Raw genomic sequence first — 273,427 nt, forward strand, 5'->3', positions numbered from 1 at the left:
TTATGCTTTGGTGTTGCAAAACCACATGAGCAACATAATTGCCTAATTTTTATTTGTTTTTAAAGAATGTTGGAATGAAGGGGTTGATTTTTTTATATACAAGGGTTGGATTGTGGATGTGGGGGGGGGGGGTTACGCATGAGGGTGTTGGTGATGTGTGTTATAATCCTATGTGGGTGGTTTATGCGATTATATCAGCATTTCCCAGCCCTCTCCTGGAGCCATACCTATCCAATAAGATTTTCAGGATTGTCACAATGAATATGTATGAGATAGATTTGCATACTTAGGAGACCCAGTGTATGCAAATTATCTCATTCATATTCATTGTGGTAATCCTGAAAATCTGACTGGATGGATGTACCTCCAGGATAGGGTTGGGAAACACTGTATTATATTGTGAATAAAATATATTAAATTACTGAATTTGTTTATGAAGTTTTGGAATTTTTTTTGTAACATGTTGTTAAATGATTCATTGTATATTATTTTGAAGTTTTGTTATTTGTGTATATACGGTTCTTGACATTCCCCTTGTTCTGTGTAGACAAAATGCTAGCTGTTAAAACTCCTGTTTTGCTACACATACTTTGTGCTGCAGAGGTTTCCTTTGAGGGTGTGGTGTGACAGACAGTCTCTTGATGTTAAATTGACATCATGGAAACAAATTAATATATGTTTTAAAAACAACACAAAAAAACTCAAACACATTCGCCTTACAATGTGACCACAAATTAAAAAACAAAACAAAACCTTTTCTTGGTCAAAGCCCTAGAATCCAGTGGCTCGTTGGTCTGGGGATACGATCCTCACTTTGGCTGCAACTACCAGACAAGCCCTTTGGTTTGCACACATGTGAGAACTGGCAAACTCTTACCTGCACCTTCTGTCTTCAGATGCTCTCCTGCCACCATCTTTTCTTGTCCACACCCTGCAGGCAGTTCCAGCCCCTCTCTGGCAGCATTGCACAGGAGCACCTGCTCTAGATCAACGCTCAGAGCAGGTCTCTCAATAAAGAGAGCCAGTTGGCGACTCTAATCCTCCACAGTGCCACTGGTCCCCACTATGTCCATCTCGGAACTGAGGTCAGTTGGCTGTAATCTGTTAACTTTCTGGTCACCAAGCAGCATCCTCCACTATGACATCACCATATTTGGATTCCATAGCAACATGTCCATCTCGGAACCGAGGTCAGTTGGCTGTAATCTGTTAACTTTCTGGTCACCAAGCAACATCCTCCACTATGACATCACCATATTTGGATTCCATAGCAACATGAATTATGATGGCAGATCAGTATCACAAGGCCCATCCAGTCTGCCCTATTTACGTCCTGGTGCAATGTCAAAGACCCCAGTTCATGAACAAGCAAGGGGAGAAAAGCTCCAGAATTTAAGTACTGGGCATGGGTTCAGGAGGACTGGAGGGCATTGTATTATTTCTATTATTAAGTAATAATAATTATAGTATTGAGGGAAAGTCTTCTCAGTCTAGCACCTCACAAAGGTGGATGACACTGCAGCATATTTCTCATAAGCAAAACTGGCTAAAGCCTTCTGAAGAAGAGCAGAAAGAAGATAATGTTATTATTATCATTCTTACTGATTGATATTATTACCCAGACTGAACTACAATACTGAAAAAGGCAGCAAGGAATCTTTCACAGTGGAGGAGAGTGAAGTGCAGGGGAGAGCTGGGAGAGGAAACAGCATAGAGGAAAGGGTGAGAAGAGCACAAGGCAGCTGAGAGGTGTGAGAATGAGTAGGACAGAGGGACACTGCATGGGGGGGGGGGGGGGGGGAGGAGAGAAGAGCAGAAGGAAGCTCAAGGCACCATGAAAGGGGCAGAGGCATGAACACCCCAAGACACCAAAAGAGGGGCAAAAGGCACCATCAGTGGAATATCCCAAGGCACCATGAAAGGAGCAAAGCAACACCATTAGTGGCATGAACACCCCAAAGCTCTGAGAGAAGGGCAAAGCCTCATGTACACTAAGCTGAAGGATGTCCCTAGCAGTCCTGATGTGCAAATTGGTCACTGGGTCTTGGGACAGGAGCAAAAGATTAATTGAACCACATAGTAATGAAAGGCAGTGAACTTACTATCCCTGGGCTGGAGAAACCAGAAGAAACCTCTGCAGGAGGTCCATTGAGTCCCTCATATAAAAATCAGTCCTCAGACCTGTATATAGGTGTGAAAGATTATTTGAACTAGCTAGACAGCTGGCTAAAAACCAGTGATTTATGCCAATCAGGGTAAAACCAGAGGCATAGATTCTTTACAGCATCAATAGGGAAAGGAGCCCGGGGGAGAAGGGTGCAGGTTTGGAGATTGACTTCTTTTTCTGTGATTTTCCTGATGCAGATTCTTGTACTAGAGGATGGGGTCATCAATATGCCAGTCTCTTGCACTGTGCAGACCTTGAATTTTTCCTTTTCAGGATTTTTTTGAATTTGGGTTTTGGTTCGTTTGTTTGCCAAAAGGAACTAAACATAAGCTCCTCCCCCCCAAACAGCCTCTAATTACCCCTTCCATAGGGGGGGCCGCAGAAGAAAAGGGCAGGATTGATCCTCAAGTCACTCCTGCCTTGCCAGTATCCCTTGAAAAATGGTGCTGGCCAGCCTTGAAGACCAGCATCAATGTTCGTCATGAAACAAAATGGCGATAGTCTCAGTTGCCAGTGCCATTTTGTTGTCGGCCATACAAAAAAAAAATGGCATAAGCCTCAGGGTTGGTCAGCATTATTTTTAAAGGACACTGGCAGGGTGGGAGCAACTGGGGATTGCTTCTGCCTCTGCTGGAGACCCCCATGGAAGAGGAAAGTGGAGGCCAGGGAGGGACCCCGGAAAACACTGACTGGGCTTGACTCAGCCCAGCCAGGTAGACCTCAGCCCCAGTTTATTGGCGGGGGGGGGGGGGGGGGGGGCAGGAAACCCTGGGATCTGAGTAAGTGATGGAGAGGGGGGGGGGGGGGGCTCAAGCATGCCCATTTATTCATGCTTTTTTCAGAAACCTCAGAAAATACCCAAAAAATGCTCAGATACTTTCAATTTGTATTAGACTTCTGCGCTCCGAAATACCATTCATTTTAAAACAAATATATGTCCCTACCATCCTTCTCTGAAAGCACCAAGAGAGTAGCAGGAGCAGTGGTATCAATAGACCAAGGCCCCAAATAAGGACAAAGGACCCAGCAGCTGTGACTTCAATTTTCTAAAACACTGATTTAGGGGAGAACCAAGGAAAGAGCAGCAAATGTATAAACCACAGCCTATGAAGCAGCAGGCATAGTGGCATCTAACCCCTAATGCGCAAAGAGAGGTGCAGGAACAGTAGCATCAAAATGCCTAGTGTGGCACAGCCAAAAGTCTTAGGCTGGAGACACATACACTCCAATCTTTTCTTAAGCAGTGGTGTATCTGAAAGATAAATGGTACTTAACAGCATGACATGTGTGTCCCTTCAGCAGTATCAAAGCATACAGCATTCACAATCAGGACAGCAGTGTTTCAGGAGCTGCCTTCTCCTGGAGACCCAGGACCTCTCTATCCCCCCCGGGCCTAAGCCCTTATTCCCGCTCTCAGGGGCCCCGGCCTGCAGAACCTCATGTTTCTCTAGCTTTTAAAGTGGTCCAACACTGTTTAGAGGGCTTTTGCGGACACTACTTCACAACAAGGTACTGAGTGAGGGCCAAGGACTGAGGAGATGTGGTATAACAGTTACAAGGCTCTGAGTGAGGAGCAAGGCAGCGGGAGCAGAGATTAAAAACAACAGCCCAAGGCACTGCACTTTTCATGTAGTCAGTAAGATTTAGTCTCTCCACTGTGGCTGTGCTATGTAACAGAATATTGGATTAATGTAAGGGTTTTACCTCTTTCTTCCATTCTTGGCCATAAATGATACAAAGAGAATTAAACTATTCCTTTTTGCTTAGTTAAGCTGATAACAATCCTTGGGAGTTGTTTCGGATTGTTAAGAATTTTAAAAATGTTACCATCTACCTCTGTACATGGCAAGGCAGAGAGTATCTCCTGTGATAACTTTGTTTTTCATTTAAAAAAAAAGATTACAGGGAAACGCTGTCTCCCACATTTGCTCGTTTAATCAATTTAACTGAGGGTATTGTCCCACACACTCTGAAGAAGGCTGCAGTCCACCCACTGTTAAATAAGAGTATTTTGGACCCTTCTGATCCAAATAGTTACAGACCCATTTCTTCTCTTCCATTTTTTTCGAAAATCCTTGAGGCTTCTGCTCTTTGTCAATTAACTAATCATCTTGAGAAATTTGATTTGCCTAATCCCCACCAATTTGGTTTTAGGCATGCCATGAGCACAGATCTTCTTCTTCTCTCCTTAACAGACACTTTAAGGAGAGGAATAGATAATGGTCAGCAATTCCTTCTTGTGTCTCTTGGCATCTTATCCACATTCAAAACCATCGACCATGACATTCACTTTTTTCGACTTCAAGAATGCGATATATCAGGTAAAGTTTTGGAATGGTTTCGATCATATCTTGCTGATCGATCTCAACATGTCAAACTCAACAATGAAATCTCTAGTATATCTCACATTAAAAACTGGTGTTCCCCAGGGGTCTGCTCTTTCTTCTTCCCTTTGAGATTCATCAAGGTGACTCAGTTAAGAACTTTATAGTGCTCCTTTTTACTTTTTTGTTTAAGCTCTGTTTTAATTAATTCACATTTTATTTTAAATTGTATTTTTTATTTTTCTGCTTTTATTTGGTGTTTATTATGCTCTAATGAATTGATTTTTATTTATTCTATTTAATCTAGATTTGTTTTATCTTTATTATTATGTATGTTATTGTTCATCACCTAGACCAATTTTTGAGTTAGGCGATTCATAAATTTAATAAAATGTAAATGTACAGACATCTGTTCTCTTTTTATAATCAGTGGTGGGCCTCAGATGTGTCTATGGATACTGTTGTACAAGGGACCAGTTCCAGCCAGTTTTGCAGACTGAAATTGGTCAAATAATGAGCTCTTAATTCTGCTTCCTATCCATACATTGGTGTTGAAGGGTGTGACTACAATCGATAACTGAAGCATGATCTGTGCACCTATTAAGACCCTTCGGATTCATTAAGTTCTTGCCCCGTTTCTTTACCTTTCTTAGCAAAGATCATTGAGGCTATCGTTCTTCGACAACTCGATGATTATATTCAAGACCATCAGATATTAGATCAATTCCAATTTGCATTTTAAAAGGGTCAAAGCACAAAAGTGCTATTACTATTGAGTGTTGACACCTTTAGGAGAAGTTTCAATTGTGGTCCTTGTCTTTTTGGACATCTCCACAGCATTCAATACTGTTAATCCCAGTATTCTTCTGCAAAGGCTGTGAGAGAATGGAATTGTGGGAACAGTACTGAACTGGTGTAATTCTTACCTTACTGAAAGATCTCATAGAATTTCCTTTGATTTCCTGTCCCTGCTTGGCATTCTATTACAAGTTAGTTGACAAGCCTCTGCCTTGTCAACTAACTTTTTTAACATCTTGCATGTTTGAAAGCTATTGGCCAGGCTCTGCACAGGTTACTGCAAATATGCCAATGACATCCAATTCTTCATGCCAATTTTCTCATCCTGGTCAGAAACGAATGAGTCAAGTCTCCATCTGTCTTTCATCAGTACAGAGATAACTGACTCATAATTGCTTAACCATAAATTTGAAGACGACAAAGGTGATGATTGTGCGGAGGTCAACCAAGGGTAGGACCTCTCCCTTGTTATCATTTCATTTGATGGGATTGTTTTATTGTCCTGGCTTCTGCCCACCAAATACATATTTACCCAGAAAAATAATGAGACATTCTTCCGCCAATTTTCTCCTGTCACAATAAAACCCTGATAAATTCCTGGGAAAAGTTAAAAAACTAAAAGCCAAAAATGAAGTCCCCTATAACTAATTTCAACATATGGTAGATGCACAGTAATCAGTAAGAGAAGGCTTTGTCTCACTCACTGTCCATTTCAACTGTAGCACTGACTGCAGCCCACAGAATAACCAAGGCATTAGTGCAAATACCCAAATACTAATGTCATGAACCAGGGGACCAGTTAGCATCTACTCATATTGGATTGCATGCTCATTGGGGCAAGGACTTCATAAGCACACGACTTACATGGTACTGCATGCACCAAGAGCACTATAGTATAATACATATATCACTTATGCACACAGATTGGAAAAGCCCTCTAAGCAATCTTAAATCTCGCTATACTCCCTAGAAAGGGCCTCCCCTTGCTTTGTCAGTCAAGGTGAGCACCAATCTCCAAGGAGAATCTTCAGTGTATAAGCATCATTCCTTCCTGTACTCTTCTTTCAAGGATTAATTATCATAATGGAAAGAGTGGTGTTTAGATTAGACAGCTGAAGTGATGAGACTGTGGATTGATTAATCACAACACCAGCTCACTGACCATAATGAGAGCACACCGGCATTCAGAGGTGTAGCACCATATTGACTTCAAGAATCCATTACATTAGATGGTCTTGCTTAAATTAATGCCCAGTAAATGGACATTCTGAAATATTGGCGGTCAATGTAAGCCAGCACTACACTACTTCCTAGCAGGACATCTTCGGCACACTGTACTTTTCAAAGAAAAGGAATAAGGTAAAAAGAGACATAACCCTTTACCTCTTTCTAATGAACTTTAACCTCTTCTAAAAAAAAGAATAAATAAAAATATCCAGGACAAGGCACTAACAGCCCTCAGGTGCATGACAAAGACACTCAAAACCCAGTCCTACCCCTGTATGAGGACTGACTTGGCATACAGGTTACAGCTTTGGTTGCGGAAGGATACAGTGACTCAGTTACCCAAGCTGATGGCACCTAAAGACCAACCCGCTGATCCATTCTGCCTATTTTTAAAGGTCTACATCTCTAAGGATATATCCCAGCTGCCTGCCATAGAAGCTTGGCTGCTTGTAAGATATTGTTTCTTATGCAAGACGGCTTCTGTTGTCTTCATCTTTGTTTCTCTTCCATCCTGAATAGATAAGCATATAAATGTCCCATACTTAATTCAACATTCTACAACTCTCTCCCCTCATCCCAACTGCCATGTTTTATGACCTGAGCTTTGTAAAAATCAAAACACTTAAAAAATTAATTATACATTTGCCCATACATCTGTCTGCTTAGGTCTTGTGACCTTACTGGATGGAACCAGGTCATCAACAAGCTAATGCCATCAACCTGGTTGGTTTCTAGACAGCTAGAGCCTGTTGGCTCCAATCCAGCTGTTGCAACGTCACGGCCCAATGGCTTCACTCCGCCTACCTTTCTTTTTTTGCGACAACTCCTGCTCCCTGTGGACGTCTGGCTGCCATGGCGTATGCCTGCCGTCCTCTCCGGCGTCCCCAGACCGGCTTGGGCGCTGCCTCCTGCCATGCTCCTCAGGTACCTTAGGGCACGCTCGCTATGCGGCCCTCATTCTTATTTCCTCTATGGCGTGAATCTCAGGGGCGTCCCCCTGTGATGATGTCACGCTGCCTGGATATTTAAGCCTGTTGTTTATTGCTAGCCTTTGAGTTAGCAAGAGATTTCCTATGGATGGAATTCGCTCTCCGTACCCAGCAACTCTGTCTCCAACTTCTACTTGGACTCTTTGCTGTTAACGAGGTACCCGCTCCTCGGGGGCCTCTCTGCTTCTTTCAGGTCGCTATCACGAACCAGTACTCGCTCCTAGAGGGCCCATGTTCCCTGACTCGCTGCCTGTGTCCATCTCCTCTTCTACTTGGAAGAATTCGCTACAGACACCATCTGTGAGTACTACTACCATCTACTCCCTCAGAGCTGTTTCCCTGGAACCAGGTACTCGCTCAAGGGCCTGCCTCCGTTCCTGCACCCGTGCCATCTTCCACGAAGAACTGCTGCGAGAGTACTTGACAATGAGTCTCTGTGCCCAGGGATCTGGTACTCGCTCCTCGAGGGCCAGCTCTCCCTGTCTCGGGGCTTCTTCATATTTGGGACTCTGTGAATATCTCAGTGTACTCATTTTCTCAGTTCTTCTTCCTACAGCACTGCTACCGGAGAAGCTGCTGTTCCAGCACCCTGAGGAATACTAGCCCAGCTGGGCTCCATCTTCTACTCACTATTGCCACCTCTGGTGGCTTCATAAGATATAATCTGTGTTTGTGTGTGCGGAGCTGAGCCTGACCTGTGGCCCCTCACGGGACTTCCCCCCCCCATGGGCGTGGTCAGCTGCCACAGTGTCCAAGGGTCCACCCAAACCCTACAAAACCTAACACCAGCTGCTCTGAGGTTTATGGTGTTGCTAGCTCATGCTTTCTTTAGATGCCCCCTCTTTTTCCGATTACCTTCTTGAGCAATACCCAGCCACCACCAACCTACCTGCATTAACCCGATTGGTTTCTCAGGCGTTGCTATCACCTCAGCTACCCTGATCAGGATGAGAAGAAAGGAGCTCAAAACAGCAACAAAACCTCAGCAGGGGATGAAGAAGCGAGCCTAATTGGAGTAACCAGTATACGTTGCTTGTTATGTAATCAACAATTTGCTTTACTAGCACTGTGTTAAACTAATTCTTACTCTCTTAATTGTCCTGAATTCTGCACCCTGTTTTTTGTAACTTTCTTCTACTTAATTGGTTACCCCTGGTTTTGCTAGAATCCGGTACGATAAGATGTGTGTCTTGAGCATCGGTATATTAAAAGAGTTTAAATAAATATATAAATAAATAAATAACCCTAGAGACCCTGCAACATGCATGGTGATATACAGAGGATAAAGCATAATTAGATTTTAAGGTGAGAAGTTACGCTGTCCAATTTAATATAGGCACCTTCTATACAGGTACAAATTGGATATACTTCACATATTAAACAGGAGTGGATACAGGATACATGAACAGCAGAATCGACACCGAGTGCAGTCAGACCACACAACCATTTTTGTGCAGTCTTAAAAACCATGTTAAGGTTGGGTTAACAGCTAATGTAGGACCACCATCACCGTGATGGAAAATGGCCATCAGATCACTCCAAAGTTTACAGAGTCACATATAGCTTCATTTTAAAAACATAGCACCAGGTTTATGCTTTACAATCCAGCACCGATTAATGAATTTATTGCATGGAATCCTTTGGGCTGGCCCAGGCTGCACACACAAAATTGACCTTTAAACATTAAAAGCATTTTCACATGGAGGAAAGGCTGTTACTTATTCTGGTGTAGGCCAGGTCTTTTCGTAAAGAAAATCACTTTCTTTCTTTCTTTGAATTATGTTCAAAGTGGATTTCATTCAGATACTGTAGGTATAGTTAAACCAGTGGTTCTCAACCAAGTCCCTGGGGACACATCTAACCAGTCAGGTTTTCAGGATATTCACAATGAATATGCAGGAGAGAGATTTGCCACACTACCTCATGCATATTCATCGTGGATATCCTGAAAACCCAACCAGCTAGGTGTGTCCCCAGGACTGGGTTGAGAACCCCTGGGTTGGACTATGTTCTGCCCTCGTTTGTTAAAATGAAAAGTTAAATATGAGACATGAAGGTACGCCCACGGGCAGAGATCTGCTGGTTTTAGAAGGAATAATGCTGGGTAGAACCAGGGAAGCTATAAAATGTAAAGGGAAGGCCATGCCAGAGTAGAGTCAAGGGGAGCCAAGAATAACTTGAAGTAAAGTAGAAGTTCAACAACTGGTGAATCCACTAAGCATCAAGAGCTGAGCCACAGAAGATAATCTGCTGGCACAACTCCAAAACAGTGACCACAACTACACAGCCTCACTGCAGCTTTTCTAGGAAGAGTTGAAAAGATCATTTGGAAATTACGACTCCAAGCAACGGACCCATAACATCAAAGTGTCTGTGGCTTTTCTAGGCCTTTCTCCCTCTGAAACCTGGCCTACTTCCCAGCAACCCTACCTCTTGCCGAGAACAATGTTAAAAGTTCTCCAAGGAACCTTCTGCTTTCCACTGATGGATCAATCAGTAAGAGGCACAAGTGTACGAGAACAGAATAAATGTGCCTTCGGGTCTTTGCCTGAAAGCTGTGATTACTGGTTTGGACAGTGGGGAGAAGTGTAATGAAGGAATCATTTCTCCGGCTCACCTCCCCATCCTAAATCACATCTTTGAATGAACTGAACAGGGTACAACCGCTTAAAAAGGGGGTCAAGCCTCCAGGTAACCACCCAGACTACGTTATCTCAGCATCCCGTTCCATTCGTACATGTGTAAGCAGCAGCGCATTAATAAAGCACAAGGATTAAGGTTTGAAAAACGGAACTACAGCGAGATCTTTCTGCTTCTGTGGCCATGCCAGATATGGACAATCGTGGCTGGCACACCACATGAGAGGCTCGGGCTCTGAATGCTGCTTCTTACGATTTATCCCTAAACCTCTTCACTTTGGCTCCTGGTCCATGTTAATCTTCTCACATTCCCTTTCTGCACGCTCTCTCCCCCACTCACCTGCTAATCTCAGCCCTGAGAGTACAAGGTACGGTAAGATATTAGGTGATCCGAAAATTACAACTCTAGGGCAATGCTAGAATTAAAAAAAAATAAATAAATACCTATAAATTGTTCAAATGGCTTCTTTTGGTGTGTGCAGCGATAAGGCACGGAGAAATCCATCGATTGCTGTGGTTTGTTCTAGCTTATGCTCGGCTGTAACAGAACGGTGTTTGCAAATGAGCCTATCCTGGGGGGGGGGGGGGGAAACAGATCTTTCCGCTGTTTGCCTAGATAGGAAAGAGGACCCCAAAGGCCTCATGGGACCTGCTCCAAATCTGACCATGTTCTGTGCCGGTCGGCCAGGATTAGCCAGCAAGGAAGGCCTGCATTTTAAACTGGGTTTGATCCGGGGAGTATGAGCAGAACAGAGTCCACTTCAGGAGAAGGCACTAAAGATCAGCGAGGGTGCTCATGTTCGGTCGCTCACTAAGCACCCCCAGGTTCAGGAGGCAGCGGGACAACATAAAGGGGGAGGTTTAAGTCTTTAAAAGAATCCTTTTTTTTTTTTTTTTAACACAGCCCTTTTTACAATACTGCATTCTCTTAAGGCATTTCTTTGAAAGACATTGATGTCTCAGTCACATAGGGAGCTTCAGAAGTAGCTCTGGTTCCTCAAATTCAGTCTTTGGTTATTTCTTCACTTCAACGACTACAAAGCAGGTGCCCAGAACAGAAGACGGACGTGAGCCAGGAGAGATCATGAAAAGCTCATACAATAATGTCATTACCGGCACGGAGCAGCAATGAAAGGGAGGGGCACTTAGGAACCCTTCACGCTCAGTACTACAAGTCCCAGGATACAGTGGGGCTTCAAGTAGAAAAGAACTAGAATCATTTCTCTCCTGTGAGTCATTAAAAAGGTGCACGTTTCTCAACTGGAATTAAAAAGAGGTCTCATTTAACCTGGGCTTCTGAGACACCGAAGGAAGGTTTGTGGAACCTGCGGGGGCATCACTTCCTGCAGGGGGTGTAACATTTTGCGCTACGGACGGCGATGCAGTTCTAGTGGGGGAGGCCGAGCTCAGACTAGGAGATTTCCGCACTGCACCACCAGAGGAACGCAGGCTCCTGCTTTTCGACCCAAAATGCCCTTCTGTTTCTCTGGAATGGCTGAGCCTTCTCACGTCCAATTGATTAAACTCTGTGGATCTCGCCAGCTCCTGACAGCGCTCCACGAAGCTGCCTCCCCGGACCCCATAGACTGCCTTGGACTCGCTCCCGCCGCAGGCTGCGTCTGCAGCAGGCCCAGCCCGGCGGAGTCTGACTTCATCGCAGAACTGATCCAGCTGGGGCCGTGAGTGCTTCGGGCTCCCAGAGAGTGAGTCACTTTTGTTCAGCGACACCTGGCTCCCTGCAGCGTGGGACTGCAGACTGCACGCCCCTGCGTAGCTTTCACGTGACTTGTTCAGTGGCACCGGAAGGCTCTCTCGGCCAACACGGGATAAGCTGGAAAATGTGTTTAGGCCGTTTTTGCTGGCTCTGTCTTGGATGTAGTCACTGGCCTGAGACTGAAGGCTAGATGGAGGAGAAATAAAAAAGTCATAAGTATAAATGTGCCTCTGAATATTTAAAATTTCAAAGCATTGTGAGGGAGGCAGAGAGAGAGCGAGAGAGGGGTGTGTGAGCCAACAGCAAGATCAGTGAAGGGATTCATCAGCTAGAATCCTGCACATCTGATGTGCCCCATTTTACTGTTAAATCAATTTTACAAAACTAGTGTAAGTCTCCATTAAAAAACTGATAGCTGAAAGGGGAAGGGGAAAAAAAAAAATACATTTACACGTGTACACTCCCTCACATGACCTCATTGCCCTCTGCGGCTGTCAGTTTCCCAGCAGCTAGACGAACGTGTGCAGACTCTGCACGCGCACTTCTTCCAGAGGGCAAAAGTACTCTGCTATTACAGAGCATTCGTGTGTCTACAGCCACAAAGGCCGGGCAATGATCAGAACGCCATTTTACACACATGAAGTCCACAGAAAATTGCCCTTTGCCTTCTAGGAGAAAACAATTTATAGTGTATTTTGTCTTCAATTAAAAATTATTAAAGTACAATGTAACAAAGAAACACAGAAACAAGAGGGCAGAAAAAGACCGTATGGCCCATGCAGTCTGCCCATTATAATTCTCATCACTTCCTTAGAGATCCCCTGTATTTATCCCGTGCTTTCATAGAAACATGTGGTTTGGGGTAGCAAAAGCGCCCCCCAAGGAAATGAAATTATGTAGCAAGGGGGTGGGAGGTGGGATTTTGAAAGCCCGGGGGTTGTACAAAGTCCGGAGCTCAGTGCACAGAAGCATACGTGGAACCCGGAACCCAAGGGCTCCACCTGCGGGGGAGGGCACTGGTTAGGCAGAAGACCAGCTCTAGTCCTGCCCTACAGCCCCGTGCTGCTTCTGCAGGGGGTGACAGCAGGACAGAGACTTTTCTACACAAGTTCTCCAGTGGGCCCCACTCTGAGTTTACTATTACCGCTATTTTGCCCCTATGTAAGAAAGTGAAGAGGCCAATTAGGCAGGGGAATAGGTTTCCCCACCAGCACAGCGGCTCTTGAGAACAAGAAGCCGGCTGAATGGAAAGGCTCTAACTTAGCATTAAAAGATACGGTGAGCTTGTGGGAACCACTCCATCGGTCACTGAAGCTCTGTGCTCTCTTTGCGGGGCTCACACAGTGCTTCTGAAGGAGCACTGCTACACACAGGGAGGAAGGAAACTGCAAAGCCCAAACCAGAAATATAAAAAAAAGATAAGATCAAGTTGCCGCTAGTGGAAAGGCATTTCAAAAGCAGCAGTACTAGAAAGAATGTCAGGTCCGCTAGCAAAGAAAATAATCGGTCACCCAGGAAAGGAGGTCCCGGGCCTGCTGCAGCCGCTGTCCTCCTGGCTCGGGACATGTATCCCAGCGCTTAGAACTGTCCCAGGGACATTCCCCATCATTCTGTCTGTATCCTGGCAAGCCGCTGACACCAGAGTAGCAAGGGGCTCACGGAGTGAATGGAAGGCAGGGAGAGGGGATCTCACAAAGAAACATAGCCCTTGGATACTGTGCAGGATTTCCAGAGGGCACATAGCAATACCCACCTCCTGAACAATTTGCTGCCACAAACCTCAAGTGGCTCTCTCTGAACCCCACTGGGGTGGCTGCCCACAGATTGCCTCCAACAGAATGCGACCCCATTGGCTGATGCAGTGCCCATGTCATTTGTGAGATCACAGCCAACATGGACCAATCAGATGCAGTCCATATGCAGCCAGCTGCGGCACTGGGAGAAAACATGGCTGCTTCTGGGGAAGAAGCCCCTAAAATAAGGAGTTACTGGTAAAGTGCAGCCCCGACAGAGCGAGCCCTACCTACCTGGATATGGAGGCCCGTGGCGTAGCGGAGTGCGTGAAGGAGACTGCGGGGCTCAGGTCTGGCGTGCGGGTCAGGGCCAGGTCGCACTGGTCCAGCTGCTGAAGCAGCTCTTCCTCGGTCAGCCCTCCCAGCTCTGGAAGAGAGGGACGAGATGAGCCCTTGCACCAAGTCACTGCTCTCTGGATGAGCAGCAGAGGAATCTACAGACCCCCCCCCCCACCTCCGGTACAGAAAACAATGAATACTTCCAAATAAAATCCTGCTCAAAACAACAACTTACCAAGGTAAATGGTGAGCAAAAGGTCTTGCTAATGGCAGCAATATGCAGTCACTCTCCACCCCAATACTAGATTCTGACTTGCCCTGCCCTTAGACCCCCCCTCCCCTGGTAGAGAGGCCTGCATCAGCACCCAGTGCCAGAGCTCCAATGTATACAAGAGCAGGGGGTCTAGGGGACTTCAGCTATCAGGGCTGCCAGCTGGACATCAGCTCACAAACAGCTTCGGCCACACAAAAAAAAAACAAACATATGGAGAATCATTTCCTGGCATAGACAGAGGAACATATTAATACTAAACAGAAAGGTCGTCTGCTAATCTCGCCACGATCCTGATTTACCAAGACTTCAGTCCCCCCCATTCTGTGTCCATGGGGGATAAACCGTAACAAATTAGGCCTCAAGTACTGAGAGTTAGAATTCAATAAAGCGTGCAGGTCATTAAACCATCACAACCAGTAGGAATAATGAGATTGCTCTGGGCTTTCTCAGCTTCCAGTGGCTGGCTCTCACCCTTCTGCTCCCCCTTGTTGCACACTTCCATGGCCGTGGTGAGATCCCACATCTGGATGCTGCCGTTGGCGTGGCCGGTGAAGAGGTAACGCCGTGGCCTGGACCCGATGCGGCTGGAGCCCTCGCACTCGTGGACGGTGAAGGAGGTGATGGCCGTGCTGTCCACGGAGCGCACCTCACAAATCCTGCAAAGCAGGCAGCACACGTTGAGCACAGGTCTCGGCGTCGGAGCCCCGGCATACCAATACAGATTTTAGTGCCTGCTGCAAGGACGAAACCCCCTTAAGACATCTGCTAATTTTACAGTGATGGGAGTTTTGGTCTCTTCTGCTGTGCTAACACATCGCACCTAGAGGGTGGAAAGACGAGCAGAGCTGTACCTTTTCCCAGTCGAAGAGAGCCTCACAAAAACTTTATTTGTATCAGGGACCACCTTCTGGATGAAGACCTGCTGATCATCTCTCTCTCCGAAGGGACCTAAGGCAGAGAAGAAGTTAAAACCCAGCATTATTGGGTTTTAAATGGCCGAGGCGTCCATAGGCACTTGAGAGAGACTGTGAGGTGGAGAGTGAGATGGTCTGATCACTCTTTCCCTGATCGTCTCCTCGTGTCGCCCACCCACTCATCTCGGAGTCCCCACTTCCATCCTCCATAGCAGCACCTGCCCTGCAGCAACTTTGAGAAGGAAATTCAGTGCGAGCCCTGCCCCCCTCCCGCCTGGGCCTCTCACTACCACGAAAACCTGTGTGAGGGGCCGGGCACCACAGGGGCCTCTCAGCACGTGAGGGCTGGCAGGCCCCGCCCTGAACTGCCTTCCAGGAGTTTTGGCTGCAGGGAGGGCGCCGGTACAGGGGACAGCGGAGTGCAGTCCCGGTGGCACGGCTGTGGCAGCGGTGCTCTAGCACCTATGAACATTTGATGCCTACATTACCTATCCCTAAATCCAACCTGGAAGACTTATCTCAGATGCACTGAAGACCTGAACCAACGGCAAAAGCAAAAAAAAATAAAATAATAAATTCAAGAAATTAACCGGCAGAAAATAAACCAAAGGAGGCCAAAGAGTAAAATGTAACATAAATGTAGAATTTTTAAACCACAAAGAAACCTGTAAGAAGCTTAAGCAAAAATCACGTAGGGAGTAATTTTGTAAATGCGAGCGCAGAGGTGCCTAAGCTTCCCCAATCTATTTGGATGATTTGACCTCTTGGTGAGAAGTAGTCTGGGAGAGAACAAAGATTTTCCTGGAAATCCATACTTTTTTTATGCAGATACAGCTTTATCTATCTTATGCCCTTTCATTTATATTAAAATCTTTGACTACCAATTTCCTCTTATGGAGGCAATTTTCCAAAATAAGGCCATGTTGGAAGGATGCAAAGAATTTATATTCTATCAATTTTGTTAAGTTTTCACATTGCTTTTAAGTTGTAAAGCTTTTCCTGTATTTTATAAAATCAACACATTTTACAGTCTGTCCTGTCCCCTTTGTTTTATGTTCTGGCTATCTCTTTGAATTTGTTTCGTTTTTGCCTCTCCTTTTGTTTACCTCAGACTTGAGCTGACATCTGGAGAACTGCACATTGATGCCCTACAACTGCCAACAGACCCCCCGACCCTCCGGAGTAACATCAGCTTCAAACCTGACCACTACACAGGAGGACTTGGCGCCTGCCCTGCACACCATTTCCTTGGCACCACAGGTTACGTTCTGGGAGGATGACCGGAGGGAGGAAGGAAGGCGATGTCCCATGTTAGCGACATGCGACGAGCACGAGCGACGATCCCACGTACCAATGTCGGTACCGGCACTGCAACACGCATGGCCGTCAATGTCCTCCAGGGAAAGAATCTTAAAGGAGGCCAGTGGGGTGGAACCGGGCTGGGTGGAGATCATCCCTCGGAAGCGGGTCACGGTCCACGTCCGGACGTGATTGTTATCGGCGCACACTGCAACAGAACAATCTCTCATCACTGCCAGGGAGGCTCAGAAATCACAGAAGGACCTTCAGGGTTCCCAGGGCAGCTCTTTTGACACCAGAGACCAGGTTAAAGGAGCACTGCAGAGTTAGGTTTTATGAAAATCTGCTGGGGGTGACTCAATGGGATGCACGCACGCACACACACACACACACGCGGCTATCATCAGTAAAACATGGCAGCTGGTAAGTTTTACATTCCTCTAACTGCCGAGGCTCAAGCTCTTGCATCTTGTCTGTCGCTATTACGGTTAATGGCTAGCCTCTAAGCCTTCAGGGAAGGGTCTGGACACTGCCTGTACCAGTTAGTGCTCCTCCTGTAATACTGGGACTCTTGTACAGAGCTGTGCACACATGTGATGTGCAGTACCGGAGATGAGGTGCTTCTCGGACAGCATAATCTTTGTCACGGGGCTGCGATGCACAGTGAACGTCTGGAAGAGCTGGGGTCCCGATCCTACGGTCTCGGGGTGCTGGACAATGACACGCACCATCCCCGAGCTGGTCCCATATGCAATCTCAATCCAGTTCCCACTGTCACCTGAAACAAAGAGGCAGACGGCTTGGCAGGAAGTTGGATAAAACCCAAGGTACCGAGCCCCGGGGTGGGTTCTAGCCAGCTCCCTGCCACGCACTTGTTTTTGGGGTGAGGTAGACGCTGAGAGCAGTGATGGCATCTTCTGAGGGATCCCGATAGAGTTCGGTGACCAGCAGGTCATTGTCTTTCATCCGCAGAGGAAACTTTTGAACATCTGAGAATTGGGAGGGGGGGGAAAAAAAAAAAGCAGTCAGTGGTTACCTGAACTTCAGGAAGGGAGGGATTCACTGCCTCAGGCAGATCAAGGAGGTACAAGAAAAATTAAAGGAACATAAGACCATAGTAGATGAAGAGCAATTGGTCCCATCCAGTCTGACCAGTTATTCTGCTCTACACTGCTAAGGACCTATCCCAGCTGCCAGCCATAGAAGCCGCAGCACTTGTAGGACATCGCTCCTTCTCCCTGGGTACATAAGCGTACATGTCTCCATACTTAATACAACACAGAGTAACCTCCCTACCTGCCGACCCCTCATTTATTGACAACAAACCAACAAGTTTAAGGGCTTCACTGACAGAAGAGCAGCACATTCTTATACAATGGCAGGTCAGACTGTTAAACCAGCAGAGAGAAGGCAGTGTGGCACACACAAGCTCAAGCACAGAAGAAGGCCCTTCCATAGCGTCAAAGTCAGCTTAGAAGTCTTGGCCAGCACTGCACTACATGAACTTCTCTGGATTCCTGGCCTGGACGTTATGCTGGAGAATTTGTGTCATCATAAAGTCTAGCCATTCAATTAGCGCTAACTCTGAATGGCCTCTTACTCCAAGTGATGGGCAAGATGGCGGTGGGGCACAAAGGGTCACTCACTTAGCATCAGCCAAGACTGGCACACGATTCGCACAGACTTTTTATTTCTGACCTGGCAGTTTGGCTCCCGCTCAGTCAGGAACCAGGGTTGATATCCGGCACCAGGAGCTTTCATTTGCGCCTCTCATAGACTGAATCCCCTGTTTTAATTTTATATCCACTCCTGATGTACCCAGTCCAGTCGCTGCAATGATAGTCCTCAGCCAGGGGCCATACCCCAGGGCCCCCTCCAAAACCCTGTGATTGTGGACCCTGAATCTGGCCACTGGGATCCCTTCACCCCAGGAACTGTGAATACTGCCTCCGATATCCCCAGCCAACCCTAGGTAGTGGAAGAGCAGGGCTGGGAATCAAACCCAGGTCCCAGCCCTCTCTCTCCATCCCTCGGCATGCAAACACACACACAATACACACCTCATCCACCCTTTTGCCATATGCATGAGAAGACGGCTAATTCTGCTAGCTAATAACAACCATCAGTCCTAACAACATTCTCTGAAGGCGCTGCATCACAGCAGCAGGAGGGTGCGTAATCACCTACCTACATAGTAGATAGATCCATTGTTGCAGCCCAGCAGCAGAAAGGACCCTGCCGTGTCATAGCTATTGATCGGTACCACGTCCTGAATCTGCCAAGAGAGCAACAACAGACTCTGATCAGGACTCTCCCAATCACACCTTACAAACCGCAACCAGTGGCATTCATGTGTTGTACATGTGAACCACAACCGGGCACAGGCTGTTTATCTATCTCATCCATACAACTGCTAACCAGGACACTGCTCTGGATGTATCAGCGAAACAGGGAGGGTGTTCTGATACCAAGGATTCAATATAACCCAATTACCTGAGTTATGGGAATCGGCAGCGCCAATAGTTACTCCCAAGTTCACGATTTTATTTCCTTAAGCCACATACAAATTCAAAACACTGCTAACTAGAGAAGCATGCCAGGGAAATCCTGGGCACCATATAAATATTACGTCATGCTACATGAGGTTCCCCTGCCTCACCTGCCAGTGCTTTGTGACTGCGTTCCATACTCCGACTTTGCCCGTGTGGCTTGTGGCTATCAGCTGATTCCCAACAAAGAAGAGGGCTTCGGCTGGAACGCCCAGATTGAACACTCCTGCAAGGCACACATCCACAATGATTGAGAAATTCAGACCCAGGCACTAGAGAACGCCACAGCAAACTAAGATAAAGGACTAGTGGCACTATACACACTGGCTGGCAAAGGCAACTGCAAAAAGTAGAGACGCTTACCTGCAATGGGTGTTCTCAGAGGACAGCGGGATAACTGGTGATGTTAGACAGCACCGCCTCAAAGAGAATTTCTGGAAAGCTAAGGAAAAGCCTAGCAACCTTTAGCAGGTATGTGCTAGGGATGTCTATTCGACACATCTATTTCAGCAGGTACGCGCATACCTCGCCATACACTCAAAATCCAAACCAGGAGAACAAACTTGAAATTTTAAGCAGCTCTGCATCCTAAAGAAACCAGAATCAAGCCAGAAATACGAGCAGACTTTCCCCATACAGGGCGGGACTCTGGACTGATCCGTGGTATTCCAGGAACAAAAATTAGCAAGTAAGAACCAAATTTTCCTTTCCCGTTCAAACCTGGATCAGTCCAGACTCCTGGGATGTACCCAAGCTTCCCTAATTAGGGTGGGACTCGGAGAGTCCCACTCGAAGACCACTCTTACCAAAGCCCATGGAATCCGGGGCTTGGATATCCAACCGATAATATCTGGCGAAAGTGTGCAATGACTTCCAAGTAGCCGCCCGACAAATTTCTTGTGGTGACACCAACTGACCATGCCCAAGAAGTCACCTGAGATCGAACTGAGTGCGCCCTCAAGCCCTCCGGAACTGGATGACCCTTACAGATATAGTTAAGCTTATTGCCTCTTCCAACTATCTTGCTATCATAGACTTTGAAGCCTTCTGACCTTTCTTAGGACCACTCCAAAGCACAAAGAGATGGTCAGACATCCTGAAATTATTGATGATTTTGAGGTAACACAACAAGGCCCGCTTCACATCCAAACATCGTAAGTCTTTATCTTGCAGGGCCGACGTGTCCAAATCTGAAAAGGCTGGAAGTTCCACAGTCTGGTTCAAATGAAACACTGACACAAATTTTAGGAGAAAAGAGGGCACAGTCTTCAAAGATACCCTGGAATCAGAGATGCTCAGAAAAGATTCTGCATGACAATGCTTGAAGCTCCGAGATTCTCCAGGGCAGAACAAATGGCTACCAGAAACACCACTTTCAAAGCAAGATCCTTTATCGTTGCCCTTCTTAAAAGTTCAAAAGGAGCCATACACAACCCTCTAAGGACTAAATTGAGGTTCCAAGAGGGACATAACTTCCGCACAGGAGGATGCAAATGCTTTGTCCCCCAAAGGAAACGAACCACATCTGGGTGAGTAGCCAACGACCATCCATGCACTTTGCCTCACAGGCAGCCCAACACCGCAACCTGAATCTTAAGAGAGCTAAAGGCCAAGTCTTTTTGCAAAAATGCCAAGATGTGAGCTATCGAGGCCTGAGTCGAGACTATCCCTTGACTCATGCACCAGGACTCAAAGACCTTCCAAATCCTTACATATGATAAGATGTGGAAGTCTTTCTAGTCTGCATCAAGGTGGAAATGACATCCTCTGGATATCCTCTCTCAACTGTCTCCTCTTAAAAGTCAAGCCACGAGACAAAAGTGATCCGCCCTCTCTGAAAATATTGGACCCTGCCGCAGACGTTTCAGTAAATGCGCAAGTCTCAGTGGACCGTACACTGCCATGTTGACCAGGTCCGCGAATCACAGGTGCCTTGGCCACTCTGGCACCACCAGAATCACTTCACCGGGGTGATTTTCTATTCGTCTTATTAATTTTCCTACCAGAGGCCATGGAGGGAACACGTAAAGAAGAATCCCTCAGGGCCAAGGGAGCACTAGAGCATCTACTCCCTCCGCTCCATGTTCTCTTCTGCGACTGAAGAATCGGGGTGCTTTGGCATTCTTCCACGATGCCATCAAGTCCAGGTGAGGAGTACTCCACCGGCGACAGATCAGAGCCATCGCTTCCTCCGACAGCTTCCATTCTCCGGGATCCAGCTTCTGGTGACTGAGAAAGTCCGCTTGTACATTGTCCACTCCAGCAATATGAGAGTCTGCTAGCATAGCTAGATGCTGTTCCGCCCAAAGAAACAACTCCTGAGCTTCGTGGGCCACCGTTCAACTCCTGGTTCCCCCTTGTCAATTGATATAAGCCACCATGGTCACATTGTCAAACCATGCTCCTTCAAATTTAAAAAGAAGCTAAAAACATGGCTGTTTAAACAAGCATATCCGGACTAGTCATCCTCTCCCCTATTCTTTCTTAGCCACCTAGTCTGTCTCTATCCCATGTATATTTGACCATGCAGTTATGATGTTCACCCATACATATATTACTAGGATGTTATATTGTCACCTATATCGACAATTTGGACAGTTACCTTTTGTTAAGATTTTTTGTTTTGTTTTTTATTTCTCTTGTTGTTGCACTGTACATAAGAACATAAGAAAATGCCATACTGGGTCAGACCAAGGGTCCATCAAGCCCAGCATCCTGTTTCCAACAGTGGCCAATCCAGGCCATAAGAACCTGGCAAGTACCCAAAAACTAAGTCTATTCCATGTAACCATTGCTAATGGCAGTGGCTATTCTCTAAGTGAACTTAATAGCAGGTAATGGACTTCTCCTCCAAGAACTTATCCAATCCTTTTTTAAACACAGCTATACTAACTGCACGAACCACATTCTCTGGCAACAAATTCCAGAGTTTAATTGTGCGTTGAGTAAAAAAGAACTTTCTCCGATTAGTTTTAAATGTGCCCCATGCTAACTTCATGGAGTGTCCCCTAGTCCTTCTACTATCCGAAAGAGTAAATAACCGATTCACATCTACCCGTTCTAGACCTCTCATGATTTTAAACACCTCTATCATATCCCCCCTCAGTCATCTCTTCTCCAAGCTGAAAAGTCCTAACCTCTTTAGTCTTTCCTCATAGGGGAGTTGTTCCATTCCCCTTATCATTTTGGTAGCCCTTCTCTGTACCTTCTCCATCGCAATTATATCTTTTTTGAGATGCGGCGACCAGAATTGTACACAGTATTCAAGGTGCGGTCTCACCATGGAGCGATACAGAGGCATTATGACATTTTCCGTTTTATTCATCATTCCTTTTCTAATAATTCCCAACATTCTGTTTGCTTTTTTGACTGCCGCAGCACACTGAACCGACGATTTCAATGTGTTATCCACTATGACACCTAGATCTCTTTCTTGGGTTGTAGCACCTAATATGGAACCCAACATCGTGTAATTATAGCATGGGTTATTTTTCCCTATATGCATCACCTTGCACTTATCCACATTAAATTTCATCTGCCATTTGGATGCCCAATTTTCCAGTCTCACAAGGTCTTCCTGCAATTTATCACAATCTGCTTGTGATTTAACTACTCTGCACAATTTTGTGTCATCTGCAAATTTGATTATCTCACTCGTCGTATTTCTTTCCAGATCATTTATAAATATATTGAACAGTAAGGGTCCCAACACAGAACCCTGAGGTACTCCACTGTCCACTCCCTTCCACTGAGAAAATTGCCCATTTAATCCTACTCTCTGTTTCCTGTCTTTTAGCCAGTTTGCAATCCACGAAAGGACATCGCCACCTATCCCATGACTTTTTACTTTTCCTAGAAGCCTCTCATGAGGAACTTTGTCAAACGCCTTCTGAAAATCCAAGTATACTATATCTACCGGTTCACCTTTATCCACATGTTTATTAACTCCTTCAAAAAAGTGAAGCAGATTTGTGAGGCAAGACTTGCCCTGGGTAAAGCCATGCTGACTTTGTTCCATTAAACCATGTCTTTCTATATGTTCTGTGATTTTGATGTTTATAACACTTTCCACTATTTTTCCTGGCACTGAAGTCAGGCTAACCGGTCTGTAGTTTCCCGGATCGCCCCTGGAGCCCTTTTTAAATATTGGGGTTACATTTGCTATCCTCCAGTCTTCAGGTACAATGGATGATTTTAATGATAAGTTACAAATTTTTACTAATAGGTCTGAAATTTCATTTTTTAGTTCCTTCAGAACTCTGGGGTGTATACCATCCGGTCCAGGTGATTTACTACTCTTCAGTTTGTCAATCAGGCCTACCACATCTTCTAGGTTCACCGTGATTTGATTCAGTCCATCTGAATCATTACCCATGAAAACCTTCTCCATTACGGGTACCTCCCCAACATCCTCTTCAGTAAACACCGAAGCAAAGAAATCATTTAATCTTTCCGCGATGGCCTTATCTTCTCTAAGTGCCCCTTTAACCCCTCGATCATCTAACGGTCCAACTGACTCCCTCACAGGCTTTCTGCTTCGGATATATTTAAAAAAGTTTTTACTGTGAGTTTTTGCCTCTACAGCCAACTTCTTTTCAAATTCTCTCTTAGCCTGTCTTATCAATGTCTTACATTTAACTTGCCAATGTTTATGCATTATCCTATTTTCTTCTGTTGGATCCTTCTTCCAATTTTTGAATGAAGATCTTTTGGCTAAAATAGCTTCTTTCACCTCCCCTTTTAACCATGCCGGTAATCGTTTTGCCTTCTTTCCACCTTTCTTAATGTGTGGAATACATCTGGACTGTGCTTCTAGAATGGTATTTTTTAACAATGACCACGCCTCTTGGACATTTTTTACTTTTGTAGCTGCTCCTTTCAGTTTTTTTCTAACAATTTTTCTCATTTTATCAAAGTTTCCCTTTTGAAAGTTTAGCACGAGAGCCTTGGATTTGCACACTGTTCCTTTTCCAGTCATTAAATCAAATTTGATCATATTATGATCACTATTGCCAAGTGGCCCCACCACCGTTACCTCTCTCACCAAGTCCTGTGCTCCACTGAGAATTAGATCTAAAATTGCTCCCTCTCTCGTCGGTTCCTGAACCAATTGCTCCATAAAGCTATCATTTATTCCATCCAGGAACGTTATCTCTCTAGCGTGACCCGATGATACATTTACCCAGTCTATATTGGGGTAATTGAAGTCTCCCATTATTACTGCACTACCAATTTGGTTAGCTTCCCTAATTTCTCTTAGCATTTCACTGTCCATCTCACCATCTTGACCAGGTGGACGGTAGTATACCCCTATCACTGTAGTCTTCCCTGATACACAAGGGATTTCTACCCATAAAGATTCAATTTTGTATTTAGTCTCATGCAGGATGTTTATCCTGTTGGACTCTATGCCATCCCGGACATAAAGCGCCACACCTCCTCCCGACTGCTCCTCTCTGTCATTGCGATATAATTTGTACCCCGGTATAGCACTGTCCCATTGGTTATCCTCTTTCCACCATGTCTCTGAGATGCCAATTAAGTCTATGTCATCATTTACTGCTATACATTCTAGTTCTCCCATCTTACTTCTTAGACTTCTGGCATTAGCATACAAACATTTCAAAGTTTGTTTTTTGATTGTATTTTTATTCTGCTTTTTAATTGATAGGGATAAGTTACAATTTTTTAGCTCAGGTGAGTTTTTAGTTACAGGCACTTGGACTACTTTTCTAATTATTGGAACCTCACTGTCGGGATGCCCTAATTCTAATGCATCATTAGTATCCTTTAAAGATACATCTCTCTGAACCATGCGCTGCTGAGCGACTGTCGGCTTTCCCCTTTGTTCTAGTTTAAAAGCTGCTCTATCTCCTTTTTAAAGGTTTGCGCCAGCAGTCTGGTTCCACCCTGGTTAAGGTGGAGCCCATCCCTTCGTACTTGCGCGATCCCCTCCCCAGTTTTTTACTCCCTGTTAATATGTATTTTCAAACCTGCTGTTCAAATGTGAACCGGTGTGATGTCCCCATTAATACCAGTATAAATAAAAGTCTATAAATAAATAAACAAACAAACAAACAAACAAAACAAAGATGCGCACCGCGCGACTGCTCAACAGAGGCAGAAGCGCAATCAAAGCATAGCTCACTGCTTCCAATAAAAAAAGGGGAAATGGAACAAAAAGGCAGATGTATATATACATTTATAAAAATATTTATATTCCTACACTCCACATTCAGCTGAAGTTTTACCAATCCCCTGCCTTCCTTCATGTGGGTAAATTTTGTGTGGGTGACATTCGTCATGACCAAACTGATGCACTAGAGGGGGAGGGGGTAGGAAGGAAAGAGAGGAATACATATATGCCTGGTAACGCTCTCTAGGGTTTTCCTTGGCTTTTGAGAAACGCTCTGCGTGTCGGCGCCGTCAATGACATCACCCGGCTGCGTGGTGCTCTTATGCCGCTTGTCCTCTGAGAACCGTCCATTATGTGCCGAATGGCATGGACTAACCGGGGCCCCATCAGGAATGGGAAAATGGGGAGACGACGACATTTCGCTGCATCTGGGAAACTTTTGTATGGATGTCAGCACTTAAGAGGCTTGTACGCTCAGAAAGAAAACATGGACTCAGCACTGGCTGACGAAGGAGGAGCGTTCTCTCCAGCCCAGCTCCTACAGTTTACATGGCTGCATGTGTTGAACTCACGAGACCTTTCCTCTGATGGATAACCTGTAAAATGTAAGTTAGTTGATTCCAAGAGGTGCCAGGGATGCCCCTGGTCACTGCTCTTAGCATGGTAGTAGGGGGTTACAATGGTCATTTTCTCACTCCATGTCTCAGCCACCCAAACCCAAGAGCCAGCAGCTCAATACGTGGGGGGCAGGGCCCCCGACAAGAAGCCATTAAAACCACTCCACACCTCCTTTGCAAGCATTCACGCTACTCAGTCTTACCAATTTCGCTCCCATTCCCGTCTGTCTGGATGGCCCACAGGATGATTTCACTGCAGGAGGTCACAGCCAGCATCTTGTCATTGTCCCCTAGCGAGCCACCTATGACCCTGGCATTCAGAGCCACCCGTTCGATCACCCAATCCAAGCGGGGGCTGGAGAAGACCTGCTGCCAGCCCGAGGTCTCCTTCATTCTGACATAGTCAGACAAACAGAATTTAAAAAAAAAAAAAAAAAAAAAAAAGATACAACCTGGGTCAGTTATCCATTCTGCAGGGCAATAACTTCCATATAAACAGCACTTCAGCCCCCTGTCCAGGCAGAGCGCCATGAGAAACAGGCACATTGCCACCTCTGCGTGAACTTTTTTTTTTGTTCCTTACACACAAACACACAGCGCACCAGGCACCTTCAAATTAAACATAAAATTACAAATAACTTCCCCAAACAGAATAATTATGCAGCTGTATTTTTAGCATTTGCTCACAGAATAAGAGTTCCAATAGTGTAATAATTTTGTGCTTTGTTCACTAATAGAAAACCACGTGCACAGATCAGCGGGCACTAGGAAGGAAGCCCAAGAGACTCCCATGGTAGCACCTGTTTATAATTTAGCTTGCAAGGTATCTTTCATCTAATCTTGAAAAACTTTCATCTAATCTTGAAAAACTCAACCAAACCGCAGGCACGAGAAGAGAAGCAGAGGGACCTTCTTTAACTTGGTGAGATGCAGGTTTGGGTTAGGTACCAAAGCCTCATGCACTCAGTGCTTGTTCACTCCCTATAATCCACTTCTCCTTTAAGGGACCTGAAATTTCAGGGCACTAGTGCACTGACAAAAAACTCACACTTTCATTATAGTATTGGAATTCATTGCCGGAGGATGTGGTTAGGGAAGCTAGTGTAGCTCGGTTTAAAAAAGGTTTGGATAAGTTTCTGAAGAAACCCATAAACCGCTATTAATCAATAGGGAATAGTCACTGCTCATTACCAGCATTAGTAACATGGATACTCGCCAGGTACTTGTAACCTGGACAGGCCACTGTTGGAAACAGGATGCTGGGCTTGATGGACCCTCGGTCTGACCCAGTATGGAAACTTCTTATGTACTTAATAAAGAGACGGGCTTTGCTTTGCAGGTGGAGGAGGTCAGTAAACCCTGGAAAGAGCTTTGCCCATTTCATCCCAAACCCGTACCTGATGGCATGCAAAGAGTCTTCACAAGCACGTGACAGTGTCCCTATCCTACACCAAATGTCTCTTTATGAAACAGAGCTCTCTCGACAGCCCGAGGGTTTTAATTTTCACAAGATATTAACTTGTACTGCTAACACTGCCCATTCCAAAACCAGTGGAAAGTTTGTACATGGCCACACGATATTATTACACAGTGATTACAGAACAAATACTAAATGGCCTTCAGTTCATGCTGAACTCTGTGCCACCAGCACAGGATCTTCCCCCACCCTCTCCCATCTCTTTTTATTTATTTGGATTTATTACCTGTCCTTTTCTCTTCACACCTTCTGCATTCCCCTCGCTTTATGGCTCAGTACCTCAGCCCAGAGGTACCTGAAAATTTCTTCTAATTCATCACGTCAATATTTTTATTCAACAAATGGCTAAAAAAAGCTTGCACGGTACCTGTAACAGACTATGAACTGCGCATATGCCACTGCGATCCAGTTATAGTGGCCGCAGATGATTCGAACCATCCCAGGGTCACTGCTCACACCTAGGCCAGAAGAACAAGCAAGCATGAAAAGGCCCAGCTACTGCAACGCACTTAACACCGGGGCGCCATCAAAGATCAGCAGGGCGGCGAGGAACGCGTTCCTCACTGTGATTCATGTTCGGAGTGCACCCTGGATTTTTCAAGCTCTGCCTAGAACCTGATTTTATGTCCTGTCTACCATCAATGCGATTCCCAGCCTCTGCTGGAACACTGTCCTAGTCCTTTCTGTAAGCCATCTCACCTTCCTCAACAGTGCCCACAACTGAGTGCCATATTCCATGCGTGGCCTGACTGGAAATATGCAAAATTAGGTAAACTAAATCCGGATTCAAGGGTTGCATTTACCTACTGCGGTTTAAAATGTGCTGCTTGTTTGTGATGTCATCGGTCACTGCAAAGCCTGCTCTGTTGCCATTGGCTAATGCAGACGGATATGGCATGGCTTTCCTCTGGTGAACGCCCCCCAGCCCCCCACCCCCTACTGTGAGACTTAAATGTGGGGATAATATGCTCTATGCTCTCACTGTGCTGACATCAAGATACACAGCTGGCATCGTTACTCTCGCAAGAACCCACGTACCAGCCGTTCCTCCAACCATCCTGTCTTCCAGCAGCCGCCCAAGCAGCCCGGCGTTCCCCAGGTTTGGTGGCATGGTGTTGCTCCTCCTCACCGGTGCCCGTTCCAAGGGAGTCAGCCGTCCTGTGATAATCTGGGGCCCAGCCACACTGTGCCGGTTCCTCCTTTTGGCTGGAAACACTACAAAATAATAAAAAAAAAAAAAAAAGGCATGGAACGTATTGTGTGTATTTCAAAATCTGCATCCCTCCTAGTTAAGGAAAGAGGAAATGCAGTCGCTGTGCTGAATGCCAGCATGTCATGTGCACTGCTTCCCTTGGGAAGCCAGCGTGTATACTCGCTGCCACACCCCACCGGAATGATTGCCTTGGAACCGTGGCTTTCCTGATGCAAGGAGCTTGGATTCCCAACTGCGCGTTTCACATTCGTAAAATGCACACACTAGTGATGAGATGCCTTCTGTGGGTCATTTTAATGGGCACAGCTCTTTCACTGTTTCTTATACTCATTTTTGTTTTCCATAAGTGCACAGAGAGCACGAAGCATTAACTGTGTCACGACAAAGTCAGGCAGAATTGAGAAAATGCCTGGGGATGGGACTTATGCGGAGGGCATCTCACCTAGATAAATATTAGTGTGACGTTAGGACTATAAGACTGCTGTCTTATATCATCCACATCCTTCTTCCCTCCAGAAGGACCTGCTGAAACATACCCAGCCTTTCCTCAAACTTTCATCAGACTCATTCACCCTGGGACTCTCAGCTGCTCTCTCATACCCAGAACACTGGAATCGATGAAAGTTATCAGACAGGGCCTAATCAGCAAAGTGACCTCTGTAGCCTTTAAAGGCAGGCAGAAGCTATCCAACCCGCTAATCTGCACAGCGACTACAATATACTATCAGAAGCCTAAAATCCGCAGCTTTCCAATGGCAGTGCAAACCGTTCCAGAGAGATCAACATTACATAGCTTCATTCTAAAGACTTGGTGGAAGGGTTATGCAGCTTGTCAAGCCCCAAGAGACTGGCGGCCTGTGTGACGACTACAAAAGGCTGCAGCGCTTGCCAGGAGCTTAAAGGAAAGGAGGCATCTGTTACCTGGAGGAGGCAGGTACCCATTGAAGAGGACGCTCCCACAGGAAGATCTCTCCAGGTCTTCGCATAGCTGCAGACGCCGAACTAGAGAAAAAGCCAAGGCACACTAGTCAGAGGCCGCACGTGAGCCGCAGAAAGGGAAGGCGGCAGGCTCCCTGGCCTTACCTAATGGAGTTATTCCATAGAACTCGGCTTCATGGAGCAGCAAGCGGATGTTAACGCCCCTGGGGAACAGAAATGAGAAGGGTTCAAACATAGAAGTAAAGCAGGGAGAGGAAGCCCAGCCCTGCTGCTAACCAAAGATCCAGCAAAGGGAAGGAGAGAAAAAGCACCTTTTCAATGTATCAATTCGCTTAATTTGGATTTTGGCTTTTTAGCTAGCTCAAGGCGACTCACAGCATTATTAGATTTCAGGTACAATAAATCCCTTCCCCAAAGAGCTTACAATCCAAGTGGGTATCTGAAGCCCTGGGAGATAAACTGACTTGCTCAAGGTCCCAAGGAATGTCAGTAAGGGGGAAGTAGGATTTGAACTCTGGGTTTCCTGGCTCTCTAACCACTAGGCTACTCCTTCTCCTGTAAAGTACATGTGCAAAAAGCATCAGCAAATTTTACAACTGCACAGGGCAAGAACTGGAAGCTTCAGAGAAAGGAGACATCCTAGCAGAGCCACAGTTACATCAACGCAGACACCTCCCTCCCCTCTCACATGTGGGTAATACTTCTATTTATTTCTATGGCACTGCTGGACATATGCAGCACGATGCAGATACACAAGAGACACTGTCCCTGCTTTGTAGAGCCTACTGTCTAGAAAAGACACATGCACATTGCATGTGGCTTTTCTAGACACAAAATGGAATAAGTAAATAAGAGGTTTCAGGAATCAGACAGGGTTTAAAATTTAAAAGCAACCTTAAAAAAAACCCCTATAAGCTTTGGGACCCCGGATCCAAGATGGAACCTTATGCGAAAGGGTCCTGCTGCCTGTGTGTGCTGGGCCTTTGATCTTCTGGGGGGGGGAGGGGGGGAATTCTTAAGTTTTACTACGATCAAGAAGAAGGGGGAAAGTTAGAACTTGCTTTTTCTCCAGACCTCCATTACGGGATTTGTGGTTCAGTGGGAAATCTGAGGATAAAACGTTTGTGCTTGCTTTTTAAAAAAATGTTCTTTATGTTTTCTTTCCTCTGTTCTTCAACTGCATCTTTCAAATATTCTTGAAAGGTAATTAAAAAGGAGCAGAAACCAAAAATTCCCCCCCGCAAAAAAAAAAAGAGAGACTTTTAGGTGGGAGTTGAATATGGCCAAAGAGGACGCATGAGGTGTATGGCACAGCAAGGTGGAAAGCACAGATGGGGGAGAAGGGCAGAGGTGGCGAGGAAGGACCCAGGGGGAGATAAGAGAGCAGCGGTAATGAGGAGCTCCAGAGTGAAGGCACCTGTAGGAGCGCAGGAGACCCAAGGTGGCGACTTAAAAAGAGGGAGTTCACACCCTGCAGGAAGGTAGGTCAGGCAGCTGAACTCGGAATAGACTGCAGAGGAGCGAGCAGGAGCCCAGAATGGGAATTTCACTCCATTCAAAAGACGTGTAAACATCTGCAGGCGTCACCCGAGAAATCAAATATGTGATGGAAGCAGAAGTACGTAACAGTGAAACAGCTATAAACTTTACACACACACACACACACTTCCCTCGGCCGTCGTTCTCTCTCTGCTACATTGTATGTTTTGTTTTACACGTGGCACAAAAGCATATTGCCACCTACCTGGGGTCAAGCTCTTTGGTACGCAGAAAATTTAAGATCGGAGCAAAGACCGTAGGGTCGCGATCTATGAAGATCTGAAGGGACATGGAAAACGCATTAGCTGGGAAAAGCAGACAGAATTCTCAGTGGAAGCAGAGGAGAGGAGACACTTCCAAACCAGGGCTCCATTATACTTTCCATGCTTTGGCTGTAACCTCTGCGCTTCACCGGATTTGCACCAGTTTTAGTATGATAACCCGCAGCCGGTCAGGTGTCCAGGATCTGCACAGTGAATATGCATGAGATAAATTTGCATGCCAAGTGGCTGTGGGGGTCCCCAGGACGGGTTTGGGACGCACTGCCCTTCAGGTTCGGAAAACAAAAGTTTTCAGAATGACGACTTACTGTTTACATTTCGCATACATAAAGCGGTGCTTATACCAGGACCTTCGCACAGGGCGGGCAAGCAGGCAGGGAGGAAGTGGCACCTAAGCCAGGGGGACACCACACTGCGAGTCCAAAAGGGCCTCACAGGCAAGCCTCACCCTGGGCACCAGCGTGTCCAGCGGCCGCCCTGCTAGTCCCCGCAAGTCTCACTGTTCCTCAGAGCCACTTACAGATCGCTCATGTCATAGCTCTAACCCTTCCCTGCCTACCCCACACAGAGAGCCGGCACACATAACCCACCTACTTCCCCCTACTCTGATCTGGCCCCGCCCACTTCTTCACCCAGGCAAAAGGTCACACATTGCAAAATGATATGTGTGCTTTTCCCAAAGTAAGGAAGGGCAAAAAAAAATAGACCGCATTTACCCTCATTTGATTATTGCCCCTGCCCTGTACCATTGGAGCTTACACCTTGCTGTCACACCCATAGATCTATTCACCATATACTGCACTGTCTGAGCTTACCGGAAGATCAATTAAAATAGAGAAACATGAGACAATGATGTGCGTCTGCTGTGTGTTAAGCTGGAAGTGCACATTTCTCCAACTTGTTAGGCTTTTTTGGGCCTGGTGGCTTCCTCCTGTCTCTCTGGGCTTTCGTGTCAATCAGAACCAACCTCTGTTTATGCTCGCCTCCTTAGCCAAGGACCACGAGCTGCAGCTCCCTTCTGAGCCTGACTAATAAAGACTAAGTCTGCCCACTAGGTGTCACTGTTGCGCAACGGCTGAGAATGCCCAGCCATCACCACAATGGGTATCCCCCAGCCTTGGAGCACACAAGTCTGGCCGCCGAAATATATTTCTTTTCATCTGATAAATGCTAGGTTGGCAGAGAAAAAGGAAGTCCAAGGACTCACAGCTCCTGCTTCATCCTTCAGGGTTGAGATCCGACCGCTCAGGAGGCTGCAACAAAACGAAGACAAAAAGATGACTGCTGGTATTTATTTGATGAACTTTATAGGGCCAATGATTTATTCCTCACTAAAGTAAGGGATGAGCAGACTGCGTATTTCAGGAGGCGATGGACAAGATACAAGTAGCTTTCTCTTCCCTCTCGGCTGGGCTCTAGATAAACAAACACCTTTAATTCTGCATTCCAGCAGCGATATCAGAGGGATCTTTACCGAGTCCTCCGCAGATCCTGCTGCCTTTTCTTTTCAAGCACACGGGGTTAACTCTGGTGTTTCTTTGCTACCCACCATCTTGGTAACTTAACAGAAAAGAAAGTCCAGCTCCCGCATGCTCAGAATAACTGACCTGACGTGGATGGGAGAAAGCAGAATAGCTAAATGTAAACTTAACAAAGAACACCACTACAATCTCACATTAGGATACGACCATAGAAAAAAAAAGAGACTGTGTGAATAAAGGGCTTCAGAAGACGTCATCACTCGGGCCACCGCTGACTAACTCCGGCTGATGTGTTTTGGGTCCCAAGGCAGGAAATCAAAGCATCAAGCAAGAGAATAACTACTTCAGCCTTCAATGCCTTTCTGCCCTCTCTCACACCCTAACCCTCTTACCTTGAAAAGAAAGAATCCGAGATCCATGTCAGAGTCTGTCTGGAGGTGCTGAACCTGCAAAAAACACAAGAGCTGGAGATTAACAAATTGCCAGGCACCCAGGCATAACAGACCCAAGAATTCCTTGCACGTTTTCCTCCTCTCGCACAAAGAGTTAGAATGAAGTCAATAATCTGCACAGTGAGACCTAATCCGTGGGGGTCCGAGACATAACGTCATGTCTGCGACGATCACCAGTCCTGTCATACCAAATCCCGCAACTGAGACACTGTTTCACACTATTTCACGCTGTCTCCCCCTCTGTCTGTGCTGGGCAGGAGATACTCGATCCATCTCCCCTCTTCCCCCATATTAAAGCTGTAAATCTAACCAGAGCTCACAAAATAGCAACGTGCCCATTTCTTGGCTCTATATTTTAATCACCGAGCTTTATAATAATCTAAAAAGCCACCAAAACATCCAGCCTTCTAGATCCCTGTGGCCTAACCTGGTTTCTGGGGAGTTGCACTTCATTTATTTATCCTTTATATTGTTGTTATCACCTCTTCCCTTGCGTCTGGTTCTAGGGGGTGAAGGGTAAACATGCTGCACCAGAGCAAAGTCCATTGATCCCAGCATCCCATCTCTGATGGTGGCTAGACCAGGTCACAAGTTTCCAGAAGATCCTACTGAGTAGATCCATTCCCTGTTGCTCATTCCTAGAAGAAAGAGCCTGCCTGGCTAATAACTTTAATGATCAAACAAAAAATAGCTGGTGTGCTAAATGTTACTGCTGTTACAAACAATGTATTTTTTAATTTTTTTATAATTTCTTTATTGTAATTTTTTATATAATTTTTTGAGAGGAAAAGACCTCAGCACTGGCTTTCAACTGGATGTTTCATCAGATCTTTATACCAATTAGTACAATCATAGGTCTAAAAAACCTCTCTTTATTTTTATTCCAATTATCTCTTTTAAAAAAATTATTTTCTGGTTTGTGATTTCTTTTATATTCATTTGAAAAATCAATTTTATGAATAAACCAGACTCAGAATCTATAAAACTCTTCTTCTCTCTCTGTTTATAAACAGCATGTTCGCCCGTAAGGAAATTAAGTTTTTCACTTATCTTTGTACGTGAATATTATCTTGTACGGGGATTTCCATGAGAATCTTGTCTCTCAATCAGATTATTTCCATTTGAAAAGAGACTGTAAAATTGGTGCTCGTGACAGCTACCAGTGAGACACTGACAACAACGTTTCGCCAATGCTGCATTTTTCTTTTTCAAGATAACATCGTTTCCGTTTCTCGTTCTAAGCCTCTCTGGCAAAAAAGTCCACTGGGTTATACTATTAACCCAGTTATACTATTAATCCTGACCTTGGGCAATAAATTCCAAGGTTAACTATGAGCTTACTGAAAAAATGCTTTTCTAACATTTGTTTTAAACCTGCTGTTTGTTAGTTTTCTTGGAGTATCCCTTAGTCTTCGTACTATCTGAAAGGATAAATAGCTATTCCCTAATTACCTGTTTCACCCCACTCACGATTTTATAAAACTCTATCATATCCTTCTCAGCCATCATGCTTGGGCTGAGGAGCCTTGGTCTTCCATCGTAGGGAAACCGTCCTATCCCTTTTATCATTTTCGTTGCCCTTCTCTAGTTCCACTGTGTCTTTTTAGCTACAGCAAAGTAAATATACATAAAATAAAAAGCAGTGACATACATGCGTAATTACAGTACATCTCCATAAGCATCACCGCTTCAAACAATAATAGATTTAGCCAAAGCATTATAGATGGTCTTATATTACAGTAGACTCCATCTCCGAATTATATTCAGAGGGTTAATTCTCAATGCCACTTTTAAAAAAAGAGAGGTTTACAAGTCTTTTTTAAAGGCCTTGAAATCTTTCTGCACCCGTACTTCATCAGGCATCGTGTTCCCCAATTTGGGTCTAGCAGTTGGGAAAGCCCTATCCCTCATATCACCCAGCTGAGCACTTTGTATTGAAGGTGCACTTAATAAGCCTTTACTTGCTGATCTAAGATTTCTTTATGGGATGTGGCTCCCAACCAGTCAAATGATTTTATGAATGACACATAGGACTTTATACTGAATACAAAATTTTACTGGTAGCCAGTGCAATGATGTTAGTACGGGGGTAATGTGATCATATTTATTACTTCCAGTGAGTACTCTTGCAGTAGCGTTTTGGAGCGATCTTAAATGTGTTAGCCAGCAATCCTAATAATAATGCATTGCAATAATCCAAGTTTGAGAAAATCAAAGTTTGTACAGAAGTACTTTAAATTTAACAGCTGTTTTAGTCATAATTATTATACCCAGCTTTAATTATGGTGTTAATATATCTTGTCACTGTTAAATTACTGTCTAATATTACACCTAGATCGCGTATGTTTTCAATAACTCTGATGTTGCATGATCCTATTGTAAAGGACAGTAGCATATTCAATGATTTCTGTTTAACCATATGATTTCAGTTTTTTTATATTCAATACCAGCTTAATATGATAGCAATTTTTGAATTGCAGACATATATATTTACTATCTTAAATGCATGTTCACTAGAAGTATCAACTGGCATGAAGAACTGAACATTGTCAGCATAGATGCAGAAATGTAATCCCAGCCCAGCGAGAAGCTTGCATAGTGGTAGCAAATAAATATTGAATAGAGTGGCTGACAACGATGAGCCCTGAGGGACACTTGTATGCATTATCATGGTATCTGAGACGGTGTTACCTAGCTTTACCTGAAAAGTTCGATTTTCTAGAAATGAATTGAACCATCTTAGAAATTTTCCGGAGATACCAATTTCTATTAATCTGTATAATAGAACTGTGTGATCCACAGTATCAAATGCTGCCAACAGATCAAGCAATATCAATATGTATGACTGTCCTGAATCAAAGCCTCAGAATATTGTGCCAATCATTGATAATAATACATTTTCTGTATTATGATTTTTTTCTGAAGTTGAATTGATTTGGGAAAAGGATGTTATTTTCTTCAATAAATTCATTTTCTCTATTATTTTTGCAATAAATGGCAAGTAGATTGGTCTGAAATTATTTAAGTTATGTGTCTATGCAATTTGTTTACGAGATTGGCTTTTCTGAAAATAGTGATAAACTATTTTGTAATGCTTGGGGTAATAGTTTCTGCAATTGATTTCATAGGTTTTAGGGGTATAGCATCTAATGGGTGAATGGCCGGGTTCATCTTTATAACTTACTGAACCTCGGCTTGTGAAACAGTTTCAAAGTCCAACCACACAGCAGTGCCAAATAATTGTGAGGGCGTATTTTGATGGGAAAACTGCGAGGAGCTATTTGTTAAATTCAGAATGTTGTCATTAAGAAAGTGTGCAAATTCGTTGCATCTAGTTGGTAATAACGCTTTGTTTGCTCCTAACTGTAAAGCTGACTGGTCTTTTATTAAGTTGCTAACCGTAACAAATAAAAGCTTTGGATTAAATTTGACATCATGAATTTTCCTAGCAAAATATTCTTTTTTGGTTCTATTGATAAGCGCTCTGTATTTCCCTAGATATGCTCTGTAACGTCCTAAAGTTTGGGGGGGGGGGGGGGTGTTTTTCTCCCTATCCTTTTTTTTTTTTTTGTAAGAATTTTGATTCCCTTACTTCTTGGTTACATCAAGCAATGTTTGTTCTTTTGTTAATTATGGACTTAGTAATGATTGCACTGATCTCATCGGCGATCCTAGGTGTCAGATGATTCCAAGAATCGATCGCAGTATATATGCTGTCATCTCTTAAATTATTAAACCCACAGATAGTCTCATTTTTAGATCCTCCGAGTTCACTAGTTTATGATGAGAGAAAGAGAAATGTTCCTTCCACAGCATTCATTGTTTTCTTTGAATGGAAAAGATAGTATTAATTCATTTGTGGTCAGAACACGGAATTGCTTTTAAATCAAGCTTCTTTAATGCAATTAAATCTTTGTTAATGAATGTCAAGTCCAGAGAGTGACCTCATCCATGTCTAGATTCGGATGCAATTTGGTCCCAATCTAATGCAGTGACAGAATATAAGAAAGCATCACATGCCGCAGATCTAGGAGTAGCATCAATGTACAAGTTAAAATCTCCAAGATTTATAGTTGGTTGGAGATGTGATGTATTATTGACCAGCAGCTCTCAAAGGTCCCAGGGGGCCAGAGAAGTCCCATCGGGAAGGAGCAGTGGTTGTTCCGGAGAAATGGGAGCAGGAGTAGGTTAAGCCTCCTATTGGCAATATGAGGCAGCTAAGATGTTCATGTTAAATGCTACTGCAATCATTTTACTTAGTATCCACCCTCCAGTCATTATGTCAACTTTAATTGCATTGTGATCACTACTGCCAAGTGGATTCATTATCTTTATCCCTTGCACCACGTCCTGTCTTCCAGTGAGAATTAGATCTAAACTAATTCCCCATCTTGTCTATTTCATGACCGGCTGCTGCATGAAGCAATCATTTATGGCACCTAGGAACTTTACTTCCCTATTATGTCCTGTTGTGACATTTACCCAACCAATATTGGGCTTACTGAAATTTCCCATTATTATTGCATTGCCAATTACATTAGTCTCTTTAATCTGTTAGCATTTCACAGTCTGTTTCCTCATCCTGACGAAATGAGTGGTAATATACCCTCTTTACTGTACTTTTCCCCATCACATCTAGAATTTGCATCCATAATGTTTGTTTCATGGAGAATTTTTATCCTGCTTGACATTATGCAGTGAATTACCAGCATACACCAACAGACTATACATAGCTAAAACATTTAATCAAAAGAGTACCATAACAAATTTGCAAAACAAAAGATTCGATAGTCTTAGAATGATATCCTCAAAACCAAGATGGTGGTAACACACTAATAAACTAATTACAACCCTAAAAAGAATGATCATTAAGAAAAAGAAAGACTAAACACATCAAACAAGCCATCCTGAATGTAGCTAAGAGAACAAAAAAGAAAAGGCAGAAGTTTAAGGACATTTTTAGAAACAAATTAAATCACTCCAGGTGGTTAGGCAGTATGCTTAGCTATAAATTCTAAAGCTGACTCTGATCTCAAATACAAAAATCAACATTCTTATACCTCAAAGCAAATATAGCTCCCATCTTTAATACACATCAGGCCATGAACCCAAAATATTCCCTCTTTTCACTCCTGTCATACATGAAACATTCGAGGAAAGCCTTACCCTGCTGTCCATAAAGATTTAGAAATATTCATAAAATGAATCATACAAGGAATGAATTATATGATTCTAAGCACAAAAGTAACCCAAAGAGTTCCTCTTCTTGGGCCAGTCAACAGATAGCTCCTGTTCCCAAGCTAACAAAAGTTCCAGAGGAGCAGCAGCAGAAGTTAAAAAAAGAACCTAACGACATTCCACACCCAAAATAGCATTTTATCTCCTCCTTTTATTTATTGGACATATTTCTTCCTTATGCACTCTTTTCAGCTATCTGTACTGTATCCATGCCTTGTACAGATCAGTGACAGCCTACATGGGGCTCCACTGAGGATCCACTCTTCAGTTGTCCATGCAGTATTCATGCTTGCTTGTATCAGTGTCAAGTCTTCAGGAAGATCTAACCAAGAATTGACCTTTTACTGTCCATGCTGTATTCATACTATGCATTGATTTGTGTGATGCCTAGTGGGGTTCTGATGAAGATACTCAAATAGACTGCTGTATTCATGGTTTGCATGCATTAGTGCAATGCCTGTGCAATTTAGAAACGAAGACGACCCCATCCCAAGACATCTCTCTATATCCTGAAAGCCAGACTCGATGTAGAGTTTGAGAACTACTGTTGTGTGTTTCATAATGAGATGCTTTAAGGTCGAACCTATCATGAGAACATAAGACTTGCCATACTGGATCAGACCATGGGTCCATCGAGCCCAGTATCCTGTTTCCAACAGTGGCCAATCCAGGTCACAAGTACCTGGCAGGATCCCAAAGGGTAGAAAGATTCCAAGCTGCATATCCCTGGCATAAGAAGTGGATATCTGTCTGTGGTCCTGCCCTAAGAGGCCCAGTAGTTGTACCTCAGCCTGGGACTTATAGCTGGGACTCAGCCACTCAGGGTGGGGGTGGGCAGACTACAAATTCCAGAATGCCTCGGTGCAGGGGGAACCGCATCACGTGATCGGGGGGTGGACTAATTCACTCACCTCTTGCCGCCCACATTCAGGTGGATCACTTCGCCGGACCTGGTGCTCGCCATCTTCCGTACCCTTTACCCCCACGGAGCTGTTTATAGTTTTTCTACGTCATGTTCAACATGCGACCACCCTTCGCACCACTCAACCCCGCAGACGGCAATCCAATGAAACTCCCAAACCCTGCGCGCCCACTTCCCCCCAAAAACTTTTCACTTCAGCTTCCGGAAACAAAGAGAGGGAGGCACGCAGCCGCACCTTCAGCTTCCCAATTGGCTCTGAATGAAGCAGCTGGTTGGCTGAAAGCGTTCGTGTGGGGGCGGGGGGATGAGGCGGGCATTGAAACAAATCTCGAAAGTTTGATTGGGTAAATTCTTGGGAAAGGTGTAAGAAGTGATTTACGTCAGGAAAAAGCGTCCCCGCCCGTGCACTTGCGCAGGCGCACTGTCTGGAGCTGTTGACTTGGCTCCTTTCTTTCTGGATTGTGAGCGTCCTTCAGATGTGCTCTGGAATTGGTGGCTAACGGTGTTGAGGATGTTCTTGTAATGTATTTGTAGCCCTAAAATATGTTACAGTTGGGGGGGGTGGTAATAAATGTACATCATATTTATTTTTACACATTTTCCCCCCTGTCCATGCTTCATTCTTTACATGTATCAGGTACTTTGAAAAATGTAATTTCTTCAAGACTGTAATAAAAATCAAAACGAATAAAGAGGCATTCTACCGGTTTATCTGAATTACTTACGGCATGTAGCTAGCTATTTAATGTTCTAATCGCTCTGTGTACTCCCATACTCGAGTACAGTGGGATAGGAGGGTTGACCACTAACCACACAAAATCCTCCAAAGACACAGGGTTTCTCAAAGAAAGGAGGGTTACCCTGGACCTTGATTCCAGAGTGCACACAGGTAAGACCATAAGTACTATGCCAGGTCTGGCTAGCAAAGAGAGGACTTAAAACACAAACGATGTGAGGTGCCCCTTTTTTTGTTTTCGCTATGGAGAAGGTAGTAAGTAACGTCCAACTTAGCTGCTCTCCACCGTGTAAAGTCACCTTTCCCTCGCTACCGCTTCTGTGGCACCGCCGGACTCAAACTCCCAGAGCTGCAGAAACGGCAGCGGGTGGACACTGTTAAGAGCCCCTGAGCGAAGGGGAATGGGGGTATAAGGGCTCTTGATGCACTTCCGTGGCTGCAGGATCGGGGTGGGAGTGGGAAACGTTGGTCTGCGCTTATGAAAGCAGCCTCTAGCAACAGTTGATGGCCCTACTCAGAGACCACCAATCTTTTTTTCTGCGAACACCCTTGATGTAAGTTTGAACAAGTGAAGAGAGGACTTGAAAGTTTTGTTTGTTTGTTTTTTTTAATCCTGCAGGAGAAGCTATTAAAAGTGAAAGTGCACACCTTGTATTAAAAAAATAAAATAAAAATGTAAAACTGAAAATTAAATGATTTTGAATGAGCCAAAAATGTATTGCAGGGAAGATATAGGAAAATCAATATTTTCAGCAATTTAGCTAGCTCTCTTGCTAAAAAGACAAGGATTTTCTGCTTTTATTGCTGTATTTAGGAACAAATGTGCACTAGAGAAACAACAACCCAGATGTGCGGATCTGAGGCTCTGCACAGCTGCTTTTGTAATTCTGTGTTTAGAAAGCATGTATTCGCCTAAAGCCACTGTTAAATTAAAAAAAATAAGCGAGAGAGAAAACACCAGGTGGGTGTTATCTTTCTGTAGGAACTATCCAATCTGGAAGAGCTGGGTATCCAATTACAAGAGAAAACTATTTTGTATGCCTGACATTCTTTAGGAAAGGAAGCAAACGTACACGATGCCTCCCTAAATTCTAAATGGGATAAAAACAAGCAAAGAGGTAAGGATTATAATAACAAAACTCAGTCTGACTATGCTAATTATCAGAAATAATTTAGTATTCCGCATTACATTTGATTTTTTTTTAATTGTTTTGTGCTCAGGATTCAGTACCTATGTTTATTGGGAAACTGTATTGTTTTTGGCTTTCAAAATAGAATCCAATAGAGCCTTGGTTTGGCTAGAGACTAAAGTGTATTTTTTATGTCGCTCGTGTTTAGGATGTTATAATAGTATAGTTTATGTAGTGAAATAAAAATGATTTACACATTTTTAACAATCTTTTCACATATTTAATGCATATAAGCAAGTTTGAATAGAAGCAGCCATTTTGTTTAATATTGATGATATCGGAGATCTACATTGTGGATCTTTCTGACAGAAAGCCTGTAACTTTTGAGGGTAATTCTTACCCCTTTTTGTTCCAGTCTGGTAGAAAGCCCATGGGAAAGGTGTTATACTTTTAATTCCGGTTTCTAGTGTTAGCCCATAGCTATGAATTTGTCAAGATGTGAATAATAAAATGTTACTATTTATGTGACCTTATGCAGCAAGGCATAATATGCTTCTGTGACATCACAGACAAAAACGGATGGCCACCTTTGCATACACTTGGGCTTTTTAAGTATTGCATACGTTTTTGAAAATTGGAAAATTGTGTCTTAATTTGGCTGCTCAGTTCTGTTACCTCCCACAGAGGCAGGATTGCAGCTTGAATTGACAGCAGTTCTTGTATGAATGGGGGCCGGGGGGTGGTCTGTACAATCTGTGAAGCTGCTTAGAAATCTGGTTAAAAAGGTAGAAGACAAGCGTAGAGCTGTACTTAATTCACACCTGTCTTATAGAGTCCCTGCCTCTGCAAGCTTACAGCTTCAGTTTCAGTGCAGGATGGATAAGCATGGTAGTTGGGTTTCAAGATATTCACCCTGAATATTCATGAGATATTCATGCACTAACTATTGCATATTCATTTTTTGATATCTGACTTGCTTGTGGCACTGGAGGACCAGAGTGGCCTATCTCTGAAATGGAAGATCAGAAGCACAGACATGAAATTTAAGGATAAGGAACTCACAGATCGATACTCTAAGGCCGCGGTAGAAACAGTGCGGCAGTGTCAGGCGCACCCTCGTTCCCCGCACGCACAGTTCTCTTCACCTACCGCTCGATACTCTCTTCAAATTGCATGCAAATGCATGCCGCGGCTGCGAAGCCTTAGGCAAGCGTTAGGCCCGCGCAACCCATTTTACTGTATAGAGCACCTATACAGTATCCTGGGTTCGCGGGCCTAACGCTTCACGGCCGCGCTGGTATCTGTTATTTCAAATGTCATTTCAAATGACATTTGAAATGACAGGTATCAGATGTTCCCCGATGCTCAGCAAACTTTCCCCCAGCCCCCGCTTACCTGCCCTGGCCCCGTCCGGTCTCCGGTGCAGCCCCAGTCCTGTCCCCTCCTCCCGAAGCAAAAAAAAAAAAACCCGAAAAAGTAGCAAGGCTCGGGCCTGCTACGGTTGTCCCTTCCCCCTTCTCCTCTCCTCCCGATTTCGGCGCTCAAGGCGGCCGGGTGGGCGTGCATTCATCCAGGCAGAGGGAGCCGGCGGCGAAAGCGGCCTCCGGCTCCCTCTGCCTGGATGAATGCACGGCCCCCGCTGGCAGTGAATGAATGCCCGTGCGATTTCAGCGCTCAAGGCGGCCGTGCATTCATCCAGGCAGAGGGAGCCGGCGGCGAAAACGGCCTCCGGCTCCCTCTGCCTGGATGAATGCACGTCCACCCGGCCGCCTTGAGCGCCGAAATCGGGAGGAAGGGAGAAGGGACTACCGTAGCAGGCCCGAGCCTTGCTACTTTTTAGGGTTTTTTTTTTTTTTTTTTTTGCTTCGGGAGGAGGGGACAGGACTGGGGCTGCACCGGAGACCGGACGGGGCCAGGGCAGGTAAGCAATGTTTTTACACTTTTTTTACACCATTTTTTACACTTTATTCCCGTTTTAATTTTCGAACACCACACTAACACCAAGTAGAGGGTAGGCGGTAAACTAACATGTTAAGGCCGCGGCAAAATAGCGGGTTACAAAGGAGATAATCTGAGCGCACGTCACAGTATCGGAGGGGAATAGCTAATTCCTTCATTATACAGCTAATTCGTTCATTTACATATCATATACATGCTGCGTGCAGAAAGGGTTATGCGTCTGTTTTAAGAAGCGCTAAGGACGCGTGAAACTGGAGACTGGATCGCTGGATCGCCTTATGCGTCCGAATTGTGCGCTCCCAGCACGTTACAGACGGGAAATCTTCAACCGCACGTTACAGTATCGACCTGTCAATTGGCAATCTAGCTAGATCTGAACAGGCCAAGGGAGTTGCAGTCTACAAGCAAACTATCACATGAGGTTTGCCACAGGAGCTGAGAGAGCATCATTTCCAAGACTAATTAGTGCTGCTGGTGGGAGAGATCCAAGGGCTAGTATTCTAAGGAGGAGTTTATTTAGAACAAAGAGACATTCATCAGGTTATGAGGTAGCAGGGCTATGGCCTGACCAAGGGCGAGATCAGGATGCTCAGTGGGAGGTCAGCCCTGCTTCTCAGCACAACTGTGGCTACAGCAGAGGGGAGGAAAGCTTGGGGACTAGTCTTCAAAGGCTTCTACTGGTGGACTCTTTACAGCATCTGAGGGTTTGTTACAGGGTAGGGGGTTACTTATGGGGCTCGAAGATTCTTGTAATTTGTGGCCCTTATTGCCAAAGGTGATAAAAATTATAAAATGGGGAGAGGTGTTCTTAATTCTCCATTTACTCTTTCTGGCCCAGTATCGGTACTCACTTCCAGCAAGAGCCAAGTTCATTTCCATCCTCTGAACTGGAGGGTGATGGATGCACAAATCTCTCTCGGTTGAAAAACATCCCTCACCCTTCACCCCTCACTGTGTGACCTTAGGCAAGTTTCCTAAAACAGGCAGTGCTAGTGCAATGTCTTAGAGGTAACTTGGCATGCAGTTAAAACTACTAAGATCCATCCTTCCTATGCTATGATTTTTAGTGTTTTTCAGCTTGTACTTATTTGGTATACCAAAGGCGCAGGGACCTCCTGCTCATGGAGGCTTCAGGGTGCTTGATACTTAATGGATGCTGGTCTCAGGATACAGCCTAAAAGAGCAGTGGGGGGATGCTACCTCCCCACTATCTTACCTCTACCCACACAGACTTTGGGAGGAGAGGCTGAAACAGGAATGACGCCGGATACACAAGTTCAGGTAGGTGGAATTTGGGTGGAAATGGGATGTAGCTGCTTGAGCTAGTAATTTCTTCTTAATTGGGTAACTATTAATTCATATCCCAAGAAAACAAAAGGTTTTTTTTTTCTTGCATGAACACTTCCAGTCTAACTGGAAATATTAGCCACAAAGGTAGATGCACTTTACAGCAAATATGAATAATATCCACAGTAACATTCAAATCTCTATAAGAGGTTTTCTGTGTTTCTCAACCAGGTAGCAGTAAAGCCTCTTACTAATTCATACACCACCTTTTGTTTCCATTCCTGGTATCTCCCAGGGAATAACGAAACCCAGGCAGGTATAAATCAAATGTATACCATACATCACTCTATACTCACTCACTTATTTCTTTCCTTTTAGGTTACCAACTCTGAAAGCAAATCAAGTAAAAATTATACGAAGATATTTTGTATACCAAGAATGTTTAACCCTAAATACAAGTAGTGCTTCTGTCAGTATAATTAATTTTCTATATGCATTCTGTGATTGTGTTTATTTCTGGCCAGAATTGTTTTTGTGTCCACACTTTTAATGACCTCATGCCTGGAGGTCCCATGCCTGTAGAGATGTCCCATGTGACGGCTCTTAGACTGTCTTCATGGCAGAAGACAGACATTTCCAATCCATCGGCCTTCTCAAACCGATGCTCTTTTCACGAGCCAAGATTTGTGAGGGTCTGCGCCCTAAGACACTCTCCTCACTTCCTACGCACCAAACTACCTCTGTCTCTGGCAGCTCTGAGTGCTTAATAGACTCCGCTTCTGACAAGGGCTGCTCTCTTCAAATGACCAGTTTCAGCTCCATAAGATTCGGGAAAAATGACCGACGGTTGTAAAACTATGCAGCTAGGTAGAAAGAAATTAGGCAGCTGAACAATTAATTTTTGGTTGGAAATCCAGAGTCCATGTATGAGGTAAGTAGCAACCGGTAGAATTCAGTGCTACTCTGGCAGCTGAACTGTTTGCATCTCTCTCCCTCCTTAATGCAAAACACTTTTTCTATCTAATTCAGGTATAAAAGCACAGATCCACTAGCAAACTACAAATCCAGAATAATAATTTATTTATTTATTTAACAGTTTTTTATACCGACCTTCATAGTAAATTACCATATCGGATCGGTTTACAATTTAACAAAGGGAAAAAAAGGGAAAAAACTAGAGTAACAAATTCACGTAAACGAAAGATAACAATAAGTAGGAATAAGTCAAAGTTACAATCAACAGGGGGAGAGAACTTGGAAGCTTGCAACAAGCTGGAAAGAAGATAGGCCGGTAAAAGAAATTTTACCATAGAGTGTACAAGTTAAAAACTTAAGGACGGTGCTTTAACCTGAATGTCTCCGAGTCCATTTATTTTTTCTTTGAGAAACGGAGTGCCAGACCGGGTAGGAATGAAGGCCGACTAGTGATTGTCTGGTGGTTCAGGGAAGGCTTGTTGAAAGAGCCAGGTTTTAAGTCTTTTTCTGAAAGTTAAAAGGCATGGCTCCAGTCTGAGGTTTGATGGGATACTATTCCAGATCGATGGGCCTGCTATCGAAAAGGCTCTGTCTTTGGTCGTAGCGAGGCGTGTGGCTTTAGTGGGGGGAACATTGAGTGCCTTTGTAAATGTCTCTAGTTGGTCTGATAGAGGAGTAGAGTTTGAAAGGTATTTCCAGGTCAAGTTGAAGTTGATGATGGATGGTTTTATGGATTAAGGTGATTGATTTGTATAGAATTCTGTAATTTACTGGTAACCAGTGTAGGTTCCTGAGAATTGGTGATATGTGTTCGTAGCGGCTGGTACTGGTTAACAATCTTGCTGCCGCATTTTGAATCATCTGCAGAGGTTTAGTAGTAGATTTGGGAAGTCCTAGTAGAAGGGCGCTGCAGTAGTCTATTTTGGCGAACAGTAGCGCTTGGAGGACTGTCCTGAAGTCTTGGAAGAATAAGAGAGGTTTAAGTCGTTTTAGGACCTGTAATCTGTAAAAGCAATCTTTCGTTGTTGTATTGACCATTTTCCTTAGGTTTAGTCGGTTGTCTAGAATCACCCCAAGATCTCTAACCTGCTTACATGTGATGTGAGAGTTGAGTGGTGTTGGTTGGTGGATATTGTTATCATTTGAGGAGATGAGAAGAAGCTCTGTCTTAGAAGCATTGAGGACCAAGTTTAAGCTGTTGAGTAGATTGGTGATGGATAGTAGGCAGTTATTCCAATGGGTGAGCGCTTTTGAGATTGATTCTGTTATGGGGATTAGAATCTGTACGTCGTCTGCGTACAGATAATGAATTAGGTTGAGATCTGTTAACATTTGGCTGAGGGGGAGGAGGTATATGTTGAAGAGGGTTGGGGATAAAGAAGATCCTTGTGGTACGCCAAGATTGGATTTTGTTAGGGGTGACTCTTTATTATTGATTTTGACTTTGTAAGTCCTATTGCTGAGGAAGGACTTGAACCAGTTGTACGCAGATCCAGAGATGCCTATATCTGCTAGGCGATCCAACAGGATGGTGTGATTGACGGTGTCGAAAGCCGCCGAAATGTCTAACAAGACTAGTAAGAAGGAGTGTCCTTTATCTAACCCCATAATAATATGGTCTGTTAGTGAGATGAGGAGGGTTTCAGTGTTGCGTGATTTATGGAAACCATATTGCGAAGAGTGTAAGATCTTGTGGTCTTCCAGATAGTCAGAAAGCTGTGTGTTTACCAGTTTCTCCGTTAGTTTAGCGACGAAAGGGAGGTTAGAGATGGGTCTGAAATTTGCTGGTACATTTGGGTCTAAATTGTGTTTCTTGAGGAGGGGCTTGAGTGAAGCGGTTTTTAGGATGTCTGGGTAGCTTCCTTGGGATAGGAGGCTGTTTATTATGCTGGTCAGAGGTCCTGAGATCAAGTTTGGGATTAGAAGCAGGAGTCTCGATGGAATATTGGCAGCCGGATGGCTAGAAGGTTTCAGTTTTTTTAGAAGGGATTCAATCTCTTTGGTGGAGATTGATTCGAAACAGTCAAATTTGGGTCTATTTAGAGAATTGGAATTCTCACCTGACTTGATGGGAGTTGTATTTGTAGGAAGGAGGGCAAGGGTATTTAAGATCTTCTGTTGGAAGTAAGAAGCGAGTTCTATAGCTTTTGAGAGAGCTTGTTCATCTGGAATAGGTGGTGAGGTTGATTTAGTGATTTGTGATACGTAAGCGAAAAGGGCCTGGGCATCATATTGAAAATGGTGTATTTTGTTTGCATAGTATTCCTTCTTTTTCTGTATAATAATAAATAATTACCCCTTACAGTATAAGGGGTAATAGATGCGGTTCGGAAATGTGTGGCCAATCACATGGTAAACGATGCGGTTAAAAAGAATTCTGTTGTGTGAGGCTTTTCGTTCATAAGAATGTAATATTTTTAATGTTTCTTTTATTTCTTATGATTTTTATGTATTTGTAATTGATTTTTGTTGTTTTTATTGATTGTAATTCACCTAGCATGATTGTTTTATTATAGGCGAAACAAATATTTTTAAAATAAATAAAAAATAAGTCTGTAGACCAATACTAGCAGTAAAGTTTCCAATGCTAAAAAAAAAAAAAGCACCAGGTAAGCCAGTGCACCTCTGCACTGAAGGGGGGATGGGTAGGAGAGGGGAACAATAGCTAATGCCATCACTAGCATGGGGTTTGCATGAGAGAGCAATAATCGGGACAGTTCTCCTGGCTGCATTGGCAGTAAAGCCTGGACACCCAGTGCATTCTGCCAAGCCAGCCCCACCCACTGATTGTCATGGCCTCTGCTCTTCTTTTGATTCTCTCCATGCTTCTCGCACACCCACCCGCCCCTTTTATCATGCAGGGAGTTATTCTTGGGTGGGGGGAGCTTCTGTCGGCTGCCCAGCCCCTGGCAGTAAAGCTGCAGCTGCTGGGTTTCCTGCAGGGAAAAGGAATCCCTTTAGCAGAAGGGAAGAGGCCAAGCCCCCGGTAAATGTCTTCCTGGACTCTGGCTGGACAAGCAGACGTGGTCTGCTGCAGGTCACGCTGGAGAGATGAGAGCGACTTTCCCAGTCCCTGCTGCCTCTTTAGTCACAGCCATGATGGGGGGGGGGGAAACCGGTTGTGCCCTTTTATCTCCTTCAGCGCTGGTGCAGAAAGCAAACCTTCGGTCTGGCAGGCTGCCCCCTCACCCCCAGCTCTGGCACAGGATCCCCGTCTCTCACCCCCTGCCCACTGCTCCCAGTACTTCTTCTCTCTATCCCCCTGTCCAGTATATTTCCCTTTCCCTTCTTCATGCACTCCCCCACTCCTTCAGCTTCCTGCCTGTCGTCCGTCGTCGTCCCCCCCCCCCCCCCCCATGCACACATCTCTCCAGCGTCCATTCTCTCTTCTTTTGTGCTGTGGCGGCACTCGGAGGTTTCTGGGGGGGGGGTTTCTCTCTCTGCCGCTCCCTCCCTCCTCCCCAGATTATAGTTATGACCACGTGGCGGAAGGAGCTCTCCTGTCCCCAGGGGCTGGAGGGGGCACCACCACCACCCTCGGCGCTGCAGGGAGGGGCCGCCACCTCCCTCCCACCCGGACGGCAGTGCTGGGCCTCCCCCGCCACCCTTAAGTACTCTAATTCTTATTGTGTGCAAAGCCCAACTGAACAGCCAAGGGAATCAAAGACAGGTAATTACCTCGTCTGGCCAGAGTTGTTGTGATCGCTCCCCCAAAGAGCTGAAGTCTTTAAGCGATAAGAAAGTGGGAAGTGAGGAGAGGAGGTCACCGGGTGTAGTCAGGCATAGGGGGGGGGGGGGGGTCGTGAGCTCCAGTCTTAGGGGATATCTTAGCGACTTGGCCTGCACAGCACAGGAATGAGACCATATGGTTGCTGTCACCGATGAGATTATAGCATAAAGTAACATTTGTTGCGGGGGGGAGGGGAAGGACGGACTTAAATGACGTTTGAAACCTAACAAACAATAACATGCTTTGATCATACTATAATAAATGTCACATCTCCCCTCCCCCACCCCCATCACAAGCAAATCGAACCGGGGCTCCTGTATCTCTGCACCACATCCAGGCATAATAAAAAACAAATTATCTCCTTCTGTATGTAAATGTATAGGGCAAGTATTCATCCTTGTTATGAATGCATGGAAACTTTTATACTAGGATATGCAGATATGATCTCCATGTCTCTAAGTCCAGTGAGCCAGGGTTTTATTCAAACTTTTTTTTTTTTTCCTGTGACCCAGTGTAAGTTAAAACCAGGATCCCTCTGACGCCTCCTCCTTCCACCCTGCTGATCTGGCTCCCTACAGGTGCTTTTAGCAAGTTTGAGGAGCCCGAAGTTTAGATTCCTGCGCTATTCCAGCTAACCCTTGAGATTACAGGCTTAGCCAGGGCCAATGCCTGATTTATGCACATTTTGGAAGCGCTAGACTAGCACCCAATACAAATAAGGAGATTAGCACGTCCAAAACACTCACCCAAGCCAATGTGTAGCCGATAGCGCCCATCACATGCCAATTCCATGTCGATGAGGCTATTAAGCTATCACCTCCTCAATGCAGAAAATCACTGGGCACCCAATGCACACTTTTTTTAACACAGCAAATTTAACTCCAGCCCGGAGGTGGCATTAAGACAATCCACGAATCAAGGAATTCAGAGAAATTAAAAAATACAGTCCTCTGTGGTGTCTCCTACTTCTGTATCATTGTGACACTTAAATTTACTGCTTGCTGTGTTGAAAAATAAATGTGATTAAAAAAAAAAAAAATCCTCTGGATGCACAATTTAGGCGACCATAGCAAGGGGCGCTTAGCTATGGGCGACTTCAACAACCTCAGCAAAATTGGCCAGAAGGGGATAAAAATGGATGCTCATATTGAGCGCCTGTTACAATTGTGCCCGATGCACTCGAGTGCTAGGGATGCACAATTCTTCCCTAGCACCTGCTTTTTTTAACGCATCCCCTCATTTAAATACTGCATCAGGCACCCAGGGGATGTGGCTGCGTGTGTGTTAGGAAAACGGGTGCTGAAGCCCCTGTTTTAACACGTCTTATTGCATCGGCCTGTCAAAGAGCCATACAGACCCAGAGGCAGCTGCATATCGTGGGCGGGGCAAGATGGTGCAAACTTTGAAAAGGACTGCATGAAGCCATGGCTGCCTGTCCTGCCCCAGGAGGGGGGGGAGGGACAGTCCCTCGGGCAGCTTTAGATTTCCTGTAAGCGGGTCCCAGAGCCAGGGGCGGATTGGCCTATCGGGGGGATCGGGCATCCCCCGGTGGGCCGGTCGCTCCAGTCACGTGGTCTGCCGTGCGTGGCCGTGACGGAGCTGCGCTCGGCAGACCACGTGATATGTCCTGGGCCGGCCTGGGCGGCGAATACCCGGGCTGGTTCGACATCGTGAATCCGCCACTGACCCTACCTAACCTTCCTTCCCTTACCCCTCTCCACCCCGACCCCTAACCCCCTACCTACCAACCCGCAAATTTTTTATTTTTACTGCTTACTGCTCCCTTGGAGCAGAAGTAGTTTGTGCGCGCTGGCCGACTGCCAGCGAGCACTTCCCCGGGACAACAGCTCCGTCCCACCCCGCCCTGCCCCTTTTTCAGAGCCTGGCAATGGTGCGCGTATCGGCAATTTCGCGCATGGCTGGGTCCTTTTGAAAATGCGCGCGGCCACCCCACGCATATCAGCGCATTGCACGCCGTGCACTTTTAAAATTCGGCCATATATGTCTTTACTTGATAAATAGCAAATTTTTTAATTTGGTAAGTGTTGTATTCGTATATAATTTAAATATTGTTTAAAATTAAACAACATGAAAGGTCTTCAATACAAAATTGACTTTTTTTTTTGCATAGTTAGAGATGTAAATCTGTATACAGATTTGCCACTCTTTCTGCAAAATCTCAAAAAATCTGCTGCAGAAACTGGAGGGGCTCTGCCCATAGTCTTATTTGCCAGTTTATGAAAGTCTGGCCAGGCAGGATTCATTCAGTCTATCTGTGGCCATGGCCATGGGATGGATGGGAGAAACCCCTTTCATCTTTGCTCATTCTTAGACTCTGGATAGGTTCCCATGGCAGGGAAACCGGTTTATTTGTTTTCTGTACTGGGTTTGATCATATTGCACCCATCAGATCATGCCCTGCATGTGTTTGTGCAAATGCTCTTCAGCTGACATCTTCTGTTTGTTTTGTTTTGAAACAGAGTTTCTGACTCCATACCTTTGGGGAGCTGTGGTTAGGCCTTTGTGCATTCACCTGAATATTTGCGTTTTTCCTCTCCACCATCCCCCCTCCCCTCCCCCTCCCTCCATGGACCGTTTCCAAAAAACATACAGGTGTGAAATTTTCCGAGAAAGGCCATAGACGCACACTTTAGCTATGATGCACAGCATTGCCGCATCCGCTCCAGCCACGGTGCAAATAGCACCCCCCCCCCCCCCACCCCCGAGTAGCTACACTCACTGGGTACGGATGAGACCTTGGAGGGGGGAGCCCTTTGAGATGTTGGGCTCTAGCTGCTCATTTGACCGATGGAGCACCAAACCCCACCTCCACTCACTCAAGTGAGTGGATCCGGATTCGGAAGCGGAGGGAGGGCTCTTTCCTGAGTCACCATTTTTCAGGGGGTGGTTTTGGTGCGAGAGGGCATTTTGGACTCCCGTGGGAATGCGCTAAGAGAGAAGGAGCGTTTCAAGAGGGCAGGACCTGGACGTGCCAGAGGGTGGCAGGAGGGGGCTCCCGGGGCTGCTATTTGCCATAATATTCTCAGCTGATTGCCTTCCTGTCTGCTTGAGGCTCAGGTAGGGCCTGCTGGAGGAGGTGAAATCACAGAGGCAGTGGGGGTCTGTCTCTTGTATCTCGGATACCAGCAAAGACTGGGTCTGATGCTCTTTTAAATCCACTCACCTGGGAGGGGAGGGGGGAAGTGGGCGACAGATACAGGATTCCCTTAAAAGATTGTGAGCTGCTCCCTGAAACCTCAATATCCGCTTCTCTGTTTTGAGACGTATGCCTGAACAGAAAACCAACCAAGAGATTGCTAAACAGTTTCCTGATGCTTTTCTTGAATTTTATCTATCATCTCCTCCTTTTTTGCCCTCCTTCCCCCCTTTTTTTGTCGAATAAGAGGTTCACCTTATCCTGGGGTAATACTTCCTGATTTTTTTAAATCTTCCTCAAACAGCTGTCCATGCTGTATTCATCCTTTACATGTATCAGTGAGCTGCATGCACGGGGCTGATGAGGATTTGCTCATGTATTCATGCCTGCATGTTTCACTGTGATTCCTGAATGGGGCTCTTTTGAAGCTCTGCTCTGCAGCACTCTCAGATTTTCCGTTCTTTTTTTTTTAATTTAAGCCTGCTTTTCAAATGATGCTCAAGGCAGCCTACGTAGGTTCATAATGGGGGCCCTGATATAACGAGGTGCACTGGGCTGTGTGCAGTTTTACCAGCAAATGTGCACAGTTTTTGGGTGCAGACTTTACTCTTGATGGAACAAGGAATTTTGTATGCTAAAAATGTGGATACAAATGCAGCGCTCCTTCATTTAAATCTCGTGTTAATGAAGACAATAGCTATTACTCCCTGCTGTAGAGAGGTGTGCAGGATTACTGCTTGGTTTCTAAATGCTGGACATTTTAAGGTAAATTTTAAAAGGGCCACGCATGCGCCCATAAACATGCGTATCTAGTTGCACACAAAAACATAACCTACTTGCATAGGTTATAAAACCCTCTCCATGTGTGCATGTCTGGAGCTCTATGCACATACATACGTGTCAGGAGAACATTGCGAGAGAGAGAAGAAGAAGGGGAGAGGGAGGGAGAGAGAGAAAGAGAGATCAGTCTGATACTCTATATATGGACCATTGTAAGGGGGCACTTTGATTCAGGGTGAGTTTTCGGGGGGTGTTGTTACAGACACATTCAGAGGTATCCATTGTAAAATCGACCTCATTAAAGAATTTTTGACCTTATAAGAGATGAAAAGGAGTTTATTTGTACAATACTGCTATGTACGCACGCCCTTCCTGGCTATTTAAAATTCACATAGCTCCTGCTCGGGCCACTTACGCATGTAAATGGCCATTTTTGCTCGTGGAAGGCTTTTAAAATCTACCTTTTAACTCCTGGTCAGAGCTGGGCTAATGTTAAATCTATTGAGCTGAACTTGGAGTTCCTGTACTCTGAATTTATACACACAAAAGCACAATGTGTGCACAAATGAAGTTTTCTGCACATAAAGCATGTTCCATGCACGGAGACTATGCTTTGTACTCAAATCTTTTTATGTGCACAAATCGTTGGGTTTTTTTTATGTGCCGAAAATGTGTTTTATAGACATAAATCATAACATATGCGCACCAAACATGGCTTCTGCACACATTTTTGGCTTGCATTAGCAGACTGTTAACTTACTGCATGGGAATTAACTGAATTTTTATTCTGTGGGTAAAGAAAATATGAGCTAAAATTTAGCTCACATGCTTTACTCATGGTTTACTACAGCAGGTCCACAGGCCTTTAAACACGGGGATGGTAACTTTCATTAAGCCGCGCAGGCGCACATGTACATACATGTGCCGGCTCGCGCCCAGCGACGTGGCCATTTTATAGTATACACGCACGCATATGCATGAATGATCGGCTATAGGCACGTACATGCGTGCACAATTTTATATGAGCGCCCACAAATGCAGCTCTGCCGCGTAAGTGGGAGGGATTTTATTAGATATGCGCGCTGACACAATAGCCCTTTTCCCCAGTTTGCTCAGTTAATGGTTTGGATTTCCTAAACACCCCCCCCCCCCCTGTTGTTTAGCCTCCCTTTTACCCTTTTAATCCCGACCCTTAAAACCCCGCTGACTTGTCTAGTTTTTTATATCTTAATACTATAGCAGAAGTAAAGTTATGTAGGAGGGGACCCAATGCCCACTTGTGCACATTTCAAAGTTACTTCCCAAAATGCACATGCCAGGCCCCCTTTTAAGGTTTTTGATTTGTGTGCATCCCGGGAGATTCATGCGTATGCTTTTGGCATGTGTCGGCCCAGCTTTGGCGGGGGTAGGGGCTTTTAAAATCGACCTTTAAGCTCTCCTTTTATAGTGGGATAGGAAAATCCTGCTCCCCAGCTAATGAGTGCAGCATCTTGTGTTGGGGCTGTGACCTCAGCTTGATCTTTATATTGAAAGGGAAAAACCCAGCTAGGCAGTCAGGGCCACGCCAACAGCTCTACCCCTTATCAGTATAATCAGTAACTTTTTCAGCTACTAAGTAACAAAAACGCTTAGTTTGCTTTTTGCACTGCGGTAACTTAATTATATTTTTGTTACTAAACATGGAGGCCCCATATTCAGCGTTTGACCGGCTAAGTAGGGCTCTTAACTGGACAGAAGCCAGGATTTAAAGCTGCTTTGGCTATCCCCGGAGCAACCCTACTGTTTATATGGACATTTACTATTTGTTTTATAATTTCTCTCTTGGGAAGATTGGGGGAGGGATAGTAATGAATCAAGATTGTGGGGGGACCGGCTTTGGATTTTATCTGTGGGATAGCAGTGTATTTTGTACGTATGTTGGTTTAAAACATTTACTGTTATCTATCTTCCGTTTTGTAAACTATGTTTGAAGTGGTGCTGTACTAGTACTACCTTATATGTACTGTTAACTTGGATACAATAAAGATCCCATCCGTCTGACAGTCTCTGAGAAAGTCAGACAATTTGTTATCTGGCTACGTCAGGTGCGTTCCTGAGAGATGCACCTTATCCGGATAATTTTAGCACCATTAAAGAAGTGTTTTAAAGTTAACCAGCTAAGTTTAACCGGATAACGGTGCTAGCCGGCCAGAAATGGACAATAGCCTCATAATTTGTAGTTAAATTTTGGAAGTACACTAAGATACTCGCGTGTCAAGGATACAGTTGTAGTTTTGTTAAAGCAATATTGTGATCAGCATTATTCTCTTTCTTTGTGACTTTTTTTTTTTTTTAAAGCAATCATTAAGACATCTTTTCTCGATTTCTTGAGGTGATGGCTTTGTTTTGTTTTTTAAAGACCAGAAATGTTTTAGAAACGTTCCCGCACGCATCCCCAAAATCGGTTTGCAAAGCCCCCCCCCAAGCGTGGCGGTGACGTCAGCTGGCACCCCCGATTTGGGTGCGGTGGGCTCTTCCATAAGCCCCGCCCAGAGGGACACGAAAGGCGGTGTTTTACGGTGGGCGTGTCCAGTGACAAAGAAAGAAAGAAAGGAGACCTAGGAAGAAGACCGGAACGCGGTCTGCGGCTGCTTGTGTGTTGTTGCAGCGGCGCGTGCTCGGGGTGGCCCCTCCCTGACCCGCACTTGTTCCCCGTGGAGAAGGAGCGGCTCCCAGGCCCTCTCCTCGTGTTTTGCAGGAAGGCTCAGCCCCTCCCCCGTCTCCTGGGGTGGGATTGACTGCGTCTTCTTGGGTCGGGGGAAGCGATGCAAGAAGAGGAGAAGCTGCCAGCTGGGTAATCTGACGGTTTTGCGCCCTGCATTTCTTCCGGGCCGAGAGGAGCCTCCTAACCGGGGCACAGGTCAGGGCAGGTAAGGTCCTGGCTTTACTTTGCACTGCTGAAGACCTTTGAGGTGTGGCCATCGCAGGCGATCGTGGAAGGAAGTCTGGGTCAAGCCTCATGGAGTTGGTTTATTTTATTGTGCTGGCATAAGATCCTTAAGGCTTGAATACTGAGGGCGCAGCCAGAGGGCAAACGGGACGGGAGCTATGCACCTGGGATTTTCTGCGAGGGCTCTGATCAGTGCAGGAGGAGATTACAACTTTATTAACAAGGTGCCAGAGCCCGTGGGCTCGCTAAAAATGCCAAAAGCAAAACTTTAGTAGCCAAATTGCAAGGACTGACCAATGCATTTTTTAAAAAGAGAAACTCTGAAGAAATGCAGGTGCTCCAAATGCCACTGAAGGGGGTGTGGGTCACAACAAGTGAATTAAAAAAAAATCCTTATACATCTGAATGCATATTTTGTTTGTAGCGAGATGAACTCCTAGCTTTGCATTTTGCAAGTAGCCAGGTCGTCACACTTCTCATCCGCCTCTAGTTAAGTTTATCAGGCACCCGAAGAGGAGAAATCGCCGGAGTGTTTACAAAAGTAAACAGGTGCAAGAGTCCGATGCATCCTTAAAAGTAGGTTTGGGGGGGGGGGGAGGACCAGACCCTGCAGGAAAACGAGGCGTCTTTTATTGCCCGGGGAAAATCCCAACTCACTCCCACCCCGCTTGCCAGGGTTATATTTGCTCAGTAAAATGTACATATATCATTACTGCACAGTAGTAAACACCTCCCACCCTCACATACACACTTGGGTTTACTATGCTTGACTTGTGCTATCGCTTCTTGTCTAGAAGAATAAGCCTGAATTTTATAGGCAGTTACCACTTTACTTTGTCTTTTGTCTCCAAATGGATTTGCTTAGGGTACACAACGGCCTGGCGCTCGTAAACCAGGGTCTGTTAGGTATGCGCGCAATCTCCTGATTTACTGCTACCTCTAGTCTTAATACAAACCGTGTGGCAGCTTTGAGGTTGCTTCATCCCTGCTCGGCTGTCTGACTTCGAAAAGGAAGTTAACAAAGTTGGCGTTGAGCTATAGTAACAAAGAAGAAGCCGGGGATTGCTCCATCCAGCCGCCAGAGTAGAAAGCTCCAGAGAGGAGGAGAATCGTCCTTACTGCAAGCTCAGGGGGGAACCTGGACGCCTGCCTTTGTCCCGCTTCTCTGCTGAAAATTCCTCATGAGCAGGGCTTCCGATTAGCAAGGCAGGCTGCTGTCCTAAGGACCTTAGAAGAGATGGCAGATGCTCCCCCCCCCAAAAGGAAAGGCTTACAGATTCTGACAGGGGAGGGGGGAGAGAGGAGCTCTGCCTTCCATGAGCCTGGGCTTAAAGTCCAGAGATCGGCCGCAGAAGTGCGAAAGGAGAACGGGGATGTCTCTCTTGCACTTAGGTACGAGTGACGAGCCAGTGGGGTTTAAAAGTGCTGCCTCCCTATAACAGGGGAGCAGAAAGAATTGTTCTCACAGAGGGGGCCCGTGCGCTGCCGCTAGCGTGTGGTTAGATGCGCGTTTTGGAGGGGTGTCGCCCCCCCCCCCTTCGATGAAATATGGTGATTTGCGCGTCCAAACCAACTGCAGAGCTAATAACGCTCATCAGGTGTAAATTCCATGTAGCTGAGGCTATGAACTATTACCCGCGATTCAAAAGGTTTCCTGCACAGCCAATGCAGCAAATCTTATGCCATGCTCGAGGGCTCCTTGAGGAAAAACAAAAATATCCCGCTTTCTGTGCTTCCTCCTGTTAGTATCATGGCCATCCTAAGTAGGAGGAACCACAGAAAGCAGAGTCAGGTAAAAAAAAAATAAATTCTGGGGCCCCAATACAGAAGCGAATGATAACTGGTCCAGGCCGTGTATATTGTGCTGGTAGCAGGAGAAAACGGACGCTCGTATTGTGTCCGTTTTTCCTAACCCACACTGACAGCCATCTTTCCTGGGCACCCGATGCCAAGGAGGCACTAGGGACACACAATACCCCCCCCCCCCCAGCGCCTCTTTTTTAGCGTGACCCCCCCCCCCTCGTTTAAACATTGCATCATGCACCCAGGAGGGGTGGCTGGGCGTGTGTTAGGAGAGCGGGTATTGCATTGGCCTGGAAGTGATTTGAGATGTACTTGGGAGGTTTAGGATCGTTAGGAATGGGACGATTTACCTCCATCCAAGAAGGGTCCTTAGCTGCCATTCCAAGTCCTGCTTAGATCAGCGTTTGAACTGGAAACAGCAAGCAAAAATAGAGAGCTGCCAACGTTGTTGATGGAGAAATATAGAGAGGGAAGTGGAGAGCCAGGTGTGCGAATGCTCAAAGTTTTATGAACACAATCGCAGACCCAGAGGCACCGTGGCAGGGATTGTCGTGGATAGAGCTGCAGTCGGTAAAGGGTTTCCCCTCATTTTTCTTTGCTTGGGATATTTGCTCCATCTTAGGAACACAATAGTAACCACCAAAATAAAAAGGGAGTGCAGGGAGAGGCTGAACTACTCTGGATTGCCCCCAAAAAACCTAGAAGAAGCTTTATTTACATGGAAATATTACAGAGCACGGGACGAGAGGCAGATTCAGATACGGGGCGTTGCCGGGAAGGTCCTGCTTGTAGGAGACTTCAGTCCATCTGCTGCGAGGTCAGCTAGGAGTGGCGAGGGTCCTGGATGCCCTGCAAGGGATGTTCTTTGGGCAAGCTGGTGGAGGAGCCCCCTAGAGAGGAGGCTAAACTGGATCTGGTGCTGACAAATGGAGGCCCTCGCCGAGGGCAGGAAAAAGCTAAGGCAGCAGGGAGAGTGGTTAAAAGAACAAGGAGCCAAACCGGAGAGCCCCAGGAATCCTCTATTACCTGGGCATGGAACAGGGATGTGCTGCCGTCAATAAATGTCTTTAGTCTTATTCTGGTGCCGCTGCCACGTGAACCGAAACCCTAGGCAGCCCCTTCTTTCCCTCCCCAGCCCGGTTGGCATTTCCCGCGGTCCCCTGTGGGGGTCACCTCCAGACTCCCTCTTCATGCCACCTTACAGGGGCACTGCTCCTCCCCCTCCGGGGTCGTGTCTGAGAATGGCGCTGCCTTGATGGCTGGGTCCAGTTCTGCAGGTTGTGCCTTCATAAGGAATCTGAGAGGTGGACGAGTTGACTAAGATGATAGAAGACTTTGCAGCACAACCTGTGAGACCCTCCAAATGTCCTTGCTGGAGGGAAGGAGAAATATATAACATTTAAAAAAAAAAAAAAAAACAACCCCATTCAGAATTTTGAGCGGCTTCAGTAAAACCACAGGAAGGTGAAATTTTCCATGGAAGGAAATTCATTAACGAGGGGTGATAATCTGAAGTTGCAGAGAGGAAAGCTGAGGAAACACTTTAATATTCAGTGAGAGGGTTCCAGCTGCCTGCCAGAGATGATAACCAGGACAGAACTGAAGTGTGTTTGGGACAGATAAAGGGCCCGGGAGAGGGTAGCGGCCGGGTAGGAGGGAGATCGGGTGTTTTGCTCATTCCTGGCACTTTTAGTGAGCCAAAGAGGGGAGAGTGCAAGCCATTGGGCTGAGAGTGGCAGTACTGAGCCTCTAAGGAGCCAGGGTTACAGTCCCAGTGTGAAGAAGTGCGCAGGATGACGTGAGCTTTCAGATAACAGCAGTCCAGACGACTGGAATCGTACAAAACTTGGGAGGGGACTGGGTGTTGGATGAAGTCTGGCACTTGTAAGAACAAAAAGGGAAGATGAGACCTGAAATGGCTTAGGTGGGTGGTGGTGGTCAACCCTGTAACCAAATTTAAACACCCTGGAGACAGATATAGAGGGCGGTGGTAGGAACAGGATTAAGAGAAGTCTTTGTGGTGCTATAGAAATGTTAAGTAGTAGATAAGACCTGGGTGGGGGGGAGGGAGTGGTGCTGGCTTAAACATGGGGGTCTTAAATGCTCACGGATCCAGAGAGGTAAAGAACTGATCAGCCTGCATGGGCTTTTATTTCTGAGGTCAGTGAAGCAGGCCAGAGAGCTTCCTGCTGCGGTGTGCGAGGTCGTCACCTCGAGGTGCGCTTGGGAGATCTTTGGGATCTGGCAGAGGGCATCGACGGGAACGGGGACTCTTCTTGTTACCTTGCACACCTTTCTGCCGTGTTTTCCTGGTCTCGGACTCCCGGCGCTACATGCGGTGCCCTAGCTGGGGGCCAGCCCTGCTTCACGTTGTGACAGGCTCGCTCTATGAGTGTAAAAATGAATTAACAGGAGGGTCCCTGGAGCCCCGCGCGGCATCGCCGAGCTCCCATCGCTGCGCGCCAGCTGTAGCCACACCTACTGGTGTTACGCAGCAGGAAGGAGCTGGGGGGGGGGGGGCAGGAAAAATTAAAAAGACAAGCATTTCTTCAGTGCCGGGGGAGGCTGCTTTCCAACCTTTGGACAGGGCTCGGAGGACATGAACGCCTATGAGGTCTCTCTTGGCCAAATCATCCGTAAAGCGCTTCGGGGGAAGGGGGCTGGCCCCTCTTGCCGTTCACGGATCCCTTTCCAGGGAAAATTTAATTTTTGTTTCTCTTTCTTCTCAGCCTGGTCCACGTAACCTTCCACAAGAGTGGCGGCGCTATCTGTCGATGGCCAGCGTCAAAGCTTCGGTTGGCGCTACTGCTGCTCACAAGTTTCAAACTTGTGCCAATTCAGCAACTTTTTGTGTCTGTGGCTAGGAGAAAACCCTGTGAGAGAGAGAGAGAAAATACTTTTTTTTTTTTTGTTCTGCTCAGACAGTTTGTGGTTTTAATGGGGAGTTTGCACAGTGATTACGAGGTACTTTTGGTTGGCATTGTAAGTGCACCAGTTTTGGGAGCTGGGCCGCATATTAAAGTGCTGCTTTCTATCCTGATAGAAGCCCCTGGTTGAAGAAGCTTCATTGTCTCCTTGTACACACAGACACAGACACACACACACACACACACAGACACACGTGAGATACTTCCCTAGTGACTCAGTGCTCAGCAGACAGTGAGGCAGGCGATGACTGACTGAGGTTTGAAAGGCACTCTCGGGTTGGGTTTTTTTTCCCCACAGGCTTTCCTCTAAGGACTCTGCTAAGAAAATGTGTGGGGTTGTGTACAGGCTTCCTTTTCGTAAGAACATAAGTGGCAGACCAAGGTTCACAGAGCCCAGCACGCTCTCTCCAGATAGTGGCCAGGCTGGGTCGCAAGTGCCAGGCAGATCCCAAAAAGTAACTCCTATTTCTCGTTACTGCTAAGGATTGCACTCTCTCCCCAGCCTTCCTGGCTAACAACTGTTCTTCAGAATGCTTAAAATTACAGCGAAACTGTCTAAATATCCAACAACTTGGTCCAGATTCAAGCTTGACTTTAATGAGTGCTAAAGATGGACTGCATGGAGACTTCTGATGATGAGATACGAGGCAGCAGGGTGCAGCGTTCCCAGGGTCCCCCTTGTATCTATCCTCCTGTTTTAAAATCTGAAACTCATTGTAGTTGCAGTGACAGAGGGTGGCAAATGGTCTCTCCCTTCACGATGGACAGACCAGGAGAAAATCGGGCATGAGCAAAGCAGACCCCGTGACTGGATGAACCAACATCTGACGAGGATGAAGGAAACGAAACGAGTATCCGGGACATGGCACAGACGTGTAGGCTCTATGTGGGAGGAGGTGGGCAGGTTCGCCAGTGTGGAAGCGTGGTTGAAGGAGGTGGGTGAGTAATGGGTTGAATTTCTGACAGGCCAATGCAGAAAGCTGCGTTCTGGCCAACACACAGCTTTGTCCGCATTTAAACGCTTATTTTGTGAGCGTAAACTTTGCTGCCAGTGCAGCAAAATGAGTACAGAGAGGTGCGCTGGCCTAACTTGGGTTTTCTTAATGCTGGAAACGTAACTCCAGGGTCCGAGATGGAGTTAAGCTTGCAGTGCTATTGTGCTAGCACTTAAAACCAGTAAAAGAGAGAAGAAAATGTGAAAAAAAAAAAAGTCAAACACCCTTTGCAGATAAGTACTGCTTTATCCAGCTACCTAGCAAAGTTCGCCACGGCTACTTATCTGACTGTCTGGCACGGTTTAGCGCTGCTTAGCCGGATCAGTATTTATCCATTTAAGAAGTGGTGAACGGTACCAGATAGCCGGGTGTCAGTACTTATCCGGTTAAGTGGCAGTGGCTACCCACTGCTTACCTGGAGCCGATCTGCCTGTCATGAACTTTGCCCTCCCTTCCTGCGTTAAAACTGTGCGCTGAAATCCAGCACTCCTCGGCCTGTGAGTGTGTTAGTTTAGCTATCATAGGCCTGATTAAAAGCCCAGGTTTTCACTGCCTTCCTGAATTTCAAATAGTGCGGCTCCAAACGAATATCAGGGGGAAGTGAATCCCAAAGGGTAGGGGCTGTTAACTAAACAGGAATCTCTTTTGTAGAAAGAAGACGGATAACTCATAAAGAGAAGAGCGAGGAGTTTGTTGGCAAGGCACAAGGGCAGACAAGGAGCTCAGTCTTAAACGATAAACCTTAGGAAGCCAGCGTGACTGTTGCCAAATGGGGGGGGGGAGGGGGGGAGAGGAGCTAAATGATCCAACTTTCCCCCAGCGCAGATCACAGCTCTCCGTCCCCCGTCCAGGAGCTGTGAATGCTCTCTGTAGCATCCTAAGCCCTCGCCCATCTGGGACGTGGCCAGCCCTGCAGGGTGGTTAACAGTCCAGAATCTCTCTCTTATTGAAAACTGTGCACACCGCTGGCAGTGTGGGAGAGACTCTCTCTCTAGACCAGAAGCAGTGGGAAATATTCCCCTCCCCCAGAGGTGGAGTGCAGTATAACGTGATATCTTATACCCAGCTAACGTGGAGGCGTCTTCTGAAGGAAAAATGACGCTTTCAATCCCTGCTGAAAGAGATTTCCACATTTATTTTCCTTTTTTTTTTTTATTTTAAGGATTTGCCACTTTCTATGCACCCGAGTTGATGTCCTGGGTCCGTAGTGGGCAAAGATGTTTATTGCTTGGATACAGACCCCAGGCTTCCTTTTGTATGTGATGCCCTTCCAGGTCCATCCTAAGATATATTAGGGGCTCACGCTCAGTACCAGAGGCTGAGTCCTGACCCAGTCCTACCAAACCCCAGTCTGGAATCTCCAATAGGGGGAGGAATTTGCCTTCAGAGCTGAAGGTGTTGATAGACTGATGCTAATTAAGCAGTGTACGGGTGCCGTGTTCCAACAGGAAGTTTACTGAAGTAATTCTTTTAAAAAAAAATATATATATATATATATATATTTGCTACATTTTCTTTAGCGTAGCATCCATATTATATAACCGAAGCATTAAAATGATAAATCTGTGCTTCCCTGTGACCCCCCCTCTGTTCTCTTCTAGATTTGAGGGCTCCCTCTGGGCCGGTGTTAAGGTTCCTCCTCTCTGCTAAGAGTTCCCTTTCATCCACTGCATGAGCTCGGATCTGCTCCTTGCCTCTGCTGTTTCCCACTGGCTGAGCACTGGAGCAGCAGCTTCCCCCCCCCCCCCCCCCCCCCCGAAGTGGCGCCAGCTGGGCACGCCTTGAAAAGGTTTCTGCCATGTCGGCACGGAGTCCCTCAGGTTGAGTGAATCACAAGGTTACCAAAACCCACACGGCAACCTCTAACCACAAAAAAAAAAAAAAAAATTTCTCGCTTCCAAAAATGCTGACCTGCTCTTTCCTGCAGGAGAAGAGAACTTAGAAGAACTGAGGCTTTTGTCCAATTCTTGCCCGTTCTGGGGTTATTTTTGAAAGGAATGGGTGGGGCTGCGCAGTTGGGGTCTGCTGTGGGCAGATGGTACAGTCCCTGGTAGAGGAGACACGGGGGAGAGGGGGCTTACGTTAATCTGACCTGGCCTGCATATATTTCTTCAGCGCTGAACTGCTATCTTCATGCTATTGAGGTGGACTGGATCGTGTGGGTGTGGGTGTTGTCTGTTTTGAGTGGGTCTTCTGTTTTTTTGGGGGGAGGGAGCGAAGGCTGGAATTCAGGTGCGTTTGTCATGTTGCTGGGCTCATTAAGATTATTTTTGGGCTGCTACAGGTTATAAAATGGTGACCGAGCTGATTTGTCTTGTTTTAAAGTAACGAACAAACGTCAGCGAGGTGTTTGATGGTTGGTAATGTCCTTCATAATATTCTACTGCCTATGACCCAGAAAGGTTTTCCTAGGGGCCCTGCTTGACCTGAGTTTTATGTAATTGTGCGTGTGTGTGTACATTTTATTTGTTCACTGCTTTGATACTGTATTGAAAAGCGATTTTGTAAGAATGAAAAAGGCAAAGAGCAGGCCTGCAATAACCTACCAGGAGAGGTGGTGGAGGCCAGCACTGTAACAGATTTGTTGGGACAGATCTAGAAGGTTGTGGTAAGAACAGGGTTACAAGTTTGGGCAGGAGGGATAAGTAGGGGAATTTTTATATGCTCGTCTGTCCAAAGGGGTAGAAAACCAGAGGTGGAACTTCAACTAGGCAGACTGGATGGACCAATAGGTCTTAATCTGCTGTTGTTTGTTCTGTTATTGCACCCCATGTATTGGCTAAAAACACATGCACGAATTGATAGCACATTGAGAGAGGCATTCCCGGGGGCATGTTTATATTGGGGTATTAAACCACATGCGTGAAATTTGAAAAAAAAATTTTCTCCATGTTTTTGCCTATAGCTGCATGGTCCTGACCTCTCTGTTTCTGCACACGTTGGTGGTAGAGAGCTTTTCCAATTATCACCAGGGAGCTAGTGGAGGCAGAGAATAGCACTTTTATCTCTTTCAACACATGAGGTATGTCATATGAGCTGAAAGTTGACAGAGTGTCTCATATTCTATCTCTTTCTCTCTTGTCTGTTATAGGTTGGTGACTGGATTCCTCAACGGAAAATGTCCAATGAAAGCACATTGTGTCTCTTCCCTGCCAAATATGAAGCCACTCTCTTTCCAGTTATTTACAGCATTGTCTTTTTTGTTGGTCTTCTTGGGAACTTAACCGCGCTGGGAGTGATCATCCATCAGATCAAGAACAAGAATGTCCTGGGCATGTACCTGGCCAATCTGTGTGCCTCCGATCTCCTCTATATCATCACCCTCCCGATGTGGATCATCTACACAGCCAGGGAGGACTGGCAGTTTGGGGCCCTCAGCTGCAAGATCCTTGGTTTCTTCTTCAATGCCAATATCTACACCACCATGGCCTTCCTCAGCTGCATTGCCATGGACCGTTTCTTAGCAACTGCCTTCCCCCTGCAGTCCAGGATACTGCGCAGCATGAAAGTGGCAGCGCTGGTCTGCGCAATAATCTGGCTCATCGTCCTCGGCTCGCATTCTGTCTTCTTGAGCCAAGATGAGCTTTTCAATGCCAGTCTAGATGTGGAGCTCTGCTATGAGAAGTATCCCATGGACCGGTGGATGGCTCACATCAACTATTTCCGCATCTTTGTTGTGTTTTTGGTTCCTTTTGTGCTCCTTGTGTTTTCTTACTGCTCTATTATTAAGGTCATCCGCCGCAGCCCCGGCCTGGACAAAGAGAAAAAACGTAAGATCACTGGCCTTCTCTTGGCCATGACCATCATCTTCATCATCTGCTACTTCCCTTACCATGTGACTCTCTTCATTCGCTCTTACATCAGTGATGTCAGTGTTAGCACCTGCCAGATTGAGGTGAACATTCGCCCAGCCTACCGAATTTCCTTTGCCTTGACCAGCCTCAGCAGCGCTTTGGATCCTTTCCTCAACGTTTTCGTGAGTGACGGTGTGAAGCAAGATGTGGCGGAGGAGCTAAGGACTGTCTGGCTCTGGTGCACGGGCAAGCCAGATCAGACTAAAAAACAGTACCTGAAAACCGTGTGTAACCAAAGAGTGCTGGCGAATTCAGACAAAGGCCTGCTCAAAATACAGACTAGGCTGTAAGTAAATTGTGGTGCTCCACTCAGTTTGCATCGTGATTTGTCATGACTTTTGTCTTCCACAGACTTTTGATAGCATTGCCCTCTTGATCTTGAACAGAATAATTACAGCATTTTGTAAAAGATTGGAATTCGCAGAAAGATCAGTTGTCAGTAGACTGAGGGTTGTGCTAAAGTGTAGCGTCTGTAGCAGTCCCTCAGTACCTCAGAGAGAGACGGTCATTGGTGTTCACAAAGACAAATGGATACAGAAGCGGAAGGAGAACATCCAGCCCTCCGTGGGACTCTTTGCTTTGAACTGCCTGTAATTTTCCTTTGTCCAAAGCATTGGGAGATGTGCAGTCTTGCAGTTCACATTTAATTGGTAGAGCTACAAACCCCAGAATGATTTGGGCTGGGAGCTGTGGGACAAACTGTGGGGCTGGTGAATTACTGTGGTGGATTCCTCTTATGCCTTTGCTACACATATGGTCCATCTTTGTGAATTGCCTACTCTTGGTTTGGGGCTTTGGGAGAAAAAGGAGACCACGGATTTAACAGTGGAAAGGGATGACCACGCAGCTTGCAAATGATGTCACCCAGCCTTCCTGGGGCCGTCGGGAGAATCCGAACTGTGTAGAGCAAGATACTCAGCACCACCTTACAGAAGGGCATGCACGTTGCAAACAGTTATCAGAGGGTTAGCAGGTCTACGATGTTTTGGACTCTGAATCCTTAGACTAGAACTGGCTCAGCCTTGCTGACCCGTCCTGGAGCCATTTGGGAAAAACTGGCTTGTTAGTTACCCAGCAGAACTGAACCAGGGCCAAGATGTGCCTGAATGAAGAACTGTGTGGGTTTCGTAGTCCTGTGTGCCAAGAAATCAACAAGGGAAAGACTCGGGTAGCCTTTTTTTATTGGGTCACCATCCAAATTTTCCATGAAGGGGGCTTGTGCGGTGAGGAAAGCTCCCTTATATCCTCTTTGGACAGTTCTCACTCTGGCCAAGTAAATGGCATCGCAGCCTGGACAGGATCCACAGACAGGCAAATGCAAAAGGAACAAATGTGTTTTACTTTTATCTTTGTTTGTTTAGGCAGCTGGTGGTGTTCTAACTTATTTCTGTACAGAATGGCTTTTCACTCTTTTTGGCGTTTTTGTATTTTTTTATTTATATGTAGCAGACTTGCTCCCTACCTCCGGTATTTTAACCCAACCACAGCTGCCTAGAGATGGTTTGTAATCCGCTTACCTTTTTATGGGTGGGGGGAATGCTTTAAGAAGAATCTGTAGTGTTTCTATGTAGAGTGGCGTAAAAAAAAACAAAAACCTGAAACCAGCAACAAGAAAATTAAAATTCATTTAGCGCACAGCCCTTTCATGGCATAGGTGGCAGAAGATTTAAAGTGATTGCATGCGACAATCGCTTGTCATTTTTGGACCTTCAAGGTTTGGGCTCCGGAAAGACCACAAATTTCCACTGAGTGGAAGGGGTGGGGGTGGAGTAGGAGGTGGTGATGCCACCCAGGAGGAAGGAAGACCTGGCTGTGCAGAATCGGGGTCTCTGAGTCACGGGTGCAAGCTACGCTCTGTGTCAGTGCAATCGTGTGTAATTTTTTAAGCTGATCTTGGTTTCTGTTTAGCCCTAGCTCTGTGGTCTGTCTGTGCGCGTTCCTCCTCGCCCTCTCTCCTTGTTTCTTGGGAGTGTGATTGCCGGACTTTGGGGAGCTGTAGGCCTCAGGCTTTTCGTGCTGTTCGAGGCTGCAGACTGATTCGAGGAAGGCTGTTCAGCTGACCCATGTAGACAGGGCATGTTCAAGCCTGCAGTTCAGAGAGCGGATCTGGGGTGAGTGGCTTCCCCTTCATGGGAGAGAACGTAGGCCATCTAGAATGGCCAACCTTCCGCTTGGTAACAGTCGTTCCGTTTGTATGGCTGTGTTTGTCTTCAGGCACAAATTTCAACTTTTTTTTTTCTTTCACAGCAACATAGATGATGGCATAAAAAGACCCATTCACACTGCTAAGGTTAGATCAGCTGCCAGCCATAAAGTGTGACTGACTGATTTTGTAAGAGATTTGCTTCTTATCCAAGACAATTTTTGTCATCTTTCTCCTCTTCTACTCTATCCTGTCCCCCCTTGGTTCAGTAAGCATACAGGATCCCATACTTAATCCACCACCCAGCTCTTACCCCCATCTTGGGGGAAATGAGTGCACAAGACCCCTGTTTATAGGTGGATGTAATAAGGTGCCCTGTGCTGTTGTGCGCAACCTTTATTCTTGATCTAACAAGTTTTGTGCAAAAGAACTGTGCACATGTTAGCCCGCCTACATGCAAATCCAATGTTATTGAAGGTATTGGCGTTTAACCCTGATGTAGGAAGTATGTTAAAGCTCTGAAGGCTTAACTCAAGATTTTGGGCTTGGAAATGTAACTTGTGGCGTTAGCTCTCATTTCTGTGGTTAATGTTAGTCTATGGTGTGGTGCCAGCATGGTCCCCGACCTGGAGTTGCTGGATGCAGGCGTCCTGGACTTGGGTCTTTCGGGTCCACGGTGAACCCACCGTATTTGGGAACCCCAGCATCATAGACTAACACTGGCCCCAGAAACGTGAGCTAACTTTACTCTGCCTCAGACCCAAGAGTTAAATTTCCAAACCTAAAAAACCCCCAAAACCCAGCCTAAGCTTCAGGGTGCCTGGAACCAGAGCTACAGAATTGTTGTATGGGCAGCTATCTAGTATCTATTATATAATCTCTGAATCACAACTGTCATCATCATGTAGTGCTTGCTGTATGTACAACTATTTATTGTTGTCGTCGCCTCATGCTTTTGTGGATTTGTGTAAGACCCAGGAGAACAGCTGGCCAGCAGGAGCTGCATGACGGCAGTGTGACGGGAGGATGACGGGTCTTGCACAGCAAATCACAGAAGCAAGAGGGGCTTCAGAGTTTACTTCATGACAGCCAGACAGTGGTGGCAATTGTGCTAAGTTCCTGCCCTGAAGAAAAGCTGCTCTTAAACTTTACACCTGTCTAGTGTGCCTTTTCAGTTGTTTTAGGTGCACAAATCATGGTTTTGCCACAAAATAATCCTGATTTATGTCCACTCTGCCTATTTTTCTAAGTGCACTTTTTTAATGCTGTAGTAATGTGCATGCTATTATGGGGAATGGGTAAAGAAAATGTGCAGAATGTAGCACACATTCTTTTACATGTCTTATTCCATCAGTCTATTCATTTGTCCTTAGTACCCCTGATTCCCACATCTAACCACAAGCTTTATAGCTATCTAAATGGCCACTAAGCCTAGCAGGGCGGTCACCTGAACACCCTGCATGCAGCCAGGGTGTTCAGGTGACCCTGCATGCAGCCAGGGTGTTCAGGTGACCCTGGCAGATCTGGCTGCATGCACCCTGCATGCAGCCAGATCTCCCAGCCTGCGCTTTGAACGTTACTTTTATTAGGCCAGCAACTCCTGCATTTTTAAGCAAACCAATGAACTAATAAACTGAACAAGTCGGGTACCTTGTAACTGGAAGGATGTAGTTTCAGCCAGGAACAAGTCTGCTTCATTTTTTGATATTTTTCATTGTTTCCCAAAGCTCCCTGGGCGTGGTCCTTTGAGGTAAACCTCATGTGCTCCTGAGGCAGACGCTCCCTCGTACTCCTATCGAGGAGGCTGTTTGTAAAACAACCACTGAAGTCTTAAAGTAAAGACTCCAGAATAGGTTGCTTATTGGAAGAAAGAGGCTTTTATTCTTTTTAACAGATGCCTGCTGTGCTGGCTGTACCAACTTTAAGTTTTTGTGCCTGTGTCCCCAGGAGCAAGGTGCTGCCTGGGTTTATTTTTCTGTACAATGTTAAGTATAAATTGCAGGAGAAAATATATCATTTCTGTGTGTGAAAATGTCTGGGAATTGTTGATGTGTGTCTCTTCCTCCCCCCTCCCCCTTCCCCCACAAACCACCAGAGCTGGAATGAGCCTGAAGCGTTGCAGGAAACCCTTACTGTACTATTTTTCCTGCCTCTTGCACCAGCCTGTTAAAATAAATTGAATATACTGCATTGGGACCTGCAAGCCAGCTGTGAGGTGGATGGCCAGGTTGCACTTTTCAAGTGCCTAGGAAGGGGTTGGCAGCTCTCAGTCCTGGAGTGTCAGAAATAGGTCTGATTTTCAGGATCTCCACAATGAATATGCATGAGAGAGATTTGCATATAGTGGAGGCCATGCCTGCAACTCTACCTCATGTATATTCAGGGCGGAGATCGTGAAAACCAGGCCCGATTCAGACACTCCAGGACTGGCATGGCCTCCCTAGGTTATACAATTTCCACTAGGTCTAAGGAACAGGGTTGCTCTTTTGTAAGGATGGAATAAACTGAGCTAAATTTACTTATCCCAAGGTCCCACCCTGACAGCCCGTAACAGATGCGGAGATTATAACTACTGTGGAAGATTATGAAGTGCCTTACCCTACAGGGAGAGAAGCAGTAGGAGAGAGGGCAATGGTTATTATATGAGCTGGTATCCCAGCAGTCCTGCCTTGTAGTTCAAGTTAATGTCAAAGATATTGTTTGGGGGCGGCATGATGTGAGAAGCTGCTAGGCAGTGAGTGACTTCTTGCGATGGGCCATGTGATAAGGGATTCCAGGAGTGATAAGAGCCTGCTGCATATATGAGGCAGAGTTAGGCTGTCACGTAAGCCCTGGGTGCTCTGGCACAGTGCTGCTGCTTCCTCCCTGGCCAGAGCAATTGCTTCAGCTCTCAGCTGCGGCAAAAGGGTAAGTGGGTTACAGAATATCCAATACCCAGTCTGGGTGTTTTCTATGGTCAGGAGGCAGGGGGTAGTTTGATGCAGAATGGGGCAAAAGGTGTTGCTAAATCTGGTTATGTACATGTTACTTTTTTGTCTACTATGTAAGAAGCTTCTGGCAGTTTGGCCCTCTCGTATACCCTCTGAAGGGGACGAGACAGCTTTGTAGGCACAAGGGGGCAAATCTTCCAGACCCCTCTATTAGTCCCTCCTACCTTCTCAGAGTCTACATGTCCTCTGACTTAACATGCTTCTCCATACGGCACTCTGATGTCTCTGCCGTGCAAAATGGTAGAAGCCATTTTTAAAACCAAAATCGCTGGCCATATGTATAGACAGGGCTTAATGGGGAAGCGACAGCATGGTGTTAGCAAAGGGAAGTCTTGCCTTGCTTATCGTAGATTTTATTTTTTGAAGGTGTAAGTAAAGTTTAGATAAGGGAGAGTCAGTTGAGCTGGTGTATTTGGATTTTTAGAAGACATCTGACAGTCCCCCCCAGGAACAACACCTCAGAAACTACAACGTGAGGGGTTAGGAGGCAATGTTCTATTGTGGATTGGTAACTGGATAAAAGACAGGTATGAGGATAGGACTGAAGGCTCAGTTTTGCAAAGCAAGAAAGGGCGGTGGTAGAGTAGCGCAGGGCTTGGTACTGGGAGCTGTGCTGTTTAACATACGCATAAATGATCTGAAAAAAGGACCAAGCAGTGACTTGATCAAATTAGTAAATGACTACAAAATTTTTTTAAGTTGTTAAAACAGCACGGGAGTGTGAGGAACGACAGAAGGATGTTGTGAGGCTAGGAGACTGAGTCTCTGAATGAGTGCTAAGTGATGTACATAGGGGAAAAATAAGCCCCACTCTAGGGACACCATGCTGGGTTCTGTAGTGGGAGTTACCACGGTGGAAGAGGACCTTGGTTGTCCTTGTGGACAATACCTTGAAATCCTCAGCTCAGTATGGAATGGTGGTCAAAAAAGCAAATAGAATATTAGGAATGGAGAATAAAATGGAAAAGATCCCTGTGTGACCACAGCTTGAGTATTTTGTGCAGTTCTGGTATAGTAGGACTAGAAAAGGTGCATAGGTTTGGTTACCACACAGAAGAACTGGAATTAAAAGTCTGGGCTGTGTTCTTTCTGTAGCTGCTCTCATCAGATATTTAAAGTATGCATCCTAAGGCAATAACAAGTTGGCTGTATTTTAGTAAGTAACGGGCAGATGTGAGCTGAGACTCCTGGTCGCAGGCATGACTGGTCGGCAGCAGGTTTATGCAGTTGCTCATGTGGCTAAAGAGAGAAACAGGAGGCTTAATGTAAGGGTTTGCTTCCTTATACTGATGTAAAAAGCATTTTAATCTCCCTTCACATTCTTGCGCTGGTAAGCTCCTGTCGACCTTATGCAGCCCTGTGTGGCGACAAACGCCACGGGTGGTCTTTAACACAAATCCTTCACCCACATTTTGCAGAGTCGAAGCTGTTCCAGCCTGTGTGCTTAGGCAGCCGCGATTCCAGCAGCAGAAGCCGAGTGCTCCCCCTGTCAGTTTTAGGGTCGCGCGCACAGCTATTTTCAGAGCCGCTGCGGAAGGTACCTAAGCCGTGCAGCCCCATAAAGTGGTCGGCAGGAAATCCCTCTTGCTGAAGCGCTGTCGCTCGTCCTGCTTTTAGCTGCCTTGCGAGGAGGCAGTCCTGGGAGCGAGTTTAGAACAGGTGCGGAAAAGGGGCCCGGATTCCATTTTCAAATCCGCAAGGGCAATTTTCTAAAGCCATTTACCTGGGTATAAATAACACAGAGCTCAACATTTACCCATGTGAAAAGGAGGTAGGCTCGGAGGTAGGGTTTCTCTTTTTTTTGGGGGGGGGGGGGGGGTAGGGCAGCAACAACGCATTTTCAAACCTATGCCTCTTTTTCCCTAAAAAAAAAAAATCTGTAGAAAAAGCCAGGGGGGGGGGGGGGTGGTCTGTAGGTTCGTTTTCCTTAGGAAAATTCCAAAGGGAGAGAATGAACCAGTGCAGTTTGCAGGTGAAAACCAGCCACTGACTTTGCAACTACCTGCCTACGTTTTAAAATTACCCCCCCCCCCCCAATGCATTAGTTTTCATTAAAAAAAAAAAAAAAGCAGAGGCAAATGTCTTTGCATGAATAGTGATGCAAAGCATAGGGATAAAAAGTACCCTTGAAGTTTGTCCCAATGCAGACAGTTTGAAAATTCCCCTCCCCCTGCCCAAAGGGATCATTAAAAAACGCTGAACTGGTATAGCACCTTTCATCCAAATTGACTCACAATGTGTGCCATAGGACTTTAGAAAGGAGTATGCAGCCACCTCTGGGTGGAGAGTCAGGCCAGCAATTTTATTTGCCTGGTCTGTGCCCCTGCTTCCAGAGGAGAAAAGTGCAAAAGTTGTGCTGTTGTTGTTTACCTAAAATTGCTTGCAGTGAGGCATGGGGAGTTAAAGTGATTTGCCCAAGATTACAGTCTGTGGCATGGCCAGGATTAGAATTCATGAGTCCCAAGAGGTTGAGAGCATTTGTCATATGGACCTGGCCACATCTCCTAATTTTCCTACTGCAGGGATGGCCAACTCTGGTTAAGAAATCCAAAACACAGAACGAGCTGGGGCTGCACTTTATATATCGGTTAATACACGACAAGCGTAGACAAAATCTCTTGTAGGTCCACCATTCTTTGCATAAATAATTTTATATTTTAATAGGGCAATTCCACTGTTTAAACACACAACCTTTCAATACAATTCCAATACAATACAAACAGTGGAGTTGCCCTATTAAAATATAAAATTATTTATGCGAAGAATGGTGGACCTACAAGAGATTTTGTCTGTGCTTGTCGTGTACCACCTCTGGTTAAGAGCCACCAAACAGGCCTTGTTTTCAGGATATCCAAAATGAATATGTATGAGGGAGATGTGCACACACTGCCTCCCTCGTATGCAAATATATGTCATGCCTATTCATGGCGAATAACCTGAAAACCAGACTTGTTTTTAGATCTTGAGGCCTGCAGTTGACCACACCTGCCCTACTGTTGGTAGAGTTTGCTTTCTGTAAGAATGTATTAACATGGCAAACTCTCTGCTAATGCTACAGAATAGCTTGTTGTAGGTCATTAAAATGTAAAATTGATTCAATGCCTACTACTCTGAGTTCTTCTTGTTTGTTCATTAGGTCCCTGAATTGGTTTTATGGCTTACGAAAATAGCACCTGTTCATACTTTTACAAATCTGATGCCACTCTCTTTCTCCTCATCTATGGCATGGTGGTCATCGTTGGCCTTCTTGGAAATTTGAGTGCCCTTGTAGTCATCATCTGGCAAATCAAGTGCAAGAACATCCTTGCTGTGTATCTGGCCAGCCTCTCCGTTTCAGACCTCCTCACTATCTTCATCCTCCCCATTGAGATTATCAACAGGACCAGCAAGGGCTTGTATTTTGGGGAACTTGGTTGCACTATCACAGCTGCCTTCTTTAACATCAATGTTTATGCCACCATGACATTCCTCAGCTGCATTGCCATGGACCGCTTCGTGGCAACTGTCTTCCCGCTGCAGTCCAGGTCATTGCGCAGTATGAAGGTAGCAGTACTGGTCAGTGCCCTAATCTGGCTCCTTGTCCTCCTCCTCTGCCTTCACCCCTTGCATCTAGTTCAAAACAAGCTCTATAACTCTAGCCAAAACTGTTCTAACACGCATCAGATGGATAAGTGGACAGCTCATCTCAACTATTTCCGCATCTTTGTTGCATTTCTGGTTCCCTTCTTGCTCCTTGTGTTCTCCTACTGCTCTATAATCCGGGTCATCCGCCGCAGCCCCAGCCTGCCGAGGGAGCAGAAATGTAAAATCACGGGCCTTCTCTTGGCCATGACAGTCATCTTTATCATCTGCTACCTCCCTTACCATCTGCTGCTCTTTGTTTACTCTTACTTCAGTGGTGGAGGTGCCGATGGTTGCCAAACGGAGTGTAGCATCTGCTTGGCTTACCAGATCTCCTTCACCTTGACCAGCCTCAGTAGCGCGCTGGATCCCTTTCTCAACATTTTCATCAGTAAAAGCATCAAACAAGATCTTTTGCAAGCACTACGAGCCATTCACCTCTCTAGTAGGATGCTTGTAAATCCAGATGAAACGTTGAGGCCACACAATTTGGAAACTACTTGTCAGGAACCAGCTTCAAGGTACGTTCCACCAGAGGCTTTAAAATCTGACCAGGGAAAGGGTGGTCTTTCCCCATGACTATTACTAATTCAGTGACAATGTTTTAACTCAGATAGACCAGGTGTGCTTTGACCACAGTTATATAATGTCACCCTTCCCAACGCCTCTCATTCTACTTTCATACATGTGCCATGGATTGGTCCGACTTTAGAAGGGCTGTTCACTCTCTGATTATGTTCTTTTGACCATCAGTGTGGCAGGGTCACAGAGCTGCACAGAACCCTCCCTCACCAAAGGAGTGTTACAGATGTTAACAGTGCACGGATAAAAGGCAGGGAAGCCACGTTCTGTATCTCTTCCTCCCTTTCCCCCACCCACACTGTCTTCCTCAAACAATAAGTTACGCAGGCACCCAAATCCTGCTAATTTAAAGGGGGAACGTCAAAAGTCGGCATGCGCATTGGACTTATTATGCATCCACCCTATTTTCTTCAAACCTCTGAGATGCACCTGCATCTCGGGCTGTGTGTACATCTCACGGCATTTCAAAAAGGGGTGGGGCATGGTCTGGGAGGGGCATGGATGTTCTGGGGTGGGGATGAGACATGTGCATATCTATCGATGCACCTGGATGTGCACGCAGGTCTCCTGCTGTGTATGTTTCCATCTGCTATGGAGGAGATGTAAATCAGCTGTTTCGGAGGGGTTTAGAGGGTCTGGAGTAACTAGGGGGGTTTGGAGGACCTAACTCATAGCTGGGTGCACTGCTGGACAAACTGGTGAAACCTGCAAGATGTGGATATGCGCCCTTTTTAAAATTCCTTGACTTACATGGTAGAAACAGCATTTATGTGCCTAGGTGCAGCCCATTTAAAATTGGGTGTGTACTTACTGTATTTATAACATGTATGCAAGTTATAGAATCACCACGTCCCTGGGCGCACACAGGTGCAAGTTTGAAAATGACTGTTCCTATGTTTAAAAGGAATGGGTCTGAATGCCATCAGTCTTCTATGCTGTCTCTTGGTGAAAAGACACAGGCGCACAGCCTGCTTAGGCAGGGGGTATTAGGGGTAGATTTCAAAAGGTCCTACCTGGCTAATTTCAGAAGTTAGCTAGCTAGACCCAACCTTTAGAAAGCAGCCTCCTGTACGGCAGCTTGCAAAGTGCAGGTAATTACAATAGGCACTCACTTTTGGCCACATAAATAAAAGGGTGCCTGAGGGTGCGCTGGGCTTGCCAATACATGTGCCCAGTTCTGCATGTCGGTCGTGTGCATGCACAGCTGGTGGAAGTACAAGCTGGTGCTTTGTACGTGTGCAACTTTTCAGCACATTTTCAAACAGAAGCTGAATGGCTTGATTTAAATGTACCCCGTATGCTTAACCACTCTGGCTGCGTATCAGAGTGGAAAGAAACAGAACACCAGAACTTAAAATATTGTTCCTTTCCCCTTTATTACATACAAAGGCGATAAGAAACTAGCACAGTCTGCCCCCATTCCATTTTTGGAAGGCATTTTGCAAGTGTGGCTATAGAACTGTATAGGTACCTTTTTTATATTTCTACAATGTATTCTGTTACTAGAATCACAGGGTTAGCCTTCCTACTTTCTAGCCTCCTAGCCTTTTACAATAAAAAAAAAAATACACTTCCAGTCCTGCTGAGAGCCCATTCGCAATGCTGCACATATTCCACTGTGTTTAAGTGCATGCTGAAGCGATGTGAGGAGGGAGTTTCTTTCAATTGCATGCAATCCTTTAGACTTGATTCTCTTGCTTGTTTTGGGGTCGTCCTGTTTGAAAGACAACCTCATAAAAATTTACAGCAAAATAAAAGCGCAAAAAAAAAAAAAGCATTAGCTTTTTTTTTTTTTTTCAGAAACAAAATATTTTGAATTTGTACATTATTTATGTAGGTTTTTTGAGACAGTGGGACATAACCAGAAGCAGTTAGGAGGAGGATGCTGGAGGGCTATGAAGGAAAATTAAAGGATACCTGCCTTTTGCTCAGGATGTAATTACATCTGCTAGGAAAGAGAGAACTGCCTTTTATTGCAGGTATATATATCCTCTGGGACTCTGTAAAGGAGACCTGCCTTTATTTCAAGGTGCAGCTGTATGTATTGTGGAAAGGAGACCTGCTTTCATCTGGGGCTGAAACCACGTGCATGGTGGAAGGCCATGGCTTCTTTTTATATTAATGTATGTATTTACCAGTGCTGAGATGCAACAGGGAAGATGGCAATGAGTGCAGGTGAACTGCAGAATAAAATCTAACAGAAGACTGAGCAACCAGAAAAGAATTACTTTGAGAACATTCGCGTGCAAACGTCCAAGTCTCTCGTTATTCATTCACGGGCGAGTGCCGTCGGACGCCCTGCAGTACTTTCTGCCTCATTTCTGTCTCCTTCCAGAAGCTGCAGGCAAGTAAAGCTCAGGGTACAAGTCTCTCACCCCTGCAAACAAACTGCCTGCCCTTTTTCTTCCCCTGCTCCTTCCATCTGGGTCCTTGCTGTCCACCCCAGTGTGTCCCAAGACGGCAGAGGGAAAGCGATGCTCTGGCTGGATTAGGCCCAGGCACCCGCAGGTTCCATCGGCCTACGTGAAAAAATGTCTTTCAAAAGTCCACATGCAATGTACAAAGCCGGGGAAAGGTCTCTCATAGGAGTGGCTTAAAAGTTCTGGGAAACGTGTGTGAATTTCTCACATCATGTGCAACTGAGGTTCCTGGTTTGTGAACGGCATTTCCCACAGGCACAGAATGGCAAGGAAAACCCCTCTGAGAAATTGTGCCCTATGTTATTTTCCAAACTTAAAACAAGGCATGTCAAAGGCTAGTGCTGCAAGATTCACTTTTTCTAGAAAAACAAACCATGTTACTAAGACCTTATCTGTTTGCTTTTGTAACAACTCTTGTTAAAACGGAAAATAAAATACACTTTTTAAAAGTGTATTTCATATAGTAGGCAGTGGCTTAGAAATAGTGAATTAAAATTCCTGGTGGCAGGGCAGTCACTCGACCAGTATTGGATGCACAGGCCATGAGAAGATGACAGTATATTTTGGGCTGATCTGTTCTCTTCTGTGAGATGTGCTAATTTGAACTGTGGTCCCCTCTTCACTGTCCAGGAGCAGCGTGTTCTGCTGGAAAGGACACCACGCTAGAGAGATGTTTCTGGGAGAAATCCAGCCCAGGAGCCCTGCTCAGATAGGCCACCACAAGGTCTGGCACACTTTTAAATCTGAATTGTTAAAATCTGATTATTGAGCTGTACAGAAGCATTAGACATAATGGGACTGTGTGGAATCCTGTAAGACAACTGAATTGCAGCGAGCATTGCCACCCAACCCTGATGGGCTGAGCCAGGCCTGCTTTTGTCCTGTTGCATCTATGTACTTGTAGTTCCTGCTTTTCTTAGGGCAACTGGAACTACAAGTCCCTGGATCCAGCAGGGTTGAAACTGCAAGCAGCTCAGTCTGACAAAGATGATCTAGGTCCATGTGGGCACAAAAGCCTCAGAGACAGAGACTGTATATAGCAGCATAAACAAGAGGCTGAGAAACAGAACCCAAACTTAACTCAGAACATAGCACCTGCACTCTCTCACCTCTCTAACAAGGAAACAAATCTTAACGTGGCTGGGCAGGGCTCCCAGTTTCCCCTTGGTTCTGCATTGGGATAGGGGGGAAAGGAGATGAGGGTGCCTGTTCTAGGGCTGTGTTCATTTCTTCCTGCTCGAAGCACTGGGCCTGCGATCGGGATCTCGCTTCAGATTGCCTTCATCGGTGGAAGAGGTTGTGAGGAGAGCCTGACCCCACCTAGCAATCTCGGCGTGCTCTGAGACACAAGTGGAAATGGCTTGGATCCAGGTCTTCATCTCATCCTGTGAGGGGGGGAGGAGAAAGAGACAAAGCACCTGTGAGCATTTGCAGCAATCCAAGAAACGGCGCACTGTTGTGACATTATAAAAACCTTTGAAATGTAGTAAGCTCTAAGTGTCGTGTCACTGAGACGTGTACATACAGCCAAGTCCCTGCTATCAGCCAGAATAGGCACATCCTTTTATATAGCCAGACAATAACCACATCTCTTCTTTGGCAGTGGGCCCCTCTGGATCGGTTCCTACATGCACGTGATATAAAAGGCAAACCACACTGGTGGTTCTGGGTCCAGCAGCAGCAGCAGGAATGCCATAGGGAGCATCCACCTACTTGAAGGGGAGGGGGAAGACTCTGTCAGTGTTTCCCCCTCCTCCTGCTGCTGGCAGGAGGAAACGGTGCCTGCCTCCATCTGCCCTCCAACCTCCTGCTTCAAGTTCTGCTGCAGTAGGTGCTGGGCACTGCTGGCAGGTCCTACAAAAACAGCTGCTGTGCCACTCCTACTGCAGCACATGAGCCACAAGGGGAGGAAGAACACAGCTAAGCATCCTTTCCTCGTGCTGGCAGGGCAGCAAAGAAAGGAGAATGTGGGCCAGGAGAGGACATGGACCGGAACAAGGGGGATGAGGAGGACTAGAGTGGTGGCCCAATTCTGTACTCGCCCTGCCCCCCCCCCCCCCCCCCCCCCCCCCGCATATGCCCATGACTAGAGCTTTGCTCACCCTGCCTCATTTTCTTCTATCTGAACTGGTCAGGCAAAACCCCCCCAATGCCAGATCCAGTTTGTTCCCTTGATAGGACTGACTAAATCAGCAACTTACACTCCTGTCCCAGTTCCCGTCCCTAACTCAGGAACCAGAAACATGTAATGTATATAACTCTTTGAAGAAAATAATCCTTGGCAAGAACATCTTACCTCATCCTTTGCTTGGAAGAGAAATTCGCTGCCTTCCTGTGTCCTGTAACAAATGGGGTAGAGATTTAGAATCATAAAGGAAGCAGGTGAGAATGGACCTCGAGGGGTCACCTATAAACCTAGAGAAATGGGGTTAGAGGAGCCTCTCTTCCTCTTCCCCAGTCACCTCTAGAATCACAGGAAGCTAGGGTAGGGAGGGGTCTCAGGAGATCAAGTAGAATCATAGAATGGGCCGAGAAGAACTTTGATAAGTCACCTAGCATCCTTCCGTGATAGAGTAGGGAGAGACCTTGGGAAGTCACCTAGAATTCTAGATAGGCCAATAAAGGATCCCAGGAGATCATCTAGAACCATAGAATGGGCCGAGAAGAACTTTGATAAGTCACCTAGCATCCTTCCACGATAGAGTAGGGAGAGATCTTGGGAAGTCACCTAGAATTCTAGATAGGACAATAAAGGATCCCAGGAGACCATCTAGAACCATAGAATGGGCAGGAATTTCAGAGGCCATCTAGAATCTTAAAAGGCTAGGGCAGGGAAGGACTTCAGGTGGTCATCTAGAATTGTTGAGGGATCATGTGGGGAGGGACTTTGGGAGGTTACCTTCCTAGGTGGTCACCTAGAGCCTGAAAAAGACAGGACAGGAAGGGATCTCAAGAGGACATCTAGTCCATCTCCTTGCCTCCAAGCAGAATCTGCTGTACCTAAGCCCATCACAGCCAGATGTGTTAAAGCCTTCAGTAATGGAGATGCCACCTCCTCCCAAAGGAAACAATGATTAGTTTTTGTGTGGATCCTGCAGTCGCACGGGGCCGTAAACTCATTTTCAAAGGGAAACTCCTCGCGGTCTGGAAAATATCCACTGAAAGACTGAAATCTCTGTGGGCACATTCATTCCCCCAGTTTAATACCATCCACCATTTTTGTGGGCGGGTGAAAAGTATGCATGCTGTGCTTGCATATAGGGAGAAGGGGCATTTTAAAAACATGTTTTTACACAGGTAAACATTTGTTTACCCATGTGAAGACTTCTGATTGCTAATCCCACTTGAAAGCCCCTGTTTTATTCACATGGACACCTCCTTTGCAATCAGCCTTCATCAGCTGTCCTCACTACAGGATCTAATATAGTTCATAGTCTTAGCGCCTCCTTCTTGAGCGGTGCTGAAGAAGAGACCTCCTTTAGTTCAGGATGAGCCCTTCAGTCAACCTTCCAAAAACATCATCAAAATCGGGCAGAGGAATCCAGAAGTTGAGCACTGCATCCACTAAGCAGGGCCTGCTGAGAAATCTGCCTTCTCCTCTTACCTCAGTTTGAAGACGTGTTTCTTCTTTTTGTAGTCGGTAGCGACATCACATGTGGCATTGTTCAGGTTCAGCAGGGGCTCCCCACCATAGGTGCTACCAGAGCTGGGACCCTTGGTGTCCTTGTAAGTTCCCAGATCACCTTTGCTCAGAACACAGTAGAGGTTTACCCAGGATCTAGGAAGAGAACGCAAGATGTGAAGGCAGTCTGGAGCTCAGTGCGGTCTTTTTGTTCAAATCAGGCCGTGGTGCGCTTTGCCACAGCATCACCTCAGATACAGCTATTTATTTCTAAAATTTTACTTATTACAGTTTTGATCTTGCTGTCCAAATAATGACGAAGATGGCTCCCAACATAGGGAGGGTAATTTTCAAAGGGAGCTCTGTGGATAAAACAGTATTTTAAGCACAGAAAAGGCTTTTTACAAAATGGCCTGCCCAATATGTGGGGAAACTTATGTGAGTCTGTCCTGTTTGCGCGTAGGTTTTTGCAGACTGAGCCGAAGCATTCCTGGGGTTGAAGTTTGGACTTACATGCATACTTTTGGAAAATTTGTGCAGATGATTTAGCAAGCAGAACGTGTGCAGGCAAATCTGGTGGGATCATTCTCAAAGCAGACATAGGCACATAAGCCTGCTTTAAACCTGCTGTAACTTATGTTTGTATTTGCCAGATAAGTTATGTGCTGTGTTACATAATTACCCCCAGAATGTGGCCAACGCTACAGGTCTGTGACCTGGCAAGATGCTTCTGGAGCATGAGAGAGAGGATCGAGGATTTTTTTCTAATGATCGGCATCATCTAATTGCAGTTGGATAAACGGAGGCAAAGAGAGATAAAGTGACTCAGCCTGAGGTCACACACAGAATCAGTGATAAAGCTAGGAGGAGAATTATGGCTCAGGAAGATTTAAAAAACTAAGACAAAAACAGAGTCAAATTTACATTCCAAGTACTCAGGGACTTCTACTTGTCGGCTATTATCATGAGAACATATCCCTGCAATGAATGCTGACCCTAAGGTCCTTGGCAGGGATGAGTTCAGGACATGCTTGGTGTATAGATAGGTGCAATACCTATTTGAGGCCTTCTTATTTGGTCCCTCCAGTTCGTGCTTGCGCAACAGGAAGCCCTCTTGCTGGACAGTGTGTGTGGGTGGTGGGGGAGGAGGCGCGTTACTCTGTGCTGGAGCTGAGCGGGAGCGCCTTGTTTCTCCCGGGGGCTGGTTAGGATCTTTGGGCCGAGGCCTCCTCCTGGGCTTCGGTCTGTCTCTGGCTCGGGGCCTGTCCGGCCTCGGCGTTCTTTCTGGAAACTTGTCAATGCCATTGGGCAAGCGAGCTGGAGACTCCCGGTCACGAGACTGTCAAAGAGGAGCGAGAGAGTCAGCTGTCGTAAGGGTAGCACAGGATCATCACAATCAGGCAGCGGCATAGCCAGAATGGAATTTTTTTTGGGGGGGGAGGGCCCAAAGTTAACATGGGTGGGCAGTAGACATTCAGGTCCAGGCCCTACAATTGTACTCTTATTGATAAATAATGCCTTAGCATGCACCCTACAATGCATTTCTAAGGAGTCTGCAAGAGCTGCCATGCATCATGAGTGACATTTTCTAATATTTTAATTCTATTATTTCAAGCAATTACCAACTTTAAAAATGCCTTATTAATCTGGATTAAATTTGTTATATTTATTGCAGTTTATAAATATGCAATATCAAGTAAAAAAGTAAACAAAGAACATTTAAGAGAAACATCACATCCACTCACGTAATAAAAAAAAATATCGACGTATTCTTTTATGAATCCTCTTTCCAAAAACACAGAGAACATCATCAGTACAATGAAACAGCAATAATCACAAGAATCGTAAGAAGTTGAGATTTGCAATAGGTGTACACCAGACGTAAACCCAACATTAAAGCAGCTTAAAGACTGATGCAGATTTTCAGATTCTCACCTGGGCTGCTTCTTTCTCCTGAAGCTGCTCCACAATGTCCGCCAAGGTTGCTTTCCTGCCAACACACGAGAGAGAAAAACATTGACGGCTCTTTCCCAGGTGAGCAGGGGAGGTGGGGTGAAAGGGCGTTCCACTCTCAATGATAACCTGGTCAGGTACTGATCTGTGCACGGTGCTATTTATAACACCTTCTAAGAAAATATGGCTGCCCCCAGAGAATGAAAAAAAAAAAAGGCACACAGGGCCCCTTGCCTGCTGGCCCAGTGACAATGCAACTAAGCTGCTCCCCTGCAGCTAGAAAAATAAATCAGCGATGCCAGGGGGCGACACCATCCAAAGGCACCAAGATGGAAAACCCTCGCCCGGATAGCTGCTCATGGCCCTTCCCACGCAGCTACCCACCATGCAAGTCTCTTCAGTCTAACTAGCACGGACTCCCAGTGCAAGTTCATTTAAAATGTTAACATAACTGGATTGGTCCAGTTTATCTGATGGATAAGTCATCCAAGGTAAGAGTTGTGTTCCAGTCAGGATGCACTTTTGGTCATTCTTTCAAGGAAATGGGACGAGTCTGCTGGTGTGCCACAGTTTTTTCAGTAGCGGCCTCGTTGTGCAATGTTAGATCAGGGGATATGAGATCAGAACTGAATTATTGTAAGTTTTGAAAACTAGTGAAGACCTGTTTTTTTTTTTCTTTGGTTCCACAACTTGGGTGATAGGTTAATGGGACTTCTGTTAGGTTGAGATTAAAGGGAGGGCATTCATCTTGGCTTAAAGTTTTAGAGCAGTTTCATGAGGTGCTCAATTTGGGTCTCTTTTGCCATAATCTGAAATCTCTGGCAGGCCTTTCTATGTTGTTTTGATGAAGGTTTGACTTGTTTTGTTCTATGTTTTGTGTTGCTGCTATTTTTAGCTATTTGTATTTTTATGATAACTTTGTATATCATTTCAAGGGGTCAGTTGCTGGTTGGGGAGGCAATTAATGAATATTTTAAATAAAGAAATAAAATACATAGAAGCTAAGCTTCAACTGTAAGGGAACTCCAAGGATTGTGTGGCTGATGTATCCTGCTGTCTACGGAGAACAATTGTTACAAATGCGCAATTTAGCTTTCTCTGTGGCCAAGCAGGATAAAGTCAGCCACATGCATAGGGACTCCCACGCTGAGGATTGCATATGATTAGTTTATTGTTTTGCATGTTAGTAGTAGATCATTGCAACCAATATTTACCGTCAGAAGATGAAGGGCAGTGAAGGAGTTAAACAAGCTTTGCAGAACTACCTGTCCAAAACTGTCTTGCCAGGAAGCATTTTCTAAGCAATAACGAACAGTGAAAATATGGATGGAAGACCAAGTAGCAGCCTTGTAGATATCTTCAATGGAAGGAGAGTGACGAGGTGAAAAGGGAGCTGCTGTGACCCTAATCTGATGGGCTTTCGTCTTAGTTTGGAAATGATGTCCTGACTGACTGTAGCAGTAAGAAATGCAATTAGAGATCCAAGTTGAAAGAGTCCTTTTTGTAACAGATAAATCCTGCTTAACTGTGTTAGAAGAAATGAACAGCTGTGAGGATTTCTAGTGGGAATTTGATTTTTCCAAATAGAAAAGTAATGCTCTTCTGCAGTCTGATACATTGAAATCGTCGGCTCGGTGTGCTGTGGCAATCAAAAAAGCAAACAGAATGTTAGGAATTATTAGGAAGGGAATGGTTAATAAAACGGAAAATGTCATAATGTCTCTGTATCGCTCCATGGTGAGACCGCACCTGGAATACTGTGTACAATTCTGGTCGCCACATCTCAAAAAAGATATAGTTGCACTGGAGAAAGTGCAGAGAAGGGCGACAAAAATGATAAAAGGGATGGAACAGCTCCCCTATGAGGAAAGGCTAAGGAAGTTAGGGCTGTTCAGTTTGGAGAAGAGATGACTGAGGGGGGGATATGATAGAGGTCTACAAAATCATGAAAGGATTTGAACAAGTTAATGTAAATCGATTGTTTACTCTCCTAGATAATAGAAGGACTAGGGGGCACTCCATGAAATTAGCAAGTAGCTCATTTAAAACAAATCGAAGAAAATTCTTTTTCTCTCTGCGCATAGGGGTAGATTTTAAAAGAAGCGCGATCAGCCTACTTTTGCTTGCGCATCAGACTCAAGCAAAAGTACGCTGGATTTTAGTAGATACGCGCGGAGCCGCGCATATCCACTAAAATCCTGGATCGGCGCGCGCAAGGCTATCGATTTTGTATAGCCTGCGCGCGCCGAGCCGCGCTGCCTCCCCCCGTTCCCTCCAAGGCCGCTCCGAAATCGGAGCGGCCTCGGAGGGAACTTTCCTTTGCCCTCCTCTCACCTTACCCTCCCTTCCCCTACCTAACCCACCCACCAGACCCTGTCTACACCCCCCCCTTACCTTTGTCGGGGGATTTACGCCTCCCGGAGGGAGACGTAAATCCCCGCGCGCCAGCGGGCCTGCTGCGCGCCGGGCCGCGACCTGGGGGCGGGTATGGAGGGCGCGGCCACGCCCCCGGGCCGTAGCCACGCCCCGTACCCGCCCCCAAAACGCTGCCGACACGCCCCCGGAACGCCGCGACGACCGGGCCCGCCCCCCGACACGCCCCCAACACGCCCCCCTCCGAGAACCCCGGGACTTACGCGAGTCCCGGGGCTCTGCGCGCGCCGGGAGGCCTATGTAAAATAGGCTTCCCGGCGCGCAGGGCCCTGCTCGCCTAAATCCGCCCGGTTTTGGGCGGATTTAGGCGAGCAGGGCTCTGAAAATCTACCCCATTGTTAAGCTCTGGAATTCATTACCAGAGGATGTGGTTACGGTAGTTAGAGTAACTGGGTTTAAAAAATGTTTGGATAAGTTCCTAGAGGAGATGTCCATAAACTGCTATTAATTATTAAGCAATAGTAGCTTGAGATTTATTTAATGTTTGGGTACTTGCCATGTTCTTATGGCCTGGATTGGCCACTGTTGGACACAGGATACTGGGCTTGATGGACCCTTGGTCTGATCCAGTATGGCATATCTTATGTTTTTATGTTCTTATGAGCCTGCTTGCTCTTATTGGTGTGTGGTCTCAAAAGTAATGTTGGTAATGTAATGGATTGATTTAAATGGAATTAGGAAACCACTTTTGGGAGAAATTTAGGATATTTGGGGGAGTAAATCTAAAATTAATTCGATATCCTGCTATATGATCTTGAGTAGCTAATGGTCATCATCAAAGACAATGGTGCTTTGAAATACTAAATCCTTCCCTCCACACAGTGGTTGGAAAGGTCCACTTTTTAAAAAATATTAGTTTTTTTTCACCAACCTCAGTTTCAGGAGACTCTAGTAATGGACACTTCCACCCAAGTTGGGAGCTCATCTATCAGGAAATCTTGTCACGAGAAAAGAAATTACTGCATGTAAACCAACTAGAATTGAGGGCAATTTTTAATGCTCTGAAAGTGCTCATTCCGTGACTGGAATACAAGTTAGGGTTGATTCAAACAGACAATCAAGTAGCAGTGATGTGGACCCTTTCTGGAAGTAGATGGTGTTCACTTGTAGCCACTGAAAGAGTAGGATCCCACTGTCTCTTTTATTTTCGGTCCAAAGAGATTTTTGCCTGTGCATGCAGCATCTGCAAACTTCTCATGTACATCTTCATGGAGTCCTGAAGTGCATATCCAAGCCAGTCTCTTGGCCTCAGTAGCCAGTGCTGAAGTTCTGGAAGCGGTATCATACGTCAGTCTGATTAGATGCTTTCCAGATTCTCCACTTTCTAGAATTACTAAAAATAATTGATCCATTTTATCTACTGGAAGTGTTTCTGCCATGGACTGCAGGTTACGATTCCTCCTGTAGTTGGAGCTATGGGAGGCCTCTCACCTTTCTCTGGAGGCCGCTCCGAAGCCAGGGTCTCGCCTGATCTGGTTGCCCAGGTTTTGCACCATGGCCTGGGAGGCCTTCAACGTCCTCGGGGCCTGCCTGAGGCCTGCTTCAGTCTTCGCCTGGAATTCCTGGTTTGGGCCACGCCCTTCTCCCTAGGGGTTGGCCCGCAGCTCTTCTCTCCAGTTATAGGGCCAGCCAGGTGTGATCCATCTGAACTCCTCCCAGGGAGTTGCTTGTTCCTGTCCTATAAAAGGACTTCCTCTTCACTCAGTCCTTGCTTTGGCAATGGCGCTAGTCTACCGAGGCTGTGTCTCCCTTGGACTTCCTGATGTTCCTGCTTGTTCCTGATGTTCCAGGATGTGTGACCCATGCCTCCGAGAGTTCCTGCTTCTGTTCCAAGTTCCTAGACTCTTGCTTCTGATTCCTAGTTCCAACATTGGAGGACCCGAGGGATTTCCACTACCCGATGCTGAGTGACTTCCTGAGCTTCTCCCGCTCTTCTCGTGGTCCGTGACCAGCCTCTTGGCTGTGTAGGGCACGAAGGAGACAGTGTGGTCCGCGACCGTCCATTGGGGCCGCCTGTTGGCAATGGATTGGTAGGGCGCCTGAGGGTCCTGGTCATCCCTCTTGTTCCTGTCTTCGTCCTGAACTCCTCTGTGCTTTGCTCCAAGTTCCAAGGCCTTGCTTTCTCCGCTTCAGTCCTGTGCCAACCTGACCTCCGTCCGGCCTGCCGCCTTTGCTGCTCCCTGCGGCAGGTCTGAAAGGGCTGGGAACGGTCGAGGACTGTTCAGAGACCACCATAATAGTGTGGCCTCCCGAGGCATGTAGGTCGGCGGAGTGGCCGGGACCTGGACCGTCTTCAGCACTGCAAGGGCACACCTCACGTCTCTTCCACCTAGAGAGCCTTGGTATGCCAAGCCTCGAGTGCTTGCTCGAGACTGATGCTAGCCATAACACTGCAATTTTTGCAGGCACGAATATACTGGTATATAGTGTACCCTATAAAACTGATGAGCCACTATTCAGGAACTGAGAAAGGCTGCTTGAAACACTGCCTTTGCCAAGTTATCCAGCATCCTGCCATTTTTCCCAGGAGGAACATTAGAATGTATTTTAGAGCATTTAGCGTTGTTTTTTTTAAAGCAGACTCCACTGCTACTGATTGTTTGGGAGCTGGACCCTGTGATGTCAAGGACATAGTTGAACTCTGTATTTCAGATCTAATTTTCTCGTTCAGGAAGGGCAGACAAATGTGTTTGCCACAATCTTGCTTGAAGCTCCTGAAGAGGTCTGTGCATCGAAACTGCTCTAGTTGCTTAGGTGATTGAATGTATTTGAGCAACCTAAACATGACTTCTCTAGGATCTGCCTCTTCTTGTAAATTGAATGGAATTTCTTTGGCTATTTTTTTATACAAAGACAGGGTATCTGATGCCCTCAGAAGTACTCCTAGGATGCTGAGGGGATGGGGGCCAACGGAACGGTATGACAGAGAGGCATAAAATGACCCTGAGCCTTTCTGTGAATCAAACAATACAACAGGAGGGTCTTCCGGTGTTGTCCTATCTTTTGAAGAAGGTGAGTTTGGATCTTTTCATCTCCACATTGATAAGGAAGAATAGAGGACTGGCAGTCTAACTTGGAAGCCATAGGTCCCAGAACTGAAGACATTCGTTTCAGTGGAGGAGGTGGAAGTAAGCTTGGCACACCAGTAAAGTACTTGTTTACAAACTGGACCCCGATTCTTCCTACAAAGGAATTGGTGGGGCAAAACCATCTGATTCTGGAACCAGATTTGGTATAGGCAGAGGGATTTCCATTTCTCAGGCAAAATTTCTATCTGTTTTGTTTGTTCGGCATTGAAAGATGTGTCTCAGTGCCGAGAAGACTTGTGCACCAACAAGTCTCCTGTGCCTATATTAGTGGATGGCGCTGGTGGAATATCCATTGCCAAAGAAAGATTCGGTTCATGGTGCCAGTCTCTGTGCCGATCTCTTGCTATACGCTGTAGAGCACTTTTTGTCCTGGTCTGCACTGATGATTCCTGTCAGCACGGCTCCAACATCCATCAGGGCTGTTCAGTGAAACTTATCTCCCTCTTTACTGGATGAGGAATGGCACCTGGGCTGAGATTGTGCCAAATAATAGGGCTAAGCATGAGAGATCTCTGCCTTTTTACATTTTGGCAAAGGACCCTCGGTTCTTTAGGTACAAGTCTGAGGAGTCTCCAGAACTTCGACCTTCTGACTCTTGGAGACATGCAAGCGCAAGTGGGGCAATCTGGCCCATCGTGAGCGCAGCCCGGCTACTTAATGCACTGATCATGCCGGGCTGTTAAGGACATTTTCCAAGTGCAGCGAGGACCTGTCTTAAAGCCCAGCTTCATCAACATCTTGAAGACGACTGAAGCAAGGTAGACCTCAGTTTTGAAAAATTAAAATTTTTAATTAGCCACACTAATTTTTTTATTTTTTTTTGGGGGGGGGGGGGACTTGCAGCAGGAAAAGAGAAACAATAAAATAACCAATAAGTATTAATGAAAAAATTTGGCAAATGGTGAAGAGAGAACAAAAACAGATCCATTTGCACGAATGGAAAAAAAAAAAAAGACAGAGGAGACTCGTATGGAGGGTGATTGCGCAGGAAGCTCTGCACACGCTCAGAAACAGCTCCTTGGTCTTTCTGAGCTCTGAGAGAGCTCTTCCCATCTCGGCATCATCAAATATCATCATCCACTTGTGTGACAGGTTGCAAAGGGACCTGGATTTGATTCCCTGCTCAGGCCTTCCACTCCCTGGATGAGCCGGGCTGGGGATGCTACGGAGGCAGCAGTCAGAGTCCTTGTGCTTGGGGAGGGCGCAGCACGTAAGGAGTCTCAGTCATAGCATAATGGTGACACCTAGTGGATGGATTTAGGGCTCGCAATTGTAAGATTCCTGGAGAAGCCCTGGTGCGTGCCCCCACTGGAAGAAGGCTACTGCAGGGACTAGGCTAAATGGGTTTGGGGGGGGGGATTTAAAATAGGAGGAAAGCCCCAAGTGATTGCACCATAAGATTCATGGTGCCAAAGCCCAACAGAGGCTGCCTTAAATTCAGTTCGATGCTCAGTGAAGTAGGAGGAATCTGCCAGGCAAATAGAAAATATAACAAAGAAAAATCAACCTAACAAAAAGCAATAAAACTTCAAAGTATACGGACAACATAGTACTTGCAGTAAGTATTTTTGCATATTGCTATGTTATCTAGATCCACAGAAAAACAGCGGTTCCCAAACCTGTCCTCAGGTAAACTCAGCTGTTTGGAGGCAATGCATGCAAATATCTCTCATGCAAATTCATTGTGGATGTCTTGAAAATCCGATTGGCTATGGACCGGGTTGGGAATCACTGCTCTAGAGGCCATCTAGAGTAAGATAGGGTGGAAAGACTGTGCTCCCTGCTTTCTCCATTTTGTGTCCTTACCCCTTCTTGTCAGACTGGTCGTGCCTGGGAGTCTCCTGCTCACTGGACTCCTGCCGCTCCAGCCTCCTCTCCTGACGCTCTCGCCTCCTTTCCGTCTGTTCCTGTCGGGGAGTGTCGTGTTCGCTGGACTCCTGCCTCTCCAGCCTCTTTTCGTGCCTCTCCCGCCGCCGCTCTGCGTGCTTGCTCTCCGGGGTCTCGGCACTCTTTGCGCTGGGCATCTCTTGGGCCGGCAGCTTGGGCTCCAGCCTGTCTGGTTTGAGGCTTTCCTTGGCCGGTGCTTTGACTTCTGCCTTTTCCTGAAGGCCCGGCGTTTTGGTGTCCAGGGATGGCTCCGGACTGTCCTGCACGCGGTCTATTTTCGGTTGCAGCCGCTCCGGTTTCATCTCTTGCCGCACATAGGCCACCTTTGGCTCCAGCCTTTCAGGTTTTGCTGCCTTTGGGTCTGGGTGGACGCCGTTCAGGATGGGCTGCACTTCAAGCCGTTGGCTCAGCCCCGGCTTCTCGGGCCTGAGCTCGGACTTCGCATAGATTGTCGGGTGGAGCAACGGAGGTGTTTTAAGTGTGGCTTCCATTGGGTCCCCAGAAAACTTGCGTCCCAGCAGGGGTGTGGCTGGCTGCTTGCTCTGCTCAGCTTTCAATTTCTCCAGCTAAAGAAATAGCACAGTCAGCACGCTCAGCTTGCACAATTTGTCTATCTTCTGCTCTATGACTTCTCTGCCTACTCCTTCCAACCTGGCTCTCATCAGGAAGCCATCATGCCCAGTCTCTCTCCTTATCACTCCTCATCTGGCTCTCGTCAAGAAGTTCTCATGCACAGTCCTCCTTTACATCTGACTCTCATCAGGAAACCTTCATGTGAGGCCTCCCTCCTTACTTCTTCCCACCCAGCTCTCATCAGGGAACCATTATGTAAGGTCTTTTTCTAAACTCTTTCACATTCAGCTCTCATCAGGGAACCCCTATGTAAGATCTCTCTCCTTATTCTCTCCCTTCCATTGGGAAGCCATTTTTATTTTTTCAAATCCTAGATTCTATTTGATAACCTTCCTGTACCCAAAAGGATTATGAAAAAGTGCATGAGAGCACCCTGCAAAGGCTATGTAAACTCCTGGCAGATCCAGACAGCAGACAGTGAACAACAGCTCTTCCAAGGGGGAGAGGAGGGAGCCATGTCTCATCCCAGGGCCCTCCTTCCTTATCGTGTACATACCGTAGTGAGGCGCCGCAGGGAGCTGAATCGCTCTTCCCAGGCTGCTGCCGTTCTGCGGAAGGCCTCGTGCCGGCGGATCAGTTGCTCCACCTCGTCTACGCTGTTCCCCAGTTCCCGGCTCTTCAGAATGGGCTCCTGGGCTGTTAGCCAGGCATCAGCTACCACGGCTTCCTGGGCAAACTGATGAACTTCCAGCACTGAAGAGAGAAGAAGACAGAGCTCGGATGGAAGCTGAGGCAGTGCGAAAGGCCTCTGTGCGCGGACCTCTTCGTCATACCTCCCCCCTTACTATTAAACCCGTTTCTCTGTACTTAATTCCTTAACAATACCCTTATTCTCCGATAGTGAAACTGGTTTGATTTGTCACATTACACTTAACGTTTAAACCAAGACCTAAAATCATGTCCCAGTACTAGCACTTTAGAACAACAGATGCAGCCACCATCAGGACGGATGTCAAGATGGTTAATTTCAGCCCCAGGTTGAGGCACACGACTCCTGCTAAAAGAAAGCACTGAATGCCGAAGCAGTCATTAAAGGATTTAAATCGGGCACAGAATCATTTGAAAGGCATTTGTGGGAATTTCTTTCGGTCGGGTCTTTCTTCAATTCAAATGCCTGCCAGTGTGTTAAATCACCTGCTTTCAAAATTACACTCAACAGGGACTAAGCAGAGGAGGTGCCTGCATGTGGGCTGGAAAAAAACCACAGAATAAAAGGGCAAGGAAAAAAATGATTAAAAGCCAGAAGCTGCTGATTGCTTTTATCAAAACATGCAGAGGTGCACTCAGTCCTCCTAAGAAGACCCGGCTGTTTTATGTCCAATAGGTTACAGGACACTGCAGAGGCCCAGGGTCAAAGAATCGTTTTTACTGACCTGTTCATTCCTTCCTTACGCCCACTTAGGTCACTTCAGAGGGCTTTACTACCAGTACCCTCAGTGGAAGAATTTACAGGCCGATACAGTACAGTGCGCTCCCCCGAACCTAATAGCGCCCGCAGTATGCAAATGCATGTTGATGGCCCTATTAGGTATTCCTGCGCGATTCAGTAAGTAAAATGTGCAGCCAAGCCGTACATTTTACTTTCAGAAATTAGCGCCTACCCAAAGGTAGGTGTTAATTTCTCTTGGCACTGGGAAAGTGCACAGAAAAGCAGTAAAAGCTGCTTTTATGTGCACCCTCCGACTTAATATCATGGCGATATTAAGTCGGAGAATCGTTTTTACTGACCTGTTCATTCCTTCCTTACGCCCACTTAGGTCACTTCAGAGGGCTTTACTACCAGTACCCTCAGTGGAAGAATTTACAGTGCGCTCCCCCGAAAGTTAAAAAAAAGTGAAATCGGCCCGCGGCTCGCGGGTCAAAAACTGGACACTCAGTTTTGCCAGCGTCCGGTTTCCGAACCCGTGGCTGTCAGCGGGCTCGAGAACCGATGCCGGCAAAATTGAGCATCAACTGTCAAACCAACTGACAGCCGCCGCTTCTGTCAAAAAAGAGGTGCTAGGGACGTGCTAGTGTCCCTAGTGCCTCTTTTTACCACCAGCCCTAATTTTAATAAATTAAAATACTGTATCACGCACACAGGACAGCGGGCGCTCGCCCGCTCTCCCACGATTTTACTTTATCGGCCCGTTAGTAAGGTCTGGATGAGGTCAAGGGCCTAAGTCAGTGGTATTCATTCCCAGCCTTCAAAGATCACAAACAGGCCAGATTTTCAGAAGTTCACAATGAAAATGCATGAGATAGAGCTGCATACCATGGAGGCAGTGTACATGCAAATCCATCTCAAGCTTATTAATTAGAGGTATCCTGAAATCCTGGCCTATTTGCAGCCCTAAAGGGCTGGGAGTGAATACCACCGACCTAAGGTGTAGAATAGTCTCCATTTAGAACTTTGCCAAGAAGAAAATGATCTGTCCTTTCAGAGAAGTGTGAAAACGTGGCTTTTTCCTTATTCTGGCAGCAGTCTTTTCCTTTAATCCCGAAGCATGCTTTTTTTTCCCCCTTAAGCTGGGAGCAGAAATGTAAGCCTCGAGTTTTGATTGGATCGATTTAAGTTTTGGTTTTATATTAATGGATTGTAATGTGTGGGAGTCTGCTGGCAGCACATGGGGTTCTGGGTTGGATTCTGGCTACAGTGGGTTGGTTGCTTGGTTAAAATTGGGTGCTTTGAAAAAGTGAGAGGAGGGTTGGGTAGGATTTTAATGATGTTTTTTTCTCTGTCTCCGTCTGCTGGAAGGGAGGCATAACCCAGCAGTCTGGACTGATCCTGGTACGTACAGAGAATGATGTTTATCCATCATGCTTGGAGTGTGATATATACATATATATATATGATGCCGTTTTAATTCTTGTATTAGAAGTCTGGAAGGCAGCTTCTGAATGTTTTAACAAACAAATGAGGGGAGCAGGAATGTGGAACAATACGCTTCCATTTCCCTGGGCGTCTACTGAAAAGTGAGGCATTAGGAAAGTTATTCACAAACAAGTTGCAGCCTGAGTTTGCAGTGGCTGGAGCACAGGCGAAGTCTTTACAAACTTGGCAGCACTCGGTGACAGCGGGAGGTGTGAGGCAGCGTAAACTCATCAGCAGAGGCCGAAGGGAGCAGAACTGTTTCCTAGGAGATAGCAGCATGGCAGAGCACCCGGTAGGAGCTGCCGTATGCAGCGAACACTGCAAGGACGTTGGAAGAACGGTGGCTGGGGTGGGGGTAGCCCGTGTTCATGCTTCAGGGGGCCTAGGAATGCCTCATCTTGAAGTCAGATGTTTTGGGGTTTGTGTTTTTTTGTTAAAATTGTCTGGTCAGGTGAAGAGGTGCAGCTAGCCATGTAGTGACAGGGAGCAGGATGAGATGAGATGGGGGGGCTTGAAGCATAACCCACTTACTCTGCTGCAGCCATTGCCAGTGCTGGTCCCATTTCCCAATCATCTCTTTCTTCTTCAGCATTAGCCTTTCCAGGCTCGCCTTGATCTGAAAAGCACAAGGAAGAGGTACACACATTTTTTTGTTGTTGTTGTTTTATTGCCACTGAAGGAAAGAAAACACTAGGGCAGGAAATCCCTTTTATCCAGAACAGTTCACCATGATCACACCCTGCCTCAGGGTCAGTTTTGGTACAGTCCCCGAGTGTGGGGGACTGTACCAAAATCAGCCTCCCGCCGCAGGGATTTCAGGTCTGATGGGGACTGCAGCTCTCAGAGGCAGCTGCACAGTCAATGAATGTTCACATCAGCATGAGAAATTAGGAGGATTCTTGTTCAAAGGAGTAATTAATCCGATCTGGCCTACATACTGCTGAGACACTGCAGAATGCCTGATGGGTAGCATTCCCTTTTAACACTTCAGCTCCCAGGTTCCTTTCTTACCCTGGACTGCAAGTCCACCAATGGGCTTCAAGTCATCAAGAACAGGCTAAGCCAGCCCTGGTTTTAACACATTGCATCCATGGACCAGTAGATTGCAATTTCTCTAGGGAAAACCGTTATTATAAGGCCATCCTGTCCCTGATGACTCGGAAACTCTACCTGGGGATGGAAAAAACTTCTTTTCCCTTGGCCTGCTGTGCTGCTTGGTTACAGATCTTAGTTGAAGCGGGCACTGGACTAGAGGAAGAGAAATAGGTGTGAAGGGGGGGGAGGGGGGTGAGCAAGTGAACTGAGCTCCCTCCTGTACCTCCTCTGTGGCTGGACTCTTGTTTAGCACTAGCGTCTTCCCCAGGTCCACACAGGTCACAATGTCCTGATTGTGCGCTTCAATCTCACCCTTCAGGCCCTGGTGATAACCCATCAGCACCTCCACAGAAGATGTGTCCCTAGGGAAGCAGAATACAGCACCATGTGTGTTAACAAGCCTGGGAGATGAAGCTGTGGCACATGCACAGCAGCTCACAATGAAGGTGCTAACTTATGTGACCCTCTTATTTCCATAAGAGTGTCTCCCAGCACAAGTTACTGTATGATGAGTTCACAGATAACAGAAACTTGGTATTTTTGGCCATGCATAAGTGGAAAAAGAGCATACAAGTTTTTATGCTTAAACCAGCAACCAGATCCCCTATGTCTTTTAGTCATCCTCTCAACCAGTCCTTTTCTGTCCCAACCATGCTTGAATTCTGTCACAGTATTAACTGCCTCTACCTCTGCTGGTAGGTTATTCCAAGCATCTACCTGCTTTCATTTTATGGAAACCTGCTAAATACTGGGAAGTAGATATTCAAAGGAAAATGGCTAGGTAAGTTAGTTGGATAAAACTTATCTAGCTAAGTTAACATGAGATATTTAGCAGCACGGCTATGCTGCCGAATATCCTCGTATTTAGTGCTACTTAGTTGGCAGATGGCAGAACTAACATATCTGATTAACTTAACTGGCTAAGTTCAAATAAGTAGCACTGCCCCAATCTGCCCACTGCCCGCCCACTAGATATCCGGCTAACTACTCTGCCAGGTAAGTGGCATACATACAGGGAACTACTCTGCCAGATAAGTGGCTTATCCGGCTAAGTGGTACCCACTGAACGTAGCCAGATATTCAGTGGCAGCCACTTAGCCGGCTAAGTTGCTATTTATCCAGCTAAGTAGCACAGAATATCGGCCTCTGGAATGTTTCTATCTTTTCCAGTGGGGGCTCCAGAAAGTTTGGTGTGGTGAGTATAGAAGGGGCATAATGAATTTCAGGGTGAATTTTCTGAGCAAGCACCAACCAATCAAAGAGGACCAGCCAGACTGGAGGGGCATCTGTGGGGGAGGTTCTCCCCATCTTTTCCCTTTTTCTCCAGCGAGTACATTTTGAGTGCATTATGCCTCTCTTGGTAGAGTTTGTTGTAGGCCCTGTTCATTTTAGTTGCCCTTTACTGAAGAGCTTTGCTATCAAAAGACAAGATAAGCTAGTCCTGGTTTTACCCCCAGTTATATCTGTGCATTCATAGTTCTGGCTTTTCTTAATGACTTTAAAATTACGAATCCACGGAGGCACTGGGGGATAAAACCAGGACTGGCCTAGCATATCCTTGATGGTTTGGAGCTTGCTACAGAAGGCTCCGTGCAGATGTGAAAAACAATCTGGCCAGCTGGAAGTGGCAAGAGCACTTCATCAGCACTGCTGAAGGCAGCAAGGCTTTGGAAAATCCAGAAACCCCAGGGGGGCCACACCTGGGCTTCTCTCCAGTGCCGATCTGGCAGGTGATATTTTCCATCCAGGAGATGAGGTCACGTGCCATGCCAAGGAAGCGCATCTTATCTGTGGTGGTGTTGATATGCAGTCGGCAGTCCTCGCAGGAAGCCAACAGCTCCTTCCAGGACCGTGTCACTTCCTGCTCCTTCAAGACAATGGCCTCAGCGTTCGCTCCGGCGTACACTGTCCGCAGCTGGGCTGCACTTTCCTGCAGCTGCCGCACCTAGGCAAGTACACAGGCATGCTCAGTGCTCACAGCTCTGACACTGCACACGTCACAAGGACAACACAGCTCAAACTAATGGCGTGAAAAAGAATTACACAGATGGATAAAGTCAATTTCATTCAAACAGTATCCCCAATCTCTTTTACAATTTAAAGGACAATTTTTAAAGGTATTTTGAAAACTGCACCCACCTCAAGGCATGTGAAAGTATGACGGCAGAGGGGCAGGGTTACAGTAGGGAAGGAAAAATATATGTGGTGATTTCATCAAGCCTGCGGTGTGTGCACTGGTGCATTTTCACAGTCACATTCGGCAGGCAATTTCCCTTTGAAAATGAGTTTGCATATTCTGAAAATTGTTCCCATAAAATTCTGGAAACCTACATGCAGCCACCTCTGGAGTGGAAACAGTTTATCAATGTTGCTGCATGGCTGCTTCTAAAAGTGAGAGCATGTAATATATACAGTAGAGTTAATATTAGTAGCTAAATTTCAAAGAGAAATTATCCAGGCTGTTTCTCTTTGAAAACCAGCTGCAAGGGCCACGTGTATGAAAATGGGACCTCGAAACACTACAGACTACTCAAAACTGCCTTGTTCTTTCCCAGTTTTCTCCAGGACTAATACGGCTACTAAAACTGGCATATTCTGCCTACTAGATTCAATTTAGGGACACTGTGTTAGAGTCAGTGACAGAGCCAGGCTTTAGAACTGAGGCACAGGGAGATAAAGTGACTCGCCTGAGGTCACACAGAGAGTTAGTGATAGAGCTGGGGAATAGAACTGAGGCACAGGGAGATAAAGTGACTTGCCTGAGGTCACAAAGAGTTAGTGATAAAGCTGGGGAATAGAACTGAGGCACAGGGAGATAAAGTGACTTGCCTGAGGTCACACAGAGAGTTAGTGATAGAGCTGGGGAATAGAACTGAGGCACAGGGAGATAAAGTGACTTGCCTGAGGTCACAAAGAGTTAGTGATAAAGCTGGGGAATAGAACTGAGGCACAGGGAGATAAAGTGACTTGCCTGAGGTCACAAAGAGTTAGTGATAAAGCTGGGGAATAGAACTGAGGCACAGGGAGATAAAGTGACTTGCCTGAGGTCACACAGAGAGTTAGTGATAGAGCTGGGGAATAGAACTGAGGCACAGGGAGATAAAGTGACTCAGCTGAGGTCACAAAGAGTTAGTGACAGAGCTGGGGATTAGAACTGAGGCACAGGGAGATAAAGTGACTCGCCTGAGGTCACACAGAGAGTTAGTGATAGAGCTGGGGATTAGAACTGAGGCACAGGGAGATAAAGTGACTCGCCTGAGGTCACACAGAGAGTTAGTGACAGAGCTGGGGATTAGAACTGAGGCACAGGGAAATAAAGTGACTCGCCTGAGGTCACACAGAGAGTTAGTGATAGAGCTGGGGATTAGAACTGAGGCACAGGGAGATAAAGTGACTCGCCTCAGGTCACACAGAGAGTTAGTGATAGAGCTGGGGAATAGAACTGAGGCACAGGGAGATAAAGTGACTCAGCTGAGGTCACAAAGAGTTAGTGACAGAGCTGGGGATTAGAACTGAGGCACAGGGAGATAAAGTGACTCACCTGAGGTCACACAGAGAGTTAGTGACAGAGCTGGGGATTAGAACTGAGGCACTGGGAGATAAAATGGCTCACCCCCAAGATCACATACACAGAGTAAGTGACAGATTCAAAAGTTAAAACCAGGCACAAGGATATTAATAAAAATCACAAGACCCTTTTGCTGTAGCTGTACTGGAGTCCTCAAGCTCATGAAACTACTTCAGGGCGGATGGACACTTTGTAAAAATAAAGCATGATGCGGCTTCAGTCTAAACATCTGCTCTGCTTTGCCAAGATTAAATTGATTCATATAATAATGTCAGATCAGACAACTACACAGCCTGAACTCTGCACTCTCTTTCTACTCTGCAGTAACTGAGCTATAGAGCAGCCACACACAGGGACTCATATTGACACCATAACTTGTCTCACTGCAGGTCAAACCCCTGCGCTCCCTTCTCTTTCTCACCTGGATAACCAAGTTCTGGACATCCTGTTCAAAGGAACTCAACATTCTCTGGAGACTCCCAGCACAGGTTTTGGGCTCTAGAGCCACCACAGCTGGGAGTCTCTGCTTCTTCTCCTCAATTTGGGACAGGGCGTCCTTGCAGTCACTGAAAAATTTATGAAGTTCGTGTGAGGCTGCGAGCATCTGCGCCCGGGTGTCCATCAGCTCCAGCAACTCCGCCCAGGCTTCGTTCACGCCATCCTTCCATTCCGCAATGGTGGCAGCATCAGTGTGGCCGTAGTCTATCAGCTCGTCCACCATCTGGTTCACGGTGGAGATCCGCTCGTGCCCAACGCTTCCTGTTTCGCTGGCAAACTCGGTGAACTTGTCTTGCAGCAGCTGCAAAAGGACAGTGAGGCCAGAGGTCAACTTCAGCATTACTGTGCCTCCAACTGAACGGGACTAGAAGGGGGTTCCTTACCTACTCATAAGCTACACAAAAATATCTCAAAACCCAGTGGAAACGTGGTGCTTTTCCACTATGCTGTAAAGATTACAATCACAGAATTATGCAAGGGACCTTTGCAGGTCATCCACCCAAGGCCGGTCTGGGGGCTCAGTAGCACGCTGCCATGCAGAGAATCTGGGTTTGATTCTTGGCTCAAGTCCTCTGCCAGGACTGGGGGTGCCACACAGGTTGTGTTCACAGCCCTTGGCAGGGAGAGGGACTGTATTTAGGACCCGAGATTAGAATGATCTGGAAGGAGCCCTGCTTAAGGACTATCACTGCAATGACTGTGCTAAGTGAGTTGGGAGGGAATCTAAACTAGGGGGGAAAAATCCTTTGTTAGATGTACATGATGGTGCTCATGGTACCAGCTCTCAGTCTAGATTTCAACTGAGTTGGAAACCCCAAAAGCAGGAGGAAATTGCTGGGCTCCCTAAAAAAGAAAGTCATACATTCCAGCCATAATCTCTTTCTATATGAAGTCACACTGTCATGTTTATCTGTGGTCACCAGGTGCTGCCTGGAATGATGGAAAGTGCAAAGACAATATGCTCTGTCTGCAAAGCACTGTCTCACACACACACACACACACACACACTTATAGAGGCAGAGGTACCCAAGCACACACAGCCACATGGTACCCGCACCCAGAGGCACCGGCAAATACACACACACAGGCTGTTACTGACAACCCAAGCAACGCTGGGTAATGTTTGCCATTTCGCTCTGTCTCCAAAGCCCTGTCTGTCACGCTCCCACACACAGGATCAGGCAGGCTTAGGCCCACGCACAAAGGTACGCAGAAGTGTTCATAAGCTCATGCACACGCACACAGACACAGACCCTCACACACATATGAACACACACACACAGAGGCTGTTAGAGACCAGAATACCTGAGCAATGCCAGGCACTTTTCACTAGTATAAGCATAAAATTACCAGCCCCCATGATTTATATGTTTGAAGTTTCCTTGCTGAATGATCAGTATAGCCAGGTGGCTGATGATTTGGCTGCCAATTTCTATCAGCAGGTGTCCACATGACCATTATATTTTGGGGGTTCCATGGCAGAAATTCATTGTCTAAGGGCCACTAGAAAAAATATCTTGACCTACAGTTTTCCAATAAGTGCTAGGCTTGAAAGTAACCACAAAGAGCTTACATCTGGTGACAGACCTGCAGGTCTGGCAAATGACACTTCAGATCCTGATCTGAGACAAAAACCCCCACTAGCAAATTACAGCTGTCAGGTGCCAGATCAGCCCGGACTGATCAGCAGGCCTGGAGCTCGTTGTGACTTCAGAGCAATCCCAGCCTGGCACTGGCTCACCCCATCCTATGCTCAAGCTCACCGTGACATGCTCGTAGTCCTGTCCGAGTTCCGGAGACCCTGCCACCACCTCCTTCTCGGCAATCCAATGCTCCAGTTCATCCACTTCTCGGTTGAGCTGGAACAGCCAGTACTGTTGCTCGAGCTTCCCTCGGCGCTCCTCCACCAGGTCCTTCAGAGACACGTACAGCCGGTCAATCTGAGACTGGCGCTTACTTATCTGCTCGCTATGCAAGGACACACCCTGGTCAGTGCATGAGCCACAAGCCTGCAGGATGCTACTTTAGCAAAACAATCAATTTCATCAAGAAATGCAAAGGTCATCTTATCCATGCAAATGTCACGAATATCTTCTGCGTTAACGATGCTCTCCCCTAGTGTCACAGGGTTGGTGCCTCCCCCTCCAACAGCCGTGCCTCCACGTGTCCCTCTAAGTCACAGCGATAATGCTGCCTTTTGTCCTAGAGGCCATGCTCCCTGTGTCACAAATATGCTGATTCCCCCCCCCCCTCCCATTCACAACGACAGCATCTCCAGTATTGCAGCGATGGTGTCTCCTCCCGTGTCATGGCAATCATATCCTTCCCCGTGTCACACTGATGGAGATCCCCCTACCTCCTCCCCCCCCCCCATGTCATGCTGATGATTCCACCGAGTGTCATGGCAAAGGCATTCCCTGTGTCATAGCAACAATGCCCCCCTTATATTAAAGTGATGGTGTCTGCCTATGTCACAATGATGACGCTTTTGTATGCGACAGTAATGGCATCTCCCTTTGTCTCAATGCTGCTGTGATTTTGTATCACAATGATGCTGTTTCCCCCCCACGGAGTTGGGTTTCTCCTATTTTTTATTTTTATCATGATTCTATGTTACGAGACTGGAGAAGGACTCCGCGTGGACACGTGGTACAGGGCATGCTGGGCATGCTCAGTGGTGCCTAGTCAAAGTTCTAGAAACTATGACAGAAGTTTTCCGTGCCGGGCTCCATCTGATGATGTCACCCATGTGTGAGGACTACTATCCTGCTTGTCCTCGGAGAAATATAATATACACGTTGTTGTGATATTTTTACTTCAAATGACTGTACTTTGAGTATGTTTTCCATGTAAAATGTTTTATTATAAATGCATAATTTGAAATTGTGTATGGCGAGGGCCGTGATAGGGGAAGGCTGGGCACAAACCTGTAAGATTCACTTAGGTTGCCTATTACCCTTGCACTGACCCTGATTAGTAAAAGAATACAAATTAAATGTAAAAAAACCCAACAAAAAACTGAATGAGGAGGGGGCAGCCCAGCAATTGTTTGCAAAGGGCTGCAGAAAAGTTAGCACTGGCCCTGCAAGGAGGCGCCCTGTGGTGATGTGCTGGCAGGGTTCCCCCATCCCTCCCCAGCGAAGAGACCCCTCGCGGTGGTGCCATGTGTTGATGCACTGGCGGAACGTGGAGGGGGGGGGGGGGAAATGAAAGGGGAATGCCCACAGGGGACACAACACTGAACGCTTTGAGCAAAGAATTTGCAGAATATGAGATTTCAATAAATAAATAAATATTAGTTGGCCCCCAGGCACCAGAGACCCTCGCTACACCTCTGGGTTTCTGTCATCCAGTTCTCGTTCACAAACCTAATACCAGTAAAATATTAAAAGCATTTCACATGAAGGAGTTCCACATATCTTTTAGTTCACATGTTATGGATGGTACCACTGCAAATTTACCAGAATCCTGACATAGACTGCCACCGGAGTTAATAGTGGAAAAAAATGACACCCCCCTCCCTCCATGAGGGAACAGCAGCAGGCAAGGCATAAGAGATGAGAGTACTAATGCCTCTAGAAAGCACTATTTTCTCCATTAGTAGGATCAAAATTATATTATTTTCCTCACTGCCAGTCTTTAAAGTTTTGGGGATGCCAATAAAAACAAAATTGCTGCAAAAACAAGATTGATGATGATGCCATGTTCACAGCTTCCTTCTATACCACTACTGACCAGGTAATAGCTCATCTAACACTACTGATTGGGCAATAGTTCATTTTATAGTTCATGTCATCGGGGAGGCATTGCTACGTGCTTAAGGTGATTCTGGACAGACATACACACATGCACGCATATTCTGAGTCATCGTCTCCAGTGCTTCTATGCTGACTGCTCACCTGTCAGGGTGGCCCAGTTCCAGAAGGGTCCGGCACTGACGCGACAGCTGAGCAATTGTCTCTTCGTAGTTCTCAATCGTTTGCTCCAGCATTAGATGCTTCTTCAGCAGCTGTAATGTGCTCTGTTCATCCTATGGACACATTTGTAAGACATCAAAATCGAAGATCAACATTTTCACTCGTAAATGTCCCCTCCCCCTTGACTTCTCTTTGCTTCCCAAGCAAGCCCAGGCTGTACTTCTACCCTCTTCTTCCTAGTTCAGCTCCTGAGAAAGCTGCAGTGAGGGCTACGAGGCAGTGGATTTGGTCACTGGTTGGAGAGGTAATCACTGACCATTCTCCCAGGCTCGGCTCTTGGTATCACCATGAAATCCTTTATCGTGCCAAGCTGTATTTGGAAGTATAAAGGATGCTAAGAAAGTAACCGCACCCCCCTCACCATTTTCTTTTATATAAATGCATCTGATCTTCCTTGAGCTATGACTGAAAACTTTCATGAATGTAATTTTCTGTAGAATTAAACAGTGTACCGTAAATTCAGTTTCCAAGTGGCTATTGATGATCATCAAACCTGTTTTGGCTGCCATTTCCATCACAGATGGCCATCTGGTTAACAGTCTTGAGGAGCACAAAATCCAGTGGTCACTGGCAACCACAAAAACAGATTTGAGCACCAGGTTTAGAGCTGGCTGTAGGTATAACCAGACCAAACTATTACTTAGGGCCTCGAGCAGCTGAAGAGGATCATTTTCTATTCTCAGCTTCCCCGTGGACCTCTACTCCTTCCCTATTCTCCACTCCAGCTTGGTCTCCCAGTGTGCTAGCACTGCTTCTGACCAGTTGGCTATATGGTCACCAAGCTTCAGAGATACTACGGCAGAATTTAAATGGCGAACAATGACCACTAAAAACCGTTTTGGCTACTAACTTTTGACAGCAGTGTTGCATGGTCATCAAGTTTCAGACATACCATGGCAGAAATCCAGTGGTGACCACCAAAACTGATGTGGCCACTGTTTTTCAGCGTTAGCTAGCAACATGGCCACTGAGCTTTCTAAACATTGTGACAAAAAAAAATACAATGGCCATTCAGTGACCATCAGATCTGACTTGGTCCCTGTTTTTCGCCAGGACTGTTAAAGCATAAAAGGCTTTTACACCCCTGCCAGGCCTCGCTCACCTTTCCTTTCTCGTCGTTCATCATAAGCAGCTCCTGCTCGCTGAGCCAGGTCTCCACCTCGGCCAAGTCGAAGTAATACTGCTGGACCTGATAGGTGGCATCCAGCAGCTGCTGCCTCCTCTCCACCTCCTCTCTCAGGGAGTCCCACAGCTGCCTCAGCTTCTCCAGGCTGAGCCGCACGTTCTCGGCTTCGGGGCTCTTGATGGACGCGATGGCCCCTGCCCGCTCCAGCACATCATCCACACGAGGCCTGTGCACCTGGATCTCCCTGCGAAGGTTCTGCCGGCAGAAGACAGGGTTTAGGTTCACAGAGAAGGCAAACTCCAAGTCTCGGGAGGGCTGCACATGCCAGTTGGGCCTTCAGAGTTAACCGGTGAACATGAATGGACCTGAAAACGTTGTCTCCTGAATAATATTTATCATGGAGCGCTTTAAAACCTCAAGGACTGGAAACCAGCTATCCCCATTTTAAAAGAAAAAGACGGGAAGAAAGAAGGTGGTGAAGAGCTTATGGGCTGGCTATTTTATTTTTTTTCAGCTAGAACATCATTTTTACTCAATGATTGTAACTTCTGCAGCCATTACTTGTTGATAAAAGACAAGTAATCAAAGGATGTTCACTGCTGAGACTCTCAGATCTGATGAGAGCAGAGGCTTTCATAACATCATCTGTACCTAACCATTTATTCAAATTTCGGGGACCGAGGTGCTGCTGGGTGCAGGAATTTTTTATTTTTTTTACTTATACACAGAAATAAGAAGGGGGGGGGGAGTCTACAAACAAGCTGTAGGTGATCCCTTTCTACTGAGCTAACTCAAGTCAGATCTGATGAAGGGAGCACATCTCTCAAAAAAGTCACTGATGCACTGAGTCCAATAAAAAGAGATCACAGCTAATTTGTTGACCCTTACACTTCTATGTATTCAAACCGCCTCACATGGCAACCCACAAAACTTTTCTTTATACATAAAACTGAGCTAAGATTTTGCAGCTAAGCACAATCAGGACTAGATGCAGAGTAAATAATAACACACAAAATGGGTTGAAGATTTTTGTGTTTGCTGTGGGAAGGACACAAAATTCTAAGCAGCGGAACCCAGTGGCCCAGATCCTGGAGATAGCCCTTAGGATGGTCCTGACTTTCTCACACCTTCTGCCCCTGCCCCTGCTCTATCCTGGGAGCTGCAATGCTGATGTGAAACAGAAAAAGAGAATTAACAAAAATCCTAGAACAACCTAGGGCGCCCTGTCCTGTTCCACACGTGAGAGCGCTCACCTGGTTCTTCTTTATGAACTGCTGGACTTTCTGCAGGTTGTCCCCATGTTCTTTGACCATAGCCAGGGGGAGCCGCTCCTGAACCCAGGACTAGCAAAGAGCGAAAAAAGGGCAACAAACGACAAAAAACAATTAACAAAACTCAGCTCTTCGTTAAGGCTGCAGTGTTTGAAAACAAGGCCATGCTGTAATTTCAGTCAGATAAAGTCCTGCAGATGTTTTTTCTGATTGCTTTAGAAAATGTAGATTGCTACAGTTCATTCACAAGAACTCCTCTTTGTATAGTCCCAAAGTGCCCTTTCCTGTGGAAATAATCCTTTATAAGAACACTCCAGTTAATAATTAAGGCTGGATTTACCCCATAGCATCCCCAGGCATGGGGGAGAGTCCCCTTCTAAGGATGCATGAGAGGTGTAGGGCTGGGGTTGAGGTAGAAGGGTGCCCTCTTCTGAGCCTGCCTCTCATTGAAAGGGGCACCTCCAGGACTGGTGCGGCCCATTATGCAAACTAGGCGGTCGCCTAGGCCGCCAACCATTAGGGGGAGGCGAAGAGCAGCCATGTGGGGCCACAAGCAGAGCCTATCCCGCTCGTGGCCTTGAGGAGCAGAGACTCAGCAGGCCACGAGCAGTGCCCATCCTGCTCATGGCCGAGAAAAGCAAAAACTCGACAGGCCACAAGCGGGGGGGGGGGGGGGGGGGGGGGGGGCGGGCACAAGATAGAAGGTTCGCCTAGGCGCTTATCACCCTTGCACCGGCCCTGGGCTCCTCCTCCTGTCACTGCAGCACTTTCTCAGAAGCAGGGCTGTGTCTCAGCAACAGCATCCAGTCAGACACCCTCCTACCCTCCCCCCCTCCCGGTAAGGTGCGGGGCAGGCTGGCAGCAATCCTATTTTACAGTGCTCCGAATGTCACTGACCAGCAAACTCCTGCAACTTTAAGGGGGGCAGGTCCTTGGTTTTTGTGAGAAAGTGCTGCTGAGTTGGAGGAGAAGACACCCCTTTCGGTGCACCTGCGCTGTGGGAAATCTGGGCCTGTTAATAATATTTAACATCTTCAGAGGTGGTAAATATTATTCTGCATAGCAGTTTCCTCCATGCTAATCAGTCCCAACCTAGTTTTGTTTCTTACCTACAAAGAAATGGGTTAGTGTTTCTTCCATGTTTAGATGAGGCTAATCAAGATGACCGTAAAAGTGAACATCTCAGACTGCTATTCAATGGGAATCAAACTATTCCCTCCCCGTGGTCTCTCCCCTCCTTGCATGCCACACAGTATTCACTGCTAATCATTAACATCACTCTAAGTCAGCAGGAACTGACCAAGTTGCATGGAATTTCCCATCTTCCTCACTAGGCCACCCCACAAACCGAATCTTTCTCCTTGAACCCAAGATCTTTTGGTGACACAGCACCCAACATTGACACCAAGTCACAGGAGAGGTCATGTACATAAGAACATAAGACTTGCCATACTGGGTCAGACCAAGGGTCTATCAAGCCCAGCATCCTGTTTCCAGCAGTGGCCTATCCAGGTCACAAGTACCTGGCAGGATCCCAAGATGTAGACAGATTCCAAGCTGCTTAGGGATAAGAAGTGGATTTCTGCAACTCTACCTTAATAATGGTTAATGGACTTTTCTTCCAGGAGCTTGTCCAAACCATTCTTAAATGCAGCTACACTAATAGTAGATTCTCAAAGTATTTTCTGAGCAACCAAAAAAACAAACAAATCTTTATCAGTCCCTTCAGACTTACAATTTCATCCTCCAGATCATGGCTGACTTGATGAAGTTCCTTGGAGGCCAACAGAATTCTTCTCCTTTCCTTCAAGGGCTCAATGAGACGCACAATCCTGGTCCCCACTGCATTTTGCCTCTCCTCCACTGCCTCTTGACTGGACGCTTCCAATGGGAGAGAAGTCACATGTGCCTGAAGCTGGCCAACCTCGTTGCACCATTCTTCCATCTGGTTCTCCATTGTCTGCAAAGAATACATCAGTTACACCTGAAGGCTACAGGCCCACCATGTTGTGAGGGCAAGTGGGCAAGTCAGCAAGGTCACTAACCACGTCTATCCTGCATGGTGTTTGCAGTCATTCTAGTTCTAACTTTAGCCCTAGACTTTCTCAAGCTGGTCCCAGATGCTTACCCGAAAGGTCCAGTTTTCAGGGTAACCAAATTATGCATATTAACCTGATTCTTACATCCAAACATATGCAAACATAATCTCAATTTAATTTATAGCAGACATCCTGAAAAGCAGACCTGTCTGGGAGGAGCCTTTAAGGCCAAGGTGAGCACCACCCCTTTAACTACTAAGTCCCTGGATTTTAAAAATTCCTAATATCAAGGCAAACATATGTACAGAATTCTCTGGCTACTGTTGGCTGCTATATGCTGCTGGAAGGCTACCATTGTTGAGCTGTCCTGCAGGATATAACCTTCTGTGTCTGGGGTAAAGAGTTCCATAGAATTTAACAAGTTCTTGCACAGAGCCCAGGGATATTGTTGGTGTTTTCTGGATGGGTTGGTTAGAACAGCTGGTTGCACTGTATTACATCTAGGAGTGTCCCCACATCTCCAGAGGATAACAGAGAAGAAAAGGATGGTGTCCCTGATGGTCCAGCACTGCCTGATATGTATATATCTGACTGCATGGTAAATAAAGTTATCTCCTTCTTTCTAGGAAAAACCTGCTGCAGCCTGAGCACTGCTGAAACATCAGTGAGATTCAGTTAAATCACCCTTGGATTGTGCAAACAATGATGCCTAATAATTCTTCTCATTAATCCAGCAGCTCTATCCATGGGTATATTCAGGGGAATCAGTTCACTTTTATAACAAGAATAATTTCAGTTTTTTGTAGTTATCGGTCATCCAAACAGCACCCCAATGTGCTTTGCAATCCTATTTTTTGGAAACACACATGCAGCCACCTCTGGGGGTTCTCTTCTCCCCCATTTACAAATGAGACCGTGGAATGATCTAAGAAAAGGCCATCTCCAGTGTTGGAGAAGACCTATATGAGACAAGAGATAAGTCTGAATGGCAGGGGACCTAAACATGAACATATTTTAGATATAAAATGTTTTGGCTTAAATTGCCATTCTGCATCTTTTTTGAGGTACAGTAGCAGTATTAAAGAACCAGTATTGGTATTTTCTATTGTAAAAATTAGGGTTTTTTGGTGAAAGGAGGGATTGCATGTATTTCATCAGATACATATTTTGGCAGGAGCAAACATAGCTCTTACCAAAACAACAAAATGCTCAATACTGTGTCTTCAATAACCTTTGTCTTGCTGCGATGTCGCCAGCTGTTGGGATGGAAGGAAATACTGGGGTTCTCTCTCCCCCCTACCCCTGCTGCCTCACTCTGAAAATGGGACAGAGATGGTGACGGGTGGGAAATGTATGGAGCTGGATGTTCTGGACACCTGGAACACTGCAAACACATGCATGCCCACGCTTTATCACATGCGGGACCCCAGCATAAGGTCTGCAGCTTCAGATTCTTTCCACCCAAATCTTCAACAGATTTGAATACAAAAATATATACATACGCACATATAGATATTCTCTTTATTCTTGCAACCACCCAAACACAAAAAGATTGTGATGCATAAGTAATTTCAAACTTCAAAGGTGAAATATCTGTACAGTGTATTAAATCTTTCTTAAGGATTTTGAAGTTACAAATGCACTCCTTCTTTCCAAATCTCTGCAGACCACTCGATGCAAACATTATGAACCTCCCATGAAGCTCTGTCCATGAACTCATAAATTTACGTGCAGCCTCCTTTGGGAGGTATAGGAAGGCAGCACTAGGACAGCAGACTCTTCAAAGTGGAGGAGCATTAGCATTTTGACCCCATCACAGCTGGGAAAAACTGAGGGGCAGGGAGGGGGAAAAAAAAACAAGACTCACACCAGGTTCACACACAGGGTCATTGGCAGAGCTGGGATTAGAACCGAGGCACCCAGAGATAAAGTGACTCACCCCCCAGGCAAGGATTACAACCTGAGAGTTACTGAGGCCTGATAGCAGGCATCCCTCCCTCAAAGAATTATTTTCAAACTTAAAAAATATATATATTTTCTGTTATTAAGTTCCTCAGGCTGAGTCTGTTCAGGGTCTCAAATCTACTCATAGGAATGACATCAATTTAATTAGCTATTTTAATGAATACGTTCTCCCCTTTTCATTAAATTTAACTCCTTCCTGATCCCACAAGACAAAAACAGACACACACACAGAATCTGGAAACAGGCTCTGCACCATCAGAAGTTCTTTGGAATAAGGAAGTAGCAGATGGTTAACACAAAAACGACATGAAAAGGCAAAGCAACCAAAACAGGTTTTAAAGAAGGTCAAGAAGAGGCAGCCAAGCGACAGCAAACGAGAAAAAGACGGAGGAAAACAGAAAAGGGATAAAAGTGTAAATTTAAAAAACCCAGAATGTACAATGCAACAAAGATGAATAATAGGAAGCTACTGTACCCCGATGCAGATGTGTTGTGTGGTGGCACTGTGATACAAACCGCACTAGGATGACGTGAGGAACGGCAACGTGCTGTCAAAAGGGAAAATGGAAAAATGCTGGAATGAAAAGCAGTACAAAACTTCCAGGTACAGACGGGCATCCTATGAGACACCCTTTGGCACTGTGAGAGCTGATGAGCTTAATGTTTACCACCATCACGGGACCAAAGAGGGCGCCATTAAACTGTCAGAAATCTGACCGGGGGTAGGAGGTCAAGAACGGAGGAGGGCTTCTTTTGACCTTTAAGTGCCTTAAACTAAGGAACTGTTTCTGTTTTCTACCTCTGCTTTATTTTTTTCCCATGCAGTACTCCCATGCTTGCAGGAACATTTCATGTGCTATAAACAGGGCTCTGATCAGACTTATCTAGCATTAAATATCAGGGAACAGAGGGTACCCAGCCTTCTGATAGCACCTATGTCTAATCTACCAGTGGAATTGCACTCTTTAGAGCATTTGTGCATGCAAGGCAAACCACCAACTCTTGACAAACAGCTCTGTTTGAACGAGGAAGACTCCAGGAGAGTGAAGGTCAAGGTAAGCAGAATCTATCCCAGGACTGCCCTTCCACAGGACTCTGGAGGATCAAGGATTTGGTGTATAACACTACAGGCCAATACAGCAAAAGATGAGGAGGAGAAGGGTTTGCAGCCGTAGGAAAATGGATAGCACTTTAAGTTGTTTGTCTAAGTGGAGCTGCAGTGAGCCTTACAGCCTTTGTCAGCTCACTTCGGTTCAGGTGGTGAGAAACCTTTCTTTCTAAAACAATGATTTGTGAATGAAAATACCAGATTATAAACCAAGGTGAGCTCTTTCCTGTCTCATGGTGCCCCAGGTCTTGTGCTTAGCATGCAATGTCTCTATGCTGGTGATGCTGGGCAGCAGAAAGGATGCTTAAAAAACATTCCTCTCTCATGCATTGTGCAATGTTCAAAAGCCAACATAACAAGTATTAACAGCCACACTTTGTGCCAATTCAACATTTTGCTGTTTAAGTTTTTGTAATTGATACATACTATTATAAATCTGCTTCCCTGTGATTCTCCATGGACAAGCCAGAGAATACCACCACACATATGGGTGACGTCATCCGATGGCGTCAAGTCAAGGACTGCTCTCTCCTAGCTCAGAGTGATATTAGAACTTTTCTAAATATGCGCAGTACTTCTTGCGTCAACACCGCCATATGAACAACCTCAGTCTAAAATTGTCCACTTTTTGAACAGTTAGGTCACTGTCTCTCTTCCTCATGTTGCTGCAATTAGTGAAGATATTCTTTTAAATTAGATATAGAAGTTAGAGTAGAACTAGACAGCATCGATGAAATATGCCTCATGAAGAAAATTCATCATAGAAAACCAGTAAAAGTCCTTTCAAACTTTGTACACAGAGCTACCACAAAATGTCGATTTGAGAACAATAAAATCTGTACCTAACTTTTGGGGCCAGATCATGATACAAAGAATCATGCAAGAATATGTTTCTCCAAGCCCATTTGTATAGAGATTTGAAACTCGAAAATGAGTTGCTAAAATCAGCTAAGAAAAGAATAACTGTAGATAGAAAAAGGAAAAGTTCTAATTCTCTGGAAAAATCTCCACACAAAGTGTCACTAGCTGCATAATACAAAAAATAGTAAAACCAACAAATCAATTTAACCAGCTCCGAAGTATCATCTGTGCAAAAGAAATATGGTGCCGAAGTAGTGTCAGCACACATAGCATATAGATTGGAAAGAACATTGGCGCCAGGCACTTTCAGTAATGAAGGAAACCATGGCTCAGAAGAAACATTGACACCAAAGATCTGCATGGATAGCACATTGGCACCAAAGCAGAACGCAGATGATGAATCGACGACGAGAAATGGCGCATCGGCACTGAGGCATGGCATAGATGCATAGACAGCCAAGAGGAAATGGTGCCGGCAAAGTATAAACGCCAAGAAAATACTACGCCAAAAGAAATCATACCACTGAGGGAACATCAACACATGGAAGGAGCTGTGCAAGTCACTAGAGAGAATTAAAAAAGGAAAACCACCGTTGAGGTTCTCCTCAACTAGAGCCAGAAATCCAAATACCAGAAGAATGGACGCATCTACAAATTTCACCACTACCAGAGTGCCACTCTTTCTTGCAAAAACTATGGTTAGACTTTGTGGCAACGTATCTGGCCAAAAGACCAAATATAGAAGTGCGTGCAAAAGACAATATTTCTCAAGAAAATTCATCATTAACTGAAGAGGAAAAAAAAGATGTTTGCGACAAAGAACCTTTAAAGAAACACCATAGGTTACAAGACATAGATTCATTGGAATTCTAGGACCCCTGATATTCCTTCAGGCCCATCTCCAGAGCCAGTGGGTAGATCAACCCCTCCTGAAGACACAACTTACCTGCCATTTTTGCAAAAAATGTCTGAATCAAATCAGTTTAGTCCAGAAGAAAATGATGTCAAAACAAAGGAATAAGAAGGTGTTTTTCAGTTCATTCGACCGCCTAAGTAGTTCAAAGCAGAAGCAATCCACCGATTTATCAACAATATTAAAAAAAAACCAACTAAAGGTCCTCAGAAGGAAATTAGACCATCTGTTAGAAATCAGAGAAATTGAGCCCACCCCTCAAATGCAAAGATGGGAAGGATTCTATTCCAGATATTTTTTAATCCTGAAGAAGAAAGGAGATCTTTGCCCAATACTGGATGTCAAGGAGCTAAATATTTATATAAAAAAGAAACATTCAAAATGAACTCGTTAAGTACAATATACCCCCTTTTACAGAAAATATTTGAGATTCATACTACAGAACCAACATTTCCAATACAGAGTGCTGACATTCAGTCTAGCGGCACCTTGAGGGTATTCACCAAATGTCCAGTTGTAGTGGCAGCCCATTTGAGGAAGAAAAATCTACTAGTCTTTCCATACTTAGACGACTGGCTAATGTCAAGCACATCGTACAAAGAATTGATGCAAGGTACAAAACAAGTGGTACAAATGATGCACCAATTAGGTTTTCTAGTAAATTTCAAAAAATCCAGTGTAACTCCGACACAGTAATTGGAGTTCACTGGTTCACAACTGAATATGAAGAAAGAGAAAGCTTATCTATCAAAGCAGAGGCTGCTCAAACTAAAACACACAATATGAGCCCTATCCAAAAGGAAATGGGTAGCTGCCAGAAATTCCTTGCAATTCTTGGGTCACATGGCATCTATGATGCATAGTGCCCCCTTATCATGTCTCAACATGCAACAAGTGCAGCAGCACTTACAAAAACACTGGAATCAACATACTCAGGATACCCATTACAAAGAGTCTAATGCATCCCTTGAAGTGGGGAACAGAGCATTCATATGCCAGACATTCAAATGATTATGATGACAGAAGCATCACCACAAGGCTGGGGAGTGCACTTCAACCAGATATGTACTCAAGGTCAATGGAATGCACAGGAAGCCAAATGTCACATTAATTTTTTGGAACTGAAGGCAATGTACAAAGCCCTCATAGTTTTCAACCCCTGGATAACAAAACAGTCCAATTTCAAACGGACAATCAAGTAGCCATGATTTATGTAAACAAAAAGGGGAGGGGGCAGGTTCTTTCAATTTGTGCAAAGAACTATATAGCAATTGGTTAGTCAACAGGAACATTCACATTTCAGCAATTTATCTCCCAAGTTAAAACAACATGCTAGCGGATTCTTTAAGCCGACAACTGCAACCATACGGATGGTCTCTAGATTACAGCTTAATATAAGAGCTCTTCGAAATACGAGGAGCACCAGCTTTCTGCATATCAATCCAATCACAAACTGCACAGTTCTGTTCCAAAATGCAAGAAGAACAGGCTATATCAGGGGTGGGCAAACATTTTTGTGCTGGAGAAGAAAAACTAAAAATATACATAGCTTACTAGTAGTAGTATTTTCTTACTTCTTTCTTTATTTCACTATTCAAAAATGCACAACCATATAACTGTATCACAATCTTAGTAGGAGGTGATCAGGATGATGCACGAGTGTCTGATTGTAGTATTAGTAGTGTCGGTAAGTGAGCGAGCGAGTGTGTGGAGCACCTCGCACACCTCCAGCATCCCCTTCCCATTGTGCTCAATGTCCCCGTCTCTCCCAAACCTCTCTCTTCTTCCCTCGTTTCTCACACCTCTCCCTCCTAATTTCTATTAATTTGAGGTATTATTTTTACAAGTCTGTCTTCCACCTTTTTCTCCACCCCTGCAGCCTGCCCCCTACCTCATACATATAGCAGTGTTTGGTGAACCAAATGAAACCATGCATGTACCTGTTTTTGATTTATAAATTAAATAGATATCTAAAAAAAGTAGGCTTAGCGTGCAAAGTAGACCGAGCATCCAAGCATTTGTTTTGCTGTCTGTTAAGTACATAAGAACATGAGACTTGCCACACTGGGTCAGACAAGGGTCCATCAAGCCCAGTATCCTATCGCCAACAGTGGCCATTCTAGGTCACAAGTACCTGGCAAGTACCCAAACAGAATCAAAGCATCAAGTCTTTAGTATGCTTAGGGAAACTGCATGAATTACAAGCAAAGAAGAATTCCTAGCACAGCTACCTTTTTTTGCCAATTTTTTGGCAACAGGGCTCATTGTCCTAAATTCATAACTTTAATGCTTCCTCACTCTCCAGGTCCTAATGATATCATCAGCTTTGTCACCAGTGTGGGAGATGGACAGGCTTCCTTACCTTCAGAGCTGAGGTGAGAGTAAAGAATTCCGCAGTAGGAGTAGGCTGAAACTAGGCTGCCCCTTTTGTAAAAGGGTTCTGTGGGTTTGGTAGGGCAGGTAACTGATGCAGTAGCATGAGGAAGCGGCAGCTAAGGAAAAAGTCAATCATGTCTTCAGCCCAGACTGTGCGCCAACGCTGACACTAGCCTGCTTGCACTCCCATGTGCCTGACTTCGTCATCAAAGGCCTGACTCGATTTGACCTGACGTCGCGTGTTTCAGTACGCCATTAAAGGTGACATTTTGGGCCTTTGATGACAATGTCAAGCACTCAGGCAGGCTGATCACCACATTGGTGGGCTGCACATAATGATACATTGAAAAGAGGTAAGCTGGCCAGAAGAAAGGTCTTACTGGGCTGGATCTGGCCCACAGGCCTTAGTTTGCTCACCCCTGTGCTACAACATACGTATATGCCATTCCTTGGAACATATGTCTGATATATGCATTCCCACTGATTTCGCTAATCCCAAAAACAATCCTCAAGCTCAGAAAAGATACTCACAGCCCCCTACTGATCATGGCAAAATTGGTTTCCATGGCTACACAGGCTAGCAGTAGTGGTACCAATTCGACTTTCGATATTTCCAAACCTTCTGACTAAATAGCAGGGAACTCTTAAACATATCAACTTAAAATCCCTAGCTTTAACAGCATGGAAATTGAAGAGAAAGTAATAAATAGTCTACAGCTTCCATCAGAAATAAAACAAGTTGTGCTAGCATCGAGAACACTGTTATATCAGTGTAAATGGCAAAGATTTTCCATTTGGTGTACAAATCACAAAGAAGACCTGTTCTCTTGCTCAACCGAAAGCATCCCACTTTACCTCCTACACTTGTCAAACTGATGGTTGAAAATAAATTCTGTGAGATGACATTTAAGTGCAATATCTGCATATCACCATCTAACAAATGAAAAACCAGTTTCACAAAACCCATTAGTGGTAAGATTTATAAAAGGCTTAGATAACCTAAAGCCCCAATAATATCACCAATAGCACAATGGGATTTAAATATAGTACAGAGGCAACTGATGCTATCTCCATTTGAAACTTTAGCTACAACAGACATGAAGTTTACAATCTGGAAGGTGCTATTTTTAATTGCAGTATCTTTAGCAAGGAGAGTAAGTGATCTGCAAGCTTTAGTAATTTACTCCCCTTATACTCAAATATTTGAGGATAGAGTATTCTCCTAGGATAAACAGGATGGTAGTCCTCACAAGTGGGTGACATCATTCGATGGAACCCGGCACGGAAACCCTTTGTCAAAGTTTCTAGAAGCTTTGACCAGCACAGTGATTATGCCCAGCATGCCGCTATCTGCGCGTCCACACGAGGTCCCCCTTTAGTCTCTTCTTTTCCATGGTGCAGTTGCCTCGCAGTTCGTGGAGCTCCACTTTTTCCTTGGATTTTTTGCGGAAAAGTATTGATTTCCTGTTTGCAGCACTGGGTTCCCCTTCGTGGTCGGTGCCTCCTCAGCATGGTAGGTAAAGTTGCCGTTTTTTAGCTTCTTTGTGGTCAATTCCCGGCATCTCACCTTTCGATGACCACCGGTAATGGACCGCACGCCAGGTAATTTTTATGGCGTCGTCCAGTTTTCACCGGTGCCCCCAGTGCCCGCGGACCATGTCATTCACAGATCTGCATGAGGTTTGTATCCTCTGCCTGAGGGCCTCGAATGATGTCCGGGGGTGTCGCCTGTGTGATCAGATGACCCCCAAGGGCTGTCGTACATGTCTTGATAAGATGGAGAAGCTTTTCAGTTCTTCCAAGCCTGCTCCATCCACTCCCATGTTGGAGTCATTGACACCCAGATGTCGTGGGGAGCCCCTTGAAACACTCCCTCTCACTATTCCTCTTGCCACTTCCTCAAAAGATCGCAGGAACGGTGACCAATCTTCCATGATCTCACCGATGTCCCAGACATTGGGATCCTCTGCCTCCTCGGTGCTGGGGAAAGACTGTGCCAAGCACTTCTATCCAAAGCTACATATTGGACCAGAAAAAGATCTGCACGTGTTAAGACTGTAGGAAAGCACTCCTATTCTACTTAGAAAGGACTAAACCATATAGAAAATCATTGCAATTGTTCCTGTCATACGATTTCAATAGCAAAGGTAGCTCAGTAAAAAAGCAGACTCTATCAAGGTGACTGACACTGTGCATCTCTCGCTGTTATAGAGATCTAAGACAAGAGCCACCACAATCAATCAAAGCCCAACAAATCTGGCCAATGGCCATTTCAACAGCGTTCAATAGCAGCCTTGATACAGGATCTCTGTAAAGCAGAACATGGTCCATGTTACATATATTTATCAAATACTATTGTTTGGACAAAGAAACAAATGCAGTCAGTAGCTTCGGACAGGCAATATTAAGAAAGATTTTAAATTACCAAATAAAAAAAAAAACCCTTTCCGCAAAACAAATTGTAGAAGAAAAAGAACACAAATCATTCACCTACAACCTTTAGTTTGGGAGTCCCCAGAAGTGTGGCTGTATTGTCCGGCTTGTTCACGGAGAAAGCAAAGTTGCTTATCTGTAACAGGTGTTTTCTGTGGACAGCAGGACAAATAGCCACACAAACCCACTCTCCTCCCCAGAAAGTTAAATTAAGCTAGGTATTAGACTGAGGTAGGTCACGCAGTGGTATTGGCACGAGAAGGACCGCGCATGCTCTGGAAAGTTCTAGTAAAAACCTGAGCTAGGAGAGAGCAGTACTCAACTCAGCATGGTCAGGTGACAACACCCAGCTGTGTGGCTGACTGTCCTGCTCTCCATGGAGAACACCTGCAACAGGTAAGCAATTTTGCTGTCTCATTATTAATATCTCATCTCTATAATGCTACTATCCCATGGGAGCAGCCATCTACGGAACAGTTTTCAATATGTGATCGTACCATTTTTGGCATCACAGCCAACAAGGACCAATCAGACAACTGCAGGGTTGGGATGTAATTTGGGACACTTTGCTATGCATGACTGCTCCCAAAGCACAGAAAAATAAGGTCAGTAATGAACCAGTAATATTTGCATGAAGAGTTGCACACTTCTGAAATATTGTGTTGTGCACAGTTTTCTTTCAAAGAATGGAAGCACTTATTGTCAATAAGTTGAAAATAGCAGAATGGGAAAAACAGTTTACAATAAATGCCCCAAGGGAAAACACACTTACAACCCTTGGATGAGTTTTTGACTGGCAAAATCAATTGACAGTTCAGAAATCAGATGGCTTATGTACTATACAAGATGTGAATTAAGACAAAGTACATTTACAACTCTGAAAAACTCCCCAGATATTCTAGCAGCCATCTTTGATCCCCTCCCTTCTCTGCCCGCCACACACACACACACATACTTTACAGTAATAAATCTGTGATTACTGTACAGTTGCCTCATTTCTCAGAGTTCTATTTTAGCATAGAATACCCCAAGTTGATACACTAGGGATTAACCCAGGCTGCTGGATAGGCTTCATGGATGTCCATGACAGCAACAAGGTCAGAAATATAACAGCCAATCAGATGTCAGTATGTGTGCATGTGTGATGTAACCAGTGATGCTCTTCTAAACATGGCTGCTCTGGAAGTGCATAGGGGAGTGTCCGAACAAGATTTCAAAACAATGCCTTAAGAGGATGTCTTGTATTTGATAGAGGTGGGCATTTCCACTGCATGGAGATGGACAGAGCTGTCTTAACTAAGAGATTGCTAGGATGACAGAATTAAGGCTCTATAGGCCATGCATCCTATAGACGGCAAGGTTCCTTGGGGGCCTCAGTCACTCAGCCTTCAGCCTCATCTCTTACAATGTATTAAAGGTGTATTATCATGATCAGGTAACACACTCCTGATTGTGTCCATGGAAAATGTAATATAACACTTTAAGAGAAAATCTAGGAAACATGCAGGCAGCCATTTTGTTTCAGACTCACTTCCTTCTCCATATATGCTGCAGCATGCCCACAGCTCTATGGAGGCAACAGAAACATGAAGGGAACATAAAGCAATACTGTTTCCCTGTGGAAAGACATGGCATCATGACTGATGATATTACTATAAAATTATGAGGGGAATCTTCATACACTATTTACCCTTAACCCGGTTACTTGCATGCACAGGGTTCCACAACGCTCGTATTTTTAGCCACATTAGAAAGTGATGTTCCCAGAGGTGTGTTTGGCAGGAAGGCAGAACAGAGCTGTAACTGGGCATTTCAGCATATTTGTGCCCTCCTACCTCCATCCTGATCTCCTCTCTCCTTTTCTAAATTAGATGGTTGGAGAAGAGTGTCACTCTTCCCAGCTTTTCATCCACTGCTGATCCATGCTTACATTTCAGACATTTTTCTACTCCCCCAAGGGGTTCTGTGCTCTGGGCAGCTGCCTCTCTCATCCGCCCCTAGTTTCGGCACTGGGGGAGGATAACAATGTGCATAGATGCCATTTTCAAATCTAAGCGCATTATTTGCCATGGGAAAGGGTCTTGCAAGGGACTTTGTACATGCAGCAATTTGCAAAGTGGATATATGCCCTTATTTAGACTTTGAAAACTGATGCAGAAACTGCAGGTAAAAAGTGCCTGTGGCCTTTGCATTGACAATTGCTCCAAAACTGGCTCCCTCTGTGCCAATGGAATTGCATACTAAAATGTGTGTTACCAGATACTGATTGTGTGGCTATGTTGCCTTTTCCTTCCACAACCCCAACAGGTGAGCCAAGGGGGCAGTTCTCCTCTGACAAAAGAATCTCAAAGGAATGCAAGTCGTGTACGTTAGGTTTGCAATGATGCTTTAGGAGAGCAAACGGTGGTTCCCTTCTCCTGCATGCTCCACTGTGATTCACTTCAGAGGAAGGCCTTCACCTATAAAAGGCAATCTGCTTTGTGATAGAAGGAGAGGCTCCATGACAAATGGAAACCCTTCAGGGAAAGGTACACGAGTGTAATGGAAAGCAAGGCTAAAACCATATTGGAGCCCTCCAGGCAAGGGTTCATTTCACTTACCTTGAGAGCTTATAAAATGTGTCTCAACAAGAGCTTGTTAAAATTTAGATTCCTTTGTTGAGACCAATCTAGTGCTGTACAGCCAAGCAGGAGACTTGGGTTCAATTCCTGGGGCTGGCCACAAATGGTGGTGACATTCACAGCTTTGGGATAAGAGATGAGCCAACAGTGACACACAGTGGCCATTCAAAGGAAGACGTAAAGAAACTACAATTAGCCACATGGCTTCACAGTATTTATGAAATCTATGGGCTGGACTGAGGGAGAAAGCAAGGCAAATTGCAGGGACTATGCACGGTGGCTTACAGGACCACTACCATAATTTCGCCAGTGCTACTACATGCATGTTATGCAGGAAAAAAGTCATGGCAGGCAGGTCTGAGAACACCACGTGCCATAAGAGAAATCAGAGAAGAATCAGATCTTCCATTTGGTCTTAAGGAGGAGATATCAGTGGGTGACCAGAGGATGATTTTGCAACCTGCTTTAGCAGCAAAACTGGTGCCTAGATTTCAAGAGCTCAGTTGGCATATACTACAAGGAAGGGAGAAGAAGAGGACGATAAAGAACAGGGAGCACCAAGTGTGACTCATGTTACTGCTTTTGTCCATTCCAGGAATCATTTCCAACGTCTACGGTAAGAGCTTTAGCATTTAAATTATTGGGCTATAACACAGACGTATTTCTCCTTGCATCTGGCTTCTGATGAGGTACACCCATCCCCAACCTATCTTGACTTCAGCACCTCTTGTCTAACACCAGAAGGTCCACAGTGCTCTCTATATTCTGCTATGATGTTATGGTCTTTGAAGAAGGGAATCTGTCTGGATCTTGATGGATACGCTTAAACTATTAATGTGAACCTCTTACACACACATGCAGAAAACAGGTCTGGGACACAATTAATTATCATTTCTGAGTACTACATAACATTTTGTTTTAACATTTAGGAAAACTAGGTAGCGACAGGTCATTAAGAGCAGGTTCAGCTGGGTCCTGGTTTTGTTCCAGAACTACAAATCCCTTTATGCACTGGGGCAGAAATAGGACCAACTCATCCTGCCCTTATGACATGTACTCTTATGAGAACCCTAAATTAGGATGCAAACTTTTTCTAACTCAACACCAAAGACTAATCATGTAGGTTGGTGGGTTTTTTTAATCACACAATGCCTTTCTGTGACACAGACATCCAGAGGCAATCGAAAACACAGGACCATGTTTTTAAGCCTTCTATCCTAATGCATTCTGGGATCTGTAGTGTTCTTTTTTTCTGATGCCCCAATAGGAGGATAAATACTTAGTTTTGAGTAGAAGTGCAAAAAAATTCAGTAACAAAGAAAAACATCCCAATAAGCAGAAAAAATATGTAAGATTAATCTACTCTACCCTGCTCAGTGCTCCGGTCCATATTATTGTTTTCGGAACTTGCCCATCAACTTCATTCAATCTTTAATCCAGTCCTGTTTTTCTTGCCTCTCACTTATGATGGGCATTCCTGCTTCTGTAAGTATCATACGCAAGAAGTTTAAATCCCATAATACTCTCTGTGTGTGGCAAGTAAGGGCTGACTCAAGGGTGCCCTCCCCCCCATTCCCCTAGGTAACGGAATTAACTGCCAGGCCCCCCCATGGAAAGTGCCCAGCTCACAGTGCTATGCAGGAGGGCGTCAGCTGAAAGGTAAAGCACAAAGGGGGATGTCAAAGAATGCCACCTTCCCACCTGTAGCCTCTTCAACTGCTTATTGACACTGGCCATGTCACTGCCGGGGTCCACATGCTGCAGCTGCCCCTCCAGGAGTGCCAGCCTCTTGTCCAGGTCCAGATAGTTCTGCACCAGGTGCTCGGCCTTGCTGGCTTCACACAGCTGCCTGGCCTTGGCTTGGGTCGTGTTCTCCAGCTCTGCCCAGCACTGGTGGATCTCCTCCAGTTTGCCCTTCACCACGCTTTCCAGCTCCGGCCTCTCCTGGATCAGCTGCTGACCTTCCTGTAGTAAAATAAATACCAAGGCAAAAGGAATCCACATCAGGTCCTACTAGAATAAAGTGGTCCCAGAAGAACAAATTTAAAAAAAAAAAAAAAGGTTATTCTCGCAGTCAGATGACAATCAAGGCATATTATAGGGTTAGCACATAAAATATCACAGAGCACACAGAGAAATGAAGACCCATAGCCAGATTTTGCAATCAGGCAGGCATTTAAACATAAATCCCCTTAAAAAAAAAAAGCACAGAGGCAGTCTGTCTGTCTTTCTTCGATGTATCATTATTCTCTGCTCACAAGGAACATTTTTACATATTGAGTGCTATTTTCAAATTGTCCACTATGGGACAAAACAAGCAAATATTTTCTACCCACGGGATTAGCACGAATTCTCAAAGTAAAAATACATGTGCACTTTTGCTTTGAAACTTGATGTGGGTACAAGGCATGCCCGGTCACTTGCACCTGCTTCTTCTGTGGGTGAAGATTTGAACCCAGTAATATAGTAAATGTCGGCAGAAGAAGACCTAAGTGGTCCATCCATTCTGCCCAGTAAGTTGTTTTTTTTTTAAGAGTAGTAACTGTCGCTTCTTTCAGGTTACCCCTATGCCCTCTGTAATGGGTACTAACTGCTGCTCCGTGCAGGCCACCCATTGCCTTCTGTTACGGGCAGCAACTGCCGCTCCATGCAGGTTACCCTAGTTACCCTAGGTTACCCCTTTTCTTCATTTCCATCCTTTAGCCACAAGGGATCCTCTGTGTTTGTCCCCTGTCCTTTTGAATTCCATTACTGTTCTTGCCTTCACTGACTCTTTCCATGCAGAAATATTTCCTGATGACGTTCCTGAGTCTATCTTCTTGAAGTTTCATATCATGATCCCTGGTTCTACAAGTCTCTTTCCATTGGAAAAGATGGGATGTGGTTCCTAGTCATAAAAGTGGAAGTAAGGAGGAGGCTGGGAACTACAGGCCGGTTATTCTGACCTCTGTGGTGACAAATTAATGGAATCACTGCTAAAACAGAGGATAATGCCGTTTCTGGAATCCAATGGATGGCAAGAACTGAGGCAGAATGGTTTTACCAGAGGTAGATCTTGTCAGATAAATCTGCTCAAGTTCTTTGATTGGGTGACCAGAGAGTTGGATCAAAAGAGAGTGCTAGATGTAGTGTACTTGGATTTCAGTAAGGCCTTTGACTTATAAATAAATTGAGCGCCCTTGGTATGGGCCCTAGAGTGACTGACTAGGTTAGTAACTGGTTGAGTGAGAGGTGACAAAAGGTAGTGGTAAACTGAGTTTACTCTGAAGGGGGGCAGGCGTTACTAGTGGTATGACTCTGGGATTGGTCTTGGACCAGTTCTTTTCAACATTTTAGTGAGCAACATAGTGGAAGGATTGTTGGGAAAGGTTTATCTTTTTGCCAATGATATAAAAATCTGCAACAAGGCAGTCAGCCAGGAAGATGTGGAAAACATGAGGAGGGATCTATCAAAGGTTGAGGAATGGTCTAGGGTCTGGCAGTTAAGATTTAATACTACAAAATGCAGAGTAATGAATTTAGGCTGCAAAAACCCAAGGGAAAGATTCTTCTAAGCACAAAGGAAGAGAGAGATCTGGGGGTGATCAGATAAAATAATGGCAAAAGCCAGAAAGATGCTTGGCTGCATAGTAAGAGGAATGGTCCACTGAAAAAGGGAGGTGATATTGCCCTTGTATAGATCCCTGGTGAGACCTCACTTGGAATATTATGTACAGTTCTGGAGACCGCACCTTCCAAAGATAGAAACCGGTTGGAGTCGGTCCAGAAGGTGGCTACTAAAATGATCAGTTATCTTCGTTCTAAAGCATATGGGGACAGACTTAAAGATCTAAACATGTATACCCTACAGGATAGGTGAGATAGGGGAGATATGATAGAGACATTTAAACATCTCAAAGGTTTCAATGGAAAGGAGGCTCTAGAACAAGGGGGTCATGGGATGAGGGTGAAAAGGGGTAGGGTAATCTTAGGAAATGTTTCTTTACAGAAAATGGATGCATGGGAGAGCCTCCCAGCATAGGCAGTAGAGACAAAAATTGTATCTGAATTCAAGAAAGCATGGCAAAATTACAAGGGATCTCTGAGGAAGTGATGGGAATTTTAAAGCTAAATTAGTTGGGTGGATGGGCAGACTAGATAGGCCGTCACGTTTCTATGTTTTTATTAATTCTTTGAATAGTTATCCTATCCTCTCTAGGGTATACATATTCAGGTCCTTCAGTTTAATTTCATATGGTTTTCAGTGCAGACCCCACATCATTTTGGTTGCCTTTCTCTGAACCACTTCCATTCTGTTTCTATCTTTTTTTTTGAGATATGGGCTCCTGAACCAAACACAACACGCTAGGTAAGGCCTCACCAAAATCCTATACAAGGGCATTATCACCTCCTTTTTCCTGCTGGTTATTCCTCTCTCTATGCACCCCAGCATCTCTCTGCTCTTAGCCACCCACATTTGTCGCTCTCCAGTCCTAAAGAAGCCAGCGGAGCTGCCAAGAGTTCTCTAAGTTCCCTCACAACCCTTGGATGTATCCCATCCTGCCCTATCACCTTTTCTACTTTAAGTTTAGTTAGCTCCTCATGGATACACTGTTCTGAAAATAGATTGAGGTTTACTTCACTTCCAATCTTATTTGTGTTTGTTTTATGTGGTCCTGCTCCAGGCCCTTCCACAGTGAACACTGAACAGAAATATTTGTTAAGCAATTTTGCTTTTTCCTCATCAGCCTCTGCATATTCCTCCCCTTCACCTTTTGAGTCTCACAGTGCCACTTTTGCACTTCCTTCTATCCTTAACATATGTAAAAAAAAAAAAAAGTAATTCCCCCAGTTTTATCATATGTGCTATTTTTTCTTCCATTTTAATTTTGGCATTCCTGACTACTTTCCCAGCTTCGCTTAGCTCTTCCATATACTGCCACTTGTCTTCCACTTTCTGTGATCTCTTGTAGTTTATAAATGCTAATCTTTTCTCCCTTGCCTTTGCAGCTATTTCTTTATTAAACCATGAGCCTTCATTTGCAACTATCTGAGGATTTCCCCCCTCTTTTATATCTCCCCACCCCCACAGTTCACTCAGCAGTGATAGTCATAAGAACATAAGAAATTGCCATACAGGGTCAGACCAAGGGTCCATCAAGCCCAGCATCCTGTTTCCAACAGTGGCTAATGCAGGCTACAAGTACCTGGCAAGTACCCAAACACTAAGTAGTTCCCATGCTACTGATGCCAGTAATAGCAGTGCCTATTCCCTAAGTCAACATGATTAATAGCAGTTAATGGACTTCTCCAAGAACTTCTCCAAACCTTTTTTAAACCCAGCTACAATAACTGAAGTAAACACATCCTCTGGAAACAAATTCTCGAGCTTAATTGTGCATTGAGTGGAAAGAATTTTCTCCGATTAGTTTTAAATGTGCTACTGGTTAACTTCATGTAGTGCCTCCTAGTCCTTCTATTATCCAAAGAATAAATAACCGATTTGCATTTACCCGTTCTAGACCTCTCATGAAAGACCTCTATCAAATCCCCCTCAGCCGTCTCTTCTCCAAGCTGAACAGCCCTAACCTCTTTAGCCTTTCCATCCTCTTTATCATTTTGGTCATCCTTCTCTGTACCTTCTCCATTGCAACTATATCTTTTTTGGGATGTGGCAACCAGAATTGTACACAGAACTCAAGGTGCGGTCTCACCATGAAGCAACAGAGGCATTATGACATTTTCTATTTTATTCACCATTTCCTTTCTAATAATTCCCAACATTCTGTTTTTTGATTGCCACAGCACACTGAGCTGACGATGTTAAAGAATTATCCACTATGATGCCTATATCTTTTTCCTGGGTGGTAGCTCCTAATATGGAACCTAACATTGTATAACTACAGCACGGTTTATTTTTCCCTGTATGCATCACCTTGCACTTGTCCACATTAAATTTCATCTGCCATTTGGATGCCCAATCTTCCAGTCTTGCAAGGTTCTCCTGCAATTTATCACAATCCGCATGTGATTTAACTGCTCTGAATAATTTTGTATCATCTGCAGATTTGATTACCTCACTCATTATATTGTTTTCCAAATCATTTATAAATATATGGAAAATCGCCGGTCCAAGTACAGATCCCTGAGGCACTCCACTATTTACCCTTTTCCACTGAGAAAATTGACTATTTAATCCTACTCTCTGTTTCCTGTCTTTTAACCAGTTTGTAATCCATGAAAGGATATCGCCTCCTATCCCATGACTTTTTAGTTTCCTTCTGAAAATCCAAATACATTACATCTATCAGTTCACCTTTATTCACATGTTTATTAACCCCTTCAAAAAAATGAAGCAGATTTGTTAGGCAAGACTTCCCTTGGGTAAATCCAGGCTGACTCCATTAAACCATGTCTTTCTATATGCTCTGTGATTTTGATCTTTAGACTAGTTTCCACTATTTTTCCCAGCACTGAAGTCAGGCTCACTGGTCTATAGCTTCCCGGATCGCCCCTGGAGTCCTCTTTAAATATTGGGGGTACACTGGCCACCCTCCAGTCTTCAAGTACAATGTATGATTTTAATGAGAGGTAACACATTTTAACAAATAGATCTGAAATTTCCCTTTTGAGTTCCTTCAGAACCCTGGGGTGCATACCATCCTGTCCAGGTGATTTATTACTCTTTAGTTTCTCAAGCTAGCCTACTACATCTTCCAGATTTACAATGATTTGGTTCAGTTCATCTGACTCCTCACCCTTGAAAACCATCTCCGGAACCGGTATCTCCCCAACATCCTCATTAGTAAACACAGAAGCAAAAATGTATATAGTCTTTCTGCAATGGCCTTAACTTCCCTAAGAGCCCCTTTATCCCCTCGGTCATCTAACAGTCCAACCAACTTCCCTCACAGGTTTCTTGCTTTGGATGCATTTTTAAAAGTTTTTATTTTAAGTTTTTGCCTCTACTTCCAACTTCATTTCAAATTCTCTCTTAGCCTGCCTTATCAATGTTATACACTTAACTTGACAATGCTTATGTTTTTTCCTATTTTCTTCAGATGGATCCTTCTTGCCATTTTTGAAGGATTTTTTTGGCTAAAATAGCATCTTTCACTTCATTTTTTAACCATGCCGGTAATCATTTTGCCTTCCTTCCACCTTTCTTAATGTATGGATACATCTGGACTGCACTTCTAAGATTGTATTTTTGAACAATGTCCATGCCTGTTGGACACTTTTAACCTTTGCAGCTGCACCTTTTATTTTTTTTCTATTTTCTTTTTATGTTTCCCTTTTGAAAATTTAGTGTTAGAGCTGTAGATTTACATATTGTCCCCCCTTCCAGTCATTAGTTCAAATGTAATCATGTTATGATCACTGGGCCCTAAATCCAGCCACTAGTTGTCACTATTACATGATTATTGGGATTTCCTCATCCCAAGGGTTATGAATGGTGCCTTTGCAGCAGCTCCAGCCCCAGAAGGCCTGGGGAGTAGAAGACCTGATCCAGGAGATGAACTTAGGCCCTCTGCACACTGAGCCACCATGCTGGTCTTACCATCAGTCTTGGGCACAGGGACACAGAGGGCTCAGAGAATGGATGCAGGGATTCAGAGCCTGTCACCTCTAGGACTGGAGGGATCAGAAGATAGGCACAGAGATAGAGAATGTCACCTCTAGGACTGGAGGGCTCAGGGGATGGGCACAGGGATACAGATTCTGTCACCTCTAGGACTGGAGGGCTCAGGGGATGGGCACAGGGATACAGATTCTGTCACCTCTAGGATTGGAGGGCTCAGGGGATGGGCACAGGGATACAGAGCCTGTCACCTCTAGGACTGGAGGGATCAGGGGATGGGTGCAGGGATACAGATTCTGTCACTTCTAGGACGGGAGGGCTTAGGGGATGGGAGCAGGGATACAGAGCCTGTCACCTCTAGGACTGGAGGGCTCAGGGGATGGGTGCAGGGATACAAAGCCTGTCACCTCTAGGACTGGAGGGATCAGGGGATGGGTGCAGGGATACAGATTCTGACACTTCTAGGGCTGGAGGGCTCAGGGGATGGGCACAGGGATACAGATTCTGACACTTCTAGGGCTGGAAGGCTCTGAAGATGGGCACAGGGATACAGATTCTGACACTTCTAGGGCTGGAGGGCTCAGGGGATGGGTGCAGGGATACAGATTCTGACACTTCTAGGGCTGGAGGGCTCAGGGGATGGGTGCAGGGATACAGATTCTGACACTTCTAGGACTGGAGGGCTCAGGGGATGGGTGCAGGGATACAGATTCTGACACTTCTAAGGCTGGAGGGCTCTGGAGATGGGCACAGGGATACAGATTCTGACACTTCTAGGACTGGAGGGCTTAGGGAATGGGCACAGGGATACAGATTCTGACACTTCTAGGACTGGAGGGATCAGGGGATGGGCACAGGGATACAGATTCTGACACCTCTAGGACTGGAGGGCTCAGAGGATGGGTGCAGGGATACAGAACTGTCACCTCTAGGACTGGAGGGCTCAGGGGATGGGCACAGGGATACAGATTCTGACACCTTGGACTGGAGGGCTCAGGGGATGAGTGCAGGGATACACAGAGTCTGTCACCTCTAGGATTGGAGGGCTCAGGGGTTGAGTGCAGGGATACACAGAGTCTGTCACCTCTAGGACTGGAGGGATCAGGGGATGGGTGCAGGGATACAGATCCTGTCACCTCTAGGGCTGGAGGGCTCAGGGGATGGGTGCAGGGATACAGATTCTGACACCTCTAGGACTGGAGGGCTCAGGGGATGGGTGCAGGGATACACAGAGTCTGTCACCTCTAGGACTGGAGGGCTCAGGGGATGGGTGCAGGGATACAGATCCTGTCACCTCTAGGGCTGGAGGGCTCAGGGGATGGGTGCAGGGATACAGATCCTGTCACCTCTAGGGCTGGAGGGCTCAGGGGATGGGTGCAGGGATACAGATCCTGTCACCTCTAGGGCTGGAGGGCTTAGGGAAGGGGCATAGGGATACAGATTCTGTCACTTCTAGGACTGGAGGTCTCGGGGAAAAAGCACAGAGATACAGATTCTGTCACTTCTATGTCTGGAGGGCTTAGGGAATGGGTACGGGGATACAGAGCCTGTCACCTCTAGGACTGGAGGGCTCAGGTGATGGGTGCAGGGATACAGAGTCTGTCACCTCTAGGACTGGAGGGATCAGGGGATGGGTACAGAGATACAGAGCCTGTCACCTCTAGGGCTGGAGGGCTCAGGGGATGGGTGCAGGGATACAGATTATGTCACCGCAAAGACTGGAGGACTCAGCTTTCCTCTGTCAGCACTTAGTTTCCTATTTTATTTTGAGATACACATAACTCTATTTTACCTACATTCACGTACAGAAAACAGAGAGGAACTCACAAAACTGTCTCAGGCAACTTTCAAGGGCACCTTCTCGATGGCCTCATTCCCCAAGCCACCTGGCCAAGATCTGTTTAAGAGGAACATCGTAATGGTACAGAAAGCGTCTCCTTCATCCGGGAGTGCCCTTTACCTAGAACAAGTCTATATTACTGCATCCAGACTCCCAGTGTCTCCCATCAGCATCACACAACAAGGCTCTATCCAGACTTGAAAGATTTGTTTTAAGAGTTTGTCTGATTCTCAGACAAATCTGAACATTTTTGCATTGTCCCATTTTCTGCTGGTTACAGCGGATCATATGGGTGCGATTTCTGTTTTTTTACAAAATTTTGTCTCTGCTACCACCATCTTAAGATCTTATGATGATTCAAATAAACAGTCTGGGCCTCCAAGTCAGTATGGCAAGAGGATTCTGCCATACTTGTATTTAAAATTTGCTTTCTGATTAAAAGCCGCCATATGAAAAACAAGACCTCCATGTTGCCTGTCTGTGTGGCTACATTTCTACTCGGTTTACCAGCAAACATAAATAAGTAAATAAACAAATAAAGGCACTTTTTTTGTTGTACACACTCAGGGGGCCAAAATTCAGCTGCTGAGCAACTCAGCCAGAAAAGCCTATCTGGTTAACTAGCAGGGTAAATTCAGCAGCACAGCCGCACCACTGAGTATAGCCGGCTAACTTTAGGACAGGTCAGCAGCACGACCAGAGTCAGCCGGCTCACTCTGTTCCTCCCCGAAATGCTTCCCGCCTGCCCCTGCGGCTAGAATTTAGCCAGGTAAGTCTGGTCAACATGTCGGTTTTGCCATTTAAGATGGATAACTGAAAAGTTACCCGTCTAAATGGCTTTTGAATGTCGACCTCTCAGTTACTGCAAAGTGAAAACAGCCCACAAAGCCTGGGATGTGTTTTTTTCTGAAGCTGGTGTTAGTATGATATTCAACGTTTACTGAAGGCATCGGTTGCAGAAAGGGGCACTGATGGGGTCTTCATATGCTGTTCTCACAGGCCTCCAAATTCCTCAGCCCTAAGAGCTTCCCAATACCTGGCTATGGCCACTTTATTCTCATGCTGCAAACACTCTCACACACACACACACACACACACAAACACACACATACACCATCCGATAGGACCATTTTTACTTCAGTGGCTTAGTACTAGAAGGGGCCACTTTAATGTTAAAGCAAGGCAGCTCCCAGTTAAACCCATTTGGGTACAGAAAGAAAACACAACCCGCTGCCACCCCTCTCCCCCAGCCAGGATCTGGAATCTGATTGCTGGAAGGGAAGGGGTTAATATAAAGCTTGCTTTGTGTTGCTTACCTTATGAATCTTATCCAGCCACTCTTTATTCTGGGTCAGCTCGGCTACGAAGGTCTGGTGCCTGAGCCATTTCTTGTGGGGCTTCTGTGTCTGGTCCCTGCAAGCTTCCTGGGCCATCAGCATCTTCTGGCTGACCCAGCCATCCAGCTGAGGAGGAGAGAGGGGAGAATGAGAGGGGAGCCCTCCTCAAGCATCCTGCAAAACAATACCTGGAGAGATCCCCACTGGGGGGTGCAAGGGGGACCCCTGCACCAAATAAACTGTGCGAGATGCCGGACAGGGCTTCCCTGCACCTGCACCAAAGAACACAAGAGATCACAGGATCCTTTGCCCCAAAACACATGAGATCACTGAGTTCTTATAACAAAGACACAAGATCACCAGGTCCCTGAGCTAAAAAAACCCCAAAAAGAACATCGGGTGCCGGCAGAAAAAAAAACAAACAGCGGCGCATTCACTGAATTCCCACATCAGAAACTGGAGAGATCACGGAATCCCCACCGGGGAGACTGATGGGTTCCTGCACCAAAAAATGGTGGGGGTCATGGATCCTTGCACCAAAACCACGAGAGATCATGGGATCCTTGTACCAAAACCACGAGATATCACTAGATCCTTGCACCAAAACCATGAGAGATCATGGGATCCTTGCACCAAAAAAAAAAAAAAAAACAACCCTCCTGCAGTATAAAGGAGGCGCCGCCGATCTGCTCCAAGCTTGGAGACAGCTCTTAGGCTTCTTTGTAGAAAGAGCAGCCTGTTCTGAGCCTGCAGGTCTCTCTGGCACTCACACCCTTGTAAGCTTTGGGTGTAATCTGTTTGTCTTCTCCTTTCTGCCTCAGCAGCCTGGCAGAAGCTGCAGTCAGCTCACAGATGCGCCCGGGGAGGGCTGAACAGCAGCAGCCTGGCTTGCCGTCTCTCCTCCTCTGCTCCTGCTTTATTCTCCGCAGTGTACCAGTGACTGAAGGATCACAGGGCGGGGGAGGTGCATCACCTCCAAGGAAAGCTCTTTCCCCACCCCCCCCCAAAAGCTTACAAACATAGGTCCGAGAAGCTGGATGGGGGCAATAAAAACAAATTGGTTGCCATCCAAAAATAGCCCTTTCCTTGTCTGTAAATTCTTGCTGCTGAAGTCTGTGGGTAAATATTAGAAGCTGCAGGGGAACGGAGCGCTCCCAGCTTTTATGTAGTCGGCAGGCAGGCCATCAGCAGCCCTTCACACAGAGAGAGGAGGAAGCCAGCCAAGCCTGGCCAATGAGGAGGAAAGCTCTGTCTCAGCCCCTTTTGCAAGGACAGGAGCCTTCCCCCTGTGCAAGCCTATATCCCTGTTCAGAGAGAGAGAGAGAGAGATCAATACTGAGAAAAGGAGAGAGATAGCAAGACAGATATTAGATAGGAGAAATGGTAGATTCAATATATATTCAACATACAGACACACCCACACACACACAATTAAAGAGAATTTTGTGAAAAATATTTCAATCATACAAAGAATATTTATTATGCAAAAATATAATAGTGTTAATTTTAACAACAATTGTAAATAAATAGTTTATACATTTTGTAAACTGTATTTTTGCATAATAAATATTGTTTATATGATTTAAATATTTTTCACAAAATTCTCTTTAATTGTATATTTATTTAATTAACCCATTGGTGTTCTTTTCTTGTTATTCATACTACTTCACAGAACACTTTATTGTATTCTTGTACTGCCTTATTATTTCTCTCTCTCTGTATATATATATATATATATATATATATATATATATATATATATATATGTTTATTTTTGTTAAGGGCAATTTTTGTATTCTTTGTGGGTTTTTCTCTTTAAAAATGTAGCATTTCACAGCATACATTTGCACTTGCTTTGAAGCAGGTGAAGTATATACAAGTTAGAGGAGAAAGTGGTCTACTTTCAACTCCTAGAGTTCCTAGAAGTTGTCAGCATTCCCTACCCTTATGAACCGGTTTTCAGGAAAGGCCACCGAACAGAATCTATCCTGTTAGCCTTAACCAACAGCACCCACCTGCATGCTGACCAAGGTGGTGATTGCCTCCTGGTCTTACTAGACCTTTCCACCACATTTGACACTGTCAACCACCTACTTCTGCTATAATACTTTAGACATATCGATATTGAGGGCTCTATTCTTGAATATTTCAAATCATTTCTGTCCAACCAATTACAGTCTGTCTCATTGGCCAACAAAATAAAATATCCACACCTTGAGATCTCACCTGTGGAGCACCCCAGGGTTTAGTGCTTTCTCCAGCCCTCTTCAACATCTACATCCACCCAATTTGTGATCTCATCCAATCTTTCAACACAGATTCTCACCTATTTGCCAACGACATCCAGCTTTGCATCAAAACAGGGACCAACCAACCTTCAGCCATCACTAATCTCAAAGACTATTTCTCAACAGTGGTCCTATGGCTTAAACACAAACTCAAGTTAAACCCCTCCAAATCTAAACCCCTATGAAAATGACAAGGGCATTCTCTATTAACTTTACTCTCCTTGTCAGCAATCCCCTTACAACTTAGAGTCTGCACGTAATCTGGGAGTACAGCTCGACCAGCATCTCACAATGGAAACCCACATCTCAATAATGGTAAAGATTTGTCAACTGTGTTAACTACTTTGAAAAATGTAGCTACTGTCATACACTCACTAACCACCAACTGCATTGACTACTGTAACTCTGTTCCATGGTAACCGCAAAATACAACCTCAAACGCCCCCAACCTTTGCAAAGCATGGCAGCTAAACTTTTGGTAGGGGCAAATCTACTCAACATGTTACTCCAATTGTGCATTACTTTCACTGGCTCTCTGTTGGGAGCAGGATAAAATTGAAAACACTTTTCTTTGTTTTCAAATGTATGAAACATCTGGCCCCTGAATATCTTTTCCTGGCTTCTGCTCTCCTACACCCCCAATAGGTCCTTTTATCCTCCCCTCCACTGGCTTCAGCCAGACTAACATGCATGAGACTGTGCATTCAGCTGCTCTGCCCTTAAAATATGGAGCAAGATGCCTCTAGCGCTTCACCTGGAAACCTGTTACCTCACCATCCAGAAAAAAGTCAAAGCTTGGTTATTTAGCTGGGCCTTCCCTTAGACTCTACAGCAGAGACTCATCCTCTAGTACCCGCTCACTGGAAGTCTCCCTGACTGCAAATCCCACAACGTTTGCCCACTTTATTTATATTTATTTATTTATTTAAAGTTTTTGTATACCAACATTCGTTAAGAAAACATCACATCGGTTTCCATGTAACAAAAAATGGCCAACGGGGCTTTACAAAGAACTGATAAGAGAACTGGGAGGGGGGGGGGGGAAACAATGGAAATGTACAGATAGAGAAACGCAATAAAATGGTTATATAAACGCAATAAAATAATTATATACAAGAATATTATTTACAATAAAAATGTTAGGGGGAGGGGGTTAAGAAGGGGGGAAATAGGTCATGTGCTTGGGGGGCGAGGGGAGGGGCGGGGAGGGGCAGGGTGTAGGAGAAAGGAGTGAAAAGCAGGCTACATCTATCCAACTGGTGTTTAACTTACTTCTTAACTGATATGCATTTTATACCCAATGCACCTATTTTCTTACTCTGAACTAATGTCCCCCCTTCTTACCTATGTACTTGCAGTCTACCTCATACCTGTATGCATCCATTACTTACGTACGCAATGCCTTGTTACTTTAGGTAAATCTACCTTAAGCCTACCATTAGGAAAAGGCAGATTATTAAGGGGCTGGATTGCAAAGTTAGCCACTTATCTGTAGGGATATTCAGTGTGGCTGTCTATCTTCAATATAGCCAGATAACTTTATCCAACTATCTTTAGGACTAGTCTACAGCATGACCAGGATTAGTCGGATAACTTAGCCATCCAGCTTAACCCCACCCAGAAACGCCCCCAGAATGCCCCTAAGTAATCTGGCTCAATTTTAGACAAATAATATATTACACAGCTAACCCTTTAGCAGGATATGGGGGGGAAATATTGAAGAGTCAGCATTTAGCTGGATAACGTGAGTTATCCGGCTGAATGCCGCTGAATATTGACCCCCAAATGTTTATAAATAAAAGCCCTACACATACCTTTCTTCTCCCAATCTCCTTCCATTCTGATTTGCCAGTACAAGTACTTTTACCCACAGAAGTGGGGGGGCAGTTTTTTTACCCTGAAAACTGCCCACCCTTTCCACAGGTGGGTGTGCTTTTACCTATGGGAAAAGAAGGTGACTCAGGGACAGGGGGGGGGCAACAACAAGCAGCTTTGCCTTTTCTCAGGGAAAGACTATCTGCAGAAAAAGTAGATGCTAATCTCTGCGGGGGCCTTTACCCTGAGCAATTTTCAAATGGAAGGTGCATGCTTACTTTCCCTTGGAGAATAGGTGCAAAGGCTGCAGGCAAAACTACCCACAGAGCATTGATAATTTTGTAGCTGCTTGAATTGCTACTTTTCACTCACATATTTACACCAGTGCTTTTCTAGGAAAAAAATAACGGTGCCAGTACTCAGATGCTAGGCCAGGGGTAGGGATGTGGGGTAAATCAGTGCTACTGCCCAGGGCTCTGCCACCCACCAAAGCCGTGCCCCCTGCAATGGCTGCAAAGCCTAAGAAAAGGCAGCGCTACAAATATTACACTGGTCCCTAAAACACCAAAAACATCTCCTGGAAATATGTAATAAGTTGGACTGCTGTGATCCCCATGCAGAAACGACACGCTAGCAGAATACCTCACCTCACTCACACAGGCAGAACACAGACAGAACCCTTGCCAAATATAGAACAACAGAATAAGTGGCCACAAATTTGAAACAGAAACGTGCAGACAAAATCTGAATTGCAAACCCCAAGAAGCCTGACTCTGCATGTAGTGCAACACCGGAGAAAGAAAGAGAAATGAATTTCCTCCTGTACTGAGCACAATACACAGATGTCCGAGATGCTGCATATTTGCATTCCCAAAGCTGGCATGTTAGAATCAGTAAACGAAAAATAAAATGCATTTTTCCTGCCTTTGTAATCTGGACATTTTGGGCTGTAACAAAGGTGCTCTTCCTTCCACAAGAACAACAATGGCTTGGTGGCCCTAACATAAGATTCCCCTCCTGTACACATGATAAACGAAAGACGGAGGCACGGCAACCCCAAAACACCACCTCCCATATTCCTCACATAAAGAACAATGGGAGCTCGGAGGCCCAAAAGTAACTCTTTCACCTGACCCCCCACCCCCCCATAAAACTATTTTACCCCCCTCCCTAACTCACCCCACTACCAGTATCATCCCTGACCCCTCTCTCTTCCTGCCAGGCCCAGCATTCCCCCTTTTTCTTCCCTCTTCCCTACCCAGGAAGGGGAAGCAACATCCTACTCTGTCTCTCCCCCTCCTCCCAGCAGGCAGACACAGGCTGATCCTCATCTTTTTCCCCAAGGTCAAGCATTCCCCTTCCTTTCTCCGCTTTCCATGCCCAGGCAGCAACATCCCACTCTGTGTATCTCCTCACCCTTTCCTCTCTGAGATCCTCCTCCTGCTGCAGCACAGCAGCTCCAGTACAGGCAATCCAATCGCCCGCTGGTGGAGGAACTTCAATTCTGGTAGCAGCTGCAGGAGAGATGGTATGTAGGTAGAGCTTCAACCCCTGAAGCACGCCTCCCGCACTTTGCTGGGGTCAGCATGGATTGGTTGCACCGCAGCACATATCTTCCATGTTCTCCTGCGGCGGGTACACAACTAAGGCCCCGGTACGACAAGACATGGGGGAAGTGGCATCAGGCCTGCATATTTATACTTTGGGAAGTGGGGTAGGTTTAAATTCCAGGTTCCAAGCAAAAACTTCAGAGAGGACCCACCCAACAGTAGAAGATCTGAGAGCAGGGGAGGGGGGGATGTCAATCTTTCTTATGACTTTCCCCACTAATAAACCCTCCATTCTCCTTTCCAGGTCCTTTCCCCCCTTCTAGCCATCTGCCCCCCCATGTCCCTTCTCAAGTCCTCCCCACCTTCTATACCACCTGATAAGTGGTAAAGGCTAAAGACTGTACAGAGATGGATTTACCTTCTATATGGTGGTTATAAGTGTCAATTGCAAAGAAGTGAAACCTAAGAGTTATTCTTAAGAATAGTTATAGAAGGTATTCAAGCAGTTTTTGTGTGGAACAGGAGAAAAGATCTAGGGCCTTTCCCTCACATCACAAATCAAACCTCCTCCATTTAAAGCCAAAAGAATGTTCACTAGAAGCCAGAAGCATGCAAGACACATTATAAGGGAGATTCAGGGAATCGAATACTACCCTCTCAACATCTAGACTGTGTCAACTAGGGACCTCATGGGATGGAGTAATATTCTCTAGTTCTGTGTAATGATTGTGGGAGAATTTAACATAGTAACACAGTAATGATGGCAGAAAAGGACCAGTTGGCCCATCCAGTCTGTCAGCAAGCTTCTTATGGTAGTATCTGCCTCTCCATGCAGGATACCCCCATGTTTTACTCAAGGGTAGTAACTGCCACTCTGTGCAGTTACTCCCAAGCCTTAATGGGTAGTAATATTTACAATCAAAACCAAACAAGTGTCAAACCCATAACAAATTACTGCTATCAACATTTATACTGGGTGATGAGCCTTCTGGATAATTCAGACAATAATGCTTGATGTTCTTTGCTTTGGGGCTTGGTGGTAGAAGCTGTCCTGTGCTTTTTCTCTTATGCCTGCATGTCAATATCCCAGATTATAAAAGTCAGGGCTCATGTTGTCTGTATCCAGTTCCCCTTTTCCCCCCACAATCCCCTTCTACCAACCCCTTCATCAAAGTGGATAGTGATGTTGCAGTTGCGTCAAAAACATCAAGGCTATTGATTGAGGGTAGTAATCCCCATGCCTTCTGTTAAGAGTATTAACTGCCAATCCATGTAAGTTTCTCCCATGCACCCTCGTCTTCATTTCCATCCTCTACTCTTTAGGAATCCACAGTGTTTATCTCATGCCCCTTTGAATTCATTGACTGTTTTCTTCTTCACCACCTCTTCTGGAAGGGCATTCCAAGCATTCACTGCCCTCTGCTTGAAGAAATATTTCCTAATATTGATTTTGAGTCATCCCCCTGGAGTTACATTTCATGACCCCTAGTTCTACTGTTTCTTTTCCTACAGAAAAAGTTTGAAGTTTGTGCATCATTAAAACCTTTCATGTATCTGAAGGTCTGTATCACATCTCCCCTGCACCTCCTCTCTTCCAGGATACACATATTTAGATTTTTCAACCTCTCCTCATAAGTCTTCCGCTACAGACCCCACACTATTTTGGATGCCCTTCTTTGGACCTCCTCCATCCTGTCTCTATCCTTTTTGAGATAAGATCTCCAGAACTGAACACAGAACTTCACGTGACACCTCAGCAAGGATCTGTACAAGGGCATTTTCACCTCGCTTTTCCTGCTGGTTATTCCTTTCTCTATGCAGCCCAGCATTCTTCTGGCTTTAGCTATCGCCTTGTCACATTGCTTTGCTTTCTTCATTTTGCCAGATACTATTACCCCAAGGTCTCTCTCTTGGTCCGTGCACATCAGTGTTTCACTCCCCATCATATATAGCTCTTTCAGATTACCACACCCCAGATGCATGACTTTGCACTTCTTAGCATTGAATCCCAGCTGCTGAATATTTGATTGCTCTTCAAGCTTTCTTAAATCATTTTTATACACTCTACTCCTTCAGGCATATCCACTCTGTTGCAGATCTTAGTATCATCCGCAAACAGACAAAATTTACCTTCTATCCCTTCCGTAATGTCACCCCCAAAGATAATGAACAGAACCAGTTGCAAAACTGATCCCTGTGGCACTCCGCTTAACATGGTTTTCTCTTCAGAAATCGCTGTCAACCAGTTTGTAATCCATGCCTCTACCTTGGCGCTCACTCCCAAGCTTCTCATTTTATTCATAAACCTCCTATGCGGGACCGTATCAAAAGCTTTGCTGAAATCCAAATACATCACATCAATTTATCTTCCTCGATCCAATTTTCTAGTCTCCCAATCAAATAAATCAATAAGATTAATCTGACAGGACCTTCCTCTGGTGAATCTATGTTGCCTCAGATCCAGCAAGCCACCTGACTGTAGACAGTTCACTATCCTTTCCTTCAACAGAGTCTCCATTAATTTTCCCACCACCAAGGTAAGGCTAACCGGCCAGTAGTATCCAGCCTCCTCTCTACTACCACCCTTGTGAAGAGGAACCACAACAGCACTTCTCCAATCTCATGGCACCACTCCCGTTTCCAGAGATCTATTGAACTGGTCTTTCAGCGAACCCGCTAGCACATCTCTGAGCTCCCTCAGTATCCTGGGATACACCTCATCCGGCCCCATGGTCTTGCCCACTTTCAGTTTACTTAGCTCATCCCATACATTCTCTTCTGTAAACAGAGTTTCGTCTACCCCATCTCCATCTATGGTCTTGTCAACCAGCAGTAGTCCTTTTCCAGGGTCTTCTTTAGTGAACACCGATCTGAAGTATTTGTTTAATATTTCTGCCATTTATCTCTCTTCACACATTGATACTTGTCACCTTTTAGTTTCACTATACTATTTTGGGCCTTCCTTCTTTCTCCTATATATCTGAAAAATGTTTTGTCACCTTGCTTTACCTCTTTGGCAATTTTTTCTTCCTCTTGATCATTCGCTTTCCTGATTTCTTTCTTCATTTCCCTCAGCTTCATCAGATATTCTTCCCTATGTTCCTCTTTTTGGGATCCTTTATACTTCTTGAACGCTGTTCTTTTTGCCTTTATTTTTTCAGCTACCTCAAAAGGTGGGGAATTTCTTCTTTCCTATGGAGGAGAGGGGGTCCTCAAATCCATAGTCGTACCCCCAAAAACACTCAAATTCTAAATCTGTCCTATGGACCAGCAAGAAAGCCTGAATCCGCACCTGTCTGGCAACCAAAACCCATGATAGGCCTTCAACAGGTGGGGGGAGGGGTCTAGACCCCAGTGAATTCTGATACATTGAAGAAGCCTCTCCCCCCAATGCACTGGAAATAAACATCAGAGCAGATTGCATCAATGTAGATGCCTCTCCAGGCACCAGCATCAATTAAATTGCAGTCAATACTCTGAGAACTTTGAGGATGAGTGGGACATCCATTTGCATCACTGTCAATGCTGATGCATCAAAGTGAGAGAAATGGAGATGCACTGCCTCGGAATTTCCTGTTCAATTCTCTCCTCAAACACTGCCAATGCTAACATAGCATATGAAGCAGATGGAGAAATCACATTTTCCAGGGCCACCTATGTTGTATCAGTGGCTGTGACCTGGGCCCTTGAAGACTGTCACAATCCTCCAGACTTTGCGGGTGAGCTGCCCTCTCTGCAGGGATTGTTCGGAAGACAAATGGCTGCTGCCAGTTTCTCCCTGTTCTCAATATTATGCACCAGTCGGGACTGACAACAAAACCTCTCCACCTTCGCTTGCTCTTCTGAATTGGAAGTCCTCATTTTCTTTGGGTGAGTGCAGCTAGATGATAATCTACTTCCATGGCCTCTATTGGTGCCCAACTTCAATGAAGAGTGATACTTCTTCAATGCTGATGTATCGCCAACATCTGGTGCAGCTCTTGGGCTTTTCAGTGTTGAAGCTGATGCAATCAGCTCAAAAGTATCTGTCCTGAAGAACTTTTGCATGAGCTTCAAGTGGGACTGATGGCCTTTGGGACTCACCATCCTGTACGTGGCGCATGCCATGATGTCATGGCTGTCCGCCAGGTACAGTGCGCATCTGTCATGGGGGAAACACACGATGCATCCCACCAGAAGCACTTTCTGAAGCCAATGATTCCCCTTAAGAGACACTGGATGAAAAATAATTGCTGCAAAATCAAACAACTTAATTTTGAAAAAAATATCCAACCAATGCAGCTTGATATGCCAATGTCAATGCAAAAATTTAAAAAAACATGAAACTCAATTAATAAACTTATCTAAGCATTCTAACTGGATGAAAAGGGGCTGGACCAAGGGAGGCCATGTGAAAAAACACTGGTTTTGGTGCAAGGTAAACAAAAATCACCTAATAAAAAAATACAACCATTGGGTTCCTCAGAAAAAGAGAAACTGAGGGGGGCCCCGTAGGATGGTGGTGAAGCAAGATAGCCTATATATGTCCAGTAGAGCATGCTGAAAGCTGTGAAGTCACCGGTTGACGTCACCCGCCTATGAAGACTGATATCACACTGTCCTTGGAGACAACATAATACATAGTCTTGATAAAACAGAACAACTATAACACTAACAAAAATTAAAAACAAACATTAACTGTACAGAATATGAAACCCAAGCATTACTGAATACTATGGGAGAATAAGCATGTATAGCGGTTTTGACATTTTTTTTTTTTTTAATAAATTATGGAAATGTACTGAAGAATTAAAGAGCTTTCTTGAAAGGGTTTGTTTTTTATCACATGATGGCAGCTTGATTGCAAGCTTGATGCTGGAAATTGCAGAAGTTTACGTTTTCCCTTTCTATGAAGAAAAATCATCCAGGATAAATTGAGCAAAGACATTGAGAGAGACAGATGCTGGATGCTTGGGATATATCATAGATTGATAATCTTTCATACAATTTAAATAAACATTTAAGAATAGTAAAAAAATAAAAATTACAATTTTTTGGATGATTATTTGATAATAAATATAACCAGTGTGCTTTGGGTAGTTTTGATGTATTATTTATTTAGTGCCACAATGACAAAGGTGAAGACAGCAGCAAAGATATTTAGGATCCTTGAAGGATTTATGTGTGTGACACAGAGAGAAAAAGAGGGGGAAAAAACAATAGAAGAACAGACAGCAAATGGTAAAAATAACTGAAATGGGATAAAAGCAAAAGTATAATGTAAAGCAGAAACAGAAGGAGAGAAGGCAGCAGTCAGTCAGACACATCCAGGTAGGACTGTGAAACTCCACCCCACAGCTGACACAAGGCAAGGTTAACTAAAGCTTTCACCACATTACCAAAGGGTTTAAAATGTATTTTCAATACAAAAAAAGTCACTGGTTCGGTCCAAAAGTTGAATCTTCCACTCTCCAGATGCTGAGGAGGCAGCACTCACAGGCCCCGAGGACTGGGGGGGTGACGGAGAGAGCCGTGGTCATTGCTTAAGGGTGATAGCTAATGTCTGGATTCAGGGCCCAAGGCTGCAGTTTTTGTCTCTGGAAGAAGCCCCGGTATTTGGTCCCCGGCCCAAGAACATCACTGCAATAACCAGACTAGGTATGTTATGGGCTGGGAATATAAAATAGGGGAAACATCCACGGGTAATTGTGAATGAAGGCTTATGGTACCAGGCTTCTAGCTCTGGTTCTGATTGAGCTGGAGGTCTAAAGGAGCAGGAGAAAAGTTGCTAGGTAAATAAATAAATATATGTATATGTATTTGCAAAATGAGTCACAATTCACACTGCATACAAGGATGCATATTCGAACCTGGAAGATGTGCAAACACAAAGAATCATTGCCCCTCCCCCCGCCCAGCTCTGGGGAAAAATGATAGGGAAGATGGCAGGCAATGTACAGTTTTGCTGTGGACATCCCCAGAAGCCTCTGTAATGACCTGTGCGAGCACCACAGAACTCAACGCGGGCACGCCACAGGTTGTTTCGGCTGCTCCCGTTCACTCTCACTAAGAATTAAGCCGTGCCCTTGCTGAGGACATGAAAATCCGACAGCCCAGAGGGTGCAGGGTGGTGGGGAATCTTACCTCGCTGCAGTTCTGCAGGAACCGCTGCAGATCCCAATGATCATTCAGCCTCTGCTGCCATTGCTGGGCCGCGTCACAGTTCTGCTGGCTCCTAAAACGTGAAGGGAAAAAAATAAAAGCGTCATGTCGTCATCTTGGTCCACTTCAATGTGATAAAATAAAGATGAATGACACGTTGTGGGTGTTACCTTTATACTGGACTAGTTTAATATGTTTGTGATGGCTTTGGCGTGCAGTGCAGCTTTCACCAGAAAAACCTAAATCGAGAAACAACCCGCCTCCCCCTTATCAGCTCCTGGTAGGATGAAGTGAAATTCCACATAATGTTGAACGAGAGGCAGGGCTAAAACAGAACAGGGGCACCCTTGGTCCCAGAGCATGGTGGGTGGCTGATTTAGCTTGAAGACTGAAAACATACAAAATCCAATTGTCGGGAGAAGGAAAAAATTAGGCTCTAGCACCACAGTGAAGAGTGCGGAGCTCCCGCATGTGCTGGCAAGCAGTGGGATCCTGAACCCAGCCCGCAGAGAAAGGTCAGGCCAGGTACTCCCAGGAAAGCCTTTTTCCTTCTCAGACAGGAAGGATATGTGACAGGGCTGCTTCTGAATCTCAGAGAGTCCCTAATCCAGAGTAAGCAGGTTGCTAATTCATATCTTCGGTTGGAATTACGCAGGTTCGAGCTTCTATTTACTAAGCTTTGATCATGTGTTAGGAGCAAAAGGGAGCCTCAGGTCAGCCTGCGCCATTTTGAATGATGGAGCCAGCGGGGCAGGAGCAATTCAGGGACCCTTCTCCTGCCCCCCCCCCCCTCCCAGGGAATCCTTCTCTACAAAACTGGGTATGGAATTTGGGGGCCAACGTAGGAACCCAATTTTGGAGATTTGAAGAGGCTGGGTTATAACAAGGAGGCAGGGCTTCATTATTATAATGGGGGCGCTGTGTCAGGGAGGGCATGGGGACTCAGTGGGGCATTCATGTGGGTGGGGTGGTGGGGGGGACTTTTAACTGAGGAGGATGATTTCTTACTCGGGACTTACTGCCCCTTTACAACACAGCAGTCGCACTGGGAACCAGGAATATGCGTTTCCAACGCCAGTACGAGCTTCACTAAACTGTGGAACAGAAGTACCAGAGTTTAGTGAATTCTGCAGGAAATAATTCATAAGAAAGCAAAGTTTTATCATGGCTTAATAGTCCCATGGGAGCTGCAGGAAGAGTGGGCAAATTGCATGCACTCACCCACCCCTTGCGTTGTGTGTTATCCACGAGATGAGCCATGTCCATAACACAGGAAGCCACAAACGCAGATATTCTATCAGCACCATGCAGCATCCCCCCCTCGCCTCCAAAACCGATCCATGGCATTCCTTATATATTTGTGCCTTCAGCTACATTCAAGGGTCTCAGTGACATTTTCAACAATATAAGCCAATAAATAAATTGCAAGATATAATAGGCCTCAGGGAATCGTGTTGATAGGTTGGGAGCTCTAAGGAAAGGTCAGATCCTTGCCTCATTGATGGGAGGAAGGAAAAGCAGCCGGGTCAGAGGTCTTGTTTCATGTTTCATCGATTTTGAAGTCAGCACTTAAGACAAACATAGCATGAATTCTGCAGAACAGGGTGGGGGTGGGTTCATTTAAATCTAGTGGGTGGGTGGATTGAGGCATCAATTTACTGGTTCACACGCCCACATAATACAGAGGCCTTTATTTTGCAAAATTCCTGGGTGGTCAAATATCCCAAGAAATGGAAGTCAAGCCATCTCTGTGCTTACACAGTGATGTCAGAAGACCTGTATACAGAAAGGCACAGCAAGGTGGCACAGCTTATTCATTGGAAACTGTGTAAACATTAAAGCATCAATGTACCAAACAAACACTGGAAACACAACCCTAATAGAATAGAAGAGAACAAAGAAGTTGTGATCACCTGGGACATTCCTATTCTCACCGACAGGAAGATCGATGCTAGAAAATCAGATATAGTGGTGAAGAAGAAAAACACGGTATTGCTGATAGAAGTTGCCACTACCCAGCGACTATTCTGGGGATCATGTGGAGAAAGCAAAGATTCTTAAGTACCAAAAGATGCAATCAGAGATCAAGAAAATGTGGCAGAAAGATACAGAAATAGTCCCAATTATACTGAGAGCCACTGGCCTGAATAAGAAGAATTTCTAAGCATACCTTGATGTTTTGCCTATAAAAAGTACACCCTATGAATTCCAGAAGGAGGCTACCTTTGATGCAACTACTAAGAATGGAAGAAGAGCATTAGCACTAAATTTGACAGACTGAGATCACTCCTAACATACCCTGGCTTATGAACGAGGTTCCTTCATGTCAAGATTTATGCAAAGCCATTTGGAGACACTGCTCCACACACACTCAGGTTGATTCAAAACTGGCCTGCCCTCTCCCCCCCCCCCCCCCACCATGGGGAGCCACTCTTGGGCAAAACATGGCTAGAGGCTGGAATTTCTTTATGGCAGATCCCAACCCTGCTCCGTTTAGTATCAGCCTGAGCCATCTCAGGGGCTGTCCATGTACTGAATACCAGACCCAAGCTTTATGTGACATCTTCTCTCAACTCTGTCGCTTCATGTGCACCTGCTACCTTCTGCAAGAAAGATCCGGTTTGCACCTTTCCAAGACTAACAAATAACAGATATTATAGCACATTTCAGCTACAACAAGGGCAAGAAACTCTGGTCCTCGAGTGCCACAAACAGTTCTGGTTTTCAGGATATCCACAAGGAATATGCACGAGAGGCAATGGAGGCAGTGCATGGAAATCTATCTCATTTTTATTTATTCTATACCATCAAATACCAAAGGCCCAAGGCGGTGAACAAAAGGACATTCATACAATTATAAAACAAACCGATAATCACAGCACTATAGATAAATAATATTAAGGCTCATGCTCAGAGGGAAAAGCCTGATGGAATAAGTATGTTTTTAATAGCCTTTGAAAGTTTTGGAATAGCTTTCCATCTGCACCTCAAACAGCAGGGAATTCCATATTTCTAGAGCTGCGCATATTCACTGTGGATTTCTGAGAAAGTGCACATTCACTGTGGATATTCTGAAAACCAGACCTGTTTGCAGCACTCAAGGACCACCATATTTGCCTACACCTGAGCTCCAATAAGCAAATATGTAAATACAACAATATTGCAAATGAATCTGACACAATATGAAAAATAAAATGATTAAAGAGTGAAAGTATAAATTCAGGGTGGTAGAACTTCAAGGGTAACTAGAGTGCAAAAAGATGTAGGGGAATATACAGAGTTAACCGAAGTTGCTTATTGTAACAGCTGTTCTCCACGGACAGCGGAACAAATAGCCACACAAGTTGGGTGACGTCATCTGATGGCACCGAGTGGGGGCGTTTTCTCTCAAAGCCCAGAATGTTCGACTTTGCTTTCGGAGCATGTGCAGGCGTTCCCCCACTAACGTCACCGCGCGCAAGTCTTTTTCCAAGCTAGGTAAACTTCTCAGAGAGGGGGCAGGGATTGTGTGGCTGTTTGTTCTGCTGTCCACAGAGAATCCCTGTTCCAGCTAAGCAACTTCGCTTTCTCCATGGACAAGCATAACAAACTGCCAGCTGAGGGGTGCTTTGTACTGGATTTGATTTTCAATGGTTTCTTTGCAAACTGTCTTGCCTCCTGAAATTTGGTTTCTGCCATCAGAACCCAAGTTAGAGTCCAGTCCAGAGGCTAAGTGACACTACGATGCACAACCATGCAAAAGACCTGGGTGCAGTTCTCAGGTTTGGCCTTTGCTACCTAGGCCAGCAGACGTTCAGGATGCCATGTAAGCAGCATTCACAGCCCCTGGTGGGAGGGAGCCCCAGCCACTACTTGGTGATGGTGACACCAACTGGCTGAAACTAGAGTGCATGTGTACCGGATTCTGGAGGGAATTGTGGAGTGTGGCTCCCAGCAAAGAACTGTGATTGCAGTGGCTGAGCTAAGCAAGGTTATAAAACTAGAGGAACATATCCTGGGTAGTTGCAGCTGAGGGTGTATGGCCACGCTGCCTGATGAAGGCCATTTCTGATTAAACAGGAAGCCCAAAGGAGCAGGAGAAAACTGCTGGTTCACAGCACAATTAAAAGGGCAAAAATCCTTCAAATATGGTTCATCAGGAGCAATCACTACCATTTGCAATCACTTTCAAATCTTGTTACTGTTTCAGGAGCACACCAAGAAAGAGAGCCTGAGCTGGAATGTGTGTATGACTATCCCACATTTAATAACATTGTACAATGCATCTAATAAGAGGATCCTACCATCTCCTAACCAGAGACTAAATCAGAAAGACAACAAAATTTCATACAGTCTCATGCTTCTATTCTCTTCAGCACCAGGCCAGGGCACTGCATAATTCAGAAACGCAGCAATGCATCAGAACACTGAGACGTAGAGTGCAGCAGGTAAATATTACAAATCCCCCCATCCCACTCCATCCTGGCAACCCCAACAATTATCTGAGCTTATATAGTCCGCTCTGGCCAGGGTCCAAGATCTATAAAAGCTTGGGCTCCCATCACCTCGTATTGATGGGAAACGTGAAACCACACACTGGTCGAATTAGTCAGCACTCCCTAATGGGTTAACCCTTTAGCTACCAAAGCTCTCCCCAGAACAAGATTTCAAAGTTGGCATCTGACTGAGAAACGCCCTGCATCAATGAGAACGGTCACCTCCCGCCCTCACCCTCTCTATCTGAATGGATGAGATCGTCTGCGTCCTGTTATCCAGGCCAGTTTCCAACTGGCAGCAAATTCTTCTGACCTCCTTTCTCCGTCCACGGACAGTTCAATCCACAAGATACTCTTGTTTACAAATTCACCATCCACTACCACCGGCGCATCACGTTCCTTGCACCTTAGAGAGGGAGGACCCCGGTGGGAACTGTGAAATTCAAACAGCAGGAGGAAGATCCTCTGACGGTCAAAAAAATAAATTGCATGGAAACAGCAGGGCTGGAGAGGGGTAATTATCAATCAGCCCGCATAGGCTAAAGCCTTCGGCTGCTCTTCACCCACAGAGTTTAGCCCAAAATTTTCAAAGCAGACGTCTGTGCATAAGTTCTGCGGGTGTGCGCAGAACACAGGCGTAAAGCTCCGCATCGTGCATTTGGCTTTGCACGCATAGTTTAAAAAAAAAAATCTGAAGTGTGCGCGTAAATCCGCCCCTCTGGGATGCCTCTTTACGAAGCATGCCAGCCTGTGCTGTGCACACTTTCATGCATAGAGCTATTTACATACACAAAACCAGGTCTTGGGCACATACAGTAAGTGCCTTTGAATATGATGCCCCTAAGAAGGCAAAGTTTCAAACGCCGATCGCACTGGCTAAAACAGGATTTCTGAAAACCGCCCACCCGCAGAAAAAAAGTGCTCGTGGTGGGGGATCAACAATGTTCGGATGTTTACTCATGGGAAAAGGAAGCGGGAATCTCCATGGGTACTTTTCCCCCAGGGTGATTTTTCAAAGGGAAAGTGCCCATCTTCTTTCCCCTTTGAGAGCTAGGGCAAAGTCCCTGTGAACTCTGCAATTTTTAAAACTCTCCCTAAATCTTTCTAAGCGCAAAACCCCAGGTAAGAGACTGAAAAGCTGGCGAGTCACTTTAATAATAATTTATTTCTATTTAACGTGTGCTCCGCTATCTTGTAATTTATTTATTTATTTATTTATTTATTTTTAGATTTTTATATACCGGTGTTCCTATATGAAATAAAGATCACATCGGTTTACATTGAAACAGAACATGAAAATTGCCAAAAGGCATTACATAGAACAAGGTTATGAAACTTGGAACAGTGTACATAAGTTCAAAATTTAACAATAACGTTGTAACATTGATGACCAAAAGATAAAGGAGAAAAAAAAAAAAAAAGACTTAAACAATTAAGTTGACAGGTCTTATTGAGCATAAAAATTATAACGTATAAGTGAGAAAGTCTCAAGTGTCCTGCAGCAAGAGATTAGATACCGAAGTAGGTAGTGGTATGGAAAATGGGGGTTTGTGAAGAAGATATGTTCTTGCTGGTTGGAGGGGAAAAAATGATGATCATGGTCCTGGAAAAGCTTGGCTAAAGAGCCAGTTTTAAGTTTTTTTTTGAATGAAGAGTGGCAGAACTCAAGCCGAATGTCTGGTGGGAGCGCATTCCATTGAATGGGGCCTGCTGTAGATATGGCACGTTTATGATGCGAGGATTTTGTTGAAGGTACATAGAGTGTGCCTTTATATGCTCCTCTGATGGGTCTAGAGGAGGAGTGAGGGCGTAGTTGGTTACATAATTGAAGAGGAGAGATATTGTGAATGGATTTATGAATTACGGTGAGTACTTTATATAGGATCCTTTGCTTTATAGGCAGCCAGTGGAGGAGCTTGAGAATGGGGGTGATGTGATCTCTTTTATTCGTATTGGTAAGGATTCTGGCTGCAGAGTTCTGTAGCATTTGGAGGGGTTTGATGGATGAATATGGAAGGCCAAAGAGAAGCGAATTGCAATAGTCGACTTTTGATAGAATAATGGCTTGTAGGACCATCCGAAAATCGTTGAAATAAAGAAGAGGCTTCAATTTTTTTAAGACTTGTAACTTATAAAAACAGTCTTTGGTGGTTGTGCTTATGAATTTTTTAAAATTGAGCTGATTGTCTAGCATGATACCTAGATCTCGAACATGTGGTGAGTGATTTAATATGGGAGTGGATGAGTTGAGTAGGTCAGCTGGGTTTAGAAGTTTGATGTTGATGTCTTGATTGATGATTAGGATCTCAGTTTTGTTGTTGTTAAGAATGAGGCAAAGGCTGGAGAGAAGATGATTGATCTGTTGCAAACAATTGTTCCAGTGAGCCAAGGTTTTTTGTAAGGATTCTGAGATTGGGATGAGTATCTGGATGTCATCCGCGTAGAGATAGTGAGTTAGGTTTAGTTTAGTAAGTAGATGACACAGAGGTAAGAAGTAAATGTTGAAGAGGGTAGGGGAAAGGGAGGAACCCTGAGGGACCCCCCGGTTGGAAGGGATCGGTTGTGATTCTTTGTTGTTAATCTTTACTTTGAATTGTCTATTTGCTAGGAAGGATTTGAACCAGCTGAAGACTGTTCCTTTAATGCCTATATCTGCCAGACATTTTAATAGAGATGAATGGTTGACAGTGTCAGAGGCTGCAGAGAGATCTAGTAGTATCAAAAGATGTGGTTGTTTTTTGTCCATATTAGATAGAATAGAATCGGTAAGAGAGATAAGGAGAGATTCAGTGCTTAACGATTTCCGAAAGCCATACTGGGAAGATACAAGAATGTTGTTTTCTTCCAAATATTCAGATAGTTGTTTATTGACTATCTTTTCCATAATTTTGGCGATCAATGGCAGATTAGCTATTGGGCGGAAGTTAGCTGGATCTGTGGTTGGAAGGTTAGGTTTTTTAAGTAGAGGTTTGAGAATGGCTAATTTAAGTTGGTCAGGAACTAGACCCTGGGAGAGAGAGCAGTTAATGATGTCTGCAATTGGTTTTGATATGGAGTTTCTTATTGCGATGAGAAGGTTAGAAGGAATTGTGTCTAAGGGATGAGATGACGGTTTCATTTTTTTAAGTATGTTTTCTATCTCAAGTGCTGAAGTGGTCTCGAAAGTTTCCAGCGTTGTATTTAGTTGAGGTGAGGTAATGTGAGGGAAAGGGGGATATGAAAAAGATGATGAGAAAGAGATAGTCAGTTTGTCAATTTTATCCTTAAAGTATTCTGCTAGTTCTGATGCTTTGTTGAGTGCTTGATCATCAGGAATGGTAGGAGGTGATGGTTTAGTGAGAGCTGAAACGTAGGAGAAAAGTGCTTTTGAATCAAATATGAAATGATGTATTTTTTTTGAGAAAAAATCTCTCTTTGTTCTCAGTATGGTGATCCTATAAGCATTGAGGGAGGTTTTATAAATAGCTAATGTTGTGGGGGATGGGTTTCTCCTCCAAGTGTGTTCTTTATTTCTTAGCTCTTGTTTAAGCAGCTTCAGTTTAAGCAGCTTCAGTTCTGTAATGGATATATTACAACTGTTGGTCCTTCGGAGACACCCGGAGCCAATCCTGGTTTTAAGGCTTTCTTCTATCAGTGTTTATGTTTCGCAATCCATTACAAACATCCCCCCCACACCCTCACAGGACACAATCCGCGCCTTTTTTGAGATGCAGCGACCAGAATTGTACACAGTATTCAAGGTGCGGTCTCACCATGGAGCGATACAGAGACATTATGACATTTTCCGTTTTATTCTCCATTCCCTTTCTAATAATTCCCAACATTCTGTTTGCTTTTCATCTGCCAACTGGATGCCCAATCTTCCAGTTTCACAAGGTCCTCCTGCAATTTATCACAATCCACATGTGATTTAACTACTCTGAATAATTTTGTGTCATCTGCAAATTTGATCACCCCACTCACTGTATTCCTTTCCAGAACATTTATAAATATATTGAAAAGCCCCGGTCCAAGTACAGATCCTTGAAGTGCTCCACTGTTTACCTTTTTCCACTGAGAAAACTGACCATTTAATCCTACTCTCTGTTTTCTATCTGGAGGGAGGCAAAGTGTATCCCATTGAGCCCTCTTCAGAGCCCAGAGGTGAGGGAATGATAATCCAGGACTCCAATGATGAAGGTAGTGACTGAGGAAGGGGGTACGCCTGGTGCACATTTTCTGAATGGCTAGAATTCGCTGGAAGTGAAAGGCATAGGCATAGGCATAGGCATAGGCATAGGCTAGAACTCCCTTGCGAAGAATCTGATAGTGTATCTGTGAGATTCCGTTTCGTTGGAGTAAAGTTGATATTCTAGAAAAGAGAGGCTGAACGGTATCCTTTTGTCCTTAGCCACTAAATAGGTAAAGGAATTCTTCACTAACTCCACTATTTGGTTAAGTGGCTGGTATGCCCTCTGACCTGGCATAGGTGGTGGAACATCCTCTTTGGAATCTAGGATCTGTACATATTCTGGACTTTGTAAAATACGAGTTGGAGGTTGGTTAGAAATGAGAGCCTCTAAAGAGCAAATGGAATTTGGTGTTTCAAGTCATAGTCCTAGGTCCAGTAATTTCTTTAGTGAGATTAGTGGAGGCAGAGGAATTATATCCCCTGCTTGCTCCAGATAACAGACTGATTTAGCCTATGTATAATACTGTGGGAAGATATGTGACATGATGTGTTGATGCTTCTAAAAGCAAAGTCATTGAAGAATGATGTTTCAAGCTTGGTACTTGGAAGACTTATGTGTCGACGGCACCAGAGATTTTTCATCGATGCACCAATGATGTCATGCTTCGTCAGCACCAACCGTGCTGATGATGCTCTATGTATCAACAGCACCGATGGAGCTCTGTGCATCGATGATACTGGTATTGCTCAATACGTCAATGGTGCGATGCTCTCGAGTCCCTTGTTTTTTAGGTGTGGAGTGCTCCAAATGTTCCATGGAGCGGTGCCTCTTTTTCGATGCTTGCCGGCTGCATTTAGTCGATCCCAAGGATTCAGCCTGCTCTGCCGACAGAAGACAAGTTTTGGAGGAGCGCCTACCCAACTCCTTTCCCGGTGAAGCAGATGAGGCTGTGCTTTGGGATGAGGACAGACTTTGGCTTCTGCAAGTCTTATGTAGTTCCTCCATTTTGTAGGCACTTGCTCTCTGCATACGTAGGGGCATTCATCCACAACTGTAACAATTAGCCTGGCCATGGTCAGGACCCAGACAAAGGTAATAAAGCTCATGTCCATCTGTAATGGACATTTTTCTACCACAGTTTTTTCTTTCCTGACATTGTAAGGAAAAATCTTCTATTATCTTTTTTTGGAAGGTAACATTTAAAAGTGCTGTTTGGGGGGCTCATGAAAGGTCTAGAATGAGTAAATGTGAATCGGTTACTTAATCTTTCAGATAATAGAAGGACTAGGGGGGGCATTCCATGAAGTTAGCAAGTAGCACATTTAAAAGAAATTGGAGAAAATTATTTTTTACTCAATGCACAATTAAGCTCTGGAATTTGTTGTCGGAGAATGTGGATAGGGCAGTTAGTGTAGTTGGGTTTAAAAAAGGTTGTAATAAGTTCTTGGAAGAGAAGTCCATTAACTGCAATTAATCAAGATGACTTAGAGAATAGCCATTGCTATTACTGGCTTCAGTAGCATGGGATCTACTTAATATTTTGGGTACTTGCCAGGTACTTGTAACCTGGATTGGCCACTGTTGGAAACAGGATGCTGGGCTTGATGGATCCTTGGTCTGACCCAGTATAGCAACTTCTTTTGTTCTTATGTGAGGCAACTTTTTAAATAGAAAAATTGGTTATAACAAGAAAAAACAGAGAGACGGAGGTTCATGTCCTTGTTAGTGCTCAGATGAAAAAGACTGGGGAGGCTCACAAGACTACACCTGAGTAGAAAGCCCTGCACATGCTCAGAAGAGCTAAAGCTCTACTAGTTTGGAGAGAGGTCTGTTCAGTGCCGTCGAATGATGTCACCCATATCATGGTTAATTCAGCCCCGCTTATTGACAGAAAAATATTACACGTTGTTACTTTTACCCAGGTAGGGCAGAAGCGATCCTAGAGTCAGGGTTACATCAGGGATGCCAACAATGCGAGTAGGTTTGGATTTAAAAAACTACACACATTGTTTTGGCCAGAAAAAATATCCACAGAAAAAGCAGGCACAAATCTCTTTGGGTACTTTATCCAAGCAAAACTAACCACGGAGTTTGCACCAATGTGGACAGTTTGATTATTGCCCCCTAAAGGTCCAGCATTGGCTCACAGGGTTCCCACTGACTTGGACTTAACAGGTCTGAATCTCTCCCCAAATTACATTCCTCCTACCTCTTCATTAGGGCATCAATCCTGTCCTGGGCTCTGTCAGCATATATGTTCCCCAGCTTGATGAGGCCCTCCCCAGCATCTACAGCCAGCTTGATCTTTTGTGCATTCAGCTCCATGGTGGTCAGGAAATCTTTGTGCTTTTTTATGGCTTTTTCAACTGCTTCCACAGAGTCAGGCAATTCCATATGAGCCAAGGTTGACTCCTGGGTAGAGTGAGAAACAGAAATTGATCAGAGAAAAACAAATTCTACTGGTACAGACAGCAATGGGGCAAAATTAAAACCAACCGAGTAGTCGGGTAGAGATAATAAGATTAATGAATGTTGAAAACTGTATGCACGGAGGGGTACTAAGGTCCTCTCCTCAGCTAACTCAACATTACATGTTGCCCCCACCTCATTCTAAAACCTAGAATTCTCTCTGGCTTGTCCAGTGGTAGCATGGGTTGGTCATTCCTTGCCTCAATGTCAATTAAAACTGATCATTTTCCAACTCGCTCTATTAATTTTCTTTCAAGGACAGAATTGAAGATTGAATGCATTGGGATAATGAAGAGGGGCACTATGTCTAACCCTAATCAGATTCATAGCTGCAGGAGGTAGGCACAGGCAGGCAAAAAGGACTAGGTTAGCCTACTCCTGTCATCTGATAACTTAAAGAGGTGCCATCTGCGTTGAAGGGATTTGGGGTGTTGCACCTCATTAGGTTTTTTCTGGAGGAGGGTGGGATTTGGCTGAGCAGGATTTTTTACTGCTTCTTTAGGTTTCCAGCTCTGTCAGAACCAACCTCTGTTGGGCTCTGGTGGCATAAGCCTTCATTCCCCCTGTCTTATATCCTTCTCCCAACTCACTTATCCATGGGGGCCATGCACTAAGGAACCGTACCTTGCAAGCATGGGCCTTATGTCCAGTCACTAGGAAACCTAGGTCCATTTGTAGTACAGGAACCCTGCTTATGATATTGTTGGCAAAGAGTAATGGTGACAGAAATCGATAAATGTAATAATACAAAAAGGGTAAAAAAACTGACAGTACAAAATAATATTTAATAAATATTTGAAATAAGATCACGAGAAAAATATAACATAAAAGGGGGAAAAACACTCTAAAACCCCAATATTTCCATGCTGGCCCACCAAGGAGGACACGGAACCATCACATTGGATTTGCTATTTTTGTATACATAGATCTGAGCACTCTAAAGGACACTTTCGTCAAAATTAACTTATTTATCTATTTATATTTTTATATTGATTATGCCATGTATTACAGGTTTTATACTATTTTATATGTTTTATATTTAGGGCCTGATTTTCCAAACTATTTATATGCTTAAAACAGGGTTTTACACATGTAAATGCTCTTTATGCATGTAAGTGGGCCTCTGAAAACTGCTATAACATATGCCATTGAATCGTCAATAGGTTTTACCCGCATTAAGTGCACTTAATGCAGGTAAATGGGCTTTGAAAATTGCTACGATGATAGGTTAAATTCACATGCATAATGCCTTTGAAAATTCACCTGTAAATGTTCATAGGTTTTAACCCCTAATCTAGGCATATTTTGCAGAAGAAACATGGCCTTTTGAGATTTTTATTTTTTTCTTGTTTGTTTTTAGAGCTCTTTTCCCCCTTTTTTTGCTATATATTTCTCATGATTGTTGTTCTTTCATTATTTATTAAATATTATTTTTACTTTTCGTCTTATTGCAATTATTGGTTGCTGTTGCCACCATGCTCTTCTTGAACAGTTCCTCATCCTGTGGTTGACTTTTTGCTACTCTTATATTATGACCCCTCTGGAGCTATTTATCTTGTATACAACATGAAGGCAATGTGCAAAGATTTTTTATGTGGGTAAGGAAAATTTGTTCTTACCTGATAATTTCCTTAAGTACAGCCAGACCCATCCATCAGCAGATGGAGACAGAGACTAACAGGTTTGCTTGTGTCACTGTTTATGGGTTCCTGTGATGACCTCAGCCTGTCAATGAATTCTTCTATAGCTAAACAAACAATTCACCACCTCTCCCACCCACCCCTAAACCAGAAAGCTTTCAGGAGCATACACATAGATTAACCAAAACCACTCAACAGACAAATGGATAACTAAAGGAATTCCAGTTCAAACATACCTGCATAAGGAAAACTTCAGCCTGACTTTTTTCTGAAATTGAATAACGAGGGTTCTGAACTGGTACGCACAGCCAGATCAGTTCAGGCTTGGATGCAATGGTTCAAAACTGACTGAAGAGGAAGGAGAAAGGTGTTCTTAGTTCATAATTTCTTTTCCTTAACATCATTTCCAACTAAGAACACCTTTCTCCTTCCTCTTCATCCAGCCAGACTAGTCCAGATACATGGATGTACCAATCTTCAGCAGGCAGGATGCTGCCAAACCTGCTTATAACTTGAGAGTCAAATGATGCCTCTTCTCTAGCCTGAACATCCAGTCAGTAATGTTTCAAGAAGCAATGTAAGGATGACCAAGTCACTGCTTTACACATCTCAAATGGTGAAACCAATCTACACTCTGCCCATGAAGCCGCCTGCACTTTAGTGGAATCAACTATTTGTTTAGGCATTGAAAGGCCCTTATCAAGATAAGCTGCGCTGATTACTTCCTTTATCCAACATGTCAATGTGGCTTTAGAAGCCGCCATACCTCTTTAATGACCACTATATAGAATAAAGAGATGATCGGATTTCCTGATACTATTAGTGACCTTCAAGTAATGCAAGAGAGTTCTCCTCATATCCAATCTCTAAAGAGAGTTATCCTCTCCATTCAACTCTCTTTGGAAATAAGGAAGCACATCACCTGATTTAGATGAAAGGAGAAGATCACTTTTGGAAGAAAGGAAGGAACTGCACAAATCTTTACCATATCTTTTGTGATAATCAAAAATGGCTCCCTACAAGAAAGTGCCTGCAGTTCAGAAACCCACCTTGCTGAACATATGGCTACCAAGTCAGAAGTTTAACTGACACCTTTAGACTTAGTTTTTGGGTACTTGCCAGGTTCTTATAGCCTGGATTGGCCACTGTTGGAAACAAGATGCTGGGCTTGATGGACCCTTGGTCTGACCCAGTATGGCATGTTCTTATGTTCTTACCTCTTTCAGTGGCTCGAAGGGAGGCTCTGTCAGGTAAAATAATACCAGATTCAAATTCCACGATGAAACTGTATCTCTTACCAGTGGCCTAATATGTTTTATTCCCTTAAAGAAGCAAGAGATATCCAGATGGGAAGATAGAGGTAAACCTAAAAGCCAACTTCTAAAACATGCAATCAACTACGTGCCACACTCTGATATAAGCCAAGGAAGTGGAAGTCTTCTTAGAATGTAGGAAAGTCAGTATCACCTCCTGAGAATATCCTTTTTAATCAAAAAAGACATCTCAAGGGCCAAGCCATAAGTGTTATGTTTGAGGCATTGTGGACCCTTGGTCGCAATGGAGATGACTCCACCCACGGGGCTCCTCCCCGAGGGAACAAATGCGATAGGCTGACACAGATAGCAGACACAGAATGGATGGAGTCTTTATTATACTGCTGATGATAGTTGGTGAATTAGGAAGGTAAGGCACTGATCCACAAAGTGCCAAAACGCTCAACAGGCTCAGAAGTAATGTCTCACCCAGATGTTCACGATAGGCAGGATCCCGCAGTGCGGGTAACACTGCAGCTGGTGGGTGGAGTTGGAGCACCGGATCGTAGAGGTACTCACAGAGTGAAGGCGTCTTCCTGATGGTGGAATGGTGGGACCGAAGATCCGTGGTGCAGGATATGAAGAAGATAGGCTCTCGAGGAGCGAGTACCCAATGGTCCAATATCCTGAAAAGGAATAGAGAGAAAAAACCCCCGAGGAGCGGTTGTCTTGGTTAGTGAGGTCCCCGAAGGGAAGTTGGAAGCGAGAAACCCCTGAGGAGTGGGTGTCTAGAGCTTCTGCTGGGGCGAGGCCCTTAGTGTAAAAGGAGGTGACTAACCGTGCAGCTTAGAGCAGGCAGAGCAGCGAAGCAAAGTCTTTGCTAACTCAAATTGGTAGCGGAAGCGGAGGCTAGATATACCCGGAGGTACTTACGTCATGCGGTGGGGCCGCCCCTGAGGTTCCCGCCATGACGTGTATTTGAGCGTCAGAGATGTGCGCACTCGCGCCCTAGGAGGCCACCGGAGTGAGCATGGCGGATGGGGATGCCCATGCTGATCTGGAAACGCCGAGGCCCTCGGCACCAGAGATAGCCATCTTGCCCAGAAAGAGAGAAAGGGGAGAAAAAGGGGTAAGGCAGAGCAGTCGCAGCCGTCTGAGACTGACGGATGCAACAATAAGACAAAGTCAAACTGATTTTTTATGTACTACTGGCCGCAGAAATAACAACCCTTCTTCTGAGGTAACAGCAATGAACTTCTGTCCACTAATCTTACTAGATCCACATACCAAAGGTGCCACAATCAACTGGGAGCTACCAGAATCACAAGATCTTGATGTCTGCATATTTTCTGAATGATCCTGCTCACCAGCAGCCAAGAAGGAAAGACATATAGCAGAACCTCTAGTGGCCAGTTTTGAACCAACGCATCTAAGCCTGAAGATCCCTTTTCTTTCCTTCTGCTGAAGAACCTTATTACCTTTGTGTTCTTACTGGAGGCCATCAATTCCATTACTGGTTCTCGCCACTGATCTGCAATCTGAGAAAACTCCTTTTGTGACAGACACTTACCTATGGAATCCAATGTGTGACAACTTAAAAAATCTGCTGGGACATTCTCTACTCCTGTTATATACAATACTGATTTTCACATGCTACTACTACTACTACTTAACATTTCTATAGCACTACATGACATACGCAGCACTGTACAAACATACAAAAAACCAGTCCCTGCTCAATAGAACTTACAATCTCATAAGACAAACATACAGAGCAAGAGACTTGGGGTATTTTATAAAACAAGACAATGGTTAAAAAGAAAAGAAAATTAGTTAAGCATGCTCCTTCACTAAAAGAAGAGTTGCATTGGCTAACACTTGAGCGTTTTTGGTTGCCTCTTGATGGTTCACATATGCCATTGCTGTTGCGTTGTCTAATAAAATTCTTACCAATTGACCCAGAAAAAAGAAGCAAACTGGATTGGAGTCAACCATATTGCTCTGATTTCCAAGCGGTTAATAAAGCATTGATCCTCCACTAGTGTCCCTGAGCCAATGAGAATAAATTGAAAAATAAAAAGGAACCTGACCCAATCTAGGAGACTGGCATCTGTTACAACCATTATTTAGGAGGGGGTCTCCAGCTCCCCTCCCTTTTCCATCATCTGTCACCAATCTAGGCTGACTTTCACTTGCTCTGGAACCCATAATCATATCATGTAATCCTCGTGAGAACGTGGATCCCATCTGGACAGCAAAGCCTCCTGCAAGGGTCTCATGTGAACCCTAACCTAAGGAACCAAATCTAAAGCTGCTGCCATGGAGCCAAACAGCCAAAGGTATCTCCACACTATTGGTCTCCTGGCTTGCACTTGACTCTATAGTTTCTGGATCCGCTGCACTGTCAACTGAACATGATCTCTCTTCACGTCAACATGACCTCCCAGGTACTTCAGGAACAGAGAAGGCGGCAACCTGCTTTTTGCAAAGTTTATTACCTATCCTATTTCCTCCATTAGGTGCATCACCTTGGCCTTGGCCACTGCGTTTTCTTGTGCTGACTTTGCATAGATTAACCAATCGTCCGAATAAGGATGAACAAGGATTCCTTTCTGATGTAAATACACAGCCACCACTAACATTACTTTGGAAAAAGTCTTTGGAGCAGTAGCTAAGTCAAAAAGGAGTACTTGAAACTGAAAATGACTGACTAGTACTGTAAAATGCAGAAACGTCTGCTGCTGACTCCTTACAGGGATAGGAGATACACCTCTGGAAGGTCCAGTGATGTCACTGCTAACATCACCGACTTCAAAGTTTCCATTCTGAAATGAGGTAGCTTCAAAGCTTTGTTGACCTTCTTCAGATCCAAAAAAAGATGAAAATATTCCTCCTTCTTGGGAACCATGAAGTAGATGGAATAACGACCCTGAGCCCATTGAGCCCGAGGGATTGGGACAATTGCACCTATATTAAGAAGATGGTCAATAGTTACTTGAATCATCTTTTTGTTTTGAGCAAAGATACAAAGGGAAGTCATAAAAATGTCTGGTATAGGATGAGAAAACTCTAACACATAGCTGTTGCAAACAATTTCCAGGATCCACTGATCTGAAGCAGTCTGGTTCCATCTCCAGATGAATTCTGACAATTGACTACCTATCTTCACCGTGATACAGTAAAGACAATGAGACTCGGACGATCAGAAGAAGCCCTTTATTTCAATGCCCGACTCTGGCCGAGTTTCGCTCATAGAGCTGCCTCAGGGGCAATTCAATTAGCAGGACTTAAAATATGCCTGCAGGGCTGCTGACACACTGTCACAATATCATTAGTACCTGCAGACTGCTCTGACATTCATTCTGCTACCACCTCTTCTTCCTCTCTTGAAAGATCGAAAGAACTGGAACTTACTAAAAGGTCTGGTTCTATGACCTCCAGAACACGGACCTTGCATAGTTCCCTGGTGAGACCTCATTTGAATTACTGTGCACAATTCTGGAGACTGCACCTTCAAAAATATATAAACCAGTGGGAGTTAGTCCAGAGGGTAGCTATTAAAATGGTCAGTGGTCGTCATTCTAAAGCATAATGTAGGAGCAAGGCCTTGTAGCAACAACTTCTGGCAATGTGTATGTGGCTAACAAAACTGGAGTCTCTGCTGCAAGGATGCATGGGATAGTTGGCATCTTTTTCTGCACCAGAAAAAAATCTGCTTTATACATAGAAGAACAATGAAGGCCTGTGTACCTGCAAAACCAGAACAGGCTAGGCGCCTACTGGCGAGGATTTATAGCTTTGCTTCCCAAACCTACCAATCAGTGTTTGTGAACTTATCAGAGAGACGTCTGCTTCCAAACCCTGGTCAGTGTCATTCTGGCCTAAGACTGATCTGCTGTTTGGAAAAATACTGGCAGTGTATATTTATTTATTTATTTATTTGAAGAGTTTTATATACCGTTATTCGGAAAGCCATCATAACGGTTTACAAAGTGAATAAATTTTAACAAAGAGGTTTTGAGATATCATAACATGTTGTAAATACAATAATAAACATAACCAAGTAAGTCTCTGAAGATATAAGGTTGAATGTCGAGGGAGGTTAGTTAGGTTGAGAATAAAGATTATGAGTTCATTTGAGAGTTGGTCTGTGTAGATGATTGTGGATCCATGAAGAATTTATGAAACAGTAAAGTTTTTAGGTCTTTTTTGAAGGTTTTTATATGTTGAACCAATCGGATTGTCTATCTGAAAGCTAATTGCTCTGCAATAATAAACTAACAAATGCAGATGAATTCCCTATAAAAGGAGAGAGACAAAGGACTAGTTTTGCTTTTGGCCGCATGTCACATCTTCAAGGACCCTCAAGTTTCCTCTGCACTCCTAGCCTAGAGGTAGAATTCAACAGCCCACCTTACTTAGCTGTAAGAATCCCCCTAAGTGCTAGTTAACACCAATGCAGAGCCAGCTAATCCAGTTACCTTGACCACAGTGATGAAGCACAGCAGACAGACTTTCCTCTACAGCAGCCCAGATAAGCCAAAAACAGACTCCATTGGGGGAGCGTGAAAGTTGGAGAGAGAGAGAGAGACGCCCCCGATTGAGCCACCACTGGGAAGGACTACTTACAGGACCGCTGAGAACCGCTAGAACAGCTACGAGGCCGTGAGACCCGTGAGTGGAGGCGTGTCCGACGTCATCATCCGGCGTCTGCTGGGTATAAAATCGTGCAGCAGAACCGGGAGAATTGGGGAGCGTGAAAGTTGGAGAGAGAGAGAGAGATGCCCCCGATTGAGCCACCACTGGGAAGGACTACTTACAGGACCGCTGAGAACCGCTAGAACAGTTGCGAGGCCGTGAGACCCATGAGTGGAGGCGTGTCCGACGTCATCATCCGGCGTCTGCTGGGTATAAAATCATACAGCAGACGGCACACCGCCGTCACCGGCGCGCCGCCTAAGCCGCGCGCCCCTTTGGTGGCGCGCGGCTTTGGCCGGCTTAGGCCGGAGAAGGTTGGAGAAGTTGCTTATCCCTTTGACTTTTGGCTCAGATAAGTTGGAACTTCCTGAGTACTCCCTAAGGTTTATGGGGAGGAAAAGGAAAGTAAAAAGCTTTCCACTATCGCCCATAACACCGAGGGGCCCCATGGACGAACACGTCATACGACGGTTTGAAATTTCACCAAGAGAGGACATCCAGGAGGAGCAGTTTTCTGCCTCACTAAGTCCGGGTGAAGGACCTTCATCTCCTCCACAACCAATAGCGTCAGTTCTTGAAGGATCTCTACAATTGGAAGTGGGCAGCCCATCAGATGGGAAGGACTCAGCCAATGTGGAAGAGACTCAGATAAGTAAACAAATACCAAATATTGGAATAAGTATGCTTAAAGGAGTGCCAGAGAGACCAGAGCAATGGTCACTGGACCCTCCTGAAAATTTAACTTTGAAAGATATTTGGAAACTGACAGCTAATTTGAGTAATAATGTGATAAAAATGAATGATTCTTTGTCTAGTATAGTTAATACAAATAGCATACAGATAGAACAACATGGAAAGGAATTGAAAGGTTTGAAGGAAGAATTGGGGAAAGTAACAACCAAGATTAAATTATTGGAAAATACTGGGGTGGCCCAGATTAAAGATAGCCTTACAATCCACAGAGATTTAGAAAATTATGAAAATATGTTGAGGTACAAAAATTTACGTTTGGTAAACTTTCCTCAGACTAGGCTTCTTTCACCATCTGAAATGTTAAAAAAATATTGTAGAGAAATTTTGCAATATTCAGATAATGAAATACCGGTGTTCTCAAAAGTCTTCTACTTCCCCAAGAAAATTGGGTGGGTGGGAGAGGAGAACCCAGAAACTTCAACTATTGGAGTCTCCACTTTTTTAGAAGAATCGGTAGATATTATACAAAATAGAGCTACTTTATTTGCATCTATGTTGTTAAAAAGTGATAAGGATAGAGTGTTTAGGGACTTCCTTAAACACAGAGAATTAAACTTTTGTGGTCAACAGATATTGATTTTTCCTGATGTATCCCGAGCCACACAGGCTAAAAGGAGACATTTTCTCTCCCTGAAAGTTAAAGTAGTAGCCCTAGGGGCTACCTTTTTTCTTAAATATCCATCGGTATGCTATATTAACTACAGGGGGAAGAAATATAGTTTTGGTGACCCGTTGCAATTAGAAACTTTTATCTCAGATAAAGAAATAATTGGAGGAAACAATACAGAAGGTCAATAGAATGCCAAATTCTCTCTCTCTCTCTTTGGAGTTTATTTGTTGATTGTATTATATAATTAAGATCCCCCACAATATGGGTTATGTAATAGAGATGAATACTTCTTTTTGGAAATTATATGTAGTAATTGTAAAGATCATATTACATTCTGATATTTTTGTTTGAAAGTTTTAAATGAAAATTCAATAAAGTATAAATTAAAAAAAAAAACCAGACTCCATTGTAAAATGGGCATTTATATTCATGCTGAGTTCAATATTCAGCACTGACCGTTTAAGTAACTTAGCCAAATATGACTAATCTGGCTAAGTTACTATGTATATTCAGTGGCACGGCAAAGCTGCTGAATATATGCATATATGTGTGCACTTATCCAAATAAGGCAACCCGGCTAAGTTTAGACCTGCTTATATGGCTAACTCCAAATATCGGTAGTTAGGTGTATAAGTTATACGTCCAACTTTCTCCGCCACCCGATCTGCCCAGTACATGCCTACTTTTCATGAGGTCAATATTCAAAGCGCGTTCAGCCTTATTTAGCCAGATAAGGGACTTATACAGCTAAGCAGCAGCTGCTGAAGATAGGCACATATTTAGCATGCACTACTTAGCAGCATAAGTCCCGCTTATCTGGCTAAATAGCGCTGTACATGCTTTGAATATTGATTTTATGGAGTTTAGTTAGAACAACATTGGTAACCTTTAACTACAAGCTACAGATGATTTGATATGCTAGTGCCGCACTGATTTGATAACAAAATATTTTCTATTTGTAACGCTTTCTGAATCCGAAATCCTTGTAACATCTAACAAGTAATAAGTTTATAGCAGTAAGATCATTGTGTTAGCCCTAAAGAAATCCCTAATAAAGCAACCATTATCTAAGACAAACAGTATAGTATTATTTCTGATAAGCTTGGATCGTCATAAAGGAACAGTTTATAATATATAAGTTATTATATGCAACTGCCTTACAATTTGGAGTCAGAGTTAAAGATCTAAAAATGTATAACCTTGAGAAAAGGTGAGATATGATAAAGACATTTACTTTCTCTACCTCCATCTGCTGGCAGGGATGCATAAACCCGGAAGCCTGGACTGATCCGGGTACGTACAGGGAAAGACATTTATGATATAGGTGAGCTATTTTCAACAGAAAAGAGGCTCTAGAACGAGGAGTCATGGGAGGAGTGTGAAAGGGGGTAGGTTCAGGAGTAATCTTAGGAAATATTTCTTTACAGAGAGGGTAGTGAATGCATAGAACAACCTCCCACTGAAGGTCATGGAGACAAAAGCAGTATCTGAATTCAAGAAAGCATGGGATAAACCCAGAGGATCTCTGAGGAAGTGATAGGAATTGAAAAAGCTAAATTAGTTGGGCAGATGGCCATATAGTCTTTTTCTGCTGTCACGTTTCTACGTTTCTATGCTTGGTCCTCTTCAAATCACAAAACCAATTCCTAGACTGAGACCAACACAAAAATCTCTTTGGCCTATCCTCCAGAAGCCTGGGCTTCTTGCACTCTGCCCAAGACTTAGCCATTTTCTCGAGATCTTCATCAAAAGCTTCCCTTTAATGGGCTATGCTCCCCTGAGGGAGGAAGTACATGACTTTCACCTAAAAAACTGCCCATTCAGAACTAAAGACTATCTTCGTCTTCACCTGGCCTAACCAGACCTCAGTATAGAGCACCGGATGCCTGCCTACCATCTGCTGGAGACAGGCTCAGGTCAGCACGGTAACCTATAAGGATTGACATCAGCAGACCTGTTAGTCTCTTTCTCCATCTGCTGGTTGATGGGCATAACCCATGCATCTGGACTGGTCTGGCTGGATAAAGAAGAAACTCGTATTTATTCACCCATGTAAAAAGGACTTTTGAAAACATGCCCACACCACACACACATACACACCACCCCCCCACGACCCCCCCCCCCCCACCCTTTGCAGTGCGGGTAAAATGAGCAAGGTTAGGTTAGGGGAAAGGAAAGTGATTTCACGGTGCAGACTTTGCAATACTCGCTACCCGTGGGGAACTCTGCACCCACAGTGTGCAAAGCAGCACATTTTCAATGGGTAACCCTGCAGGCAGTTCAGGGGGACTTTGCAAGCTGTACGCAGAGAAGCCAAGTTTCCAAGTTTCAGATTGTTTTGGCCATTTATGGTTTTGAATTCATATCCCAATACAGCGTGGTATTTGTAGTCCCTGATATCTCATAATGCGTTAGGTTGGGGTTGCCAGAAATCCAAGACTGGCCAAAAACCTCCTTCATGGAACTGGGTAATGTGGCAGCTCTATAAATATTACACATACGCATCAAAAGACTAATTTTCATCCTCCCCATAGTGCTTGCAGGCCTGCAAGCACTATGAAAGTGCAACATGTGCAAGGTGAATAATATGCGAGGACTTCAAAATGAAATCCTCGTGTATAGTTTATCTGGCCAACGCTAACCCTGCCCCAACACCATCCCTTCTCCCCACGTAGGATGAGTAATTTTTAAACTCTCATTTGTCTGTGGAAATCTCTTTAAACTGTACCCCATGACATATTTATATTGGGAAGGATGGGAATGGAAGTCAGCCCAGTATCTCAGTGGCACTGCCACGTGGAAGGTCACCGATTCGTTCCCCGAGTCGGGTCTGCCACTCCCCAGGTGGGCTGGAGTGGGGGATGCTGTGGCGGCAGCGTTCAAAGCCCCCGAGGTGGGGAGTGGGGGGGCGAAGGCATCATGGTCTTTGCTCAGGGGTGGCAATTAGTGGCTGGATTAAAGGCCGATGGCTGCAGGTTCCTTGAGGGAGCTCTGGAGCCCTGAGCTATTTTTAAGACAGCGGTATAAAATTTGAGATATAATAAAATAAATGTTGGGGGATGGCTTATAAAATATGGCAGCTTCTCGCTGAGAATTAACTTGAAGTTGTGGTGGATTAAAAGCACCCCTATACTTGGCAGGTGCTGTTCTGTGTGAGGGGATAAAATAGCATGAGAGTACTTTTGGAAATGTCAAGTATGTGGGCTCGTTAACTCCTTCGCCTCCCGGAACACTTTGCAGTCCGGGGAAAAGTACGCACACGATGTAAAGTCCATTTACACTTTCAGCCGGGCTGAAGGCAGCTTTCAAACAGGGCACTGATCCGTTTTCACTGCTTGCAAATTGCCCTCGAAGGGGGGCGCTTTGCCCTGTTAAGCAGGGGAATCAGTATTTACCTGGGTAAAAGGCTTTTGAAAATTGTACAAAGCTATAATGGGAGATCCTATCTGTGAAGTCCAGCAGTAAGTGTTTAGGTTTGGGTTCTGCTGTACTGAGTCTATGCCTAGGGGAAAGGATGGGATAGGAGAGCGGAAGCAGTAGGTTTATGCATCTGTTCACCCTGCCGTTACAAAGCGGGTTCTGTGGCCAGGTTACCTGGTTGTTCAGGCACACCTCAGCCTGTTTGACATCGCGCAGGAAGAGGTGGAAGATGTGAGACTGTACAAGGACCTCCCGCCTGCTCTCCCACATGAGCAGCAGCTTGTTCCATCCTGCCTCCAACTTCTGGAGCCACTGCTGCAGGGACAGGTAGGGGATGTCCGCTTCCTCCAAGGACAGCAGCTCGCTCAGAGTCTGGATCTTGTTATAGTCCTCTTCATAATGGTTAATGTCCTCTTTGAGGGCTGCATGCTGATTCAGGAGCTTCTCAGCCTCCTGGAGATTGCTGGGCAGCTCCTCTGTGGCAACAGCTGTCTGGGTCTTGACCAGCCAGGTGAGAAAGTTGTCCAAGTCTTGAATGAACTGCTGCAGCCTGGTGGCCACGGTCAGCGAGTCCTCGCAGCCCTGCAGGATCTTCTTCAAGGCCTCCCACTCCTCACTGATCTCCTCAAACTGCAGCAGAATGCTCATGGCTTGGGCTGGGTGGGCGGTGGCCAGCACCTCCGCCTCCTGCTGGAGCTCAATCAGCTTAGGCTCTATGGCCACCAGGGCGGCCTCCATGGTGGAGAGCTTCCGCTGAAGGGAAAGGACTCCCCCTAGGTCACTGTTGCTGCACTGCGTGGACTCCATGGCCTTCCTCTTCTCTGAGATTTGTGACTTGAGCTCTGTGCACTCCAGCAGGTAGTTCTGGATTTGCAGGATGGAGTCCAGGTGGTCCTTCTTCTGCTCAACAAGCTCAACAATCCTATTCCACCTGTTAGAAAATAAGAATAATAAGAATAAGGAAAGGGGAGGAATGAGAAAGGCAGTGCCCCTAACTCAATGCTGAGACACAGGGGTCCATTTTAAAAAAGACCCAATTAGATGACCAAAATTTATTTCCTAAATATAGGACCTAAGTTTTCAGCTGAAAATTCCCTGAAATGTAGAATCCCTGAAACCCACAGACTTTAGACAGAATTTTCAGAGCAGATTTATGCGTGCTTTGAAAATTTGTAGGTGTACACGGAAACCCTTCCCTGCCCCCCTCCCCCTTACTCCTGTTTGAGAGTAGGTGTAATTTTGTGGGTACGGTCTTTCACGCATGCTTTCAGAAATCGAAAGGATGCATGTAAATCCCTTTCCCCTCCTAACTCCGCCCTCCCCACTTCCAGAACGCCTACTTACTATGGGCGTAAAAACACACAAAATCATGTTTCGCACAAACTAGGACGTGCATATACCCCAAACTGATGTTCAAATGGACATCTATGTGAAGAGATTGGGGTTTCAGGACGTCAGTCCTTTGGAAAATTACCCTCTAACTGGTCCCGAAATTCGAAATAGTGCCAGCTGACCCGAGGCTTCCTTTCGCCCTGCACGCTATCTGCTCGCTCTGTTGGGGAGGTTACACTCAAGCAAGGGATCTTTTCTTTGAGCAAGGAGTTGGTGTCGGGCGGGGGAAAGGAGCTCAGTGTTACGTCCCTTTAAAGCCTGCAGCCCAAGGGATCAGCTGCTGGTTCGTGGGATTTACTAAACTGTGGAACTCACATTTCAATGTAGCAAATCCCATGGAAAACAATGAGCTGTGTGAAGTGGCTGTTTTAATGCACCTTCGTAAGCAGGCCCCTAAGTTAGATATTTAGTATTGAAAATCAGCCCGAGGCGCCTAACTTTTTGAGCTATTTCTCAATTTTATCCCCACCCTAACTTTGCCCCCATAGCTGTCACATTCTCAACCCTGTAAATGTATTTATTTATAGGCATTTGATACTCTGACCTTTCTTAAAGCTAGGCCCATGGCAGATTGCATAAAGTAACTAAAATAAAGCCTAACAAGTGGACTGACAAGGCAACCACACTATTTTATCCATAAAGTAATAAGGCATGGATACATTCAGTAAATAGATAAAAAGCGGGAGACATTAGGTCAGAATAGAAAAGTGGGTGTAAATAAGTTCCAAAACGAAGGCATTCTTCTCCAGGCAGTTTTTAAAGGAGCCAATTTAGACACCTAACTCAAGGTTAAGCGCCTAAACCCTTTGTAAACTGACACCCCCCCCCCCCCCCCCCCCGTCAGTACAGGTTTAGAGAGAAGAACCCTTTCACCCTTTCACCCCTTTACTCCCTCCCCCCCTCCCCCAACTCCAGGCTGGGATCCTGGATCAGTGCTGGCTCAGAGGGAAGGACACCCCCCACCCCCCCAGGGATCCCAGTACCTGCTATTCAAATGCTCCTGACAAGCTCTGACTTCGGAAGCACTGGGGTGACCCCCATCAACCAGCTGCTGCACAATCTGATTCACATCCAGGACGCGCCCCATCAGGCTGTTCATTTCCTGATCCAGGCTCTCAAATCTGCGGGAAACAAGCACATCAGAACGGCACGACACAACTTTATTGTGCAAAGACACACACACACACACACACATACACACATAGACACACCACACACACCACACCACACACACACATACACACAGACCACACGCACCCAGACCACATACACACATACATACACCACACACACACACACACAGACCACACACACAACACGCACACAGACCACACACACACACACACACACACACCCCACACACACAGTCCACAGAGCAGTCTTGCCAGATGGGCGGTTTTCACGCCCAGTTGGGTTACTTTCCAACGAGCGTGGGTGGGAAATGTTTCCGTTTTTTCGGCTGCGGGATTTTGGGCTTCTTTTTTTTTTTCTTGGGAGTCTTGCAGGAAGCGGAAGGGGAGCGTGGTGGGCGGGGGGGGGGGGGGGAAATGTGCTTAAAGCGCCACAGTCCCCAGCAAGCTACCGCAAGCCGTGAGCAGGGACAGACGACGGTGACTGCACGCCATCAACCCAGGCTGGCCAGTATATGTGCCCGTGTTTCTCTGGGATGATTTCCGTAGGCAGACAATGCGGGAATTTCTGTCCTAAAGTGCCTGCCTGGTTTTTTTCCCTTTGTTCTGCACCCCTTTCTTTAGCCAAACCATTTCAAAAAACAAAAAAAAAGGAAATCCCTCACAAGCTCCATTTAGAGGCAGGAGGCATCATTGAACAGGACAGCCTTGATTTTTAGGTGGAGCTTCTACACCTCCGCTAATGAGTCTCGACCGATTCCCGTGCACGCCACATATGTGCCAGCACGCTTCTCAAACCCAAACTGCGCGCGAGAATTCAATATCTGCACAACGCGTACATTTTTTTTAATTTTCACTTGTTTTTACAATATTGCGCTGAATGGGCAGGGGTCAGCACGGCCGGGGCAAACTATATAGTGCCCTGGGGGGGGGGGGGGAGGGGGTCAGGTCATGTCCCCAACCTGGACTTGCATCTAAATTAGAAGTTCTAATACATCTTGAATGGCGCAGCTCTGCACGCTGAACATGACAGCCTTGATTTTCTGCTTTTCTATCAATCTTTTTTTACTTTTTGATATACATTCTTAATTTTGTAAACTTGTATGCAGACAAGGCAGGAATTTGTGCACTGTCGTGCAGACTAAAAACTATTTTCACAACTTTTGAATTTTGGGCTACATTTGGTGACCAATTGGGCTAAAAAAAAGCCACACATTCTCCCTAAGAACTCTGCCCTACACCACAGCTACACATTGCAATCCTGAAAGAGAGCCCCCAGGTAGGGCAATAAAGTAGCAAAACTTAATATATTGATTATTCAGCTCTAAGACGTGCTTTTTTGTGCTCCATCAGCAGGAGTGCTTGAATAGTGTCAAAGCCACTGGCCACCTGACTCAGCCTGTGGTGCAGCCTCCTCTCCATCAGGGGTCTTCAGTGAGCTTCATCTCCAGCCTTGCCAACTTGCTGCTCGCACCACACCCAAGCTCCAGCCCCATTTAACCCTGTCTTGCCAGAACCTAGATGCCATTTCATGGAGTCACCCTTGCCTCTCTGACCCGGCTGCTTTTACCTTGTTCTATGCCTTGTGGCCTCCAGGCCTTCCTGTATCTTGCTCTTTGCCTTGCAGCTTTTCTATGCCTTACTTTGCCTTGTGGCCTCTGGGCCTTCCTGTATCTTGCTCCTTGCCTTGCGGATTATCTAGGCCTCACCTTGCCTTGTGGCCTCTGGGCCTTCCTTTCTCTTGCCCTTTGCTTTGTGGCCTACTCAGGCCTTACCTTGCCTTGTCTCCTTAGGCCTTGCTCTGTGACCTACTTTGCTAAGTGGCCTCCGGGCCCTTTGCTTAGTAGCCTATGGGCCTTCTGTGTTGCTGCCTTCAGGCCTCAGTGTTCTCTGTTCTGTGTTGTCCTTGTCTGCCTTGTCTAAGTCCTGCCCTAGTCTGCTTAGTTTGATATTGTCTTTGTCTGGTCTTGACGTGCCCTGCCCAGCCCAGTCCCTGCTCAGTATCCTAGCTTGTGCCTCTGTTTAGTCCAGGCCTTGTTCAGTATCCTGCACTCGCCGGTCCCAGTGTCCAGTCCTCAGCTCCATGCTGTTCCAGTATCCAGTTCTCAGCTTCTTCCTTGTACCAATAACCAGACCTCTGCTCCCAGTCCATCTCTGCTCACAACATCCAGCCTGTATCTGAGCTCAAATTCCAGTCTGTTCTGCCTTATTCAGCCTGTCCAGTTAAGTCCTACTGGACCCCAGAATCCAAGGGCTGGCTAGGCAGAAAACCAGCTCAGTTTCCAGCTATGATGTTCCGCCAGCGGAGGAAGGGGCTGGCTAGGCAGAAGATAAACCCAGCTCCTGCCCTGCGGTCCTGCCCTGCTCCTGAAAGCGTGCTTCCAGAACCCAGCACCTGCACAGAAAACCTAAGTGGCCTCAAAATGTCATGTACGACATTAGCTTTAGATAATCCTTACATTAGTCTGCTAAAAAATATCATGCAATCTGTCGAAAATCTAGTTTTCTCCAGAGCCAGTACAGCCAGCAGAAGTTTTCACCAAGTAAACATGAAAACTATTAATTGTATTAATCTTATCGATATTTGAGTTCTGTATACTTGGCCTTTCACCTAGATTGGGTTCCATACCTGTGCTGAACAACCTCCACATCTTCCAGCTTTTCTGGTACCTCCATTTTGTTTAGCCACTGTTCCTTCTCGTCGATCCAAACCTCACAAGCATTCACCTCACTGAACATTCTGTAGACAGCCAAGGCATCCTGCAGCCACTGCCGCCGCAGCACTGCCACTTCCGCCACCTCACTGTAGAGCTGCTCTACCTCCACAATGCGGATCTGCACGTCCACCAGGTCTCTGTACTCTGGCGCCAGAATGGCCAGATGTTTCCGCAGAGACAAAACCACCACCCGATGTTTCTCAATCTCTTCCACCACTCCTTTATGCTTCTTCACCAGAGATTGGGTTGAGTACTCATCATGGCCAAAGTCGTCGCTGGACACAAGGCGGTAAGTGTCCTGGAGCCAAGCCACCAAGTCATCCGTGTCTGCACTGAACTGGTGGAAATTTGAGGAATCATGAAGCTTCTGTTGGTGGATGCAAGTCATTTCCTCCAGCCTTGTCCACTGCACCCTGACTTCTTTGATCTTCTCATAGATGTTGGTTGCTCCAGTGTGCTTCTTGGCCAAGATCTGCTCCCCTTTCTTCATGGTTTGGTTCAGCAGGGTCCTCCTTCTGCCCAGTTCCGCAGTTAAAATCTTATGCTTGTTCATGAGCCTCATGACGCCACTCAGGTCTTTCCCATAGCTCTGGGAGGACAGTATCTGCTCCTTCTCTCGTACCCAGCTTTCTGCCTCTTCCATCTCTTGGAAGAAAGCCCAGAGGTGACTGGATTCCTCCAGTTCCACTCGACTTCTAATGGCAAGATCACGCAGCTCCTCCATACAGGTCTTCACATGATTAACTCGGTTACAGATCACCTGTGGGTCACATGGTTGGTAACCTGGAAGAAAAGAATGCCAACTAGTAACTTCTGGGTTCCATGACATTGGTCATGCAAATAATTCATGATTGGTTGATTATTTTTAGCATTTCTGCTTCCACAGAATCAAAGGCTGCTCATGTGCCTCCATTTTTATAATAAATGTATATCACTTAGGCCTTTATAATTCCTTTTTATTAAAACAATTTTTAAACCATTCTTATGGTCATGAAAGGCACCTTCTTGACAGTACTTCAAGCTGAAATTTTCCATTTATCCACAGAGCAGGAAAACTACAACTTCTATAATAATAAGGTTCCCCTACACAGTCCTATGATGTGACATTTAACACCCTACAAGACCCTGGAAGAGAGAAGGGATAGCAGGGATATGAAAGATGAACTCTTAGAAACTAAGGGGCAGATTTTTAATTTTATGCGTGCGGGGTACATTTGTGCGCACTACCCGGCATGCACAAACGTACACCCGATTTTATAACATGTGCGCGCTCGGAGCGACCTCGGAGGGAACAGGGAAAGCCATCGGGCTAACCCTGGATTTTATAACATGCGCACAGCAGCGCGCACATGTTATAAAATCGGGTGTACGTTTGTGCGCACCGGGTAGTGCGCACAAATGTACCCCGCGCGCGTAAAATTAAAAATCTGCCCCTTAGTTTCTAAGAGTTCATCTTTCATATCCCTGCTATCCCTTCTCTCTTCCTCCTCGGAGGGAACTTTCCTTTCGATCCCCCCCACCTTCCCCTCCCTTCCCCTATCTAACCCACCCCCCAGCCCTAACTAAATCCCCCCCTACCTTTGTTATCAAGTTACGCCTGCCCGAGGCAGGCATAACTTGCGCCCGCCGGCCAGCTGCCAGTGCGCCATCCCCTGGCACAGCCACTGTGCCGGAGGACTCGGGACCGCCCCCGGACCGCCGCCCCACCCCCGGCCCTGCCCCCCTGCCCCGCCCCCGGAGCACCCCTTTTTCAAAGCCCCGGGACATACGCGCGTCCGGGGGCTTGTGCGTGCCACCGAGCCTATGCAAAATAGGCTCGGTACACGCAGGGGTAGGATTTCGGGGTTACGCGCGTAACCCTTTAAAAATCTACCCCTTAGATATCAACCCTCCAGTCCTCTATTTATAGAAGTGAATGGGGATTTTTTTGCCAATAAAAGAAAGGCATCAGCAAATTACCAACTTACTCAACAAATCTGAAGGGAAGAGTATATATTTTCTTGCCTCATTGCTTATGAGACTTGTCTTCAAAAGCAACCTACCCCGCACTTCTGTAAATTTCAGAGCAGCTTCATTGAGTGCATGGACCCTCTCTGTCTGGGCAGCGATGTCCGCCTCCAGCAGGCCATGCTTCTGCAGCAGATCCTCCACCTCTAATAGATGCTTCCCAAAGTCCTTGGATGCTACCCGCATCTTATATGTGGAACACCAAGGATAAAAACAAAATGCAAATAAATGCAAGACAGTTCCTTTGGATGGCATCATATTTCTTTGCATTTATTTTTTATTTGTTTAAAAAGTTACTCTTGAGTGTTGATCCGATTGCCTTCTTTTAAATAGAAATATGCAGTAGATAACTGTTCAGACAAACGTAAAGTACAAGCAAAACCCGATTTTCGAAGGTCCTTTTCCCCTCAGTTGAAGTAGGTGTTCCAGGGAGCAGAGTAGTGAGGGAAAAGGATTTGTACACATGCTTTTGATTTTCTAAAGTATGCACATAAATCCACATGCACAAAGGGCTGATTTTCAAAATATCACTTATGTGTATAAAATAGAGTTTTATGCAGTAAAAAGCACTGAAAATCAGCCCCATGGAGGGTAATTTTGTAACATCGTGCAAAAGAAAATTGGCAAAAACACACATAAGTTAAACCACTTTTCAAAACGGACTTGCATATATAAGTCCACTCATTCTTTTTAAAATCCAAAAGTATGCATGTAAGTCCAAACCCCACCCCGGAAATGCCTCTGCTCAGCCCAGGTAAACGTACGTGCAAACAGAGCATGATCATGTAAGATTACCTGCTTATCAGAAGGGCTATTTTGTAAATGGCTATTTCTGCACATAAAACACAGTTTTACCTGCACTAATGCCTTGGAAAATTACTTCTTTTGTGGATAAATCTGAAAGCCATTTATCTATGTAAATAGCTTGGTTGAAAATTGTCCTCCACTGGCTTCTATAGCATGCATACTTTAAGCCAAGTTAAAAAAAAACCATTCCTGTCGGTGTATTTACATCAGGAGAGGAAAATAGTGTGCAGATATGTGCGTGCGCTATTTTGTCACCTCTCGGTCCCTTGCATAACCAGCAGGTGCACAGCATGCAGACTCCTTTAGTGTGCGTGCTAATTCTCAGGGGCAACAGGCAGTTTGACTTTGAAAAGTGACGGCAATATGCGAGGGCTAAAAGCTTCTGAATGTATTGCAAACCACACCGGCTATTCAAAATAGTCCTCTCTAGAAGCGACGACTATCGTTTGGTCATGTCTTACCTGCATCTCTTCCATCCAGTCAATCATGTGGACCATCTCCTGGAAGATCTTCTGGAGGGACCTGTTCTGCTCCAGGCGCTGGCGGCGGGCTTCCACCAGCTCGGTCAGAAGGTTCCACTGTCGCAGGATGTTGTCCTTCTGCGCGTTTATACGTTTGAGGTCATAGTAGTTTTCTGCCTCCATCTCTAGTGCCAGCTCCTCCAGCACTTGGATCCGCTCCTGGTAGGAAGAGATGTCCGCTTCAATGGCCTCATGCTTCTTCATGGCTGCTTCCACCGCTGGCAAGTCATAGCCAAAGTTGTCCTGTGCAATGAGAAAGTGTGCACAGCCAGTGATAATGACCAATAGAAGAGCTTTCCCAGCTGCCTCTGCTCTCTTCCACAGCCTCCCAATGGAGGAGATCTTTCAGTTAAGAAGATGGAGATTCTCACTTGTTTACAGTAGCAGGAATCTCTAAGCCTATTAACGCTGGCTACTACAACAAATCAGGATGTGCCATGGCTGGCCTGAATATTCCATTCATTCTAAAACAAAGAGAGGAAGGGACATTTTCAAAGGGATAAAGGGGGTAATTTTCAGTGGCCCACATAGGGCTACAGTTTGTGGGTACAAATTACACACAGACTGCAGCCTGACTTTTCAATTCGGAACTTATGCGCCTATGTCTCCTTTGAAAATAAGCAGGTACGTGGGGAACCCAGTGCGGCCTACGTGCACACATTTACATCTGTTCGTTAGCAGGTATACGAGTGTGCGAGTAGATTTCGAAAATCACAAGTATACACAGAAATGGTTTCCCCACCCCTTCTCTGCCCCCGTGAATGCCTCTTTCTAGTGCATGCAAAAGTGTACATGAAATCACTTCTGTGCATGCAAACCATCCCCCCCCCCCCCCAAGGCAATATTCAAAAGGCCATTTATGCAAAGAAAACAGCATTCTATGTGTGGAAATTCTTTTGAAAATCAGGCCCTATGTGAGCAACTTTCAAACTGTGCACGGAAGTACTGTCAGCTTTCAGAGGGAAAACTCCCCCTTTGAGAACTGAGTCAGAAAAAGTACCCTCACAGACCTGACCCTATTTGTGCAGATGAATAGAAATGTACAGGCTTTTGAAAATGCAAATGTATGCACATAAGTGCTAACCCCGCCCAGACTCCACCCCCAGAAACGCCTCCTCTACCTGTGGGTAAAAGCAACACATGTTGTGGCACTACATGCGCGCTTTTGCCTGCAGATAGGGTGGGCAGTTTCCAAAGACACATTTCTGTGGAAATGTTTTTAAATTGTCCTCTTAGTCATGTTAAAATGGGCTACAATTCCACAATGGCCTTGTCAAATATGGGTAAATGTGCACAGGGCTTCCTCCTCACACAAACTTTCAGCCGCATTAAAAGGAGATATTCACGGGGGAGGGTGGATGTTTAGCTTGGGGAGGGTAACAGTGCTGTTTTGCCCCACTTGGTCAACAGCAAAAAACAGCAAGTGCCCGTTTTCATAGAGAAACTATGAGGTTGATACAAAAAGGGTTTGTCCGGCTAACTTTTGGACAAAATCTGATATTTGAACATTTCCCCTTACTCTTTGGCTAAATTTTATGTGGGCAACTTGTTATCCACAAAAAATGTACCTTGGTAAAATGAGGCAGTGCTGGGGGCATTCCCATGGCGGGGTTTCACACTGTCTGGGCAGCACCAATATTCAGCAGTACCCGGATAGAGTTACCCATGTAAGTCTGGTTGAAAAATACCCATCCTAAAGTTATCTGGATAAGCTTTATCCAGATAAATTTATTTGGGTATATGCAGCACAACACTTATCCAGGAATGGCCTGCTAAATATCTGATTAAAGTTATCCGCATATCTTTTGCACTCCTCGATTTACTCAATATGGACCTCTATATGGAAAGTTTCTGTTTGAAAATCTGCATCATGTATATGGGCTAAAATAGCTCACGTATTTTTCAACAACACAGAATATTTGAAAATTGCCTCCAGAAAGTGGAGATAATGATGATAGTAATAGTGACCAATTGATAGATTGCTGTCTTGTCAGATGATTGATGAAGAACGATTGATGATGATTATGATAACTGATGAATGATGGCAACTGATGATTTATGGATGACTTGATAGATGATGACTGATGATAACTATGGTGGTGACCGATGATGATAGTGACTAATGAACGATTCTTGATTGATGGTCAATGAATGATGATGACTGTTGATGATGGTGGTGAATGATTATGATACTGATTGATGATTGTTGATTTATGGTCAATGGATAGATGATGATGACTGATGACCACCAGTGATGATGGTAGTGAATGATTAAGATACTGATTGATGATGATTGTTGATTTATGATCAATGGATGGATGATGACTGATGATGATGATGGTGAATGATTATGATGAATGATAATGATTATTGATTAATGATTAGGAGATGATAATATTGATGGTCACTGATGATGACCAATAATTAATGATGACTGATAGTGAATAATAATGACCGATAAATGATGACATGATGGATAATGGGTGAATAATAACTGATGATGATGATGATGATAACATATTACATTTTCTATTTCTTTCTCACTCCCCAGTATTCCTGCTCTCTTTTTTCAAGCTAAAATGTCCCACTTACCTGAGACACCAGCTTTTGGTTCTCACTTAGCCATGCCTCCCTCATTGCTGCCTTGTGGTCGAAGCGCTGAGCTAGCAGTTCCAGCTTCTCCTGTCGAATCAGCTCTTCTCGCAGCGCCACCTCCCGCTCATGCTCCGCCTTCTCAAGCCTCTCCCAAGCCTGGGTCAGAAATACAACAGGAATTAGAAGAGACCACATGCCTCCTATCCTACTACTGCCTTTCCCGAGGAAACAACAGATGAACTGGAACACAAACCTTTTTATCCCTGAGCACTGTCTGAATCATGTCCTGAATCAGTCATGGGGAGGGTAATAATCAAAGACATTTCCATGAGTAAAACAGTGTTTGCAGTATGTGCACTATTTTCCTAGCCTGTTTATCCATGCAGTTTCACTTTGATTAGTAGTGAAATCCCACAGGTTAAGAATTACCTGCTGTTAGGCACCTGCAGGCACCATATGGCTTTAGATAGGTGGCCCTAGAAGGCAGAAGCCAGAAAGCTAAAGAACAGCCAAAGAAGATGCAGAGTCAGAGACAGACCTGGGGATATTTATCCTCCACTTGCCAGGAAGCTAATCCCATCCTCAGAAATCCTCATTGGTCCAGAATAGCATATACGATAACCAATCAGGGTATAGAATGTACCCTGATTGGTGATAGTGTATGAGAAAAGCAACATAAGAAGAGAAACATAAGAACATAAGAAATTGCCATACTGGGTCAGATCAAGGGTCCAACAAGCCCAGCATCCTATTTCCAACAGTGGCTAATGCAGGCTACAAGTACCTGGCAAGTATCCAAACACCGATCCCATGCTACTGAAGCCAGTAATAGCAGTGGCTATTCCCTAAGTCAACTTGATTAATAGTAGTTAATAGACTTCTCCTCCAAGAACTTATCCAAACCTTTCTAAAACCCAGCTACACTAACTGCACTAACCACATCCTCTGGCAACAAATTCCAGATGAGTGCGATGAGTGAAAAAGAGTTTTCTCTGATTAGTTTTAAATGTGCTACTTGCTAACTTCACTGCAGCTGTCTTTTCTCCAAGTTGAATAGCCCTAACCTCTTTAGCCTGTCCTCATAGAGGAGTTGTTCCATCCCCTTTGTCATTTTGGTCACCCTTCTCTGTAGCTTCTCCAATGCAACTACATCTTTTTTGAGATGCGGCGACCAGAATTGTACACAGTACTCAAGGTGCGGACTCACTATGGAGTGATACAGAGGCATTATGATATCTTCCATTTTATTAACCATTCCCTTCCTAATAATTCCTAACATTGTTTGCTTTTTTGACTGCCGCAGCACTCTGAGCCGATGATTTCAATGTATTATCTACTATGATGCTTAGATCTTTTTCCTGGGTGGTAACTCCTAATATGGAACCTAACATCGTGTAATTACAGCATGGGTTATTTTTCCCTATATGCATCACCTTGCACTTATCCACATTAAATTCAATTTGCCATTTGGATGCCCAATCTTCCAATCTCGCAAGGTCCTCCTGCAATTTATCACAATCCATCTGTGATTTAACTACTCTGAATAATTTTGTACCATCTGCAAATTTGATAACTTCACTCATCGTATTCCTTTCCAGATCATTTATAAATATATTGAAAAGCACTGGTCTAAGTACAGATCCCTGAGGCACTCCACTTTTCACCTTTATCCACTGAAAAAACAGACCATTTAATCCTACTCTGTTTCCTGTCTTTTAACCAGTTTGTAATCCACGAAAGGACATCGCCTCCTATCCCATGACTTTTTAGTTTTCTTAGAAACCTCTCATGAGGGACTTTGTCAAACGCTTTCTGAAAATCCAAATACACTACATCTACCAGTTCTCCTGAGATACATCCTCAAACCTCTGCTCTTCTGGCCTTGTTCCTTGCTCTTTGCTCTGCATCAAACTCTACAGTTCTGCTCTAAACATTTATCCTGGGTTTCTGAACTTAAGCCTGCTCCATTGCTACTGCTTCATGCTGAGGTGCCTCACAAGCTAGGCTTACTTTTATTTGGCTATCCAGCCTCGTCAGGTGTGCTTTTTCCTGAACGTACTACTGAAGATCAGATGTACTGTGATGACTTGTACTAGTCTAAAAACAAGCTGAAGATACTTTTTCAAGCTACTACTATGGATGCCCTGATCCTGACCCAATTAAGGGAGACCCTGCGGAAGTTCAAAGGCAAGCCAAATATGCAATCTGGTGCTAACCTGAAACCTTTCTGCTGGCATACAGGGAGCACCCCCCCCCCCCCCCCCGCCCTTGTCTTTCCCAATTGATGGCACCGGGGATGGTTCCTGGGCTTCATTAATCATTGCCAGCAATGGTTCCCAATGTAACCTCATGAGTATCCCACTGACAAGCTTAATGTGGGCTTCATATGCAGCCTTCTAACAAAAGCAGCCTTACAATAGGATAATCCCCTATTGGACTGTGACAGCCCAAAACATGGACAGTTTGGCTTTATGGCAGAAATTACCTCCTTGTTTTGCAAGCTACATGGAGAAATAATGACTGGACTTGTACTGGGGAAAGGCCTACTCCAGTGAGTCTGTTCAAGGCAGCGCCAGCTCCTCCATCCAGTCCATTCCTGGTGACACCAACTCCTGCAGGAACTCCTGCCCCAGCTTTTCCAGTGACTCCGTTCCTGCTTCCTCCAGCTTTTCAAGTGGGCCTTGCTCCAGCTCCAGATTCGGATAGCAGGTACAGCCCCCACTGCAGCTCCAGACAGGGCCCTGTTCCTGATTCCTACTTCCCTGAACCTCATCCCACTCCTGGCCCTGTCCACTCTTTAGTTACCTAGTAAAAATGGACACCTAAATTTAGGGGCTCGGCTCAGTAGAGGGAGAAATTTTCATTCGGACAGATTATTCCCAATTATCTAAACAGGCATGAGACATGTATCCACACGGAGATAACCGAAAGGCCTTGCTGCACAGGGGACATTTGAAAGGAAGGCCATTTGCCTACTGCTGCCCATCTCACCTTATTGATAACTGAGATGCTGTTGCCCTCATGTGGGACGTACGGCTTGCGGTTCTTTGCTCTCATCTCACTCTGGATAGTAAACAGCAGGACCTCCAAATTTCCCTTTTCCTGAAACCTAATAATAAAATTTAAATTTAAAAAAAACCCCTGAAAAACATCACTGTAGGACTCTCATCTATGAAAAGACCCTAAAACTTCGTGAAAAAGACCACAGCTTCTTAAATACTGAAAAAAAAACCACAACTCAGAAAAAGTAAGACATATCAAATGAATTATGGAACCGTGAATAAGAACCAGAAAAGTACGTTGTACATAATCATTTGATATCATTGTCTCATTAAGATTCTCTTTGCGTTTTACCTTACTTTGTGATAATATCAGCTCTCTGGCCAGCAATGCACCAGGAGATAAGGCTATAGCTTAATATAATCAAAGTTTGCTACAGAGAGGCCACTGGGTAAATGGAGGGTCTAACGCAAGATCTGTTGTTCACAGAGCGGGAAAGGAGAGGACAATTTTGTAGGGGGGGGGAGGAGTCAACATCGAGCCACAGGCAGCCCAGCTAAATTATCCAGATAACATATCCGCTGCGCCGCTCAGTATACCCAGCTAAATCAAAGTTATTCGGATAAGCTTGCCCGGATAAATTTAGGTCAGCTCTGTGATGTGACCAGACTTGTCCGGATAACAATGAATACTGGGATTATCCAGCTAAGTTATCCAGCCAGCCAAACTGTTTGAATATGGTGTAGAAGCAGACTAAAGAACTTTAAGGTCCATATTCAGACACATCCAGGTCTTATCTGGCTAACTTTGGAGGAATACTGAATAGTGTAGCCACACTATTGAATATAGCCGGCAATCTTAAAGTTAGCCAACTATCTATAGACGTGTAACTTTAGGTTAGCTCTTTGGTGGGATCCGATTTAGCTGGCAAAGTCATCCGGCTAACTCTGAAAGAGTCGGAGTTAGCTGGTTAACTGTGACATCTACCTTAACTCCTCTCAGTTATACCCCTACAGCGCCCCTAATTTATTCGGCTAAATTCTAGCCTCCTAACATATAAGCTAGCTAGAATATAGCCGGATATGTGCCCTAATATTAATTTAGCCATTTAACTTCTGAGTTAGCCAGCTAAATGCTTTTAAATATGGACCTCCTCATTTCTCACTGGCCTTGATTTTCAAAGGGAAACTTCACATGGAATTTCCCTTTGAAAATCAGCTTGCAGGTCCGCATTTAGCTTAAAAATTGCTCTAACAGGGGGTAATATTCAAAAGATTTTTACACAGGTAAAAATACAATTACCCGCATAAAAATGTGGTCTGACGATGTCACCGTCACAACCCCCTCCTCGGTTACATTTTCTCCACAAGTACGTTCTGGCGTGTACTCTGCACCTGCTCTCATGAGTTTGCAGTGTATCCGCAAGACTGCAAGCACTGCAGGGAGTAAGAAACTTTCCCTCGCTGACTTCCATTAGTGCTAGCTGAGCCTCACCGAGTCCCAGTCCATTGCTCACATTTTCCAACCTGATGGCTGAAGCTGCCCCCCCCCCCCAGCAGTCTGCTTCATGCCTTTTCCAAAAAAAACCCCCAAACAAACAAACTGCTAAGCTGTGGAACCTGAAGGATCTATGCTCAGAGCCTACCCACCTCCCGAGTCTCTATCCATCGTGCAGGCCGATGTTTGACAACTTGAGGGAAAGAGAGGGAAACATTTTGGCACAAAAGGAAAAGAAGGGGAGGGGAGGAGGAGAAGAGAGGAGAGGAGAGGGAATTGTCCAAGGCACAGTGACCAAGATCCACGCACTTGACTGGTTTTTCTATGGTGCAGTACGTGGTAAAGGCTTGAAGCTGCTGCTGCACCCCTGGCAGAGAATTGGCAAACTTCTGGTTAGCGATGATGCTGATGGTTCTTTCAATCCACTGCAGGAGCTCGCTGGCCAGAGACTCGTATCGTTCAATGACCTTCTCAACCTCAATGGCCTGATCTAGAACCTAGAGGACAAGGGAACACCAGGGAAAAGGAAGAAGCATAAATTCAAACAGAAATTACTTTTGTGCGTCCACTGAGGATCCTCAGTACAGCTGGAGCCTGTTTAAATGAAAAGAAAGGTCCACACTCAAATGGTTTTTCCAGCGAAAGGGCTCATTCACTAAGCCGTGATATTTTTCTCTGAGAAAAAAATACCGCAGGAGTCACAAAGCCATGGTAAACGACCCTCTGGCATTGCGTCTCTCTGCGGTGGTGCAATATTTTTCCCCCACTGTATTTTACCATGGGGCAAAATTCTTCTATAGTAAATGGCCCCCAGTGTGAATGTGAGATGACGGCCCCAGGAATGTCGGCCACCATCACTTCGGGGGCTGAAAGCCCCGAGTAAAATCTCCCCGCCCCAAAAAAACCCAGGGGTTCTGCTCCTCTTCCTAGAGGGAGCACAACCTGCAAGGAATGCGCACCTTCCCGATCCTCTTCCCTTCCACAGCTAAGGCCTTCATTTTGGAGAAGTAATGATAAAAGGACACCACATATGTAATGATGGATTTCTCATCCGGGTTCTCCATGTTTACATCTGAGGAGAAAAGAAGGTGGGAGGGGGGGATCGGAAGAGACAGAGAAGCAAGAGACAATGAGATGCAGAAAGAAAGGGTAAAATGTCATCACGAATGAGAGTCCTGAGGTTGCAGAAGAACATGGAATCACGCCTGATCAATCACTGTGCTCAGATTCCCCAGCACTTACATAAAGGAAGGGAGGTAGAGGAACACAGAGGGAAAGTGGCTTGTGTATGGTCACAGTCAGTGACAGAACTGAGGCACAGGCCCAAAGTGACTTTTCCCAGAGAGAGTCAGGGTCAGTGCCAAGATCATAATCCATGTAGTTCTGAGTCCTAGTCTTGAATCCTTAACACCAAGTTACAGCCTTTTCACAAAAAGAGTTTGATATTCAGAAGATTTATGCAGGAAAAATTGGCTTTTACCCAAATTCATCTTCCCCTTTAAAAATATCCACCCTTCTGTCTAGACAAAATAGCTGTGCAGATGACGTTACCTGTGCAGAAAAGAGACAGGACTAGAGGTGAGGACAGGCTAAATCCAAGTAAACAAGTCAATATATCCAGATAATCAGCCATATTTCTATTTGGACCAATGCGGCTGAATATCTGGATAAAGTACCTGGTACAGCGACCACTAGCTGTATAGTGTCCTCTAACTGTCAAACCGATGCAATACTGTGCGCTGGCCGCAGCGCACAGCTCAACATGCAATTGTGCGTGCATTTGGAACGCATGGCTATATCCCGATGCAAAATGGGGGTTAGCACGTCCAAAACGTGCATCCAACCGAGCACATAGCTAATAGCGCTCATCACACATAAATGCATGTTGATGAGGCTATTAGCTATTTACCCCGATTTTTATCCTCAAAAATTAACACCTGCCCCGGAGTAAGTGTTAATTCTTGAGGATCCCAAAACGTTTACACAAAAGCAGAAAATACTGCTTTTCTGTAGTTCCTTTGACTTAATATTGTGGAGATATGAAATCAGAGGAACTGAAAAAGGAGAACCCTAAAAAAAAAATATGCTGGCAGTCAGGTTAGGAAAAGGGAGCTCAATTAACAAGGTCCATTTTCCTAACCCGTGGCTGTGCACTTAGGAAAACGAACACTTGTAAAATTAAGCATCCGTTTTCCTAACCCACTGACAGCCACCTCTCCTGGGCACCCAATGCTGAGGAGGTGCTAGGGACACAAAATTTTCCCTAGCACCTCCTTTTTATCGCGGCAGCAGATTTAAATATTAAATCGGGCGCCCAGGAAAGATGGATCGGCACCCATTAAGATAGACAGCGCTCAACCATAAGCGCCCATTTAACGCGCCCTGATATTGCACCGGCCTGTGTGTAGTAATCATACAGCACTGACAAACGCACAAGATTTTAAGGTCCCTCAGCTGAAGGGACCAGAATCTAAGGTTAGGATGTGAAATTTAAAAGGCACACAAGAGGTCATGGAGTGAGTGGTACCCTCTGAGATATGTCATTCTGAAAAAGAAGCTAATTACTATCCACCTAAAACAAGCACAAAGTTTAAAGGGATTGCAAATCACCTTCAGGGTCCAGTAACTTAGTAAGTCCCAGATGCTGCTCTGCAGTGTTGAATGCCTGCTGCAGGTTGTAGGCAGCATTGGATTTGGTCAGCTTGTTGAAATCCAAGAGATCCGGCCTGGAAGAGAAAGCAGTGTCAGCTTCCCTCTCACAGGCGGCTGAGAAGATTCATGCCTAGGCCAGCTACTGCTAAATGATGGAGGGGGTCTCATTCATAGTCAGATGGGAGCTGTGGTTTCCTCCCCCTGCTCATCCCAGAGCATCAGTGGCATCGTTGATAGGTGCTGCTCTGAGACTCTCTTGCCATCAGTCCCACCATCAATGCTTTACAACATTCTGTCGTAGATGGTACAGAACAGGAATGGCCTTCACCAGTTACTGAGACACTGAAACACCCCTGGGGAGGCAGAGTCAGGCATTACTAGTCACAACAGGCTGTGTTGATTTCCTGGAGGAACTGTGACAGGAAATAGCCTGACACTGCTGTGGGGTTGGCCCAATTCCTCCCATCACCGAAATTTGCACAGCCCCTCACAGAGGTAAGGAAAGGACTTTAATTTTTATAGAGTCTCACTTATGTGCCACCAAGACCCACCCCTTCCCACTGTTAGGTGGAGCATTTTGCTTTAAACCCCACTCTACATTCTCCTTTCTGCAGCAGCATTAATACTGCGTGACATCTTACAGGCAAATGCCAGCAGATTATTGTAGCCTGGGATTTATAAAACTGTTATTCCAGCACAAATTTATCAAGTTTAAATATGCCAATACTTTAAATGAAATAAAAAAAAAGAAACCCATGTTGGAGCCAGGATCAATTCTTGAACAGAAGCAAATCTTTGGGGCAATTCTGTAGGTATTACATCTGCTACAATCCAATCCCGAGTACACAGGATCTAACATGAGCTAAAGAATCACGTTACCTGTGTTTGTGGATCAAGGCATTGAAGGCGAGCCCATCTCGCCAGCTGGCACTGAAGTTCTGAATGTTCACCTCGGGGTATCTGAGGAGGAACAACAGGCAACACTCATCTCCTCTAGCACACTCTGTAACAAGGACATGATCACTGGTGATGGAAACATTAACACGGTTCCTCCAGCTGAAGCCACTTCTCTATCAGAGAAGCATGTATAATAAGGACAAAGGATGAGAGATGCCTGCACTTATGGTACAGGGGAAGAGCGAGATCAGCCCACGCTGAGAGTAGAGGATGAAAAGGAGACCTGCCACACTGAGGGTACAGAGTGAGGTGAATATCTTCTCACTCTCGGGCCGATACAGTACAGTGCGCTCCGATGGAGCTCACTGATAACCCGCTATTGGACGCGCGTTTTCGACGTGCTAGTGTTACCCCTTATTCAGTAAGGGGCCGAAAACGCGTGTCCAACCCCCCGAACCTAATAGCGCCCGCAACATGTAAATGCATGTTGATGGCCCTATTAGGTATTCCCGCGCGATTCAGAAAACAAAACGTGCAGCCAAGCCGCACATTTTGCTTTCAGAAATTAGCGCCTACCCAAAGGAAGGCGCTAATTTCTTCAGGCACCAGGAAAGTGCACAGAAAAGCCGTAAAAACTGCTTTTCTGTGCAGCCTCCGACTTAATATCATGGCGATATTAAGTCGGAAGTCCCGAAAGTTTCCAAAAGTAAAAAAAAAAATTTGAAGTCGGCCCGCGGCTGTCGGGTCGAAAACCGGACGCTCAATTTTGCCGGCGTCCGGTTTCCGAGCCCGTGGCTGTCAGCGGGCTCGAGAACAGACGCCGGCAAAATTGAGCGTCGGCTGTCAAACCCGCTGACAGACGCCGCTCCGGTCCAAAAGGAGGCGCTAGGGACGCGCTAGTGTCCCTAGCGCCTCCTTTTGCCTGTTTTTACCACTGGGCCTCATTTGAATAGAGAATCGCGCGCACAGGAGCGTGGCCTGTGCGCCCGCTCTCCTGCGGATTTTACAGTATCGGCCCGACTGATGGCAAAGGGTGAGGGGGAGATCTGCCTATGCTGATGAGAGGGAGGGGAAGAAGTGGAGAGAGCTGTCCATACTGAGGGTAGAGGATGAGTGGGAGATCTGCCCACACTTATGGTGGAGAGGAAGGGGAAGAGGTGTGGAAAGCTGCCCACATTAATTGTGAAAGATAAGGGGAAGGTCTGCCTGCTCTGATGGCAGAAGCTGAAGGGGGCAGATCTACCTGTATTAAGGTTAGAGGAGGAAGGGGAGACCTTCACCACCGATAATAGAGGATGAGTGGGAGGGAGACATTTGCTCATGTTGATAGTGGAAGGTAGTAGGAAAGGGGAGATCAGCTCACATTGCTGGTAGAGAGTAAGGAGGAAGGGAATCTCCCTGCACTCATGGTAAAGGGTGAGGAGATCCCTCCATACTGATGGCAAAGAGTGAGGGAGAGAGCTGCCTGCACTGATGGAAGAGGGTGAGGGTAAGCTTTGCTCGCACTGTTGGCTGAGGGTGAGATCTGCTTGCATTCTTGGTAGATATCAGGAAGAATGTTTCAGTGGAGACTCTGTCTCTGTAATCTCTTACCTTTATATATGCACCTCAAACTTTTTGCTGCTTTTCAGATAATATCCAAGTGTCCTTTTGTAAGCAAACCTTTTATTTCAAGCGAATAACCACTGGACGGCAGAGGGCAATATAATACCAGCGCTGCTCTTCCTCTATCACATAGCCTAATTATTAACTTACCCCAGACACAATTCACAATTTCACCTTGACACGGGCAAAGACGTAAGACAGAAGTCAGCGAATGACCTTTGGTCTATGTTCGGTTATCCCCCAGCTGCTGAAAAAGAGGAGTCTGCTAACAGGCTGGTGCTGTACACGCCAGAGAGCATTCTTACCCTGCAGTCTTCATCTGGCACCAGAGCAGCAGTGCATCCTTCGCAGAACGCGTTTCCCGGTTGTCCTCTGTTTCTATCTTAATGACCTGAATCTGAAGAGGGAAACAGAAGAGGAGCCAGTGCCTTAATGGGTGCCCCTGCCCTGAAATGTTTATCCTGCTGGCCCAGGCCTCTCCAGTGACTTCCAGCCTCTTCTGCTTCTTAGGTGGTCCGGTTTTTGCCAGCCTGCTTTCTCAGTCACATTACGGGGAATCACAAATCTCAAGAGTGCAGGGTGAAAAACACTCAGACCTGGTCCTAGTTGTATAACATATTGAACTCCACATTCAAAGGACTTAGCCAGACAAATCTGGGGATTAAATATCTAACCCTGCTGACTAGGTAAGTTTTAGCCAGCTAAGTCATTACTCAGCTAAAACTTACCTGGACAAATAAAGAGGCATTGCCGGGGCATTCCTGGGGCAGGGTTTCGACTTAGCTGGGCAGCTCTGAATATCAGCGCCGGCCAGCTAAGTTTAGCCTCGTAAATCTGGTGAAGCTCAGAACAGGGCTAAAGTCATCCAGGTACGTATACCCAAATAACTTTAAACTTAACCGTCCATATTCAACATAGAGCCAGTTAAATAAAATAAACTGAAATTTGCTAGGCCAGCTGGACTTATCCCCGATCCCCCACACCTCAAAATAATTTCAAAAATAGCACCAGATCCTCTAAAAAAGCCCCCTAAAAGAATTAAAAGAGCTTGGAGACCATAGCAGTCTGAAACCTCTCCCCCCCCCCCCCCCCGATATGAAAATCATAGGCCTGGCTCCAGAAAAATCCCTGCTTTGTTGCAAGTGAAGGTTCGTGCCGGCTCAGAGGAGCAGGAGAAAAACAATGGGTGATAAAATGAAAACAGGTATTTGTGAATGAAGATTCCTGTCACTTTGGCCCAACACGGGCCTTTTTCTGAAGCCGTTCTGACTGAGCTGGAAGAAAGGAAGAAAATAAAACTGGAGCGAGCTCTGAGTTTTGGGTAAGTGGAAAGGCCTGAGCCGGCCACCCCCAGCCGCGGCGGGAGCATGCCGGCATCGTACCTGAAATCTCAGAATGATGGTCCAGATGAGCCCTAGGGTCAGCCGGTGATTGCCGTCCACGATGTCATGGGAGCCCACGTTCTCCAGGTGCACGCGCTGCTCCTTTAGGAACTGCAGGGCCTTGTCCACGTTCTCCAGGGAATGGATCCTCATGCGGCCCCGAGTGGGCTTGGGCTGAAGGGTGAAGCAGAGACCCACGAGCAGTCGAGACGAGCAAAGGTTTGTCAGTTTGTTGGTTCAGATAAAAATCACTAAGATTGTGGCAAAGATCAAATTTCCCACATTCTAGGACAAGATGCGCTGTGTATTTCAACAGGGCACAGAGGAGGCAATGATGCCAACTCATATAACACTGTTTCATTTTAATTTTTCTGCCCTACGTGCCAACCAACCGGATGATAGGACGCCACCGCCAGTGTGTGAGACGCCACTGGTGGCTCAGAAATACCTGGCGTGGCTCAGGCTGCCGCACGACACGCTGGGGTTTGAGTCTACCGTCCATCGGGGGGGCACACCGCTAAGGGGAGACGCTCAGCCCTGAGGAGGGAGGAAGGGGAGGGAAGGTGGCAGCTGCTGCTGTGGCAGGGGCCTTCGCTGTCCATAAAAGAACAGCGCTGAGGGGGTACCTTGAAAGAGATGTCTTGAGGCTGGCAAGAGTTACCAGCCATGTGATGTTAACTCTTGCCATGTTGGAGAAAATTGAGGAGGAAAGAAATGCACCAAACTAAAATATACTCAAAAAAGGGATAATAACATCCTAAAATAAATGGATTTTTATCCCTCCATAGCAGCCCTCAGAGCCCCTGCAGAACCTCTAAACGACTCCTAGGAGGATCCTGAGAGAGCGAGAGGGAGAGCCAGGATCTATCCCTGGAAAGGCGGAGGAAATCACTTTTCATTTTCTCCTGCTAGAAAGGTGCAGAAGTGCTGGGGAGACTTCTTCAAGTTGTTGACGCTGACCCATCCCCTGTACCTGTGAGGCATTAAACAGGAGGAAGGATGGAGCCAGACCGGTGGTGCAGTGGTATGTGCTGGGCACCGCTGGGCAGAGGGACCTGCATTTTATTCTCAGGTCAGATCTTCTGCTCCCCAGGCTAGCGTGGAGGTGCTGCAGAGGCAGCGATCTAAGCCCCTGGGGGAAGGGGGGCCCAGTCATCATGCAAAAAATGATCACATTTGAATAAATGAATACGAATAAAACAACAACCAGTGGCAAAAATCCCCAGATAGTTGAGAATGAAAGCTCATGGCCCACGGATCCCAGCCCCGTTTCTGACTAAGCAGAAAGTCCAAGGGAACACAAGGAAACTGCCAAGGGCCCCCCCCCCTCTGCCCCTTCCCCCCACCCAAAAAAAACAAAGACTGACGAAGACCCATCCTGGCATCGCTCCGGCACATGCAGATCACCGCTGTGCTCCCTTACCAGTTGCTCCCCTGACAGAACCTCAAGCAGTTTGGTTAGCATGTAGCCGTCCCGGAGGTCATTGTAAAGGTCACCGATGCGGCAGGACACTCGGGCCAGGTGGGAGTTCACCCATTTGGTAAAGGTCTTCTTCTGCACCGCGTCACGCTCGTCTGGCAGGGAGAGAAGGAAAGGCTTCAAATGACTCAGTAAAGTTAAACTGCTTCGTCGGCAGCCCGCCTGTGAAAGGGAACAAATCCGGCATATTTAAAAGAAAACAGAAGATAATTCCACCCTATGAGGTGACTCGGGATAACCCTTGGTTCATTTCTCGATAGGCCGCACAGTCTCTTTCTGCTCTCATGTTTCTAAGTTTTCCTTTCCTTGCAGACGCAGCATTCGCAGCTCTGGGGTGGGGGTGGAGAATGAGGGGGACGGGGGGGGGACAGCGGAGACATTAGTCATCACACGATGGCAACACCTAGTGCCTGGATTCAGGGCCCATGATTGCAGAGATCCCTGGTGCACGGCTGGGCTGGATGAGTTGGAGGGGGGGGGGGGGGGGGATATGAGAATGAAGTTTTTATGGCTCCAGATCGCAGACCTGGTCCTGATGGAGCTAGAAGGCAATTGGTAGCCCAATAAAGATTTAAAAAAAAAAAAAAAAAAGGTTATAGGGCAGCTGTCCTAGTTTTGTTTTTTAAAATAAGGCTTAGGATTTTTGAAAAAGAGTCTGTAAACTTATTTTAAAGTAGGACAGAACAGAACAGTACGACTGACTTAAAACTAAAAAAAAAAACAAAAACAGAACACAACAGAAATGAACAGAAGTGAATTCAAGAACAGAGAAGAGCACAATAAAAGGAAACACAGAGGCCAATTCGAGAAGAGAACTTGAGAAATCAGAAAGGGTAGTACCGGCGAGAGCTTTGATCCGGGAGCATTCAAAGAGTTTGGCAGTGGCGGTGGACTCGTCCCAGGCACGGTCTGTACTCTCCCAGCGGTTGTTGTTGTTGACGACCTGTGACTGCTGGACTTCCATGTTGTCCAGTTCCACCGCGACACTGGCCATCGAAGCAGCATGAACCTAGCAGAGAAGATGCAAAGATTTCTATAGCCAAAAAGCAGGTATGCTTAACCAGCAGCCATGCAGGGGGGAGAGGGTCTCACTTTTCTTTTACAAGTCAGCAGCAGGTCCTGAATCAGGGAAGTTTAGTTCTGAAGTTGTTCAGATAATGGTTTTTATTACAAGGCCAACATATGAGATACAAAGATTTGCATACAACATCTCAGAGTCCTGGCCTTATTCTTTCAGGTACTTTCAGCTCTAGCAGGTCCGAGCACTGCTGGGCAAAACACCTGCAGGCTTCATGAGTGGCACAAGGATTTGGAGTGAGAGGACTCCCCAGGCGCATGGTCTGGTCCAACAACAGGAGATGTTGCCTTCCAGAAGCAACACCTAGTGCCTGGATTCAGGGCCCATGATTGCAGAGATCCCTGGTGTATGGCTGGGCTGGATGAGTTGGAGTGGGGATATGAGAATGAAGTTTGGCATAATGAAAGTATTAAGAAAAACACTTGCAGTGAATTTGAAACACTGAAATCACACCCAGCATACCCTGACTTAAGAGTGAGGTCCATTCTTGACATGGTACGCACAAAATCAACCCATCTGGAGACAATGACCCCTAGAAATGTATAGCATTATCACGCAATAACGATGCTGTCTGGAACAAGTTTTCTTAGTAAAGTTTTTCCTCCTCTGGAAAAAGCTGCTACGAGTCAACACAAATTCTTTCAGGTGATGCCTGTGTTCATCTTTGCTCTCTGACTCTTGCCTCGCCTCGGCTCAGTTGAGCGGTTAGAAGTCCTTCTTTTTTACATGCTCAGTTACTGCACAGTGAGAATGAAACAGAAAGCTCAGGATGTGTTTATTGTACCCACCTGGCCCCTTATGCTGAAACATCATGAGGTGAATCCAAGTGAAGCTGCAAGGTGGAAGTATACTTAGCATGGTCATCTGCACCCTCTGAAGTATCACAAAGCTGCTCTTTTGTGTATTTATTTCTTCTAGAACAGCCCCTGCTAGCCTCCCCAAAATGATCTCCCTTTGCTCTGTTTGCTCCAAGTTCATGCCCTCTCCTCCTGTCTCTGAATGGCAGGATGGAAGGGGAAGGATCAGAGAGCAGAGTAGCTCTTCTTTGCTTTGCTATGTCTCCTGCTACCTCACCCCCTCCCCTCCTGCTCCCTGCATGCTGCCTGGGAGGGAAAGGATTGGATGAGGAAGCAAAGAGCTGTTCTCTACTATGGCAGCAAATCTTCAGCCAGCCTGCTGCCCCTGATTTTTGCCACCCTAGGCACAGGCCTTGTGGACCTATTGACAAATCCAGATTGGTTTATCATGTCAGTATTCAACTCATTAGTAACAGGCATGAAGCCACATCTAGCCCAGCATGTCCCAAGTCTAAGAATCTCTGTTTCCAAGGAATTTAAACACAATTTACTAGTCAGTCAGCGATGACAGATAAATTATTATTAAGTTGAGAAAATGCTTGATAAGGGTTTTTCTGCAAAGGCAAAATGAGCTGGATGTCATCGGATTACAGATAGCCTCGGCGTCCTAATGAATGGAATAATATCCCCAAAGGCTTCATAAAGATATTAAATAATAAATGGGACCAAGGTGACCCCTGGGGAACACCACACCTATTGAACAAAATGGATGAGCACACCCCTTTAACACATAGAGCAGCCAAGCTCCCAGAAATAAATGTGGTAATCCATTGCAACACTTGCCCTTGTATCCCAACTGACTTACACCTAGCTAAGAGACGAGAATGGTCCTTTAGGTCAAAAGCTGAGAATGGGTCCAACAAAACTTAAAGAACCTCTTCCACTCCATCTATCAACCAACGTAAAATATCATCATTTACTGAAACCAACACCATCTCCGTCCTGTGACCCAACCGACAACCTCTCGTTCTCTAAGAAAGATGTTAATTGGGTTGTGACCATTTTCTCCATAATCTTGGCCGGAAGATGGTTGATAGCAGGTGGTCTACAACTGGCATAAATAGAGGCATCCAAAACAGTTTTTTTCAACATCAGAGTTACTACTGTCCTGCGCAACCTTGAAGGGGCACAACCCTCAGCCAAAGAACCATTTACATTTACCATATGATCAGAGCAGCATCCAGCAATGCCTCAGTAACTGTAGACGGAGAAGGATCCAACATGCAGCAGGCTGCTCTGATCTTATTCAAGTCCTGCCTAAGCACAGCCAAGTTTAACAATGAATCCTTGAAATCATGCGCCATCAGCAGATTCAGCCATTAGTGTGAGCCAGACATCCATCGACCTCCCCGCTCTCTTAATTTGTAACTCACAACACAGCTCAGCAATTTTCCTGAGAAATGGGCTGCACAACTCTCACTGTCTGGTACAGCCAAAACGTCAGATGTTTTTTGCCACCCTATGCCCCAATAATCTATTCACTGTTGAAAACAATTCCTTCAAGTTAAAGCTAGTTAGCAGAGACCACAGAATCGGTAAAATAATTCTTCTTTGCTTTTGCTGTGGCAACATAGCATGAGTTAGCCTTCTCACGCCAGTGCCTCTTATTATGAGGATCATGATGTGTTCACCCATACTCTCTAACCATCTTACCTCCTTGGTCTTGGGAGCTGTGGGGGATGGAGGGGGGGTGCCTGTGGATGAAGGAACAGGGCAAACCGCCAGTGAAAGGAAATCCTCCAGCCCGAGCTCAGTCCAGGATCACGAACAATCTGGACCCGGCGTTACTAACATGCATTCAACGCAGGCCATGGATAAGCACCACCTTATCCTAACCGTTGGGGAAAACCAATCACGCTGCCTACCTCTTCCCTTCTGGGCTGCTGAAAGATCGTTTTCAGTAAGATCACGACACAGACAGCAAAACTGAACTTTTCTGTCTTAAGCCCCTTTTGGTTCTACAATTACTGTCGTGCATCTCGAAAACAGCAAGGACGTGGGAAGAGCACGCATCCTGCTTCCCACAGACTGATGGTGGGAGGGAGGGGAGCGAGGCATCCATGCGAAGCACGATGAGAATGAAAAGGTGGCACTACTCTGTCACACGAGCAGGCGAACGAACGAGCTGCATTGCCTCTCGGTGTGAATGAAACCCCCTTCTTTTATTTCTTGAACAACAAAGGCTGACTGCTGCTTGCTCCTCTCTCCTCTCCCCCCCTTCCAGTCCCACACAACTGCAAGGCGTCCATGCCCGGGAAAACTAATTCACTGTGAAGAAATGCAGTTTTCATTGCCCTCATAAGGTTATTCCCTCAGTGCCTGATGACAGCCGGCCAAGCTGCCCTTGCCATACCGAAGCTACTGGCACCAGATGAGCCTTTTGGCACAGCGTAAATGAGTCAGAGGGCCGGCTCAGAGTCCAGGAGAAAAATCACTCTCCCGCTCACCCACTCACCACCTGACCTCCAGCAAAGCCACTTCACCTCTCTGTGTGCTCATCGGACTTCAGGCGTGAGCTCTCTGGGGAAGGGATGCCGCGAGCTACCTGGTGTAGGGCTGTGGCATTATGCAAATAACAGCCTGGCATCACCAACGAGAGCGGCCCTGGGCAGGGGCCACGCGTGGAGGAGGCGCAACTGATACTGCCCACAGTGACGGGTGAATGGCGAGTGAGAAGGGGGAGAAGCAGAAACTAAGATCTCCCGCAGAAGAACAAAGAACACTGCTGAGTCCTGTTATCTGGCATTTCTATCACTGGACTCAGAAAGGTTATTCATTTTCTACGGCTGTGGAGGCAACCTGGTCTGAACCCATCTGCACTCAAATGATGTGATTCAGTGGCCCCCACAGATGAAGGAGTCAGCGGGGCCCTTACAAGTGTCCGCGCTGTTTCTTCCTGCCTTTATTCTAGGCGGGCATGGGACCTGCCACCTCCCAACTGTCTTTCCCTGAGCCAAGACTAAGGCAAAATGACAGTTGCTAAAATACAGCAAATGATGTCTTAAAAGCCAAGGAGCCTCTGTAACTGTGACGCTTGAAATATATTTTAGGAAAGATTTCATAGTGGTGATTCAGGCATTTGGGTTTTTTTCCCACCCTGGACTATTGCACTGCCCTGTGCATAGATTTGCCTAAATGCCATGTGAGGGCATTGCAATTAGTTTTGAATGCGGCTGCCCGTTTGCTCACGGGAGCCCCTTCGAGGGGTCACATTCACCCCGGTGTTGAATTCCCTGCATTGGCACCCTGTCAGTCAAAGAATTAAATTCAAAGTATTCTCCTTGGTGTATCGTGCGATTCATGGAGAGGGGCTGCAAGGTTTGAAGGAGCAAGTTGTCCAGGCATTCCCCAACCTGGACGCTGCGTTCTGAGGGGGCTTGTTTGCTCCTCAGTTCCTGATTGCAGGAGGCGAGGAGCAGGGCCTTTTTCTGGGTTGCCCCTTTCTTATGAAATGGTCTCCCTGTGGAGATTGGGGAATTACAGGATTAAAGGGCCTTTGAAAGCAGGTGAAGGCCCATTTGTTGCGTGAGGCTTTTGGGTGAGTTCGTTGTGGGTTACTATCGTTTGTTTTGTTCTGTGCGTCTTTGTTTTGCAATGTGCAATGTTATATGGGAAACTGCCCAAAACAGATGTCTGACCGTTGGGCGGGTCAGAAATGGCAGAAATAAATAAATAAATATCTCAATCGTGTCCATGCAGCAGCTTTTGATGTGCCCTTCCTCTCAAACGCATAACGTTTTGTACAGACAGAAATTTATCCGGATGAAAAGGGGCAGCGTTCTGGGGGCTCGGGGAGCAACGTGCTCAGAGCTGTCCAGGTAGAGTTACGCACACAGATCTGGTCAGAAAAAAAAAACACACAGTCCTGACTTTACTCAGACAAAGTTATGCGCATAACTTTATCTGCGCATACTCAGCGGGAGACTTGTGCATTAACGTCCCGCTGAATATCAGGGACAACGTGCATGCATAACTTTCTCCAGATACATTTGCTGCTCACCACATCACTGAATACTGACCTCAGTGTCACTGTTGGCATAGAGGCTGGTGGTACTGAGGCATCTGATAAAGTGGAGTCATTTTAAAACAGCCCACATGGAAGGGAAGTCTATGAGTACCTTGTACCTGCAGACTTTAGCAAGTATTTTCAAAGTAAACTCGTGTCTAAAATAACTTTGAATATCCTGGGATGATTGGCGTGCTTTGCTTCGTGTAAAGTTACGCCTACTCTTTGGAGGGCGTAATGTCCGTGGGGTACCCTACACACATACTTTTAAATATCGAGGTCCAACTTTACCCCCTGGAACGCCCCCCAGTAGTTTGTCTAAGAGTATGTGTGTAACAGATCCTCCCCGGCTATTTCAGTACAGCCATCCATGTGCATTAAACCCAATTGTATGCGTAAAGTTTCTAGCCCAATCCATGTATGGTGCCACCAGCCTCTGTGACCTTCTGCCACTGCAGACTAACGGGCCGATGCAGTAAAGTGTGCTCAGGCTGAGTGCACTGTTAGCCCCCGTTTGGCTGCGCGTTTTCCACACGCTATTTTTACCCCTTATACAGTAAGGGGTAATAGCACTTGGAAAATGCGTGGCCAACCCCCCCCCCCAAACTAATAGCGCCCGCAACATGCAAACGCATGTTGATGAGCCTATTAGTCATTCCCGCGCGATACAGAAAGCAAAATCTGCCCGCGGCCTGCTGGTTGGAAGACGGATGCTCAATTTTGCCGGCGTCCGTTTTCCGAACCCGTGGCTGTCAGCGGGTTCGAGAACCGACACCGGTAAAATTGAGCGTCGGCTGTCAAACCCGCTGACAGCCGCCAATTCTGTCAAAAAGGAGGCACTAGGGAAGCACTAGTGTCCCTAGCACCTCCTTTTACCGCAGGACCTAATTTGCATACGGGCCCATACTGAATCGCGCGCCCAGGACACTGGCCTGTGTGCGCATCGAGAGAGCGGGTGTTCGCCGGCTCTCCCGCGACTTTTACTGTATCGGCCCGTAAGACGGCTCCCCCTCTGGAGCTTTTATTCTTATTACCCAATGCATTTGGATAAACTGACGAACAAGAAGACAGCAAGATTTAACCCAAGGTCACAGAAAGTCGGTCTTCTCTACATTATAAGCACAGATTCCAGACTGAGGAAAGGCGGGTTTCCTTTAACAGATCTGAAATGACACTTACTTTGCAAAACTAATCCAGTGAAAGTGCATGCAACTCTGGCTGCAGTCCAGGTGCAGGGTTGAAAAAACAATGCAAGACAAAGGGAGAAAGGAAATTGAACTAAATCTTAACTAACTGCAGCCTGACCAGGAACAATTGCACGATGCACATGACAAAGCCACTAACACACCATCTCCAACTGATTGCAGAGGCCAGGACTTAATCTCGGATTTCTGCTGACATCATATACATAAATCATAGCCCAAAAGAAATCCTACTCCAGCACCCTCTGTGCACACCCGTATACGCACACAAACACGTCATCATCCATCTCTGCTTCCAGCTGGGACCTCAGCAATTCGTACACAGAGAATTTCAGACAAGAGAAAAGAACCTTACGGCACCACAAGCTGAAACTGCAAATGGCTTGTGCACGAGGACAAAGCGCGGGTGATGGGTGGAATTATATTTGCCCGGGGATGGTCAGGAAGCAGAAGATGCCAGACAGTGCTCGCAGGTACATGAACCCTGCAGAGTGTAAAGGGTAACCCCAAGGGTGCATACATCTCTGTGGTTGCAGCTGCAACAGTCTCCCAGGATATGAAAAGGCAGGGGAAGTGGTGGGCAAGGGAGTGATTTAGGAAGAAATAAAATGATTTGTGCAATAATTTCCCCCCCCCCCCCCCCCAATGAATGAAGCATGGCCCAGCAGTTCCTGCCCTGTACAGACATGTGTGTGCACCTCTGCACTTTGACCAGACAGGGCATTTATTTATTTTATTTATTTAGGTTTTTTATATACCGGCATTCATGAACAGGTCACATCATGCTGGTTTACATAGAAACAAGGGGTGCATAGAACAGTAGAACTAAACTGGTGCAAAGGGGAAGCAGTTACAATAAACCAGGGGTAGAATAACTGGGAGAGAGAAAAAAGAGGAACAGTGCGGAGTAAAAAGAATTGTATGCGGATAAGATAAATAACTTAATGACTATTTACAGAACCAAATGGTAACATTGTTACAGGAGTTGGAGGAGGTTATGAGTTATCCGGGAAGGCTTGAGCTGATAGCAAGTGCAATGGTGAAAGGCAGGGCCGGGGCAAAGGTATTAGGCACTCTAAGCGAATCTTCAGCTTCCTTCCTCTTCCCCCTTGCACCTGCACCAATTTACCTATTGACAGCAGTTTCAGGATTCACTTCTCTCTCTTCCCAGCATCCTACCTCTTACCTCCAGCCTCCTTCTTCCCCTTCCCTAGAGTCCGTCCTCCTATCTCCTTCTTCCTCATTTGCAGGATCCGTCCTGCCTCCTTTTTCCCTTCCCCAGCATCTGGGCACCATCTCCTTCCCCCCCCCCCCCCCCAATCTGCCCCCCTGCCTCAGCATCTGCCCCCAGTGCCGTTTATTAATGGCAAAGGTTCCCTCTGGCCAGGGCTGGCTCCGACCACTGTTGGAGACAGGATGCTGAGTTCAAAGAGCCACTGGTCTGACCCAGCATGACACATCTTAGGTTCTCATGACCAGCAGTGTGGCTTGGGGATGGGGTTACAAGGAAGTGAAATCCAGAAATCCAGATTCCAGTCTTTAACCCCCACCCCCATCAAGGCCTTGCAAGACCTGTCGCAAAGTCAAATGATCTCCCTATGCTCAAACATAAGCTGTAAGTTCTTACAGGCAGGGACCTTGTGACTCTGTGACTTCCCTGCTATAGCACTGTATGCAAAGAGGTCTGTGTGTGGCGGACAGAACAGGTTTATAGCAATGTCTTCACCTTCCTTACAAGAGAGTTGGCAAGAAATTTCAATTATATATTTCCACAAGATCAGCCATTATTGTTGCGGAGGCTGACCCTTAGCCCGAGGTGGTGTTGGCGCTACCATCAGAAGACAAGGCCAACTGGAGCTTCGCCAATACCAGCCCTTGTTCCTGGCAGGTTAGCCCTTGGGTACCGGGGCCAGTTGGACTCTGCGTGGTTGATCCCGAAGCAGGTGCCCAACGCGGGGTGCCAGGAAGCAGCAGAGAGGCAAGATGCAAGGTCAAACTGACTGGAGCAGAGGCAAGTCCAGACCGCAAGACAGGCAGAACTGAAGACGAGGCCAGGTTCCAAAGTCCGGACAGACTGAAGCTGGAAGCGCGGTTAAGAACAAGTTAAGTCCGAACTGTAAGTACGCAAAGCCTAAAACGAGACCTCGTCCAAGCAAGGATCCAGACAGCTGGAGACAAGGTCAGGTTCAAGCAGAAGTCAGGGCAGGCAGCTAAAGATAAGGCCAGATTCGAGCAAGGGTCAAAGCCAGGGAGATCCGTCCTAAGGGTAGAAGGAGCAAGAAACTGGAACAGGTACTGGAATGCTGGAACAGGAAATGGAATGACAGCAACAAAGCACACAACAGGAAGTGTGGAGACCTGTTGCCAAATGACATCATTTAAGGGGGCTGGCATCCCTTGCCTGCCGCGGGCCCTTTAAATGAAGTAAAGGGGCGCGCATGCTCGCCTAAGGAGATCAGACGCGAGCAGACGGGCGACAGCACCTCCGCTGCGTTCCCAAGCACTCCGATGGCCAGCAGGGCCGCAAAGAAGAGAACTGCACCGGGGGGTACCCCCTCCCCATCCCCGGGGAGCTGGGGCCCACCCCCGGTCTGGCAGCGCGACGCCGGGTAAGGAAGGCCAGTTGCAAGTTCCGCAGCCAGCAGCCGCAACAATTATGGTCTTTGTTTTGAAAACAAAAAAATCCTACAGTCAAATAATCCTCTGAATTGGCCTACATACCCTTTCTGCTACACAAGAAAAAACGTGAAGATTATCTCCAAATACCTGTCCATTTACACAATTTCAGACTTCTTCAGAACAGAGGTGCATATCATTAATAAAGAGGCATTATTGATACCCACCTCCTTAAGATAAACTCCACTGAAATATGTAAAATAATATGGCATGAGCTCCAGTACTGCAGGCTGAGCAATCTACATTTTTAGCACCAGAGAATCTGCCTGTCTAGACTAAATCAGTTTGGGAAAAAAATTCAGAGGCTCACCAGTGAAGTGCCTGAAATTCACGGGTGAATTTTCAAATGGTTACTCACGCAAAAATGACCACATACGCGCCTTCGTGGGCCGGGCACAAGTAACCCAAATTTTAAAAAGCCACAAAGTACACACCTATATACCCTTTTGCGTGGAAGGGTGGAAAGGGGGCAGGCCGTGGGGGGGGGGGGGGGGGGAGGGCATTCCGTATTACGCGCACAACTCCGTATTTTAAAACGGCGTGTCAATCACATTAATTTACTGCTGCTCCTGATGAGGAGCAGATCTGGAGATCTTCGGTTTTAGGGCTCTTAGGACAGGGTGCGGGGTCCAGGTCATTTAGGGAGCTTGCAGGATGAAGAACCAGAGGGGTCTGGAAGACCTCGTTTCTGTCCGGGCAAACTGGTGCATGAATTTGAAAAACTGGGAATATCCCTCGCACAAGCATCTTTTATAATCTGCTTACACATGCGCGTTAAAGCCAGCAAAGTCCTATGAAAGATATGAGAAGTAGGTTTGCTCGAGTACGCGCTTAAAATTAAAAGCATACAGAGTTGGGTGACGTCTCGGAACGGGGTGGCAGCTTAACCAGGGAGCTCCTGAACTCCATGAGCAATTAATCAGGAAATCACCATCCATCCTCTCCATATTACGGAACTTTAAGACCTTCTTTCATCCTACAAACTAGCCACATATGTCTGCTAAGAAAAAAGGGACCGATCTCAGCCAGTATTCTTATTTGAAGTCCAGAGCGGTACTGGAAGGCCTGGTTGAATGAGAGGCCCTAGACATGGCTGAGAGGTCAGAGGAGGAATCTGATACTCATGCCGGAGAAAACGAAACCCTGGTCTCCGAGGTACCCACGTGAAAAGAATTCAGGCAGTGGTTCAGCGACTTGAGAAGAGACATGAAAATGAATAAAAAAGAACTGCTTCAGAAAATTGAGGAAATCAAGGACAACATGGCGGAGATAGGCCACTGAGTCGATGAGTGCGACATAAGGCTGGAGGCACAAGAAGCAAAAACTGAGAAACTACAAACCCAATGCGCAGAGACAGCTCAATAAGGGGCCGACCTGCTATTAAACGAGCTGATACAGTAAATGTCGGCTCTGTATTCAAATGAGGGCCCGCGGCAAAAAGAGAAGCTAGGGACACTAGCTCGTTCTTAGTGCCTCTTTTTGGACAGGAGCGGCGGCTTTCACCGGGTTTGACAGCCGAACCTCAATTTTGCCGGCATCGGTTTTCCAACCCGCTGAAAGCCACGGGTTCGGAAACCGGATGCTGGCAAAATTGAGCGTCCAGTTTTCAACCCGCGAGCTGTGGGCCGATTTCAAATTTTTTTATTTTTTTTTAACTTTCAGGACCTCCGACTTAATATCGCCATGATATTAAGTCGGAGGTTGCACAGAAAAGCAGTTTTTACTGCTTTTCTGTGCACTTTCCCGGCGCCTGGAGAAATTAACGCCTACCTTTGAGTAGGCGCTAATTTCTGAAAGTAAAATGTGCGGCTTGGCTGCACATTTTGCTTTCTGAATCGCGCAGGAATACCTAATAGGGCCATGAACATGCATTTGCATGTTGCGGGCGCTATTAGGTTTGGGGGGGTTGGACGCGCGTTTTTGACGCACTATTACCCCTTACTGAATAAGGGGTAAGGGAAAATGCGCGTCCAATCGGCCTGAAAGATAGAAGATCTGGAGAACAGAAATCGTAGGTGCAACCTGCGATTTCGTGGCGTTCTGGATACGAAGGCTTTTAGCGATTGCCACGAGGTAGTTAAAAAATTAAGCAAGTTCTTCTTGGAGAGCGGGACACCGGGAGTTGCGGCTGATATCACCCACCCGATCGAGTTGGAGCGCGTGCACTGTACTCTGGGCCCCCGAACTGGTAACCTACCTAGAGATATTATTGCTTGCTTCCTCCGATATCCCATCAAAGGAAAGATCCTATCCGCAGCCAGAAAACAGCAAACCTGGTCCTGGGAAGGACAAAACATCTCCGTTTTCGCGGATCTAGCACTGGGGACCCTCAAACGTCGCCAGGCATACCTTCCAATCACCACAGTGTTCCGAAGAGAGACAATTAAATATCGTTGGTTGTTCCCCTTGGGGATATCAATCACCATACAAGGCACTACTTCCTGCGCCATCTTGCCCGAAGCAGCGGTGGTCATTTTGAAATCGGCAGGCCTGTCAGTTAAAGCCACAGTACCCGGAGAAAATAGAGGGAGACCGGACACACCGAGGTGGCAGAGAGTCGAGAAAGGTGACCGACATCTGCGAAGAAACACTGGTCAGACTGCCTCTAATACCGAAGAAAGTGCAGGCTGAGATGGAGCCCAGCAAACTTTTGTAAGGTCTATTATTGACTAAGAGTTTACTTTGTGTAATGGCACATAGGGATTATTCAGTTTCGATAGTTGATGCCATGATTGCCTAGTTTTCAAAAAGTTGTTAATATTTGGGGAAAGTTGATTCACACTCAGGGAGAGGGGTGGATTGTGTGTTTTAATATTCTGGGGACAAAGGGAGAGCTGTTATTCTGTTCTAAGTACTCACACCAACTTCCATCTGCACCAGCAGAATAGCCATGTCACAGTGGCGTTTACGCGGGGGGGGAAAGGAATGGGGGGGGGAGGGAGCAAGATGAGGGGGGGAGAGAAAGTAGAAGACACTTCGTGAAGCGCGGCATACAGAGGGATATTATAGACATGGGATTGCACCAACATCTGAGCCCCTTAAGAGGAACGGGGATGGAGAATATGCGCTATAATCTTAAGTGTTGTAGGATATATTTTCATACATCAGTCCACATATATTTAACTCATGGCACTTAAGTTTATTTCCCTGAATGTGAAAGGTCTTAATAGTCAGCGCAAAAGACATCTTCTCCATCAAGATATTTAACAACAATCCGCAAGGATAATATGTCTGCAGGAAACACACATAAAACGGAGGTATGAACACATGCTGAAGTGGCCCATGTTCGCACACCGATTCTTCTCTGCTGCAAATAAATCTAATAAATGCACAGGGGTATGCATATTATTTAAGCAAGAATATGATTATAAAATAAAGAAGCATGTAGAAGATCCCTCTGGACGATTTATACTAGTTACATTTGAGTATCAGGGGGTATTGATAACATTATTAAATCTATATACTCCTAACACAGATCAAAAGAATTTTTACGCACAGATTGGGCAATTACTTTCCAAGGAGAGGGAGGGCAGTCTGATTGCAGGAGTGGAAACCAGACCTGTCTCAGCCAATGAGGGGCTATGAGGATTATAGTCCTCTTGCCCTCACGAAGCTTCAAGAGAATCTTCACCACTAAGGGAATAGGAGGATACATGTACAGAAGACCTTCGCCCCAATGTCGGGCAAGGGCATCTGAGGCTGGTTTGCCGTTTGACCAGTACAGGGAGCAGAACTGAGGCACCTTTCTGTTGCAAGGGGACATGAAGAGATCAATGTCTGGGCTTCCCTAGAGGCAGAATATCCAATTCGCAATCCCTTGGTCCAGGACCACTTGTGGTGTCTGAAGGCGTGACTCAATCTGTCCGTTAACACATCCTCCATTCTGGCCAGGCACATGGCCCTGAGCACCATCCCATGGGACAGGTTCCACGATCAGACCTGAACCACTTCCTGACACAGAAGGTACATACCCATACCTCCCTGCTTGTTGAAATACCATATTGTCATCTGGTTGTTGATTTGAATTGGGACAACTTTGTTGGTCAGCCGATCTCTGAAAGCCCATAGCGCATATCTGATCACCTGGAGCTCCAGGAAATTAATTTGGCAACAGCTTTCCTGGGCAGACCAGAGACCCTGCAGCTGAGGCCATCTACTTGGGCTCCCCAGCTCAGGGTGGACTTATCCATGGTTAAGACAATTTGGGTAGAACCTTGGAAAGAGATCCCCGTTCCAGATTCAAAAGTACCCACCACCAGGACAAAGAGTTCCAGATGGCAAGGTGACTTGGATGCAATCCTGGAGGTTCTGCATAGCCTGTCACCACTGTAACCTCAGGGTCCATTGGGCCTCACGGATGTACAATCGTGCTAAGGGTTGCACAACAATCGTGTTGCGGCCATATGGCCCAACAAAGTCAACAAGTGCCAAGATCTGCTGTCTCTGCTGAATCTCTGCCATGATGGTCATCAGAGTGATGGCCCTTTGATGAGGCAGGAAGGCCGTGGCCTGAACTGTGTCTAGCAGGGCTCCTATAAAGTCCAATTGAATTGACAGGCTGAGATGGGCCTTTAGGTAGTTGAGAACGAACTCCAGTGACTCCAACCCCTGCCTGAGATATGCTCTTGACCAGTCAATCATCCAGATAAGGGAAAATATGCACCCCCAGCTTGCGGAGGTGTGCCACCACCATTTTGTAAAGAACTGTGGGGCTGACACGAGCCCAAACAGCAACATCCAATACTGGAAGTGCTATTTTCTCACCACAAATCGGAGATACTTCAGGTGACTTAGGAAGATCTCAATGTGGGATGTATGCATCCTTCAGATCGAGGGAATATAGCCAGTCCCCTTTTTGTAAAAAGGGGATCAAGGTGCCCAGAGAAACCATCTTGAATGTTTTCTTTCAGATAAATCTGTAGGTCTAGGATGGGATGCAGTCCTCCTGTTTTCTTTGGAATCAGGAAGTACCTGAAGTAAAATCCTCACCCTCTACCCTGGTGGAACAGGCTCGACCTCTCTGGCCATCAAGAGGAAGGAGAGCTCCAATAGTAGTACCTCCTGATGCACTACCAGTCACTAAAACGGACTCAAAGGGCAATTTGGCAGGGCACTCAATAGGTTAAATTGATACCCTTGATGGACGATGGAAAGAACCCACTGGTCTGAGGTTACACTGGGCCATTGGTTCACAAAGAAATGCAGCTTGCCCCCGACCGGTGGATCCATCACCCGGGTATGGGTAACTGGACTACGCGCCCTACGACTTAGTCAAAACCCCATCCCTGGAGTTGACTGAGGTGCCAGCTGGGCCTTGGGGGCTCTTTGCTGCCTGGGAAGGCTGTGGGAGCTCTGATGCTGTTCACTGGAGTGAGGGGGCGAAGAATAGCACCTCCTCTAGTGAAAGAAAGACTTCTTCTACCCTGATCTCGCTGGCCTCCTAGCAGAAGGACGGGTCCAGAGAGCTGGCGGAGAGTTGTTGGAGACTTTCATGGTGGTCCTGGAGCTGGGCCATCGCATCCCTCACCCTGTCTCTGACGAGACTCTCCCCAGTACACGGCACGTGAGCTAGTCTTTCCTGTACTTCTGGTTGGAGAATCTGAGGCTCGCAGACATGCCATTCTGTGAGCACTGATTCCTGCTGCAGAGACTCTTGATGCCATTTTGAAAACATTGTAGGTTGTGAGGACCTTGTGTTTTCCGCACTCCAGGCCCTTAGGCACCAGTAACATGAGGGTGTCCTGCTGCTGCTGCTGGAAATACTCAGCCACCACCTGCACCTGCTTCCAGATGTCCCACTAGTACTGGCTCATATAGAGCTGGTAGAAAGCTATGCAAGTAATGAGCGTGGCTCCCTGAAAAACCTTTCTCCCAAGAGCATCCATTGCTGTGATCCTTCCCCAGGGGTGCTGAGGAATGGGTCCTAGACTGCTTGACTCTCTTGAGAGCGGATTCGACTACCACCAATTGGTGGGGAAGCTGTCGCTTATCGAACCTGGGAGCCTTCTGGACAAGGTAAACCTTGTCAGCCTTCTTATTCACGAGAGGCACTGTGAGGGAGTGTTCCCACATCTCAGCAGTAACTCCTTAAGGATGTCATGTACTGGGACTGCCACAATCTCCTTAGAAAGCACCACAAACTGGAGGATTTCAAGCATTTTGTGCCTGGCATCCTCCTCTGTCAGCAACTGAAACGGGATGGCCTCCGCCATCGCCTGCACAAAACCTGCAAAGGTCAAGTCTTCAGGCGGAGACTTCCTTTGCTTCTCTGGAGGGAAGAGTCTGAAGGCTGACCTTCAGCACCACTGTTTGATTGTGCACAGCACTGCATTGTAAAAATGAACAAAAAATAATTTAAAGGATCATTAAACTAATATAGTCCAAGGATATTTAATTCAAAAATCCCTGGTGTTGAGAAGTCCAATAAACTTTGATGAGCACACATTAATAAAATTGTGGAATATAACTGTGGGACACATTCCCAGTCAGTATATTGGGCTCTTTAGTTGTTCATTTTAAACAAAGCAGGAGGCGAGGGGGCATGTCCATGTTGTGGTGGCTTGCATTGCTTGGATCATCTGTGTCAGTGCCCCCAGCTGCTGGTCAAACTTTTCTGTAGGATTTGAACCCATTTCTGGAACTGCTGCTGCCCTTCCGTGAGGGTCTGGATTACTCCATGTTCCATGTTAGCCTACTGGCTTGGATAACACAGAGGCTTTCTTGAAGGGTTTTTCCCTGTTCAGGAGTGTAAACACAACAAACGTTTTCTTTTCGCTCAGAAAAGAAAAAAGAAAATAAATTGCCTGTTTGGCTCTGACTCACTATATTTTATTTAGATTTACATATCTGCTTTTCATAGACAGTGGGACTCAAACGCTGGTCACCTGGTTCGCAGCCCACTGCTCTAACCACTAGGCTACTCCTCCACTCCTGCTGTATAAGTCCCTCTCTCCAGATGGAGTTACCTTCCTTAGCCTGCTGTAAAAATAATCTCTGGCCACAGCAGTAGACAGGCCCCAGGAAGAAAGGTTCCCTTCTTTTCCTTCGGCATGGTTCTATGCCTGTGCAAAGCTTAGTACAAAAACAACTTCCCATGCTAACACCATATGTGACACCGTGAGAGGTCTCTGGCAGGCCAAAGGACAGATTCAGGATAGACTCTGGCTGTTCTCTCATAAAGTTGTTATTATTTACACAATAAGAATCAGAGACATCTCTGCAAACCTTAGCAGTTTTCAAAAGCAAAAGTCACAAATGCAATTCACAGTGAGACAGTGATTGCCTTCCCTAGGCTTCCTTCTCTTCTCTGGGGCCTCCCTTTTCCCTCTAGACCCTGGCGTCTTATCCCCCTCCTCAGAGGAAATGCCCTGCAACCAGGATTCTCTTGTAGGTGTCACAAGATGGACGAGGTGTCATAAATGCCTGGTCCTGTACTTTCAAGGAGGGTCTAACATGCACTCCTTTACAGATGGGTTCATGGGGTGAGAAAAGGAGAGCCAGGATGAGTGAGGGGTTTGTGGGGGGGGGGGGGGGAGAAGAGAGCAGGAGGGGATCGGGTGGGGAGAGGAAATGAAAAAGGGAGCGTGAGATTGATCAAAGGGGATTTGGAAAGGGGATAAGGAAAAGAGGAGATGGGGAGGGGGCATGATTGGGGGAGAGGCCTGTGGCTTCCTTCCCTCCTTCTCCACCCCATCACTAATCCTCCCTCTTTTTTTTCATCATAATCTTCCTTCCTTCTCTTCCACCCCATCTCCACTTCTTTCTTCCTACCTCCCACTCCTGATCCCTTCCCTCGCTCCTCTCCTCTCATTCTCTTTCCTTATCCTCCTTGAATCCTCCATCTCCTCTGTCCTCTTCCACCCAATAGGTCTCTACCCTCCTGCTAAGATTCCTTCTTCTCCTCTGCAATATCCTCTCTTCCCATTCCCAGATCCTTATCTCGCCTTCCACTCCAACCCCAATCACTAATATCCTTTTTCTCTAATAAAGAATCAAATAAATTAACTGGGCACAGAAATGTCTGACTTTATTTGTATAAAGTCTCTCTCTCTCTCTCTCTCTCTCTCTATATATATATATATATATATATATATTTCAAATATATGCAAAATTATTCTAGTTTTACAAGTCTAAATAATAAAAGCAGGAATTTTTATTGAAAACCAATTAAGCACAATCTGCAAATCAATTACATCTATCCCACTTATCTCTGTCTAACCACTTTCAGGAAGGAGAGAAAATCCTGCAATTATAAATTAAAAAGCAGCCATTCACTGCATCCTCATGCTATATCCATGTTTTATATTCGTCTGAAGTGCCCCCGACTTCAATGGCATTCCCAGTGAGAGACGTACGTCTTTGGTGAGTCAGGTTCAGCGCATCCTTAAAGCGTGACTGCAGGAGGGTGTGCCAGCGGATGCCCGACTCAGCTCATGCCCTGCTTTGTTATACATTTCCTCTAAGCACCTGCTGCTTGCCGCTGTCACAGACATGGACAGTGAGCCAGACGGGCAGACCTTATGGCTAAGCAGGAAGAACTTTCAGAAACTCACACATTTATTTCTCTTTAGGAAGCAAAATAAACAGCAGAATGACAAAAGAGAAAAGGGAAATTCAAGCCTTTTTTTGTGGCTGTTTCTTTGTTTTAACTGTCCCCTAAATACTTTAATATATGAAAATATATGTGCAGATATATAAAGATACATTTTATCGGCAAGATCAGTGAATAATGTTCACAGTATCCAAACTATATACCTTACTTGTAACACGTGTATTTGTATTCTACATACACTATATTGATTATATACAAATGTGCAAATAAATAAATACACATCTTATTGTGTAGCAGTCCATGGATTGTATTCATTAGGCATATGCATTATATATATACACATGCTAATATATCTTTTTTTTTTTTCACATACACACACATCCTTTTTACTTACTGTACAGGGTAGGTTTTGCATCATAGTGCAGAGAGCGGACTTTGGCTGCGGCACCTGCATCCTCTCCCCCGCCCTCAGGGCCCCTCCCTCTCTCCCCCCGGGCCCTGCATCCTCCCTCGGGCACCTTTCTCCCTCACCTGCGGCCGCCGGTCCCCGCACGCCGCCTCCTCCTCCTCCTCCTAGCAGCCGTTGCCGAGTAACGAGAGCGGGATGGGTGGGTGAGGGGCAGGAATACCCCCTCCCTCCCCACCTCTCTGCATCCAGCGGTACCCGAGCTGCCGCTAGCGCCTGCGCACTGCGCCGCTCCTACCACGCACGCGTACTGCCCTCACCCGGGACGCCTGTGGCGACGGGAGGCGCCTGGGAAGGCGCGGGCGAGCGTGGCTGCTTGGGAGCTGGACCAGAGAGGAGGGGGCGAGAAGGGACTGCAGAAGAAAAGGTGGACAAAGGAGACGGGAGAGAGCGATGAAGGGGAAACAGGAAAGGAGGGTAGCAGGGGGAATGTCTAGAGGAGAGAGACTGGGGAAGATTGGAGAGAAGAGCAGCTAAGAAAGGTAATGGGTAGGAGATGCAGACTAGGGAAGGGAGGACAGAGAGGAGAATGTTTAGGTTATGAAATGGTAGAAAGAACCTGGGATAGAGGTAGGGTGAAGCAAGGAAAGGCTGTTGAGGGGAGAGTTGATTAGGGGAAGGGAAAGGAAGCTGAAGGGAGGGATGCACTGTTAAGTACCGTGACATTGCAGCTCCTAAGAATTAGAAATGGATCCAGGGCTGGCCTGGTGGTTTAGCTGATAAATGTTGGTTCTTCTGCGCCCAGGGGTCACCCGGTGCTGGGGATGCTGTGGGCACAGAATTCATAACCCCTGGGAGAGGGAGTCGTGGCCTAAAGGTGACACCTAGTGGCCCGATTCGGGTCCCATTCTTGCAGGGTTCAAGAAGGAGCTCTGATGTGTGTGACTCCTTGTACAAGACTTGCACTGCAATGACTGGACTAAATGAAAGTTGGGAGAGGATATAAAAGAGGTGAAAATATTGCCGGGAGTTGTGAATGAAGGCCCATGGTGCCAGGATCTCAACCCTGGTTCTGAATGAGCTGGAAGTACAATGAGCTGGAAGACAAAACTGTCAAATCAAAAAAATAAGAAATGTATTAATGAGTGGAGATGGGATAGAAAGTTTTTTGGAGGATATGATGTATCTATATTTTCTGAAGGCATCTGATAAAGTCTCTTAATGGTCAGTTTTCTCAGTAGAAAAAAAAAGGTAAATAGTGGAGTGCCCAGGGAGCTGTACTGAGACCTGTGTTTAATCTGTTCATTAATGAAAAAGGAATAATGAGTGAGGTGATCAAACTTGCAGATGACAAACATATTCAGAGTAGTTAAAACACAAATAGATTGTGAGGAACCGCAGAAGAACCTTACCAGACTGGAAAACTAGGCATCTAAATGGCAGATAATATGTAATGTGGATAAGTGCAAAGTGATGCACATAAGGGAAAAAAAATTATAGATAGCCGATGCTGGGTTCCATACTAGGAGTTGCTACCCAGGAGAAAGACCTTGGAATCATTGTAGACAGTGCATTGAAATCCTCAGCTCAGTGTGCAGCAGCGATTTAAAAAAAAAAAAAAAAAGTAAACAAAGTTAGGAATGATTTGGAAATGGATGGAGAATAACATTGAGAATATCACAATGCTTCTGTATAGTTTACATTGGCTACCAGCGGCTGATATAATTCATGGCACAATGTTCAAGGCAGTGAACCCAGAGGAATACCCACTGGCGGAATTGGTTCAAGCATATGTTAACGTTCGTCCTTTACATTCTACAGACTAAAAATTAAGTATATACCTAGTTTTAAGAATTGTTCTTATCAAGAAATCCAAAGCAGAGCATTTTCAATAAGAGGCCCAGTATTATGGAATGCTCTGGATACTGCCTTAAGGAAGAAAGACGAATTAAAGGTTTTTAGGATGCAATTGAAGTCTTTTAAGCAGGTTTATATTAAATACATTTGTTTTTATATATTTGTATTATCTTTGATATTTTTATTCTGAATGTTACTTATGTTCTCCACATAGATCAGCTTGTTGGGTGTTGCAGATTATAGATACAGTAAATATGGTGCGACCTTACCTTGAGATTTGTGTGCAGTACTGGTCACCCCACCTCAAGAAAAACATAGCAGAACTAGAAAAGGTCCAAAGAGAGCAACAAAATACTAAAGGGATGGAACAGTGAAGAAAGGCCAAACAGGTTACAGATCTTCAGCTTGGAGGGAATGTGATAGACATTTATAAAATCTTGAGTAATGTGGAGCAGGTAAACAGGAAACTTTCAGCCAGTACTAGAAACAAAGGACACTCCATGACATTAATTGGTGGCAGATGTAAAACAAATTGGAGAAAGTACTTTTCGCACAATTAAGCCATGGAATTTGTTGCCGAAGGATGTGATGAAAATGAATAGCATAACCAGGTATAAAAAAAGGTTTGGACAAGTCTCTGGGGCACAGGTACTGGGATGGGCATCACCAGCAACAGAGAGATGATCTTCCGGTTACTTCTAAGTGACCCGGACCGACCGCTGTCAGAGACAGGATGCTGGGATCCAAGGACTGTAGTCTGACCCAGCATGGCACTTGTTATGTTCTTATGTGATGCTGTGAAATCAGATACAGCTGCACTGTTAGTTCTTAAATGTACTACAGACACTTGGAGTGATGGCCTAAGAGAGAATATTCCTTCTGCAAAGTCCCGGTTATGTGCTGTTACAGGAGCACTCAAGCCCTTGAACAAAATCCTCGTTATGTTCTTTAACACCAACACTCACCCTTTTCGACAAAGTCCCGGTTATGTGCTGTTAACCTACACTCACCTCTTCCAGGCAGCACCTGTTACATCCTGTTACAGGAAACTTGCCACCTTCTGCTCTTTCACGTTGGATAGATGACAAGCTCTCCTGTTTGTCTCTGCAGATAGTCGCCATGGTGACAAGCAGAGAGGGGACCATAGTCCAGAGCAGAATGATTTGCTCAGAGAGCCCACTCCTGAACGGTATCTCCCCTGCTCCTAGCCAACCGCTCCATTCCCATCCCCTAACAGCACCTCTTCTCATCCTGCCTCGAGCACCTGGGGGAGGGTCTCTCACCTCCTGGGCAAGCCATCCTGTCACAGGAGGCCATGCGAACCGAGACGAACGGTCTTCAGCGAGTCACACCTTGGAGAGGGCAGGGGACTGAACCACTAAAGTCTTTTTTTTTTTTAATTTAAATTTTATTAAGTTTAATCATTTACATGAATGATAAAACCAGGAAAAATGTAACTACCAGGAATAAAAACAACAAGAAAACACAATCGTATCATTATCTCTCTGATAAAGCATAAATTTCATCATAGTTCACAATAAATGGGGGGGGGGGGGCATAACAAATAAGGAAAAATAAGACATAATACAGAGGACATAATTTCCTATCAATTCTTTACCCCTTAACCTGCAAACATCTTTAGGAAGGTCTCAAGGTGTGAAGGATCAGTAAAAATAAAGCTTATTGTAAGTAACCAAGCATTTGCAAGAATATTTAAGGAAAAAAGGTTCTCCCCCGACTAATAACTCACTGTTTTTAACTGTAAAAACTGTTTCCTTCTCAACTGTTTACCTAAGGCACATCAGGAAACGCTTGGATCTCTCTTTATATTGACAGAATATTTGAGAAACCAAGTTTTTATCTTGCTCAAAAGAAAAAGAGAGCAGTAGAGTAGCTCTTGAGGGAATATTATCAAATGAAGCCTCCAGGAAATCTGATAATAGAAGGACTCTCTGGACATATAATATCAATTTCCCCTTCATCGGGGGCAGTCACTCTCTTAAACTTAGGCCCAAAGTATAAATTTGATAGAGCAGGACATTTCTCAGAAGGAATAGAAAGGATTTCAGAAAGGTATTTCTCAAACATCTCGTAAGCTGATAATAACCTAGTCATAGGGAAATTAAAAAAAAACAAAAAAAAAACATTTTTCCCCCCCTTAGACTGATTTTCTAAATTTTCCAGTCGAGTGCGCTGCCCAAGAGGTTTGCAAAAGACCTAACTGTGTATATTCACTTTAATCAAGGATAAATCAATTTTATTCAAACGAGTGTCCTGTTCCTGTAATTTAGACCTAGTATCTTCAGTAATTTTATTACATTGTTAAATAGAGTCACTCAAAGGCTTATCTACTTTAGTAACCACCTTCCATATATCTAATATTGTAATGTCCATTCGTTCACTTTCAACATCAGTTATACTAGGAACTTTTATCTGCTGAATATTATCTCCATTACTTTGTTGGTTGAATTCTACAACATTTTCAACTAATTCAGTCCCAACAATAGGGATAGATGGGAGTGGAGGAAACAACCCGAGATAACTAAATCTCCCATTCTCCCATTAAGATGGGATGTCCAAGTGTAATATATCAGATATTTATTTATTTATTATTTTGTTATACCGATTTTCATGACTAGAATCACATCAACCCGGTTTACAATTAACAATGTGTGTAAGGTAGAGAGTAACATAGTAAACAATATTCCCAATTCAAACTTCAAATACAGAAAACAATATTATGGATGTGAGAAAGTTACAATAAAACAGGGAAAATTAACTAGGATCTGGAAAGGGGGAGAAATTGAACAAAGAAATATTTACATTTCAGTCAATTGCATCAATTAATATAATTGTATAGCAAAAATGAATATATATGATACAGTTGTGAAGGACAATAATATGGTGCTGTGTGTAAGTGGGTAGTTGGTGGATATGGGTTGTGGGTGAGGCAAATGCATACCTGCACTCAGAGAGGTGCCATATTGCTGTCCATATTGGTATCTCCTGGTAGTTGGTGTCCTTGTTGACCCATGGTTCCTCGAAAAGCAGCGGGAGAAGATAGCAGAGTTTTGCCCTGCCATTTCTTACCCATAGAGTTTATAAGGAAGCAAGAAAAAAAAAACCAAGCCTCGCGCGCACCGCTGCCACATCTCTCTTATAGGCCCAGATGTCCCGAGGCCTGACAGCGGCAGCTCACAGTATGCAGAGGGGGAAGGGCAGCTCACCGCCGATGATCTCATTCGCACCCCTCCCCCCCCAAGTCTTTTTTTTTTTTTTAATTTAGGTCTCCTATTTATTTTAAACATGTGGATGCTTACACTGTAAAATCAATATGAGATAACAGTATGCCTGTACATTTTGATTTAAAAAAAAAAAAGTCGCTGAGGGATTAGTACTAATGGGGCAGAGAGATACGTGAATCTGAGATTGCTTAGCATCCAGCAGTTTCATGAAGTATTCTCTGGCATTTTTAGTGGCTGTATTTTGTCCAGGACTATTCTTATATAGTGACTGATCCCTGATTGTTGATGCTCATATACAGAAAATCCGTCTGTCTGTTGTATTATTGACATACAGGTAAATGAAGGCTAATTTTATAGACTTCCGGAGGGATACCCATCTTAGTCTGTAGTAGCAAAAAAAAAAAAAACCAAAACGTTATGAGTCTGCAGTATTCATGCAAACCTTGTGGAAGCTCCATCTGTGCTAAACTCTCTGGCTTAAAAGGGAAATTGCCAGTCTTAGGGCTAAGCTGCAGTTTGTTAAAAGAAGAGCGTGAGGGTCGAGCTCGGAGGAACTTGGTTTTGATTTCCAGGCCAGTCAGGATCATGGATGCTGCAGAGGCCATGGAGAAGAGAGAACTTCATGGCCCTAGAACTAGTTATTCAGTCTGCCTTAATTATGTAACTAATCACAATTCATGTTTCATTATCTATGTGGTCATTTATATCTGTTCCCTTTCATGTGCTGAGAGAACTGCAGACTAGGATTACAGAGCACTGATGGTGATGCTAAAATTATTTACAGGCTCACCCACGACCTCATGATGTTCCTACTAGCTCCATATTGCAGCTGGCAACCATTGCCTTGGCAACAATAACTTTTTTCATTTTTGAAGGGACCTTTTCCCGACAGATTTCAGGTACAGCTCTGGGGGCCACAATGGCGCCCTCTGTAGTGAATCTATAAATGTCTCAGTTTGAGAACATTTGGATTGCAAATTCCTATTTCTTTTGTCCAGATATGGACGAGATATGTAGATGATATCTTTAAATTATGGTCAGGAACAGAAATTGAGTTAAATAGCTGTGATTAAACACATTCAGTTGTCAATGTCTAAAGACCATGCTTCCATCTCTTTCCTAGATCTGATGGTCAAAAACAGCACAGAGGGTAATCTTGAAACCACACTTTTTTCTAAGCCAACAGATAGAAATAGCTTTTTGCATTTTTCAAGTTTTCTTCCTCCACATCTCAGAGACTCCCATTTTCTCAGTTCCTCAGAATTAAAAGAAATTGTTCAGATATTCGGGAGTTTAAAGTGCAATCTTATATCTTTTTTCAAAAAATGTTAGAAAGAGGATATCCATTCAAATGTTTGAAAAAAGCATAAAAATGTGCACTCTAATAGAGATTTGCTGTTAACTCCATTGAAATGTAATCAGCACGATGAAGGGGCTGAGTTTTGTGGTAAGATACTCCGCAGCAATACCTAAAACCATGAAGATTGTTCATAAACATTTCCCCTTGTAAAGCTCCATTTGTGTTTTAAAAATCAAAGAATTAGGGCTGCATACACCAGGCCTAAAACCATTAACATGTTTCTCCAGCCTTGTTGCCCTTTTTTGCTTCTAATATACAAGTGAATGGTAACGGTATGAATGAATCCTCTTGTGGTAAGATGTAACCAATGATCCGGTTCTTAGTTTTAATGATGCGTTTGCATGCAATCGGATCTTTTTATTATGGTGTGAATGAAGCTGTTTTTTCCCGCAGCAAAGCTCAGTGTCCACACGGTAATATCAAATTGGAGTGTGTTCTACGTATTTCGCCATTAATTCATTCTATTTCCAGTGACTCCTGGTATTTTATTGCATTTGTGTTTTGTCTGTTTGAATTTAGGTATGATGTATCTTTCTTATTTATCTGTACCCCTCTTTGGGTGACCTAGAGGCCGGAAGTACAGCATAGAAATTCAGTGAGTAAAATAAAGATATTGAAACGGGTTTGCTCATTGAAGTGGGGGAGCACCGACAGCAAAAGGACGTTTCCCCGAATCAGCAAAGAATGCAACTTGACACAGTTAGTTGCCGAAAAGCGGCAGCGTTGGAGTAAATCTTCTGAATGTTCAAATGGGCTTTCCTATGGGAAGTAACTTTTCCTTTTTTTTTTTTTACAAATAATAATGGGCTCACAATTTTGCACATTTACTGCTTGCTTGTTTGTTTTTTTTTCTTAGGGACTTCTGATCATCAATGCATGTGAGTCTAGATTGGTTTGCTTTTTTTTTTTTGTTTTGTTTTTTTAAATACTCATGAGAAGACCCCAAGGTTTTTCACTTTCATATGGAGATTTATTTTAAAGAATTTAGCTCCCTTGGAAAATCTGAATGACTCTTTGGTCAGTATTCCAATGCTTAGACCAGCTAACTTTTGGAAATAGCTGGACACACTTCAAAAGTTTACATTTTGTCCCCTGCTCCCCAAATAAATTATGTCAAGGCAATCAGTGGCGTGAGGTGTACCTGGGGCACAGTTTCATTTTGTCCAGGCAGTGCTGCCTGGATACATTTACCCAAGTCTCAAATAAATAGCAGTCCTGAGGTTACAACTTCAGACCAGATATTCTACTGGTGCAGTTCCAGGTTGAATATCCTGCTAAAGTTACCCAGACGCAATTGTTCCTGTAATTTTACTTGCACACAGCCAGCTGAATATTGACCTCTATGAAATTGTATGTGCACACATACAACAGAGCAACCCAGAAAACCTTTGCAGCTAACCTGAACCCAACAAAATATCATGGGTTATCCCCAGTGGTGTAGCAATGGATGGACCATAGCTCACCCAATTTGGGTTCAGGCCTACCCAATCAGGGCATCCTGTGAATCGCACGTGACCTGTGGTTGGAGGAGGAGGTTCTGGTCCTGGCAGCGTTGCAACCTCAGGGCCAAAAAGTAAAAGGCAATGTTGGTGCCACATGAGGCGGGCTGCCCAGTGGCCGAAGAAGAGGCCCTGTACCAGTGCCACCACTGCAGTCCCCTCCCATGGCAGCTGAAGAAGAGGCCCTGCAGCAGGGCCACCATGGACGCCATCCCGGCGGTGGCTGGGAGGAGGCCCTGAGAGAATGTGTGTATGTGTATTACTTTCTACCTTGATGTTAATTGGTTTCCCCTCAGTTACATTGTAAACCGGTACGATAAGACCTAGTCTTGAGCATCGGTATAGGAAAAGAAATTAAATAAATAAATAAATAAATGTGTGTGTGTGAGAGGGAGCCTTTGTATGAAAGAGCATGTGAGAGTGTGAGGAAATAAGGGAAGAAGACGAGAAGAGAAAAGGAAAATTCCTGAAAAAGGAATTAGGAAAAGACAAGGGGAAGTGGAAGTAGAAAAATAAAAGATCAGACAAAAAAAATAGATATTTTGGGTTCTAGGTGCCTTTTTTTTTTTTGCAGGGGTTTGTGTTACATCACAAAGGGGCCGATGCAATTCAAACTCACTGAAAGCACCTGCTTTCCTAACACGCCCCCAGGCACTCCCTCCTGGGGGTGCCATGCAATATTTAAATTAAGGGTCGCATTGCCAAGGAGGCACTAGGGTCGATTGCATATCCCTAGCGCCTCCTTGACAGTGGGAGCCCTAATCTGGCGCACAGCCAGGGGTATGGGAAATGGACATTTGTTAACTGTACAACTTTTGGGAGTGCTCTGTTCTAGGCAGGTGTTAATTTTTTACCTTAAAAATGTGCGTTTTAGACGCACTTTTTTTTTTTTTTTTTTGCATTGCGGGAGATTCCCTAATAGTCTCATCAACATGCATTTGCATGTGATGAGCGCTATTAGTTTCCTGGTTGTGGAGCTGCTAATCCCCTTATTGCATATGGGGATTAGATACCTTCTACACAACCTGCACCCAGCTGCAGGTTAAACAGTGCGCTGAGCTGAGCGTACTGTATTGCATCAGCCCCAGAGTGTTTGGCATGGAGGAAGTTTGTTTTGCTGTTACTGAGGTAACACCAGAATTTGAATATATTTTTTACATGTTGGGTTGTAATGTGAACTGTCCTAGTTCTGTTCTGAATTCATTCTTATGATTATTGTTATTTTATTGTAGTTAATGTTCTCTTCCTTTTGGAAGGAGGATTCATAAAAGAATACATTGATATTTGTTTTATTAAATGATTGATTGGATCTGATTTTTCTATTATATTCTGGTTTTTTTATATGATATTCTTCTTGTCTCTTTATAAACTGCAATAAATATAAAATGTATACAGATTAATAAGGCATTTTTAATGTTGGTAAGTGCCTGAAATAATAGGGTTAAAATATTTTAAAATGTCACTCATGATGCATGACGGCTGTTGTAGACTCCTTAGAAATCCATTGTCGGGTGCACTCTAAGGCATTATTTATCGATAAGAGTACAATCATTAGGGCTCAGACCTGTAAGCTTACTGCCCGTCCATGTTAACCTTGGGCCCCCTCAAAAAATCACTTCTGGCTACGCCACCGGTTATCCCCTCTCCTGCTGCTAAATGAGCAGAAACAGCATCCAAGCAGTACAGAGAGATTTCCAGAATCTGGGGAAGCAGACTGGGTACACGGCAAAGACTCTTGCCTTTTCAGAAATGTTACCTATTCATGGAAAGGGGACGGAAAGGCTAATACAGACAATTTCAAGACATGGCTCAAAACCTAGTGTAAGAAAGAAGGTTTTGGCTATATTGGGAACTGGGGCCGTGTATAGTAGGGATGTGCATTTGTTGGGCCATTCGTTTCATTCGTTTCGTGGGTAAACGCGTATCTCACGGATGGTATGCACATAGCTCGTTAATAAAATGTGCACATACCATCCGTCCATACATCCCATGAGGTATGCGGGTACCCACAAAATGAATGAAACAAGTGGCCCAATGAACGCACATCCCTAGTATATAGTAAAAATGGCCTACATCTCTCCACAGCAGGAAAAGGGGTCCCAAGTGGGAAATTCAGATCATATGTCATAAGACATTTAAATTAGAGAACAGGGGTGGCAGAAGGAAGTTGGAATGTTGCACCTGACAGATACAGGAAGTGAATGGAAAATAATCACCTCACGTGTCCACTTTTAAAGAAAAGGGTGACCAGGAAAAGCAGTAAGCCACGATAGAACAGCTGGAAAGCTATGACCACAAATGCTGATAGTATGGGTAATAAAATTCTAGATCTGCAGGCCCTAATGGTGGAGGTGAACTTGGATATTGGTGGATATTGAACTTGGATATGGAGACCTGGTTTAGAGAGTCTCATGAATGGGATATGGCCATACCGGGCTATAACCTGTTGAAGAAGAACAGAGATAACCGAAATGGAAGATGAGTAGCTTTTTATGTCAAAAACAATACCCGAGACACTAAAATGTAAAGGGGCATAGGGAAATGAAAGAAGCCATGCCGGCTGTCTTAAGAAAAAGATGGCAGCACTTCCATTTACAGCGGTGAGGTCTACAGGCCTCCAAACCACACAGAACTGGACAGAAATCTGGCCGAAGACATCCAAAAGGTAAGCATGAAGGAAGAAGTGTTAATCGCTGGGGATTTTAATTTGCCAGATATGGATTGGAACATCCCTGCTGCAGAATCTGCAAGAAGTAGAGAGATTGTAGATGCCCTTCACGGAGCTCTGTTCAGACAAATGGGGATAAATTCCATGAGGGGAGTCGCAGCTATTGGATCTGGTACTCACAAATGGAGATAGTAACATAATAATGACAGCAGAAAAGACCAAATGATCCATCCAGTCTGCCCAGCAAGTTTCTTATGAGTGTAAGTGCCACTCCATGCAGGTTACTCCCATGTTTCTGTTAAGGATAATAACTGCCGCTCCATGCAGGTTACCCCCAAGCCTTATGTTAATGGTAGGAATATTTATAATCAAAATCGAACAACTATTAAACCCATTACAAAAGGGAAATGCAAGGTACAAACAATTGAACACCCACACACATAACCAAAATCAATATGTGTGTAGTTTTTATTTGTTATTTTAGTTTAATCTTTTTTTTTTCCATTCATCAATAAAGGATAAAAGTACAATGATAAAGCTAATCTCGTATCCAAAACTGATACAATGAGAAATGGAATGTTACCGAACCTTAATGGCACCTGTGTAATTTGATATATTTCAGCATCATTTTTATGTGCCTTACTGTAAACCGTTGTGACGGTACCCATCTGAATGACGGTATAGAAAAAAGTTAAAATAAATAAATAATACATAAAAGTACTGCTAGCACCATTTTTATGAGGCGAGCAGCCTTCTTGATAATTCAGTCGATGCCGCTTGAATGTGCTTAGCTTTTGGACTTGGCCGTAGAAGCAGTCATGTGCTTTTTCCCTATTGTCTGCATATTAGTACCCCATGCTGTAGAAATCGGGGCCCAACATTGACTGCTGTCTGAATCCAATTCCCCTTTTTACCCCTGCTGTGCAAGAGGAGAGCAATGTTGCAGTTACATCAAAAGCATCAAGGCTAACTAAAGGGTAGTAATCTCCATGCCTTCTGTTAAGGGTAGTAACTGCCACTCCATGCAGATTACCCCCATGCACCCTTTCCTTCATTTCCATCCTCTAAGCTTTAGGGATCCACAGTATTTATGCCATGCTTCTTTGAATTCTTTGACTGTTTTCATCTTCACCTCCACCAGAAGGGCATTCCAGGCATCCACCACCCTCTGTGAAGAAGTGTTTACTGATGTTAGTTCTGAGTCGTTCCCCTGGAATTTCAATTTGTGACCCTTAGTTCTACAGTTTCCTTCCCAATGGAAAAGGTTGGAAGTTTGTGCATCATTAAAATCTTTCAGGTATCTGAAGATCTGTATCAAATCTCCCCTGCACCTCCTCTCGTACAGTGTATACATAGTTAGATCCTTCAGCCTCTCCTCAAAAGTCTTCCGCTACAGACCCCACACCACTTTGGTCACACTTGTCTGGACCACCTCCATCCTGTCTCTGCCCCTTTTGAGATACTGTAATGGTCAGGGAGTGGTTAAGGTCTTTTTTAATTCCCACAGGCAAACAGAAATTTCCTAGCGTGTAGACAAATGGACTCAAGACCAGTGGGTTTATGCTCCCCTAGTAACAGATGGAGATGGAGCAAGCTGACGTCAAAACAAAGAGTTTTTGTTTCATTACCCTATGAGCACTACTTTCTTTGATGCAAAAAGCCTATCTATTTTATGCTCACAGCAACCCAATCCATCGAAGGAACAGTGGAACTGCATGCACACAAACTTTCTCATAAACACACACCCATACACACGGACTCTCAGTCACTCCCCAGACTCTCAAGTACATGCACACTCAGTTCTCTTCCACACACACACATTCATCTCAGTAACTGCAAAGCCTTCACTGTCAAAACACTGAGAAGTAACACAAGCCCCTCAAGGACTCAAACAGCAGCAGCTTATCTATGACATGGCAGCAATGCAAATATTATACCATGCCCTAGAACACTAAATCACCACCTCCTGGAGTTAACAGAACAAAGTCCTATAGCAAAACTACATGCCAGTAGAAATACTGCACCTCAGTTACACATGCTGAACTCAGACCCTTTCCTAATACAGAATAAGGGACTAAAAATTAGAAACAGAAACATTCAGACAAAATTAAAATAGAAAATCCGAGAAACCAGACTCTTCAACAATAGCATAATGAAGAAAGAACAAAATACAAATATGTAATGCACATTCCCAAAGATAACATATGCCAATCATTAAAAATTCAAAATTTTTTTTATCTTTGTTGTCTGGTCTTATTTTTCTAATTGGTTGGTCCTGATTTTTTTTCCACATTTCCTTTCTTGGTCTTTTCCCAATTCTTTTACAGGGACTTTTTTTTTCTTTGTTTTTTCTTTCTCCACTTGTCTTCTTCCCTTCCTCCCTCCCTCCCTCCACACTCACACACTGGCAGTCACACACAAAGGCTTTCACCCAGCCACCCACTCCCCCAAACACACAGGCTCTCAAATCCCACTTCCACATACACAGCTTCTCACCTACCCTTAAACAGAAATCCAGGCTCTCGCCCACTCACAGGCTCACTGATTGGATCAGGCAGGGCTTTGGTTTGTCCCTATGTGATCCAATCCCTGAACGAGGTTGTAAAAGCTGTGTGCAGCTGTGAAAAAGTTGTGCATAGGCGCACGCACGTGCAGCTTAGAGAAAACAGTTCGTGCCCAGACAGCGAGACTCTTCACATTGTTGGTCCCTGTCTAATACAGATACAGACTCCAGAACTGAAAACAGTACTCCAGGTGATGCCTCACTGAGAACCTGGACAAGGGTATTATCACCTCTTTTCTCCTGCTGGTTATTCCTCTCTCTATGCAGCCCAGCATTCTTCTGGCTTTAGCTATCGCCTTGTCACATTGTTTCGCCGCCTTCAGATTGCCACACGCTATTATCCCAAGGTCCCTCTCCCAGTCTGTGCACATTAGTCTTTCACTCCCCATCACATAAAGCTCGTTTGGATTACTGCTCCCCAGATGCATGACTCTGCACTTCAGCTGCCAAATCTTCAACCAAGCTTTCCTAAATCACTATCAGGCCGATACAGTACAGTGCGCTCCGGTGGCGTGCACTGTTAACCTGCATTTGGACGCACGTCAAAAATGTGCGTCCAATCCCACCGAGACTAATAGCCCCCGCAAATGCATGTTGATGGCCCTATTAGTCATTCCCGCACGATACAGTAAGTAAAATGTGCAGCGAAGCCGCACATTTTACTTTCAGAAATTAGCACCTACCCAAAGGTATTTATTATTTATTTTATTTAGAGATTTTTAGATACCGCGGCACGTTCAGAACATCACCTCGGTTTACAAGGAACCAAAATGCAGCAACAAGCTTTACAATAAAATACTTAAAGAACTATCATCGAATATATGCAACAAGCTTTACAGTAAAATAAGAAAATAGAACCATATTCAAAGAGGTAGGCGTTAATTTCTGCTGGCACCGGGAAAGTGCACAGAAAAGCAGTAAAAACTGCTTTTCTGTGCACCCTCCGACTTAATATCATGGCGATATTAAGTCGGAGGTCCCGAAAGTTAAAAAAAAAGTTAAAAAATAAATAAAAATTTGAAATCGGCCCGCGGCTCGCGGGTTGAAAACAAGACGCTCAATTTTGCCGGCATCCAGTTTCCGAACCCATGGCTGTCAGCGGGCTCGAGAACTGACGCCACCAAAATTGAGCGTCTCTCCCGCGAACTTTACTGTATCGGCCTGTATGTAATGTCCAGCTAGAAGCCCACTTGAACACCAGTGATCAACATGTGGTATGGTTTGATTATAATGGGCAAGAAGGAGAAAAGTCACATGAAGATCAAAGTCCTGGATTTCAAAAGTACATACTTTGACAAAATGGCAATGTATCTTATGGAGGAGCTAAAAGGCTGGGAGGAGATGGGTGAAGTGGAACAACAGTGGGCCAAATTAAAAGGCGCTATCATGAAGGCAGCAAACCTTAATATAGAAAAAGGAAAACTCATGTAGAACTACAAGGAGGTGACCCAGAAAATGGAGGCAAAAGATTCAACATTCAAAACATAGAAAGGAACTCAAACAGAGGAACACAAGAAAGCAATACCTGGTGAAGCTGAAAGAAATCAGGATAGCGAAAGACTGAATGGAAGACAGGATTGCCAAAGAGGGAAAGTGAGGTTGCAAAATGTTCTTCAGAGGAAGAAAGAAGACCAAGCTTGGCACTATAAGACGGAGAAATGTAACTTTATATCCATTCTGTAACCATTAGAGATCTTCTGTGTATGTCCGATGCCCTTATCAGTTCCATTACCGGTTCTGTCTTCCCCACCTCTTCCGGGAGGGCATTCCATGCATCCACTGCCCTTTCCATGATGAAGTATTTCCTGACCTTGTTCCCGAGTCTTCCACCTTGGAATTTCATGACAACTTCCCTTCCATGAAAAAAGGTTTGATTTTTGTGCATCATTAATTCCTTCCAGGTTATTTGAAGGTCTGTATCATATGTCCACTCTCTCTCCTCTCCTCCAGAGTTTGCATATAAGGGATGTGCATTCCTCGCCAACTTTCTAGTAAACACAAAAAAATGGATAGTATGTGCATAACTCATTATTAAAAATACACATACTATCCATTTTTTTCGCTTGCACTAGAAAGTCGGCAAAGTTGGCATGTAGCACTGAAATGGATGAAAAGAATGCACATCCTAATACTTAGTTAGGTTCTTCCATCTCATCTCATAAGTCTTTCAGGGCAGACTCCACATCATTTTGGTTGCCTTTCTCTGGACTACTTCCATCCTGCCTTTATGCTTTTAGAGATGAGGTCTCCAGAACTGAACACAATATTTCAGGGGAGGCCTCACCAAAGACCTGTGCAGGGGTATTATCGCCTCCTTTTTCCTGCTAGTTATGCCACTCTCTATGCAGCCCAGCATCCCTCTGGCCTTAGCCATCGCCTTGTCACATTGCTTTGCTGCCTTCAGATCGTCGGACACTATCACCCTGAGGTCTCTCTCCGGGGGCATTATCACCTCCTTTTTTCCTGCATGGGAGTAGCTTATTCAGAGTGGCAATTATTACCATTATCAGAAGGCATGAGGGTAACCTGCATGGAGCAGCAGTTATTACCCTAACCAGCTTGCTGGGCAGACTGGATGGACCACTTGGTCTTTATCTGCTATCAAAAACTGTTACTATATATAAGCTTACTAGAACCTCAGTGTTCTACAGTGTTTGCAGATGGTGAGACTCACAAGTTGGAAGACACTACCCCACTTTTGTACCCTGGCTCTGGCTTGAAACTCAGTTGTTCCTTCCCCTGTGGTGCCGAACTGCTAGCACTTCTTCTCTTTGTTCTGTGCCCATGCGACCCAAACAGTTCATCGGTGAGCTGCACAGCCATGGGTAAATAGGAGCATCCGAGTCTGCCTCCTTAAAAGTGCAGGGGTGTGTGGACCCCAGCGGCAATTTCAATGTCACCGACCCAGTTACGCCTCTGCCTTTAAAGAGGTGTACTCTGCAGCTAGCATTTGCCTGAGTTGCCTCTCCGGCACCGGGTCCATGCCCAACCAGCACCATTACTGCCCAGCCTGCTGGCTGATCAGCTCAACATGCATTGCCAGTAGCATCCAGGACACCCGATGCCCAGGGCGACTGCCCAGCTCTTCCTACCCACAGGCCAGCCTTGGCAATAGTCGATATCTGTGTTTTGACTGATCATTTTAAATTCAGCGGAGTCGCTAGGCTGACTACCTGTGAACTGATAGACGATCAGACCAGTTAAGGATTGATCACTAGGGATCCTGAACATGGGGTGGAACTGGTGATGGTTTAAGTAATGGGAATTTATTTGCTCATTTATCCAAAGAAATAGGGGACCAGAGAGGAAGACCAATGGATCCCTTTTGGCCATCATTGTATGTAAGGAGATCTTTACAAAGTGGGCAAAAGGGTACGTGATCGGAATAAAATGGCATGCACCCAAAAAGATGTGTCAAAAAAAATCTAATCAGAAAAAGAAAGGAGCGCAGGAATAATACCAAACAAGCAACACAAAACAGTCAAAAGCGGCCAGCTGATAATGCAACAGAAAGAGGAGCAAAGGGACGACTGGTACCTAGGGCAGACTGCAGGCAGTGTGTTCTCCCTCTTCTCTGTGCCTGCCCCCGTTTGGAGGAGGAGCTCTGTACGGAAGTGATCACACGTGGAACAAAAGCTGAAATTGGCACTGGACAGGGGACACGGACTCGGGAAGTCTCATTCTTTTCACAGATCGGGGCTCCCGCCGAAATCCAAGCATGGCCTCGGTACACAAAAACATCGTTATCTTTGGGGCCACTGGAAGGACAGGGCAGGTTCTTCTGGCCCAAGCTGACAAGAAGGGTAAGGCAACAGAGGGCAAAGGAGCCGAGCAGCAGCGAAGGTTAATCAGACCCCGGGGGGGTTTAGCGAGGACTCGGACACGTGCATAACGAGAGAGGGGAGGCCCCGCAGCGGCAGCAGACGGCGGCGTTTTCGGGGGATGCGACGGAAGGCGGGGGCGAGGGCTTGGAAAGAAATCCCAGTGAATCGCAGGGTCTTGGCGCCAAAGTGTGATAGGGAACAGAAAATGCCAACTTTGGCAAGATCTAGAATGACAGTGCCTGGAGTCACTGCTCGGCTCGGTGTATTTATTTATTTAGTAAAACTTTTTTTTTTTTTTTTTTTGCGCGCTCGTCTCCTGCTCCAGGATAGTAATTATGTCCTCATGTTTTATTTCTTAGGTTTGTGTGCATGGTTTGTTTTTTATATAACAAAATGTATCGTAGTAAAGGGAACAGCGTCAATTCAACCTCAAGAAAATATTTGGGATTTAGTAATCCTAACTCTAGAGATAATGAATGCTGCTTTGTTAGGCTTTTTCTCAGTGTGTAGTATTACAGCATTACACAGGGGGCGGTGAGGCTGCCTGGCAACGTTAAGGAAAGTCCGGAGAGGTGATTAAGTGACTTGTTCAAGATTGCGCAGCTAAGGAAAGGAGGCTGAATTAGCATTTGGGGCAGCATGGATCGCAAGTCTGTCAGCTGAACCTCACTTGTGGTGCTGGGTGTTTCAGAGTGATAGAAACTCTAGGACCAGGATCCTAGCTGTAGTCGGGTGCAGTGAGATTTCTGCTGAGTCACGCTCGTGGAGGCATTTCTGCTGACTCAGGGTCCTGTCACATGTTCTCTGTGACAAGCGATAAACCCTTGTCTGTGCATTCTGAAGAGCAGGGGTAGATAACACCCACTTTCACAGTCTAAAAGAGCTATCTCTGATGGTCAGAACAAGTTTGGAGCAACAGCACAAGACTGGGGCTGCACAGATCTTGTGCCGTGACCCCCATACTTTTTCTCAACCGGCAGATAGACAAAAGCTCTTTTAGACTGTGAAAGTGGGTGTTATCTACCCCTGCTCTTCAGAATGCACAAACAAGGGTTTATCGCTTGTCACAGAGAACATGTGACAGGACCCTGAGTCAGCAGAAATGCCTCCACGAGCGTGACTCAGCAGAAATCTCATTGCACCCGACTACAGCTAGGATCCTGGTCCTAGAGTTTTTATCACTCTGAAGCACCCAGCACCACAAGTGAGGTTCAGGTGACAAACAGACTTGCGATCCATGCTGCCCCAAATTCTAATCCAGCCTCCTTTGCAACCTTAAACAAGTCACTTAATCACCTCTCTAGGCTGCTGCACCACTAATGTCCCATGCAGTAACTGGAAAAAATATTTTGTTTTGTTTTTTGGACACTTGTAACTTTTGAAGGAACACTCAAACAGAAACTGCAATACCCCTGAAATTAAATCAGATTAGCATACTGCTGACAGTGTTTGCAACTTTGCATTTCTTTTTAGTGTTTTATTATTTTTAATGCTTTCTGATGAAGGTATGCAAGTTTTAGGGGTCCTCAGTACAGCAACTCAGATATACAAATAAGCATCAGAACATCAATCCTGCAGCATCAATCTATATATCTCTGCTGTTGCAAAAGGAGGTTATTGAATTTCATATTTCCAGTTTCCTGCCCCTGACAGTGCCTTTTTATTATGGCTTTAACACCCAAGTGGTCATTAACCCCTGCCATCTCCCCCTACCACCTTTGGCCACTAGCCCTCACTCATCCCTTGCCTTCTTGATTTTGTGGCAGATTATCAGGTGACTGTCCTAGTGCGTGACCTGGCCAGACTCCCTCCTGACAGCAAACCGGCCAAAGTCATCATGGGCGACGTCCTGAACGAGACAGACGTCAGCAAGGCTGTGCAAGGCCAGGATGCGGTCCTTATCCTCTTGGGAACCAGGACTGATCTGGGTGAGTTGTAGATGGTTTGAGAGCCTTTACAAAAAAAAAAAAATAGCATAAGGTAAAAAAAAAATTTATATTGTCTACATTAGCCATCAATTAAAAATAGCTAGTGAGAAACAAAACTCAAAAATGACCTAGGCAAAAGCTGCTCTGAGTATTCACAATATAGTACTTGATCACACGTTGATGCATGTGATTATTAATAACAAGTTCTTCTCCTTTCCTCCTGAAACTTTACATGGCTCTTTCCAGCCTTGGGGGAAAATGAAATTGAGTCCTGATCCCAATGATCTGGGAATTGCGCCTGAAGTTTTGGAAAGAAAAAAGCAGGCCAGGCTTCTTGGCATCAAGGGTTAAATCCATGAGAGAATTTTGTTTTCTGGTCCTAAGCAAGGATAGGAGGAGACGGCCAGAGTTTTAAGATTTTGTTGCTTTGGGTTTCTGCTCATAGCAGAACAGTTCCATGTTGTACTACAGGGTGTCAGTGAAGATTACATTACGTTTTACACTTTTATACCATCTCACTTCACAAATATGAATCCAAAGCAGTTTATATCACAGATAAAAATACAGATCTGTCACTGAGGGATGGTTCCCAGGAATGGTGGGGTTAAGATGAGCCACAGTGGGGATGGAACACAAGTTGTGAGAAAAATAACCTTAGGACTTGTTCAATATAGACCTGCATTGTGGGCTTAGCAAAAGGTCATTGAAGCCGGAACAGCCCCCATACATATTCTGACTGGGAAAATTGTGTTTCAAAAGTGCATCGGTAGAACGAGGAACGTCATATTACCTCTCTGTGGGTTCTTTGGCGTGACCCCCCTCCCCCCACACACGCACAGTTTAAGCACTGTGCTCGGTTCTGGAGACATCTGCAAAAGGACATTGACAAGGTGGAAGGAATTCAAAGCAAGGTCACCAAAATGGTGACTGGCCTGCACTGTAAACTACACACAGAGAGACTTACCGAGCTAAAGATACGCTGTCCAGGAAAGGGGGAGACATAATACAAATATTCCAATATCTAGCAGGCTTCAGTAAAGTGCCAGAAGCATTTTCCAGAGAATGAATAGCTCACGGAGAAGGGATCGTCGGTTGAAGCTGAAAAGAAATGTCAGAAAATACTTTCTCATTGAGAGGGTGGTGGACGGTGGAAGAGTTCTAGTGGAGGTTATAAGCAATGCTCTCAGGATTCAGTTGGAAGAAACTACATTATTAGCCACTTGCCACATAATTTACAACCTGCCGCCCGACAAACCTGAAGCTCCCATACCTTGTAATTCTATCATCTGACGAAAGCTACGGGGTGCCTGCCTTCAGTCTCTGCTCGCTCCCTGCTTTCTGCTTCAGGCCCTCCCCACGCAAGCAGCCAATGGAGGGAAAGAGGGTGAGTGTGAGGCTGGTCAGACAGAACAGAGGAGAGACGAGGTGTCCTGCTCCCTAATCCAGTCCCTCCTCTCCTCTCCTGAAAAGGGAACAGGAGGGAGGGATGAAGTTGGAGTGGATGGAGAAGCAGAATGTTTGACCACTCAAAGATCTCTTACATCAAGCCAAAGTTGATTCTGGTCTCACTCCTGGATGGCCTGACGTTGCTTTAGAAGAATTTCATCTTTCTGCAAAGGTTCTTGCACTTGCAGCTACATCAGATACAAAGATTTAGATGTGGTTTTTGGAAGTCTGCAACTGCTGATGTCCCACAGTTGGCAGAGACAGCATTCATTTCAATTAATAGAAGCCTTGACAACTGGCACTATTGCTAACAAGTTTCAAACTTGTGCTAATTGAACTGGTTTTTATTTCTGTAAGCAGTGTCCAATAGATGTGCACACATCTTTCTATATAATTAACAGCATGACAAACTGCTGATGCTGAGGGCAACTTCAGCATACAGAGGCTCACGTACTTGGAAAGATGTCCAGAACTTTCTCAAGGAAATAGAAAAAGGATCATTGCGCTATTTCAATTCCAATTGACATTTCACAGTTAAGTTTATTAACATATGTCTTTACTTGGTAAACTTTATTTGTATATGGGTTCAGATTTGATTTTTTTAAATAATATTTAAAGGTTTTCAATAAAAAAAACTTTGCATTGTGAGATGTCAATTTTTATGCAAATCTGCCACATAGTTGCCACAGAATGTTGAAAAATTCTGCCACTGGAAACCGGGAGCTCTGGTTTAGAAGAATCAAAAGGAATAGCACTATTCAGCCTTGCCTGGAATGGGCGCACAGGGACCTTAGCGGTGGGAGGAGGAGAACAGGCAATCAGTTCAAGTAGGACCTCTGACTGCACGACAGGCAGGTGCAGATGGGTGGACCAAGTGGTCCTTTTCTGTCAACATCTTCTGTGGCTTTGTGTGGTGCTACTCATCCTTCAGAGGAGAACGTTACTCGCCATACTGGTTCAGACCAAAGGTCCAGCTAGCCCAGCATCTTTGACTCCTATCAGTGGCAGGTGGTTCAACATTTTTTTGTGCTAACAATGCATCTCTCTGTTTTCAAAGCCCGTGTTATAGTACTCCAAAACTGGGGCCTGTCACGGAGAAGTCCAGAGGGGTGGCCGATCACAGCACTGCAGGTTCTAAAATAACATTTCCCTCGAATGCAAGTCCAGAAAATTACACAATTGGGTATAATTTTTGTTACACTAGTGTAAGGGTCTGTGAAAAGTGACAGGGGGGGAGAGGAATAGAGTTACTCTTGTGACCTCTCCCCACTACTGGGAATGTCCCTTTTCTCAGTTGCAGAGAAACGTGCATGCTTTTCAGTGTGTAATAGTGCACATGTTAAACTTCGCACGTCCTTTTACCAGCATAGAGACTGCAGAATGTTCTGAGTACACAGGTGCTAACCCATGGGGAAATGCAACAGAAAGGGTCATCGTCACATATCCTATGAGAAAAGTATCTTAACTGTATTTTGCATTTAATTAAGGTTAAGGGACATTTTTTGTTAGATTTTGTTTCCTTAAGGTCTACTCTCAAATTCCTGTCATTAAATCTGAAGCAAATACAGTGCAAATATGGTATATGGAGTGTGACCTAGAGAGTGACCAACATTCAAACGAGGCAAATTATAGCAGAATGCAAACCGCCTGTCAGGGGAACGCTCACTTGCATGGCTTTGTTGTTGGAGTGATCCTTTAATGTAATTTAGTTGAGCAGCTCGGAATGTTCCGGAGGAGCCCTTGGCTGCCTTGCTTGGTCTCACAAAGCCTTCCCAAATCTTTCCCCCCCCCCCCCCCTTTTCTCTCCAGGTCCCACCACCATGATGTCGGAAGGCACAAAGAACATTCTGGAAGCAATGAAGGCCCATGGCGTCAGGAAGGTGGTTGCCTGCATGTCATGTGAGTCCCCATAGCTCTGGAGGGGATTTTCATTTCCTGATTCTGAAAGCCGGATCTCGATGACCGTTTCTAGCTTGGTGCTGCCAGTGGTGGCTCAGCACCTCTAACCTCCTGCTTCCCTTCCAGCCTTCCTGCTCTGGGACTCCACCAAAGTGCCCCCTCCCATGCGTCCCGTGACGGAGGATCACATCCGGATGCACCAAGTCCTGAAGGAGTCTGGGCTGGACTACGTTGCTGTGCTGCCGCCTCACATAGCAAGTATGTCAGAGAAGAGATCTTGAGTAGCACCGGTGGGGGTGGGGAGACCGTCTTTTTAAAATGCAGGGGCTAAAAGAGCCCCTTCTGATAAGGTGAAGATGTACTAATAGACCCCCCCCCTCTCACTGTGCATCTGACATTTAAAAGGCATTTTTTTTTCCTATAGAGACAAAATGGGTACAATTCTTTTTAATACATGTGGCGCATCAATGCCAAGTGAGGCTCCCAGGGGCTTGGAGTGTTGTAGATCTGGGTTTGCAATGTGTTATCTGAATATTGTTTGCTTCACCTAAATGAGAAGCAATTACAGATGAGCAGTCGGCAGACACTTGGACATTGTTGCTCTGTCTTCCAAGCCCCATCCTTACCAGAGCTCTGTAATTAGCAGCAAATACAAGGACAGAAAGAGAGTCCAGGGGCCACATAAATGCTTCTGGTACTTGCCCAGCGATCTGGTAGGTACTTGGATACCGCTCACACCGCACCCTTTATTGACCTGAAAATCTGAGCATGTTGCGAAAGTTTAATTATAAAATGTGATTTAAAATGAAGAAAAAAAAAATAAGAAAATCAAACATACAGTAAAATAGAATTACCTACACCCCCACCGACCTCTAACCTCTTTAATTTCTTTCTCTCTCTCGCCCGTCCTTCCCCCCCCCCCCCCCCCCTTAGCCGATCAACCGCTGACCGGAAACTACACTGTGTCCGAATCTCGTGGTGGAAGGGTGATCTCCGTCCATGACCTGGCGCATTTTTTCCTTCGCTGCCTCACCACATCGGAGTACGACCACAAGAGCGTCACCCTCTGCGCAGACTATCCCAAGGTTTAGCAGCGAGGCCCTAGAACCCGCAGGGTCTGCCGGGAGCAAACACAACTAAGCCTGCGACACCAAAATATTTGTTGCGCCCCCACCCGCTTCCACTTAATCCATTATCCTTTATTTTTGCTACCTGCGCCAGCTTATGGTTAATAACAATCTCTTCTCGTAGCAGTGAAGGAAAATACCAGCTGTGCGGAGAATTCAAGAAGAGCTGCAGCATGAAACTTTCCTTTGATAAGATGATTTGTAATGTCATGCCTCTAACAATCAGATCAAGTTTCTAACTTCAAGATTAAAATGGTAACAAAAGTGACCGCCACTGACGATGATGCTCAGTTTTCCTGTCAAGCTTTGGCTATTTGATGTTTTGTTATTATGCAGACATCGGTTGCATACCTTCATTTCCACTGCAAAATCATGGCTGAATGAGAACAAAATGTTACACTTATAAGGCGATATTAGGTGCGGCTTATCCTAAAAATAGCGGGATATTCAAATGCTATGTAGCTGAATCAATCGGACTTATCTGGCTACGTGGCTGTTGCTGAAGGTCCAGCGTGGTGGCCAGTTATGGCTAGCGGCTACCACTTACCCAGATAAATATTTATCCGACTAAATAGATAGCTGAATTCCTTGGGGGCAGGCAATGATCAGATTGAGGTAAGGCAACTTATCCAGATAAGTGCCTATAATTCAACCTTATCTGGGTAAGTTAACTGGAATAAAGTAAACTTGCTCAATAACAAGTCTTAAGTTTTCTGGATATAACTTATTCAGCTAACTAGAACTTACCCAGTTCTATTCAGCAGCATAGCTGTGCTGCTGACTATCCCTTGTAAGTTATCCAGATAAGTAATATCCCAATAAGTGGATCACTTCGAATATTGGGCCCATGACTTCTAGTCTATCAATAAGAGAGAAGCTCTTTGGCCCAGCTGTAGGGGATGCAGATTCCATTTTAGATGTGATTGCTCATCTTTTCAAGGTACGTATAGGTGCAGTAAGTGTTTCCTTATCCCCAAAGGATTTACAGTAGAAGGCCCTAATGGATTAAGGTGGGCTCGGCCAAGGGCAGGGTCTCACTAGCAGTTGTGTGCACATTTTTTGATCGCAAACCGTATTTCTGATGCAGCAAAGAGTTTTGCACACCAGAAATGCCTGGGTAAAACTAGGCCTATTGAGTAATGTCTTCGCATGTTAATCCAGTGCTAAGGAAGGCATTAGCTATTTACCCCCTCCACCACACACACACACTTCCACTGTGTTAGCTTATTGCAGTGGCAGTTAAACCTTTTAGCGGGTGAGTAAAGAAAATATGCATTGAAGTTCAAATTCTGCGTGCATTTATACTGCTGTCTTACTGCCCTAAACTGGTACCAGAGGCAAAGGAGCGGGAAGTTACTGGCCCAACGTCGCAAGGAGCGGCAGCAGGCCTTGAACCCTGGCTGGTGGCAGATGACCATGTCCCTGGGCGAAGATCCTGAGAGGGACCACTGGTCAGGCTCAGAGTTGGGAGACAGACACACACTAGATCTTTTATTAAACTGTATAGTGAACCACCAGAGGTGGCAGTAGTGAGCTTGAAGAGCCCAGCTGGGCTGTAGTCCCTCAGGCACTGGAACAGCGATCCCAGGATGGCTGAGCTGTAGAAAAACTGAATATAGTGAGTATGCAGAGTTGAGGAACAGAACCTTGATGGTAACACTCACACAATAGTCTCTTGAAGCAGCCCAGAGGCTGGAATGAAGTAGGCCCTCAAGGAGCGAGTACCTGGTTCCAGGGAAAGCTCGGAGAGAGAGAGATGGTAACTCACTGGTGTAGGCAGCGGTGACTTCCTGGCAGAAGTAGTATTCGGTAGCAGGTCCGGGAATGTAGGCCCTCGAGGAGCGAGTACCAGTTCCAGACTGCGACCTGAAAAGCAAGAGAGAGACCCCCGAGGAGCGGGTACCCCTGGTAAAGTCCGAGGAGGCAGAGTAGCGAGGTATGCGGAGAGTGAATCCCATCCGCAGCGATACCTGGAGGAAGCCCTTGCTAACTCGACTAGCAAAAACGAAGACCTTAAGTATGCGGTGAGGATGCCGTCATCTCAGGGGGACGCCCCTGAGGTTCGCGCCACAGCTGGTATTTGAGTTGGGGCCGCGTCGCGCGCGCGCCCTTAGGCCTCAGGAGAACATGGCGGAAGGCAGCCTCTAGCCAGTCCGGGGACGCCGGAGGAGGTCGTCAAGATGACTCCGCGGCAGCCAAACTTCCATCAACCAAAGAGGGAGTCGCAAAAGAGGTAAGGTGGGCGGAGTGGAGACGTCGGGCAGCGACTGTCGCAACAATGAGATGAGGGTGAAAGTGGGTTGATTCCGGAGTAATCTTAGGAAATGTTTCTTTACAGAGAGGGTGGTGAAAGTGTGGAACGGCCTCCCAGTGGAAGTGGTGGAGGCAAAAACAGTATCTGAATTCAAGAAAGCATGGGATAAATTCAGGGGATCTCTAAGGAAGTGATGGGAATTATAATGCTAAGCGAATTGGTCCGATGGGCTATATGGTCTGTTTCTGCCATCATGTTTCTAGATATAATAAGGGGGAACTCTGGTTGTCTGCTGCTTTGCTTTGGGGGAACTGAGGAGACAACACCAGAGCTCATTGTTCATTTGAGAGTGACTAGTTATACTTTCCTGTGATTACAAATTAATCATCAATCGTTGTATTGTCTGGCGACTGATTTTGATTTAGTATCAGTCTTGGGAAGTAGGTACTAGGCCCTTATAGGCTCTGTGCTGCTTTATTATAATCTAAGTCTCACTGGCTGCTTTTGTCCTTAGTGTGAAATTGTAATATAGGTTAATAGCTGCTTGCTAATGCTACTAGTAACTAAGGGTGCCACTGTGTGTGTGTGATGGTTCTCTGCATGTCCTTTAGCCAATGACCCACTAATCTTAGTGTGTGCAGCAATTTAAGCTTTTATCTCAGTTGTTCTGCTGGTGGTAGGGTCATTTCATTTTAAATCACAATCAGACCTCCTTTTTTTTTTTTTTTGTTTGTTAAATTACCACTCACTTTTCTGTATTATTCAAAGTCCTGAAGCATTAGACTAGATTCACAGACCTCACTGTAATGCTTGCTCACACTTACAGTGCTTCTGTTATTGTGACTCTGTGTGGGCTGCAAATCCTTAAGTGGGACAGATTGTTACTTTGTACTACTGCTGCTTTGTGTTTTTCTTTCTCTTTTTTTTTAAATGTATTTCCTTTCTTACTTTTTCTGTGTTTGCCCACTCCTGTGTACCTTGCCTTTGCACACTGCATCAGTAAGTATTAAGTAAGCAATCAGTCATCCATTGCCATTCAGAAGAAAATGTGCTGTGGCTAGCAAGTGTTAAAAATATGGTAGCAGCAAGGGTACTGATAGTGGTAGTAGTAAAGCAGCAAGTAGCAGCAGTGGCAACAGGGCTACCAGGAAGATCAGCCCCCCCTCCCCCCAGCCAGAAACAGCCGGTTCTTTGGGAAGGGAAAGTGCTAATCCTAGTAGTTGGGATGGACGAAGTAGATCAAGCTTGCTTGCAGGCTCAGGTCAGCAGCAAGAAAGGAGAAATACTTGAACACATACAAGCTGATGCAATATCAGCTGCATTAAAGGGGCACTCATGATTAGGCGCCTGCTCCCTTAACGTGCGCCAATCCACCTCTCCGGGGCACCCAATGCAAAATGCAAATGGGCTGCCGTGGTAAAAAAGGAGGTGCTAGGGGAAATTATGCAACCCTAGTGCCGCCTCAGCAGCAGGCGCCCAGAGAAGTGGCTGTCAGCTGGTTAGCTTCCCTTTTCCTAACCTGACTGCTGGCACCCTTTTTTTTTTTTTTTCTTTTACATTTTTTTTTTCCAGGCCATTCTAATTTTTTAGTTCCTCTGACTTAATATCGCCATGATATTAAGTCGGAGGAAGTACACTTTTTGGGCTGTTCCAAAATTAACGCCTGCTTGGGGCAGGCGTTAATTTTGGCGAGTAAAAATGTGCAGGTCGGGCGCATATTTTTTTGCATTGGGGCAATAGATAGCCTCATCAACTTGCCTTTGCACGTGATGTGTGCAATTGGACGCACGTTTTGGATGCACTAACCCTCGTTTTGCAGCAGGGCCTATGGACGCGCGTCCAAGTGCGGGTTGAGCCATGCGCTGCAGTGAGCACACAGTATTACATTGGCCTGATTAGAGCATTGTTACTTGCAGAAGAAGCTGGTACAGTGGTTGACCATGCATCAACTACCGCAACAGAAAAGCCACCGGAGCAAAGGGGAGATTGTAGGCAATTTGCTAGTGTTAAACACCTTGCCCTTACCCTCAGTTACTACACAATCCTGGCTCCAGCACCAATGACAAACTACCATGGAGGAGAGGGGGGTGGTATCCCACTACACTGTCCCAGTACAGGAACCAGGCAGTCTTCAAAGTGGTCACAAAACATATTGGTGAAATGATTGCTTTGGATGATCAGCCGCTGCAGGTGGGAGAGCATGTGGAGTTGAAGCAGCTGCTCCACCTCTATGCCCCCTGTTTCAAAGTTCCTTCCAGAAGTACATTTAGCTGTCGTCTGATTCCTGCCCTCTGTGTACCGGGCCGTGCCCAAATGCAGACTGCTGGCAAAGGGGAGGAGCATCCATCTCACCGCTGACATTTGGACTCATATGAATGCAATGCATGCCTATTTGTCCCTCACAGCACACTGCTGCCAGCCAGATGAGGCATTATTTATTTATTTGATTTAGATTCCACTTTTCAGGCGCTTCAAAATGATTTACATTAGCTGAAAGCAGCACTAAAAAGGGTACACCAGCAAGACACCTGTGGGCTGTGCTGCAAGCTCAGGTGTTAAGAAAGAGCCATAGCTCAGAAAATATCTTGGAGGCAACCCAAGAGATGATGGAAGGATGGCATGGGCTAGTTAGAAGCAGTGCCCTGGATTTTAATGGATTACCGACAATGGCACCAGTGTTACTAAGGCACAGGCTGATGGTGAATTCCAGGTCCTCCGGTGCTTTGCACATGTGCTGCACCTGGCGGCAAGGGATGCGTTGGGGCTTGGAGGCAAGGAAGGGTGCAGTCAAGTCCCGAAGCCGCAAAATAGCAGGCTACTTCAATTGTCGTGGAAAGCTGTTCAGAGAGAGGAAAACAGGTGGGGTACCTTTGCTGAACCTCTTCATGATTTGGCGCTGGCCTCTGAAATTGGATTTGAATGCCCTCTGGGCTGTCAGGACTGGACACACGTTGCACAGAGAGTGTATATCCTCAAGCCTTTCACTGAATATACTAATGCACTGAGTTTAGCCACAGCCACTTTGGGTGGCATCATTGCTGTCATAAACTATGCAGAGCAGGTATTAGAGGAATTTCTGAGTCATCCAGATTTGTTAAAGGAGGTGTTGGTGCTTGTTAAACGTTTAAAGGAGCACGTTTAAACCTTTCACCCAGCGAAACTGTTTTGTTAGCTATTATGTGTGCCCCATATGTGAAAGGCAGTATTGCACTCAAATATAATGCTCTTTCAGGTGGGAAAAATAAGTTCATTACAAGGGTTGAAAAGGTATTGTCAAAGACGATCAGTGACAGTGAAGAAGTAGATTCCCTTCCACCTCTAGTAGCATCAGCTGCTCCCTAGTAGTTGCATCCTCATCCCTCCCTTGAAATGCCAATCTCATTCTATCGTTGATGAACTGGCTCCCTTGCCAAAGGCAATAGCATTAGGAGATGACAGCAGAAACTTGCGTGAACACTACCCTCAGGAGAAGCTTTCAGAAATTTCAGTCAAGCGTTACCTGTCTGAGCCATGGCATATTGGGCACCCAAGACTTTTAGTGTGGCCTGACCTTGCCAAAGTAGCACAGTACTTTCTTTTCTGCCCAGCATCCAGTGTGCCTAGTACCTCTCTGGGCAGAAAATCCCTCTCTTCATTGGAAGTCCTTCTCTCTGGCACCTGAAATCCCTCTCTTGACAGATGCTGTTTTGCCCTGAGAGCTCACAGCTCAGAACAGCTTCTAGTCTGTGACTGTCTGCCCTGAGAACCTTGGATCACAGACTCACAGCCCAGATTAGTTTCTCAACTGTGACTCTGTGAAGACTTTTCAGCTGACAGCCACGGGTTCGGAAACTGGACGCCGGCAAAATTGAGCGTCCGGTTTTCAACCCGCGAGCCGTAGGCCGATTTTAAAATTTTTTTTTTTAGTATTTTTTTTACTTTGGTACCTCTGACTTAATATTGCCATGATGTTAAGTCGGAGGTTGCACAGAAAAGCAGTATGGCCTGGAGGCCAGGACCAGCATCTTGACTGTCCTGGAGGTTAAGAGGGGGAGGTAAAGAAACAGTAGGGGAAGGATCAGATAGGACTGGTATATGGTTGTTGTGGCTCTCTCTTGAGGTGCTATCTCCTGTTAGGGAAAAAGAAAACATTATCGCCAGATATTGGAAGCACATTAATAGAACAGAAGCAGCAGCAAAAATAACTAACTGCCTTTTCAGAGTCAAGTCATGAAACAAAAAAAAATTATTCCCCATACCATCACCATCCTCTCTATGTAAGCCATAGAAGTGCACTCATACCCCTCCCAGTAGTAGTAAAAGTCTATATCTAGCAATCACACACACTGTGACTAGACACAGTGGACATATTTGGGATCACAGTAAGAACATAAGAATACCTATAAGACTTACCATGTTGGGTCAGACCAAAGATCCATCAAGCCCAGTATCCTGTTTCCAACAGTGGCCAATCCAGGTCACAAGTACCTGGCAGGATCCCAAGGGATAGAGTCCAAGCTGCTTATCCCAAGGATAGACAGTGGATTTTTGCAACTGTATCTTAATAATGGTTAGTGGATTTTTCCTCCAGGACTTGTCCAAACCTTTTTTTAAACACAGCTACACTAATAGCTTTTACCACATCCTCTGGCAATGAATTCCAGAGCTTAATTATGCATTGAGAAAAAACATTTTCTCTTATTAGTTTTAAATGTATCACCTAGTACTTCACTGTGGGACCGCTAGTCTTTGTACTTTTTGAAAGAGTAAACCGATTAAGGTTTACTCATTCCACTCATTATTTTATAGTCCTCTCAAATCTCCCATCAGCCGTCTCTTCTGCAAGTTGAAGAGTCCTAACCTCTTTAACCTTTCCTCATAGGGGAATTATTCTGTCCCTTTACTATTTTGGTCACCCTTCTCTGTAACTTTTCTAATTCTGCTATATTGTTTTTGAGATTAGGTGACCCAAACTGCACACAATACTCAAGATGTGGTCTCACCATAGAGTGATTACAGAGGCATTATGATATTATCTGTTTTATTCTCCATTCCTTTCTTAATAATCCCTAACATTCTATTTGTTTTCTTGGCCGCTGCTCTTCACCGAGCATCAATGATGCCTAGATCCTTTTCCTGAATGGTGACTCCTAATGTCACTTGCATTGTGTAGCTATACTTCAGGTTCCTCTTCCCATCACTTTGCACTTATCCACATTAAATTTAATTTGCCATTTCCTGCCCAGTCTCCCACCTCTGCTGGTTGTTGTATATTGCATGATATCTTCTGCTGCCTGAAGGGACCACTTCGCTGGTATTACTTGCTGTAAAAAGATAAAAAGTAAGAATGGAGTACATTTGGTAAACAGGAGCAAGCCATGCTCTTCAGTCAGCAAAACCACCACCACCTTTTCTAAAATTTTCCAATCAAAATTAATGTTTAAAAAAATATATTGGAAAACCAAGATATATAACACTTGGGCAATGCAGTGGGCAGTTCTTATTTTATTTTGCTTGGGAATTTCAATGGAAAAATGATTTTGTTATAGCACTCGAGAGCAAAATCAGTGGACAAGTCAGAACAAAAATAAATCAATGAAAAACTAACATTAAAATCCGCAGGCAAACAAATAAAAAACTGAAAATTAAGGTCCCTACCTATGCCTAAATCCAGGCCAGGTGAGAGGAGGGAACGGGAGTAAGAAGAGGGAGGTGGTAGAGGAAGGGGAGGGAAAAAGAATAATAGTGTTTGGGGGGTGTTGAGTGGGAGAGTGCCACAAACACACCACCCTGACATTCACTCACCTCCCAAGAGACAGGTGCAGATGCTGAAGAAGGGGGGGGGGGGGAGATAGGTGGTAGGATTGCCAACCTCCTAGAAATATTTTTACTGCTATCCTATCTGCCATATCTTGACCCCCCCTTCATTTCAAATCATCAAAGGGCCTGACTCCAAGGGAGAACATACCCTCCCTCTTCCCCCAATCAAAACTCTGAGGGGGCCTCCTAGCCCCTGTCCCCCTCTGCGTGATTTGTAATATCACATGGGAGAAGCCCTGCTTTAAAGCAAGGCCCATCAAGGCTTCAAAGCGCCCCCCCGAGCCTATTCCTTCTTGTATTGACCTCTGAGATGTTTTTGATCGTGGAATCAGTTTTCTTTAATTCCCACCTAATCGATCCTGGCCTGCAGGGTTCTCTATGGAGGAGAGCAAGTCACAGAAAGCCTCTGCCTTCTCGGGTCAGAGACATGAGCAGGGAGGGGCGAGATAGGACACTTGATGGGTAAACTCTAGCAGCGAATCGAGACCTGGCAACGGGGTGCTGTTCCTGGCTTGAGATAGGCAGGCGCGCGTCACCACGGTGCAGCAGGCCGCAATCCGAAGGGACAGAGCTGCAACCTCGAATGACTGCTTTAGCAAGGCTTCTAGGCGCCGGTCATGAGCGTCCTTGAGCGCTGCTCCTCCCTCCACTGGGATGGTAGTGCGCTTAGTGACCGCGCAGACCATGGCGTCCACCCTAGGGCACGCCAGGAGTTCTTTGGTCGCTGGGTCCAGGGGATACATGGCCGACAGTGCTCGACCCCCTTTGAATGAGGACTCTGGAGCATTCCACTCTAGGTCAATTAGCTGTTGTGCCACCTGTAAGAGAGGAAAATGTCGAGACGTCTGACGAAGGCCCTCCAGCAGGGGGTTCATTCTTGGCTGCCCTTGGCCTGGGATAGCGAGTTCCGTTAGACATTGGGATACTGGGTCCGGGAGCTCATCCTTTGTGAAGAAGCGACTCATGGTTCGGTGTGGCTCTGTCCCCGGGGGGGGGGGAGTTCCCCTTCTTCCAGGGGCTCAATTTCCTCTTCAGAGTGGTCTGTGTCCCCGTAGGCGGAACTTCTGGACGGTGTAGACCTGTGCCTAGGCCTCAAGGGTCCTGGGGCATGAGGGTCCTCCGGAGGCTGGACCTCCCGGGGTATTGAAGCTGGGTCTAAGTTGAGGGGCGCCGGTTCTCTGGGAGTCCCCGAGTGCAGGGTGGACTCCCTGGGGCCTGCTAGGTCCGGGGTGCCCCCTGAAGAGCTAGCATTGGGCTCTGGCTGGGAACGGCCCTGGCCTGGATCTCCCAGGGCCTCCTCCAACTGTGCGCACAGGGCGTCTGCCTCCTCGCTCTGTGAGGCTCTGACGTGGCATGCTTGGCAGAGGCCTTGCGCTTTTATGCCTGACTCTGGAGGTGCCATGACTGTGGCCGCGTGAGCTCTTGTGCGCTTCAGTGCGCCTCAGATATGCGCTGAGATGTGCGCCTAGCCGCAGATATGCGCCTTGTTCCGTGCGCGCAACTTATGCACGTGAGGTATTATGTGCGCATAAACTTAGGCGCACAAGGGACTTGTGCACCTAGCTCAATTTGTGCGCTCGAGTTGAACGGCGAGTCGGGTCAAGATGGCGACAGCGATCTTGAGGGCAATATGGCGACCTCATCGGAGGGTCTCCACGTGGGTAGACCCTCGGGAACAGCCGGGGCCTAGCCCTGCTAGGGCGGATCAACCCGGCGGCACTGGCTCCGATCGGCGGCCTGTGCTCCTCTTCGATCCTCGGAGACCGTTTACATAGAAGATTTCTACCTTACCTTGTCTTCGGCGCTTCCCGGTTTCGTCCCGGGTGGTCTCTGTCTGCAGGGGCAAATACCTTCACCACCGCGCTCAAGGAATGCACCCGCTGCCTCTCAGCCGTGCCCGAAATCGGGGGCTAAGTCCCTGCTGAGATTCGGTCACCGGATCGAGGCTCACCTCTGAGGGACCACGGAAATCACCTCGGGAATCTCAACTGGGGGAGGGACCCGAGGGTATCACGCAGGAGAGCGGGGCTAGTCTTCAGATAAACTTTTCTTAAATTTGGGTTTTTCCTTGAATTTTGGTTCTAACGCTCAGAGAGCATGCAGATAGTCTCTAACTGCTTTGGAGACGGAAAATACTGAGGAGCTGCACTTCCTGCAGGGGTGTATGTACTAGGGGCTGACGTCAGATTGAAATCTGATCAGTCTCCAACTGCTAGCAGGAGTACACTATACCCATTGGTCCTGAGTTCATCTGCTAAACACTGGGAAATAAAAGATACCAGCCCCTCACACTCATTCCCCCCTCCGAACACATCCCTGGCCCCCACACACTCACTCATTCCCCTCTCCCCACCCCCCTCCGAGCACATCCCTGACCCCCACACACTCACTCATTCCCCTCTCCCCTCCCCCCCACCGAGCACATCCCTGGCCCCCACACACTCACTCATTCCCCTCTCCCCACCCCCCTCCGAGCACATCCCTGACCCCCACACACTCACTCATTCCCCTCTCCCCTCCCCCCACCGAGCACATCCCTGGCCACCACACACTCACTCATTCCCCTCTCCCCACCCCTCTCCGAGCACATCCCTGGCCCCCACACACTCACTCATTCCCCTCTCCCCACCCCTCACACACTCACTCATTCCTCTCTCCCCCACCCCCCTCCGAGCACATCCCTGGCCCCCACACACTCACTCATTCCCCTCTCCCCACCCCCCTCCGAGCACATCTCTGGCCCCCACACACTCACTCATTCCCCTCTCCCCACCCCCCTCCAAGCACATCTCTGGCCCCCCACACTCTCATTCATTCCCCTCTCAGCACATCTCTGGCCCCCCACCCTCTCATTCCCCCCTCCCAACATACTAATTCCTCCCCTCCTGATACCTGGCTGTAGCTGCACAGTCTGAAGATTCCTTTGCTGTTGCCCTCCTCTGCCGGCCTTCCCGTTCCAGGTCTGCCAACAAAAATGTGCTCGTGAAGTATCCATCAACAAGGCTTGCAGCTCGCTATTTGAATCCTGCTCTGATTGGCTTACTGCTGCAATATAGGGATAGGGTGTGCCTGCTATGGACAGGCTTCATCGCAGCAGCAGCCAATCACTGTAACATCAGAGCACAAGTCCCGCCCAACAAGCCCAAAAAACCGCGACTGGCAGAAAGAAATAGCCCAATTAAAAGCAACTAGCGAATCGGAAAAAAACCCCGCGAATGACTAGGAAAAGAAGCCCAATCTCGCGGTAAATAAGCGAGGTTGGCAACACTGAAAGAGGTGGTGCTGGGATGGGCGCGCACTGGTTTCTGGAACTTATAGTTTTCCAGGCGGCTCTGTGAAACGGGAGGAGGGGGGTCAATGCAGGAGCTGGGTCTACAACTCCCAAGATTCCAGGCAACTGGACAGGGCGTGTAGAAGACATAACTTGAATTGTCTGGCGGTAACAAGCGTCTAGGAATACAAAGTAACTTTATTTTACTCGACAATTATTTATGATTAGCCTCAGATCTGTTTTATGTTTATGATAACGATGATTTTATGTAGTTACATAGTAGGTCGGTCGTATTATAACCAGATCGGGTAGTGTTTCTGGAAGAAGTTATACAGATTTCTGATTTTGCTTGGTCTTTCATTTTTTTTTTACAGTAAGTATTATACTTTTTTTTTAACCACCTTTTCCCCCAAAAATCACTTTTCTCTGTTACTACTGTATAGTCGTCTGAGGAATGGACCTGCGGTGTTCCACTAACTGCTTTGTAGGAGAAAACAAATTGTCTTGTTAGGAATTGTATTTAATGTTTTAAAATATTCTTCGATCTTCTGGAATTAACTCAAAAACAACTATTGTACTTCGAAATATTTATGGCAGGTTTTGTTATGGAAGCACCGATTTGCCAAAGCTTCTGAACTTAGCTAGTTTTTTTCTTTTAGCTTCAATGAAAAAGCACTTTTTTTTTAAACAATCAGATTTTTTTTCGGAACCAGCTTTGAGATTAATTTGAAGGATGGATGTTTATTATTTTCCTCTCTGATCCTGCATGCGTTTGTATGCTGATTATAAGTGCTGGGATATTGTTCTGAAGTTAGGAGATGTGGAGGATTGTTGGCTTGTTTGTAGCTCTCTTTTTGCCGCAGGAAATCTCCATCTTTTCTCCCTTCCCCCTCCTTATCTCAGCTGATAGGGAGAGGAAGGGTCCGAGCTGCTGACCACCCCCTCTCAGTACAATTTCTTCTTCTCTGCCCCACCCTGCCATAGCATTTCAGCTCAGACACGACCTGTTTGTTCCCTTTACTGAGTTTTCCAAATGTCAGCATCTGTGTTGTTAACCTTCCCTTTTTGCCAGTTACAATGATTTGTCTCTCTTTACCTTCATGGTTCTAGTTGGTTGCGTGTTGAGAAGAGCAGACAACATTGGATTTTGCCAGTCCCTTCCCATTTCTACCATTTAATTCCCCTTTTCTTGCTTCACTGGATGCCAGGGCAATTTAAAGTTCCTTAAAGTAGCTACAGGTTGCAATTCCTCTGAAATTGATAAACTCAGCAGGGGCCCTTCCTTGGGAGGGGTACCCAGAGGGGGCAGTGGTCTGGCAATGAAGAAGTTTGTTTTAAAGGGGAAAAGAAGTACAGTTCCCTTGGCTGCCTTTTCCCCTTGATCCATGAAACCTCTTACTTTAAGGGGAGGATCACTATGTGAAAGAGTTCTAATAGTGAGTTACACTGACTGTCCTGGCCTAAGTGGTGACACCTAACTAGGTTGTTTATGTATTACATAAAAACAAGTAAAAGTCAATACAGATTTCTATTTTATTATATATATATATATAATTTATGTAAGTTTTGATGTACCCTACTTTGAACAACTTTGTCCGTATAATGCAAGTTGTAAGTTTTTTGTTTTGTTTTTTTTTAATTCAAGATAGTTATGAATCCCATATGCTTATTATTTTGCAGATAGTAATGTTGCTGCGTGGAGTTAAGCGCAAACTTCATGCTGGAGAGGATGCCCTGGCATCCCCCGAGCTGGATGGCTATGCCCACCTGCGCCAGTCCCTGCTGGATCTCTCGCTGGATAAATTTCACCAGGGCTGTCTTCTGGCGGAGCCCAGCCTGCGGCGGCATGTCCTAATCACCAACACCTTGCGTGTGATCCAGGAAGATATCCAGCGGGCCAGCAGCCCTTCCTCCTCCCCGCTGGAATTGCTGCCTGTGGCTCCTAGCCTTCCTGCTGCCTCGCCAGCCCAAGCTGCTACACCGGCCTTGGGAAACCACCCTGCCCCTACCCCTGCTGAACTGGACAATATGCTCTTCCCTTCGGAAGAAGATTTTTCCTTGTCTGCCTCCATCTCCACCATCCTTAAGGAGCTGGAAGTGGCCCTAGATGGAGGCTCATCTCCAAGCACCCCTGCAGACTCGTCCTGCCAGGCTGAGAATCAGGATGTAGAAGCAAAGCAAGAGTTGACGTTGGAAATGCACGTGCCAGTGGAGGAGGAGTTATCTCTTGAGGCAGGTTTTTCCCAGCATGCTATTGGAGACCCCAGCCATGCTGTAGAGTCCAAGGATTTAGAGATAATCAATCAACTCCTCCTTGATGCAAATGTCTCTCCAGGTGCCACAGAGAATGAGGAACCCCAGCAGGGAGCTGCCATAGCACAGCAAGTACCCGAGAGGGAAATGCCGACAACCTCTTCCTTTGGCAGCTTCGACCTCCTGAGCTCTAGATACCTCAGAGATCTGCCTATGGATGACCTGTTCCTGGATATTGACACATCTGTTTTTGAGAGGGATCCCTCCCTGCTGGGGATAGCAGCAAGTAGCTGGCCACTCTCCTGTACTGCTGATGGCCCACCGGCTTACCCATCTTCGTGCAACTGGCTGCCATTTGCCTCCAGCCAGAATGGAAAGGAGCTGAATGAACTGGACAACATCATGGAGATTCTGGTCGGGTCCTGATGATACCTGCAGCAGGCAGAAAGTGATACCTCCTGCTTTACAGATGCAAAATGAAGGATTTCAGATGTCCATACTGAGTGACTAGTGTTTACAGAGAAATTGATCAAGCGATCACTTGCCTTGAACAGTGGAGCCCCTGGTGACCTGCTAGGCATCTCAACAGTGCATAGCTGCAAGGAAGCTTTCAAAGCTCCCAGACCATAGTGGTTCAGCTAGTTCTCTGACCTTAATTTCTTACCTCTTCAGGTGTGGGCTACTTCAAGCTCATGCTAAAACCTGAAATGGATCAAATTGCTATGCAGAGCAACTCTTAAGTGTTCCTGGATTCATTTGATCTTCTATGAAGACATATAGGTATATATATTTTAAATATGTTCTCTGCAATGCCTTAAATCTTTGCTACACAAAAATGAAAAATCTCAAGACAGTATTAATGACGGAGAGAGATTCTAAGCTTGGCTTGTGCTTTCTCTTCCCCTGAGGGTCTCCTCTGCCGCGTATCTTTTGGATAGAATGGCAGAAATGATTCCGTCTTCCATCTGAAATAAGTCACTTTGCAAAAACGCGTTGACGGCTGGTGAGGTACTCACAATAAGAGAACATCTTATGAATTTGTCCAAGACCTCCATTTATAGCTCAAACCACATCTCTTCTCCCTCCCTCACTCCATCTTTCCCCTCCAAAGTTTGTTCCAGTTTCCCTTCATCAAGGCTTAGCAAAGTTCTCTTATGGTTGGAAGAGTATCTCAGTCTAGGAAATGTCCTCATCTAATGGGTTGATGATTCCAGTTGTGTTTAAATTAAATTCCCCCCTTACCTTCACCAGTGATTTCTTTACCCCATCCCCCCAGGCCAACTCACTTTACCAGTTATGCCACGTTGCTGGTTTTCTTCAGCTACGGGAAACCACATCAGTAGAGGTCAGCAGTCTCTCTTCTCCTTCATTTCTCCCCATCGTGCAGAAAAATGTAACCTTCCAAACGTGGGATCCTGTTTTGCTTCTCACTCTTGCAGCAGAGATGGATGGATATCCCGGCGGTGAAAAGAGCACGATGTAGCAGAAGTCTGCCTTGGGGACCATAATCAGATGGGCCAACAAAATGCCCTCCCTTCAGTGGGGTCAGGACGTACTGCTGACCTCTGAATTCTACCTCACTTTGCTAGGGATTGCCCTAAATGTAGGCAGGCTTTCTTGCTGTAAACCAATCTGTAGAGAGCCGTTCAAGCCCCTGTTAAGGGCAGCCAGCCTTCAGCAGGGGCCCCTTCGCACCATCTTACTATAAGATTATTCCCTTTTTAGAATGACAAGCTGGCCCTGGCGAGACAATCCTGCCCCCTTCTCTGGTTCTGCTTCAGACTGGGTGACCAGCTGGCTTTGGCTCAAAGGAGGACCCGCCTGAGCCAGTCCTGGATTTGCCTGCTCTGCTTGCATAGACGCAGCCCCGATATCCTTAAGAAGAAAACAAAGTCAAAAAAAAAAAAAAGGACTCCAGGTCCCAGTGCGGCAAAACAAGATTTGCACCAACTGGCTTCATTTTTGCTGTTCGGGCTGATCCAGTGCTGCTTTTGTCTCCACTGTACGCACAGGACTTGAGTTGTGATTTCCCTTAAGCAGGAATTTCAAGTTCGCTCGTGCAGGGGAGAGGGTTGGTAGAACCAGATGTGGCTCAGCCTGATTAGCAGATATGGAGCTGGTTAACAACCCTATTGGTAAGCGTGTATCAAACAGGGGTGTTGGGAAAAGCCAGGACTGCTTTTCAGGTAGTAGTGGCATGGAGCCACACCGACGATGCTCTGAATCTGTAAATCTCGCTCCTAACCTGGAGGAGATTCAGCCTAACCACTGTTTTTCCTTAAAATCATTATTACTGTTTACTGCCATTGAAAGTCAGCATAGACATGACACGTTGGGTGAAACCCAGCCTGAGTATTTAAAATTTTGGAATATTTATTTCTGTAAAAATAGCTAATTATTATTATTTAAGGATTTTATGGTGTATTTTATTTTAACTTGGGTGACGGTTTTAGCTTGCCCAGGAACTCTCTCTAATGTGGGGCTCTTAGTGGGACCTTTACCCCTCCTAGTGTCAAAGTAAAATGTGAAAGGTTGTATTAATGAGATTTGTGCTATTACACTACTTGATAATAAGTTATAATAATAATTGTAAGTTTAATGATTAATACAGGAGTCCTGTAAGAGCATATGAGCGCATTAGGAGCCAGATACAAGCTCCTGTTATTCGACAAATTGGAACTTAAATGCAATTCAAACCTATTCTAGCAAAATAACAGGAAAGGGAGGGGTAGGAAGTCATCTGCAGAAGTGTTCTCACGTTCTTACCTTTTTTTCAGCTCTTATTTCTCCGTAGTTCCTTCTCTCCTTGCATGAGCTTACTGATTCCACTTTTTATAAGCAGCCCAGGAGCTGTAGGAGTGCTCTGCGAAAGTTAATTATTTGTGTGATGTGAGTATAAACTGCTAACTTGTGCTTTCGATACTTAAGAGTGCAGATTGGTTGCCCCTTGGCATCGTGCCCAGGCTTCTAGCCAGGTCATTTGACGGATACGCAATGCAACAAGTGTAAAATTACACGACAGCTTCAGAGTGTGGCCCGGGCTCTCCTTCCGCCCTTATTCCCTCCCTCGGTTCTTCTCTCCCCTTTCAGTCCGCCTCCCATTGGCCCAGGCCCCGGCTGCCACAGCAAAGGCTCTGCTTCCCTCCTCTACCTGGACCCTGCCACATCACCACAGGCTCCAGACAGACTGGCTCTGTGGTCACAGTGGGAGCAGGTCAGCCAGCTTGCTGTGCTTCACCGGCTGCAAGATGTTGACCTTTGGGCCTTGCTGGCTCTAGCGGGTCAAGCTCCAGGACCTGCCTCCATACTGCCAGATTGCAGCACTCTCGCTCCCGGGAGAGCACCTCCGTGGCTGCCAGTGCAATCATAGTTTTGCATTGTCTGTGGCAGGCAAAGTGAAACCATAAGCACTTTTATTTGCCTAAAACTTTCCTAAAATGATTTTAGACTCTCTGGGACATAAGTCGCAGTTTACTGAAATAGGGGCCTGCATTCCTGGATAGGAAACTTCTAACCACAACGGTTTTTTGTTTTTTTTTGCTGGTCTGTTAAAATAACATCTTCCTATAAAAATATTTTTCTGCCAATTACCATTTTGCTCTTTTGTTTTAAGCCAATGTACTAAAGTGTACTTGGCTGTGGGCACATGTTAGTTCATACCACTTTACCTCTAATTTTAACGAGACGTTCAGCAGACGAAATTAGTGTTCTTTCATGCAAATGCCACGTTAACCAAGGCCTCCCCGGTGCGGAGGCTTATCTCAGGTTTTCTTACTGCTAGAAATGTTAACTCCTGCTGCTCAGAAGCAGAGTAAAGTTTCCAGTGCTAGTGTGGGGCTGAACCTGGAGTTTGTGGTGCGGTGACCCATACTTGACATTTACGTGCAGAAAAGCCTCATGTTTTGTGCTCACAACTTTTAGGTGGACAAATCCATGTTTCTGCACACGATGGGCATACGCCATGTTTTGAGCTCGCTAAGCGTTTTTCTGTGCACATTTTCTGGTTAGCATGCTGGGGTTTTTTTTTGGGGGGGGGGGGGGTTTAAACTCCCATGTATTTGCATGCTATTAGCTTGCTACATCAGGCGTTTTTTTTTTCTAGCACATGAATAAAGAAAACGTGCATTGAAGTTCAGCTCCTTCTTTCTTTCTTTTTTTTCACATGCTTTTGGATCACTGGGGATTACTTCTCTCTCGCAGCTTTGTCTGCACTTCTGCAGGCCACCATCTGCTCCACCTGTATATTGGTTAGTCTGCCGTGTCTTCTGCTTGCATTTATCATCCGCAGCTCTTATGTACTTTGAGCCTGCATGACCATCCAGGCCCAGGGATCAGCAAGCACGGCCTTCTAGGCAATTACTGACATTTTGCTGGATTTATTCCCACTGTCCTGGTTCAGTTTAACCCTTCCAGAGCTACAGTGGTTTAAGTCAACTTCATTTCTGTAGGTTTTATTATATTTAAAGTAAGTTGATTATGTAGGCAAGGGGCCTATTTTATTTTTCAAGATAAGATTTGTCATGCAAACAATTTCAAAAAGGGTCTGTAATGGGAGCGGTATGATCACCGTACAATGTGCGATTACAAAATTGGAGACATGGCAAATTGTAATGTATTTGATTTTTTTAATTGGTTTTCTAAGTTTGCAGTTTGGAAGGACCTGCAGTGGCTTTTCCTGCTTCTTATTGCCACTTGCCTGAGGAATGGGCAGGTGTACCATGTCAGTGTTAAAGACACCCCACTTAATCTCTTATGATGGTGAGGAATGCAAAACTTAGCAGTTAAACCTTCATGTGCAATTTTTTTTTTTTTACACTTTTATAAAATCTTAATTGATCCAGATGAAATTTGTTTAAATGTAACAAAATATCAATTAAATATATCTTTACAGCAAACCAAATTGTACTGTTTTGTGTAAGTACAAAACTGCATTAGTGCATAAGAATACAAGTGTACAGAATGACATGTATCTCCATATACACAAATAGAAATACCTACAAAATACTGCATTTACTGCCTCCATGCCTAAAGCTTGTCTCAGTCAGATAGGGTGATTAGCACCCATTACCAGCAGTGGAGTCAGCTATGAAGAGCCTTCGTGACTGCAGACAAAATGTACAAACCGTCACTTCCAGTGGTGCAGTGGTTAGAGAAGGGAACTGGAGAGCCCTCTCCACTCTTGTGACAAGGAAACGGCGCATGAAAGCTTTTCTAGGGTCAGGATCTTGCCATGTTCTGTATCTTATACAACATGATAGACCTGCCTTCAATGGCCTCTCACCCTAGTCAGTATTGTACCTTCCACCTAGGGACCAGCGCTAAAGTGCTGTAGGTGGGCATTACTGCTGGTTAGAAATGGTGAGGCCATCTGTCAAAGTGGACAGCAGTTCACTGGTGTCATCTGTCATTTCTACAGGGATATTTGACTTACTTGCAAAGGCCAAATTCGACTGCACTCTCTGGCCTGAAGTTAAAACATCTGAATACAAACCAAACTCACAGTGTGCTGACTGGATGTCACGACCTGAAGAAAGGCAAGTTGGATGAGAGAGGCCAAGGTGTGGACTTGAATACTGATGGCTAGGAGAGGAAAGGTATTGTTCAGTTACCCCTCCACTGGGCACCTGGCTGGGACAGAGACTATGAGAGGGGCTGTGGGGCATTGGGCAAGTCTGTAGACAGCTGTTTCTTCTCAAGCCATGATAGATGTCCAGCTTGGCAACAAGAGGCTTTCCAACATCCACATCCTTCCTCTCCTCCACCGTGTCTTCCATTCCTTGATACTGATAGTGCAGGCACACGGTGAAGGTTAAGCGTTCCTTGAGCTTCTGCAGGGAACTCAGCCGCGTGTACAGGCAGTGCTTGGGCAGCTCCTTGGACACCAAATAGCTGCCCGTTTCTTCAGGAGTTCCCTTATTGGTGTCTTTGGGATCCACGTCCAGATCCAGAGGGAAGTCTGTCACGTACGCCTCGCAGAGTATTATTTCTGCTGGCTTCTGCACAATCCTGGTGTAGATAATCAGGACGTTGGAGAATTCTGCGGCAAACCCCAGCTTAAGCTGAACGCCACAGTCAAAGTCAAGGCACGTGCTCTCTGGAAGCTCATGGGCTTTGGCCCACTGCAGGTTGCGGGCCAGGGACTCGGCTGAGCAGGCTCCTTGTTGGACGGGGTCGGTCAGCGCTCTCTTCTCGGACAAGCTGCTGCGGATCTCGAGCGCCTGCTTTCCCTTGGTGAGGTGGCAGCGACCCATGTCTTCGGCCACGCCATCGAGCAGCACTGTGATCTTCTTATCCTCTAGCAAACGCTCCTTCAGGAATTTCATGAAGATGCCGTTGGCTAGGCCCGACTGCTGAATTTCAAAAGCTTCTGCCCCCTGGCACGTGGCATATCCAAAAACAATGTTAGCGGTGACCCTCAGGGCTTCTGGGATAAGAACAGTGTCGTCATATTCATTCCTCTTTCTGCACATGTCCAGGAGAAAAACATTAAGTCCAGTTTCTTTTTCTTGCATAAGTTTCAGGATGCTCTGTATACAGAGACAGTTTGCAGACCTGTATGGGTTTGGGGCATCGATGGGGACCATAAAACTGTTCCCATAGTTTTCATAGCCATGCCCAGCATAGTACAGCAAGCCGTACACTCCTTTGTCTAACAGAAGTAGAAACTCATCCACTGCATTGCGCATCTCTGGTTCGGTGAGGTCGAGCAGCGAGACCACCTTAAAGTCCAATTGTCTCAGCAAATTAGTCAGTTCGTAAACGTCCACCATTGGAGCCTTGAGCTGTGAGTGGTTCCGATAGGTCATGTTCCCTATCAACAGAGCTACCTTGTCTGTGGCAAAAAGGCGATCGTGGGCTGGTTCAACTTCGGTGAAGCCGCTCAGCTCTTCTTCGGTGAACTCCAGGGCCATGCCCATGTTTGTGCTGCACCCTACGACCACATTCACCTCCTTGCTGACCTGATAGTCGTGGTTATTAAAAACCCGGCACCAGTATATCCCTTGATGTTCCTGTGTCACAAAAGAAATCTCGTATAGCTTCTTGGCCCCATTCTTCAATGGAAAGCCATTTCTGAACCACTGGTAACGAGGAAGGGGTTTGCCGACAGCTCCACACTCGAGAACCAGTATGTCCCCTAGCATCAGCTGTTGGGGCTGGGGGTGTGTGTAAATGTGCAGTTTGTTCTCGGGCATACCAGCTAGACTGCCGGAATAGGTTGCATCCACCTCGCAAACATCCAGCTGTGCCCAGTGACTGAATTCAAAGGCAACCCCATCGTTCACCCGACAGATGTAAAACCCAGCGTCACTGACATGCAATGGATTGAAAACCAGTTCAGGAGAATTCCCATGAGGCACCTCTTGTTTCACTTTGAACCACTGATACTGGACAGCAGGATGCCCAGTTGCTAGACAGCACAGCTTGACCAGCTGGCCGGAGATGGCTGCCACGGATTCGGGCTGTATAACGATCTTTAACCCTGGAGGCTTAAGGCAGTGGATGGCTTCGGTGTGGCCCATGAGCTGCAGGAAGTCGAGGAGATCCTTGGCAGTGCAGCCTCGGTCGCCCAGGAACTTCAGCAAGGTGCGACTCGGGCTCCCTTCCGCCTCCATTACCTTCAGGGAGCACTGCTGCAGGTCCAGATCGCTCAGGTTGAAGCGGCTGCCGGGGCCGACGCCGACTATCTCGGCCAGCTTTCTCCATCCCTTGTGGTTGGTCTGGTCGAGGAGCTCGCCCACTCTCTTCAGAAGGGGCGCCCTCAAGTCATTCACGTTCAACAAGTGCAACTGCAGAGCCTCCGACATCTCCGGCCGCCGCGTTACTTCCTTTCCTCCCCGCCTCCTCAGGAAGCAATTGAACTTCTCCTCGGTGACGTCAGCAGCAGGGCGTGGCCTTCTGGCCGAGAAGGGGGAATCCCTGCTGGCAGTGTTGCCAACCTCCCTTATTTACGGAGAGTTTGGGCTTATTTTTTGCAGGAATCACTTTTTGGTTTGTTTGGGGGGGGGGGTTTTTAACAACTCGAGGGGAGCTTCTTTGTGGTCTTTTTTTTTTTCCCCTACTTTTTGTTTTGGGCTTGATGGGGAGGGACTCGTTCCTTGCTATTCCTGTCACCTCTGATTGGCTGCTGTTCCACAGGCAGAACCAACGATACAGCAGAGAGCTGAACCGAGGTGCAGCCTTCCTTGTGCTGTGATTGGAGACTACGAGGAAAGAGGGTGCGACCTCAGCAAGCTCCGTGTTCAGTAGCTGCTTTCTTGTGGCCCTGCCTCCTCTCTAGTGCTGTGATCGAAAGCAGGGGGTTAGGGAATGCTGCAACAGCTACCGCACCACCTGCTCTAACCTCTGCACTTCAGGCAGCCTAGCAGCAAATGCCCTCTCTATTGCCTTTCAGAGAGGTGCGGGTCAAGAGCTGCTTAAGCTGCAGAGGAGAGAAAAAGGGAAGGGTATGAGAGACAGTGGTAGCACAAGGAACAGATGGAAAAGAGAGGGAGGAGGCATGCTCAGGAGTTGAGGGAGGCACCTCTCCCCCATGTGTCCCGTCCTGGTCTGTAGAAAAGTTGGTGTTTGTGGGTGGGGGAGGGGGAATTAGCTTAGGAGATGCCCTAAGCCAACATGGGGATTTCCATGGTGGGGTGGGAGGATGTGGCAGGAAGCCTACTCAGGTCGGCTGCTACAGCTTGTTTTAATGCTTTGGGGTAGAGTGGTGGGTGATCCAGGCATTGTGCCTGATATGCTTTTTACTTTGAGGGTGGGGAATTAGGCCTGTTGACCTGCCATGCGGAACAAAGACATCTGCAACAAATGTACAGCCTTAATTTGCAATGTGACTGCATCCTTATTTTTTCCTCCATTACATTCACAAAAGTATTTTTTAAGTATTTTATATATAATAAATACTTTCTAATAAAAATAAATCTCATGTGTTTTGAGCTTGTTTTTATGGCAAAGCCAGCTTGTTTTTTCATAACTACCTAGCAACAGTGCCTGCTGGCCTGGGTTTTTTCAGGAAAGGGCGGGAGCTATAGGTGAAGGCGGAAGGCAAAGGCCGCCTGTGTCTGCCTTCACCTGCACCAGGGTTTCTGCAGCCTTCCCCGGCAAATCCCTTCCTTACTCAGTGCCGGCTGCTGGGGAATGTAATTTGTTTTATTAGGAAAATGCATCTTGCTAAATTGTAAAAAGGAAATGTCAAAACTTTTAACAAAAAGGTAAATTGTCTTTTATTTCTAGGCATCAGCATAATCAGTAGTAAACTATATAAGAATCAACAAACAAGCTGCGGGTGAGACCTTTTCATTAATACATCTGCAACAAGCTTTTGAGAAAAAATGAACAGGAGGTGGGTGTGGCACATTCAGGATTTCCCAAACCTGTCTTGGGGACCCCACAGCCAGTCAAGTTTTCAGGAAGTCCACAATAGAAATGCATGAGAAAAATTTGCATATCATGGAGATTGTGTATGCAAACTTATCTCATGCATATTAACTGTAGATATCCTGACAACCTGAATAGCTGTGGGTTTGGGAAACCCTGCATGAGCTTTTGAGGAGTCTACTTTGTCAGATGCAGGAGAGTTAGCCTCCCTGGTATTTTTTAATGTTTATTGTTTCCCAGGGACTATAATTAGGAGAACAAAAATTATATAGGATTTCCTATATATATATATATATAATAAGAACTCCCTCCCCACCTTCCTACGCCAAGAGACATCCCTCCACAATTTCAAGAAAGGAGTCAAGACATGGCTTTTCCGACAGGCCTACCCCGACACAAACCAAACTTAATTTCTCCCCCTCAGCTCCCCCCTGCCCAGACATCCACCCTTACTCCCCCCCCCCCGCCCGACCCATCCCCATCCCCATCCCCTCTCCCCCCCTAGCCATCCTTAGATCCCTGGGCCACCCGGCCGCCACCATCTCCCCTAGTATTCCTCTTTCCCCTTTACACCTCCAGTTTTCCCATTAAATAAACTATATCCTAGTGAATACCTTTGCCCAATTAATACGGCCTGTTTTCCAACACTTCGTAGTACTACTCAAGTCAATAGTACCTGTACATACCTCAACTGTACATAGTCTCCCTCTATTCTATTTTATTTTTGTTTTATACTTCATCTAGCTATGCCTTTTCCCCTCCCGCGCCCTGCCCCCCCTGCCTATCCTCCCCCACCTCTCCCTCTCCCATCCTCCCCCTTTTGTTATTGCTCTTTTGATTCATTTGTATTTTGCTTTTGTTTCTGTTATTAATGTTATATTGTTTTATTGTATTTCCCGCCTGAGTTCTTTGTAAACCGGCATGATGTGTTTCACGAATGTCGGTAAATAAAAAGTTAATAAATAAATAAATAAAAATAAATTTCCTATAAACTATTTAAGGCTTTTTGAAGACGTAGCTAAATATTTATACCAATTTCTGTTTTATATATATATATATATATATATATATATATAAAATTTTATTTTTTTTACATTACAGATCTGTTAATAAACTGAACATTTTTTTCAGAGCTATTTCTGCTTTACATAAGCTATTGTAAATTTCTGGGAAAAATATTGATTAAAAAAAAACATGAGTTTGCTGTTCCTTATTTATTTCCTATATATTGTGACAACTGTGTTCATTTTTATATTTTAATTTAATATGATTGAATGTCTGACTAGGCAAGTTCCAGAACAGATAAGGAACACTTGAAAATAATATGCAATATGTGAAAAAATAAATACTTTTTCACTAAAATGTTTTTAAATTTGTTCCCCATATTGTTCTGCATATTCATGCTGAATGTGTGTGTGTGTGTGTGTGTGTGAGTGAACTAATCGTAAAAAGCATATATTTATTTATTTATTGTATTTATTTAAGTTCTTTTAATATACCGATGCTCAAGATTCCACAAGAAATTTAATTCCTAATAATTACGTATGATAACTTACCTGCCGAACTCAGTGAATTGTGTTAACCTTGATTTGTCTCGCTACTTAATTGTCTTTGTTGATGACTATTTTCAGTACTCTCCAGTTATATTAGCTTGAAATCTGCCCTGTCTTCCTAAGCCCTTGTTTTTGCTCCCTGTTTAATGTAACTTTATCTTCTATACAGTTGTTAAATGGTTTCCCCTTGTTTCATTGTAAACCGGTATGATAAGACTTGGTCTTGAGCATCTGTATATTAAAAGAACTTAAATAAAAATTAAAAAAAAAAAAAATATATATATATATATATTCATATTCATTGTAGATATCCTGACAACCTGAATAGCTTTTTACGATTAGTTCACTTTTCTTGCCTGATAATTAGTTCACTTTTCTTGCCTGATACTAGAGATGCTGGTTGGATGAAAAGGCAGGTATCATTTAGATTATGTATGGATGTTAGCTGGGGGGTAAGGCAGATCTCCTTACCACTCCCCAGGATTAGGGGGAGGTGAAGAATGCAGATCGGCAGGAGAGAGGAGGCGGGTGAGTCATTGGCTGCTACTGTGTAAACAGGGGCGGAGTTTCTTAACAGTGCTCTCCTCCCATCTCGGCTGCCAGCCTCACGGCATTTTCAACTCAGCTAGAGTGTGTTTTGCTGCGCCAGTTATTAGTTTATTTTATTTTCATTCTGCCTTCCGGCACTTCAAAGCGGATTGCATTCGGGCACTGTAGAGCTGTTATATGAGTGCTAGAGTCGCCCGCTGCCTGCCACTGCTTCTCCCGCTCTGCTTTCCGGAATGCCTCAGCTCAGTTAAACAAAAGATTTGACGTCCCTGATTCTTGATTCTTCTGCCTCCCAGGACCCGTGCTTCCGTTAAACAAAGGAGGGTGGTGGCAAAATCTCACCAGAGTGAGGCGCTGTGCCACAGCCCATACCACCAACGAAAGGAGCGCGGAGCTGAAGGCACTGGGAGGAGGGAGAGCTGTGCTGCAAGTAATTGGGCGGAGGAGGGGTGAATGACTGAAGGTTGGCCCTGGGCACCAAATACTCTTGCACTGGCCCTGCTTCCTGCGCTGTAGCTCGTATTTCCACTGTGGCTGAGTCTGTGAGTTAAATAGAGCAGGGCTTCCCAAACCTGTTCTGGGGACCCCAGAGCTAGTTGGGTTTTCAGGGTATCCACAATGAATAAAGCATGAGATTAATTTGCATATAATGGAGACAGTATATGTACATTTATCTCCAACTGGCTATGGGGTCCCAGGACAGATTGGGAAGCCCTGAAATAGACCGATTTTTATTATATATATATATACAAGCCGTTAAGCCCGTTAAAACGGGCTACATCCCTCTGTCTCTCACCTCCCCCTCATTCTCTCTCCCCTCCACCCCCTATCTCCCTCCCTCTCACCCACTCCTCCCTCTCCTCCCACTCAGTCCCTCCCTCCCACTCAGTCTCACTCCCTCCCTCCCCCCTCTCTCCCTCCCTCTCACTCTCCCTCAGTCCCACTCCCTCCCTCCCTCCTTCTCTCAGTCCCACTCACTCTCCCTCAGTCCCACTCCTTCCCTCTGTCCCACTCCCTCCCTCTCTCTCCCTCCCCCCTCTCCCTCAGTCCCACTCCTTCCCTGTCCCACTCCCTCCCTCCCCCCTCCCTCTATCTCCCTCCCCCCTCACTCAGTCCCCCCTCTCCTTCCGTCCCACTCCCTCCCTCCCACTCACTCCCACTCCCTCTCTCCCTCTCACTCAGTCCCACTCCCTCTCTCTCCTCCCCTCTCACTCAGTCCCTCACTCTCTCTGTCAGTCCCTCCCTCTCTCTCTCCTCCCTCGCTGCCACCGCCGTTAAAAAGGGCTACATCCCTCTGTCTCTCACCTCCCCCTCAGTCCCTCTCTCTCCCCTCCACCCCCTACCTCCCACCCACTCCTCCCTCTCCTCTCACTCAGTCCCCTCCCTCCCACTCAGTCTCACTCCCTCCCCCCTCTCACTCTCCCTCAGTCCCACTCCCTCCCCCACTCCCTCCCTCAGTCCCACTCTCCCTCTGTCCCACTCCCTCCCCTCCCTCTATGTCCCACTCCCTCCCTCAGTCCCACTCCCTCCCTCCCACCTCCCTCCCTCCACTCCCTCAGTCCCACTCCCTCTCTCCCTCTCACTCTGTCCCACTCCCTCTCTCTCCTCCCCTCTCACTCAGTCCCTCCCTCTCTCTGTCCTCCCTCGCTGCCGCCGCCCGCCGCTGCCACCCCTCCGCCACCCCCCCCGCCACCGGACGCCACCAGCCACCCAACGCCGCCGCCGCTGGACGCCGCCATGCCGCTGCCACCCGCCGCCGCCGCTACCACCGGACGCCGCCGCCGCCACCCAATGCCGCCGCCGCTGCCTCCCGCCACCGCCGCTACCACCGGACGCCGCCACCACCCAACGCCGCCGCCGCTGGATGCCGCCATGCCGCTGCCACCTGCCGCCGCTACCACCGAACGCCGCCACCCAACGCCGCTGCCGCTGCCACTGGACACCGCCATTGTTTTTTCTTTTTTTCTGACGCTGGCTCAGACCGACGTGCTCGCCCGCACATGCGCGGTAGAGCTGGTCTCTACTGCGCATTTGCGGCACGTCGGTCAAGCTTCGTTTATTAGTATAGATATAGATATATATATAATTGTAGATTTGACTGTATTTTGATGTAAGCAAATTGCTTTGGAGTTTTCTTTTATTCGTGAAAAGCAGTATATAAATGTATAATAATAATGTGCATCTCTCTTTCATGCTCCATCTGGGTAATAGGCTCGAAAAAAAAAAAAAATGGGGCTGCGCCCTCAAGTCGCTGATTGGATGAGGTGGATAGTGCATGTCTGAACGCGCCAGACTGAGGCTGGTGTGCCCTGACTACCCGGGAATAACTGAAGCTAACTTGCCAAGACTCCACCTCCTTCAGCCTCATCTTTTCCTGTGGCACCTCCCTCGCAGCTCCTGTGGCCCTTCTCTTAAAGGGGAAGCATTCAAATAAGAAAAGCTCTCCCCTTCCCTTCTAACATAACCCCTCGGGGGGGGGGGGGCAGCAGGTGAATGGTCAGTTTTACCAGTGGAGAAATATGACGAGGGGAGTGCCCCAAGGATCTGTCCTGGCACCAGTGCTGTTTAACTTTATTGATTAGTGATCTAGAAAGGAGAGTAGTGAGTGAATTGATCAAACTTTAGATGACACAAAAATATTCAGGGTAATTAAAGCACAGGTACATTGTGAGAATTACAGAAGGACCTGTGAGACTGGAGAAATGGGCATCTAAATGGCAAATAAGATTTAATATGGACAATTGCAAAGTGATGCATACAGGTAAAAATAAACCTAATTTTAGATGCACAATGATGAATTTTGCATTAGGAAAAGGAGGCATTGTGGGCAGTTTATGGAAATCCTCAGCTCAGTGCACTGCAGCAGTCAAAAAAAGGAAACAATGCTAGGAATTCTGAAAGGAATGGAGATTAAATGGACAGCATAATGAATGCCTCTTTATAGGATCAATAGTGTGGCAATTACCTTGAGTTCTGTGTTCCGTTCTGGTCTCCCCATCTCAAAAGGGTTATAACAACATTGGAAAAGGTTCAGAGAAGGGCTATAAAAATGGTTAAGGGGTTGAAACAGCTCCCTTATTAACAGGCCGATACAGTACAGTGCGCTCCGACGGAGCGCACTGTTAGACGGCATTTGGACGCGCTAGCTTTACCCCTTATTCAGTAAGGGGTAATAGCATGTCCAAAATGTGCGTCCAACCCCCCCGAACCTAATAGTGCCCGCAACATGCAAATGCATGTTGATGGTCCTATTAGGTATTCCCGCGCGATTCAGTAAGTAAAATGTGCAGCCAAGCCGCACATTTTACTTTCAGAAATTAGCGCCTACCTTTGGGTAGGCGTTAATTTCTCTGGGCACTGGAAAAAGTGCACAGAAAAGCAGTAAAAACTGCTTTTCTGTGCACCCTCCGACTTAATGTCATGGCGATATTAAGTCAGAGGTCCCGAAAGTTACAAAAAGTTAAAAAAAAAAAAATTTTGACATTGGCCCGCGGGTTGAAAACTGGACGCTCAATTTTGCCAGCGTCCAGTTTCCGAGCCCGTGGCTGTCAGCGGGCTCGAGAACCGATGCCGGCAAAATTGAGCGTTGGCTGTCAAACCCACTGACAGCCGTCGCTCCTGTCTACAAAGAGGCGCTAGGGATGCGCTAGTGTCCCTAGCGCCTCTTTTTACCGCCGGGCCTAATTTAAATAATTTAGTGAATCGCGCGCACAGGAGAGCGGGCGACTTTTACTGTATTGGCCAGAAAGGAAGGCTAAACAGGGTAGGGCTCTTCAGCTTGGAGAAGAGATGCTTAAGGGGGGGGATATGATTGACATCTACAAAATCATGAGTATGGTGGAACAGGTAAAAATGGGACGGTTATTTAGGCTTTCAAATAACACTAGCACTAGGGGACACTTCTTGAAACTAATAGGCAGCAAGTTTAAAACCAAATTGGGGAAAGTGTATTTTCACTCAATGCACAATCAAGCTGTAGAATTTGTTGCACAAGGATGTGGTCAAAGCAACTAGCACAGCTGGTTTAAAAAAGGATTTAGACCAGTTCCTGGAAGAAACATCCATACATTCAGGCCAATCTATGGTGGGATGTGGGCTTTGGACGCGCGACCACACCCCCTTATTCCAGAAGAGGATTAGTGCGTCCAAAACAAGCGTCTAACCCCCTTGTGAAACTAATAGTACTCATCACATGTACAGAAAAACAGAAAATACTGCTTTTCTATACCTCCTCCGACTTAATTTCATGGTGATATCAATAAAACCTTAATAAAAACTTAATATCATGGAGATATTAAGTCAAAGGAACAAAAAGGACAGAATTTAAAAAAAAAAAAAAAGTGTATCAACGGTCAGGTTCGGAAAAGGAACGCTCATAAAATTGAGTGTCCGTTTTCCTCAGCCGCTGACAGCCACCTCTCCTGGGCGCTCAATGCCGAGGAGGCACTAGGGACGCACGCTTGTCCCTAGCGCCTTCTTGGCAGCACGACCCCTCATTTAAATATTCGAGCGCCTGCCCAGGAGAGGTGGCTGGGTGTGCATTAGGAACGCGGACGCTCAACACTGAGCGCCCGTTTTCCGCGCTGCCTTATTGGATCGGCCTGAGAGTTATTAACCAGGTGACTGCAGGAGACCCACCACTTGTCATAGTGAGTAAACAGCAAGAAATTGAATCTACTGTAATGGATTAGCTACTAGGGCAGGCAGGATGCTGGGCTCAAATGGACCTTTCGTCTGACCAAGTATGTCACTACTTATGAGGCTTCCACGTCTGGTGGTAGTTGAAGGATCAGCCTGCAGGAAGGTGAGGGGTGTGAAAAAGAGGGATATGCTGCTGGCAGGAAAGGGGAGAGAGAGAGGAGATGCTGGGCTATGTGAGCAGGCGAAGAGGGCAGGGCAGAGGGGATACTGATGCTGCGCTGAGGTGAAGGAAGTGTGGGGGAGGGGCGAGGGATTATACTCTTCTGGAGCCACTGTCGAAGGAGGGGTGCTGTACCAGAGCTGCTGCTGCCAGGGGGAGGGGGTGGGTGCCAGTTAGCATAGAGCCAGTCCTGTTCTCCACCACAAACACACAGTTTTTCTTGCACACAGAAAGGTACTTGGGCATATATTGGACACATGGTAAAAGGGGTTAAATGACCTCACGTTTCAAACGAGTGAGCAGTAACGCCACGCCAATCGTCAAGGCTTCAGCCTTGGCTACTGTCCATTTGCACATCTTTTACATACATTCATAGGTCAATCATCTTTTAAAAATCTATCTAAAATGAAGCGGAGAGTCAGATTTGGGCTGAGGCAATATACACCCATACCTAGGGTGCCAAATTCTGAAGGTATCCAAAACCTAGAACTCTCTCTGTTGCTCCCTGATTCCTGGGGGAGGAACCCCCCTTTCACCGGTCCACGGCCTATCAGTGCCATAATCTTAAATCCGGCCCTGGTGGAGAGTATAAGGGAACGCTCCCCTTAGCTTTCCTCATATCTGGAGCTGAAATGGCTGGGCAACAAGCAGGCTGAAGCAATTAAGCAGCTGCCTTGGGCAATTTAAATCTCAATAGGTGAACAGTTTGTAGATGGATGTGATTTCTCACATACACAAATTTAAAATATGCAGGGAAATTAGTTTAATTACTTGATATATACTGCAATTCATAAAATCATCATAGCAGTGTACATTAAAAACAAAATACATAAAAATCTAAATATACATTTATAAAATAGGGAAATATAATACTATTACTTTTTCATTTTCAAATGCTTTTTTTTAAAAGTTATATTAGATATGAATGAAAAACTAGTCCATGTGACCTTTTATATACTCCAGTTTTTATGGTTGTGTTATGCAGATCATCCAGATTTCTATCATTACTGATAAAAACATCCTTGTTATTTTTTATATAATTTTATAAGTGAATTTGTGCTTTCCCCCAAACTAGTATCTATCTAAAACCTCTCCTTTAAATAAACATCTCATTGCCGTGATGAAATCCTCTCCTGTCTTTACAGAATTGGCAGACTGCATGCTTTAAAGATCAGCAAAAATATAAAGCACTTTACTATTTTGTCAAATGACAAGGCATAACATATTGCAATTTTCCTGGCACAAAAATATAACTGTTGTGCCAGTCAGTCGGTTGGTCGGTCACACTGTCATGTCTGTCTTGGCTACCAGGTGGCACCCAGATTAGTAAGGGTGTACTGTGCAAGACAATATGCTCTGCAAAATCCTGTCTTGCGCACACTGTTAAGCGCCACGCCATTTTTTATGACGCTTATGGCCAGGGAGACAAGAACACTTAGATTTTCAGTGAAAAACATAATCTTTTATTGAACAATATAAGCATTCTCGGGAGATGCTGATGCCATGCCTCTGACAACCTGTCCACCAGCATCTCATCGTATACAGGAAGTGATCCTTCTTTTATAGATAACATACAATATTGTGGAAGCTTCTAGACCTGTGTGACTGCCCAAAGACACTCATCAACACACACACACAACGGCACAGGCACATACCGACATATACATGGAGGCAAAGACGCACACATACACTCATGCATGGGCACACACACATATGATCTATCTGTGAAGCTCTGTCTCTCACACTCCCACACACAGGGATAGGCAAGCATAGGCACACATAAGCTCGCACAAGTTTACAGAAGTGCACAGAGCTCGTTCAAGCATGCACAAACTTGCAGAAGTGCGCACAGACTCACAAATGCAAATGCATACACTCACAGGCACACACAGGCAGACGCACATACATATGCACAGGCAGAGGCACACACACAGGCTCTCCCAAACACATGCACAGACATACACATCGGCAGAGGTACCCACACAAACATACTATAGACCAGACTATCCAAGCAACGCTGGGCACATTTTGCTAGTACATTATAAGCCTGGTAAATACAAATACATTATATTATACAACTTAATGAAGAACTTAAGTACAAAAAAAAAAGAACAAAATTGAGGCTTGGGGGGACTTTTGAGGTGGAGGCAGGGAACCGAGGCTAGTGTGGTTGCTGTCCCATTTTGCTGAAGTAAGAGAACAAGCGGCTGAGGGGGGAGACTGAGACAGGGTGAAAGCAAAGTCCAGGCTGGTGGATGGCTGAGCTGGGTGGGATGCCCAAAGCCAAGAGTGGTTTCATGTGATGCTGAAGGGAATGATTGAGGGGTGGGGGGAGGGGTATTGAGGGAAGAGTGGATTTAACAGGGGAGGGGAGAAAGGGCTAAGATGGAAGAGAAGAGAGAGAAGGACTGGGAATTGAGAAGACACAAACACACACACACACACACACACACAATGTGAAGGGTGTACCTCCTTCCAGCCCTGAGGCAATGGGTCATTTCAGACAGGCATTGCACTCTTCTAGCATATACTGTGTCACTCCAGGTTCAGAGAGAAAGCAAAGGTCCTGCAGCTGCTGAGCACACACACCCGTGAGCTCAGCACCCTGCCCGGCTCTGTCCCACATTTAAAGCAGGGGCACCAGGAAACTAGGGTGACGGATCAAACAAGCCATTGTGTCCCAGGTCCTCTTTTTCTTTCTAATGCTCGCTTAATTTCTGAGGTGACTAACGCCTCAAAGGGAACTGACATCCTATTTAGAGGAGCTGGAGGCATTAACTGTGGATACCCTGCCTAGAGAGGGGCTGTTGCCATTGGAAGATAAAACTTGTTTCTTCTGAAGGCTTCTCCCCTCCTATTTTACAAAGCAGCTGACAATGCAAACTCGAGATACTTCCAGGGATTAATGTGCTTTGTCAAGGTCAATCAGATGAGTCAGAGTCTAATTGAAAATTATACTTGGCTTAGAATTGCATTTACAATTTTTTAAAGCTCCTCCCTCATTGTTATGAATCCTAAGTAAAGTCAGGGGCACTGTTGTGCCATTATCAGAACCTCATGCAGGCAGAACACTGATTATATGTAAAACATGGATAGGGCACAGACAGCTTATGAGCAGATCTTCATTGGAGACCTAGGCAGGCAGAACACCGATACATGTAAGGCATGAATACAGCACGGACAGCTGAACAGTGGATTGTCTTCAGAGCCCCATGTAAGCAGGCCTGTTGCCAAGCCAACCAGGGCCCTGGAAGTGATGGGGTATGGGACTGGTCAAAGAGGGGTGGATCCCCCTCCAATGACACCACTATAGAGATGGCATGGACCACTGGCACCATGCCCCCCAAGCCTGGGATACTGGGTGATTGCCTGCCTCACCCACCCCTTCAAATGGCCCTGCATGCAGACATCACACTGATAGATGTAAAGCATGAATACAGCACGGATTACGGAACAGCAGATCTTTGTCAGAGCCCCGTGTAGGCATCACACTGACATAAACCATGAATACACCATGGACAGCGGAAGATCAGATCTTTATCAACATTTCCACTGTCTGGCACATTATAATTAGGCTAGTAGTAAAAACCTGTCCAAGGACAGGGGAATACTGTGAAGTATAGGAAGCAAATAATTGAAATGTGTGGTAATAGAGAGGGCAAGCTGAGCTTGGGACAAGGCGCTAGCTAAAACCAGAAGAATCCTGGGCTGCATAGAAAGAGGAATAACCAGTAAGAAAAAGGAAGTGACGGTACCATCAAGCTAGAGTGAGAGAACATAGTACAAAATTTCTTCTTTGTGAGACTTTCCTCACTTCAAATGATGTAAAATCTTTACCAAGATGTACTGAGCTGTTTGTACGTCTCATGCTACATGCGAAACTGTCCCCAAAATCCTAAAACACCCCCAACACCTCATCTCGACCTATTAGGTGGCCCTCCTATAGAGATTTAAATAGGTGCACACGCTCTCTCCCCTGAGGCTTTCTCTCTCTCTACTCCACTCCATTCCACTCCACCCCTCCCCCTCTCTCTTCTCAAGCCCAGAAATGTCCAAAATGCAATTCCAAAAATTTATTGCGAATTGGGTTATGGCCATTTCAGGCATATTGCACAGCTTAACGCCAGGGGAAAAGGTGTAGTTATTTCTGGCGTTAAGAAGTCGGCGAAGCAAAGTGACAAGGCGATAGCTAAAGCCAGAAGAATGCTGGGCTGCATAGAGAGAGGAATAATCAGTAAGAAAAAGGAAGTGATAGTCCCCTTGAACAGGTCCTTGGTGAGGCCTCACCTGGAGTATTGTGTTCAGTTCTGGAGACCGTATCTCAAAAGGGACAGAGACAGGATGGAGGTGGTCCAGAGAAGAGTAACAAAAATGGTGGGGGGTCTCCATCAAATGACTTATGAGTGACTGAAAGATCTGAATAATCATATCTTGGAGGAGAGGAGGTGCAGGGGAGATGTGATACAGACCTTCAGATACCTGAAAGGTTTTAATGATGCACAATCGACAAACCTTTTCTGTTGGAAAGAAATCAGTAGAACTAGGGGTCACGTAATGAAACTCCAGGGAGGACGACTCAGAATCAACATCAGGAAGTCATTTTCTATGTTTCTAAGTGAGCAGGGATCCTCTCCTCTCCTTCCCTTTCAGTTTCATTTCTTTGGGCAGTGGATCTCATGATTCTCTCTTCTTCCTTGGGCTATGAAATCCGAGTCCGGCTGTTCCTCCTCCCTCAGACTTTGCATGCCGATTCTTATCTCTCTAGGTGAGTTCTTGCACTCTTTATTCGAGTTTCCCTCCTCCCTTGCTTAATTGTTCAATTCAGAGCGATTCCTCTTTTCACATGTTTGTATTGCTGGGGGGGGGGGATTAACATTATCAGGGTAGGCAGGAAAATGTCTGTGGTAGTACAGTCCTAAGGACATGTGTTAAAGGCGCTGGATGAAGAGCTGGAATCTCATTGTATTATTTGCATGTTATCCCATGTTTTGCCCATTTCATTGGTTTGTAATTTCCTTTGATTTTCTTTTACATTAGCTGGGCAAGACTGATTTTCAGAACTGTGTAGGGATGAGGGGGGATATGATAAAAGTCTATAAAATCATGAGAGGACTAGAGCAAGTAAATGTGAATTGGTTATTTACTCTTGCACATTAGGACTAGGGGGCATGCCTTGAAGTGAGAAAGTAGCACATTTAAAACGAATTGTAGAAAATTATTTTTCATTCAACGCACAATTAAGCTCTGGTATTCACTGCCAGGGGATGTGGTAAAGGCAGTTAGTATAACTGGGCTTAAAAAAGGTTTCTGGAGAAGACATCCATAAACTATTAATCAAATTGACTTGGGAATAGCCATTGCTTATTGCTTATATTAGTAGCATGAGATGTATTTACTGTATGGATATTTGCCAGGTACGTTTATCTGGATTAGCTACTGTTGGAAATAGGATGCTGGGCTTGATGTACCTCGGTCTGACCCAGTATGGCAACTTCTTATGTTCTTATAATTTCAGAGTTTATTACTAGCACAGGTAGAGCTAAGGGATTCTTGTCTGTTCATTCACCTTGCCTCCAGGACAGAAGTTAATGGTTTGGTGTTAAACCACAATCACAGGAGCACAGAAGCTTGTGAGAATTAATGCTCCAGGCCAAACAGTTGGGCCGATGCAGTAAAGCGCGCTCAGGCTGAGCACACTGTTAGCCCCCGTTTGGCCGTGTGTTTTCGACGTGCTATTTTTACCCCTTATACAGTAAGGGGTAATAGTGCGTGGAAACGCGCGGCCAAACATCCCCCCCCCCCCACCCCGAAACTAATAGCGCCCGGAACATGCAAATGCATGTTGATGGGCCTTTTAGTCATTCCCGTGCGATACAGAAAGTAAAATGTGCAGCAAAGCCGCACATTTTAATTTTGGCCGGCACTGGGAAAGTGTACAGAAAAGCAGAAAAAACTGTTTTCTGTACACCCTCTGACTTAATATCATAGCAATATTAAGTTGGAGGCCCCAAAAATAAAAAAAAATTAAAATTCTGCCTGCGGGTTGGAAGACGGACTCTCAATTTTGCCGGCGTCCGTTTTCCGAACCCGTGGCTGTCAGCGGGTTCCAGAACCGACGCCAGTAAAATTGAGCGTCGGCTGTCAAACCCGCTGACAGCCTCCTTTTACTGCGGGCCCTCATTTACATTTTTTTTTTCCGAATCGCGCACCCAGGAGAGTGGCCTGGGTGTGCACCAGCTCTCCCGTGGGTTTTTTCTGTATCGGCCCGTGTGTTGGGAAAGGCAGGGAGCTCCCAGTCATGGCTCAAGAGTCGGACTTTCTAGCTCTGAACTGGGCCTGTGCTGGGGCTCTGGAGGGAATCTTGGTCTCTGTCTCTTGGCCAGAGGGAAGAGGACAAGGGAATAAACTTGCAGAAATCCCACCCCATCCTTCCACCTGCCAGGTAATTTAAATTACAGAATGTACGATCCACATTTACAGGAACCTCCTCCTTCATAATAAATAGCAAGTTACTCAATGCAGACAGTACAAGCAAGAAATGTAAAACTAGCATTAATTCTCAGCAGTCTCAAAAAATATAACGCTATGACCCCCCTATAATAAATCCCCTCATCAGAGCAGAAACAAAAATTGATTCTCAACCTGCCATCCACTACCTAGGCTGCCTGTGTAAAGAGCCAGGTTTTTAGCTGCTGTGGAAATAAAGCACAATTAGCGATCTCTTTTAAAAATAACGGGAGCGCATTCCACCATAAGAGTGCTACTGCTGTAAAAGACCTTTCTCTAGTTTTAACTTTGTATTTCATAGGTAGAAGGAATTACAAATGTTCTGGCCTGGCTGGAACACAATGGACGAGAGGGCCAAAATGGCTGCACCCCCTGCTCTAATACTTACAGTACCTGAATGTAATCGGTTTTGAAGTGCCTGGAAGGCAGAATGTACATTAAATAAATAAAAACTTGGACCTATTTGATTGAAAGCACAGAAGGTCACTTCCAATAACTTGAATACAATATAAAGATTAAGAGGTAACCAGCAAAGCGCCTAACAGTGGCCTAGCAGTTTCCCCCATGATGGGCAGCTAAATTTTTAACAGCTTGCAGCCGCCTGATCAATCGTTTCAGAAAACCTATGTAAACTGCCTTACAATAGTTAAATTGACTTAGTAAGGGAAATTGGTTCTTACCTGCTAATATTTGTTCCATGAGTCCCACAGATCAGTCCAGATAAGTGTGTGGGGGGGAAGGGTTCTCCCCTACTAGCAGAAGGAGGAGACAGAGAAGAAAAGCTTTACAGTACCAGTGGTACTTAAGACAGTGTGCCACCTGCAGTCCCTCAGTATGACCTGTACCCAAACTTATAAACAACCCCCATACCCAATCGAGCAGGGGGAAGGTGAAAGTGAATTGGAAAAAACACCCCCTTGTAGAGGAATCTGAGCACCAAACCAAGGCAACATCTGACATCTATACACACAGATCAAAGTGGTCTTTGGAAAACAGAGGGCAGGTCTCCGAACTGATCTGTGGGACTCAAGGAACAAAAATTAGCAGATAAGAACCAATTTTCCCAAACAGCTACCGAGGACAAGAAAACAAGGCAAGGAAATCCTTGATAAAATTAGAATAAACAATTTTCCAAGCTGTGTGGCTGTAGTTTGATTTCTGTCTTATCCCTGCTTCTTCTCAATCTTCCTTTTTTAGTTCCGTCTTTGCCACCTCATTTTTTCTAGTGTCCTATTTCACTTCAGTATCTTTCTTTCAGAGTGGATATTTTCTACTCTCCTGTTTGTTCTCTTCTCCCTTGTCTCCTCTTCCTCTTATTATAGACCGCCATCTTATCAGGACGTGTTGCATGCTCTTACTCCATTCCTCCTTCCCTTCCTCCTTCATTATCTCCCTACTTTCTCCCTGCTCTGCCCCCAGTCTAGTCCTCTTCCTCTCCATCTCTGATCCTCCTCTCACCTCTATCCCAGACCCTCTTGCCCTTCAGCCAATACCCAATCCTCTCTCCCTCTCCATCCATCCTCCCACCTACTCCAGATCCTCTTTTCACACTAAATAATGGTAGATAAAAAAAACAAAATGGCTCATCCAGTCTGCCCAATTGCGATTTTGTCCATTTTGGCCTTGTGCATATAAATTCCCATATGCAACACAACATCAACTCCCCCGCAACAATGTCTTTTACCTGACATCAAGGGTGGCTCAAAGTAATCTGCTGCTCTAGGGGAGGAAAGAGATGACTCCCCGTCCAAGGCACAGCACAGGTCAGATCAGTAGAGGGTAAAGAGGGGGTCCCCTTTGGAGTCTAGCCCTTTTAGCAATTTGAAATACTTGGTAAGAGGAGGGTGGGGGAGGTAGGGTTCAGGGATCCCAGGAGAATGACAGAACGTTAGTGATAATATTTCTAGGAATCTGGCAACTCTGGTCATAGCTAATGTGTCTCTCTTTCTTCCCACTCAACCCATCTTTTCCCGGGCCCATGCAGGTAGGGAGAACAAGGAGTCACATTCGTCGTGATCCTGCCACCGCTGTGCCGTCCTCAAAACTGTTCTGTTCTAGGCCACCCAGTCCGCCTAGTTCTGCTGGCCCTGCACTCTCTCCCAGTCATTCACCCCCATTCATTTTGCTCCCTCTCACTCCCCTTTTCCACCTCACTCATACCTCTTCCCATTCATTCATTCCCCATACTCACCCCTTCCTGCACACTCACATCTTTCTTCCCACCTTTTCTCATTCACCCCTCCTTCCCTTTCACTCATTCAGCTCAGCTCCCCTTCCTGCATACCCCCTCCTTCCAACTCACCCCTTCCCTACCCTACCCTTCTCTTTCACTGACTTAGGGGCCCGATGCAATAATATTCGCGGAAAGTGGGCGCTGACATTTCAGTGCCCGCTTTCTTAACGCACGCGTTGCGCCTGCAAGGGGGCGCCAAGCAATATGCAAATTAGGGGGTTGCGCTAGGAAGGAGGCTCTAGGGTCGCTTGAACGACCTTAGCGCCTCCTTGCTAATGCAACCTGCCGCGGCTGCCGCTTATGAAGACCGACACCGGTAAACGCGGCCTTGGTTTTCATAACCTGCCTGTCTGCCAGTAATGAAAACGGCCGCCAAGTTTATTACATTGTCTGATTAATGTAAGTTTTATTCCATACTGTGAATTTTTTATTAATTTATTGTTTTTTTAATATGTTGTAAACCGTAGAGATAGAGACATAGTTCTCTCCACAACGGTATAGAAAAGCTGTATAAATAAAATAAATAAAAATAAAATAAATAAATCATACCACTGTTATTTACGGTTGTAACACTGGTCAGTGCAGGCTACCCAGTGCTTCATTACTATCCACTCCTACCTTCTTCCCTAGTCCTCCCTTTCTCTCCCCCCTTCTCCCTGCTCTCATTCCACTCTCCTTCCCTCCCATCACCAAATCCAATCTCCCTTTCCCTGCTGCCCATCCCCAGTCCTCATCCCCTCTTCATCTATCCCTGGTCCTCTCCTTCACCCCATTTAGACTCCCTTCTCCATCATTCTTATCCCAGATTCTGTCTCTCTATCCCTTGTCTGCTCTCTATTTGTCCCTCCCCCTACATCCACAGTCCCAGTGCAGCCTGCCTCCCCTTCCCCCTGCTCCCCATGGCTAGGGTGGAAAACTAAGGATAGGTATAGCGGGATCAGGCAGTTTTGTCTGCCACAATAAGAGCATGGTAGATGGCCTGTTAAAGAAGAAGTCTCTCGTTTTTTGTCTGTTTGTTTTATTGGGGGGGTGGGGGTGGCAGGTTAGAAATCCATGCATGTAATAAGACAAACCGGATCTGGTTCAGCTTGTTCACGTTGACCGGAGTGAGATGATAATCCTACCACTCTAGATCGTGCAGTCAATTACTAGGATATTGTGCAGACTATAACATTGAATAAATAATAATAGTGATCACGAACTCATTCATGCAGCCTCAGTTTATATATACTATATACAAGGAAATAATAGTTATGCCTAACTTTGGTCAGGCCTCGGCACCCACGTAACTCCTCCCGCTGCCATGACAACCCATGCCAGCCCTCACGTCCGGAGGGGGCCTGTAACTCGAACCTAACACATCCTACACCTCCTGATGTCGTCGAAATCTGAATCATTCTTCCTCCGCCCCCATAAAGCGCTCTTCATTCCAGTGCACAGTCACTGCTTCCGGAAAAGGTTTTGATTGGGAAGAAGAAATAAGAAAGGAGTTAACTGCCAGTGAAAACGAGGCTTGGAACATAATTAGTGTTCCGCATTCGTTTTCCGTTCCGTAGCGTACTATTCTATTGGACAGCTGCCTGGATTCCAGCCAATAGAGGAGAGAGATTCGTGGTAACGTTGAATTGGGGGCGTGGCTAAGGCGGGTGACAGAAGGAGGAGAGTTGAGAGGTGGAGTCCCATGATTGACGTCATAGGGGAAGTTGGTTTATTTGCCCCTGACGGCTCCCCGAACAGCTGAGAGCGGCGTATGAGTTGGGGGGTGAGAGCGGCCTACACTTGGAGCGATGCCGCCCTTTGATTGGCTGCTGACAGCTCAGGAGACCCTTCTTATTGGCCGCTGAGAGACAGGTAGGTCGTTAGTCGCGGGTTGGGGGTGACATCACAGAAGAGCGTGGAGCCGGTTCGGTTGCGGCTGTGGGAGTAAAACCGGATGGGGATTTCGTCTCTTATGGTATAATAAATCTGATCAGTAGCAGGGGTATCCTGGAAGTAGTTACTAGATGCTGCTAGTGATGTTTCTTACTGTGTAATAACGACACTGAGCCACCAGACGGTGTATTCGGGAAGTTACTATGAGAAGCTGCCAGTGATGTCTCTTACGGTATAATATTGAGACACCACCAGATAATGTAGCGCCTTGAAACAAGTAGATTTCGGGACATCAGCAACATGATTTCAGAAGGAGCAGATCCTGTCAGACAAACTTGATTGCTTTTCTTAATAAGGTGACAAACGTGGTGGATCAGGGAACTGCAGTAGATCTTGTCTGTCTGGACGCCTGTTCCCCGTAGACGACTGGTAAGCAAGTCGGATGATGTGGGAGTAGGACAGAAAGTTGTGAATTAGGTGAGTGGCAGGATGCAGAAGAGTTTATTCTGGTGAAGGCAAAGTATCTAGTTGTAGATGCCTGGAATATCCTACCAGTATAGATAATGGTAACCAAAACTGGAACTGAATTTGAACATACTTGAGACTCACAGAGTTCAATAGAAATGACAGGTGTATGGAGCTTTAGAAAATCAAAGACTAGTGTATACAAGCCAATGTACAGTATGGGGTAAACTTTAAGAGTTGCTTGCATTAAAAGGCCCATATATGTGAGTATCTGGGTCGAGCGTGAGCAATCAAATGTGTATGAAAAAGGGGTGGAGTTGGGCATTTACGCACGTAAATCCATATTTTAAATTTAGCGGTTGCAGCACATGATGGGCTGTTCGCTACTCATATTTATTTCTGCTCTTGATGAGGTGCAAGTCTGTATGGGTAAACTGGGGGGAGTGCAGGCTGAAGAACCAGAGGGATATAGATGACCTCAAGATGGACTGGACAGACTGCTGGCTGAGAATGTCCTTTATGTGAACATGTTGTAAATTTTGCTTACCTGTGTGTGTTAAAGCTAACAAAGTTCTAAGGAAGAGTTGTGTAACTAATTTGTGTAATGGGTGTATTTTAAATCTTGCGCACACGATTTAAAACTTTTGCCTATGTGCGCTTGTGTGTGCATACGCACGTATATGGACACCTGCATGCTCTTTTTAAAGTTTTCATCCTCTGCATCAGGCAGCTAAGAAGGCTGGAGTTACCTGTACGAAGCAGCCATGGTTACAGTACTAACAGCAGTGGTACATCTGCTTCAGGCTTCCAAGAAGATTGGGATAACCTATATAGAGTGGCTGTAGGACCTGATTTGAGAGGTTGGATAAAAGACATGGGTGGGTAACTAGTGCTGGTTTTAAGTATGGAATTTATATCTACTTAAACTGATAGAGAACCAG

General features: G+C 45.5%; 8 protein-coding genes and 1 long non-coding RNA gene across 16 annotated transcripts in view; 5 read left to right on the plus strand and 4 right to left on the minus strand.

The window, feature by feature from the left end:
- Window positions 1–10,982: 10,982 nt before the first annotated feature.
- SHKBP1 (SH3KBP1 binding protein 1) lies at window positions 10,983–39,515 on the minus strand. Its single transcript, XM_029620069.1, has 18 exons — window positions 39,251–39,515; window positions 33,042–33,095; window positions 32,376–32,421; window positions 31,093–31,166; window positions 29,493–29,551; window positions 29,331–29,411; window positions 28,235–28,411; window positions 27,564–27,654; window positions 25,923–26,113; window positions 19,077–19,192; window positions 18,605–18,692; window positions 17,290–17,406; window positions 17,025–17,195; window positions 16,470–16,625; window positions 15,056–15,152; window positions 14,676–14,860; window positions 13,886–14,018; window positions 10,983–12,044 (listed from the first exon to the last, which is right to left on the minus strand). The coding sequence occupies exons 1-18, from the start codon at window positions 39,301–39,303 to the stop codon at window positions 11,411–11,413; spliced, it is 2,523 nt and encodes an 840-aa protein (XP_029475929.1). The 5' UTR covers window positions 39,304–39,515; the 3' UTR covers window positions 10,983–11,410.
- A 926-nt stretch (window positions 39,516–40,441) lies between these two features.
- Window positions 40,442–69,682, plus strand: LOC115073097 (G-protein coupled receptor 4-like). Of its 3 annotated transcripts, none has more exons than XM_029571261.1 (2): window positions 40,442–40,551; window positions 64,761–69,682. In XM_029571261.1, the coding sequence occupies exon 2, from the start codon at window positions 64,788–64,790 to the stop codon at window positions 65,811–65,813; it is 1,026 nt and encodes a 341-aa protein (XP_029427121.1). In that variant the 5' UTR covers window positions 40,442–40,551; window positions 64,761–64,787; the 3' UTR covers window positions 65,814–69,682. The 3 variants fall into 3 exon arrangements, with proteins under 3 accessions (XP_029427121.1, XP_029427120.1, XP_029427119.1); XM_029571260.1 differs by lacking the exon at window positions 40,442–40,551 and adding an exon at window positions 41,027–41,115; XM_029571259.1 differs by lacking the exon at window positions 40,442–40,551 and adding an exon at window positions 55,573–55,924.
- Window positions 69,683–72,567: 2,885 nt separating this feature from the next.
- Window positions 72,568–75,323, plus strand: LOC115073533 (ovarian cancer G-protein coupled receptor 1-like). The gene has a single exon (XM_029572035.1). It carries the CDS (start codon window positions 73,810–73,812, stop codon window positions 74,854–74,856), a length of 1,047 nt encoding a protein of 348 aa, XP_029427895.1. The 5' UTR covers window positions 72,568–73,809; the 3' UTR covers window positions 74,857–75,323.
- A 903-nt stretch (window positions 75,324–76,226) lies between these two features.
- SPTBN4 (spectrin beta, non-erythrocytic 4) lies at window positions 76,227–190,302 on the minus strand. The gene is made up of 35 exons (XM_029571090.1): window positions 190,146–190,302; window positions 189,249–189,400; window positions 187,826–187,999; window positions 186,749–186,840; window positions 184,821–184,901; window positions 183,900–184,015; window positions 182,249–182,361; window positions 181,599–181,786; window positions 179,784–179,901; window positions 176,790–176,948; window positions 174,138–174,440; window positions 172,905–173,055; window positions 170,775–171,645; window positions 167,999–168,136; window positions 165,798–166,554; window positions 152,990–153,192; window positions 142,116–142,206; window positions 130,319–130,465; window positions 121,303–121,566; window positions 107,021–107,245; window positions 105,268–105,357; window positions 103,991–104,269; window positions 102,811–102,941; window positions 100,675–100,879; window positions 98,835–99,212; window positions 96,546–96,790; window positions 95,069–95,207; window positions 94,282–94,366; window positions 91,393–91,589; window positions 90,183–90,829; window positions 82,837–82,891; window positions 81,957–82,240; window positions 80,884–81,057; window positions 79,576–79,618; window positions 76,227–78,664 (listed from the first exon to the last, which is right to left on the minus strand). The coding sequence occupies exons 1-35, from the start codon at window positions 190,297–190,299 to the stop codon at window positions 78,503–78,505; spliced, it is 7,611 nt and encodes a 2,536-aa protein (XP_029426950.1). The 5' UTR covers window positions 190,300–190,302; the 3' UTR covers window positions 76,227–78,502.
- Window positions 190,303–224,894: 34,592 nt separating this feature from the next.
- BLVRB (biliverdin reductase B) lies at window positions 224,895–231,781 on the plus strand. Its single transcript, XM_029619391.1, has 5 exons — window positions 224,895–225,076; window positions 226,864–227,025; window positions 230,281–230,370; window positions 230,497–230,628; window positions 231,304–231,781. Exons 1-5 carry the CDS (start codon window positions 224,992–224,994, stop codon window positions 231,459–231,461), a joined length of 627 nt encoding a protein of 208 aa, XP_029475251.1. The 5' UTR covers window positions 224,895–224,991; the 3' UTR covers window positions 231,462–231,781.
- LOC115100679 lies at window positions 226,913–248,135 on the minus strand. 3 transcript variants are annotated; one of them, XR_003859164.1, is made up of 5 exons: window positions 247,841–248,135; window positions 242,443–242,512; window positions 238,985–239,054; window positions 227,990–228,123; window positions 226,913–227,049 (listed from the first exon to the last, which is right to left on the minus strand). It is a non-coding gene; the product is annotated as an uncharacterized LOC115100679 (long non-coding RNA). The 3 variants fall into 3 exon arrangements; XR_003859166.1 differs by lacking the exon at window positions 242,443–242,512 and having other exon boundaries at window positions 247,841–248,132; XR_003859165.1 differs by lacking the exons at window positions 238,985–239,054; window positions 242,443–242,512; window positions 247,841–248,135 and adding an exon at window positions 228,296–229,503.
- On the plus strand, window positions 243,951–248,049 carry LOC115100677 (SERTA domain-containing protein 2-like). The gene has a single exon (XM_029619390.1). The coding sequence runs from the start codon at window positions 244,391–244,393 to the stop codon at window positions 245,498–245,500; it is 1,110 nt and encodes a 369-aa protein (XP_029475250.1). The 5' UTR covers window positions 243,951–244,390; the 3' UTR covers window positions 245,501–248,049.
- Window positions 248,136–249,107: 972 nt separating the features above from the next.
- On the minus strand, window positions 249,108–253,056 carry MALT1 (MALT1 paracaspase). The gene has a single exon (XM_029619389.1). The coding sequence runs from the start codon at window positions 252,877–252,879 to the stop codon at window positions 250,414–250,416; it is 2,466 nt and encodes an 821-aa protein (XP_029475249.1). The 5' UTR covers window positions 252,880–253,056; the 3' UTR covers window positions 249,108–250,413.
- An 18,785-nt stretch (window positions 253,057–271,841) lies between these two features.
- The window catches only part of SERTAD1 (SERTA domain containing 1), a 9,464-nt gene continuing 7,878 nt past the window's right edge, over window positions 271,842–273,427 (plus strand). Inside the window, exon 1 of one of the 4 annotated variants that reach the window (XM_029571103.1) lies at window positions 271,842–272,000. The gene's annotated coding sequence lies outside the window, so the exon portion shown is untranslated. The other 3 variants (XM_029571104.1, XM_029571105.1, XM_029571106.1) reach the window with 3 other exon arrangements.

The sequence above is a fragment of the Rhinatrema bivittatum genome, chromosome 11 (assembly GCF_901001135.1).
Source record: "Rhinatrema bivittatum chromosome 11, aRhiBiv1.1, whole genome shotgun sequence".
Lineage (NCBI taxonomy): Eukaryota > Metazoa > Chordata > Amphibia > Gymnophiona > Rhinatrematidae > Rhinatrema > Rhinatrema bivittatum.

What these genes read in the sequence shown, in the direction of transcription:
- SHKBP1 (XM_029620069.1), bottom strand. Translation starts at nt 39,303, where the DNA reads ATGGCGAGCACCAGGTCCGGCGAAGTGATCCACCTGAATGTGGGCGGC. An exon ending in CAGTGCCGGTACCGACATTG is followed by an intron (nt 15,153 to 16,469) that starts GTACGTGGGATC and finishes TCTCTGCCTTAG; the next exon opens with GTCCCTTCGGAGAGAGAGAT. An exon ending in CCACGGGCCTCCATATCCAG is followed by an intron (nt 12,045 to 13,885) that starts GTAGGTAGGGCT and finishes TCCTCCATCTAG; the next exon opens with CCTTCAGTCTCAGGCCAGTG.
- LOC115073097 (XM_029571261.1), top strand. Translation starts at nt 64,788, where the DNA reads ATGTCCAATGAAAGCACATTGTGTCTCTTCCCTGCCAAATATGAAGCC.
- LOC115073533 (XM_029572035.1), top strand. Translation starts at nt 73,810, where the DNA reads ATGGCTTACGAAAATAGCACCTGTTCATACTTTTACAAATCTGATGCC.
- SPTBN4 (XM_029571090.1), bottom strand. Translation starts at nt 190,299, where the DNA reads ATGGCCAGTGTCGCGGTGGAACTGGACAACATGGAAGTCCAGCAGTCA. An exon ending in AAGGGAAGAGGATCGGGAAG is followed by an intron (nt 181,787 to 182,248) that starts GTGCGCATTCCT and finishes CTTGTCCTCTAG; the next exon opens with GTTCTAGATCAGGCCATTGA. An exon ending in AGGACTACGAGCATGTCACG is followed by an intron (nt 99,213 to 100,674) that starts GTGAGCTTGAGC and finishes GTCCTTTTGCAG; the next exon opens with CTGCTGCAAGACAAGTTCAC.
- BLVRB (XM_029619391.1), top strand. Translation starts at nt 224,992, where the DNA reads ATGGCCTCGGTACACAAAAACATCGTTATCTTTGGGGCCACTGGAAGG. An exon ending in GGCCCAAGCTGACAAGAAGG is followed by an intron (nt 225,077 to 226,863) that starts GTAAGGCAACAG and finishes ATTTTGTGGCAG; the next exon opens with ATTATCAGGTGACTGTCCTA. An exon ending in GGGAACCAGGACTGATCTGG is followed by an intron (nt 227,026 to 230,280) that starts GTGAGTTGTAGA and finishes TTTTCTCTCCAG; the next exon opens with GTCCCACCACCATGATGTCG.
- LOC115100677 (XM_029619390.1), top strand. Translation starts at nt 244,391, where the DNA reads ATGTACCCTACTTTGAACAACTTTGTCCGTATAATGCAAGTTGTAAGT.
- MALT1 (XM_029619389.1), bottom strand. Translation starts at nt 252,879, where the DNA reads ATGTCGGAGGCTCTGCAGTTGCACTTGTTGAACGTGAATGACTTGAGG.